Here is a 288358-nt window from a genome sequence, read left to right on the forward strand (position 1 = left end):
CCCTCCCAAACAGGATACACTAACCAAACGTCATGTTTTTGGAAAGGTGAGTTATGTGGATTTTAAGCAATAAATTCATTTCTGCTAATCAGATCAATGACATATCTTGTAGCTGGAGAAATCAGAGATATATTTAAATATGAAATGAAATGGGACATGCTAAATAATTTTTCAAGTAATTCACATCAAAGGTGAGGCCAGTATTAAATGCTCATCTCTAATTGTTCTTGAACTGAATGGCTATTTATATCAGTTTAGGGGTCAGTTAAGACATAACAATATTGCTACGATTTGAGATCACACACAGTCCAAAGTGGGTAAAGGTGGTAGATTCATTTTCTTGAAGGATATATGTTGAACCAGTTAGGTTCTTATGAAAATGACATTGACAGGCAGTCTCATTGATATTTGGGTTTATTTAAGTACTTGAATTTAAATTCTAAAGTTATCATGGTGGGATTCAAATCCATTGTCTTCAGGTCAGTAATCTAGGCTTCAGGACTCTATTCCAGTGATTCAACCACTGTGCTACCACTTGCCTCTGAGCTGCTTGACATTTTCCAGCCAATAGGGCACACAAAATGCAATGGGAACAGTCAAAAAAATTAAGGTGGATGCAATATCTGAATCCTTTTGCAGAAGGCATGCAAAGACCTGTTATTAAAATGAGCTTTTGGGGTAAGGAAATGAAGTGGTATATTCCATAAAAATTATGGAATAGTTTTTCTAACTGGCAGCTTTTTCTAATAATGAGCCTATTTGGATGGCAGTGACCAACAGTATATTCCAGTGGCAATAGTCCTTGCCACAATTCTAAATATTGGAAGTACAATTTTTAGATTAAATAATTATATTGAATGACAAGGGAAAAATGTTAATTAAATTTTAGGTAAAAAATCAAAGTAACCCACAGTTATTGTGCAACCAGTCTGACGATAATGTATGACACTTAATAATAAGGAACTGCACATTGGTGATAAAAAATTCAACTGTGGATGTCATATAAATAGGCTGAGTCACCAGCTACAAGTGTGTTTTATAGAAATGCATATATATTGGTCCATGGAAAATAAGTGCTCCTTTAATCCTGTCATACCTTTAAATATTGTGTCATTGCAACCTTCTGCAGGTGGGTGTTACAACAACGTTTAGAAATAGAAGATTCCAGAGGAGACTGTGGAAAAAGAAAGCACAAAAAACCCTGCTGGCTCTGTAATATGTTTCATTAATCCATTGTCTTTGTTTCTAGTTTAAATTACAGACTATTATTTATTTAGAATATTTAGATATTTATTAGTCACATGTACATCAAAACACAGTGAAATGCATCTTTTTGCATTACTGAGAATGTGCTGGGGGCAGCCCGTTAGTGTCGCCACTCTTCTGGCGCCAACATAGCATGCCCACAACTCCTCCGGGTTTCCTCCAGGTGCTCCAGTTTCCTCCCACATTCCAAAGACGTACAGGTTAGGAAGTTGGCATGCTATGTTGGCACCAGAAGCGTGGCGACACTTGCGGGCTGCCCCCAGAACATTCTATGCAAAAAGATGCATTTCACTGTGTGTTTCGATGTACATGTGCCTAATAAAGATACCTTAATCTTATCTCCTAATCCGTATATCTTTGGAATGTGGGAGGAAACCAGAGCACCCAGAGGAAACCCACACAGACACATGGGGAGAACGTACAAACTCCTTACAGGCAACGGCCGGAATTGAACCCGGGTCGCTGGCGCTGTAATAGCGTTACACTAACCACTACGCTACCATGCCACACTCCACCCCCCCCCCCCCCACCGGTACCATAGTATCACAGATTAACCAGTATCACAGAAAGTGAATGAAAGATATCGAGAAGTGGGATTGATGAAATTATGAACTTTAGGTCCTGAACCTGAATTGAAATATTGAACCTGGTGGTGGACCTCATTTCCTTGGAGGATCTTCCCTTCACAGCTTCCAACTTTGTGGTGTCCTAGTCAGCACAGCCTGCTTCTCTCCCTTGCCCAAACTCCACAAGCAGCACTGCCCTGACACACCCATTTTTTCAGCTTGTTCTTGCCCCCCCAAACTTATTTCTTCTTACCTTGACTCTGACATCCATTACAAGCCTACTGACTCCAACCTGCCTCCTGCAAGGATTCTGTTCCATTCTCTGATTTCCTCCGTCTCTATCGTATTTGCTCCATACAGGTGCTTCTGAAAAATCTTCCTGAACTGTGGCTTCCCCCCTACCATTGCTAACAAGCCCTTGACTGTATCTCATTCATTTCCCGCACCTCTGCTCTCACCCTTTCTTCTCCAGGACAGTAAAAGGATAGAGTTCCCCTGGTCCTTACCTTCCTCAACCCCCACCAACCTTCCCCCCTCTCCAATAGGCCTCTGCATTCAACAAATTATTCTCCACAATTTCAATCACTTCAAAGAAATTCCACCACCAGGCATATCTTTCCCTCTCCCTCTCTTCAGCCTTCCACAGGGACCTTTTGCTTTGTGGCTTCCCGGACCACTCTTCTCTGGCTTCCCTTCCAACTGCAGCAATGCAGCACTTGCCCTTTCACCTCTTCCCTTCCCAGTGACCCAAACAGTCTTTCCAGATGAAGCAGTGATTCACTTGCACTTCTTCCAATCTCATGTACTGTATTTGATGTTCACAGTGTGGTGTCCTCTACACTGGAGAAAACAAATGCAGGTTGGGCAAATACCTGCATTCAGTCCACAGGGGCAACCCTGAGCTTTCTGTTGCCTCCCATTTTAACTCTCCATCTCACTCCCCATATGATCTATTAGTTTCCTGTCTCCTGCGCTGATACAATGAGGTCCAACGCAAGCTCGAGGAACAATACCTCACCTTCCATTGGGGCACATTGCAGCCATCTGGACTCAATATTGAATTCTACAAGTACAAACTGTCCCTGGGTGACAAACGAGTTTCAGGTTACAGACATCCATAAGTCCATAAGTCGCAAAATATACAAAAATCACTCAATACTGTAATCATTCTCCCACAGCATTGTAATAAACTGCATTAGTAACTGGCAAAACCCTAATCACCACTACAGTTTAGCAACACTATGACCATTCTGATTACTTTGCACTGAAATGGATTTTGATTTTTTTTTGTTCTAATTGTTTTTTTTCTTGTAAAAGTTGTGTATAATTTCTGCTTAATTTACGTTTTCTTGTGAATGCTGCTTATATGATGCTATGTACCTGTGACGCTGCCGCAAGTAAGTTTTTCATTGCACCTGTGCATATGACAATAAACTCGACTTTGCCTTGAAAAAGACCAATTACTAAAAGTGGAGAGAAAGAGAAAGCTAGTTCTGCCATTCATGGGAATGAACATATGTACGAACCTTGGACTTTTGAATTTAATAATATTATGGGAGTTTGTTCATTAGTAGGGGGTGTCCTTAAGTCAGGTGTTCTTAGTCCGGGGATTTCCTGTATATAACAAACTGCTGGGGGAACTCAGTGGGTCAGGCAGCAACTGTGAAGGTAGAGGGGTCATCGATGCTTTGGGTCAAGACTCTGCATTAGTGCAGTTGGCTGCATCCTGTGCAGCACAATGTTGCACAGGGAACTTACGCCAGTGGTTAGGGACCTGTTTGGAAATGCAAGTGGAGCAGATGTATCAGTTCCTCCAGTTTGTTTTTTGCTCCAGAGTACAGCATCTGTAGTCTCTTGTGTCTTCATTGAATTCTGCAACTTCAGGTAAATTGATTTCTCCATCTATATTGGTTATCTAGCTGTCATAATGGCTTAGCTTGTTTTTCTTTTATTCTCTGGGAGAAGAGGACATGCGTAGCCTGACCTGCTGGGCATGTCTTCCTGCTCCTACCTTCCCAACTTCTATACTCTTTTATCTAGTTTTTTCTGTCTATGTTCTCACACACTAACTGCTCCCATTCACTCATTGACCAGATAAGCTTGTTTTCAGTTTATCCCCTTTATCACCCCGGTTTTACCCCATCAGAGACACACCATCCTCCTCCACAGCCCTCCCCACAGCTTAACAAACTTCTTTTGTTCCTTCTCAGTTGTGGCAAAGGGTCTTTGACCTGAAACGTTAACCGTGCTTCTCTTCCCATGGATGCAGCTGGACCTGCTGAGAACTTCCAGCATTTTCTGTTTTAATTTTACAGTGAAGAGGACATTGAAAGTCCAAGGAGTGGATGAGATGAACTATGCAGAAACAAGGGCAGGGTCTGATTCAGAGTACCAGAAAAAACTAATGCACCTGCTGCCAAAGGAAGTAAATTCTGTGGAAAGAACACCTCTAGATTTATCTATGCCAAGATGTTGATAGCAAGAGGAACCTTTGACATTTCAATTTGCCTTTAGACCAATGTGTAATGTCCTCATGAAAGAAGCCATCAATATCAAGGTAATTGCTTGTGATGAATCAAAATTCACTTGAAATCGATGAGTCATGTGCAATCGATGAACAACAAGATTACACTGAAGCTTGAAATCAAAACAGAAAATGATGGAAATACATAACAGGCCAAACAGCATCCATGGAAGGGAAAACAATATTAACTTTTTACATCAATGTCCTTTCATTAAAGCCCTTTCAATTTACTACATTGAACCTTGCTGGTAGGTGGCAAATCCAGAGAATTAATAGAGATATGATGTAGATTTCATTGTAGAAGACCCTACAAAGAAGGACCAAAGTACAGCAGATAGAATTGATAAAGGTATACCCTGAGGATCAAGAAGATTGATTCATCACGAGCAATCACTTCAGCCACACGATTTAAAGATGAAAATGCAGACACTCAAATGAAATAATCAATAAAGGGTGATATCATTAATGGAAATATTATTGTCCATAGACTTTACATATGTAAAGGAAATGATAATTCAAAACCCAATACCATTAGCATCAAAAAGTAATTCAGTATCCACAGACACTTACGCCATTTTAAAATGTGACATCAGGATGTGTTTCACAATTTTATGTAAATGATATTGGCACATAGAAGATTATCCATTGTTCCAATATTTATTTGTCTTGAAAGAGCCTCTTTCATATTTAACAATGTAGTGTATTTCTGTTCATCAATAATTGTTTGTTTTCTGTAGGTATTCATTTTTGTAGTGTTTGTTCATTCACGTAAAATTGAACATATGCAAACACAGACACATAAAACTAAATTATGCAACAATATAAATTACAACAGATTTAAGGTTTCTTGTAAAATAATTAAATTAGAGAAATAGCATGTTAATAATTAAACCCTTTGAAATGAAAATATCACTAACATAAAGAGCACAATGCCATCAATTTTACATTGTTCCTCACATGTTGAAAGAGATGTCAAAGTACTTTATATTAAGAAAAAAAACTGAATTTATCCCAAAAATAGCAGCACATTTAATGCACCCACTATTATCAATCTGTGAATCAGCCAGAAACCTGTGGTGATTTGACTATTCCTTCAAGTTGTTGAACTGTTTCCACTGGTCTGCCATCCATGTCATGGAAAGGGCAGCTTACTCTCAACCTCCCCACAAGTTTTAACAACATGTTAGCTTTACATATTGAACTTGAATTTCAGGGGCTGCCAAAAGACAGGGCTTGTACTTAAGGGAATAATTCCTCTTTTAACAATGTGGTCATTGTTAATGCAACAGACCAACATCTCCTACTAAGATACAGAACAATTTAAACTGCTGTATTTTAAAGGAGGGGAGAGAGGCGAAAAGCAGAAAGATTTATGGATAGAATCCCAATGGCTAGGTGGCAGATGGCTTAGTTACCAATGATGAGACAATGAAAACCAAGGTTGCATGAGAGGGCAGAACTGAAAGAATGTAGAGCTGGAGGAGATCACTGAGGTAGGAGAAGAGAGACTAAGTATAAGAATTTTAAAGTTGGTGGACCAGGAAACAAAGTAATTCAATGCAGGGGTTTGCAAAATAAATGGGACTTTTGTAGGCTAGGGTAAGGTCAATGAAGTTTCAAAGGAGCTGCTATTTTTGGACAATAGAGAGAGTTGGTGGTGATCTAGGTGTAATCAGTATACATACAGAACCTAATGTCACTTTTCACGTTAGATGAGTGTCTCAGAGGGAAATAGGAACATCGGAGCACAGGAATAGGAGTGGGCCATCATTTTTATCATCATTCAGAAATATAATTTATGCTGTGTGACTCAAATTGGCTTATTCGCCTTTCCCTCAATACCTTTACTCAACATCGAATTCAAGAATTTACTGTACAAATCCAACTCCCATTTGCAATTCTAAAAACAAATATCGTCTCTCAGGATTTAATTGGAAGTGGCAGAAACACAACAAGAATGGATGAGACCAAGCTAAAGTAATTTGCAGCAAACAAATGTGCAAAGAGATAAAAATCTAGTAACCCATGAACATGTTTCTCAGTTTCACTGGTGCAGTCCATTAAAAAGTTAAAAGTACTTTATTATTATACTTCTGCAGTCCGTAGATATATTGCATAATAGAGGACTGAGGCAGAATTCACCTGCTTGTTAGCTCATTTACATTTAATAAGCCAAGGATGTGCACTGATAACAAGGTCCAAAAAGACTGTTACGGTGTTTTATGTTTGATAATGAAGGAGAGATGTTCTGTAATGAGTTGGTGAAAGTCAAGAAACCCTAATGGGTTGAAAGACAGATGGGAACGTTTTGGTGGAAATTCACATGGAGTTCATAAACATACAGCAGGGAATGAGCTGTATCTGTTTTTTTTTTGCATTGGCCTTTATGTGTAAGGGCCCAGGGATAGCTTTGCCTACCTCCACAGAGTGTGTGTGAGCAATAATATCTCGTCCTTCACCCACCGTTCCCCACCTCGGCCTATATGAATTTAATATTTCATAAATAACATGCTCATCCCCTAAATTATATTAACTACATCAACACTGGATTTTTTTGGACACCAGTCTAAAAAGAACATGAAAAATATTGTTTTATTTTGATCCAATTAAAGAGCAAAATAGAGTTGGCTATCTCAATAATTCATGGGTTTGGGGCATCAGTTCAATAATTTAACACCTTATGTACTTGCTGACACTGAAACCATTTTTCATGGGTGAAATGGGTACTCTATGAGTGAGCACTTGAAAGTAATTATAAATGCACAGCCCACAATACTGGTGAAGGCAAAAGTAGAGGCTTCCAGAGACTGAATCAGTCCATTACATAGGCTCCCTGTGCAACATATTCCAGTGTTGAAAACCACTGCTAGTTCTGGCTGTTCCTCTCCTTTTCTACCAGTTGATCATCCTTGTCTCTCCCAATCACATTTCCCTTTCTTCTATAATAAATGCTGGAAACACTCAGCAGCGCTGGCAACATATGTGGAAAGAGAAACAGAATTAATGTTTCAGGACAGTGATCATCGACCCACTTATCGCTCCAAAAATGTGGACCTGCTCAGTGTTTTCAGCGTTTTTATTTCAGATGTCCAGCATCTGCAGTTTTTTACTCTGCCCTCACTCCCAGTCTCTACCCCCACCACCACCTCCCTCGGTCACTTTCCTGCCCTCCTGATCACATGATCCTTCACAGAATCTATCTGTCAGCAATGTGGTGGCATGAAACTGAAATCTCCATTGCTGCTGAACTGCTAGGATCATCCAGCAAGTGCTTGCTTCGCATGGGTCTCATTGCTCAATTATCAGCCATGCCTTGTGTGGTGTTTTTTCATCACATGGTATCGTTATGTTGTTATTGTATCCACTTTAAGAAAACAGGATATAGGTTGGAGCATGTTTAGCAGCCAGAGCAAGACAATAAGGAACAAGCTTTGACATCTCCATTTTACTGAGTAGCAATGTGTATGTTTCTTTGCTAATTTGGGAGCTGAACCACAGGAGCCCTACATTTCCATTGCAAGCATCTTTTCTTATATCTAAGCTGGCACAAACTAATCACTAAGCCAATTAATTCAAATATATTTCTTTCCGTATCCATCCACCAAAGTCATATGGTATTGGTCTTGGTTTATTATTGTCACTTTTACCGAGGTACAGTGAAAAACTTGCCTTGCATACTGATCGTACAGGTCAATTCATTTTACAGTGCAGTTACATTGGGTTAGTACAGAGTCCATTGATGTAGTACAGGTAAAAACAATAACAGTACAGAGCAAAGTGTCACAGCTACAGAGAATGTGCAGTGCAATAAGGTGCAAGGTCACGACAAGGTAGATCGTGAGGTCATAGTCCATCTCATCGTATAAGGGAACCGTTCAATAGTCTTATCACAGTGGGGTAGAAGCTGTCCTTAAGTCTGGTGGTACGTGCCCTCAGGCTCTTGTATCTTCTACTTGATGGAAGAGGAGAGAAGAGAGAATGACCCGGGTGGGTGGGGTCTTCGATTATGCTGGCTGCTTCACCAAGACAATGAGAGGTAAAGACAGAGTCCAAGGAGGGGAGGCTGGCGTCCGTGATGCGCTGGGCTGTGTCCACAACTCTCTGCAGTTTCTTGCAGTCCTGGGCAGAGCAGTTGCTGTACCAAGCCGTGATACATCCAGATAGGATGCTTTTTATGGTGCATCGATAAAAGTTGGTGAGTGTCAAAGGGGACAAACCAAATTTCTTTAGCCTCCTGAGGAAGTAGAGGTGCTGGTGAGCTTTCTTGGCCGTGGCATCTACGTGATTTGACCAGGACAGGCTGTTGGTGATGTTCACTCCCAGGAACTTGAAGCTCTCAACCCTCTCGACCTCAGCACCGCTGATGCAGACAGGTGCACGTACACTGCCCCCTTTCCTGGAGTCAATGACCAGCTCTTTTGTTTTGTTGACATTGAGGGAAAGGTTGTTGTCATGACACCATTACACTAAGCTCTCTATCTCCTTCCTGTACTCCGACTCATCGCTGTTTGAGAAACGGCCTACAACGGTGGTATCATCTGCAAACTTGTAGATGGAGTTAGAGCAGAATCTGGCCACACAGTCCTGAGTGTATAGGGAGTAGAGTAGAGGGCTGAGGACGCAGCCTTGTGGGGCACCAGTGTTGAGAATAATCGTGCCGGAGGTATTGCTGCCTATCCTTACTGACTGCTGTCTGTTGGTTAGAAAGTCAAGGATCCAGTTACAGAGGGAGGTGTTGAGTCCTAGGTCTCGGATTTTGGTGACAAGTTTGCTTGGGATTATTGTATTGAAGGCACAGCTGTAGTCAATAAACAATAGTCTAACATAAGTGTCTTTGCTGTCCAGATGCTCCAGAGCTGAGTGTAGGGCCAGGGAGATGGCATTCGCTGTAGACCTGTTTCGACGATAGGTGAATTGCAGTGGGTCAAGATTGTCTGGGAGGCTGGAGTTGATGCGTGCCATGGCCAGCCTCTCAAAGCACTTCATGATGATGGATATCAGAGCCACTGGTCAGTAGTCATTGAGGAATGTTACCTTGCTTTTCTTCGGTACCAGGATGATAGTGGTCTTCTTAAAACAGTAGGGAACCTGATATTGAAGTAGGGAGAGGTTAAATATGTCCGCAAATACTTCTGCCTGTTGATCAGCACAAGATCTGAGGACACGGCCAGGGACACCATCTGGGCCTAATGCTTTCCTCGTGTTCACTCTCCGGAAGACTGATCTTACATCCTCAATGGTGACGTAAGTTCAGTTGAACTGGAGTCTGTCAGGGTGGGTGGTGACAATCCACTTCCCTTCTGTCCAAAATGCACATAGAATGCATTAAGTTCATCAGAAAGGGATACGCAGTTGTTAACTATGCAGCCCATCTTTGTCTTGTAGCCTGTTATGGCATGTAAGACCTGTCATAACTGACAGCTGGTCTGGGACTCTATTTTGAGTCGGTATTGCCTCTTGGCATCCCTGATAGCTTTCCGAAGGTCATATCTCGATTTCTTGTACGGATCAGGATCACCAGATTTGTGTGCAGCAGTCCTTGACTTCAGTAGGGAGTGGATCTCCCGGTTCATCCATGGAGGTCATATCTTGATTTCTTGTACAGATTAGGGTCACCAGATTTGTGTGCAGCAGTCCTCGACTTCAGTAGGGACTGGATGCCTTACCATATAATTCAAAGTTTGCAAACTAATCTCAGCAGCATCCCGATCTACCAGCGGGCCATCTTCATGCAGTGAGCACACCCAATGTTTAGCCTCTCGCTGCATTTGTAGGTTTCAGGTGCTGTTGGGATGGTCGCATTTCATTACGTCAGCACTTGACCAGGCATCTTGCGGACTGAGACAGCATAAGGTCTTCCCGATGGTCACCATTCACCAAGTACTTTTCCCTTGCACCTCCAGTGATAACCTTAAATAATGGCCTTATGTAGGGCAGTAAATTCTGGTTATGTGATCTATTACTAGGTGTGCAGAATCAATTTGTCCTTTTTAATTATATCAAACGCCATACTGGTCAAAGAATTTTTCTCTCTCCAGGAGAGTAAAGTTGGAAGAGTTTGTTCTGACTTTACTCCATGGGATACCTGGGGTTGCAGAGGTGCATTTGCTCTTTAGTTTCTCAGATTTAGGTTGTACTTATTGAAGCCATTATAGAATATTTCTAACCCTTCTGTTGATTCCCAAAAGAAGCAGATCATTATTATTTCCAAAGCTGAAATTGCACTTCTTAGATGTATTCCATCAGGATTAATTGTACTGCCACATATTTAGTCATTATGGTGTTAAATGGGTAGCTTTTTGGATTTCTGTGTATTAAAGCAATTTTTTTAATGAACCTTTGAGGCATATTAGATGCAAGAAATTCCGGACTTCTTCAAACAACTATTTATTTCTGAAGCTTTTAATCTATATACTGAAGTGAAAACCAGTCATAATATTATCGTAATGTTGTACATGAAGGAAATGCATCACCTTATCTGGCCACTTTATTTTATGATAATGGTCACATTTTAGCAGTTAGGTCTTGGCATAATGATAGCATTTAACCTTGAACAGAAAATTGAGAGGTCAAGTCCCTTGTTGGAGACCTGAGTGCATAATCTTGATTGACAGTTTAGTCCAGACTGGAGAATTTGATGCATTGCAGGAAATGTCATCCATCTGATGAGGTATTAAAACAATATCTATTTAACCCTCTCAGGTAAATGTAAATAATTCTGTCCCATTACTTGAGCAGGGCATCAATCCTTGAAATCCTGGCCAAACCGGGCTCCTCAGTTATCATTAATGTCTAGTAAGTGGTGATTGTGGTGCCACACAGTGTGCAAATTGACTATTAAGTCTCCCTGCATTCTAACAGCAAGGATACTGAAGCATTATTCAGTTGCATGTGAAGCATGCTCCATTAACAAATTTATAAACAGAGATTCTCTTGTAGGTTCCTAGTTCTTGACAAATGGATTTCCCTGCAGAGGCATGCCTGCGTGCACAATGTTGGGGCTAACTGAATCTGGAACCGTCTCTGCTAACAATTGATCTTTATATGTGTTGATAGCTACAGATTCACAAGCCTGGAAATTCTAGTGCACTGGTAACAATATCTTATTTGGGTGCTGCATGCCCACAACTGTTTTGGTTACTGCTGCAAACGACAATAACACTTGAGGCCCAAGACTGAATCAGGTGTACTCTACATTGTGTAAAGGAAAATATACTATGTAGAATGGAGGTTGAGTTCAGGGGTTGGAGTAGTCAGAAGGCTGTAAGTGGTATTGAGGGGTGAACTATCTGAGAGCTTATACCTGGGCATTGGTATTGGTCATTCTAGACCCAGTTGGGCCCGAAGAGAGAGTGGCTAGTGGAGATTGAAGCCAGGAGTGAAGAGGAGGCCAGGGTAAAGGGTTTGGGATGAGTAGGGGATCTGGGTCAGAAGTGATTGAGTGGTCGGCAAGCAAGGGATCAGAACGGGAGGTGGACTATAAGTTACAGTTAGAAATAGAAAAAACGTGTCAGAGAGACAACGTCAAGATAATTATGGGGGATTTTATCATGCAGGTGGACTGGGAAAGCCAGGAAGGCAGTGGATCTCAGGAGAATGAGTTTGTGGAATGTCTACGGGATGGCTTTTTGGAGCAACTTGTTGATGATCCCACCAGGGGATCGGCTGGTTTGGATTGGGTGCTGTGTAATGAACCAGAGGTGATTAGGGAACCAGAGGTAAAGGAACCATTAGGAACTAGCGATCACAATATGACTGAGTTCAGTTTCAAATCTGAAAAGGAGAAGCTGATAGCAGGTGCATCAATATTTCAGTGGAACAAAGGAAATTACAGTGGCATGAGAGAGGAACTGGACCAAATTGATTGGAAAAGTAAGCTAGTTGGAGGGACGGCAGAGCAGAAATGGATGGAATTCCTACAAGAAATAAGGAAAGTGCAGGATAGATATATTCCAAGAAAAAAGAAGGTTATGAATGGAAAAATGGCACAAATATGGATAATGAGAGAAGTTGGCTAAAATAAAAGCAAAAGGGAGGGCATACAAGGAAGCAACAATTAGTGGGAAAACAAAAGACTGGGAAACTTTTAAAAACTTACAGAAAGAAACTAAGAAGGTCATTAGGAAAGAAAAGATGAATTGTGAAAGGAAGTTGGCAGGTAGCATTCAAAAGGATACTAAGAGTTTTTTTAAATATATGAAGAGTGAAAGAGAGACATGGGTTTTGATATAGTACCAACTGAAAGCGGTGCAGGAGAGATTATAATGGATAGCAAAGAGATGGCAGAGGAACTAAATGAGTATTTCGCATCGGTCTTCACTGTGGAGGACATCAGCAATATACCTGATAGTCAGGGGTCTCAGGGGATAGAACTGAGTTCAGTCAAGATTATTAGAGAGAAGGTGCTTGGGAAGCTAAATGGACAAAAGATAGATAAGTCTCCCAGATCGGATGAAATGCACCCTCAGGTTCTGAAGGAGGTGGCTTTAGAGATTGCGGCGGCATTGGTGATAATTTTCCAGGTATCAATAGACTCCGGCATGGTTCCGGAGGACTGGAGGGTCGCAAGTGTAGTTCCGTTCTATAAGAAAGATGGGAGGTAGCATAAAGGAAGTTACAGACCTATCAGTCTGACATCGGTGGTTGGAAAGTTATTGGAATCGATCCTCAAGGATGAGGTTATGGAATACCTAGAGGTGTAAGGCTAGATAGGTCCAAGCCAGCATGGTTTCATAAAGGGAAGATCCTGCCTGACCAACCTCTTGGAGTTTTTTGAGGAAACCTCAGATAGGGTGGATAAGGGAGAGGCTGTGGATGTTGTGTATTTAGACTTTCAAAAGGCCTTTGACAAGGTGCTACACAAGAGGTTGATTAATAAGATGAGAGCTCATGGAATTACAGGTAGGATATTAGAATGGGTGGAGCATTGGCTAGTAGGCAGAAAGCAAAGGGTGGGAATAAAGGGATCCTGTTCTGGTTGGCTACCGGTTACCAGTGGTGTTCCGCAGGGGTGGGTGTTGGGGCTGCTTCTTTTCACACTGTACATCGATGATTTGGACTATGGAGTTAATGGTTTTGTGGCTAAGTTTGCAGACAACACCAAGATAGGTGGAGGAGTAGGGAGTATTGAAGAAGCAGGAAGGTTGCCGAGATACCTAGATAGTTTAGGAGTATGGGCAAAGAAATGGCAGATGAGAATCAATGTTGAGAAATGTGCGGTTGTACACTTTGGAAAAAGAAATATATGGGCAGATTATTATCTAGAAGGGGAGAAAATTCAAAGTACATAAGTGCAAAGGGACTTGGGGGTCCTCGTGCAGGATACCCTAAAGGTCAACCATCAGGTCGAATCAGCGGTAAAAAAGGCGAATGCTATGTTGGCATTCATTTCGAGAGGTATAACGTGTAAAAGTAAGGAAGTGTTGATGAGGCTCTATGGAGCACTGGTGAGGTCTCATTTGGAATACTGTGTGCAGTTTTGGGCCCCTTATCTTAGGAAGGATGTACTGATGTTGGAGAGGGTTCAGAAAAGATTTATGAGGATGATTCCTGGAATGAAAGGGCTTACATGCGATGAGTATTTGTTGGCACTTGGACTGTACTCACTGGAGTACAGAAGAATGAGAAGGGACCTCATAGAAACATTTAGAATGTTGAAAGGACTGGACAGAGTAAATGTGGTTAAGCTGTTTCCCTTGGTGGGTGAGTCCAGGACTAAAGGGCACAGTCTTAGAATTAGAGGTGTTACGGACTCAGTGAAAGTCCCTTTAAGATAGAGAGTGTGTGTGTATGTGTGTGTGGGGCGTGCTTACGTCAATAGAAGATAAAGGACGTAATGACGTTGTTGAAGAAGTCAGAAGGAGAAGAAGGAGAGAGAGAGAGAGAGAGAAGGGAGAGAGACACCAGCCTGCTTGTTTTCTCTATCGATGGATGAGAAACAATAACTGTGTTTGCTACTGAAATCCATGTATGGAAGTTGGAAGTAATCCGGTGGAGTTCACTTTGTTGCTGACCTGTAGAAGGAAACAGGTATTTGTGTGTGGACGACCACGATTTGGATGCTTTTCGGGGTGAGGAAGTCACTACCGAGTAAACACTGAAGTGTCGTTTGGGTTCCATCATGGAACATTTGGATTTCGTATTTACTCTCTCTATGTTTCTCTACGTCTACGTCTTATCTTCAGACAACGGTGGTTGTTGAAGAAGCCCTTGCTCATGTTTCACCTTATGGCTTGCGGAACTGAACTTTAAGAACCATTCCGGAACTGGGAGTTTTGGACTTTGCCACACACACACACGAAGAGTTTAGTTTTGGGGTTAACGTTCAAGGTTTAACATTTTTGAATTCTAACATACTAACATTTTTACTTTTATTTTACGTATTATCATAAGTAGTGATTAATAAAATAGTTTTTAACACTGAATCATGCTCAGTGTGTTTCTTTTGTTGCTGGTTCGTGACTGTGTTGGCCCCTTACCAAAGTCTAAGACTGGAAATCAGTATTTGTTAACCATTATGTGTGCCACTTCTAGATTTCCAGAGGCAATACCCCTTAGAAATATTAAGGCCAAGACGGTGTCAAAGGCTCTTTTAAAATTTTTTACCTTGTTTGGTTTGCCAAAAGAAATCCAATCTGATCAAGGTAGTAATTTTATGTCAAATTTTTTTCAACAAATAGTCTATGAGCTGGGAGCAAAGCAGATTGTATCATCTGCATATCACCCAGAATCTCAAGGAGCTCTGGAGAGATTTCATTCTACTCTCAAAAATATGCTGAAGACTTATTGCTTTGAAAACACAAAGGATTGGGACGAAGGTATTCATTTACTTTTGTTTGCCGTTAGAGAATCAATCCAGGAGTCAATAGGATTTAGTCCGTTTGAGCTTGTATTTGGACGTAGGGTGAGAGGACCTTTGGAGTTGTTGAGAGAGCAATGGGTTAATGAGGAAATGCACTTGAGTCTGTTGGACTATGTCCAAAAATTTAAAACTCGGTTGGAGAGAGTCTGCCAGCTAGCGAGAGAGAATTTGAAAACCAGCCAGATAAGAATGAAGACATATTTTGATAGACATGCTCGGCCTAGGACATTTGCAGTGGGGCAAAAGGTGTTGGTATTTTTCCCTAGCCAAAATAATCCCTTGCAATCTCGTTTTTCTGGACCCTATGTTATTGAATCTCGAGTGACTGATTCAACATATATAATCAAAACACCAGATAGACGCAAGAAAACACAACTCTGTCATGTAAACATGCTAAAACCTTATTATGAGAGGGATTCAGTTGTGGCCTTGGTGGACGATGTAAAGGTTGTTTCTAGAATGCCTGATGTTGATGTTGAGGAAGGCCAATTTAGACCAAATATTGTTCCATCGAAACTAAAAAACCAAAATATCCCAGACGAGCCCCCAATTTTGTCACGAACCAGCAACAAAAGAAACACACTGAGCATGATTCAGTGTTAAAAACTATTTTATTAATCACTACTTATGATAATACATAAAATAAAAGTAAAAATGTTAGTATGTTAGAATTCAAAAATGTTAAACCTCGAACGTTAACCCCAAAACTAAACTCTTCGTGTGTGTGTGTGTGGCAAAGTCCAAAACTCCCAGTTCCTGAATGGTTCTTAAAGTTCAGTTCCACAAGCCATAAGGTGAAACATGAACAAGGGCTTCTTCAACAACCACAGTTGTCTGAAGATAAGACGTAGACGTAGAGAAACATAGAGAGAGTAAATACGAAATCCAAATGTTCCATGATGGAACCCAAACGACACTTCAGTGTTTACTTGGTAGTGACTTCCTCACCCCGAAAAGCATCCAAATCGTGGTCGTCCACACACAAATACCTGTTTCCTTCTACAGGTCAGCAACAAAGTGAACTCCATCGGATTACTTCCAACTTCCATACATGGATTTCAGTAGCAAACACAGTTATTGTTTCTCATCCATCGATAGAGAAAACAAGCAGGCTGGTGTCTCTCTCCCTTCTCTCTCTCTCTCTCCTTCTTCTCCTTCTGACTTCTTCAACAACGTCATTACGTCCTTTATCTTCTATTGACGTAAGCACGCCCCACACACACATACACACACACTCTCTATCTTAAAGGGACTTTCACTGAGTCCGTAACAGAGGGTATTGTTTTAAAACAGAAATGAGGAGAAATTTCTTTAGCCAGAGGGTAGTGAATTTATGGAATTCTTTGCCACATACAGCTGTGGAGGCCCGATCATTGGGGGCATTTAAGGAGGAGATTGATAGGTATCTAATTAGACAAGGTATCAAGGGATATAGGGATAAGGCCGGAAATTGGGGCTAGATAGGAATAGTTTTAGTTTAGCTCATGGAGCAGACTCGATGGGCCAAATGGCTCTTTTGTCTTGTGATCTTGTGATCTTGTGAACCAGGGGCAATTAGGGGATTAGAACTCAGGGTAATTTGGGGATCTGGACCAGGGATAATCAGGCAGTCAGAACCAGGGACTTTCAGGATGTCTGGGCCATTGACGAGCAGGACATCGGGGCTAGGGGTGATCAGGGGGATCAAGGGCAAGCAGAGTGTTAAGTCCATGGGATAGCAGAAGGTTTGGGCCATGGGTAAGGAGGGGATCAGCCGGAGTTAATCACAAGCTCTGGGCCTTGATGGGGCAGTGATGGGGTATGCAGGCTGTGGAAACCAGGGATGATCAGAGGATTGGTGCCAGGAATGAATGGGGCATTGTGAATGAAAGCAATTAGGGATCAGAGCCAAGCAATCAGAGGATCATCTAGGGAGTTAGGCAGGCAGGAAATTAGGGATGAGATCTGTGAGTCTGAGGGGTGTTGAAGGATAGAAGAAAGGTGATAAGAGTCTGCCTTCTTGGTCCCCAGTCCCGGGCAGATCTATCTTTAGTAGATTGATTCTTGGAAATATTAGTCCATTTACCTCCACAATGGTCCAAAGGAGGATTACCTTGGGAATGATGTCAGTCTTCATGCATCTGATACAGAAATTATGACAGACACATAAACGGAACTCACACAGGGAAGTATCTGATCAAACTTCGAGTGAAATAGCCTAGAAATGTTTGTTATCTCAGAAAAAAATTATGCTATGCAATCAAGATCCTAGGCCAGGATTTTGTATGCCCTAAACAAAAGGATCATTTCCTTATAAAATTTGCCGGAGTAGGACAGAAATCTTTCTGAACATTTGAATACATAGCTTAAGTTTGTGAGATGCTTAGGTTTTTAGAAACTTCTATCACTTAACTTGGTCTTATATTAATTTAACAGAAGTCCTAGTTTTGGATGGTCTATCCAGTAACTGGTAAGATATTCCATGCTCATTGGTAAAAAAAAGGTTCATTTTATAAAGTTTATTAAAATATGCTTACAGCTATCTCTTTTCATGTTCATTTGTTCTAGTTTGGTTTTACGTTTACCTGCCTCCCAAACAAGACCTATTATGATTTTATGGTCCAACATTCTGGTGCTTTTAAAGAAGATGTGCAAATCTTTAACTCTGAAGATTTAATGAATTAATATTTATCCACTGATATTATTTATTAATTATGCATTAAAAGTTGCAATTATATGAACTGAGACATTAGGCATTTATTGTCAAAACTGAATTATCCAATAATTTTAAAGCCATTTTAAAATAGATGAAGTTAACTCTTTTTTTTAATTGCTTATTTTCATCAATACAGAGCCAATAAGACAATGCCAGTGTGATTTGAGTTCTGAAAGCCTCAGAAAAATACAACCATGGAGGAAGCAAGATCCTCATTGATCATACAGGTATGATAACAAAAAAATCACCTTGGTCTCTATATTTTCAAATGTCTTCAACCTGCTGATGTAATTTCCTCAAGATTAAAGTCAATTGGGATTGACTTTCAGATACAGAGGCAACATACAGTCACTACAACATTGCACATTTTGCTTGTGTAACCAAGGATGAATTTCTTCACCCAGTACTTTAATAATGCTTAGTTGGATTTAACACTCTTTTGTCCTGGACTAACTGAATAGTCAAGCACTTTTGTCTTTTTTCAAAATTCGGAATTTACTCATGTGAGTTTAGCCAACTATAGGAAACACAAATCTGCTGGAGGAACTCAACAGGTCGAGGGGAAGGAATTGTCGATGGTTCGGATCGAGACCCTGCCTCAGGACCACCATAGTTCATAAAGAAGGTTCTTGCAAAATGTTTTGGAAAAAACTGCATCTTTAGCAAGTGTTACCCATTTACATTACTGGATAAATTGTCACTGGAATTATAAGGCCAAAATCCCATGTATTGACAGCTCACAATAAGATTACACCATTACTCTTATACCTCCCTATCAGAAAATGGACCCATGCCATTCGTTATTAGGCTGCTTTGAATGATGCAGTGATTACTCTATGTTCTGTGACCTCCACCTTACAAATTTCATTTCACCAACAGCTTTGAATGGGTCACAGTGAGGACGTGGAGTCCCATTCTGCTGGTCAGACAGCACTGCATTTGTATAATTAAGAATCATTATCTGGTTTGAAAATCATAATACAAACAGGTTATTATACATTCCCACAAGAAATTAATGGAGTCTGGATAAACCAAGCACGCAAAATAGATGCAATCAGGTAGGACTAGATCTTTGAATATGCCATAAGTAAACAGGGACTAATGATAAACTTTTCCTTATTACCAGTGGCAATATAGAGCATTGAATGGAAAGAGTGAAGGTTTATTGACCAGCAGGAAAGCCATCAATCTCTATGATATTCAGAGACAGAGCAATATTGGAAGAATTTGCATTTATATTAACACCTTATTGCATCTCTCAGGAACATCTCAGAGTGCTTCAGACATAATACATGTCTTTGAAGTCTAATCATCATTATTATGGAAACAAATGCAGCAGCTATAGTATTCCCAATCACAGCCTACAAACTATAAAGAAATGAATTACAAAGCATCACAAAATAGTTACAGCACATGAAATAGTTATCAGGCCAAGGAATCTGTAACACTGTTTATGCCTACAAAATGACTTCTCCCACCCCTCTTCATCTAATCCCATTTAAATGTCCTTTCCCTCTTATCCACTTTTCTCTTGAATATGGCATGGTGGGGCAGCTAGTAGAGCCACTGTTTCACAAGCGCAGAGACCTGGGTTCAATCCTTACCTCAGGAGCTCTCAGTGAGAAATTTGCACCTTCTCCCTGGGACCTGTTTCCTCCACGTGCTCCGGTTTCCTTCCCCATCCCAAAGACATGCAGGTTAATTGGCCACTTTAAGTCGTACCTGGTGTGTAGGTGAGCAGAAGAATCTGGGGGAAGATAATGAGAACGTGGGGAGAATAAAAAGAAGGGATTAATGTAGGATTGGTATAAATAGGTGGTTTATGGTTAGCACAGACTCAGCAGGCCAAATGGTCTGTGTCTGTGCTGCATCTCTGTAACCCTGTGACATCCATAATATCCACAACCTCAGATATCCCTCGTGGAAGCAAGTTCCACATTCAAAACATTCTCCAGATAAATCGGAATTTCTTATTGGATTCAACAGTGACTAATTTATACTTCTAGCTGTAGTTCAGGTGTCAGTAGAAAATGGAAGAGTGTGGTAAAGTCACAGAGTTGTACAGAACAGAAATGGGCCTTTCAGCCCATCATATTCATGCCAACCTTTTGCCCATCTACACTAATCCCATTTGTCCTTATTAGGACCATATCCTTCTATGCCTCACCTATTTAAATGTCTGTCTAAATGCCTCTTAAACATAATAATTGTATCTAATTTTACCACCTTTTCTGACAGCGTATTCCAGATATCAACCTCTCTGTGTAAAAAATCTACTGCCCAGGTCCCCTTTAAAACTGCTTCCTCTCACCTTAACCCTCTGCCCTCTTTTTATACCCCTACCATGGAAAAAAGATTTTGACTATCTACCCCATCTATGCCTCTCATAGACTTGTATACTTTTATCAGCCTCCTTCACTCCAGGAAAAACAAGCCTTGGCTATCCGATCTTTTCCCATAACTAAAGTCCTCCGATCCAGGCAACACCCCGACAAATCGCTTCTGCATTCTCTCCAGTGCAACCACATCCTTTCTATGTTGTGGCAAACAGAATTGCACAGAATATTTTAAGTGCAGCCTAGCCAGTGTTTTGTAAAGTTGCTAGAAACGCCTATAAAGGCAAGCATGCCATATGCTTACTTCACCACCCTATCAACCTGTGTTGCCATTTTCAGGGAACTATGGACTTGGACCTCCCTGTTCATCACATTCCTTTGTGCACTAGCATTTACTGTATTTGTTCTACCCCCTATTTAACTTCCCAAAATGTACCACCTTGCACTTGTCAGGATTAAGTTCCATCTGCCAATGCTCCAACCAATTTTCCAACTTTCCTGCTGTATCCTTGGACAACCTTCCTCGCTATCCACAGCACACCAACTTTTTTGTTATCCACAAACTGTCTAACCATACCTCCTACATTCACATCCAAGTCATTAATATATTTCACTAACAGCAAAGGTCCCAGCACTGACACTTGTGGTACATCACTCGTCACAGACTTCCAATCAGAAAAACATCCTTCCACCACTACACTCTGACTCCTATCACCAAACCAATTTTGGATCCAATTAGTCAGGAAGCCTTGGATTCCATGTACCTTAACCTTCTGGACCAACCCACCACGTGGGACCTTGTCAAATGCCTTACATATAGACAATATCTACCACCCTGCCTGTATTACCTCCTCAAAAAACTCAATCAAATTAATGAGACAGGATTTCCACCACACAAAACCATGCTGACTATCCCTATTCAGCACCTACCTTTCCAAATATACATACATGCTGTCCCTTAGAATTTTTTCCAATAACTTCCTTACCTCTGATGTAAATCTCACCAACCTGTAGTTACCTGGATTATCCCTGCTGCACTTAAATAAAGGAATATTAGCTATCCTCCACTCTTCTTTTGTTCTCTACATTTGCCCACAAAAATCCTTTCATAATCTTGAAGACATCTTCGTAGCTTACCCCTCATCTTCTTTCTTGGGAGATGAATGATCAGCCTGCATAATCTTTCCTGATGGGTATTACCTCACTCTTCTGGGTATCATTCTACAAAACCTCACTTGCACTTTCTGCACTACCTCTAAATATGGATAGTTAGAGACTGAGAAAATGATGCCATGAAACACATAATGGGCTAGAAATTCTAATGCACAGGGTGGAGTAACATATTTTGTCAGGATTATAGGTAAATGGAATGGCTAAATGATCGGCAACTTCATTTGTATATAATGTCCAGCAGGGAAAGCTTCTGTGGTCCCTGTGTTTACAGTATCTTTATACACTCCAATTACATCAATCAATATGAAATAGAGGAATGCATGCTTCACAGGCAACATCCAACTCAACTACAGGCTCATTCTTACCTGAGCTGTCGTGTTGACTTGACTTCCTCCAGATGGTTCACAAAGATTGTGTTAAAATAATGTACAGTCTTTCCAGGATCCCTGCCAAGGGTGACCATTTCCAATAGTGCAGTATTCTATTGGCCTTCAGAAGTTAGTTATGCCTATTTGCTTCATCAACCTTCCACTCAAGGACAAATCTGCCCCAATCAGGCCGACTATTGAACATGCCATTGAGAGCTCTCACACTGGTAGAAGATCATGGGCCAAAGTTGATGCTTTTCACATGAACTTTAGTGTTAAAGTCCGGTTTGGGCACAATGGCATGTAGAGGGCTTGGGTTTGTAGTTCTAATCCCTGAATTGGATTGCACATAGTGGATATTAGAATTCTTCCCAGGAGTTAGGAGACTATCAAAAAAACTGTATGCCCTTTCTACACAACTGTGCTTCAATACATGACTTTACACACAGAAGAATTTTTATTCTATAATTTTTTTCTAGAGCTTGGCAGGGTAGATGATGAGAGCATATTTCCCCTTCCCAACAAGTCTAGAACCAATAATTGTAATTGGAAGTCAGTTCAGACTGAGATGAGAAGTCCTCTCAAGCCTATCCCACCATTTAATTTGATTATAGCTGATCTATCCTCTTCTATGCCAGTTCCTCATAACCCTCAATTTCTCAATCTTTCAAATATTTATCTATCCCCCCCTTAAATAAATCTAATGAGCTGGCCTCCATTACCCTCTGAGAGAAGTCAGACTTGAGAAGTTAAACTAGAGAGTCAGACTAGCTCCCCTCAGCATTCAACAATACAACAGTCACCAAATCCTTCCATCAACATTGTGGGCATCATCACTAACTAGAAACTTATTCTTCATTATGATTGACTACCCAGTTTTATGGCATTCCCTTTTACCAATGCCTTATAGCAAAGGGAAATCCAAGCCACTCACCACCACTACAACATCCAAACCAATAGAATTTCTTTGCGTTTCAGTCCTCTCCATCTTTTATTTAACCTGAGTGCTTTTATTCCATTTTTAATGTTTAATCAACCTGTATTATAACATATTGTGCAGTTTTATATCACCCCACAACTCCATTCACACACCCTTTTCCTTCACCCATTTGGACCCCTACCTTCTCAGGGCTATGTGGCTTTCTTACTCTTATTTCTAATGTTTCATTTTGCAATTGCATATTAATTCTGCAGTTATTAACATCTTTTCATGTTTTTGTCTCTCTCTTCCTCCAATATTAGCTTGAATTATCAATCTCTTTTCTCCAATTTCTAACCTACCTTTAACCGCTGAACTTTGTAGATAACCAGTTCAATTCTATCTTTGTTCTTGGTCTGGTCTGCTGAGGGGACTTCTAACTGATAATGATGGGAGAAAGTTCCTGACCTTCTGTCAAATAATGGGTCAGATTTTTGGTTGCCCTGAGGGTTACTGGTCCCATTCCCTGGGTCACAGCATTTCTTCAAATGTGACCCAGAGCCTAGTTTTTCTGCTGCGAGCCCAGCCCCAGTGCTTGGTGTGGCAGAGTGCAGTGTGGGGCTGACAAAACATAGGCATCTGGCTGCACTCACAGAATGGTTTTGACAGCCTGGTGTAGTGCCCAACAACATCCTCCCCTTTGGCTCACTGGTTGTCAAACTGTTATTGAATAGTTGTGAGTGTTGAGACCTATTAACAAATAAAATGAATGTAGAATAGATTTTTAAGTCAAAACACACACATTTATAAATTAAAATGTTCAAACTAACTAAATTACACTTTAAAAAGATCTTCACTTCCCCCTTTCAGCTGAATCAGGCCACTCTTCTTGTGTTAGCTTTAACCTGGCACAAGCTCAGCAAGTTGATTCTCTGAGCACACGGCTGGGAAGCCGATGAGTTCCAAGCTGCCCCATTGGATTCCATGAGTCCCAAACATGTAGCACAGGTGGCAGGGGGAAACCTTATCACCAATTTACTTACAATGACGCAGAAAAGAATTGCAAGTAGCCATATAATATACCAGCATGTCCTTGGGAGTTTGGGAAGAAACCAGAGCACCTGGCAGAAATGGATACAGTCTTGGGGAGAATATGCAAAACTTCACAGTGAGAGCACTTCAGATCAGGATCAAACCAAAGTTCCTGGAGCTTTGAGGCAGCAGCACTTACTGCTGCACCACTGTGTCACCCAGACTTAGACCTGGAAAGAGGTTCTTCATTGTGATGTGAAGTGACCCACATGCAGCTACATAATACAATATAAGTGGAGTGAAATACATCATAAATGATTACTTTTCTCAATCCAAGCTCCAGCATTGGCACTGTCATTGAACTGGATGAAGCAGCATAATGCAACAGACCCCACCAAATCACTGATAAAGGGTGACAACATGTTTAAAATCTAATCAGAATTATGATCCTCTGACAATGGATTGGACTGGACTGAAGCAAATTCTGAAATTGGGTTGGTGTTTCACAACCATCATACACAGAGCTAAGAGTATTGTGAATGGGATCAAATGTACTCATTGTAACTTTACAAGTGCTGAGGCTAAATTTTGCACTGCACATTTCATAAAAACAATACATTATCAGAAACTTAAGCATCACACAACTGACTTCTATTATATTATTATTCAGATTTGATTATCATAACTAGATGTAACAATCACTCTACTTGGATTGAGAAATACAATCATTTATCATATGTTTCATCTCTGATATATATCCAGATATGCAGCTGTAATGGAGGTCATTTTCCATATTGCCAGTGCATTGACCTAACATACATATGAGTAGAGGCACATACTATTTCCTACTTATTTCTCTTGCTCCACCTGACTTCACACTGAATTTGCCCAGTCTAATTCACCCTCCCTCATCATTCTCCCTCTTATCATTTTTCAATTCCTTAATCTCATTGATGAAGGAGTCCCAGCCTAGAAGTTGTTTAAGGTATTTATTTCAATCATCAATAATTGACTCTGTGGTGAGCTGACTGTGATCTCTCGCCAAAGTGAGAGCTCTTAAAGTGGGACTTTGCTACCTGGGTCACACAGGGATGGGTTCAACCTCTAGTGATAAGGTTGGGCTAGGACATGGGACATGGGACACGGGACATGGGGAAAAAAGATCAATATTTGACAATTTGCCAGCTGAAGGAGTTTGTCTTTGCTTGTTTGCGTTAAGTGTTCAAATGGAAGCAGGTGAACAGTCACTCTGCTTTCAAAATTCATTTCAATTGATGTTAATGGGTGCATCATTAAATGTGGAAATGCAAGGGTTTTATTTGAGATTCATTAATCTGTCATTAGCTCCATGAAAGCCTCAACTACCAACTGACTCCCCATTCAGATGCACTGATGGACAAGGAGCTCCCCATACTTGAATTATAAATATGAAAGACATTCTCCTCAAGGTAAATCAAGTCTTTTCAAGTCTAAGTAGCCCTTCAAACAACATGATAAGTGTTATTAAACTGCCAGTCAACCTCCCTGGAACTGAACATTAATGCTTATATTGTGGGGTTTCATTTCTTCAGGTTTTATTGTCGTTGAAGATATTAAAAACATACATTTTGTTTTACTTATTCTTTGTACATATTTTCTCTTGCTCTCAAGGGCATTGCACTATTTCCATTTTCTAATTCCAGAAACTTGCAGAGCAAAATATTTTTTGATCTTAAACAGGTAAGACAAGTTAAATTAAAGTGATTGCCATTAGTTACTCTGGCACAACACATTGTCTACTTCCTGTGGCAAGTTTAACAAAGCTTAATACACAACTGAAGTGATTCCATGAAAATCAGGGGAGAGATGCAGGTTTGTTATTTAGAAAACTAATGAAGGGCTGGTACAAATCAGCCAACATCCTGACCCATCTTTTGTTGACTGATAGTAATATTGTATATCATTTAACTCATGTTATATATTGCAAATTCCAGCCCAAAATATTTTTAGCTTCTGTTGCTGTTTAAATACATGTTGTGTGCCTAACTGGTGAAAGGTAACTGAGGTCAAGATTTGACATAGGCCTATAATTATAAATGAAAGAAAATAAGCAAACAAAAAACATTTAAAAGTGACTTTCATGGTTTAAGGCAGGTTCAAAATGCTTTGTAGTTAAAATACTTGCAAAGCATTGCTGTGATATGAGAATCACAGCAGTCAATTTATGCAAAACAAGATCCCATGAATTTCAGTGATACAAATGGGCTATGCTACTTGCTTTAGGAATTGGTTGGGAAATAAGCATAAGGAGAACCCACACTCCTTTCGTAATGACAAGGGAAACTTTAAATCCACCAGAGAAGTCAATTTCAGTGTAGATGTCCTCAACAAAAGAGAGTTTGCCCTGACTGGGCAGCATAACCAGAGTACTTCACTGAAATGGTTTGGAAGTTAAGCCCATAACCTTCTGATTTTAAGATGAGAGTGATTCCACTAAGCACAGTAAATAAGCCTTTTCCTCGCCCCTTACTTTTGTTGAAAGTAGTGTCCATGTAAGTATTGTTGGTTTCCCCACTATCAACCCTATTGTTAAGTGACACACATCATGTGTGAATCTTGGTTACTCACATGAGCAAATTATTCACTTGTGGTAGTCATTTTGTGCAGCATTGGTCATTAGTCTCTAAATAGTAATGAGAAATAGGAGCCCTGATTGGTTTTATTTCTTGTATTAGATGGACTGAGGATAATTTTGCAAGTACTCAAATCAGGATGGAAAACTTCAGTGACAATCCCTAAATCTCCAACAGTAACCACAGCAGTGCCCTGGGTATTAGATATTACAAGCTATCTTTAACCATTCATGTCATTGTTCTGCTGGAATTAAAATGGGCCAGAGAGAGAGAACATAAATATGGATACTTTCCCAGTTCTAATGAATAAACTGTCATTAATTACTGGTGTATCTTATCTCTACCAAACTAGACTATCATGCAAAAAGGACATACTTCAACAAGTTTTAGCATCAAATTCACATTTTACTATGTTATTTATTTCACATTGTGTCAGATCATAAAGGGCATAATAGGTGTGTTATTAGATTTGTTAATTTATCATACATATTTTAAACTTTTATGAAGTATTTAAAGTCAGAATAAAATCTAAACCTAAACCAATGAGCTTTTCCAGGTGGAAATGACGTGAAAGGGAATATGAGAGGTGTGTGTGTGTGAATTAGAGGGAGTAGTGGGGGCCATGCAGAGATTATTAGATATTCAGAACACGTTGGTGCCTGCTGCGGCAGAGACTAGGGTTTTACAAGGACGCTGAGGGTCAGTGCAGCACAGACACCATGGCAGAAACTTCAGAAAAAGTGCCAATAGCCCTGGCAGGTCCAGCTGACGTGGAGCAATGCCTGCCGCCTGTAAGTACACAGGAGAGGGAATAAAACGTCTTCAGCACCCCAATGCCTGGTGCTTTTAGATAATGTTTAGACTCATTTCTAAACAAAGTTTCAAAGTTGAGTTAAAAGTGTCAAAATGTGTAAATGTCGAGGGTTTCTTTGATAATAAGAAATATATTACAAATGATTGCAAATCAGTTATGCCTCTTTATATTACGAGAAGGCGTGTGTTTTAAAAAATCTTACAAAAAGATTTCAGTGTGCCGGAATCAAAGTGGCAAGTGAAATGCTAGGTGCCAGGATAACATGCCTATTATTTTATCCGACAGTTTTTATTAAGTTGCTCAGGATTGTTGCAATTTAAGTTATGGAAAAAAATCATATATCAGTTCAATTTTAATGGCCAAATTCCAATCTAAACTGTTTAGTCAAAGTTAAGTTTGTGTCCTCAATATGCATGGGCTCGGTAGCGGTGCTGGCGTGTTTCCTCCGAGTTTATGGTTTGAAATCACTGCCGTTTAAGAGTTGATTTCTGTCCCGGTTCAAGGCTTACGCCGTGGCCGTCAAACCCTCGAGCAGCGGCCGCCTGCTGAAGATCGGTGCGGTGGTTCTCATCACCGGCTCTGCCCTCCTGGTCCTCGGGGCGATTGGTGCGTTTTACTTCTGGAAGATCAATGACAAAAATGTAAGCAACGCATGCTTGATATCTATGAAATTATTATCCCCCGCACTCCTCCTAAGTGGAAGTGGTGAAGTGGACGGGGAGCTGGGTCATAGCCTGGAGGTGCAATGCCAGCGACCAGAGACTGTGTGTGAAACTTCGATGGTCTCCTGGCTGCACCAGGTTCGGCTGGTGTGTGGCATCTCTCACGGAATCGTCTCTGTACTCAGCTCACCGCCGGCTGAGCCACTATCTTTCCTTCTCTTCAGATTGTTGGACGGTGCCGGGCCAAGGTCCCAGTTATATTCTTAACTACCCCTTTCACTTTTGCAAAAGAAAGTAAATGGGTAAACGTTTTGGCAATAATCCCCGCCAAGTTTAATATCATCGCCAAGGGATTAGCCCTCGCGAAGAATGTCAATCAACGTTTAACACAGCTGTATGGTAATAGTGCAGCAATGAGAAGGAGTAAAATGCTTTCTTTTAAGACATAAATTGAACTCGATGGATGTTCAAATGATGGTGAAGGGCCTCTCTTCCTCATCCCTCCCATTTGTAACTAACTGTTAAGTGAAGTTTTGGAGTAACTCTCTGCCTAAACCAACTTCCCAGATTGGCTGTTTTGCAATTCCCAAATGTTAGGGTGAAATGACATCGCTTTTGCCTTCTAGCCCCAATTTTCCCCTTGTCATCCCATCCTTACACCACCCCTACCCCACCCCCAGTGTTGGTCATTGGAAATAAATGTGCATTTTCACCAGCCGCAAAAAAGTCTCTTTGGAGCCATGGCTGTTTTTCCTAGAGAGGAATTCAAGTTTAGGACAAGGCCGTCCTTATATTGTGGAATTCCACTGATCCGAGAGGCTGCTCTGTTGGCCCTGTGGAAGGAATCTGCCAAGCAGGAATTTTTACTGCTTGCAGGATGAATGGTTGTGAATTCTTGAGAGCGGCTATTTTCTATTTCTATTGTCGGTAAAATACATTTAACCAAACTAAATGGCTGTCCATCCCTTCTGCACTGCAGGAGATAGGGTCTAGAAAGCTAAGGAGCTGGAAATGGAGGCTTTTGGATTTTGTCTGAAACAGGAGGATCATTTCCAAATGTCTCTGTCTCTTTTCTGCTGGAAAGTAAAGCAGATGGGAATGGAAAAATGAATAAAATGGATGCCTATTGGCCACGTGGTGCTAATCCACCCACCAAAGTACTGAGCTGTCAAGGTGTTTGCCAACTGCTCACTCGATATGTCACCCAGCTGAAAATCAATCCCAAGTCTTTGTCCTCAGCATGGGTTCAAACATTTCCTTCCGGTTTACTTGTTCTGTATAATTTCTTTTTCTTTCCCCTAAGTTTGAATTTGCAATTACTTCAACAAGATTTCACAGTGATTAGTGTCAGTTATAAGCAGAACTATTTTTACACATACAGTGAAGTTACTGGACCAACGGGCTCATGAGAATGTGGGCTGGAAGATCTGCCGTGTGGCTTAATGTTTCTGTGCCAACCAGATGGATGTTGTCAACAGCCCCTCCTGTTTCTCTTTATCCTCTCTATCCAATTGATTCACTCTATCTTCTCTGATCTCTCAATCTTCTTTTCTCTCTACCCTATCTACAATCCACAGCCAAAATGGCTTCTTCCATTAGCCCAAGGACAGTGGTGGCTTGCAGACAATATGGCCTTTCCTCCTCATGCTTTTCTCCACTCTGGACCACCTCATAAGTCCAAGGGGTCATTCCTGTTGTAACACTTTTCGACTTACCCTTGCGTATTGAACGCTACTTGAAAAATGTCTCTCCAATGAGCTGCTCACTCTGATGTCAAACCAAGTAATGGTGTGTCTTCATTTTTATTTGCTTCTTGCTCTTTCATTTCTGCCAACCAGTCTCTGATCCCAGGCTGCCTGAGAGGAGAAAACCATGGCATGGAAATTTTGTGGAAGTGAGACAAGAGAAGTGGGACTAGTTACAAGGATAAGGTAATCTTCAATGGTCTCAGCCACACACTCCCTGACTGTACGGACACTCCCTTCTTCCAGGGAATATAGAGATAATGTTCTGACTATTCCCGACCCTTCCCACCCCCAACACAGGTAGTTGCTGCTGACATCAGTTGTCTTCCAGGTTGTTCTGCAAGAGGGAGGGAACCTTCAGTTTTTTGGAATGTGTTTGGATGATGCGCCTGCCATAATTGAATGTGTGGGAGCTGTGAGATGTTGCTGTGAGATGTCACTGTGAGGTTTGGGGTAGTGTAAGAGTGTAGTGGGTATATTGACAGTTAGGCCTAGCTGCTTGAATTTGTTGGATAGTGAGTGATGTGGGTGTGCTGAGTTGAGCAGTGTCTGAGTTTAGTAGAACAGTTGGTGAGAGGTGGCATTTGAATGTGTATCCACTAAACTTGACCATGCATGTAACATCATTGGACTTTGGATGCTGTTGTATCTAAGGTCTTGAGGCATTATTCCTGGCACCAAACAATAGAAATCTCCTCCCGTACTAGTATGTGACTGAAGACACTCTTGGCTCCTTGTGAATATGGTGACAGGTCTCGACCCAAAACGTCGACTGTCCATTTCCCTCCAGAGATGCTGCCTGACACACTGAGTTTCTCCGGCATTTTGTGTGTTGCTCCAGATTCCAAGACCTGCAGTCTCCTGTGTCTCCATGGTGTATCTCTCCTCCACTCCAATCCACAAGCAAGACTTTCAGAGCACAATCTGAACATCCTGGGGTATGCTGTCTCCTGTCTGTGTCATGTATCTTCTGGCAAGTCACCTGCACAATAATTTCTCCCACTTGCTGGAGTCACATTGCAGTCTCACACTGAGGTGCAAACTGGACAGAGCACAACATGAAGTTGGGTCCCCTATTGAAGTGCAAAGGCAGACAGCAGACTGGTTAGCATTGGTTTGCCTCTCTATGTTATAGTGAGGAAGCAGTACAAATTTGGTGCACTGCTTATACAAGGCCCAGCAGGTGTGGGTTAATGGCGTGTGGTGATCCCCTTCCTTGTTTCCTCAACACTATCCAATTTAGTGCCGAAGGATTTATATTACAATTGAGGTGGAAATTCTACTCTGGTTCATTGGGTTCAAAACAAATACATTTCCTGGGACATACAATATTGATTAGGCAGCACTGAGAAATTTGAGAGCACTGATAATTGTTAGGAGAGAGTTATTATGCACACACCTTTTTCGTGGGGTGTGTCAGATTTACAATCCTAACCACTAGTGAGAAACTGATTTCATTTTAACTGTACATAACCAGATACTGATCATTTTAATCAAGTCTAAAGACACAAATGCCATAGTTCTCATTATTCCCTCACCATCACACAATTCCAACTCGCTGCCTTCTCACCGTTCCACTTACTAACTCCTCGCAGTTCCATTTTGTGCCTCCTTGGCCTCCTCACTGCTGCTCTCACTGCTTCCTCACTCCATTTCACTGCTCCACTCACCACCGCTCCACTACCTCCCCACTGCTGCTCAGATCATCTCGTTGCTTCACTCACTGCCCTCTCATTGGTCCGCTCACCACATCTCCAATGTTCCTTTTCACCTTGCCAGACTAGTATTTTACCTCAGTTATTCAGTAACAGACCAGTATCCATGTTTACTGAATCAGAGACCCTTTCCCACCAGTACACTACACCTGGATCTAGATGGATATAGTCTTGGAACTAGACTCAGGGTAAGAATATTAGTCTGGGCCCAAAATGGTCCCTGGATATCTCATCCCTGGGATATTACCAATTCCAGTCAACCTCTGGGCTGTATTGGGCCCTGACACCTTGCATCAGGAGGGTCCTGAGACTGTATCAGGTGGATTCCAGATTGTGAAGACAACATTGGTCCATTCCTTGAGACAAATGTCACCAGCAGGGCTGTGCATTTTGAAACTACTAGAAGATTGAAACTCACCTTATAAAACTTCCCATATTCTCAACATATGTCAAGAATGATCACAGGTAGTTTTCGAACCACTCATCTTCTATCCCATGCCAAATAATGGAAATGTTATCAGAGGTACACTTTGTATATCCGCTGCCCAGAACGAACTTCCTTATCAGAGGTCAACATAGATATTATCTGACTGACTTCCTTGAGTTCTTAAGTCATGGTTCTTGTAGACTTTGGGAAGCCCCAGTGCACTGTAACTTTCAAAGGACTTTGGATAAAATTCCACACTATTAATTAGACTTAAAGTTCTGTGGATTCTGAATATAGATAAAGAAGGAACTGAAAGAACAGTAATATTAAGTACTTTTAATTATGTTGGAGTGAAAAGGAATATTGGTTTCCAAGAATGATGTCACTAGGCTGTCAGATCCGGTTATTTTTGAATCCGCAGGTTCTTTCAGGAGTCCAGGAATGAGTTGAAAACAACTTAGTGCTTCACAAAGTTTTATTGGAAAAGTTTAAAACAGAAACAGTCACAGAGCACATGGCACTAGCGTTACTACTAGGAGATGAGCCAAGACAAAAGGAACTAAAGATGAGCTGGGGGGTGGGGGGGGGGGGGTGGAGAGCAGGAGAGTGATTAACAAATAACGACACCTTTTATACCTGAGATAAGAGGTACTCCTTAGCTAGCAATAGTCCAATCAGGAAACCTATTAGATACCTGTGGCCAAAACAGCTAATGAGAACACACATATTCACCTGATGGACGAATCAATAAACTAGGAAGCAGCCATTCCTTGTACAGCCATCTGAGGTATTAAACACTATACATGTTAAAAAAAAAACTAATTAAAACAGTCAAATCCAACAAGGCCAGTGCTGGAGCCGTTCCTGTTTCTAATTTGTGTAAATGACCTGGATTCACAAACTGAGTGTCCAGGTTTACAGATAATACGAAATGCGGAGAAGCTATGAGTATTAGAGGAGGCCACTCAGAAAAATGAGGTAGACAAGCGAATGTGTGTGAATAAATGGGGGGAATAAAATACAGGGAAAAAGTTGATAGCACACTTATTCCATGTTAAAATAGCCAGGGTTGAAACTAAGAGAGAACATGAAATATTAATTGATTCAACACAGTCATTAAAAGAGCAAAAAGAAGTTGAACTGCACAACCAAAATGGTAGATTCTCAGCTGGAGGGTTAATGGTACAACTTTACAGTAACTCAGTCAGCTGAATCTTGAACATTGTTTCAACTCTGATCACCAAAGCAGAAGAGAGGGGTTCCCTTGGTGAAGGAGGTACCAACAAAAGGCCTCATCCACTGCATGAGTTCTGGGCCTGCCATGATGTCAAGCTCTTCTTCTCTCACCTCTACATCCGTGCTTATTTCTATGCCAAGGAATCCTTACACCCTCACTGATGGCCCTTTCTCCTGTCTCCAACACTCCTCTTCCTCTTGGACACCCCCTTCTGGCCTTATGCCCTCTATTGTCCTTTTCATTTCCAATTACCAACACAGCTTCAACCCTCTTGATTTCTCTACTCCCCTCATCCACTCCAACCTCACCCCTCCGAATACACAACTCACTGCTCACTCCACACCAATCCCAACCTCATCATCAAACCCGCAGGCAAGGGCGGTGCTGTTGTGGTAGGGCGGACTGACTCTCAGACACCTTACCGTACGTACCCCTGGACCATGACCCCACCAATGATCATCAGGCCACCTGCGCTCTGTCCGCATTGGCCATCTGAAGCTCCCAGTTGCCAGCTATTTAAATTCCCCTTTCCATTCCCACACCAACCTGTCCTTGGCCTCTTCCATTGCCAGGGTGAGGCCATGCACAAGCTAGAAGAACAGCACCTCCTATTCTGTCTGGGTAGTCTACAATCCAATGACATGAACATTGAGTTCTCCAATTTCAGGTAACCTGCTCCCTTTCTGTTCCGTTTTCTCTCCTTCTGACCTACCCAGGTTCTCTCACACACCTCCTTCTTTCCAAATCACCTCCCCAGCCGCATCATCCAGTTTCATTCCCCACCTCCATCTACCCATCACCCACAGACTCCTCCCTCTGGTTCCCCTCCCCCAATGTTCCCATCTGCCCTCCATACTTCCTTTATTTGTTTCCACTCTTACGCTTCAATTCTTTTCATTTCCATAGTCTTCAGCCCTTTGTGGTCTCCACTTATCACCACCCAGCCTCTGTTCCTATTTCCACCCTTCCCTCTCCCACCTGACTCCATCTGCCAATCAACCCCTCCTCACCTGGAACCACCTATCGTTTGCCAGCTCTTGCCCCACCCCTTCCCCCCACCCCCCACACCTCTTTAGTGAAATGGAAGCAGGCAGCCATGCCAGCATCTGCTACATTCCCTGCAAAATTGTACCGTTCTGTAGCCATTTGCACAAATTATGGCTCTAGATGTATTGCAATGAATCAAAGTGGTTGATTCACATAGCAAACTGAGAAAGGAATTAATTACAGTAACGTTTGTTCCATCAACATTGCTGATGTATTAAAATTGAGGCTATTGAGCTGGCAGCTTAACAAGTAGGAAAAATATTCAAGTGCACCTAACCTGTATGTCTGATAAATGATACTTTATATACAATACAGTGTCCTTACGACATTCTTTTCTCTGTGTTAGTACGACAGTTAAATGGCTAGCTTTCTCCTCCATTTCATTTTAAATTACTTAACAATGTGGGCCTTCTTAAATTATCTTGAAGTCTTAGTTTTCAGTTTACTGTTTAACTGCTAACTGTACGACACTGTGTGTTACAGCTGGTAGAACTGCTGCCTCACAGCACCAGAGATCCAGCTTCAATCCTGACCTTGGGTGCGGTCTGTGTTCAGTTGTACGTTCTCCCTATGACTGTGTGGGTTTCCCCTGAGTATTCTGATTTCCTCCCACATCCCAAAGAAATACCCCTGGTGTGTAGGTGAGTGGTAGAATCTGGAGGAGTTGATAGGATTATTGTGGGATCAATGTAAATGGGTGGTTGATGGTCTGCACAGACTCAGTGGACTGAAGGGCCTATTTCCATCTGTATCTCTATGACTCTTATATAAGTTAGTTAACAGACAGAGCTTGATCATTAACATAGAATAGTACAACACAGGAACAGGCCCTTTGGCCCATGATGTTGTGTCGAACTAATTAAATGCCTAATGAAACTAATCGCTTCTGCCTACACAATGTCCAGATCCCTTCATTCTCTGCACATTCATGTGCCTATTTAAGAGCCTTTTAAACACCTCTATTGTATCTGCCTCCACCACCACCCCTGACAGCACATTCCAGGCACCCACCACTCTCTGTGCAAAGAAGAAAAACGCTTTCCCAGCACATCTCCTTTGAACTTACCCCCTCTCTCCTGAAATGCATACCCTCTGGTATTAGACATTTTGACTCTGGGGAAAAAGATATCGGCTGTCTATGCCTTTCATAATTTTGTGAACTTCTATCAGGTCTCCCCTCAGCCTCCACCACTCCAGATAAAAACAACCCAAGTTTGTCCGTAGCATCAAATAAGACATGGAGTGGGTGCAAGGCTTTCCTAGATTAGGGATAATCATCAGTAGAAGTAACTCTTATGAACCTGTTAGGAGCTAGTTTAAGAACAACTTGAGAGAGATCTCAGTCAGGAAATAATAGGCTCTTCAGCACATAAGAATACTGATAAATAATTAGAGAGCAGAGAGTAAAATTAGATAAGGTTGTGCATTTGGGACCATAGATGGTTTGGTTATCTGGGAAACTAGAAATTTTCTGAGTGTTACATCAATGATTCTATAGCATTGACTTCTCAGCACCTTTCATTATCCATGCAAACATTGACAAATCCCATATCATTGCTCCACTTGGCTCTGGTTAAAGAAAATCTGAAGCATTAACTTTGTTTTCCTCTCTGTGGATAGTGCCTGATCTGCCTGAGTATTTTCTGTTTTTATTCTGCTTAAAGAGAAATCAGTCTTCCTGCTTTGTCACATTCATACAAAAGCAGAAATGGATGGCCATCTTGCACAGAATGCTGAACGTAACTGTTCTGCTCTTGAAATGTTGCCGTTTGTCAATAACACCATTGCTTTGATTACAGGTGTACAATATGCATTATAGCATGAGCATCAATGGAAAGGTAAAGGATGGATCGCTGGAAATTGATACTGAAAACAACCTCGAGACTTTCAGAACTGGAAGTGGCAATGAAGAGGCAGTGGAAGTTCATGATTTTCAAACTGTAAGTCAAACTGTGAATTAAAGCTTAAGAAAAGTTTCCAGAGTTAGTACCTTTTAAGACTGCAGATGTGAATGGATATGGCTGCAACTGGTTCATCCATTCACCAATGTGTCAATCCCTGCTCTTGTCCACTGAAATAACTCACTAAAGAAAAACAGGATCATTCTGATATGCACAAATAACTTCTGGTTTCTATCCTCTCTGCAAATTGCCTTTTTAAATTCTTCTCCCTATCTCCTCCAACATCGCTTCCAATGAGTGCAAAGAGTTCATGGAATTTTTTGTCTGTAGGACTGAGACGATGAAGTCTGTTGACACTGCCCTCATCCTTCCTCATCCTCACCCACTGAACCAACTCTTTTAATTTCCTCCTTGTCCCAGTCCCAAATTCACATCTCTTGATACTTCCTCAACATCCTCATGCACTCTGTAAACTCGTTCTGCCTACCTCTATCCATCCACTGTAATCCCATTGACAGCTGACCACCCAATTTCCCTTCATAGCCCCTTTGTCAGCTGACACTGCCAATGGATCGCATGCTTAGGTACTGTGTCCCTCCCTTCTAATTTGCTATCATCATCCGTCTCCTCAAAATACCAAACCATGGCCCCTCCATTACTGCAAAGTACTGTCCCACCTCAAACATGCCTTTCTTCTCCAGTCTCCCTAAGCATGTTATAACCTCCCAAATACTTGGCCAGTGTTACCAAAACTCTTAGTTTGAATCCTTCCAATCCACTTTTCATATCACCACAACATTGATCAGAATTACTAGTGATATCCTGCGTAATCTATCCCTCTTTGCCTTTCTCAATTATCTTTTTGCCATTGACATAGTGACTATCCCTTCCTTTTCTCACACGTCGGCACTGTCATCTGGCACTCACAGTTCCATTCTTCTCTGTTAAGTAATAGTCAATGAAACATCAGCAATGACTTCTCCTCGTATCCACACCATTGCTCCCAGTACCCAATGGGAACCCATCCTTGACCTTCCCCTACTTCTCCTTTCTATGCTGTCCCTCATTCACATTATCCAAAAACATGGTGTCATTTTCCATATGAGTGGTAAAGACACCTGGCTTTAACAAACCACCTAACTCGAGCCCCATCCAACTTTCCTAAAATATCAGACTGTTTGCCCAACATACTGGACAAGAAAAACTAAATATAGGGCAGACCAAAGTCGTCATTTTTGGTCATTTTCTAAGCCACAATCTTACTCCCAGACTGTTTGCTATCTTGGTGAAATATTTCACCCTTGGTGATATATTTGAGTTCCAGACCCCATCTTTGCATTATCACAAAAACTTGCTCATTCCATCTCCTTAACATTTCCTGGTTCACTCCAGCCTCAGCTCATCTGCTGATGAACCTTCAGAGCTTGTCTTTGTTACCTGTAGATTTGACTCTCCCAACATATTCCTGGCTGGCCTGCCTCATTCTACTCTACAAAGATTTAAAATCATTCGAGACCACTGCCTGTGTCCTGAGCTGCACTGTTCCATTAACCCATAATTCCTGTGCCTGATTAAACCACATTAGTCTTTAAAGTTCTCATCCTTGTTTTTGAACACACTCATGGTCTTGTCTCTCCCTTTCTCTATAATCTCTCTCACTCTGTAGCCTTTCACAATATTTCTATTCCTCTCATTTTTGCCGTCATTATTCCCAAATTTTAATTGTTCTGCCACTGGCAACTTTGCCTTCACCTCCAACAGCACAGTTCTGAAATTCTCTCCCTAAGCCTTTCCCCCTCTTTATCTCTTTTCCTCTTTTCAAGGACCCTTTAAAACCTGGTTCTTTGACCTGACCTTGGGATATCTGTCTCGTGTCTGTATGTTCTATTCTTATTTAATAACTGTCTCAGCACTACTTTTTGTTCAACAATGTTCTTAGTAGACACATTGCAATGTTTTTGCTACCTTAAAGGTGGTATATATTTCTAAGTTGTTCAGGTTCTCTCTTCTGGTTTATTAAGTGTATATTGATTCATAGGGAATTACACCAATCTATCTTCATCTGAAACCATTTTTATATTCAAGTGTGTTTTGAATTTGATTGCCATAAGTCAAACTTTAAGGAGGGATAAGTGATCTAAGGGAGGGACACATGCAGTGGAGACCATTCAGTAGCTGGTAACAGGATTTTAATGGAGCCAGGCAAAACATGCCTGCCCCTCCTGACTCCAAAGATGCAGTTTCTGTGGTGGTTATGGCTCCTTTCGGGGAAGATTATTTATCATCTGGTGCCCTTGGGCAGAACATGCTCTGCCTTCTGCTTCTTGCAAGCTGCATTAGAATCCTACAGCCAGCACTGGATTCCGTATTTTACTATTCCATAACATTTCAGTACCCTTTGGGTGAGAATGCTGGTTGCCTATTTTGAGGTCCACACTGTCAAACCACGGACAGACAGAGTACTCATGATCTTATTTTTAAAAAAAAAACTAAAATTTCACCTGCAACATGAATTCACCCTGACTGGGAATGAATGAAAATTGCCTTTGTATCATTCTATGTAAAATAGCTACCTGCCCTGAATATTTGGGAATTAATGCTTTTTTTGTAAATAAGGATGATATTAATGAAGTTTAAGGCACATTTCAAAAAGCCAAATAGATCAGGGCTAAGAAAGAAAGAACTTGCTTTCACATAGTGTTTATTATAATCTCAGGTATTTTAAAATCATACACTTTTTTTTAAGTATATCAACTGCTGTGGCGTAGGAAATGCACTGGCTAATCTGTACGCAGCAATCTCCCAAAATAACAAAGTGATGATGTCCTAATAATCTGTTGGTGTGGTATTAGACTAGGGAGATATTAGTTGCAACACAAGGGAGAACTCCCCTACTCTTTCTCAAATAGTGTCATGGGAATGTTTACATCCACCCGAGAGGATCCTAGTTTAATATCATGTCCACAGTGCAGCTTAGATTAAGTGTGCAGGTCTCCAGAGTGGGGCTTGAACCACAAGCTCTGGTTCTGAGACAAAAGCACTGTTGCTAAACCAGGGCTACTTGTTCTTTGAAAAGTTGACAACAGAATTGTAAATTGTTTCACTTGTTTTACTTGTTCATTCTTCCCAGTAATGTGAGGAGCTACAGACTTGTGTATAGATTATTAACTGCAAGTAATTTCTATTGTACAGGGAATCACAGGAATTCACTTTGCTGGAGGAGAGAAGTGCTACATCAAGACGCAAGCGAAAGCACACCTGCCGGATATCGAGAATCTGAAAACAGAAGCAGTTTCATTTGAGCTTGTAGGTGTTAAGTGGATTTGAATTTCTAATGATTTTAGATCTGCAAGACCCAGGTAACAATATCTTGAAAGGGAGAAGGTGAATCTAATAATGCTATTTGGGAGCTGTGGTTTGCAGCATCTTTCAACTGAATGTATGCATAATTTGCAGGCCCCTTGATTTCCCCAGACCTCCTCACCATGTCAATCAAAGATGCAGCTTGCTGCAGGGTAAGATTTTCCCCTTGAGTGTGACATTCAGATTCGTAAGGGACTCTGGCCTAGTTGCTCAGATTTTATGAATTTCATGCACTGGGATAGTTGAGAGAAAGCATCTGGTCTACTGGCCTGCAATCCCAGTGGAAAGGCAAGAAATGTAAAACAAAGACCTGTGTGCACAATGCACAACCAAACTAAACTAAATAGGTTAATCTCTGCTAAAATAGCAGGCGAGGGGATGGCTAATGGTTTATAGAGCAGGTTCAGCTCAGGAATCTTTCACTTTAATCATGTACTTTTTAAAATCAGAACAATTTGCACATGACAGGGTGGCAGTGAGTCTATTATAAGTGAGCAGTCGCAATACATTATACCTTTCCCTTGTCTATTATTAGTAGCCAGAGCCCACATGGGCTAATTAATGGAATTACTGATATGCAAATTAGATTCAGATGAGACAGAAAGAGGTGGCACCTTAAATAATGTCTGTGGCAGGTCGGAAAATTGAAATAATGAGGACTCTATACGTGTACTAATCTAGAAAAAGTGATGTTTAATTAGACTTTAATTTTTGACCAGTCACCTAACACTTTTCAGCTGAGGATTTCATGAAAAAATTGCAATTTGAGGGGCTATGTCCAATTAAGATTTTAATTGAAAAATTAATGTGATTTTTATTAAACTGACAGGTTGTAAAGAACCATGAGTGAATTCCTGGCTTGTGGGCTCAGAAAACATTTTTGATCAGGATTGTAGCTATACCTCTGATAACCTGTATGTGGTATAACATATAGTATACATGTAATTGCAATAAAAGTGTGCCGCCAGTATGAACACAATTCGTACCTTTACAAGCAGGAAAATTGGTCCCTGACTCCTTCAAATCTTCAGACTGAAGTTGCTCCAGTCTGCCTTGAAGTGGTTAGATTAAGGAGCAAAGCTCTAGTTGGAATGGAGTCAGTGGCCTGAAATATAGTTATATTCGTATAGGAGGACCATATGGGGTCAAGCCATGCATCAAAATGACTGAAAGAAATTTGTGACAGACTGCAATCTGAAGAGAAAGAGGAACATGACAGAAGGTGACATGACTTCCACAACAAGAACAAAAACTGCGTTTAACCAACAGATAAGTAAAGCAAAAAAAATGGTGAATAGAAACAGCAAAATACACTGTCAGTAGGGAAGAATGTTCCACATCTGCTCTGCCTTGAATTCACAGAAGTGCAGAGGACTGAAGATATGGATTGGAAAACTGACTTTGGTAAGGGTCCCTCTTTTGCTATAAATTCAAGAACATATTGGCCAATCAAAAAATTAGAAAGTGAAACTGTACAATTGCTGAATTCACATTTAAAGTCATGCAGCAATTGATTGTTATTTGGAGGAATTTAAGATAGAGGGATATGTGGGAGGAAGGGGTTAGATAGTCTTAGGTGTGGTTTGAAGGTCAGCACAACATGGTGGGCCGAAGGGCCTGTATTGTGCTGTATTGTTCTATGGTATATCATATATTAGCTACATTGTCACAAAGCTGATTTAAAGTTTGTTAATATGGATCTTTCCTCTTTCTGTAGATGGGGTGGCAACACTTGTCGGCTGCCCCCAGAACACTCTATGCAAAAGATGCATTTCACTGTGTTTCGATGCACATGTGACTAATAAAGAAATCTGATCTGATCTGGATTATCCAAAGTCCAAGAATATGCTGCATTGCAACATTGGGCAGCTTTAAATCAGATTGAGGAACCAAAAGGAATGTCATTTTTTTTAGCTAACAAATATGCAAGTTCCATTGCTCAAAAAATGCTTAAAAGAAAGCAGGAGATTTTACATTTGATCACAAAATAACAGGCTCAAGAAATATGCTTTTAAAATATTTCACTTCAATCTTAGCAATCCAGACAATAAATGTATATTGAGATCATGGACTAATATGGCAGGCTCCCATTATTTTGGCATCCCCAGTTCCAAGAGAGCAATGTAACAATGAGTCAAAGAGATACTGGAATGACAATTTCAAGCTCATTGGCATTGCAAAATACAGTCGTCAGTAAAAGAGTAGATAAGTATGGATTTCAGCAGGTTGGTCACTTGGAGTCCTAAAACATCAGTAGGATATTTTGATATCCTCATGGCACATATAATGAGAGACTGAGAAGATAAAGCAAAAGAAGGCAACTTAGCCAACGTGTATTCTATGCTTGCCTGATTTAAGAGAAACATTTGAAAATCATGGACACTTGAGGAGCTTTCATGCACAGTCATCTCATCGGCACATGCAAGAGGCACAAGAACCGCTTCAGAACACATGGGAGTAATGTAAAGAAATCATATGATATTTATGAGGCATAACAGGCACGTTTTGAACAAATTTTCTTCTGGGAGTGACAATGAGTGTACAAAATGGACATTTAATATAATTGGCAACAGCAGCCAATGAAATTCAAGATCAGTTATTACTTCATTTGGGAGTAAGGAGTAATATTTCTGCATTTTCTCAAATCATAGCTTGTTCTTGTGATCTATAAGCGACTGTACAGGCAAGATGAGTAGACGTCTGAAACTATGTCTGTACAAGATGGTCCCTTCATTAAAATAGGTGGTGAGGAGACCTTGGTTTATTATTGTCACTTGTACCGAGGTACAGTGAAAAGCTTGTCTTACAAACCGATCGTACAGGTCAATTCATTACACAGAGCAGTTGCATTGAGTCAGTACAGAGTCCATTGATGTAGTACAAGTAAAAACAATAACAGTACAGAGTAAAGTGTCACAGCTACAGAGAAAGTGCAGTGCAATAAGCTGCAAGGTCACAACAAGGTAGATCGTGAGGTCATAGTTCATCTTATCATATAAGGGAACTGTTCAATAGTCTTATCACAGTGGGGTAGAAGCTGTCCTTAAGTCTGGTAGTACGTGACCTCAGGCTCCTGTATCTTCTACTTGATGGAAGAGGAGAGAATGTCCCTGGTGGGTGGGGTCTTTGATTATGCTGACTGCTTCACCAAGACAGCGAGAGGTAAAGACAGAGTCCAAGGAGGGGAGGCTGGTGTCCGTGATGCGCTGGGCTGTGTCCACAACTCTCTGCAGTTTCTTGCAGTCCTGGGCAGAGCAGCTGCCGTACCAAGCCGTGATACATCCAGATAGGATGCTTTCTATGGTGCATCTGTAAAAGCTGGTGAGAGTCAAAGGGGACAAACCAAATTTCTTTAGCCTCCTGAGGAAGTAGAGGTGCTGGTGAGCTTTCTTGGCTGTGGCTTCTACGTGATTTGACCAGGACAGGCTGTTGGTGTTGTTCACTCCCAGGAACTTGAAGCTCTCAACCCTCTCGACCTCAGCACCATTGATGTAGACAGGTGCATGTACACTGCCCCCTTTCCTGAAGTCAATGACCAGCTCTTTTGTTTTGTTGACATTGAGGGAAAGGTGGTTGTCATGACACCATCGCAATAAGCTCTCTATCTCCTTCCTGTACTCTGACTCATCACTGTTTGAGATACGGCCTACAACGGTGGTATCATCTGCAAACTTGTAGATGGAGTTAGAGCAGAATCTGGCCACACAGTCATGAGTGTATAAGGAGTAGAGTAGAGTAGAGGGCTGAGGACGCAGCCTTGTGGGGCACCAGTGCTGAGAATAATCGTGCCGGAGGTATTGCTGCCTATCCTCACTGACTGCGGTCTGTTTGTTAGAAAGTCAAGGATCCAGTTACAGAGGGAGGTGAACATAGAAGGTTTCAGAAGTCTTCTATGTTGATGCTGGTATCTTCTTTGCTGGAACCTGCACAGCCCTTTGATAGGCCAATGCTGTTGAATTTAATGCCTCTCTGAGTATTTCAATTCTGACAGGATTGCACATGTGCATTCACCTCAACAGCCTTACTTATTGTGTTTTAATCAACCGGTTTATATAATAGAAAATCGGTTAGGCACTATCTGTAGAGGGAGAAACAAGAGTTAACATTTCAGATAAATGGCCATTTACCAGAACTAGGAAATCAAATATGTTTTAAGTCCCAGAAAAGGTAGAAGTATAACAACTAGTAGGGATCAGTGCTGGGACCTCTGTTTGTTTGGACATAAATGTAGGTGGGCTGCTTAGTAACTTTGCAGACAACATGAAAATTGGTAATGTTGTGGATATTGAGGAAGGTTGTTAAAGGATACAGCAGGATATAGATCAGTTGTGAACATGGGTGGAGAAATGGCAAATGGAGTTTAATCCATACAAGCGTGAGGTGTTGCACTTTGGGAGGTCAATTGTAAGGGGAAAGTATTGCAGTTAATGGCAAGACCCTTAGAAGCATTGTACAGAGGGATCTTAGGGTGCAAGTTCATAGCTCCCTGAAAGTGGCAACACAAGTAGATAGGGTGGCAAAGAAATTGTATGGCATACTTGCCTTTATCAGTCGGGGCATTGAGTATAAAAGTTGGCAAGTCATGTTGCAGAGGTATGGTGTGCAGTTCTGGTTGCTGCAGACCATGCAAAGACAGATGTGATTAGTCTAAATTGACATCATGTTTGGCACAGACCTTGGGGGGGGGGGGGGGGTGCCGAAGGGCTGTTCCTGTGTTCTGTGTAAGACCATAAGACATAGGAGCAGAACTAGGCCATTCAGCCCTTCGAGTCTCCTCCACCATTCCATCATCGCTGATTTATTTTTCCCTCTCAACCCCATTCTCCTGCCTTCTCCCTGTAACCTTTGACACCCTTACTAATCAAGAACCTCTCGAACTCTGCTTTAAATATACCCAATGGCATGGCCTCCACGGTCATCTGTGACAATGAATTTCATAGATTCGCCACCCTCTGGCTAAAGAAATTCCTCCTCATCTCTGTTCTAAAGGGACGTCCTTCTATTCAGAGGCTGTGCCCTCTGGTCTTGCACCCTCCCACTACTGGAAACATCCTCTCCACATCCGCTCTTTCCAGGCCTTTCAATATTCAGTAAGTTTCAATGAGATTCCCCCCTCATCCTTCTAAACTCCAGCGAGTACAGGCCCAGAGCCATCAAACACTCCTCTTGTGTTAACCCTTTCATTCCCTGTATCATTCTTGTAAACCTCCTCTGGGCCCCCTCCACACCAGCAGATCCCTCCTTAGATATGGGGCCCAAAACTGCTCACTATACTCCAAATGTGGTCTGACCAATGCCTTATGAGGCCTCAGCATTACATCCTTGCTTTCATGTTCTATGTTTTTAAGTATCACCTTCATAGTAAGGCTGCTTTATTACATCTTGCTTGTGGCAAGTATGCCCATAATTAAAAGAGGGATCATTAGAGCTGGAAAATATACTACAATTTTTCCCAGTTTTGTGTCTCATGTTGACTGGTGCTGAGACTTTAAGAGCACTAATCATTCTCCATCGAGTAATTTGATGAAGAATCCATTTTGTATTCATGAGTACATCTTGAGTGAATGTTGCTCCATTGGAAAAGCTTGTCTATCCCTAACCACCAGGAAACTCAAAAATATTTTCAAAAGGTACAGATCTGAGAACTGCATTTGCAGTCAAGTAAATCTGTAAAGAAATGACTCCACATAGTTCCCTAACACCTCTGTGATTAAGCTGATCTATTAAGTGGAGTGCTGAAGAAACCATTTGTTCATGAAAATTAGATGAAAGCAAAGATCAGAAGTCTTCTGGGGGTGTATTTGGGAGGCACAAGCCAGGAGAAAACTATTAAAGATGATATTTTAGCAGCAAGCTAGAACAGTCAAAGTTTTCAGGAGATATAAACTGAGACTTTTGTAAGTGCTTTTCCAAGACTTTGTGTCAATAATACAGACAAAATGCAATGTGGACCAAAGCAACAGGATTGCACTTCCATACAAATATATTAAATTTATATTGACTTATCAGGTTAAAAGGAAACAAAGATGGCTCTTTTATGTGTGCTTTTCTTTCATGTATTGAATTCTAGTTGCTTGATATTTAGGTAGACTTGAATGTGGAATTTTATTCACTGAAGTATTTGAACAGCCTGGTGGAGTATGCTGTCAATCATCATGTATCTACTCTGTAATTCAGAGTCAAAACCCAATTTACAGAGAATCCAAATGTACATTCCCCTTTGAAACAGGAAGAAAAGAACACTGAGGAAAGTCAGAAGTTTCATCAAGTTTATCTGGAGCTTCCTACCACCAGTGTCCTGACTTCAAATTTAGCAGTTTTCACTTTTCCTTTAAGGTACCCAGAAGCTAAGGCCAGCAGATAATATTGTTTTGCATGACAAGCGGATTTGCACAAAGTCAGTGTTGCTGTCGACTTTTTCCATGTTGTGTTGTCAGAAAATAAACTGTAAAGAGTCACCCAAATTCACAGCAGAAGCAACTCAAGGAAGATTTTATATGAATGAAGACAGAATGATCTAGAAACTATTTTGCGTAGCGTATATTCCCTATCCAATTAAAATGCAAAATAGATCATCATCTGTGATTGGCATGTACGGAAATGCAGAGGGTAATTGTACCCTCATCCCACTGTGGATGGCATGGGCTTTCTCATGGAGGAAGCTGGACACATGGCGGTCACATATTGTCCCATGCAATCCCTTTGTCATTGCTGCTACAACATGTAAGAGCTAAACTTGCTTCAGAAATCATGTGGACTCTCACTGCAAGAACAGGCCTAATTGTGATGAAAGAGTTCCGGGTGGGCATAAATTAAGGGTCCTGTCTTTGCCTGGTGCTTTGTCATGGAATCCATCAAACTGAAGACCTTTGGATCTTCAGCAGTGGATAATATATCTCCTGTGGTGTGGTAGTTAAGGGGTTTTCTTTGAGGGACACTCAACTACTCTGATTTCTTGACCCAGGTGCCCACCCCTGATGCTGCAGTATGCCACTGTATGTTGGGATCCTGTCTCTGACCCACTATTGAAGGAAAAGCTGTCTTAAAACAGCCATACTAGTTGATGCAGTGGTCCCCACAAATAACCTTTGCTTTAAGAGCTCCCACTATGTGGGAAGATCAGACTTTTAAATTCATTCTTCTTGCACAACTTTAGAAAATAACTGTTTTCAGTACATTTATTGTGTCTTCTATAATGAATGCAGATACAAAATATGCATTTGAGGTCTTGGCTGTTTATTATTTGTTGTAATTAGTTATCCTGCCTCAGTATCTAAGAGACCAGATTCCTTCCTTCCTCCCTCCCTCCCTTTCTTTTTTCCGTTCTGTTCCGTTCCTTTCCTTTCCTTTCCTTGGTTGTAGAAGTTCTTTAAAGATTCAGATCTTGTTGGGTGAAGATGTATTTTACAGGGTAGAGTTATGACAGTGTCTATAATGATTTTTTAGACCCTGACCTCTGTACTGCAATGTGCCCCAGGATACAGAAAAAGGTGAAATGCCACTTCCCATCCTTGCAGTGTTCCTGCCCCTTATTTTAAAGAATGACACAACTGATAGAAAGAATGAGGAAGTGTCCTAGGAGAGCCAGAAATGCAGTAACTGACTTCCATGATTTTATGATAGGAGACACAAGCCAACTGCCCATTGAGAAGAAGAATAACTCTTCCTGTTTACTTGCAGAATGGCAATGTGCACAAGTTATTAAATGGGTGCAAATAATGAGTGTCCTACAGTGAAACTATCAGCAGATTGGCAGATGAAGTCTTCCTGCTGTTACTGGTCAGTAAGAAAAATGTCAGCTCCTAAATCTGACTCCCACTTCCCATGTATCAGTGCACAGAAAACTGTACAGTAACAGTGCTAGTTTGGAAGGATTTGGATGCTTAAAATTAGGGCTATGGCAACATTGATAGATGTTGGCAATGCTGCACGGATGTTAAATCTTGTCTGGGGGATACATATGAGAACTGTCACAGCTGTCACTGCTTCCCTGTTGAACCTTATCCTGTAAGCACTGATCTTCAGATAATGATGCCTGGAATAGTATATCAGATGGGTAGAACAGAAATGGAACAGTATTACACAAATCATGTGCTACCTAACATTTCGGAAGCCCCTTCCCAATCTTGTTGTCCTTCATGAACTAACTCCATTGATTTTTGAGCACTAAATAAATTGCCCATTTTAAGTAAAGCTCAGCATCCTGAAACTTAAATATACACTTGGCTTATCACTAAAAACACAGCAAAATGCTGCTTTTGCAATATCTAAAGGTTGAAAATATGGTCTACCTTCTGCTTACTTGGCCAATATCCCAATAATAGCAAAGCACTCAACCAGCACTGGGGCATGGAGTTGCTTTCTATCAACTATCAACTGGAAGAAATAGTATTTTTTTTATTTACAGCATGATAACAGGCCCTTCCGGCCCAACGAGTCCGCGCTGCCCATTTTAAACCCATATTAACCTACCCGTACATCTTTGGAATTGCTTTGCTTGATAGCAAAAGCCTCTTAGAGAATAGTGGAAAATGTATCCTAGAACCCATCCTATTTGGAACAGTTAACGTAGAGACAGAAGGAATATCTAACCTAGCTGTCTTGAAGATTTCTTTTGAACTTCATTTCAGAATGCTGGTGAGTACTGGGGAAGCTTTGATAGGAGGTGTTGATAAAGGCCGAAACAATTAACGACAGTTACCACCTACTTCTTAAGCCTAGAACTGAAGCCTATCTTAAAGATCTCACTATCAACTGGTAAATAAACATGCCTGTTCTAACCACAGGATTTTCATAAAAGGAACCGACCTTCAATTATTTGAAGGCACCTGTCCCAAGGGCCTTCCAGCTTAGATTTAGCACTTCATGTTATGGCAAAGAAAAATAATCAAATAATAAAAGGGATGCTATGAATTTTGAAAACACCCTATTTCATCTCCGTATAGCATTTGTGATTTGTAGTGTGTGAGGAACAAGGAAAGTGTCTCGCATCTGAGATGAAGCTGCAACAATTTGATAGGTCTGATGGTATTACAAGGGAATGGTGAAAAGAGAAATGTGATGGATTACACTTTGTGAACTGAAATCTCACTATATCTGAATGTCGTTCAATCCAGAGAATTTGTAAACAATCCCACCCAACCACAATGAAACGAGCCTCAGGTCATTTGTTCAGGATTATATTTGACTGCTGATTCATTTCAACATTTTTGGAGATGATGATGTCAATAACTGTTCAGATATGTTAGCTCTGATATCATATCTTGCTTTCAGATGATTGACTTAATGTAACAATGAAGTTCCATCATATAATCAACTCTGGTCAGAGGATTAAAAACATCCATTCAAAAACACGGAGAACTTTTAGAATTGGGATCTGGGTCTATGTTTTGGGTCTTGGTGGATGAATTCAAGTCAGCAAAGAACTAGGATTACTGAAGTTTACCTATTTTTGCCATTTACCTTATGGATGTAGCATCAAACCCAAACTGCTACTGTGGAGGCAAGTGTCTGTGCGTCACTGGTTAGGAAATCAAAGATGGAGAATATAACATAAAAACAGAAAATGCTGGAAGCACTCAGCAGGTCAGGCAGCATCTACAGATAAAGAAACAGAGTTAATCTCTCTGAAGGGTCTTTAACCTGAAATGTTAGCTCTGTTTTGATTTTCACAGATGCTGCCTGACCTGTTGAGTGTTTCCAGCATCTGCAGTCTTTTTGTTTTCATTTAGCAGAGAATGTAAAAGCTGTCTATCATTTGCTTTCATATTTTTGATGTCACACAAAAAGCAACTATTCTCCATTGTACACATTATCATATCAATTATTTATCAGATCAAGAGCAGTAGCAATTTGAACTATTGGCATAAGATTATTTTTTTACTGAGTGATTCCTCAAATATTAAATGGGAAATCTAATGAAGTTATCATCTGCTGAGGTGCAGCTGAATGGGAATTATATGCTGGCATAATAAGCCAGTGCAAAGTGATGGATCTATATTGTCTTTTGTAATATCTAGAATGAAGAAAGGACAAAGGTGATCTGAAAATAATTAGAAAGGTCATTGAGTTGTGAAGGGACAGACAGGTTGGAAAAATAATGAGAACCCAGAAATAAACATTTGATTTCTGAGGTACAGACTTGGCCAATTAGAAATTTTGTGACAGGAGTTGGATTTCTCCTGACTCATAAGTTGCGATCTAATGGCTGATTCCTAGAGAACTATGATCATGAGGTTCATTTCCATCTAAGGGAGGGTGGTGAATGATGGAGGTGGGGATGGGAGGAAGAGGGAGGGTTGTGTGAAAAAGAGAGGAGGTAGAGAGCGAGGAAATGAGGTTTGTGAGAACAAGTGGATGAAAGGAACCGAGGGAATGGTATTGTCAAAATCACTGCATGAGTATTTAATAAATCTGACAGAAAAAACCTGGCAATCAGCCACTATGTTACTATCAAGCATCAGTTTTAATTAAGGAGTAAAATATATGCCAGCATCTTGAAGAAAGATTAGGGAGATTTCAGCACGATAACTAAAGACAATTTTGCTGTTATTACAAAATGTATCTAAATGCTACACGATATTATATAGCATATTTTAAAAACCATGGTCATATGAGAATATGGGAGTTTATAAATTGTTTCCTTAACCTTCAAGGGCATGCAGTAGATTTTTAGTGTAGGTTGGTATAAGAGATTTTATAATATACTTAATGGTCATTCATTACTAAGCTGAGAGAAAAACAAGAAGTTAATCCCTTGTGGCAGTTCTAACCTTTTGCACCCATTCCAGGAAACATGCACTTCAATATGTTGTCGTTATATGATTATAAATCCTCTGAATTCTTTCATCATTTTAATTGGATATTTTTAGCTTTTAACTGTCAGAGTGTAAATTTTCAAGCCTTCCACTGAATCCTAATAATTGGCACAGTAATGTTTATACATAATTGATTGTATATAGAAATACCTATGCTAATAACATGGGAATATATTTGTGAAAAATATCGGAAAAATTCTGATATTTTCTGTCTTTGTTTACATGGAATTGCCGAATAAATTGCCAACAGCTGACAATGTACTTCTGGATACTAGAGTACAAGACCTTTAAGCGAGAGCAAGACATGTCTTTATGCCTGTCTGAGCAATACAAGGTGCCCTTTTCACAAGATGTTCCACCAAATCCCTTTTCAGAGATGCCTAAAAGGGAATACTCAGAAATTTCTCTTCAGTCAATTAGATTTTTCTTGAATTTTCCTTGACAAAGTGGCTTATCAAGAGGTGAAGTTTTCTCTGTCTACATAAGGAATGTACACTTCTGGAGGGATATCTCCAATAACTTCAGCACAAGTCTGTCTCCAAGTACAGCAGTAGGTTTGTAGGAATTTGACGATGATTGCAAACTATCACTTGCGCAAGTGAATGGATGCAGAGCCACTCCTGTGCCAATGTCGCCATCTTGTGGTAATATGGGTGTGATTCTAGCTATTTCTGGAGGCACCATTTCAGGAGGAAAAGGATAATTCAAGCTCTACATTGCTAAGTGTTCTGCTATCAGATTATCTCTGAGTTGTCTTTGTCTCCTCCCCAGTATTTGTAAATATTACTGACCTGACTGGAAACAGCAACACTCCTCAGGTTGAAGAGATGAAGCTAATCATAGCTGAGCCAAAAGAGCTATCATTAACTGTGTTATGTACCAGCAACAAAAGAAACACACCGAGTCATGTATAGGTGTTAAGAACTATTTTATTAATAACTACTTATGATGATAATAAAAATAAAAGTAAAAATGTTAAAATGTTAGAAGTAAAAATGTTAGATCTTAAACATTAACCCCAAAAACTAAACTCGAAGCGTGTGTGTGGCAAATTCCCAAACTCCAAGTCCAGGAATAGTCTTCAAAGTTCAGTTCAGCAAGCCATAAGATGAAACGTGAGCAAAGGCTTCTGCAAAACCACAGTTGACTGAAGAGAAAATGTAGAGAGAAAATAGAGAGTAATTACGAAATCCAAATGTTCCACGATGGAACCCATACGACGCTTCACTCACTGATGATCTCCATTCCTTTGTTCCGAAGTATCTGCCACCCCGAAAGGCATTCGAGACGTGGCCGTCCACACAAATACCTGTTTCCTTCTACAGGTTAACGACAAAGTGGACTCCACTGGATTATTCCAAAATCCATACGTGGATTGTAGTGACAGACACAGTCATTGTTCTTCATCCATTGATACAGAGACCAGCAGACAGTGTGTGTGTGTGTCTCTCTCTCTCCTTCTGACTCTTCTCTCTCTCTCACCTTCTCTCTGATTTTCTGACTGACTGACTGGTCCAAAAAACATCATCACGTCCTTATCTGCTGTTGTTGTCGTAATCACGCCCCACACACACACACTACTGTGCAATGTCTTAAAGGGACATTCACCAATAGTAACCTAATCTGTAACAACTGTATTTGTTCAGCTATGCTTTATTGTAGGGCTAGATGCTGTACAGCACAGCTGGCTTTATAAAAAAAACTTAGGAAATGTTCCTGTTTGGGTGATACTTTTAAAAGAATAGGATTTGAAAAAAGTCACAAAAAGCTTTGGAAATGTAAGCACTAAATTAAATCTTTACGGTGATGTAAAATATTCCTGTCAAATGATTCCTTAAATATTTGCAGTAATAGAAACTAAATTGGTACAACAGAGGGTTTCTGTTCTGAGAAAATAGAACCTTCTATCCACAAAATACGAAGTAAGTCACCATTTTAAACAAGAATTTCTTGCAATACATTGACAGTAGAGCTCCCTTTAGTATTACAATAACATTGCAGACAGTTGTTAACTACATTATTTTTTGAATAATTGATAAGCAAATGCAATGCATTATTTACTGTTCTTTAATTTAAGGAAGATGAAATCATGCCTGCAAAGTTTGAAGAAGAGTCTCTTATCTGGGTAGCAGCAGACCAACCAATCAAAGACCATGCCTTCCTGAGCCCTAAAGTTTTGGAACTGTGTGGTGACCTCCCCATTTACTGGCTTCGTCCAACTTACACCAAAGGTAACTGTGATGACAATGTTGCTATTTACTGCTACACTTCTGATTACAAAGGGTACATAGGAATGATGTCCGATGTAATAACATGTTCTTTCTTAAAGAGAATATGAGAAGGTCTTCTCAAAACAAATAAAAATTAATTAACATTTCTATTTATCCAAAGACACAACATTTAATTTTGAGGTTTATGCTTTCAACCTTGAACTGATTCCCATGTCGCTGTAAATATGACAGAATGGTTCACTCAACCGAAGATTAGATTGAGGGCATTTGTCAGCATGTCTTACTTTTCTGCAATTAAAATTAATGTATTAAAAAGTCAATAATAAATAAAATTAAATTAATGGCCAGAGTCCTTCAAATGTCTGTATTTCTGATTTAGTCTTGGGCAGTTTAACCTACTTTATCACTTCATGGATTGAGTGTAAGAAGACAGCACATCTCAGGATAATTCATGACAACTGTTGTTAAGTAATTCCATATACAGTTGGTTGTTAGCTGGGGATGAGCTTGGACCAATTGCAGTGTATTCACATAAGAGTCATTAAACTCCATAACGTTTCTTCAATATGTGCCCCTGTCGACTGAATCCTTGCACCAGTGAGTGAGCCCTTACTAAGCTTATTCCTAGAGCTTGAATTTTTCCTTCTCTTTTGTTCAGTTCAGACATTTTTTCAGTTTTTTCAAGTATTTGCAGTTACTAAAAACAAACTTTGATCAAGAGGTCCATCAGCTTTCAGAAAAATGTGTTGCAATCAAAATCAATTTTGATAACAGTTGCAGACTACCTCAGGCTTTTACCTTAACTAATTCTTTCTTTGACACAATCTTTACTTTCCTTCACATAGCACCAATACTTTCTGTTCTTTGTCCATTTCCACTCATGCTCTCAATCCTCTGGTCTTTTTCACCACCTTCTGCGCCCCCCCCCCCCCCACCACCCCAATGCATCCCTTGGTCAAATGGGATTAGCCAGTAGGTTAAGTCAGAATTTCAAAAGCAAAATAGATGAAAATGTAAGTTCTGGTTGACATTTATTGTCAGCACAGAATTTTATTGATGAATAAAAATAAAAATCCATTTTCCAGGTGGGCCTTCAATGGTGTTTTCATGGTTTTTATCGGTTAAACGGAAAAAATCCAGTCTTATTTATTCTTTTGTATTTTTCTATTGAATAAAGTGACTTGCACCTGTAAACCTTTATATGAGTTTAATGGATTATTCAATCTTTTTCTATATCTATTTGAACCATCAAACTATACATCAGGGAAAAGTTGCCCTGAAATGCTGAAAATTGATTAACAATTTAACATTTAAAACTAAGATTCATCTGAAACTAGTCAATTTGCAGTGCAATTACTCTTGTCTTCACAGAGGGTCAAAGGAAGAAAAGATCAGTGGATCATGAGAGACTGAAGATACCCTACCCTTACTACTATGAGTATGATTTTCAGTTTAACCCTGATGCAATGGATGAATACGGTCAGACTGTGGGAGTTCCTACTGAGGCCGACATTGAAAAAACTGATGTACAGGCTCAAGATGCAAGACCAGAACAAAAAGCAAATGATACTGTTCCTGAAGAAGAAGGGGGTCCATCTACCTTCAATGCAGAAAACCCCTATCATGTATGTATTGAATTACTATACAAGTATTCAGAATTATTTATTATAGGCCATAGATAGCAGTTAATCAACTAATAGAGCTGAGATGAGCTTTGGCACCTGTGCCAAGTAATTGATGTAAAACTTCAAAGAATACACAGACCTATTCATTTTTTTGCATTGATTGTTGACATTAGTGGCTAGATCAGTATTTAAACTCCATCCTTAAATGCCTTTGAAAAGGTGGTGGTTGGTGAGCTGTCTACTTGAATCACTGAAGTCCTTGTTTCACAGGTACTCCCTTGGAGCTCTTTGAGAGAGTTCCAGGTTTCTGGCACTGCAGAACAAAGGAATGGTGATATATTTTTTCAGTGTCAGAACGCTTTATGACTTGAAGGGGAAATTGAAGTGGATGGCATTCCTGTATATCTGCTCCTCTTGTCCTTCTAGGTTATATAACTTGTGGGTTTCAGAGGTCCTATCAAAGTGCCATAATGCATCTTGTAGAAGGTCCACTCTGTGGCCATGATACATCACCTCGGATAGTGTAACTGGGTTATCAATCAAACAGGCTTTGCCTTGGATGATACCAAAAATCTGGCTGGAACTGCACTCAACCTGACAAGTGGAACCTATTCTATCGCACACTGCATTAACACCTCAGGGATGGTGGAAAAGCTTTTAGAAATCAGGAGGCGAATCATACTGGTATTGGTTTATTATTGTCACATGTACCAAAACAGTGAAAAGCTTTTGTTTTGCGCGCTATCCAGACAGATCATGCCATACATAATTACATCGAGGTAGTAAAAGGAAAACGGAATGCAGAATGTAGTTTTGCAGTTACAGAGAAAGTGCAGTGCAGGTAGACAAATAAAATGCAAGGGCCACGATGAGGTAGATTGGGAGATCAAGAGTTCATCTTTTAGCCTATGAGAGGTCCGTTTGAAGAGTCTGATAACAGTGGGATAGAAGCCTGAAGGTACGTGCTGTCAGGCTTTTGTATCTTCTGTCTGATGGGAGAGAGGAGAAGGGATAATGACTGGGGATGGGGAGGTCCATGATTATGTTAGCTGCTTTCCCGAGGCAACAGGAAGTGTAGAGGAGGCGTTGCTGCTTATCTTTACTGATTGCGGTCTGTTGGTCAGGAAGTCAAGGATCCAATTGCAGAGGTGGGGTGCAGAGTTCTAGGTCTAGGAGTTTGAAGGTGAGTTTGTTTGGAATCATGGTGTTGAAGGCAGAACTATAGTCAATAAATGGGAGTCTGACATAGGTTGTCTTTGTTATCAAGATGTTCCATAGATAAGTGTAGGGCCAGGAAGATGGTATCCTGTTTCAGAGGTAGGTTAATTGCAGTGGGTCGAGGTTGTCTGGGAGGCTGGAGTTGATGTGTGCCATGACCAGCCTCTCAAAGCACTTCATGGTGGTGGATGTCAGAACCACCGGGCAGCATTAAGGCACATTACCTTATTTTTCTTTGGCACCAGGATGAGAGTGGTTTCCGTGAAGCAAGTAGGAACCTCAGAATAGAGTAGGGAGAGGTTAAGGATGTCTGTGAATACTCCCACTGGCTGGTCTGCGCAGGATCTGAGGAGACAACCGGGGACCCAATCAGGCTTGTTGCTTTCCAAAGTTTCACCCTCAGGAAGGCTGAGCTGACGTCTGCAATAATGTCCATGGGTACAGGTGCATCAAAGATTGTCGGTCCAGGTGGTGTCATTTCCCTGACCTTCTGTTTGAAACGTGCATAGAATGCATCGTGCTCATTGGGGAGGAATGCTCTGTTGCCAGTGATGCCTTTTGATTTTGCTTTGTAGTCAGTTATAGCATGCAAGCCTTGCACCAATCGATGGCTGGTCTGGGACTCGAGCTTGGACTGGTATTGTCTCTTGGCATCTCTGATGGCTTTGAGGAGGTCATACCTGGATCTCCTGTGAAGGTCAGGGTCACCTGACTGGAACGCCTCAGAACTGGACTTCAGTTGGGGGTGGATGTCCTGGTTCATCCATGGTTTCCAGCTGGGGAGCACTCAGATGTACAGTCCTCTACACACTTACTGATGAAGTCTGTGATGGCATTGGCATACTTATTTAGATTGGAAGCTGAGTCCTTGAATTTTGACCAGTCCACTGACTCGAAGCAGTCGCATAGGAGCTCATTTAATTCCTCAGACCAACAATATATGACTTCCATGTTGCAGGATACCCAACCTCGGATTTGCTTTTGTAGTCATTGTATTTGTGTGGCTGGTCCAGTTAGACATCTGGTCCATTTGAAGAATATTCAATGTGGGAGATCTGACAGTGGTAATGCCATTGGATATCAAGGAGGTGATTTTCATGTCAGAGATTTCCATTCATAGAGATTCATGGAGTAATACAACACGAAAGCAGGCCCTTTGATCCAACTCATCCATGCCGACCAAGATGCCTGTCCAAGCTAATCCCATTTACCTACATTTGGCCCATATCCCTGTAAATCTTTCATATCCATGTACCTGTTTTAAATAGAAAAACAAAGGACTGCAGATGCTGGAATCTGGATGAAAAACACTGTGAAGCTGGAGGAACTCAGCAGGCCAGGCAGCATCCATGGAGAAAAGCAGGTCAATGTTTCAAGACCCTGCATCAGGACTGAGAGTGGAGACGAAGGTTGCCAGTGTAGGGAGAAGGCAGGAGGGGGAAGGGTGACACAGGGACCGGTGGGTGATAGGTGGACTGAGGATGGGTGAGGAATGATGGGCAGGTGAGGCCAGATAGGGTGAGGGGAGGTCTGGAGTTGGGAGACAGTGGCAGGTGGTGGGTGATAGGTTGAAGCAGACAAGGGGAAAAAAAAGAAAAAATGTCGGGGGGCAGGGCAGATGGAGCCAGATTGGGGAGGTGAGGGTGACGGTGGAGACGAAGGCTGGAGGATGATAAGTGGGGACACAAAGGCTACTAGTGCTGGAATCTGATCAGGAAGGGAGGTGCTGATGGGAATCATTTGAAGAGGGACAAAGGGCAGATGGGGAAGAGGATCTGGTGGGTAGTAGGTGGATGGAGCCAGAAGGAAAGGGGAAGAAAATGGGCCACAGGGGGCTGGAGGAGGATATGGGAAAGGGAAGAAAATTAAGAGGACTGGGGTGATTGGAAGGAGAGAGAGGAGAACGCAGAAGGTAAGGGCTACCTGAAATTTGACCATGTGGGGTTACCCTGGGTGCTCCAGTTTCCTCTTGCATGTCAAGGTTGGGAGGTTAACTGGCCACTGTACATTGCCCCTAGAGTGTGAGTGAGTGCTAGAATCTGAGGGGAGTTCATGGGAATGTGTGCGGAATAAAATGGTCTAGTAAATATTAGTATAGATGGTTGATAGTTGGCATGGTGCTGTATGATGCTATGACAAATTACTGTAAATTTTGACAATAAATGATCTGAACCTACAAAGTATAATTTGAGAAAATCTTTGTGACCTTTTCTGAAAGAGTGGCTGCACTCAGTAATGGAATTGTTATCTAATCTACCAACTGTCATAAAAAGTTGGCATCAAAATTTTACAAATGAGAAAATACAGACTCGAACAAAAATAAAGAATGCTGCCTCTCTACTGAAAGGCGTAATGACCAAGATCCTAAAGGAAGAAATGAAGTAACACCTTGTCTGATAAGCTAAAGCATATCATCAAGGAGAGATAGGAACAGACAGACTAGAAAGGCGTTTGGTTGGAGTAAAGGGAATTATGAGGCTCTCAGTCAGGAAATTGGAAGCTTAAATTGGGAACAAATGTTCTCAGGGAAAAGTACGGAAGAAGTGTGGCAAAAGAGCCTCTGACGATGACCTTTGCATTATCAGTGGAGACAGGAGAGGTTCCAGAGGATTAGAGGGTTGCGGATGTTGTTCCCTTATTCAAGAAAGGGAGTAGAGATAGCCCAGGAAATTATAGACCAGTGAGTCTTACTTCAGTGGTTGGTAAGCTGATGGAGAAGATCCTGAGAGGCAGGATTTATGAACATTTGGAGAGGTATGATATGATTAGGAATAGTCAACATGGCTTTGTCAAGGGCATGTCCTGCCTCACGAGCCTGATTGACTTTTTGAGGATGTGACTAAACACATCAATGAAGGGAGAGCAGTAGGCGTAGTGTATATAGATTTCAGCAAGGCATTTCCTAAGGTACCCCATGCAAGGCTTATTGAGAAAGTAAGGAGGCATGGGATCCAAGGGGACATTGCTTTGTGGATCCAGAACTGGCTGGCTCACAGAAGGCAAAGTGTGGTTGTTGAAGGGTCATATTCTGCATGGAGGTCAGTGACCAGTGGTGTACCTCAGGGATCTGTTCTGGGACCCTTACTCTTTGTGATTTTTATAAATGACCTGGATGAGGAAGTGGAGGGATGGGTTAGTAAGTTTGCGATGACACAAAGGTTGGGGGTGTTGTGGATAGTTTGGAGGGCTGTCAGAGGTTACAGAGGGATATAGATAGGATGCAAAGCTGGGCTGAGAAGTGGCAGATGGAGTTCAACCCAGATAAGTGTGAAGTGGTTCATTTTGGTAGGTCAAATATGATGGCAGAGTATAGTATTAATGTTAGGACTCTTGGCAGTGTGGAGGATCAGAGGGATCTTGGGGTCCGAGTCCATAGGACGCTCAAAGCAGCTGCACAGGTTTGACTCTGTTGGTTAAGAAGGCATATAGTGTATTGTCCTTCAATCATGGGATTGAATTTAGGAGCCGAGAGGTAATGTTGCAGCTATATAGGACCCTGGTCAGACCCCACTTGGAGTTCTGTGCTCATTTCTGGTCATCTCACTACAGGAAGGATGTGGAAGCCATAGAAAGGGTGCAGAGGAGATTTACAAGGATGCTGCCTGGATTGGGGAGCATGCCTTATGAAAGCAGGTTGAGGGAACTCAGCCTTTTCTCTTTGGAGCGACGGAGGATGATGGGGGGACCTGATAGAGGTATATAAGATGATGAAAGGCATTGATCGGGTAGATAGTGAGAGGCTTTTTCCCAGGGCTGAAATGGTTTGCCACAAGAGGACATAAGTTTAAGGTGCTGGGGAGTAGATATAGAGGAGATGTCAGGGGTAAGTTTTTTACTCAGAGAGTGGTGAGTGCATGGAACGGGCTGCCGGCAATGGTGGTGGAGGCGGATACGATAGGGTCTTTCAGGAGACTGTTAGATAGGTACTTGGAGCTGGGAAAAATAGAGGTCTATGGGTAAACCTAGTAATTTCTAAGGTAGGGACATGTTTGGCACAGCTTTGTGGGCCGAAGGGCCTGAATTGTGCTGTAGGTTTTCTATCAGAAAACTCCCAAGGCATAAAAAGAGTAAAAGAATCTGAATCAATTGTGGACACAAGAGAGACTGCAGATACTGGAAATCTGGAGCAACACACAAAAAATGTTGGAGGAACTCAGCAGGTCAGGCAGCATCAGGTGAGCTTCCAATCCTTCCTGGACTTGTGTTCCTCCAGCACTTTTTGTATGAATCAATTGTAGATGGACCAATCATCTAGATGGTTAAAGGTAGAAAAACTGTAAGTATTCCCCTTCCACTGCCTTCCTTTCTACAGAGTCAGCAATGACTCAAATCAATGCAGAATTAGAAAATATTGGAAGACAAAACCCTGAAGTGGAATTGAAGGATGCAAGTACCTTTCTCCGGAACCAGACCTTAGAATTCACCTTTTACCTGTTGAGCAAAAAGTAGTTAAGGCTCATAAAGCAGCAGGACCCAGAACTCTTTGAAAAGTGTATTAAATTAAGTAAGGCCTTGTAGCGGTTGCTACCGCGGAATAAAACAAGACTCTACTCGGAGGATTGCCAAACAGAACTGGTTTATTTTCCCGCCTTGCGCGGGCCCTTTAAGGGAGAATGTTCCCGCCCAAAACAACCGGTAATGACGTAAGTCCTACGTCATCAGGACTTTCCCGACGCGCGGGTTCTCCCCGTCGCTCGGAAGACGAGGCCCGCCGCCATCTTGGGCCTCGTCGCTCCGACGTCGCGCGACCAGACTGCCGAGCCAGTTCGCCCCGACTAGACGTGTGAGTCGCCACACAACCCCCCCCCCCCCCAAAACCGGCGATACAGTCCCCAAGGTCCGTGGGCTGTGCCAGCTGCCGCTTAGGGGGGCGGCACCTCTGCGTCGCGGCGCGGCAACCTTGACAGGCTGTTGCAGATGCCAAATGGGCCGGTTTGAGGCGGTCCGCTGTGAAAACCTGTTCCCTGCCTCCAATGTCCAAAATAACAGTGGATCCGTTATTGCGTATGACCCGGAACGGTCCCTCATATGGTCGTTGCAATGGCGCCCGAGGTGTGCCCCTGCGAACGAAAACAAACTTACAGTCCCCGTAGTTCTTGGGCTGGCAGGATGGGGCTTGACCGTGCCGTGAGGTGGGAATCGGGGCCAAGTCGCCCAAGCTTCTCGCGCAGTCTTTGTAGGACTGCTGGGGGTTGTTTCCCCTTGGTCCCGAAGGGCAGGTATGAAATCCCCGGGGGACAACTAGTGGCGCCCCGTATACAAGCTCAGCTGACGAAGTGCGGAGGTCTTCTTTGGGGGCAGTGAGTATGCCGAGCAGGACCCAAGGCAGCTCGTCAACCCAGTTAGGACCCTTCAGGTAGGCCATCAAGGCCGATTTCAGATGGTGGTGAAAACGTTCTACCAACCCGTTTGATTGAGGATGGTAGGCTGTGGTGGTGTGCAGCTGCGTCCCTAGCAGGTTCGCTAATGCAGCCCAGAGACTGGAAGTGAATTGGGTGCCTCTGTCTGAAGTGATGTGGGCCGGAACGCCAAAACGTGAGACCCAGTTGTGAGCAGCGCCCAGGCGCAGGAATCAGTGGTGATGTCAGTCAGGGGGGTTGCCTCAGGCCACCTCGTGAACCGGTCCACGATGGTAAGGAGGTACCGGGCTCCTCTTGAAACGGCAGAGGGCCCCGAGGTCGACGTGTATGTGGTCGAACCTCCTATGGGTAGGCTCGTACTGCTGTGGTGGGGACCTGGGTGTGTCGCTGGATTTTTGACGTCTGGCAGTGCGGACAAGTCCTGGCCCACTCACTGACCTGTTTGCGCAGGCCATGCCAGACAAACTTTGCTGGCGACCAGTCGGACAGTAGATCTGATGGACGGTTGCGCCAACCCATGTACCGAGTCAAAAACGCGTCTCCGCCAGGCTGCAGGGACTATAGGGCGGGGCTGACCAGTCGCAACGTCGCAAAGTAGGGTCCGATGACCTGGAACAACCAAGAAATCTCGGAGCTGCAGACACGAGACTGCGGTTCTGTAGCTGGGCAGTTCGTCGTCCGGCTTGCTGTGCGTCAGCTAGGGCCGTGTAGTCGACACCCCAAGGGATAGGTTGTGGATGGTTGGTCTGGAAAGTGCATCAGCAACGACATTATCCTTTCCAGAGACATGTTGGATGTCAGTTGTGAACTCGGAAAATGTAGGATAAATGTCTCTGCTGACGAGCTGACCAGGGATCGGAGACTTTGGAGAAGGCAAAGGACAGAGGCTTATGATCGGTGAAAGCGGTGAAAGGCCTGCCTTCTAGAAAGTATCGGAAATGCCGGACCGCCAGATACAGCGCTAGAAGTTTCCCCGATCAAAAGCGCTGTATTTCAGTTCGGGCGGTCTAAGGTGCTTGCTGAAAAATGCCAAGGGTTGCCAGCGGCCTTCGAGTAGCTGTTCCAGTACCCCACCCACCGCGGTGTGGACGCGTCTACCGTGAGGGCAGTCGGGACGTCAGTCCTGGGGTGTACCAGCATCGTGGCGTCTGCCAGGGCGTCTTGGCCTTAACGAAAGCAGCCGCAGCCTCGTCAGTCCCAGGTGATGTCCTTGCCCTTACCAGCCAGCAGCAAGAACAGAGGGCGCATGATACGGGCTGCTGCAGGGATGAAACGATGGTAAAAGTTGACCATCCCAAGGAATTCCTGTAGGCCCTTTGACTGTGTCGGGGCGGGCAAAATGGCGGATAGCATCCACCTTGGCGGGTAGGGGTGTTTGCCCCGTCGCTGGTGATTTGTGGCCGAGGAAATCGATAGAGTCAAGTCCGAATTGGCACTTGGACGGGTTGATCGTGAGGCCGAAATCGCGGAGGCGGGAATACAGCTGGCGGAGGTGGGAAAGGTGTTCCTGGCAGTTACGGCTGGCGATCAGTATGTCGTCCAAGTAAATGAACACGAAGTCCAGGTCTCGGCCTACCGCGTCCATCAGCTGCTGGAAGGTCTGCGCGGCGTTCTTAAGGCCGAATGGCAATCCGAAAGGAATTCGAACAGGCCGAATGGGGTGATAATCGCAGTCTTGGGACGTCATCCGGATGGACCGGGATTTGGTGGTATCCCCTAACGAGGTCCACTTTGGAAAAGATGCGGGCCCCATGTAAGTTCCCTGCGAAGTCCTGGATGTGAGGGATGGGATAGCAGTCCGCGGTGGTGGCGTCATTCAGCCTGCGGTAGTCGCCACAGGGCCTCCACCCTCCGGTGGCTTTGGGGACCATGTGCAGGGGGGAGGCCCAGGGGCTGTCTGACCTGCGAACAATCCTCAGCTCCTCCATGTGACGGAACTCTTCCTTTGCTAGGCAGAGCTTGTCTGGAGGTAATCGTCGTGCTCGGGCATGAAGGGGTGGCCCTGTGGTAATGATGTGGTGTTTGTACCCGTGTGTGGGCCTAGAATTTGTAAACGAAGGTGCCAAAATCGATGGAAAATTCGGCTAGGAGCTTGGCGAAATCGTCGCCAGAAAGGGAAATGGAGTCCAGGCGCAGGGCTGGTGTGCTGATTTCTCCCAGGGATAGGTCCGGAGAGTAGCACTGTTAGTCGACCTGCGAAGGAAGCGGTTAGTCCACTCTAGCAAACAGGTTGTGGGCCCGAAGGAAATCGGCTCCTAGGAGTGGTCGGGCGACGGTGGCAAGAGTAAAGGTCCAGGTAAAACGGCTGCTGCCAAAGTGTAATTGAAGCGTACGGGTGCTGAAAGACCGTATCGTTGTACCGTTGGCGGCATTGAGTAGAGGACCTGGTGGCCTGTCACGAGTGTCGTGGCCTGTCGGGGGCAAAATACTGACCTCCGCTCCAGTATCAACGAGGAAACGCCGTCCAGATTTCTTGTCCTGAACGAATAGGAGGCTCTGTCGGCGGCCAGCCGCCGTAGCCATCAGCGGCGGCTGGCCCTGGTGTTTCCCTGAAACTTGCAGGGTGGGCGGCATCGACGGGCCTCCACACCCCACCTCTGATGGTAGAAGCACAGCTGGTCACCCGTGTCGTCGTCTGCGTTCCTGGGGCGTGGTTGCTCGGGTTGCTGGGGCCGGCGAGGCGGGCGTTGGGCTCGCGGCCTGGTGATTTGACTGACGGACGAGCCGCTCTCGCGCTTGGCCCTCCACAGGACATCTGCCCGTGCAGCCCCTCACGGGGGTTGCTGAAGTCGGCGTCAGCTAACAACAAGTGGATGTCATCGGGGAGCTGTTCGAGGAAGGCCTGTTCGAACATCAGGCATGGCTTGTGTCCCTCGGCCAATGCCAGCATCTCATTCATTAGGCCGGATGGGGATCTGTCCCCCAGGCCGTCCAGATGAAGCAGGCGTGCAGCGCGCTCACGACGGGAGAGGCCGAAGGTCCGAATCAAAAGGTCTTTGAAAGCCGGGTACTTATCTTCCTCCAGAGGCGACTGGATGAAGTCTCCAACCTGGGCGGCTGTCTCCTGGTCCAGAGAGCTAACCACATGGTAGTACTTCATGGAGTCGGAGGTGATCTGCCGAAGGTGGAATTGCGCTTCGGCCTGGTCAAACCAGACGCTGGGCCGAAGTGTCCAAAAGGTGCGCAGCTTGAGGGCCACTGCGTTGGCTGCTGCGCTGTCGTTCATTTCGCGGGTCCAAAAGCCGTTTGGACCATCGGGGTCACCAATGTAGTGGTTGCTACCGCGGAATAAAACAAGACTCTACTCGGAGGATTGCCAAACAGAACTGGTTTATTTTCCCGCCTTGCGCGGGCCCTTTAAGGGAGAATGTTCCCACCCAAAACAACCGGCAATGACGTAAGTCCTACGTCATCGGGACTTTCCTGCGCGCGGGTTCTCCCCGTCGCTCGGAAAGACGAGGCCCGCCGCCACCTTGGGCCTCGTCGCTCCGACGCCGCGCGACCCGACTGCCGAGCCGGTTCGCACCGACTAGACGGTGAGTCGCCACAGCCTCAAGTAAATAAGTATAAATACTATAAGTAATACAACATAAGATGTGATGCAACATGCTACAAACTGTTGTACAATAATTTGATCTCTGTTTTCTGTACCATCCACAGTTTTAACTCTTAACTGTGTCCTTCAACATATTCACATTCATCTTTCTGTCTCTGTACAGGTTACTAACCCCGTATGCAGTTCCTTTGCAAGTCATTAGTTAATTTTAAATATTTCTAATGCTTTAAGCTTGAATGATTTTGAACAGAACTCATCCTAGTGATCACTCAGTTGCTAAAGTCTATCCTGAGTCCTTTTTCACATCCCAGCAATCATAGCCATGACAACTTGAGTGGCATAGCTTTCCCTTTCAATTCTACCATCTTCATTGTGTTTATCTATTGTAGAACCATGAATAGAGTCATAGAGTTATATAGCATGCAAACAGGCCCTTCAGCCCAACTGGTCCATGCTGACCAAGATTCTCATCTCAGTTAGTCTCATTTGCCTGCATTTGGCCCATATCCCTCTAACCCTTTCCTATCCATGTACCTGTCCAACTACCTTTTAAATGTTGTTAATGTACCAGCCTCAACCACTTTCTCTGGCAGCTCATTCCATATACTGACCACTCTCTGGTTGAAAAGGTTGCTCCTCAGGTTCCTATTAAAACTCTTCCCTCTCACCTTAAACCTATGCCCTCTAGTTCTTGATTCCCCAACCCTGGGAAAAAAGACTGTCCACATTCACCCTATCTATGCCCTTCATATTTTATACACCTTGATACTATCACCCCTCATTTTCCTATGCTCCAATGAACAAAGTCCCAACCTGCTCAACTTCTCTGCATAACTCAATCCCTCAAGTCCCAGCAACATCCTTGTAAATCCCCTCTGCACTCTTTACAGCTTAATGGCATCTTTCCTACAGCAGGGTAACCAAAACTGAACACAATATTCCAAATGCGGCCTCACCAATATCTTGTACAACTGCAACATAATATCCTAACTTCTATACTCAATGCTCTAGCTGATGAAGGCCAGCGTGGCAAAAGCCTTCTTCACCACCCTGCCTACCTGCAATGCCACTTTCGTGTACTTGTACTCCTCTGTTCTATAACATTGCTAAGGGCCCTACCGTTCACTGTGAAAGCCCTACCCTAATTTGTCTTCCCAAAATGCAACACCTCACACTTATCTGAATTAAACTCCAATATAGGAATGTTTGATGTTCGACCATTAGCACAGCAATGATGGTTCAACTGGAGGAAAAGTTTGAGATTATCAGCATCCTAAAAGGTTTTTGTCTGATGAAATTCTGATAGTTCTACTTTCAAACAACTGTTGGAGACAGGAGTAAATGTATTTTGGCACCGTCTTGCTTTTTATGTGTTGAATTAACCTTTGCTGACATTCCCACATTGCAAGACTCCAGAAGACAAACTTGTGTTTGTATAAACAAATACCTCAAGATATCCTTTTAGATTACAGCCTGTATGAAACATTCAGCACAGACACTACATTGCCCACAGGATCTTGAGGTGAAAATTTCAGTCAATCTTGGTTCACAATGAACTACACATTCTTCCTGAAGGATTTTTTGACTCCAGGGATCAATAGAGACTTTATAGAAAATGTATTAGTTAAGTAATTAAACTCTCCACAAAAGAACTCTTAGGATCACAATGTATAATCTGCCATCATTTGTTTGACCTTCAGCGTATCAGCACAGCCTTTGGTCAATTGAGGAAGTGGATATTTAAAGATCAGAACCTCTGACCTGGCACAAACACTTGCCAACAGCCCTGGCATTAAGCCCTTGGTTATTTGCAGCTGGCTATGTTGGGTTGGTGACATCATTTGAAATTCTCTCTTTCCCCTCTCTCTTTGTCTGCCTCCATCTCTCATTCACCTGCTACAGTCTTCCAACTCCACCACCACTCCCCTCCCCTACCTGGCACAACCTGCCCATCATCTTACACCCCTCCTCAGTCCACCAATCACTTCAGACTCCTTCCTCACCACTCCCCTTCTCCTCTTTACACTGGCCAACTCGCCTCTGCACTCTCAGTCCTGATGCAGGGTTTTGACCAGAAATGTCGACAATTCCTTTCCCTCCACGGATGCTGCTCAATCTGCTGAGTTCCTCTGTTTGTTGCGACGTCATTTGTATGCCTGACACTGGTTTCCCAAAACAGATATTCAGTTCTGACCTTTACCATGGGAGGAGATCCCCAGGGGACAGAGAGACGGGACAGATGTGCTGAAAGTTTCTTTGAAGACGTGCAACATCCCCAGTGACTCCTCTGAATCTTGGGCCAAAGTGGAGAAACAGCTTGCAAAATGATATTAAGAACCTCAAGGCCATGTATTGAGGGCACAAAGAAACCCTGTGTAGGTGATGGAAGAAACACTCAGTCACACAAACTATCCACCTACCCACTGTGTTGGCCAACTCCTGCCCCATAAGAGCCACCTTAGAATCCACAAAACCAAATTGGAAACAAATCATCCCCAATCCTGAGGAACTGCTAAGAAAGAAGAAAGCTACTTTCTAATAGAAACTATTTAGAAGAAATAGGCAAAGTTGAAAAATGTAGATTTAAGTTAATAAACCTCTTTGCTGTCCATCTCTCAAAAGAGTGAAATGCAACTACAATGTACCTGCTGATATCAAGCTGCACATCCCTCCACGGGGACTTTCTTCCTGGCCAAGCCTCAAAAACTAAAGCTGGTTGGGAACTTTTCATGCAGTAAGAAACACTAAATTACCATGCAGAGAAACAACTTGTGAAGTAAAAAGAGGTCTAATCAATGTACTCTATAAATATTCTGCTGAGAAGGAAAGGATTTATTTTAACACAATCAAATTATACAGATCACTTTTATAAATCACTATGCCAAGATCATTTACAAAAGATATCTGTAATGCTTACATTTGTACTTACAACAACATTTGAAAATCTGTCCAGAATTTAAACTTGCACAATATCAGTAAACTGACAATGAAAATCATACATTTCAAAGGCTATTTCAGCCACCATAAACGATTAAAATGCCACTGGGTCTACCAGCCTCTGAAACCAAATGTCAAAAAAATTTTGTAATTGGGCCAGGCTCCATTGTTACAGGTAACAGCACTGAGAATGTTATGAGCAGTTTGTGAGCATGGTCACAAATAATTATACCCTGTTATCAGAATTGTTAGTTTTATGGTGTCCAGATTATTGGATTAAAAATGATTTAAGTACAAACAAGTGGCTCGTGGGTTTAGGTTAGCGCACAATCCATTGACCTCTGGGATCTGCATATGGATCTTACAGCTACTGATCAAGTCCAAGGGTTGAAAGTCTTTTCTTGCCTTCTGCAAGGGCAAAAAAATGAAACAAGTTGCAAGTTACTTATTCAGAATGGGCATCAGTTCGTAAAGTCAACTCACTCATAACTTATCTAGAAAAGTATGTAAGTGTCAGTCAGGTGGAGTGGGATGTAGAAGACTCAAAATAGTGCAGTCAAAATTATCCTGGAAGCCCAAGTTACCAAGATCATTATAATGTTCAGCAATGATCATTCTTAGCAGGAAGTTTAAAGAGCATTTTAGAATTACACACAAAAGAATATTCTTTGTTTTTTTAATATATTAACAGTGATAAATATAGTTATATAAATACTTGTGTTACTGGATTGAGTTTTTAGGGTTGTATTTCAATGGAGTTCTGAATTGTCTTTATTTGTTGGTGCATAGATAAGGTGCTATCTAATGAAGGGTTAGTAATTGTACATGCCCCTGATGCATTAGGATTAATTTGACAATGCAGATGTAGTATTCTGTGGTAATGAGGGACAATGAATATGTAAGACAATTGCTGCAATATTGTAGTAAACACTTTGCATTGGCACTGTCATGTTACATGTGCACACTAACTCAGGACCATATATACAATATATACTTGTGTATTTTTTACGTGTGTTACAGTACGTTGTGATGATAATTCCAACTCAAAATCCCTATAGAGGATGTTTTTGATTGTTGTCTGCCAAGTTGTCGTGGGAATGAAAAGAAATTTGACAGAGGAGTGGGCCTTGCAGAATATTTTAAATGTGCCTCCTAAGGGAGGACCCCTTTGTGCTAAATGTAATGAAATTGTAAACCTATTTATAAAGATTTAATGATTTCATTATCGCAAAATCCATAAAAGAAAGCATCCACAGTTAATCAGTCAACGATTGCCAGTTTTGATTTTCTTGGACATGGCTGCCACATGACCTTATTCTAAAGAAAATATGGACTTGAAATTATGGGCATGACAGAAAAAAGGACTTAAGTAGGAAGAGTTTTTAAAAAGCACACACTATATTATCCCAATGCTGTCTATCATTCGGATCTCAAATGTGCCATGCACTATAATTGATTCACTCATAAATAATTGAATCTGACAGTTCTAGCATTAGTCAGTGCATATCAAGAGCTAATAGGGATGACAGTGAAACTATCCTTGGTTGGAATAATGTACATTTGCTATAAAATTGACTTAAAATTACAGTTATGATAATGCTGAATATTTACATAGACTATGTATGCATTCCACATCCCCACTGAAATCTCTAGCTATATTTTATCTACTACTCAATTTGCCTCAAGATGTTTTTAGTGTTTTGGCCTGTTTATTAATTCATAACATTCAATATCCAATTTAGTATTTGATGATCTTTTCTGAGTTGGTAGAAAGGCTTGAATGACATTTAAGCAATAATGTAATTCAATTGATTGGTATTTATATTATCTGGGAGGAAAGCTAATATATATTTCTACTTGTGTTTGACTCAGGTGACATTATAGTAGGAAAACGTAAAGTTCAAATAATGAAAACAATTGTTTGCAATATTTGCTAAATTTGAATCATCCTGCTTCTCTTGATTGAATTTGATTGAAGTAGACCATGAGCCATGATGATGGATCATGATCATCTATGTATACCCAAGCCAATGTGAGATTTTGCTTCTTAAGCAAAGATCATTCTTCTCATAAGAGTTTGTACATACATTGATCATAGAAAAGGCATCTGATGTCAAGGATTTTTTTTCAATACTCGTTTCTGTGATCTGGACAATGTTGTCAAGACTAATATTTTTTGCCCATTGTTATGGATTAGGTTACTATTGGTGAATGTCTCTTTAAGATATGGCACAGTGGTGTGTGTGTGTGTGTGTGTGTGTGTGTGGCAGAATGATGACAACAGAAGATGACGTAATGATGTTCTTGGAGCAGACAGTCAGAGTCAGTCAGGAGAGGGAGAGAGAGAGAGAGAAACACCAGCCTGCTGGTCTCTGTATCGATGGATGAAAAACAGTAACTGTCTGTCACTACAATCCACGTATGGATTTTTGGAATAATCCAGTGGAGTCCACTTTGTCGTTAACCTGGAGTGGGAAACAAGTATTTGTGTGGACAGCCACGATTCGAGTGCCTTTCGGGGTGGCAGATACTTTGGAACAAAGCAGTGGAGTCCACTTTGTCATTAACCTGTGGTGGGAATCAGGTATTTGTGTGGATGGCCATGATTCGAATGTCTTTTGGGGTGGCAGATGCTTCGGAACAAAGCAGTGGAGGAGACACTGCTGAGTAGACACTGAGGTGTCGTATGGGTTCCATTGTGGAACATTTGGATTTCGTAATGTCTCTATTTTCTCTCTACGTCTTGTCTTCAGTCAACGGTGGTTTTGCAGAAGCCTTTGCTCACGTTTCACCTTACGGCTTGCTGAACTGAACTTTGAGAACCATTCCTGGACTTGGAGTTTGGGAATTTGCCACACACACACTTCGAGTTTAGTTTTTGGGGTTAATGTTTAAGTTCTAACATTTTTACTTCTAGCATTCTAACATTTTTACTTTTATTTTTCTTATTATCATAAGTAGTTATTAATAAAATAGTTTTTAACACTTATACATGACTCAGTGTGTTTCTTTTGTTGCTGGTTTGTGACAAAATTGAGGGCTCATCCGGGATAGTTCCCCAGATTGACGAGAGTTGTCTGGGATCAAATCCAAAGATTGACGAGGGTGGTCTGAAAATGAATTCAAGACTGGTACTAGAGGTCTGGGTTTGAACAAATTGGGGTCTTAGTGGATGACTGATTGTGGTCAGTCTGATAAAATTCTTTTTAATTGGTTTGTATGTGTGGAAACCAGCAACAATGGATAAATTTTTGAAAAAAACCAACTCCTGTAGGTTTACAGGGGATGAGGAAGCCTGATTTGGTGAAAATTGCTGCAGAGCTACATCTTGAGGCAGCAACACAATTTATGAGAAAGGCAGATATTCAGAGACTGATAGCTGGCCATTATGTGGAGAAGAAGGCATTTGAGGAGGAGATGTTAAAACAGTTTCCTAGGAGTGAACCGGTGATTTCTGAGGCCCAGGTTCAGCTGGCAAAGATACAGGCTGAACAAGAACAAACTCAGCTGAAGTTTGAGGCTGAGGTAGAACAAAGGAAACTAGAGTTGGAACAAACTCGGCTGAAGGTAGAGACTGAGTTAGAAATGAAGAAGATAGAGGCTGAGGAAAGGAAGAGACAGAGGCAGCATGAGTTAGCAATGAGACGAAGGAGGTTTGTTAGAGCTAGAGCTAAAGAATTAGTCAAGGCCGATAATCCTGTGCAGCCTGAAGTTGTTCCCTGTAACAGCCCGAAACAGAAGGCAAATTACAATGACTTGGCTGAGACTTTTCTGTCTTCACTGGAGGATCAAAATCCTTGTATTGAGCCCGAATTTAAGGATTTGTCTTTGTCCAGGAAAGAATTTATAGTGGAGCAGACTAAGGACCCTGAGCTTACTGAATTGAGAGAAGAAGCACTCTCAAGTGATGAGATGGTAGGAAAACCTAATCAAAGTTCCCTTGTGGTTCCTATTCCTGTTTTTGGTGAACCCTTTTTGAAGGTAGTTGTGGACTGTGTTAGCCCATTGCCAGAGGATTGGGATGAAGGAGATCATTTGCTTTTGTTTTCAATGAGACAGTTAGCGCAGGAATCCTTAGGTTTTGAATTCGTGTCTGGACATCGAGAAAGAGAAACTTTAAAATTGCCAGGAGAACAATGGGTTAATTCGCTGGATTATTTTCAGAAATTTAAGAACCTTGCTGCAGAGCTAAACCTTGAAAACCCTTGTTTTGAGAAAGACGCGATGGTTGCGTCTGGTGAAGGTCAAGTTAGACTAAGCATTGGAGCAGCAAGGCTGGTAAATGAAAATATTTTGAGAAACATTGAAACAAAATTGGAATAATTCCAATTGCAACAAGGTCAACACGAGAGAATTAATTTTGTTTGAAAATGGATAAAATGGAAGTATGAACATGTGATACGTCACATAGTCACATGGAAGGCAATCAGCCATGACTTTCCCGATATTAAATGGGAAACATGTATCTTTACTAATCTGATATTCTGTAATTGTGTAGAATGATAATTATTAACACATTACTAACTATGCGCGGTTAAAATTTTTTTGCTCTTGTAGATTAAATTTTTTTTTAGGTGGGAGGTGTGTTACGGATTAGGTTACTATTGGTGAATGTCCCTTTAAGATATAGCACAGTGGTGTGTGTGTGGTGTGATGACGACAACAGAAGATAAGGATGTAATGACGTTTTTGGAGCAGACAGTCGGAGTCAGTCAGAAGAGAGAGAGGGAAAAACACCAGCCTGCTGGTCTCTGTATGGGATGGATGAAAAACAGTAACTGTGTCTGTCACTACAATCCACATATGGATTTTTGGAATAATCTGGTGGAGTCTACTTTGTCGTTAACCTGTAGTGGGAATCAGGTATTTGTGTGGACAGCCATGATTCGAGTGCCTTTCGGGGTGGCAGATGCTTCGGAACAAAGCGGTGGAGGAGTCACTACTGAGTAGACACTGAGGTGTCGTATGGGTTCCATCGTGGAACATTTGGATTTCGTAATGACTCTATTTTCTCTCTACGTCTTGTCTTCAGTCAACGGTGGTTTTGCAGAAGCCTTTGCTCACGTTTCACCTTACGGCTTGCTGAACTGAACTTTGAGAACCATTCCTTGACTTGGAGTTTAGAAATTTGCCACACACACACACTTTGAGTTTAGTTTTTGGGGTTAATGTTTAAGTTCTAACATTTTTACTTCTAACATTCTAACATTTTTGCTTTTATTTTTCTTATTATCATAGGTAGTTATTGATAAAATAGTTTTTAACACTTGTACATGACTCAGTGTGTTTCTTTTGTTACTGGTTCATGACACCATTCCTGATTGATTTGAGAAATTGGCCATAAAAGTTCTTCTTGAACTCTGTAGTCTATGATTGGAATAGTTTGATACAGGGGAATGACTTGTTAGGCCATTCAAAGGACAATTAAGGGTCTGCCACTATGGTATGAGAATGGGACCTGCAAAACCAGACTGGATTTTTACGAGAATCCAATAGCTGTATAGTCACCTTTATTGCTTTTTAAAACTATTGTTTTTACCCTGTACTAACTCAATGCACTGTGTAATGAATTGATCTGTACAAATGGTTTGCAAGACAAGTTTTTCACTGTACCTCGGTACAAGTGACAATAATGAACCAATACCAATACCTGTCATATTGGCTATTTAATAAAGAATAAATACTGAATATTTCTGAACATACAATTTTTTATTTAAAAAAAGTGGCACTGAAATATAGTTATACTGCAGCTGATATGAATGTAAGGAGTATGAATTACCTACCAGGTAGTCACATATTTCTTGCCAGAATTTAAATTAGCAACATACCTTGGTCAAAATTTCAAAATTATGGAACAGAGGAGGCCATTCAGCCAATCATACTGGTCCTTTAGAAGAGTAACCCAATTTGTTCCTTTATTTTGCCTTTTCACCAAAGCCCATTATTGTTTTTTTTCTATTCATGCATACATCAAATTCCCTTTAGAAGATCATAATTGTATCTGTTTTCTTCCTTTCTGAGCACTGCACATCATAATGGCGTAATGAATAAACAAAACTCCCTATCTTCCCTCTAGTTCTTTTGCCAATTATCTTAAACTTACTGACCCACCTACTCATGAAAACAATTTCTCCATATCCACTCTATCAATCAAAACACTTCATAATGTTAAAAGGTATTATTTTATCCCTACTTAGTGCAATCAGATTCCAAAGAAAATTAGTTTGTGTGTCAGGATATTATGACATCAGTGAATATGCCCTTCAACTTTGTAAAACTTGACATTTTGTGTCCTTTTTATGAAGAGTTAATGAGATGCATGTTAGCACACTGATGCAGTGATTGATTCAAATTTTCAGCTGAATGAACTGAGGTCTCAATCTCAGGAGACACGGGCTATAAAGTGTCGCCAGAGATTATGCTTTTCATAACCTTTTCGATAAAATCTTTCGAGCCATCACAATGAAAGAAGGCCGTGCACATAGCACTGTAAATTTTTGCCTTCTGAAATAAAAAGAATGGGAATTGCAGATGCCGTGCAGTGCTGGGAAGGCAACAAAGAAGACACTATCTACAGCACACAAGCCACATATATGAATGCAGAAGATTCCACTCCCCTACCACCACCCCCACCCACCTCAGAGAACTTTCATTTTTCCCATTAAGTTTAATAAGAAGTTACACAAAAGCAGCTCAGGACATTGTAAATGGTGACTGTCAATCAAAATGGATTTTCATCCATTTAAGTGCATTTGTATCAGAAGGGCAGAAATTATTCTTGGGATTCTTAATGTGTAGAAATTTATTTAAGTAGCAAAGAGATTAGTTTGGTATGTACGTGTTAAGTACGGGTATAACACCAACAGAACTTTCCACACTATGAAGGATGAATGCTTGTCTCCTATTCATTGGTGGAAAAAGCAAGTGGAAATCACTCCAAATTTTGCAGGGCAAATGAAAAAATGTCCTGCAAAATTCACTTCCTGATATTTCAGGAAGGGGTTGACTAAAACACTATAATAATAATTAAAATTAACAATTAGTGTCATACAGCACAGAAACAGGCCCTTCAGCCCACCACATCCAATTGTTGTACCCATCTATACTAATCACCATATTAGGTCCTATAGCCTGCTATGAGTTGGTGATTCAAGTGCTTGTTTAAATGCTTCTTAAATGTTGTGAGAGTATCTACCTCTACCACCTCCTCAGGCAGTGAAGTAAACATTATTCCAATTCCCCATATTGTCTTAATTCCCATTTTAGCACTGTGTATTCCATCTCATAGTATGTTTGACAAAGGTTATCAATTCTCCATCTTTTTCCATCACTATGGAATCATTCAGATTGAATGGAGTGATCCAGTTGGTTTGGAGAAACATCCTGAAATGAGGGAAGACGGAGGTTTGAGCATATAACTCACTGAATTTTCAATCTCAATGCAGTTGCTATGGGAGGTCGAAAACAGCATCCAGGGGTTGGCAGGGAGAAGTGTGCTGGGATGATTAGTAGCTGTGGAAATGGGGAGAGTGGGTTTGGTGAGAGATGAGAAGGAATAGAATTAACCTTTTGGCTGATCAATCCAATTGCCAGTTCAGTATAGTATTGGTGGAGGTCTAGAAGCCAGTGAACTGAGTCTTCTTGCACTGGGAGGAGACAAGATGGAGCACAGGAAAAAAATGTAGCTGACTGTCTTAAAATCCTGGACACGGTCTGCTGAAGAAATTCTGTGACAGTTGATGCCTTAGTCCACATTGATGAAGATTAGGTCAAAAAGGGTGATAAAGCACTTTTTGCTGAGTACTTTTTTAATTTCTGGCACATGAGTTACCAGACCAGTAACTTATTGCCAATTTGTTTATACTGATTGGTAAAGGAAATTGTAAATTCATAACATAAAATCTGCTTTTGACCTCAGTACAGTTCTGAAATCAATTGTTATTTTTCCTTGTTTTTCCTTGTGTGATATTTTACTATGAACTTAATTACTTGGAAAGGAATGATTTTCAAAGAAAAAGGAAAAGTAAGTTCAAACTCTTGCTACATTAAAATCTCTCTTTTGTCGTTCCAGCGGATCTTAGGAGGCGAGGGTGCTACCACGACTTTTGACCCCATGCTGGATCACCAAGGAATCTGTTGTGCTGAGTGCAGGCGCAGTTATTCACATTGCCAACGTATATGTGAACCCCTGGGTGGCTACATACCCTGGCCTTATAATTACCAAGGGTGCCGTGTTGCTTGTAGACTGATTATGCCATGCTCCTGGTGGGTAGGACGTATTCTTGGTATATTGTAAGCTGCTAGGAAGTCACGCATTTTAAATAAAATGCAGCCCCATGGCAAAGAAATATTGGCTATAACTTTATTAACAGTCATTTTTGGAAAGAATTTTCAGATTGTCGTGCAATTCAAGGTGCCTTTATAATCTTACCTATTAAAGCACCTCAGGCTATAACAACATACTTTCTGCAGATGTACTATAACTTGAGTTTGGGTTTAAAGTTGAAGTGGTCCAAACCAACCAAACAGTGTAAAGCCATACCACGTTATGCAAAATAAAATTGCATAAGATGAGCTTGTTTATTTAGAAAATTGTGCAGAGCTTCGTAAATGTGCAATAAAGCATACAGCAACATGTATGTGTGCTTAGATCTTTATTTGTACAGATAATATTGGTGGTGTAAATGTAACTCTGGAATGAAAGGACCCAATTAATACAACAGTACTGGATGGCTAGGACTGTAAAATGTCTTCTGTTATTAAGCTTCTAGAGTTTTCATTTTCCAGTTATTAAAGAATGTTGTTGCATTTGTGTGTTGTTTTCCAGTTTAATTCAAATTCCTCAGCTATGTGCAGCATAAATGTTCCAAAAAAAATCAGCCAGATTTCATAGGTTTTCTGGTAAATAAAATAAATAAAAATGTAGGAATATGTCCTACTGATTGTTAGTAACAAAAATGTTTGTGATTTATATTTTGTTTTAAGTCTAGTGTCAGTGGAATGTGGGTTTGACAACCACCATCCCCCCCTTTCCCCCACCCACATACTAAGCATTTGATATCAGACTGCTTTAAAAACAAACTTCTTTAAAGGAGGGTGGAAATATTGGAGGCAACAGAATGCTTTAATGCTCCTAAGCATTCACTATGAGTGCAGTTGGTGGAAGATAGACAGGAGATGGATAGTCTGCAGCCTAATTAGCAACATTCCATGCCTGGTCTATATTAGGAAGTAAAGTACTGAAGCTGTATCATCAAAATAGTCCAAATGCTTAAACAAGTACATACATATCCAAAACCAAGAAGTTTGTGGTGGATTATAACATCCAACATTTCAGATAAAATAAAACAACAAGGCAGGAGCTAAATTAGTCACTCCTCCCGATCTGGGAGAATATATTGAACAGGCCACTCAAACAGATTACAGGTCCTCCCCAGCATACGAACTCCCGACTTATGTACAGACCATACATACATACAAGTGTTTGGGAGACCAGGTTGGAATTGCCAGCTGCTGTGTGAACTCGGTTCGCAGCCTCATTTCCGACCTATGAACAGTTTGAGTTATGAACAGGTCACAGGAACAGAACCCTGTCATAACCTGAGGAGGACCTGTACGTGTAAGTGGGAAAAGAGGAGAAACAATTAACAAGCATTGAATAAAAAGTGGCAGAAATGGGTGTCAGGACAAATATATTGTGATAACGTACAGAAACCCAGGTAGTGTTCTGCTTCAAGGCAGACACACAAGATTTGAAAAGAGGAAGTTTCATGGTTTGAAGTAAAGTCTCTTTGTATTATGGAATTAATAACTTAGTCTCTACACACAGTTGTTTGGACAGCTTGCAACAATCCTTTTGGAAATGATTCCAAAGTCTAACAAGCACAAATAAGTTATGTCTGGTGAAATACTTATCAAGTGTGTGTTCCTTAATTCAACAACAAGAGTGTTCAAGGATGCATAAACAGATGGGGAAGTGTTGAAGTGTAAATCACATTACTTCTTGTGATATGTATAGAGAATTAGATGTGATTAAATGTAAGTTTAAGACTAACAAGGTACACAGTTTGGATTTTTAAAATCTAAATGCTAAAATTCAATAGCTTCGTCCTACAGTTGGTAGAGGAATTAATTGTTTTATTTTAAAAACATGCTGGAAATACTCAGCAGATTAGGCCACATCTGTGGGAAAAGAAACATCAAAACTGATCAAAAGAATCAGGTCAAAGACCCTTTGTCAGAACAGGGAAGGAGAGATTAGAAGCTTGTTAAACTGCAGGGGGGACAGGAGAGATAGAAGATGTCTCTGTTAGGGTAAAGCTGGGGTAACCATGGGGATAAGCTGTAAACAAGGTTATCTGGTCAGTGAGTGAATGGGAGCAGTTAGAGAGTGAGAACATGGACAAAAGAACATAGACCAAAGAACACAAACAAAAGAATGTGGGAGTTGAGAAATGCAGAACAAGAGAACTTGCCTGGCAGTCTAGGGTGGGCATGTCCTTCCCTCCCAGAGTAAGAAAGAAATAAAAGGGAAAAAAAACAAACAAGCTGAGCCAATATCACAGATGAATGACTGATACCGACAGAGAAACCAAATGACCAAAGTCGTAGGATTCAATATTGAGTCCAGAAGGCTGCTACGTGCCCAGAATGGAAGGTGAGATTGTGTTCCTTAAGCTTGCACTGGACCTCATTGTAACAGTACAGGAGAATACAGATTGATAGATCAGAGTGGGAGTGGGATGTGCCAGGCAACAGAAAGCTTAGGGTCGCCCCTGTGGACTGAACGCAAATGTTCCACAAACCAATCTGCGTTTAGATTCTCCACTGTAGAGGAGAGCACATTGTGAACACTGACTGCAGCACACTCAACCAGAGGAAGTGCAAGTAAATTGCTGCTTCACCTAGAAAGACCATTTGGATCCCTGGATGATTGGAAGGGAAGCGGTGAAAGGAGAGGTGTAGTATCACCTGCTGTTGCAAGAGAAAGTGCCATAAGTAGGGAGGTGGTTGGTGACAACAGAAGAGTGGACCAGGGAGTCAAAAAGCGAATGGTCCCCACAAAAAGCTGAAAGGAAAGAGAGGGTAAGATCCACAGTTCAGGAAGACATTTCAGAGGCATCTATATGGAAAGTCTCATCATTTGAGCAAATACAACAGAGACAGAGGAACTGGGAGAATGGAATAGAGTCTCTGCAGAAGGCAGGGTGGGATAAAGAGTAGTCGAGATAGCTGTAGGAGTTGTTTGGCTTGTAATGGATATAGCAGCTAGCCTATCTCCTGTGATGGAGACGGAGAGATCCAGAAAGGGAAGGAAAGATTTAGAGATTGACCAGGTGAACATGAGGGCAGAGTGGAACTTGGCACCAGAAGTGATGAAATAGCCAAGTTCTGCAGAGACAGAAGGCAGCACCAGTGCAGACATCCATGTACCAGCAAAAGAGTCAAGGAAGTGGGCCTGGGTAGGACTGAAACAAAGACTGTTCCACATATCCCGCAGAAAGGCAGGCAGAGTTTGGGCCCATGTTACCGCCCAGACAAAGTGAGTGGAGCTGAAGGAGAAGTTGTTCAATGTAGGAACAAGGTTAGCCAGGTGAATGTGTGCGTTGGTGGAGGGGAACTGGTTGGGTCTGTGCTCCAGGAAGAAGAGCACCCTCAGACCATCTTGATGTGGATGGAGATGTAAAGGGATTATACATCCACAATAATAATGAGCCTGTTGGCACCACGGAATTGGAAATGATCAAAGTGGCTGAGGGCATCAGAGATGTCACAGATATGAGTGAGGAGGAACTGGGCCAGAGGAAAAAGGATAGATCAAGGTAGGAAGAAATAAGTTTGATGGGGCAAGAGCAGGCTGAAACAATGGGTCTACCAGCACAGTGCTGCTTGTACTTTTTGGGGAGGAGATAGAAGTGGGCTATACAGAGCTGGGACACTATAAGTCTATAAGCTTTGGAGGGAAGATCTCCTGAGGAAAAGAGGTCCATGACTGTCTGGAAGACCATATCATGATTTCAATGGTAGGGTCAATGAGCCAAAGGGAGGTACAAGTTCGTGTCTGAGAGCTGACGTCTGGCCTCTGTGAGATGATGAGATAGAGGTCAGTTCACCAGTCCACAACAGCAGCACCCTTGTCAGTGGGTTATCAATATTAATGTTGGTTCTCAGCAAACAGAGTGCTGCAAGTTCAGAAGGGTGTGGGCTCGAGTGCAAGAGGGTAGTGGAGAAGTCAAGACAGTCAATATCATGTTGCCAGTTACCAATGAGGAGACCTAGAGGAAGTAATTGGCCTGAGGGAGGTGTCCAAGTGGATCAGGAAGACAGAAGATGGGTAGAATGGCCATGGTTTGGGGTGAAAGAAATGGATACAGAGGCATTTTTACAATTATTTCCTTTTGTTTAGCACTGACACTGAAATATAATGGACTCACAGAAGACATCCAGGAATCAAATGCACGCCAGCCCAGCCTCACTACAGAGACAGAGGACCAGTGGGCATTTAGCATAAAGTGCAAAACCAGCTCTCTTAGCTATGGGCTTTCTCTAAATTGCCAGAGGACAAAGGGAATGTGAAAGTGGAACTCCACACAGATACAGCATTTCTTGCACTTCAAAATGGATCAAAATCAGTAAAGGTTCAGATACTCTGACCGCAACCAAAAACAAATAATAACTTTGCTTTTGGTAGTCCCGGGGGATATGTTGTTCAAGTAGCTCATGTGCAAATATGCAAAAAAGTGAAGTGCTTTTTTAAATTCGATAGTTTGGTTTGGAAAAAGATAACACAAGAAACAATTTTCATTGACCTACAGTGATCTAAGCTGGTTCAATTCCAAGTTTTTTGAAGTTAGATCTATTTAACGGAGCTTATTTGCAATTCCAGATATTTAAGAAAACTTGGCTAAAATTGTGTTTCAGCAAACTTATTTTTGAATTTCAACCTTCTTTTGAGACACACTTTCAAAAAAGCTGCCTATTGGAAAATAAAGGTAATATTTCAGACAGATTAGAAACGATACCACAGCAATTATAATGGGGTTGATTCAAAGATGCTGTAGTCACTGAGTATGACCCTCACATTCCGGAAGCACAACTCCCTGAACCGCACAGCTAAGTCTCAGTGGTCGATTCAGGCTATGCCTAGTCTTCAAGCTTTGGGTATTTAGATTAAACATGTAAATTGACTTCTTGAGAGAATTAGCAACATTTTCCTACCCATTTAATGCTAAACAAAATACGCACTGCTTGGATTATCTGCTCTCACTTTCAGGAGACTAATTACAACTTTTTATACAATTTAGTATTGTGTTTAATTTGCTGGAGCAGTGCAGTTCCATTCAGCTTTCCAATGACTGTTCTTTAGGAGAAGAAAGGCCAATATATGATATTCAGTTGAACATCTCCCAGGGCCTGAGATAAGAGAACAGACCTGCTTCTGCTGCCTGTACCAGAGGAATGTTGAATTGTCATGAATAAACAGAGATTCCATTGTTCAGATGGATCAGATTGAAGATGAACTACTTTAAAGCCATGAAAAAGCATCCAAAATGTTGCAATTGTTCAGAAGAAGCAGGGTTAGTTACATTGACCATTGGTTGACAAGAGAATTTGCTTGGATCTGTAAGCGTACCCCTAAATACAAACTGCTCTACATCTCCCATAACAAACACTGGCCCCATTACTATGGAATTATGGGGTACTCAGTATGTGGCATTAAAACAGACCTTACAGGTGGCCTAGTCTCCAAACTTTATATGCCCACTTAATACAATCACACTACCCCATTCTTCCATTTTCCTCTTCCTTTAAATGAAGATTTTATTCTCCAAATTAAAGGGACTCTGCTTTTTAGATCCCAAGAGAGACTTTGTCTTCTCTTTCAGTCTCCAAAATCCCTCAGCCTTTGACCTCCCTGACTTCAATTCTCACCCACAATTCCAGTCGCCCATTAACAGTTAATGACCATCTCCCCCACACCCTCAACCAGACATACACACACACACAGACACCAACTACCAACCTCCTCCCTCCTTACACACACAGATGCAGCCTCACCCCTTACTGACTTCTCTCTGACTTTCTCCTTTCAACTTCCAGACCAAGCCTGCTGTAAAAAGCTTTCAAGTCGCACAGTCACTCAACTGAGGCGACTGTGTTGTGGGAAATAAAGGAAAAGTTTAAATTATGGCAGAACTTCCAGCTATGTGCATTTCTAGGATTTTGCATTTGTTAGAGCCCTACACTCTGCCCACTACTGGATCCAAACTGTGGAATATGTCTTCATTAAAGAATACATACCCTGTCTTTTACTATTACAAACAAATGCATACAATACAACATTCTCCAAAATGTACATAACCCTGCACTGTCTCATTCCTGAACTCTCCACCATTTCTTTCCTCAGCTGCTCAAAGATCAGATTTGTAAAAGAAACATGGACTTTCAAACTTCTTCATGAACTAATTTTCAAAACCTCAAGAATTTTCAAGACACATCACAGAAACCAGCCTCCCCTCCATGGACTCCGTCTATACTCTTGCTGCCTTGGTGAAGCAGCCAACATAATCAAAGACCCCACCCACCCGGGTTATTCTTTCTTCTCTCCTTTCGCATCAGGCAGAAGATACAGGAGCCTGAGGGTACATACCACCAGGCTCAAGGACAACTTCTATCCCACGGTGATGAGACAATTGAACGGTTCCCTGAAATGATGAGATAGACTCTTGACCTCACAATCTACCTTGTTCAACCTTGCACCTTATTGTCTACCTGCAATGCGCTTCCCTGTAGCTGTGACACTTTACTCTGTGTTCTGCTATTGTTTTTACTCTGTACCAATTCAATGCACTGTGAAATGAATTGATCTGTATGAATGGAATGCAAGACAAGTTTTTCACTGTACCTCAGTACAAGTGACAATAATAAACCAATACCAATACCAGTAAAAGACAAGTATGGTCTAACATCTGATTCAGAAGACAACAGGTCTGAAAATGTAACATGATACAACATTTCCATCTGAATGTAGTAAAATGCATCAGAAATGTAATTGTTAAATGTTTGTGACCCTAATTGGGCCATATTTGGAACATTATTTATACTTTTAAGCATGACATTACAAGAAGAACTTAGAAGCACTGATAAAGATGTGATAAAGATCACAAGGATTTTTCCAGGGACATAGGTTTAATATCATGAACCATTACTACTGTTCACTAGTGCTAAATAGGTGAGGAGGTGGCCTAATAGAAGCCTTTGAAATTATGAAGGGTTATGAAAGAGTAATTAGTGATAGATTGGTTTCATTGGTCAGTGAGACAGTAAAAAAGGGGGCATTTCTTTAAATTAATCACAAAAAGAAATGAGAAAGAGATTAGAAGATTTCTTTACACAGCAGATGATTAGAATGCCATATCCTCAACCACAGATTAACCAGGATACATAAATCCTTTTAATGGGGAATTAGATAATTGCTTGAAAGAGAAGAGTACTAAAGGTTGTGGTGTAAGTAGGAAAAAGGGATTAAACTAGATGACTCACATAGAGGAAATCGCTGATGCAAATTATAAAGTTTGATTGTCTGCAGTAATCTGGCCCATTCAATCATCTATTGAGTCAATTTCCAAAGTGCTCCCTATCCTCAGCATTTAAAAAAAATGCTCGAAACCACCATTGCCAAATAAACAAAGTTTTAAAATGGCAAATTTATATTAATTATTCTTCACCATTGGCTCAAGTGTTCAACTACTGCTTGTTATGTCAATTATTTTACTTTATTTAGAAATGGTACAGGATTGCTTAACTGTACGTACACCATAGAAATGTTACAAACTAAATGTTTGGACAAAAGCTCATATCAGATAAATGGAAAAGTTCACGTAAAGTTTGTTAATATTCTGCATTTGACAAGGTTCCGTATGGTAGACTTCTTCAGAAGGTCAGAGGCCAAGGGATCCAGGGAAGCTTGGCTGTGTGGATTCAAAATTGGCTTGCCTGTAGAAAGCAGAGGTTTGTGGTGGAGGGAGTGCATTCAGATTGGAGGGCTGTGACTAGTGGTGTCCTGCAGGGATCAGTTCTGGAACCTCTACTTTTGTGATATTTATTAATGATTTAGATGAGGGGGTGGAAGGGTAGGTTAGCAAGTTTGCAGATGATACAAAGATTGGTGGTGTTGTGGATAGTGTGGAGGGCTGTCGAAGCTTGCAGAGGGATATTGATAGGATGCAGAGCTGGGCTAACAAGTGGCAGATGGAATTCAATCCAGAGAAATGTGAGGTAGTACACTTTGGAAGGACAAACTCCAAGGCAGAGTACAAGGTAAATGGCAGGATTCTGGGCAGTGTAGAGGAGCAGAGGGATCTGGGGGTTCATATCCACAGATCACCGAAAGTTGCCTCGCAGGTGGATAGGGTGGTTAAGAAAGCTTATGGGATGTTAGCTTTCATAAGTCGGGGGATCGAGTTTAAGAGCCGCGAAGTGATGATGTAGCTTTACAAAACTCTGGTTAGGCCACACTTAGAGTACTGTGTCCAGTTCTGGTCGCCTCATTATAGGAAGGATGTGGAGGTGTTGGAAAGGGTGCAGAGGAGATTTAGAAGGACGCTGCCTGGATTAGGCAGTATGGATTATGAGAGAGACTGAAGGAGCTGGGGCTGTTCTCATTGGAGAGAAGGAGGATGAGGGGAGACATGATAGAGGTATAGAAGATATTGAGAGGAATAGATAGAGTGGACAGCCAGCGCCTCTTTCCCAGGGCACCAATGCTCAAAACAAAGGGACATGGCTTTAAGGTATTGGGTGGGAAATTCAAGGGTGATGTCAGAAGGAGGTTTTTCACCCAGAGAGTGGTTGGTGCATGGAATGCGCTGCCTGAGGTGGTGGTGGAGGCTGATACATTGGACGAGTTCAAGAGATTGTTAGATAAGCATATGGAGGAATTTCAAATAGATGGATATGTGGGGGGAAGGGGTTAGATAGTCTTAGGTGTGGTTTGAAGGGCGGCACAACATGGTGGGCCGAAGGGCCTGTGTTGTGCCGTATTGTTCTATGGTTCTATGGTTCTATGAAATCCTGAGACTATAAATGTGTGCATAAAAATTACAAATTATAAACCATATTTACACTTACAATGAAACACCCATGAAGCAGTGCAACTATACTGAGTACAGCGATGTATACAAAAAACATAAAGTTATCCATGCAAGTCAAAGTAGTCATGGTGTCACATATTGCGGTTATCAGGAAACAAAATAATCTCTCAGTGCTCTGGCTCTGTAATTAATGAGGACACAATAAGAATTACAGAGTATGCCTGTTTTATAATCAACATTGTAACAGGTGATAATAAGCAACAGCTTTAATGCAATAAAAGTGTTTATTGTCTAAACTGAGATTTCTCCTCAATATTTTGATCTCTTTCAAATTAAAACTTCAGTAGGGTTAATTTTGACTTTGACGATGTAAAATGGGTAACAGCCTATTTTACAACTCTGTTGATTTTTATTGTATGACAGTAAAACATGCAGCGGAACAGACTGTGGCTCCTTTATCACCCATTTTACATTATCTCAAAGGCAAAACTAACTCTTCAATGTGAAGACCCTCTTTCAATTAGATAGTTATTTACTACATTGCTTAGTATATTACGTTTGAAGTGTTAAGCACCTACTATTTTATTTCAGATTATTAACATCTGCAACATTTTGCTTTTGGATCTGTACTTCTTCAATAAAATTGACTAAGAAGTCACATCCACTGTTATACGCTGTGATGAAGTATACACTTTTTTAATGATATTGCTGCACCAGTCAGCAGGTATCACAGAAAATTGCTAAGCTAACAGGTTTTGAGATTCTGAATGAGAAAATGAAGAGCAATTATTGTGTGAGTGATGTTATATTGAATGGGACCGTGATGGGAGTACATAAAATCTAGGGCTGACATTTGAATTTAAGAGTCTGGGGACGGTTCCTGCAATCTTGGTGGAGTTGCAAGCTGTTTCAGAAGGAACACAGATGTAGGCTCCTCTTGGGAACTGGAGAACACAGATAAAAATATTAACAATTATAGACTCGTATCTCCTGTCTCCTCTGAAAATAATCAACTCACTTGTCAGTCATTCTCTTACAGCTAGTCTTGCCAGGACTTAGTGCAAACTGAAAGCTTACAAGCTCCAAGAATAAAATGTCATTGTAAAACTGAAATAGGCCACTAACTGATTGATAGAATTTTTCTACTTCATTCAAATTGGACTCCATTCACTTTTTTTTAACCCCCAAGTCATTCTGGCTGGCCCACTTAAAGATTGCTTTTGTTTAAATTGTCATTCAGTTCTCACGTCTATTTTGGTACAGTTTCTGCACTTCATCACTTATGCTGCCATTATTCCTCCTTCCCAATCCCAAGAGTGCTCAATGGTGACTGCTCAAAAACATGGAGGAAATGCCTAACGTATCTTATAAAGTAAGAGTTGGAAAATTTACATTCCCATATCTTCTGCCTCAGGTTAATTATTGTTTGTTGAAGCCCTCATATTTATGGATCAGTAAGACTGACCAAGCAGTTTTAATACAAGAGAAATTGAAAGACACCGTTTACTTCCTAATGAAGATTATTTTTGGACTAACATCTTTTCACTTGTCTTTGGAAGGTGATCAGTTTTAAATCCTGATAGGAACTGGTCATTGTCTAGAAGCAAAGACATTTAATATCAGAATTGGAATCAGAATCAGATTTATTATTACTGACATATGGCATGAAATTTGTTGTTTTGTGACAGGAGTACAGTGCAAGACATAAAAATTACTATAAGTTACGAAAATAAATAAATAGTCCAAAAGAGGAATAACGAGGTAGTGTTCATGGGTTCATGGACCGTTCAGAAATCTGATAGGGGAGGGGAAGAAGCTCTTCCTAAAACTTTGAGTGTGTGTCTTCAGGCTCCTGTACCTCCTGCCCGATGATAGTAAATGTAAAGAGGGCATTTCCCGGATGGCAAGGATCCTTAATGATGGATGCTGCCTTCTTGAGGCATCGCCTCTTGAAGATGTCCTTGATGTTGGAGAGGGTTGCGTCCATGATAGGGCTTGCTGAGTCTACAGCCCTCAAAATAAATAACCTCATAAATAATAGTGTACACATACCGATGTTTTCTGATTCCCATCACTTCACATAATGTTATTCTGTAGTAATCTTACTACAATATGGTTAGATGCCAAACTTAGTTTAGTAGATGTACTCTCACCTGGCAGTTGTGGGTTAAATTCCATAATCTAGGATGAATTCTGGGAGTGTCCTCCAAGTTACATGCGTCAGCTTTTCAATCTGATGGCAATGACCCAACTCTACTCTTAGACAGATGGTAAAGATCCCTTGGTCATATTTGAAGAAGACCAGTGGGATTTTCTAGATGCCCTGCTCAAACCATTCCCTCAACCAACATATAATTATCATCAAGCATACATAACCACCAAAAAATTAACTATTGGGTTGTCATCCCATTGTAGTTAGGGGATTTTGTTGCATTCAAATTGGCTCCCAGGTTTTCTATATTGCGAAATTGACTTCATTTCAAAGGTATTTGGGCTTTGGCTCAAGGGGCTTAGGCGTAAAGCGGCGAGGCGGGAGAGTAGCAGGTAAGGTTTACCTGTTATCTGTTATAAATTTTTAAGTAGGATAAAACTAGGTAGGGAAAGAATTAGTTCAGATGGAGGACATGGTAGTGTGCTGCAGCTGCTTGATGTGGGAGCTAGTGGACCTTGCTGAGGAGCACAGTGACCATGTCTGCAGTAAGTGCTTGAGGCTGTAGGAGCTTTGGCTCAGAATTGATGAGCTGGAGTCACAGCTTCAAACACTGTGAAGTATCAGGGAGGGAGAGAGTTATGTAGATACTGTACATCAGGAGACAGTCACCCCCCTTAGAGCAGGTACTTCTGGGGTCCAGAAAGTAGATAGAAGGGTGACTGTCAGGGGAGAGAAAAGGAAAAAGAAAACGAACAGGCAGATAGTGCAGAGGACCCCGGAGGCTGTTCACCTCAATAACAGGTTTTCCGCTTTGGAAGCTGTTGAGGGGGATGACCTGCAGGGATCAAGCAGCAGTAGCCAGGTCTCTGGCACTGGGATCGGTCCTGCTGCTCAGAAGGGAAGAGAGGAGAAGAGGAGGGCAGTAGTGATAGGGGACTCGATAGTCAGAGAAACAGATAGGAGGTTCTGTGGAAGTGAGCATGAATCCCAAATGGTATGTTGCCTCCCAGGTGCCAGGGTTCGGGATGTCTCTGATCGGGTCCACAGGATTCTTGAGTGGGAGGGAGAACAGCCAGAAGTCATGGTTCATGTTGGTACCAATGACATAGGTAGGAAGAGGTATGAGGTCCTGAAAAGTGAGTTAGGGGAGCTAGGCAGAAGGCTGAAGAACAGGAAGGACCACAAGGGTAGCAATCTCAGGATTGCTGCCAGTGCCACGTGATAGTGAAGGTAGGAATAGGAGGAGATGGCAAATGAATGCAAGGCTGAGGAGTTGGTGCAGGAGGGAAGGTTTTAGATTTTTGGATCATTGGCATCTCTTCTGGGGAAGGTGGGACCTGTACAGAGAGGATGGGTTACACCCAAGGGGGGCCAATATCCTTGCAGCCAGGTTTGCTAGGCTGGTTTGGGAGAGTTTAAACTAGTTTGCGAGGGGGATGGGAACTAGAGGGGTAGGTCAGAGGAAGAAGGGGATGGGGAAAAGTCAGATCTAACAGGCAGAGAGGCTTTGAGGAAGGAGAAGCAGAGTACAGGGTATAAAAGTAGAAAGGTGGATGGGCTAAAGTGCATTTATTTAAATGCAAGAAGTATCAGGAATAAGGGTGATGAACTGAGAGCTTGGATAAGTACATGGGACTACGATATTGTGGCTCTTGCAGAGACTTGGCTGTCACCAGAGCAGGAATGGATATTGGATATTCCTGATTTTCAGTGTTTTAAAAGGGATAGGGAGGGGGGGAGAAGAGGAGGAGGGGTGGCGATACTGGTCAGGGATACTATTACAGCTGCAGAAAGGGTTGATAATGTAGAAGGATCTTCTCTAGAGTCAGTATGGGTGGAAGTTAGGAACAAGAAAGGAACAGTTACTCTACTGGGAGTATTCTGTAGGCCCCCCAGTAGCAGCAGGGATACTGAAGAGCAGATTGGGAGGCAGATTTTGGAAAGGTGCAAGAATAACAGGGTGGTTATCATGGGAGAATTCAACTTCCCAAATATTGATTGGCACCTGCCTAGTGCCAAAGGTTTAGACAGGGCAGAGATTGTTAAGTGTGTCCAGAACGGATTCCTGTCACAATATGTTGACAGACCGTCTAGAGGGAATGCCATATTAGATCTAGTATTAGGTAATGAACCGGGTCAGGTGACAGACCTCTCAGTGGGTGAGCATTTGGGGGACAGCGACCACCGCTCCATAACCTTTAGCATTGTCATGGACAAGGATAGGAGCAAAGAGGACCGGAAGATACTTAATTGGGGAAAGGCAAATTATGAGGCTATAAGGCTAGAACTTGAGAGTGTAAATTGGGATGACATTTTTGAAGGGAAATGTCCTATGGAGATGTGGTCAATGTTCAGGGATCTCTTGCAGGATGTTAGGGATAAATTTGTACCGGTGAGGCAGAGAAAGAATGACAGGGTGAAGGAACCATGGGTGACAAGAGAGGTGGAACAACTAGTTACGAAGAAGAAGGCAGCATACATAAGGTGTAAGCAGCAAGGATCAGATAGGGCTCATGAGGAATATAGAGTAGCAAGGAAGGAACTTAAGAAGGGGCTGAGGAGAGCAAGAATGGAACATGAAAAGGCTTTGTCAAGGAGAATCCCAAGGCTTTTTTCTCATACATGAAGAGCAGAAGGATGACGAGAGTAAAGGTAGGTCCGATTGGAGACAAAGGTGGGAAGATGTGCCTGGAAGCTGTGGAAGTGGGTGAGGTCCTCAATGAATACTTCTTTTCAGTATTCACCAAGGAGAGGGGTCTTGATGACGCTGAGGACAGTGTTGGTAAGGTTAATATTCTAGAGCATGTTGATATCAAGAGAGAGGATGTGTTGGAGCTGTTAGAAAATATTAGGACAGATAAGTCCCCGGGGCCTGATGGAATATTCCCCAGCCCGCTTCGCTAGGCGAAGGTCGAGATTGCTGAATCATTGGCTAGGATCTTTGAGTCCTCGTTGTCCACGGGAATGGTACCAGAGGATTGGAGGGTGGCAAATGTTGTCCCCTTATTCAGAAAAGGTAGAAGGGATAATCCAGGGAATTACAGACCAATGAGCCTTACGTCTGTGGTGGGCAATCTGTTAGAAAGGATTCTAAGAGATACGATCTTTGAGCATTTAGAGAATTATGGACTGATTAGGGACAGCCAGCATGGCTTTGTGAAGGGAAGATCCTGCCTCACAAGCCTGATAGGATTCTTTGAGCAGGTGACCAGAAAGATTGATGAGGGCAATGCAGTAGATGTGGTCTACATGGATTTTAGTAAGGCATTTGACATGGTTCCACATGGTAGGCTTCTTCAGAAGGTCAGAGGGCAAGGGATCCAGGGAGGCTTGGTCATGTGGATTCAGAATTGGCTTGCCTATAGAAAGCAGAGGGTTGTGGTGGAGAGAGTGCATTCAGATTGGAGGGCTGTGACTAGTGGTGTCCCACAGGGATCGGTTCTGGGACCTCTACTTTTCATGATATTTATTAATGACTTGGATGAGGGGGTGGTTAGCAAGTTTGAAGATGACACAAAGGTCAGTGGTGTTGTGGATAGTGTGGAGGGCTTTCAAAGCTTACAGAGGGATATTGATAGGATGCAGAGCTGGGCTGACAAGTGGCAGATGGAGTTCAATCCAGAGAAGTGTGAGGTGGTACATGTTGGAAGGACAAACTCCAAGGCAGAGTACAAGGTTAATGGCAGGATTCTGGGTAATGTGGAGGAGCAGAGGGATCTGGGGGTTGATATCCATAGATCCCTGAAAGTTGCCACACAGGGTAGCTAAGAAAACTTATGGGATGTTAGCTTTCATAAGTCGCGGGATCGAGTTTAAGAGCCGCAAGGTAATGATGCAGATCTACGAAACTCTGGTTAGATCACACTTGGAGTACTGTGTCCAATTCTGTTCGCCTCATTATAGGAAGGGTGTGGAGGCATTGGAAAGGGTGCAGAGGAGATTTACCAGGATGCCGCCTGGATTAGACAGTATGGATTATGAGGAGAGAATAAAGGAGCTAGGGTTTTACTCATTGGAGAGGATGAGGATGAGGGGAGACATGATAGAGGTATACAAAATATTAAGAGGAATAGATAGAGTGGACAGCCAGTGCTTCTTTCCTAGGCCACCAATGCTCAATACAAGAGGGTATGGCTTTAAGGTAATGGGTGGGAAGTTCAAGGGAGATATCAGAGGGAGGTTTTTCACCCAGAGAGTAGTTGGTGCATGGAAATGCACTGCTTGTAGTGGTGGTGGAGGCTGATACATTGATCAAGTTCAAGGGGTGTAAATGAGAGTGGTTATGAATGAGATGGCCATGATAGGCTATCTTCAACAAAAGCAGATCATAACTACCAAAAAGATGATAGTTCCAATCACACTAACAACTTGAGAAAGAAGTTATGCTCCAAGATCAGAAGCAAAGAACCTCCAAAGAATGAGTAGCAAATAAAGTTTTTTTAAAAAATGTTACTAACACTGGGACAGTCTTAGAATCTATATTGCTAATAAAATCTGAACATAATTTATTGTTCTAGCGGACAAGTTGAGAAATTATATATGTGAAGAGAGAGAGAGTGTGAGGGAGAGGGAGAGTTTGAGAGGGAGAGCGTGAGAGGGAGAGGGAGGAGAGGGAGAATATTTTATATGTTGTAAGGTAGCCAATCCTAGGTGGTATTTAAGATCTTTAATTCTGCAATTACCCACAATGGATGCAATTTAAGTGAGAATTACAGGCATGTAAATTATAACTGCTGTGCACAGTACGTGGTCTGTGATGCGGCCTGAAATAAATGAGATTTCAAGAGCATTGTCATTTAAAAAGGAATTTAATGCTAGAATATTTCCTTTCCCATATAAAAGGGCAATTGTCTTTAAGACTGTGGGTCCCACAATGTAGTGTACTATTGCACTGGATTTGATGTGAATTTACAAATTGCTCCCACTATAAAATACACTGAGTTTTTGTTAAATTATAATTACTCCTCAATAAACTGCTTGTTTCTAACAAAAATGTATGTGTGTCTTGTAGTTTCTTCACATAAATGCTTACAACTCTGTGCCAAACTATCAGCTTTTATTGGTTAAAGTTCCATTAAGTTCCTACACAGAAACATAAGCCCTGAACTTGCTGGCATTCTTCACTGGCATTTCTGCCGAAGCTGGACTCCTTGTGCTTCCTAAGTTATTCTGAGGAATTTGTCTGCTGAAGCTGCAACAGAGGAACAAGACCATTCAGATGAGAGAAGTGCATGCAAGGAATCTAAGGTTATTACAATTGTTTTCACTTAATTCATGAAATTTACTTATATGCTTTTAATTGCCATTGTCATACAAGCAAGGAAACATGCCCTTTGGCCCACTGAGTCTGCACCAACCATTAGTCACCCATTTACACTATTCCTACACTTATCTCATTCTATTCTTCCATATTTCTATCAAACCACCGCTCCCACCACCCTCCCCCCACAGCCCCTTCATATTCTACAACTTACGAACACACTAAGGGCAACATAGAGTGGTCAGTTAACCAACCAACATACACACCTTTGGGACATGAGAAGAAACTGGACCACCTGGAGGAAACAGAAAGACACAGCCACAGAAAGAACATTCAAACTCCACACTGCCAGTGGTGAAGTCATGACTGAACTCAGCTGTTGGAGATGTGAGGCATCAACCATATTCACTGCAGCATTGTGCCACCCATTATTTGAAAGTGTTTTTGTGTTCTTTTTGAAGTATTTTGTAATTTTAACAGTGTTTTAAATTGTTTCATTGATTTTTGTTTTGATGGGGCCATTCAGAACCATTCAAAGTCCTTGACAACTTTGCCAAAGTTTTCCTGTTGTTTCCAGAGTGGGGCTTGTCTTCTGTCTCGTTGTGTACCACAGGCAGCAAATTCTGGTCCATTTAACTATTAAAATACCTTGAACCTGATTGTACAGTGAGGTAATGATCCAATCATCAGTACAGAAAGTACATAATGTATCTGGACTTTTAGAGATACACCCATGCTTTCTTAGGGGGTGTATAGTTTTCAATCAAAAAGTAATGGATATACCTTGTGAATCCTCGATGGCAAGGCTGTGTGTAGTGAGATGATGTTCCATGCTTTGACAGATCAACTAGCAGACTAAGTCCCACCCACAAAATACTATCTGTTGTCTAAGTCACACCCCTGTGATGGGTCAAAGCAGTGCAGTTGAACGTATTTAAGTCTTTCAGAAACAGTCAAAAATATTTCCAAATATTTTAATAGTTAATCATATTCACAAGTTAACATTACATATTGATGTACATTCGTAAAAACTGTTAGATTATCTCATTGATTTAAAATATATAAACAAGATCATCAAACTGAAACATGAAATCCATTTCCCTCTTTTTTGATACTATTTAATCTGAATGTTTCCATGATTTACTGTTCTTAGTTCAGCTCTCCAGCACCCACACTATTTTCCTTTCATTGGGTAAACTAAAAGTTGTCCTTCCATCCTCATTACATCTGCATTGAGACTGCATCTATACAGAGGCACAAGTGGATAGTGCCGAAGACCTGTTTAACAATGCATCTCTCGTTTTCCTGATTCCTCAGGTGCAGCGAGTAGAAATATCTACCTTACTGTTTTATTTCAAAGATATTGATGACGGAGGAGGGGAACTAGCCTAGTGACTATTGATTTGTATGTTTAAACTCATGAATTGACAATGCTGACAGCTTTTATATTTGTAATTATAATGTATGCTTTCTGTAAAGATTTTTAGTGTCTTATCAATTTAGATTTCCCAGACCATCTATTGATCTTTTGTATTTCAACCAAGCTCTTGATAATAAAGTACAGATACACTTCTATTTTCATTTCAATTTCCTGCTTAAAAATTCATATTCAAGTCAAGTACTCCATTGCAAATTCTTTTCACACTTTGAAACCCAGTCGGTTTCATGCCTAGTTCTCATTCTGGCAATTTTTTGATCTTTTGATTCTTGCTTTTTGGCAGAGTTTTCACAGCGTGGCTCATGAGATTGATGTTTCTACATTCTCCACATTCTCTGACCTTTAATTTGCTGGTAGGTGCTGAGATTGCAGATTGAGCACCATCTGTGGATATGATTCTTGACTTGTAGATCGTTTTATGTGTAGGGAAGGTTGGTGGTGGGGGGGGGGGGGGGCGGTGGAGTGGAGGTGATTAGAGAAGGGCTTTCTGTACGTCAGTCTCCCATTATTCCAAAGAATCTTTTCCATGACATAATCACTAGTGTCTTTCTTTATTTTCCAAATAAGCTTAACTTCCAAAATAGTACTATTTTAATCATGTTCATCTTTTGTTTGAAAATTTCATTAAGAATTATCTATAGTCTACCATTGATGTTATATTCATTCAAAATGTACCTTTATGTCAAGGGCAGCCAGTCTCACCTCATATCTGAAATTCAGGTCTTTGATCCAAGACCAAGCCATAAGTGTCCTTGACAGCACTGTTAATGACAGCTTCCAACAACTTGCCATTTATTGAGAGTACACTGATTGGCTGCAACTTGTTGGATTAGATTTTTTCTTTTTTTCCCTGGAAAGGAAATTTTCCACGTTAATGGCTAGATGCGAGTGCTGTAATCATAGAGGAACAGCTTGTTTGGAGGAGTGACTGGCTCTAGAACACGTCTTCAATGACATAACTGAGATTTTAATTGGTCACACAACCCTGCTGAACCAAACTGGTGGAAGATTGACTTCTATGATGGTGGGACAACTCAGAACTATTTTGCTGAAGATAGTGTTCAGTTTTTAAAATAATTGACATTTTTTACTTAAATGATATGTGAGTTAACAACCTCAGTCTGCTAAAGGGTATATTCAGTCAGTAATTCGAAGAGATGAAAATTATGTGGTGATGTTAATTTTGTGTCCCTCAGGGATCTGCACTGGGACCCTTACTATTTGTGATTTTTATAAATGACCTGGATGAGGAAGTGGAGGGATGGGTTAGTAATTTTGCGGATGACATGAAGGTTGGGGGTGTTGTGGATAGTTTGGAGGGCTGTCAGAGGTTACAGAGGGATATAGATAGGATGCAGAGTTGGGCTGAGAAGTGGCAGATGCAGTTCAGCCCAGATAAGTGTGAAGTGGTTCATTTTGGTAGGTCAAATATGTTGGCGGAATATAGTCTTAATGGTAAGACTCTTGGCAGTGTGGAGGATCAGAGGGATTTGGGGGTCCGAGTCCATAGGGCGCTCAAAGTGGTGGCGCAGGTTGACTCTGTGGTTAAGAAGGCATATGGTGTATTGTCCTTCATCAATCGGGGAATTGAATTTAGGAGCCGTGAGGTATTGTTGCAGCTATATAGGTCCCTGGTCAGACCCCACTTGCAGTATTGTGCTCAGTTCTGGTCGCCTCACTACAGGAAAGATGTGGAAGCCATAGAGAGGGTGCAGAGGAGATTTACAAGGATGCTGCCTGGGATGCGGAGCATGCCTTATGAAAGCAGGTTGAAGAAACTCGGCCTTTTCTCCTTGGAGAGATGGAGGATAAGGGGGGACCTGATAGAGGTGTATATGATGAGAGGTATTGATAGGGTAGATAGTCAGAGGCTTTTCCCCAGGGCTGAATTGGTGGCCACAAGAGGACATAGGTTTAAGGTGCTGGGGAGTAGATATAGAGGAGATGTCAGGGGTAAGTTTTTTACTCAGAGAGTGGTAAGTGCGTGGAATGGGCTGCCAGAAATGGTGGTGGAGGCTGATACGATAGGGTCTTTCAAGAGACTGTTAGATCGGTATATGGAGCTGAGTAAAATAGAGGGCTATGGGTAAGCCTAGTAATTTCTAGGGTAGGGACATGTTCGGCACAGCTTTGTGGGCTGAAGGGCCTGAATTGTGCTGTAATTGTTCTATGTTCTATGTGAGCCAATTCCAACAGCTCCCATGACCCATAAGGATTCTCTGTTAGGATTCCTGTGCCTCATCATTGTTTACTTTGACGTTAGGCAAATGGGCACTTTTCTTATATCAGGGAATTAAAGCTGTTTATTGAAATAGTCAGTAACACTAAACCCAAGAAAATAATAAGAATCAAAATCTAAAAAGGATACAACTCTTCATGAACATATCCAGAGTGAAACAGATCAAAATTTTGCCCTCACACAATTTTGTGCCCATCAGGGAAAGGATCAACTTTTGTTTCATGAATAAACTTGTAACCTGTAGGTAATCAAGCAGAGCCATAAAAACACACTGCACATTACTTTCAAAATATTATCCCAGATAATATCAGAAATTGCCACATGTAAAATAATATCCTTATGTCTCCAAGGCCATCTGCAAACTATAATGAGAACTGAGAACTATTGTGCACATCACAACACATTTACTTCATTGCTGATTAGTTTTTCTACAAACCAATTGAAGTATAGAAAATTTGACAGCTGTATAACTCTTTCTTATCTTCAATATTTTGCTACTGTCAGTGTGCCCACTATGGAGTATGAACTGAAGTATTGGCAGACTTCTATTTCAGTAGATGCAATATTATTCAAATTTATTTCATGAAACCTGCTTTAGCAAAAATGTCTATAACATATATAGGAGCATAGGAAGACTTCCTGCTGGGAAGATTTTTCTATTGTCACCAATAGCCATCGAATTATTAAAACTTCACTCATATACCATCAGGATGGAATTGCAGGGCTTAACTCCTTGCCTACTGCTCAAAAGCACAACAAAAGGGTGGACAGTATCAATCTGCAAGATGGGATTTATTCTTGCCATGAATACTTGATTATCTTGGTAACACACAATTCCTGGAAGAAAATATATTGAAATTGTTGAAAATCTTCATGATAAAACAGAAATGCACAAAAACATAGTTTCCTACTGTGTGGCACTAGATTAAAATGCGTAACTGACATTTGTACAGAGTACTATTCCCAAAATATCACACTATTGTTTTTTGTATTTCCTTTATTTAAAAAAATCCTCCCCTCCTCATTGATTCCGTTCTCCTCAAACAAATGTACAGATATGATTTTAGAGGTGTCATTAGTTCTCTAGTCCTATGTGACCATTCCTCACACATGCTTATTCCATTTTACAAATTTAGAATAGTATTCTTAATAGGCTATTTTCCTGGCACATAACTCAAGAGTTTCCCTGCCTTTTATGACAAGTGTGACGAGGTAACAATAGGAAGCAAAGTCAAAGTTAAGTTTATTGTCATATGCACAAGTACATGTGTGCACAGTTGCAATGAAAAACTTACTTGCAGCAGCATTACAGGCCCATAGCTGCAGATATGTAATATTCACAAGAAAAACAGATTAACACCATGAATTATACAAAATTATACAAAAAAAGAACACAATTAGAACAAAAAAAAGAAAACCAAGTCCATTGTAGTGCAAAGTGGTCATAGTGTTGCTATACTGTGGTAGTGATTAGGGCTGTGCATGTTGGTTCAAAAACCAAATGGTTAAAGGGAAGTAACTGTTCTTGAACCTGGTGTTGTGGGACTTCAAGCTTCTGTACCTCCTGCCCAGTGATAGCTGCGAGAAGATGGCATAGCCCAGATGGTGGGGATCTTTGATGGTAGATGTTGCCTTCTTGAGGCAGCACCTCCTGTAGATACTTTTGATAGAGGGGAGGGATGTGTCCATGATGTATTGAGTCTAGTCCACTAATCTCTGCAGCCTCTAATGTTCCTGCACATTCATATTGGCATACCACACTATGATGCAGACAGCAATTAAACTATCTACTGTTTGGAGGAATTATAGTGCCCCTACTGTATTCCCGTCTGAGATTACTTAACCTGCACAAGCCAATTATCAAACTAAAACCTCCTGGTCAATAAAATACTCAGCACTACACTGGCAGTGTGCTTTCCATCTAAATTATTATTACAACTGGACCAGTTTCAATTCAGATTCTACCCAGATAAATTTACTATGCCAATTGGTATGCATAAACTAACCTGTGACAGTGAGCAAATGACTGAATAATTAAAAAAATCCTTTAACCAATGATCTGGAAACAATGGCCTTGATTTTATGCTCAGCTGAGAAGTGTCGGTGTTCACCACTGACTGGAAGAAAGCTACCAATATGGATCTCTGTGGGATGGGCTTTCTCTTCAGTGAAATCTGCTCCTGTCAGTCACCAATTCAAAAGGGGCTCTGCTATGCAGCAATGAAGCAGCTGCCAAGCTGCTTGAAATGTTTTGAAAAACTGACAGCTGGCAAACCATGAAGTGAAAATAAACAGTTTATAGCTCATAATTCAAATTCATTTTACAGAGCACCACATGGAAAATGAGTTTTTCATTATGATTATATTGAAAGTTAAACATAGAACAGTACGGTACAATACAGGCCCTTTGGCCCACAACGTTGTGCCGACCTGTAAACCTCGCCTAAGACTATCTAACCCTTTCCTCCCACATATCCCTCTATTTTAAATTCCCCTATATGCTTATCTAGTAATCTCTTGAATTTGACCAATGTACCTGCCTCCACCACCGCCCCAGGCAGCACATTCCATGCACCAACCACTCTCTGGGTAAAAAACTTCCCTCTGATATTTCTCTTTACACCCATTCCCCACCCATTACTTTAAAGCCATGGCCTCTTGTATTGAGCATTGGTGCCCTAGGAAAGAAGCGCTGGCTGTCCACGCTATCTATTTCTTTTAATATTTTGTACGCCTCTATCATGTCTCCTCTCATCCTCCTTCTCTCCAAAGAGTAAAGCCCAAGCTCCCTTAGTTTCTCCTCATAATCCATACTCTCTAAACCAGGCAGCATCCTGGTAAATCTCCTCTGCACCCTTTCCAACATTTCCATATCCTTCCTAAAATGAGGCAACCAGAACTGGACACAGTACTCTACGTGTGGTCTAACCAGAGTTTTATAGAGCTGCATCATTAACTCACGGCTCCTAAACTCGATCCCTTGACTTATGAATGCTAACATCCCAGAAGCTTTCTGAACTACCTTATCCATCTGTGAGGCAACTTCTATGGATCTGTGGATATGGACCCCAGATCCCTCTGCTCCTCCACACTGCCAAGAATCCTGCCATTAACTTTGTACTCTGCCTTGGAGTTTGTCCTTCCAAAGTGTACCACCTCACACTTCTCTGGATTGAACTCCACCTGCCACTTCTCAGCCCAGCTCTGCATCCTATCAATATCCCTCTGCAATCTTCAACAATCCTCCACACTATCCACAACACCACAAACCTTTGTGTCGTCTGCAAACTTGCCAACCCACCCTTCTACCCCCTCATCCAAGTCATTAATAAATATCACGAAAAGCAGAGGTCCCAGAACCAATCCTTGTGGGACACTACTAGTCACAGCCCTCCAATCTGAATGCACTCCCTCCACCACAACCCTCTGCTTTCTACAGGCAAGCCAATTCTGAATCCGCATGGCCAAGCTTCTCTGGATCCCATGCCCTCTGACCTTCTGAAGAAGCCCACCATATGTTTGTCACATGCCTTACTAAAATCCATGTAGACCACATCTAATGCACTACCCTCATCAATATTCCTGCTAACCTCCTCAAAGAACCCTATCAGGCTTGTGAGACATGATCTGCCCTTCACAAAGCTATGCTGCCTGTCCATGATCAGGCTATGAGTCTCCAAATGCCCATAGATTTTATCTCTAAGAATCCTTTCCAACAGCTTGCCCACCAAAGACGTTAGGCTCACTGGTCTATAATTCCCTGGACTATCCCTACTTCCTTTTTTGAATAAGGGGACAACATTTGCCACCCTCCAATCCTCCGGTACCATTCTCATGGACAACGAGGACTCAAAGATCCAAGCCAAAGGCTCAGCAATCTCGTCCCTTGCCTCGCGGAGCAGCTTAGGGAATATTCCATCAGGCCCCGGGGACTTATCTGACCTAATATTTTCTAACAGCTCCAACACATCCTCTCTCTTGATATCAACATGCTCTAGAACATTAACCTTACTAACACTGTCCTCAGCATCATCAAGGCCCCTCTCCTTGGTGAATACTGAAGAGAAGTATTAATTGAGAACCTCACCCACTTCCACAGCTTCCAGGCACATCTTCCCACCTTTATCCCTCATCGGTCCTACCTTTACTCCTGTCATCCTTCTGCTCTTCACATAAGTGAAAAATACCTTGGGGTTTTCCTTAACCCTACTTGCCAAGACCTTTTCATACCCATTCTTGCCCTCCTCAGCCCCTTCTTAAGTTCCTTCCTTGCTACCCTATATTCCTCAAGAGACCTATCTGATCCTTGCTGCCTACACCGTATGTATGCTGCCCTCTTCCTCCTAACGAGATATTCCACCTCTCTTGTCACCCATGGTTCCTTCACCTTGCCATTCCTTCTCTGCATCACCAGGACAAATCTATCCCTAACATCCTGCAAGAGATCCCTAAACAATGACCACATCTCTATAGTACACTTCCCTTCAAAAGTGTCGTCCCAATTCACACTCGCAAGTTCTAGCCTTATAGCCTTATAATTTGCCCTTCCCCAATTAAATATTTTCCTGTCCTCTTTGCTTCTATCCTTGTCCGTGACAATGCTAAAGGTTATGGAGCAGTGGTCACTGTCCCCCAAATGCTCACCACTGAGAGATCTGTCACCTGACCTGATTCATTACCTAATACTAGATCTAATATGGCATTCCCTCTAGTCAGCCTGTCAACATACTGTGACAGGAATCGGTCTTGGATACACTTAAACTCTGCCCCGTCTAAACCTTTGGTACGAAGCAGGTGCCAATCAATACTTGGGTAGTTGATGTCTCCCATGAAAACAACCCTGTTATTCTTGCACCTTTCCAAAATCTGCCTCCTGATCTGCTCCTCAGTATCCTTGCTGCTACCAGGGGGCCTATAGAATACTCCCAGTAGAGTAACTGCTCCTTTCTTGTTCCTAACTTCCATCCATACTGACTCTCGTGAGGATCCTGCTGTATCATCCACCCTTTCTGCAGCTGTAATAGTATCCCTAACCAGTAACGCCACCCCTCCTCCTCTTCTCCCCACCCCCTCCCTATCCCTTCTAAAACACTGAAATCCGGGAATGTTCAGTAGCCATTCCAGATAATGATTGATCATTTTGATGTCCACTATATTTTGAAATATTTATTATGAAGAATTAGAATGCACACAAATAAATTAGTTTTCTTTTGGAGAGTTTGCCAAATGATAAGTATGGTTTAATCTGTCATAAAAACTCAATCAAATTTCAAGCAAAAGAAAAGTGACATGTTCAGGATATTTTACATCAAGTTTAGTTCATAAATACCTGAAATTTTTGATCAGTTCACTGATATCTGCAGACTGCACTGCAAAGGTTAATTAAAAAAAAGTACACCTTGTGAAGGAGCAAGAAATCACAGGGAGCTGTTTCCAGATTTTTACATTAGTTGTGCATTTGCATTCTCTGAAAGTTGAATGTCAGTTTCGTGGTGCAAAGATGCCAAATGCTGATAGTTTGCCATTGTTACAGTTATGAAACCTGGTCATTGAATTGTCACTATATCCTTTAAATTTCTTCAGCTGATAGGAAAATAATATTATTTCAGACAAAAACTACAAATCAAGCTTATTAATTAGAAGGAAAAATCAAACAGAAAAGAAACTTCACTGCTAGGAAAACAAAACAAAATCTTGGAATATCAGCAGTTATTTATAATTTGGAATAAGCTGTTGAAATTATATAAAGAAAGTAGACACTCAGAGCATTCCTTTACCTCAAGATCATTCGTTGCCTGGAAAAGTAGAAGCTGATTAAAAGAAAACCTTGACACAAACATTCAGGCACACATTTGTTTTAATTTGACGTCCAAATTGAAACTTAACACCACAAGGTGATTTCATAATAACACAAGCCTACAGATAAAACTGCAGAAAAGTAACCCCAGCAATCCCAACAGCTCTCCATCCTACAACTGCCATCATCTCATGCTGGACTGATCAGCAGCAGTAATTGTAACCATCCGAAACAATACAAGCCTTTACAGACTTAAGACAACACAAATATCTGAGCTGTTGCGGGCCTGCAGTATTCCTGCAAGCAAATGAGAGAACGCTTAAAAAGAATGAAATGGTGCATGCATACTGCTGCATGTTTACTCATTTATTGATATTTATAAACTTTGAATAAATGAACAAGCAGGTGCACCATTTGTTTTGCTCCACTTCTCTATGCTGCTGATTCCTTTTTTTTTTGCTTACCTCTTTCCCTTGTAGTCATACTTTTAAATTTCATACCATGTTTCTTTCATTTCCATTATATGCTCTGACTTGCGTGCCTGACCTCAAGATATTCAGCAGTGTGTGTGTATTGCATAAAATAATCAACATTTAATGAGAAATATGCTAGGGTACAGTACATATAGATGTTTTTCTAATTGCAGTTGTTAGTCCACAATTCAAAAGAAGCTATCTCTGGGAATTTCTTAGTGTTAATTTTGAAAAGCCAAATTAAAATCATACTGTACAGAAGATATTCCTGTACCTAGAGAAATTGAAGACTGCACTGCATGAGCTATTAACATCAGTCTGTAGGTGCACTGATTTCAACTTGGCATGTACACCCGAGAAGAAGCAGGAATAGACAATTTGTGACACTCTTCAGTTCGGCACAATGCATTCAAGAAGTCTTGTGCTCAGCACAGATTCACCATAGAGATAATCGGGCCAAAAATTTAAATGTAAAAAGCTTGGAACGGATAGCTTTGAGTAAAGACCCTCAGAGGATGACCTGTTGAGGTCTACATGATAACTAAAGGATTTGGTATGGGAGATGGATAGATGCTATTTGTCTGGTAGCAGTTCAGTAAAAGGTGGCTCTGTCATTCAGGAACTGTTAGGAAACACTTATTCCACACAGTGCAATGAAATCTGCAAATAGTTGTGGAGAATGAATCAATTCAAATTTTCAAAACTGAGATTGATAAAATTTTGTTAGGCTAATGTTTTGAGTGATTTGGAACTCAGACTCAAACATAAATGGAACAGCAGCTAAAATTGCAGGAAATAGGAAGTAAAAACTGAACATGCTGCAAATACTGAGCAGACCAGGCAAGGTATGTGGAGAGCACAGCAGAGTAAACACTGCAGGCTGATGATCTTTCATCAGTTCTGATGTTAGGTCATCACCTGCTTCTCTCTTCACAAGGACGATACAGCAAGAAGTAGGGAACATCCAAGCATGGTCTAGCAAATGGCCAGTAACATTTATGTCACTAAAGTGCCAAGCAGTATCCATCTCCACTGAGAGGGAGTCGAACCACCTATCTTTGATATTCAGCAGCATTACCATTACCTGGTCTCCCAACATTAACATTCTCAGGGTCAATATTGAACAGAAACTTAAATAGGCCAGCCACATATATACTAGTCAGAAATTAAGTTTCCTGTGGCCAGTGATACTGTAAATTGTGATAGTGATACTCTGATACTGTAAAGCTTTACCATCATCCACAATGCAATTCGCACTTGCCTAAGTATAATTTGCTCCACCACCATAACAGTGTAGCTACAGTGTGTGCCATCAACAAAATACACTTCTGTTGCTCTGTTACACTTCTCTTAGGTTACTCTAAATTCTTAGGTTAATGGAAAAGCATGGCCTTATTAGGGACAGTCAGCTTGGCTTTGGCGGGTCATGTCTTACAAACTTGATTGAGTTTTTGAGGAGGTGATGAAGATGACTGAAGAGTCAGTGGATGTTGTTGACATGCATTTAGCATGGCATTTGACGAAGTCCCTCATGGTAGGCTGATCCAGAAGATTAAGAGGCATGGTATCCATGGTCACTCGGTAGATTGGATTCAAAATTTGTTTGTCTGTAGAAGGCAGAGGGTAGTGGTAGAGGGGTATTATTCTACTGGAGGTCTGTGACCAGGGATGTTCCACAGGGATCAGTGCTGGGACCTCTGTTGCTTATTGGACAAAAATGTAAAATGGTCTAATAAGTAAGTTTGCAGATGACACAAAACTTGGTGGAGTTATGAACAGCAAAAATGGTAGTCAAAGGATACAATGGGATATAAATCAATTGCAGATACGGGTGGAGAAATGGCAGATGAAGATTAATTTGGGGAAGTGTGAGATGTTGCACTTTGGGAAGTCAAATGTAATGGAAATGTGCACAGTAAATGCTAGGACCCTTAACAGCATTGATGTACAGTGGAATCTTGGGATCTAAGTCCATAGCTCCCTGAAAGTGGCAACACAAATAGATATGGTGGTAAAGAAGGCATATGGCATGCTTGCATTCATCATTTGGGGCACTCTTATAGAGTCTGGAAGTCATGTTGCAGCTGTATGAAACTTATGTTAGGCTGCGTTTGGAGTACTGTGTTCAGTTCTGGTCACCCCATTACAGGAAGGATATGGAGGCTTTGGGGAGGGTGCAGAGGAGGTTCACCAGGATGCTGGCTGGATTAGAGAGCATCAGTTATAAGGAAAGGTTGGACTGACTTAGATTGTTTTCTCTGGAATGTCAGAGGTTGAGGGGAAACCTGACAGAAGTGTCAAGCCCTTTAAGAATTTGTAAGTTTCAATGACATGTCCTCTCATTCTTCTGTACTCTAAAGAATACAGTCCTAGTCTATTCAGTTTCTCCTCATATGGCAAATCCGTTATCTCTGGAACCAATCAACTGAATCTTTGCTTCATTCCTTCTTTGCCAAGCACACCCTTTTCAGGAATAACAAGACTAAAACTACACAATATTGCAGGTGCTGTCTAACTGATGTCTTGTATATTATATTTCATATAATTACAAATAGACTTGTTCACTTCTGTAATCAACCAATCTCACAGTAAACGCTAACATACTGTTTGCTCTCCTAATGGCTTGCTGTACCTGCATATTGACCTTCAGTGACTTGTATACATGCACATCTATGTTCCTTTGAAATATCAGCTCTACTCAATCATTCACCATTTAACAAATACCCTTCTTTTCTGTTTCATGCAACCAAAGTGGACGAGTTCACAATTTTTCACATTATATTCCTTCTACCATATTCTTCTCCATTCATTCAACTTGTCTATACCTCTCAAAGATTTTTTTACATCCTCCTCTGTACTCATAATCCCCATTAGTTTAGTATTATCAGCAAACTTGGAAATATAACATTTCATCTCCTCAGCCAAATCACTAATCTAGATTGCCAATAGTTGGGGCCCAGTATTGTGGAGGGTCAAAAGACACACCACTGCCTATCAAGGTTTGGCTCCACCCCACCCATCAGTGCACACCTGACCATTGGTCCCTTTAAGCAGCTTTGTACCTGGCCTTGGGTCATTGGCCTTTGTGATCGCTTAACCTTGCTGGCACCAGGCCATTGGCTTTTGTAAATTACCTGGCCTGCCCCCCCCCCCCCCAGAACTATAAAGATGCCACATGTGCTTAGCTTGTTCTCTTTTGCCTGCTCTGAGGGATCACCCTGCTTCATCCCAGGCTGAGGAACTGTGGAACAGCGCTGCAGAAATCGTTGGTGAGGTGTGCACTGCTAAAAGGGTTGGGAGAATTTTAGTTAGTATCCCTGATAGCATAGAGCCGTGCCTGCACTGAGTCAAGGGGTGGTGGGTATCGTATTGTTTTTCCTTGATTGTCTATACTGTGTGTGTATTTTACCCCTGTTGTGATTTTCCCATGCTTGCTATAAACTGTGCATGTGTGTTATTCCCATTACCATTTCCCTGTGTTTGTCTTTTGTAAATAAATCATTTAGCTCTAAGACTGTGTTCAGAGTCCTTGCCTTCTGAGACCCTGAATTTGTTTCACAACAGGCCCAAACACCATTCCCAGCGGTATTCCACTGGTCACAGCCTATCAACATGAGAAAAAGCTGTTTATTCTGATTCTTTGCTTTCTTTCCAATAACTAGTTCTCAATCCATTTCAGTACATTGTCTTAACTGTTTGTGCTCTAACCTTGTTAACCAAGCTAAGACCCTAGTTTCGCACTGAAGTGCATCACTTTCAAACCCAATGTAAAATTCTATCATTTTATGGTCATTTCCCCCAAAAATGTACCATGACAAAATGATTAACAATCTTTCTTTTTGCATAAAATGAGATCCAGAATAACATTTTCCCTTGTTGGATGCAGATCTAGAAAAGTGTCTCAAATATATTGTACATATTCATCATCTACTTCAGAGCAAATTTGATTTGTCCAGACTATTTGTAGGTTCAAGTCTTCCATATATACAGAACACACACAAGTATCAGAATGCTTTTTAAAATGTTCCAGAAATCCATTTCAGATTCTGCAGCACTTTCATCACACTCATTTCTCTTTTAAACTAAATTCTAACTGCTTTGTTGAGCAATGAGCTCAGATGATAAAACAGTGATTTGAAACCTTAACATCTATTTTCCAGATGCTACCCAAGTTGTTTGGTATCTACAGCATTTCAGGTTTGTTTTAAATGTTGCCATGAGCTGAAGTCCAATTTAAAGTTATAATTTGTGGGAATGTTTGCTTTAATACTGCAAAATGCATTTAGGTATAATCTTATATGAAAAGATTCTGATTAAATGGCCTGTTTCAATTTAATTTTGGTAAAATAGATTCATAGTTATACTCCCCTACTCTGGGGAAAAAGACTGTGACTATCTACCCTATCTATGCCTTTCATTTTATAAACCTCTCTAAGGTCACCCCTCAGCCTCCATCACTCCGGCTTATCCAATTGCTCCTTATGACTCAAGCCCCTACAGTCCAGGCAATGTTCCTGTGAATCTTTTCTCTACCTTCTCTAGCTTAATCACATCCTTCCTCCAGCAATGGTAACCAGAACTGCATATGATACTCTAAGTGTGGTCTAATCAGTGTTTTGTACAACTGTAACCTGATGTCACACCCCCTATACTCAATGTCTCGGCCAATAAAGACAAACACACCACACGCCTTCCTCTCCATTCTGTTTACTTGTTCACCACTTTTAGGGAACTATGTACCTGTACCCCAAGGTCTCGCTGTCCAATAACACTCCAGGTCCCTGCCAGTCACTATTTCCTAGCCTGGTTTAACTTCCCAAAATGTTCCACTTTGTACTTTTGAGTTAAATTCCATCAGCCATTCCCTTGGCCACTTTCCCAGTTGATCTAGATCCTGTTGTAACCTTAGAAAACCTTCTTCACTGTCCACTGTATCACCAATTTTGGTGTCAAGTGCAAACTTACTAATCATGCCACCTACATTCTCTTCCAAATCATTTATATGATGAACAAAAAAGGACTCTGCTCCAATCCCTGCAGAATACCACTGGTTACAGGTCTCAAATCTCAACCCTTTACTACTTTACTCCTATTACCAAGCCAATTTTGTATCCAATTTGCTATCTTACCCTCAATCCCATGTGTTCTAACCTTTCAGACCAGACTACCAGATGGGATCTTATCAAAAACCTTGCTTAAGTCCAGGTAATCAATCTATTGCCCTGCCCTCATCAGTCCTCTTGGTCACCTCCCCAAGACTCAATCAAATTTGTGAGGCAGTCCTATAAACAAAGCTATGCTGATTGTCTCTAGTAGGCCCTCGCCTTTCCAAATGCAAGTAATTCCTGTGTCTCAGGATTCCTTCCAGTAATTTTCCCACCACTAATGTAAGGCTCATTGGCCTGTAGTTCCCTGACTTATCCTTGCAACCCTTCTTAAATAAAAGGCACAACGTTAGGCATCATCCAATCTTCTGGTAGCTCAGTCATGACGAACAAAGATTAAAAAAAACCTCTAGCCCGGGCCTCAGCAACCTCCTCCTTTGCTTCCCACAACATCCTAGGTTGCATCTACTCCCCTCCTGTGATCTATCCACCTTTATGCACTTCAAGACCACCAACACCACCTTTGTAATGTTGATGTGCTTCAGGATATCACTGTTCTCTTCCCAGAACACACTAGCTTCCAAGTCCTTCTCTACAGCAAATATGGAGTATTCAGTTGAGACCTCATTCATCTCCTGTGGCTCCACACATAGACCACCACACTGATCTTTAAGGAGACCTACTCTTTCCCTAGTTACTGTTTGGCTCTTAATAAAGAATCTTTTAGGATTCTCCTTTACCTTATTTGCTAGGCATATCTCATGACCCCCTTTTGCTCTCCTAATTTCCTTCTAAAGAGCATTCCTTCATCCCTTGTACTTCTCAAGGGACTCACTGGGTCCCAATGGCCTCTACGTAGAACATTATAGCACAGTACAGGCTCTTTGGCCCACAATGTTGTGCTGACATTTTATCCTGCTCTAAGATCTATCTAACCCTTCCCTCCCACATAGCACCCCGTTTGTCTATCATGTGTCTACACATGAGTCTCTTAAATGTCCCTGATGTATCTGGCCCCACAACCTTTGCCAGCAGTGCGTTCCACGCACCCACCACTCTGTTTAAAAAAAAAAAAATTTACCCCTGACATCCCCTTTATCTTCCTCCAATCACCTTAAAATTATGTCCCCTCGTGTTAGCCATTGTCGCCCTGGGAAAAGTCACAGACTGTCCACTCAATCTATGCCTCTTATTATCTTGTACACCTCTTTAAAATCATCTCTCATCCTCCTCCTCTCCAAAGAGAAAAGCTCTAGCTCACTCAGCCTATCATCCTAAGATATGCACTCCAATCCAGGCAGCATTCTGGTAAGTCTCCTCTGCACCCTTTCTAAAGCTTCCACATCCTGACATATACCTCCTTTTTCCTGACTAGAGCCTCAATATCCCTTGTCAGCTGGGTTCCCTAATCCTGCCAGCCTTGCCATTCACGTGCTAGCCCTTTCTCACTTTTAAAAGCCTCCAATTTGCCAGGCACCCCTTTACCTGCTAATGCCTCTCCCACTCAACTTTTACAAGCTCCTGTCTAATACCATCAGAACTAGCCTTGTCCCAATTTAGGAATTTAACTTGTGGACCAGTCCTATCTTTTTTTCCCCATATCTTGAAACTCAGAATTATGGTCACTGGTCCTAAATTGCTCCCCCAGCGACAGATCAACCATTTGCACAGCCTCATTTCCTAAGAGGAGGTTGATAGTAACCTCTTCTCTGATAGAACCATCTACGTATTGCTTCAGAAAACTTTCCTGGACACAATTAACAAATCCTGCCCCATCTAATCCCTTAGCACTATAGTTGTCCCAGTCTATTACTGGGGAAGTTAAAATCACCTACTATTACAACCCTATTATTCCAACACCTATCTGGGATTTCCCTACATATTTGCCCCTCTAATTCCTGCCTATGGTATAATCAAAGTGATTCCCCCTTTCTCATTTCTATGTTCTACCCATGCAGCGTAGCTGGATGTACCCTCTGGGATATCCTCTCTAATCAGTATAGCAACTCCCTCCTTCTCTTACCTCCACCTCTGTCACACCAAAAGCATCTGTACTACAGAACACTGAGCTGCTGGTCCAGCCCATTCCTCAACCACATTTCTGCAATAGCTAAAATATTACAATTCCATGTGCCCTGAGTTTATCTGCCTTACCTGTCAGGCTTCACGCAGTAAAATAAATGAATGGAAGAATTTATTTATAATCTCAAACATGCCAGATTGTTTTAGGTGATGAGTAATTGTGTAATTCCACCCATCCCCTATTTCTGTCAGAATTATAGAATTGGTACATGATGCAAATGTACTCCACACCTTGTATAAAATCAATAAGATTTTCACAGATTTTATGCAATGTGCCAGCACTTTTAGCTACTTAGTTGTGTTAGATAAAATAAATTGAAATCACAGGCTGATCAAAAGCACATAGTTCCTCAAGTCAGCTTGGGGAAATTTTGATAAGCTAGTAAAATAGAATAAGCTTATTAATGTTGTAATTTATTTTTCAGTTTTTGTTTGATTCATTTTATTTTAGTGTATGAAAAATTATGGAATCAAAAGAGCTTCCTGGAGGATTTATTTGTTCAGTGATTTGACTGGGTGTTGGAAACTTCGACTTGGACTTACTTTTGTAAAGAATTTTATTTTACTGGTTTCAACCAACTAAAATCCAGTGAGTATATTTGTCATCTTACGTACTTGAACATCTAAGTTTTAATATATAAGAATTTGAGAATGGAAGAGTTTATTTGGTCCTTTAAACCTGTTTTGCTATTCAATAAGATTGTGGCTGATCTGACCTAACTCCACATAGCTGCCTTTTCTCCTTATCCATTAATATCTCTAGTTAACAAACATCTTATTTATCTCAGATTTAAAATTAGCAATTGATCTAGCATCAGTTGAACAGTTCCACATTTCCACCACCCTCCACGCAGATAAGTGATTTCCTTAACTTCGCTCCTGAAAGACTCAGACTTTATTAGACTATCTCCCCCTGTGGTAACCAGCCTCAACCAGCATGCACAGTTCCACTCTATCATTTATCAGTTCCTCTTAGTATCTTTTAACTTCCAATCACATTTCCCCTTAATCTGAATTCCAGGAACACAACCCAATTGTTTTTTCACTTGGAGTCCATGTTACTATTCTAATAAATTTATGTTGGATATCCTTTGTCCAGTATGTGCTTCTGAAGGTGTGGTTCTCAGAACTGCTCACGGGGTCAATCTTTAGCATTTGCACAGTTGCAACATAATGTCTACACCCTTGTATTCCAGCCTTCTAAAGACCAGCATTCATTTCTAATTGTTTCTTAATTATTTCTGTACCATCTATGATATTTTAATATGGAAATACAATTCTCTTTTCACCATTGAAAATATTTTGTTCTCTCCTCTAAAGGCGGAGTGACTTAATGACCTTATAGTGACCTATGTTGAAAGCCATTTATTAAAGTTTTGTCTATTTATCCAATTTATTGATATGATTTCAATTTAATGCTCCCTTCCACTCTGCTTACAACGCTGTATTCAACAAAATTGGGTGCAGGGTTTTCAATCCTTCATCTAAGACATTTATAAAAGCCCCAACACAAATGATTAAAGGACCTCACTGTTCATTTCCTTCCTTGTTTAGGTACAATTGATATTGTGGGTACAAATTGTGTACAATATTAAACTAGCTTTCAGAATTTAATTTGTTGCTCAAATTTCTACTCTTTGCATATCCCCAAAGGGCCTAAATCTTAAAAAATAATACTGCCATCAATGTGTTTCCACACTGTTCTATCAAAGCCCAATGTAAACTTGAGGTATGGCACCTCATCTTTTATCTGTGCATACTACAGCTTTTGAGATTCATTATCAAATACAAAAGGAAAAATCAGATAAATTATCAGAACTGGCTAGTTCTACTCTAAGCTTATATCTGATATACTAACTCAGTTTTTCTCTCAAAACAAAAACTGCTGGGCATTCCCAGCATTCTCCTTCCAGCTGCAGGTTTCAGCAACAATCCTGATCTGCATTCTGTACACAATGGGAATACCTGGTCAACCTGGTCTTTCCTAATCAGAGATATTTCCTTTGTCCTATCCTCCTCATTCCTACCCTTCCTACTTCTTAAAACTAACATGTTTTCTCACATCTTCAACCTGAAACATTAACTCTCTCTCTTTCTATAGACACTGCCTGACCGTTGAGTGTTTCCAACAGATTCCATTTTTATTTCAGATTTCCAGCACCTGCAGTATGTTGATTTTCAGTAGGCCTAGAAACATGGTTTAACTAGCTCTCAAAGCAATGCTTGGGACAGGACTTCCCAATTACATTCTGAAAGGTTTTAGTTTACAGGGTCCTAATAATCAGCTGAGAGCTAAGCTCCCAGCAAAGACTGCACCGATCAGTGAAAGATCTGGGCTAAGATCTTCCTCAACTCTATACTGTTCTGCATTTTGAAAAAGATACTGCATTCTTAAGTACATCCTAGATATTTAAATATAGTGGGTATCTCCAGACTGAATTCCTTGAGTGAACAACATTTAAAATGTGCACATATCTGAATCATAGATTGCAATTTGCCCATTTTTAATTGTGGTGATTTTGAACATAACATTAGATGTAATCTTTATGGAAAGATATACAAATATAAATTGGCTAACAATAATAGATGCAATGCAAAATCAAATACAATTACCTCAATTTGTAAAAGAAATTAACTCTTTGCATAAAATGGGGGTACATACCTGTACTACTGCAGTCTGATTTTCTGTGCCAAATCCCATTATATATTTAGTATGGCTTTTAAACTCCTAAGCAGAAAATTTTGAAACTGTAAATGTGCTTTCTTTATGAAAATGGAGATGTCTGCTGTGCAAAAAAAAGGGGCAATTTCATTTCCACTGCAATTTGAAGGTTACCATCCACACCAAAGGTTCTGGAGCACAGCACTTATTTTAAAAATCTGTAGTTTTTCCCTCTACTGCCATTATTACTATCTCAGAACAATTTATTCTCTGGTATTTACCAACTGCTCTGTAGCTTGTTTTATGTCTGCTCATGGCAGCCTCAATCCCATCTTTTACAGAATGCCTGCAAATATGCTGCTTTCTTCAATAACATCAAGCTCAGATTCTTCAAACTCTTACATTAGTAAGATGTATTTCAACACCATAACCTGCTCTGAAGGTATTTTCAAGACTTCCTGTTTATTTCATCGGCATTCAACTTTAACTCAGTGATAACATCCTCCCCTCCCAATCAAAATGTTGAGAGCTCAAATCCCACTCCAGAGCCCCAAGTTCATGATCCAGTTTCATGATTCATGATCCAGTTTCATGATTCATGATCCAGTTTCATGATTCATGATCCAGTTTCATGATTCATGATCCAGTTTCATGATTCATGATCATGAAATGTCCTTTAACCTGAGAAAGATAATGTCATTGCTGTGAATAATTCCATAGTATCACTAAAATGTCAGTAACTGTATGTAGTTTATTTAGGTAGGATGTCTGGAACAGTAACTATACATTATAGATCCCCAATGTGAATAATTTGAATGCAAGCCTCCTTTTAATAAAGCCCACATGCAGATCGCTTTGCATATTATAGAGATACACATTTTATCCCTTCTGCCATGAATTATGTTTCAGGGTCCTAGCTGCCTAAAAAAAAACCTTGAATACTGTATTTGCAGAAGGGAATTGGTTTGTTTCTTCTATGCTTGAGTTCCCATATTGTAGTTTTACTTGTGCATTAAGACAATTGTCTTTCACCCTAGATAAATTTTTGTATATAAAGTTGAACATATTTCTTCATTGCCATGGCCTCAAAGTACAACTGGTATTTTGACTGGCATGAAGAAAGCAATTGCAAGTCAATTAGTGAATCAGTACTTCTTACAGTTTAGATAAAATCACTTCCTAACATAAACCTGCGAATTGCTGTACACCCCCAAAATGTAACATCTTTTATTGTTTTCAAAAGATGATTCTGGAAATTGAGAATAATGAATTTAAAATTTTGTAGACATCTGTTGTGTTTAATTATTGCTTGTTTTAAGATGTTTCCTTCCTGGCACTATTTTATTTTAGACAATATTACCATGGGCATCAGTAACTCCAATATTTTGATCATACACTGTTTATCAAGTACAAGTCCTAATGGTTAGTTTTGGTTGACTATTTATGTGCCCAAGTTCTTTTCCCACTTGAAATAACATCAATGAATTCCCTGATCCATACTGAATGAAATCTGAAAACAAAATCATTTGTATTGTCGAGCAACTCACTGGATTGCTCACATGCTAATGTCAAAAAACACTAATAATGCCTTTTAGATGCAAATTCTTATATTTGCAAACTATATTTCCCACAACATTCTTAGTATGACATAGGCTGAAGTTTGTATAGTGATTACTTGTTATGATCAAAAATCTTTCTTAATCCCATACCAATTTTACAATTAGATACTCGGGAGCTTTCAATTCCAGTTGCAGTTCTCATTGTTATTACCAACACTGCTGGAATATTTGCTAACATGGTAGAATTGCTAATACTGCATCATTTTTTTACTTCAAAAACAATACTCGCCATCACCAAGTTAAGAACATGGCAGATTAATAAATATAGAAAGGCCTGATTCAGTACATTCTTACATTAGGCGAAAAAAAAACAAGCAGTCTTAAATTCCTTCCATTTTAGAACATCCTTTTCAAATAATGTATATGTAGAGAAAAAGTATAGTGAAGCATCACCTAATAATATGCAAGAATAGCACAACAGAATTTCAGATTCAGTTTTGAAGACAAGAAGCCTGGGTCCAAAACTGGTGTCCTAAACTTAAGTAAGGGCAATTACAATATTATGAAAACAAGAGTGGGCTGGGAAAATAAACTAAAGATAGAAGATCAGCAGAGACAGATATTTAAGATATTTCATGAATCTAGCAAAAGTATATTCAGGTGAAGAAAAAAAGATTTCAGAAGAGGAATGACCATCTGTGATGAACAAAGGTGGTTACATTGAAAAAAATATGCAATGCTCCAAAGATTAGAAACAAGCCAAGGTTTAGGACTTTTTTTAAAAAAAGCAATGAATGACTAAAAGCAAACAAAAAGGGAGAAGATATAATATGAAAGTAAACTAGCAAATCATAAAAGACAGGCAATAAGGGCTTTTACTTGCATCTAAAAAGGAAGAGAGTAGCTAAAGTAAACACTGGTTACTTCGAACATGAGACGGGGAAATTAAAAATGGGAAACAGATACATGGCTGAGACTCTAAATTATTTTGGATTAGTATCGATGGTAGAAGACAATAAAATCATCCCAATAATAATAATAATAGATAAGGAGTTGTAGGGAAGGATGAACTCAAAACAATTGTTATTACCAGAACAAAAATAGCACTAGATAAAATAACAGCTGACATGCTCCCTTGGACATGATGGTATGCATTCTAGGATCTTAAATGAAGTGGGAAAAGATCATGGATAATTTCTTTCTAATCAACCAAAATTTTAGATTCCAGAGATATCCTAGAAGAATGGAAAACTGCAAATGTAACATCACTATTCAAGAAAATGGGAGACTAAGTAGGAAATTATAGTTGGCCAAAGATGTCAATGGGGAAAATGCTGGAATCCAGTATTATGGAGGTAATAGCAGGGCATTTAGAAAATCATTAGACATCAATCTGTCAGCATGCTTTGGTGTAAGGAAAACAGTGTTCAACAAATTTTTTAAGACTTATTTCAAGACGCAACAGGGCTGATAAAGTGGAAAATCAGTATATGTAATATATTTGGATTTCCTGAAGGCATTTAAGATATGACATTAAAAAATTAATCCACAAAATAAGATGGCAGAAAGTTGAATATACTGCCATGGATAGGAGAGTGGCTAATTAACAGAAAAGAGTCAAGCTAAATTGGTAATTTTCCAATCAGCAACCAGTATCAAGCAGGGCCCTCTGCTATTTGTAATCTATATTAGTGATGAATGAAGGGAAGTGCATTGTAGCCAAATTTACTAAAAATATAAAATAGGTGCATTACCAAGTTGCAATGAGCCTGGAAAAGGATACAGATAGGTTACGTTAGTAGCCTAGAAGTTGGCAGATGGAGTATAATTTGAGAAAATTTGAGGTTATTCACTTTGTAAGGAAGAATGAGAAAGCAAATTATTATTTAAAGAGTATGACCATGAAAGGTTGCAATACAAAAGGACCTGGGGTCCCAATACAGAAACACAAAATAATAGTGCGCAGGTACAACAAATAATGAAATGTTGGACTTTAAAACATGATAGAATTTTTCATTCAGATGAAGTGAGTGTGGATTCTGAGACCATGGTCTTGAATCTATATAAAGGTATGAGGAACAAATTGGCTGTGATAGCTAGGGGAATGTTACTTAAGAGTTGACAGCAGATAAGCAATGACAAACATTTAAAGAGCACATGGATGAATTACAACAATTGTTTATTCCTGTTTGGTGCAAGAAAACAAGAGGTGACTCAACCATAGATTTCAAAAGAAATAAGCGGTAGCATTAGATCAGAGAAGGAAAATTACAAAGGCCAGATAAAGTAGCAGACCCAAGGGTAGGGAGCAGTTTAAAATTCAGCTAGAGGATAAATGGGACAAGAGATTCTGTAGACACTAGAATCTAGAGCAATACACACAAAATGCTGGAGGAACTCAGCAGGTTAGGCAGCATCTTTGGAGACAAATAAACAGTCATGTTTCAGGTTGAGACCCTTCATCAGGAATGGCCAAAGAGGACAAATGAATTGTTTAGGAGGTGGAAAACTGCAAAAACTTCTAATAGATGTGCAAGGAACAAAAGATTAAGACAAAAGTAGCCCCATTATTGGCAATGGGGAGGGGGGGGGGTGGAATTTATAATTGGTTAGAAAGAAATGGCAGACCAATTAAATTCAGTTTGATTCTATCTTCATAAAGAATATGAAGAGCCTCCCAGAAGTGTTAGGGAAAACAATCTAGTGAGGAGAAATTTTTCTCAGTGCTGAGGTTGTGAAATTCTCTACCACAAAAAAAATAGCCAAATCATATTATTCTTAGGGTTGGAGGAACCAAGGAGTATGGAGTGAAAGTTGGACCAGGTTACTGAATTTGGATGATCAGCCATGACCATATTAAATGTCAGAGCAGGATCGAAGGGCCTACTCCTGCTCCTATTTTTTATGTTTATTGCAAGGGGCATGGAGAATAGAAGTAGGGAAATTTTGATGCAACACTACAGGGTGCTTGTGAGACTGCACCTAGAGTACTGCATGGAGTTTTGGTCCCCATGTTTAAATGATGTACGTGCAAAGGAGGCAGTGCAGAGGAGAGGTTACATGGCTGGCTGCCATTTGAAAAAAGGTCGAGTAGGATGGGCCTATAGTCACCGCAGTATACAACAGGTGATCTTATAAATACAAGTAAGATTCTGAGGGGGATTAACAGGGTGCATACTGAGGATGTTTCTCCTAGTTTCCCCAGAAAGCACAGTTTCAGGGTAAGGGGCTGCCCATTTAAGACAAACACGAGGATGAATTTAGTCTGTCGGAGGGTTACAAAATCTCTGGAATTCTCTACCTCTAGAGAGCTGTGGAGACAGTCATTGAATATATTCAATGTAGAAATTGACAGATATTTAAACAACAATCAGTGGATAAAGAGGGAACAGGAAAAACAGTGCGGAAATCAAGACTGGATCAGCCATGATCTTACTAAGTGGTGGAGGATGCACGTGGAGCCATCTAGAATAATTTGCTTATGTTTTCTCGTAACTGATTTCAAACTATAGCAAATGGAAATCTTAGCCAAATTACTTTAGTTTATGATATTAAAAATAATAAAAAACAGAAAAGAATCTGTATTCGAGTTCTTCGATTTTATACTTGGACTACAACTGAAAACAAAAAAAGCACACAAGTGTATTAACTTTTGCCAACAAGCCTAAAGTACAAAAATGAAGGACAACTAACCAAATCAAAAATCTTATTTAAAAACACTGCATCAGAAAATAAAATTTAACTCAAAATATTGATGTCATTTTACATTATTTGCACTTTTGATTTTACCCAACCAAGCCTTCATTTGACAAAGAAAAACAGTCACCCTATTATTTTAACGCGACAGCAATTGTGTAACTATGTCAGTTTGTCTCATGGATTGAAAAGAACCACATCATTGTACAAACTTGTTACATCCTATCAATGTTTTTAAAAATTCTGCTGCAACACCAAGAAAAATCAGATAATTAGGTATATGAAATCAATTCCCATGCAAGGGCTGATATAAAACTATTTACACACACAATAATGTCATTTATAGATATATAGTCAATTTATTCTGTGGTAGGAAACAATTCACATTTTTAAAATTAAAAACAAAAGTGAAAAACCATCTTTAATTTCCTCTAACACTAATGTCAAACTAAATAATGCATCCAATCCATGCAAAGATCATCTAAGGTCAAGGCAAAGACAAGTACATCAGTGTTGGAACAAACATAAGATTTGTATCTCTTTTTAAAGTTGAATTTATAGTGGAAAACAACACAATAAGTTCAGTCTTCAAAGTTTCTTCCACTCCATATCATCTGGGGGATTCACAGCCACTGTTTTTTTGCCTACTTCTGTCCAATTTGTGCTTAGAACAGTGCCTCCAGATTCAGTCTATAAAGACAACATGAAAAAGTAAATGTTAATTTTGGTTCCAAATACACCAACTTGCGAAAAAGGCAAACAGCAAGGAAAGGGAGTTGGTTGTTAGTGAAATGGGGATGAAAAGAAATGAGTACTGGAATGCAGTGATAGCAGCAGCTTAAATATAGATAAGTTAACAATTGTTCCTATAGATATCCCATACAGCAGAAGCAAAAAGCACGAAGTAGATGCACAATGAAAAGTTGTTGAAATAGCCAGAAGTCAAAGTTCAAATGAAAACAGTGATACAGGGAGCAAGTAGGATCCACATCCTGACACTATAGTTGCTCCTAGATTAACACTGTACATATGTGTGGCTTGAAATGGTGCCCAGGACAGGTCACATAAAATTCTGGAGATTTGAAGTGAACCATACCAGTGAGCTTATTTACACTGAAACAGAAATTAAATTAAATTCTTTGTAGGAAAGTTAATTGAAGCCACGTGGAAAATTTAATAGTAGGAGAAAAGCAAGAATGGAGTAGCATGGGGACACGAGGTTCCGCAGATGCTGGAATCTGGACCAATACACACAAAATGCTGGAGAAGCTCAGCAGGTCAGGCAGAATCTACAGAGGGAAATAAACAATTGACATTTCAGGTTGAGACCCTTCAATCAGGACCGGAAAGGAAAAGGGTAGAAGCCAGAATAAAGAGGTAGGGGGAGGAGGAGGAGGAGGAGCACAAGCTGGCAGGTTATAGGTGAGAGGGGGAAGGTAGGGGGAGAAAATGAAAGGAAATGATGTGAGAATGGAGTAGGTTGTTTGGAAAGGAAAGTAAGCTTCAGTAGTCAGGCAATTAAAAAGACTAAGAGGTCAACAAGAAGATTAAGTTAGATATTGGCAAGGCAATGAAGGGGAAATTCAAACTAAAAAATATTAAAATGTTGTGTGCATGAAATAAATCACGTGAACAAGACTCATTACGTACAAAACTCTTGGTAAGAGCAATAACTGAAAATTGGCTATGCAGGGGTATAAAATTTCAGGAATGATAAATAGAGATAGTAACAGTAACTACAGGTAACATATGAACAGGAATGCAAACATTTGAAAAGGGTGATCCAACCTGAATCCCATTGATCTGAACTAAGGAACAACAGAAGATCAGTTACGTTACAAGGAATCGGCCCGGGAGCCGTTGGAGCAGCAGGTCCCTCTCAGGAATGGTGAGAGTATTTAAAAAGCTTAATAAGTGGAGGGCAACTGAAGGGTTAAACAGTGTTGAGTGGTTGATTAGAGGGAGTGAGTACTTGAGATAATTGGCAGGGACAAATACAAGGAGGGGTAACTGAAGAGGAGCAGCCAGTGGCTCAGCGTAGGAGTGGAGCTTTGAGGCTTTGGCTCGAGAGGCTTCAGTGAGCAGAGGCTGAGGATGAGCTTGCTCCCAGTGTGGCAAGGTCGGGTAAGTTCTTTTAATTAGGATAGGCAGCAATACCTCCAGCACGACTATTCTCAAGACTGGTGCCCCACAAGGCTGCGTCCTCAGCCCTCTACTCCCTACACACTCACGACTGTGTGGCCAGATTCTGCTCTAACTCCATCTACAAGTTTGCAGATGATACCACCATTGTAGACTGTATCTCAAACAGCAATGAGTCAGAGTACAGGAAGGAGATGGAGAGCTTAGTAGAATGGTGTCATGACAACCACCTTTCCCTCAATGTCAAAACAAGAGAGCTGGTCATTGACTTCAAGAAAGGGGGCGGTGTACATGTACCTGTCTACATCAATGGTGCTGAGGTCGGGAGGGTTGACAGCTTCAAGTTCCTAGGAGTGAACAACATCAACAGCCTGTCCTGGTCAAATCACATAGATGCCACGGCCAAGAAAGCTCACCAGCACCTCTACTTCCTCAGGAGGCTAAAGAAATTTGGTTTGTCCCCTTTGACTCTCACCAACTTTTACAGATGCACCATAGAAAGCATCCTATCTGGATGTATCAAGGCTTGGGACGGCAACTGCTCTGCCCAGGACTGCAAGCAGCTGCAGAGAGTTGTGGACACAGCCCAGCGCATCACAGACACCAGCCTCCCCCCTTGGACTCTGTCTTTACCTCTTGTTGTTTTGGTGAAGCAGCCAGCATAATCAAAGACCCCACCCACCCAGGACATTCTCTCTTCTCTCCTCTTCCATCGGGTAGAAGATGCAGGAGCCTGTGTGCACGTACCACCAGACTTGACAGCTTCTACCCCACTGTGATAAGACCATTGAATGGTTCCTTTATACAATGCGATGGACTATGACCTCACAATCTACCTTGTTGTGACCCTGCACCTTATTGCACTGCACTTTCTCTGTAGCTGTGACACTTCACTCTGTACTGTTATTGTTTTTACCTGTACTGCATCAATGCACTCTGTACTAACTCAATGTAACTGCACTGTGTAATGAATTGAACTGTACAATCGGTTTGTAAGACAAGCTTTTCACTGTACCTCGGTACAAGTGACAATAATAAACCAATACCAATTAATTTAATTAACATAGGAGTAGGTAATGAAGGCAGCAGTCAGGGCAGTCGTGTGCTCCATATGCAGTATGTGGGAAGTCAGGGACAGCATACTTGTCCCTGATGACTACACCTGTAAAAGGTGCATCCAGCTGCAGCTCTGACAAACCGAGTTAGGGAACTGGAGCTGGATCTGGATTAACTTCGGAGCATTCGTGAGGCAGAGGCAGAAATAGACAGGAGTTTCAAGCAGATAGTCACCCCTAAAAGTCAGGAGGCAGGTAGCTGGGTGACTGTCAAGACAGGGAAGGGGTATAGACAGAAAGAGCAGAGCACCCCTGTGGCCATTCCCATCAACAATAAGTATACTGTTTTGGATACTGCTGGTGGGGACGATCTACCAGGGACAAGTTGTAGTGGTCGTGTCTCTGGCACCGAGACTGGACCCTCAGCTCAAAGGAAAGAGGGAAAAGAGGAGAGCAGTAGTGATAGGGGATTTGATAGTTAGGGGGACAGATAGGAGGTTCTGCGGGAGAGATCGAGAATTTCGGATGGTCTGTTGCCTCCCTGGTGCCAGGGTCTGCGATATCTCTGATCGAGTTCTCGATATTCTCAGGAGGGAGGGTGAGCAGCCAGATGTCATGGTCCATGTAGGGACCAATGACGTGGATAGGAAAGGGGAGGAGGTCCTGCAAAGAGAGTATAGAGAGTTAGGTGAAAAGTTGAAGGACAGGACCTCCAAGGTTGCAATCTCAGGATTGCTACCCGTGCCACGAGCTAGTGAGGCTAGAAATAGGAAGATAATGCAGCTAAATATGTGGCTAAGGAAATGGTGCGGGAGGGAGGGCTTCATGTTTCTGGACAATTGGGCTTTGTTCCAGGGAAAGTGGGACCTGTTCCGACAGGACAGTTTGCACCTGAACTGGACGGGGACTAACATACTTGCAGGTAAGTTGCTAATGCTGCTCCAGGGGGGGTTTCAAACTAGATTTGCAGGGGGAGGGGAACCAGAGTGTTAGAGCAGATAGTGAGGTGGAGGAGGATAAAGGTCATGCAAGGACTGCATGTATAGACGGAAATCAAAGGTTTGTACATGATAGAAATGTTGTCAGGTGCATCTATTTCAATGCCAGGAGTATTGTAGGTAAGGCAGATGAGCATAGGGCGTGGATTGACACATGGGATTATGACATTATTGCTATTAGTGAGACTTGGTTGCAGGAGGGGCAGGACAGTCAGCTTAATGTTCCGGGGTTCCGTTGTTTCAGACGTGATAGAGGGGAGGGATGAAAGGGGGAGGAGTGGCGTTACTAGTCAGGGAAAATATCACAGCTGTGCGTAAACAGGAAGGCCCAGAGGGCTTGTCTACAGAGGCCACATGGGTGGAGCTGAGGAACAGGAAAGGTATGACCACACTAATAGGTTGTATTATAGACCGCCCAATAGTCAGAGAGAATTGGAGGAACAAATCTGTAGTGAGATAGCAGACTGATGTAAGAAACAGACACATACTGACTGGGACTCCCACACTGTGAAAGGGCTGGATGGCTTGGAGTTTGTCAAATGTGTTTAGGAAAGTTTTCTAAATCAATATATAGAGGTACCAACAAGAGAGAATGCAAGACTTATCTCCTATTAGGGAATCAGACAGGTCAGGTGACAGAAGTATGTGTAGGTGAACATTTTGGGTCGAGTGACCATAATGTCATCAGTTTCAAGTTAATCATGGATAAGGATCGGTCTGGTCCTCGAGCAGAGGTTCTAAATTGGATAAAGGCCAATTCTGTGGAAAGGAGAAAGGATCTAGGAAGAGTGGATTGGGATAAGTTGTTTTCTGGCAAGGATGTGTTCAGTAAGTAGAAGGCGAAATTTTGACAGTGCGGAGTTTGCATGTTCCTGCCAGGATTAAAGACAAAGTTAACAGGCATAGGGAACCTTGGTTTTCAAGGGATATTGGCGATCTGTTTAAGAAAAAGAGAGGTGTATAGCAGGTATAGGAAACTAGGCACAAATGAGGTGCTTGAAGAGTATAGAAAAAGAAAGAAAATACTAAAGGAGGAAATCAGGAAGGCAAAAAGAAGACATGAGGTTGCTCTGGCAGATACTGTGAAGGTAAACCCAAAGTGTTTCTACAAGTATATTAAGAGTAAAAGGATAGTAAGGGACAAAATTGGTCCCCTAGAAGATCGAAGTGGTGGGCTATGTGTGGAGCCTCAGGAGATGGGGGAGATCTTAAACAGTTTTTTTGCATCAGTATTTACTCAGGAAACTGGCAGAGTGGATATGGAAGGAAGGGAAACAAGCAGTAGTGTCATGGAACATATAGAGCGTAAAGAGGAGGAGCGCTTGCTGCCTTACAGCAAATAAAAGTAGATAAATCCCCTGGGCCTGACATGATATTTCCTCGGACCTTGAGAGAGACTAGTGTAGAAATTGCAGGGGGGCCCTGGCAGATGTATTTAAAATTTCCTTAGCCATGGGTGCAGTGCCAGAGAACTGGAGGTAGCTCATGTTGTTCCGTTGTTTAACAAAGGCTCTAAAAGTAAACCAGGTAATCACGGGCTGGTGAGCCTGACATCAGTAGTAGGTAAATTACTGGAAGGTGTTCTGAGAGATCGGATATACAAGTACTTGGACAGCCAAGGGCTGATTAAGGATAGTCAACATGGCTTTGTGCATTAACGAGTTTTTCGAGGAGGTTACCAAGAAAGTAGATGAAGGAAAGGCTGTGGATGTTGTCTACATGGACTTTAGTAAGGCCTTTGACAAGGTCTCACATGGGAGGTTAGTTCAGAAGGTTCAGACACTAGGTATCCATGGAGAGGTTGTAAACTGGATTCGAAATTGGCTGCGTGGGAGAAGGCAGAAAGTGATAGTGGATGATTGTTTCTCCGACTGGAGGCCTGTGGTGTGGTGTGCCTTGGGGATCTGTGCTGGGTACATTGTTGTTTGTTGTCTATATCAATGATCTAGATGATAATGTGGTAAATTGGATCAGCAAGTTTGCTGATGACACTAAGATTGGAGGGGTTGTGGACAGCGAGGAAGGCTTTCAAAGCTTGCAGAGGGATCTGAACCAACTGGAAAAATGGCAGATGGAATTTAATGCAGACAAGTGAGGTGTTGCATTTTGGAAGGACAAATCAAGGTAGAACATACACAGTAAATGGTAGGGCACTGAGGAGTGCGGAGGAACAAAGGGATCTGGGAGTTCAGATATATAATTCCCTGAAAGTGACATCACAGGTAGACAGGGCTGTAAAGAAAGCTTTTGGCATCCTGGCATTCTTAAATCAAAGTATTGAGCATAGGAGTTGGGATGTTATGGTGAGGTTGTATAAGACATTGGTGAGGCCAAATTTAGAGCAGTGTGTGCAGTTCTGGTCACCTAACTATAGGAAGGATATCAGTAAGATTGAAAGAGTGCAGAGAAGATTTATTGGAATGTTGCCGGGCCTTCAGGAGTTGAGTTGAGTTACAGGGAAAGATTGAACAGGTTAGGACTTTATTCCTTGAAGCATAGAAGAATGAGGGGAGATTTACAAAATTATGAGGGGTACAGACAGAGTAAATGTGAGTAGGCTCTTTCCACCTAGATTAGGAGAGATAAGTATGAGAGGACATGGCTTTAGGGTGAAAGGGGAAAGGTTTAGGGGGCACATTAGAGGGAACTTCTTCACTCAGAGTGGTGGGAGTGTGGAATGAGCTGTCATCTGACGTGGTAAATGCGGGCTCACTCTAAAGTTTTAAGAACAAATTGGATAGATACATGGATGGGAGAGGTGTGGAGGGTTATGGACTGGGTGCAGGTCAATGGGACTAGCAGAATAAAGTTTCGGCACAGACTAGAAGGGCTGAATAGCCTGTTTTCTGTGCTGTAGTGTTCTATAGAATGCATGATAAATCAAACTGCAGCTGGAGAAATGAACAAAATCAAACAAACTGAAAATGAAATTAAAAACAGGGAGAAAACTTTAATTATCCAAACAGAGTAGACAATATCTATCTATGGGGCAGATTTATTCTTAAATTACATTTAAGGACATTTTCATTCAATATACTGCAATTCCAAGCAGCACTGGACAATGAAAGTGAGTAAGATGGTGATTTGGTAATAAGGCACCATTTACACCATTTCATAAAGGAATAAGGAAATTTGACTGCAAGAAAACCACAGTAAACTGGAACCTATGTAAATTAAATCCAAGGAAAAAAATGATGCACTAAACTATAATTAGTAAGGGGATATTGTTGGGCCAGTTACTTGCAGTTCACGTAAAAGATTTCTGATCGGGAATTGAAGGAATAATAATAATGAGCCAAAGACAAGTTAAAAAGGACAAACTTCACACTATTGTGATTTTTTTTCCCTCAAGGAAAATGGCTTTTGCACATATAATTACAAAACTGCATTAACAGCTGATTCCGAAATCAAGTGAATTACCCAGGTACAGATAAATCCAAGGAAAACTGGTCAGGACATCACAGATGTACAGAGTGATTTTCAACTAGTTAAACAAATTAGATATTGCTGATTAATGCACTTAATGTATACTTTGGTACTTTTAGGAATGAGGAAATCAGGTCAAATGGCGACTTCATAGTGCACATTTCATCAAAAAAATACCCAAGTTAGTAAATTAATTCCAAAATATTTCTATTTGCAAGCTCCAATGATTTGCAACAAATTAAAATTTCTGTTGTACACTCGTTTACCTAAAATAAGTATTCTGCAACATACATTAATAAAACACCTGAAAAATGAAATTGTAACAAGGGTGTAATACTTACAAATGACTTATTCATAGCACGCTTTACTTCATCAGACCCATCTGCATAAATCTTCTGAAAAAGCTGGTTTAGCGCAGCATCTCCCTCTGGTTTTTCATCATTCTCTTCCTTTTTAATCTCCATTACCAGTTTATCCCAATTCTTTGTGTAGTGAGAAGAGGATGGATATGGTTGTGGCTGTTCTAAAGTTACAGATCATTACACAAGCTAAATTTGAGTTACCTGAATAACCTGAACACTGTTGCCTTCAATAAATGCATTAAAAAATAAATACAGAATAACAGTTATCAAGCAAACTTTACAGAAGGAAACCTGTCATCTTTATCTGTCTGGCCTACATGGAACTCCAGAGAAACAAATTTGTGATTGTCAAACGAACTAGCAAGGCACTAAGTTGATGTAAAAGTATTGCAAAAATAAACAAAACTATGGAGCATCAGAAACAGAGGCTCATCCAGTCTAGTCAAGCCAGCCAAGTCCACTTGGGGATATATAAAAACTGGGAAAACCATTCATCAGAACAATCAAGCTTAAACAGTCAAATTAAGTAAAACATCTGTTAGACATTATTTAAGATTAGGGTATGCCCTTCGATGGAGGGGCACAAAGGAGGGACCTTAGAAATTCTGATTCTGGACACGAGGTATTATAGGATCAGGTCAAATACATACATACATACAAACTTCCTGCTGATTATCACCAACTGTGCTTCCTCTGCAGTTGACTCATTACTCCTCTAATGTAAACACTTGGAAAGGCATAAAATGCACTTAATTAAGTCTTTCAATGACATCAACAAGAGTGACTCAACAGCACCACTAAAAAAAGTTCTAAGAAAGAAAATACTGCCAGATTGAGCTTGAGGTAGATAGCTGAAAGAACCAACATAAAAGTGTAAAGCCTACTTGGCCTTGTCCTCACCAATCTATCTGCCACATAAGTCTTTACTTCTAGATTGTATTGGTTAAGAATGGTCAGCTCTTACTCCATGTGCACAAACCTGACTCCATACTCAGATTCGGTCTGTCTCTGCTGCGTTGTGTGTTTTTATTATCATGCCAAACAGGATAGTTTTAAAATAGATGGAGCAAGTTCTTGACTAGAGTCTCCTTTAGTCTATCTGGACTGCAAAATTGTGTTACCATGCCATTTCCAATTAAAACAGAATCAAAGAAAAGTTACAGCATGAAAGGCCATTTGGCCCATTAAGTCCTTACTAACTCTGTTCAAGAGCAATCCAGCTGGTCCCACTTCCACTCTTCTCCCCATAATGCCAATTCTTTTCTAGCTCCTTTTGGATTCTACAACTAAGTATGACCCCACCACTACCCTGGCAGTGTATTCAATATCCTAACTACTCATTATGTTATTCTCATGCCACTATTGATCTTTTCTCAATTACCTTTTTTTTTTGGTTGTTGATCTCCTCAGTCTCTCTCCATCTACAGCCTATACCCTTCATGATCTTAAATCAGATGTTCTTGTAACCCCTCTTGTTTCAAGAACCCCAGCTTCACATGTTGATCCTCATAACCAAATCCAGTAACAAATGAAGAGGACTTCATCTTTTAAATAAACAGTATTTCCTTCAAAGGTTGGTCAAGTACTTTTGCCAAAGAACTGCTGGCATTCTGCAATGCTCAAGCATGGCCCTTCACTGTTACTGGATGAAGGAGTCAAATTTCCACCATTGGCAGACAACACATATTTAGTCATTTTGTATCTTATGAGATCAGGGAGGTATCTCTGATTGTGCATAAAATTTTAGGGAGTGACCATGATCTGCCAAATCATCTCATTTCAACGATTAAAGATTTTTAACTATTATTTGGATGTCCTCTTCCAGGTTCACCCAAGATAAGTCCAGCAATTATAGGGCACAGAGGTGTTATACCTTCCCTTTCTAATCGTACTCATCATGTACATTCAAGCATGTAAACCTTTTCTTTGCAAGTACATACAATCAACAGAATTGAGGGAGGAAGTGTAATGAGCATCCTGCTGCTTAGTTAATATGCACAATTTGTACCCATAGTTTTTCTTTCACTTTCAGTAAGTAGCCAGAAATTCAAAAGACCAATGGAACAATCATCCAAGGAGTGGGATAAGCTGAATTGCTATTGCTTAGAGATAGAACACTCTTGCCAATGGTCTCTTTCCATGCTATAAATTTTCTGTGATTTTGTTTCAATTGTAAATGGCATTGATACCACAGTTTTGCAGTCTAGATTGACTGATAAAAAACCTGGCAAAATGACCTGCTCCATCTGTTCTAAAACTTGATTGTTACATGTTCCACATAAGCCTTGGATGTTCTCAGGTAAAACATGTTATTCATGCCCATAAATGTTTCTTTATACTGTACAATATCTAATCATGTAGTGAAACTCTTGTGATCTCACAACATTTCATGTTTCATATATGTACTCACACATGCTAATCATTCCAGAAATAGGACATGGTGAATGACAGCAGCAAGTAATAACAGAGCAATGATCAAAGCAAGTTTCACTAAACTCAATCCCACATCACTCTTCAAATTAAACATTTTGTTCTATCATTGACTAACTGGTATGTTCTTTGTATACTTCACCAGCAAAATGCAAAACCGGCATCCTCCATTTTCAGTTCTCAGCTCTGGTCCAGGACATTTCCCCTCTGTATTTTGATCAAATTTGATCAAGTTTCCCCACTTCTTTCTGTAAGCTCATGAAGCTGCTGCAGTGTTTTTTTTTATTACATTTATGTAGATATTTGCAACCAAGCCCGTCAACTTGCTCTGCGTAGACAACTATAAGCACATGAACTACATGTGATCGAAGTGGTTAACATCCTTTCTAATGGGCTTGGAATAAACCTGCTCTGTATCAGTTTAAAATAAACTAAGTTGTGACATCCTCAACACTGTCTTATCCAAATTTAATAATGGCTGCAATCTTATGACCAGTTTTTGAAATTGCGCAACCTCACTTTGCTGCACAACACATCCATAACTTAATTCTTAAATCTTTGAGAAAAAGAACCCAACACACTGAAATAATATTCAAACTTAATCGATACTTCTGTGTAACTCTCTAAAACAAAACAGCAAAATGCCTCAAATATGTAATCTTTATCCATGCAAGTAACTCCTTAGAAAATTCCCAATATCACTTGAGCTTTTCACATGGTCTGGTGTGCAGCTATAACTTAGGTGCACTGGGAAGCAAGTGATATTTTGCATGTGATGCCTATTCTACTGGATATCTTGCATCTTAGGGGCAATAAAAACTGAAATTGATTTACCCAGTATTTACAAACTGTATTAATAAAAAGGGAATGAAAGGGTAATGTGTAATATATCAGATTGCTACTTGGGAAAAACACTGAGCATGCAAAGACCACAAAAGGTCAAACAGACTAAGTGAGCAAGATGAAATGTAACATAGGAAAATATGTGATTATTGAACTTAATAGGAAAAATAGGAAAAATCTTTGAATGGTGTAATACTTTAAAGCTGGTGTACATCTTGGAGTGCCAGTTGAGAGAGAAAATTTTTCTGCAGCTCTATAGAGCTTTACCTCAACCCTGCATAGATTTGTGGGTGCAGTTTTGGTCTCCATAACAAAGATATATTTGCTTTGAGACAGTGTGGCAGAAATTCACCAGATTTATTCTTGCAATGCCTCATGAGGTTGAATAAAATTGGCCAATTCTTTAGAGGGTCAGCAAATTGAGATGTCTTAGTGAAAACCATTTAAGATTCTGAAAGGGAATGTCAAGGATGCAGAGTGGCTGTTTGCTCTGATGGAGGGTACTAGTTGCACAATTTCAGGATAAAGGAATGGGCCATTTAAGATCAAGATCTACAGTAATAGCTTTAACTATTGTGAACCTTCAGAATTTTCCACTCCAGAGACTGTGGATGATCAGTAATTGGGTATATTCAAGGCTGTCTTACTGGATGTTTCAGCTTTTGTCACTTAACAGGATAATGCCACTCAGCATTTTTATGATACATCAACAATCTTAATACAAGGAAGCTTGAATGAAAGAAAAGCAGTGGACATTCTTACTAATTTATTGGTAACTGCAAAAGTACATATATTTATTCGGCAACTGATCATTGGTATTACTCTTGTCTCAAGAGGATTATGATTTTATGTTCTACTCCAGAAATCTGAGAAAAAAAATAATTTTTGAATGCCATGATAATCAAGTTATGGGGACCAGGCAAGGAAGTGGACAAGCTATAGAATCAATAATAATCTTATTGAGAGAAGAAGCTTCATTAAACATATAGCCTACTCCTGCTTCTATATCTGGTATACTTTTTATTCTCCTTTCACATTGGCTATAATCCAGAATAGCTGTGATTACTGAAAAACCTCTACTTATGCAGCACTTTTCCCAACCTCAATATTCACCAATTACTTTATCACAAATAACATAATTCTGAACCATTGACAATAGATTATTAGAAGAATATTAATGACAATGAAAACCCAATTATCCAGTGTGCAAAGCTACTGTGACACACTCTCACCTGGCATGAAGTGCTTTACATCTGGTGCAATGCCTTCCAGCTTTTCCCATCGAATTGCTTCGGTCTTCTTCATTTTTATCTCAATCTACAAGTAATTAATATTTTACAATATATCAATGACCTAAGATCACATCGGTCTACTTCACTTTCTAGATTTAAATATAACCGTGGCTTGGCTTTTAGAGTGATGGAGTACAAAATTGGGGAAGCCATGCTATAGCTAACTGTATAGGACTTTAGGGACACCATGTCTGGAATACTGCATACAGTTTTGGTCTTGAGTAAAGATATACTTGCCTTGGAGGTAATGAAGATTCATTGGATTGATTCCTGAGATAAAGACGATGTCTGAAGAAGAAAGACTTAATAAACTGAGCCTTTATTCTCTGGAGTTTAAAAGAATAAGAGGCATCTTTCTGAAACAGTAAGTTATTGAGTGGGTTTGACAAGGTTGGTGCTTAAGGGATGGTTTTCCTGTTGGGAAAAACTAGAAACTCAGTGGCATAGTTTTAGGAATAAAGGCTTACCCATTTAAAATAGAGGTGAAGATAATTTCTTTTCTCATGGGGCAATGAATTTTTGGAACTTCATGACTGGGAGCAATGGATGCTGAGTTATTAAGTATATTCAAGACTTAAACTATAGAGACAAAAAGAGTTATTAAAGTGGAGGCCAAGATCAGATCACTCATGTTATTAAATTGCATGGCATGTATGAGGGACCATATTAGAATGTGGCCTTATCCATTTTTTCTTACGTTACAACTGGATATTCCTCTACTTAAGTTGGGAAGATTCACTCATAATACTTCACTATAACTTTCCTCAATTAGAGGTTAGTCAACCTTCCACGTGGCCATGCTAAAGACACATCCACATGTAGCACAAGCCTAAGACTTAAGAGTGACCTTCAATAATAAATACAATGGAAAAAAATGCAATTTGGGAGTGTTCAGTATGTGGATCAGTAGTGGACATATCAAAATGGACAATTTTGATGCACATGAGAGGGGGGTGGGGAAGGAAATGTCAGCATTTCAAATTGAAACTCTGCATCAGGACTGTGACTCGATACCTCCTCAAACTCCTGAAAATATCCCTAAAAGGCAAAATTCCAAGTTAAGAGTTCAAAACTGCAAGATTAGTTCCATTTCTTTTGTCAGGAATCTGATCCTTGAGAATGTGTAGTTCTCATATCCAGCACAGTCGGTGCTCTTAATAGATTACAAAATTCACATGTTCGATATTTGATATATTTATGGTCATTTCTTCCACATCAGTAGGGAACTTGCTCATCCGGCATTTGGCCAAACCTTGGGCAATTATTCTTCCATGTTACAGGCCTTATCGAGGCTATTTTGCTGGGCAATAATCTTGTGATACTTCTTGGGAAAAGTGAGCTTATATACTAAAACCATGTTTAAATGTTTAATTTGAATGCTTACAAATGTTTAAAATAAAACAATGAAAATTACACATTTTAAAACTGGAAAACCAAAAACTATGGTTACATTGGCTAGCAAAGAAGTGATTTAACTTGCTTAATGATACATATTCTTGTGACTGATGTTACGGACTCAGTGAAAGTCCCTTAAAGATAGAGAGTGTGTGTGTATGTGTGTGTGGGGCGTGCTTACGTCAATAGAAGATAAAGGACGTAATGATGTTGTTGAAGAAGTTAGAAGAAGAAGAAAGAGAGAGAGAGAAGGGAGAGAGACACCAGCCTGCTTGTTTTCTCTATCGATGGATGAGAAACAATAACTGTGTTTGCCACTGAAATCCATGTATGGAAGTTGGAAGTAATCCGGTGGAGTTCACTTTGTTGCTGACCTGTAGAAGGAAACAGGTATTTGTGTGTGGACGACCACGGTTCGGATGCTTTTCGGGGTGAGGAAGTCACTACCGAGTAAACACTGAAGTGTCGTTTGGGTTCCATCGTGGAACATTTGGATTTCGTATGTACTCTCTCTATGTTTTTCTACATCTACGTCTTATCTTCAGACAACGGTGGTTGTTGAAGAAGCCCTTGCTCATGTTTCACCTTATGGCTTGCGGAACTGAACTTTAAGAACCATTCCGGAACTGGGAGTTTTGGACTTTGTCACACACACACACGAAGAGTTTAGTTTTGGGGTTAACGTTCGAGGTTTAACATTTTTGAATTCTAACATACTAACATTTTTACTTTTATTTTACGTATTATCATAAGTAGTGATTAATAAAATAGTTTTTAACACTGAATCATGCACAGTGTGTTTCTTTTGTTGCTGGTTCGTGACACTGAGCAGAAGGTTTCAAAAAAAAAACTACACTAACAAAGTCAGTCACTGCAGCTGTGATTTTGTTGGACAAACTGCTTCTGGGAAACATCTGATGGGGATACAACTGCAAATCACATTCCACTAAGTCCTCAGTATAAAGAATATTTAGGTTTATAATTGCCATTTTAACATCACAAAATGCAGAAAAAAGAATTAGCTACCTTTCAATGGAATAGTAATTGTAAAGACACATTCACCCTTCATATTTTTTCAATGACTACCTTGGGCGCAGACAATACAGAGAGCTTATAACGAGGACCAGGTCATCCAGTTGGGTGGGTACAAAATCGGGAAAAAAATCACTATAGTAACGTGATAGGAAATAACCCAACCTGAAGATATGTTTGAGCCTCAAGTGAGAAGGTAAAATCAAAACATGGAAAAAGGACATCTTCATAAAAAATTACATTAGGAATACATAATGAAAGCAAAATGGAGCTAATGTCTCACAGCCAGCATTTAGTCTGCATGTTCTCCTTATGACCACATGGGTTTACTCAGGGTGTTCTGGTTCCTTCCCACATACGAAAAGACTTGTGGTAGGTTAATTGCCCATTGTAAATTACCTCTAGTATAGGTGGGATGGGAATGTAGAGAGAATAGTTTACAGGTTAAATTAGTGGGGGGGAGCATAGGATTGCTCTTTGAGCCAGCATACACTCAATGGGCCAAATGGTCTCCTATGTTGTAAAAAAATATGGAAAAATGAATACCAAGATACATATAGAAACAAAAATGGGACACTCAAGTTAAAATATAGCATCAACACTGATAACGTTCCTGACTTTATGCCAAGAAAGACTCATCATTCATTGTTACCAGTGTCAAAAACTCTTTGCAAGAGACTCTTTAGATTTATTGATATTTCACAATAAGTGCATGGACAAAATATTCAGCAAAAGGAATGTTATGATGGAACCTAAAACTGGAGAAAGATTAGTGACCTCTCAACTACAGTCACACTATATGTTGCATTTTGTTCATCATTACTGAGCTTAAAAAAGTCAATGCATGGAACAAAAATTGTGTTTCTGTTAAGCAGGGCGTTCATCTCAGCATTCTTATCAAAAACTTATTCCTTAGTTAACAAAGCAAATAGCCTAGTCATTACTATTTATGACAAATTAGCTGCCTTGATTTCTATCATCATTAACAGTGCTAACTGCAAACATGTTTTTTTTTCCCTAAAAAAGTTAACAAAACCTGCAGCTCTTCCCATCAAATCCTAATACTGTTGTTGCTCCCGCTGCTGATTGAACTTCAATTCTTGAATACAAACACTGCAAGTGAAGATATTGCAGGTGATATTAAGAGAGCAGGGCTGACAGAAACCATAATCTTCCAACCCTCCATTATTCTCTCCTTTCACAGAATATCTTCTTATCCTCCAGCCCCAACTCATTATTCTGCCCCTCCGTCTAGTCACTTTAACTCATTCCATCAAACTTCCTCTTTGAAATCTAATCTCCCGAAGCTTCCCATCAAAGCCCCAATTTCCAAAATGCCTCTCTTTATCCCCAAGTCGAATCTTCAATCAACACCCCCAACCCTTCCCAATCGCACTGACCTTATCTCCAAGACCCGATACCCTGAAACTCCCAAACTTTGCCAATACCTGCCCCCTGTCCAACTCTGAATCTCTCAAACTCTGAATCCAAAACTCCCAAGACTTTGCGTCAACTTGATCAAACAGAGATCAAAAACTTTGTTAATATAGAGAAATCACTTAAAAGTGTGAGTAAAGGTGCAAAATTTCTGCTTTGGGGTTAATTGTAAAAGTTAAAACTACATTTAGTCTCCCCGGTGCTGCTTGAGCCATACCTACTTGAACCACAACGGCAATTCCGAAATTCTAAGGAATCATGCATGACCCATCCCTTGTGGTGATATATAGCTGGCTAGCAATGACAACTAACTTTCATTTTTCTCTAAATACCTTCACAGATTGTCTATGAGATTCACTTCTTTTTCCCTTAACCTCACCCCCATTAAACTGCCGACCACCCAACTTTCTTTCATGGCACCCATATTAGCTATTATTGTTAGTGCTTTCACTCCTCAGGTGTGGTCCCTCCTCACCTTCAAATTTGTCATTGCCAGCCTCTCCCTTTAAAAAAAACTTTGTGGCGACCCACCTTCCACGCAGGCAAACCGGCTCCGAAAACGGCGCGCGTGTCGGCAGAGATGCCAGCCACAAAATGGCGCTGGGCCGCCTTCTCCACCAGCGAACCTCTGATGTCATCGCCGCCCAGAGAGGGCGGGAACTTAACTGTTTAAAAGCCAGTGTGGCGAGGTTCACAATAAACCAGTCTCGAGTGCAACTTACCGACTGCGTGTCGTTATTTCTAGCTCAGTGCGTAGCCCATCGCTACAACTTAACCAATATCCTTCCAAACTATTGCCCCATCTCTATCATTTGTTTCCGCTCTAAAATCCTTAAACACATTGTCTCTAAAGTTCATAATCATCGTTCCCTCAACTCCACATCTGAACCAGTTCAGGATCCTGCCCATGACAAAGGACTGAAATGGCCCTCAAAAGATCTCACATGACACTCGACATAACTGTCCCTCATTTTTCCTGACCTGTCTGTAGCATTTGATGTGGTTAAATAAACACTGCCCTCCAACATAACTGCTCTTTTGTTGAGCTGAGTGGCAATGTCTTCATCTCGTTCCATTCCATCCAGCCAAGAACCGTCAGAGAATCATCCTGTTCCCACTTTCACGTGGCACATAGCAAACTTTTCTCTTCCCTGAATTGTCTACCTCCATCTCAGAGAATAGATAAGTGACTAATATCCATTACAAGCCCACAGATTCCCCAGTTATCTTAATGATATATACATTTCCTTCAAGGACTCCATTCCATTCACCTGGTCTCTCAGGTTCCATTATATCTGTTCTGATCACACGCCTTTCTGCATCAGTGCCTTGATGTGTCTTTTTTCCCTGAGCTGTAGCTTCCCCTCTATAATACTTAACAGGTCTTTCAACTATTTCCTGCACCTGCTCTCAGTTCTTCTCCTTTCAGCCTCTCACCTTGTACTCAAGATCAATTTTCAACAAATCAGCCGCCATAATTTCTAGCACCAAAGATATTCACCACCAGCCACAGCTTCCCCCTCCCTTTTCAAAACACCAAAGGGATCCCCTGGTTCACAATTCCATCTCCCCAACTACTTCTCTTGGCATTTTCTCATGCAGCCGCAAAATAAACAACACGTGTCCTTTTATGTTGTCCCTCCCCATCACCCAGTGACCCAAACTGTCCTTTCAGGTGAAACACAAATTCATTTAACACTTCTTCCAATTTAGTGTAATACATTCAATGTTCACAATGTGGTTTCCTCTACATTGTACAAAACCAAATATAGACTGGGTGACCACTTTGCAGAACATTTCCATTCAGTCAGCAACGATGACGCTGAACTGCAGTCCTCTATCACTGTATTTCCCATCTTACTCTGACCTGCCTTTGCCCTCTTACACTATTTCAACAAGGACCAAAATAATTTCAAGGAATTGCATCTTATCTTCCATCCAGACATGCCGCAGCTCTCAGGTGTCAATATTGAATTCAACAATTCCAATATAACCAACCTTTTTTGTGTGAGAACAGACCAATTTTCATGGTTATCTGCCCGTAATATTAACTCAGTTTTTCTCTCTCCCCATAGATGTTACCTGATCTGTGCAATATTTCCAACAGTTGCTGTGACAGAAATTATTTTCCCCTCTCTCTCCACTGTTCCTATTTCCACACCTTAACAGCTAAATAATGTAGGCAAAGAAAGTCATTCAAGGGTATGAGTTCAAGAACAACTATGATAAAGATAAACCATATTTCACCAAATACTCAATTTAGTAATGTATTATCCTTCAACTTGAATTTGAAAGGAAAACTTCGACAATAAAACTAAAACATGAATAAAATCTAATTTTCATTCAGTACAACTATATATTGATTTTGGTATAATGTTATTTTGTACTTGGTATTTAATCTTCAGACGTGTCACTGGTACTTGCCAGCCAAACCTAGGGAACCCTTTAGACCTCAGAACAGACAAACCTTTGTGCAAACTGGCTTGAGACACATAACCAGCGGGAAAAACTGCAGCATTACACTGACACACCAAAAGCAGACAACCTTGTGTGATAACTACACAGTCCATTCTAACTTTAACTCGAGTAAAATTAAAGCTTTTTTGCACCTATTATATAATGTTTCATTTAATTGTGTTTTGCAAGTCTGGATTTCTTAACATAAAGGCATAACAAACCAGGAGACATTTCCCTTAATAGGAGGCATTTTTGTTGGAGAAACAGAAATCCAAAATAAATACTAAGTAACAAGATTTCAGTAAAAATTTGTTAAATCTTCGGAAAACTGTTTGCAGTCTGAGCAGTAAATGCTGCAAATTATCATACGTATTTTAGAATATGTACAATAAATCTGTAAAAGAACTTTATACAACTTTAAATGCTTTCAGGATATTTACTATTGCAAAAGTCAGTTGTTTTGTTTTGATAAAACACCACATTCAAAGTTAACAATATTGCTATGGTGCAGAAAAAGCACTAATCCGACACCGGAGTCTCCAAATTATCTGCTGAGAAATCAAAACAACCTGAAAGTCTGTTGCAATACAAATTCCTTTTACTGGCTTGAACAACTACCACACCATCAACATCCTCACATGGCATAATTATACTAAGAGCAAATGCTTCAAAGTTAGACAGAAAAATGCTATGAATGCTAGAAATCTCCCCACAGATTTCTTCCACCATGTCCATCTTGTGATTGGTGGTGTAAACAACTGAAATTTCACTAAATGGATTCTGTACTTACCTTCTCGTACACATTCTCTCAAGACTGTGATATTGTCTTTAATCAGTACTCCTTCCACACAATTCTTTTATGCCTTATCTTCTCTAAACACTTTGTATCCGAGTATGACAACTGCCCAATTCTGTTTGGTTATTTTTTTCCAGCCATGTTTTGGTTATTGCTACGGCATATTCCCACAGAGATGTTTGAGCCTGCAGTTCAAAAGCCTTGCTTATTGCACTTTGTCCTCAAATTCTCGCTAAGTTTGCTCCCAACCCATCTGTACCTCTTCCTCCTCTGGTGCTCCCACTTCTTTGTAAACCTTATTCCTCTTTCACAGACCACCCTGCTAGGATAATGGGTCTTGTTCTGTTGAAGTACCATTCATATTGTACAGGTCTCTCCAGCTCCACAACTGGTAGCAATACCCCCAAAATAAAAAGCTCTCCCTTTATCACCACAACTGTAGTCAGACATCAGTTTGGTCTTTCTAGAGCCGTGTTCATTGGCACATTGCACTGGGAATAATCCAGAAATTACTACCTTCATGGTCAAACTTTTCAAACTTCCACCTTAGCTATTGAATCTCTGAACGTTGGACTTAAGTTCCTTCATTTCTTATATTGTCGGTACTGACATGTACCATGGTTTTGGTTTAAACCTTGAAGATTTCTGTTATTTCAGATGGTCACTCACTTGCTAGGCATGGCAGAAGAGCTACTGTTTGGAATGTACGACCCAAGAAACTCTCAGCTTCCCTAACACTCCGCAGTGATTTCAGCTGCTCCTCAATTTTGGAAGTCCTAAATTTGAGCTCTATCATTTAGAAGCACTTCCTAAACATATTCCCCAAGAGCACACGGTGTCCTTCAGTTCCAATACAAAATTTTCAGGCAATAGGTCTCAGCTGTACATTAATATTCTATTCCTCGTAATTCTTCATCTTATTTTGGTTATATTTATCATTCTTAAATTAACTCCAGCCTCTTTGGCTTCATAGATCAAGCTAGAGTCTGACTTTTTTTTAAAAAGCAAATACCAGATAAAGGATGTGATACTCCTTTACGTTTAATTCTTTATATTCAAATTGCTGCGTCAGCCACAGGCCTGGGGCCTCAATTTATGCTCTCCTGGCCAAAACAATCTATGCACTAGGTCTACTCTTGATTCCCAAGCCTTCAGTTATGTACAATAAATATTGTCACTTCTTTACACTTCTTGGGTCCAAATACTGGAACTCTAGATTGGACATGGTTGTTGGAGTGTCATCATAAGAAATGGTTCTAAGACACCAACTTCTCAATGGAGACACAAGAGACTGCGGATGCTGGAACCTGGAGCAACAAACAATCTGCTGGAGGAACTCGAGCGGCATCTGTGGGAGGAAAGGAATTGTCGACGTTTTGAGTCAACCCAAAACATCGACAACTCCTTTCCTCAAACAGACGCTGCTGGATGCACTGAGCTCCTCCAGCAGACTGTTTGTTGCACTAACTTCTCAAATTTATGGATGGACCATAAATGTTGACCTTGTCAGCAACAGTCATCCCCCACAAATGATTGAAAAAGGTTGGTCAGATTCCAGTATTTCAAGCATTTTGTATTTGTTGCTTTCCAATTATAATGGTCTCCAGTATTGATGTCAGGTGTATTTAATGTAAATTGAATATCTTAACTCTGATGTAGTTAGAAAACAAATGGGTACAAACAAATTTCAAATCACCCCCTTACACGTGCAGATGAGGCAGCTGCATTTTCAGAAATTAACTTAATTTACTGCTGATACCATTACTTTGATCTCACCGAGAACAGAGAACTCTTATCCTGGCACAAAGTGTTTCTATTTCTGACCTTAATGTTCTCTTATATTAGAAACTTAAACATGAAATCATTAAGAGACTAATATTTTTGGCACAGCAGCAAATTAGAAAGCAGTGCTAATAATTTCACTGTGGCAGAGTCGAGGGTACCTTGTGCACTAAGCATTTATTTTCTAATAAATGTATGCAATTACATTCAGTGGCCTTTACAGGTTGAATTTCTAATTTTTTTTTTCAAAAATGTGTAAATTTTGAAATGGTAATAATAGTAGTGTTTGGCTTTAGAAGGATCTTGGTTTAAAACGATGTTAATAACATGAATATTATAATGAATATTACATGAATATCTGTATCAGGATGGTCTCATACAGATTCTACCTGTGCTCCAATGTGTTTTTTATTTATATTATTTTTTGGATATGCACATTGCTGGCAGGGCCAGTATTTTTTGCCCATTGTGATTGTCCCTGAAGAGAATGGTTGCTAAGCCATGTCAGAGGATTATTGTAGTGTACTTTTAAGAATTGAAATTTGTTGCATCAGTCACGGCTATCAGTTGGCAGTTTCCTTCCTTCAATAAGTATCATTTTGTAAATAGCTCTGCTTTAATGAGAGGAATAAGGAGTCTAATGACACTAAAATTCAATTAGAATATTAAGGTTATTTATGAAATAAATGGGATGAATTAAGGCCACTATTTCAGGAGGTTACAGTCCAAAAACTTGTTAGCAATAAAAACAGAAAATATTCAGCAAGTCAGACAAAGAGAAAAACAGAGTTACCATTACAGATTAATGACCCTTCATCAAAACTGTCAATTTCCATTACAAACTAGGAAAGCTGGATATCTAAAATGAATTCAGTTAGCTGTAACATAAACTACTGCAGATGTTGGAATTGCGAGCGAAAAATAAACTGCTGGAAGAATCAGTGGGTTGAGCACCATCTATGGAGACAAACGGATGGTCATCATTTCAGGTTGAGACCCTGCATCAGGACTGGATGATGCAGTCCCTAAATGCTGTTGAGCAGGGTCGGTGAGCTGTTGTGTTGAAATGCTGCAGTTCTTCTGATGAAGGTAATCCCACAGTGCTGTTGGGTAGGGAATTCCATGACTTAGACCCAGCAATAAAGATACATTTCCAAATCAGAGTGGTGTGCGACTTGGAGAGGAACCTTCAGGTGGTGGTATGCCATTCAGTTGCTGCTGTTGTCATCCTTCTTGATGATAGAGCTCACTGGTTTGGGGGTGCTGGCAGAGTAGCCTAAGTGAGTAACTGCAGTGCATTATGTAGGTGGTACAAACTGCAGTTACTGTCCATTGGTGGAGGGAATGAATATTACTGACATGATGCCAATCAGCAGGCTGCTTTCTCTGGGACAACGTCGAGCTTCTTGACAGTTGTTGGAGCTGTACTCATCCAGGCAAACAGAAGGTCTTCCATCAGGCTTCATACTTCAGTCTTCTAGAGGATGAAAGGGCTTTAGAGTGACAGGAAAAACCAGCTAAAGCCACATTATTCATGGTTGAGCTGCTGGTCATGGTGCTCAATGTTTTGATGGAGAAGGACTCAGTGATGCTAATGCTTTTGAATGGAACGAGTCAGTGGTTAAACTCACTCGTCACTGCCTGGCACTTTCTGCTTGTCATTTGAGATGAGGCCTGAATGTTGTCTACTTTATTTGATGAGAAGTTGTGAACGATGTAAATACAAAAGTACCAAAGCACAAGAAAATAGGAATGGGAGTAGGCCACCAGGCCCCTCAAGCTTCTCCCGCTGTTCCACACAACCACAATTGGCATCAATTTCTATCTGTGCCAGTTCCTCATATGCCTCAATCTTTCAAGCTTTTAAATCACCTCCACCTTAAATACATCTAATGATTTGGCCTCCACCACTCTCTGGGGCAGAGAATTCTGGAGATTCACTAGCCTGTATAAATTTGTTCAAATATTGTGCAAAAATCAGTGAACATTCCCACTCCTGTAGTGATGCCTGGAGCTAGGATGATTGACTTCCAACTACAACAAACATCTTCCTTTGTGCACGATTCTAACCACTGGACTGTTTTCCCTTTTTGTAAACTGACTTCAGTTTTACTTGGGGTTCTTGATGTCATTCACCCTTGGTCCAATGTTGCCTTTTTGTTCAGGGTATTCACTCTCACCTGGCCGCTACAATTTAGTTCTTTGGCCCTTGCTTGGATCAAGCCTGTGTTGAAGTCTAGATCCTAATAGTCTTGGCAAAACTGAACTTCAGTGAATATGTACTGCTTCCATAACTTTGCTGATAATCGATAGCACAGTAGGTGGTAATTATTTTGTTTCTTGTGACTACTTGCACAATGTCTGACATTGTTGGATAGATACTAGCACTGTAACTGTACTGGAATAGCTTGGTTACTTTGACTTCTCCGTTTGTTAATCTTAAGGATTACAATCTCATTTCCCCACCAAAGCATTATAATCTCAACATCCTATTCAACAATTTCTGATAAATGGCCTTACCTGCTTTATCAAAAACTGACCTGTTCTGCTCAAACGTCATCAAATTGTTAAACCAACTCGAGTTTTCCCTCTCCATGGTTGCTCCCTGGTCTGCTGGGTATTTACATCACTCTCTCCTCTCAATCATCTCCCTCAGCTTAGAAATTCCATATAAATCTGTTTCGATAAATCTGCTTCCATCACTCTCACTCGATCCGCATCACCATCATTTAAGATTCACTCTCTCCTGGACTACACCTGTCACAGCCATTCCCTTTGCTCTTTCCACCCCTTCCCAGCCAAATAGAACAAGTTTGAGTTTTAAACACTTATTGGCTCTGATGAGATGTCATCAACCTGAAACTTTAATTTTCTCTCTTGCCCTAGATGCTGCATGACCTAGGGTGTAAAAAAATTTTCAGAAAGACTTTATGGAAAATAGAACAGAAAAACAAGAGCAAAAGCCATAGGGGTGAAAAATAAACACCTGGGACTCAGTGGGTCAAGCAGCATTTATGGAGACATAGCAGTGGTCAATGTTTTGGGTTCAGACCCTGCATCAGGACTGAGTGTAGAGGAAAAACAGCCAGCATATAGAATTGAGAGGGAGAGGCAAGCCAAAGGCTAGTAGGTGCAAGGTGGAACCAGATGAGGAAAGTGGGGTGGGGGGGGAATGATGGGCAAATGGATCCAGTTGGGGTGGGGTGGGGTGGGGTGGGGTGAGGTGAGGTGAGGCAGAGGGGATTGTAAAAGGGAACCAAGGGAGAAGAAATCCAAGTGGATATCTATGTGGTTGCTGGACAGACAGAACCAAATACGGTAGCGTAACAAGTCTTGGTAATGGGGAATGGGTGAAGGGACAGGGATGGAGGTGGTGAACAAAAGGGTGGACTGGTGGGAGTGGGAAAGGAACACAGGGGGGTGTTCATTAGCTGACGCTAAAAATTTAAATGTTCATACCATTGGGTTGCAGGCTACCTAAGCAGAATACAAGATAGTGCAGAAGGTTGCTGTAGATTACAACAGGATATTGAGAGAATGCTGAGCTGGGCTGAGGAGTGGCAGATGGGAGTTCAACCGGGATATGTGAAGTGATACACTTCAGGAGATCGAATTTGAAGGCAGAATACAAGGTTAATGGCAGGACTCTTAGCAGTGCGGAGGAAAAGAGGGATCTTGGGGTTCACGTCCATAGATCCCTCAAGGTTGCCACACAGGCTGATAGGGTTGTTAAGGCGGCGTATGGAGTGTTGGCCTTCATTAGTCGGGGTATTGAGTTCAAGAGTCACGAGGTGATGTTGCAGCTCTATAGAACTCTCAGACCACACTTGGAGCATTGTGTTCAGTTCTGGTTGCCTCATTATAAGGATGTGGAAGCTCAAGAGAGGGTGCAGAGGAGATTTACCAAGATGTTGCCTGAATTGGAGAGCATGTCTTACGAGGATAGGTTGAGCGTGCTACGGCTTTTCTCTTTGGAGAGGAGGAGGATGAGAGGTGACTTGATAGAGGTGTACAAGATAAGAGGCATAGATCAAGTGGACAGTCAGAGACCTTTTTCCCAGGGCAACAATGGCTAACACGAGGGGACATAATTTTAAGGTGACTGGAGAAAGGTATAAGGGGGATGTCAGGGGTAAACTAGAAAGAGTACAGAAAAGATTTACCAGGTTGCCACCTTGGGGGCCTGAATTACAAGGAGAGGTTACGTAGACTAGCACTTTATTCCCTGGAATGTAGGAGATTGAGGGATGACCTGATAGAGGTATACAAGATCGTGAGGGGCACAGACAGGGTGAAAGCACAATCTTTTTCCCAGGGAGGGGGTGCTTAAAAACAAGAGGCATAGGTTTAAGATCAGAGGCAAAAGATTTAAAAGGGACATCAGGAACAACAACTTCACGCAAAGGGTGCAGCGTATTTGAAATGAGCTGCCAGAAATAGTGGTTGAGGCAGGCACATTAGCAACATTTAAAAGCCACCTAGATAACTACATGGATAGGAGAGGTCTAGAAGGCAATGGACCAAACGCGGGCAGATGGGACTAGCTAGTTAGGTTAACACAGTTGGCATGGATGAGTTGGGCCGAAGGGCCCATTTCCCTGCTATATCACTTTATGACAAACAAGTATAATGTGTTGCAAATCTTGCAGCTTTGGGACATGCCCAACAGGACAGGCTATGATGATGGAGAGAGAAGAAATAAACCATAATCACAGATGGATGACTTACAACAGAAATGGCCACTTGTGATGCAGACAGCAAGCAAGTCACCTATAAGTGGAGAATTCGATAGAGTCCGGAAGGTTGCAATGAGGTACCGTTTCCCAAGCTTGTGTTGGGACTCATTACAACTGTGCAGGAGGCCACAGACTGATAACCAGAGATGGACTGGAATGGAGAATTAAAATGGCAGACAGCAGGAAGCTCAGTGTTACTCTTGCAACCTGAACACACATCCTCTACAAAGTGATCACGCAATCTACATCTGGCTTCAGCAATGTAGAGACCACACATTGTGAACATTGAATGCAGTGCTCAAGATTGGAAATGCAAGTGAATCACTACTTCACCTGGAGACTGAAAGACTATTTGGGTCTCTGGATGGGGAGAAAGGAAGGGGTGAAAGACAGGTACTTGCATCCTCTGCAGTTGCATGGGGAAAAAATGTCATAGGATGGGGTGGGGTTAGTGAGTGTAGAAGAACAGACCATGGAATCGCAAACAGAACAGTTCCTTTGAAATGCTAAAAGGGAAAGGGAATGTATGTCTCATGGTGATACCTTATTGAAGTTGGTAAATATTGCAAAGGATTATACATTGAATGTAGTGACTGATCCGGTGGAGGGCAAGGATCAGTCTTCACCGTGCTATGCCCAGGAACAGAGGAGGTGACTATAGGGGTGCAGAAAATAGATGAGAAGCTGTCAAAGGCTCTCCACTCTGGCAGAGTGATAAGCCAGGGCTTAGGAAAGCACTTTAGAAACACCTGCATGGAGAGTTCCATCATTTAAATAAATATATATTTGAATGGGCAAAATGGTTTAAACATGCCCATTTAAGACACTCTGGCAGAGATGAAATGGAACCTAAAACTGGAGAAAGATTAGTGACCTCTCAACTACAGTCGCACTATATGTTGCATTTTGTTCATCATTACTGAGCTTAAAAAAGTCAATGCATGGAACAAAAATTGTGTTTCTTTTAAGCAGGGCGTTCATTTCAGCATTCTTATCAAAAACTTATTCCTTAGTTAACAAAGCAAATAGCCTAGTCATTACTATATATGACAAATTAGCTGCCTTGATTTCTATCATCATTAACAGTGCTAACTGCAAACATGTTTTTTTCCCTAAAAAAGTTAACAAAACCTGCAGCTCTTCCCATCAAATCCTAATACTGTTGTTGCTCCCGCTGCTGATTGAACTTCAATTCTTGAATACAAACTCTGCAAGTGAAGATATTGCAGGTGATATTCAGAGAGCAGGGCTGACAGAAACCATAATCTTCCAACCCTCCATTATTCTCTCCTTTCACAGAATATCTTCTTATCCTCCAGCCCCAACTCATTATTCTGCCCCTCCGTCTAGTCACTTTAACTCATTCCATCAAACTTCCTCTTTGAAATCTAATCTCCCGAAGCTTCCCATCAAAGCCCCAATTTCCAAAATGCCTCTCTTTATCCCCAAGTCGAATCTTCAATCAACACCCCCAACCCTTCCCAATCGCACTGACCTTATCTCCAAGACCCGATACCCTGAAACTCCCAAACTTTGCCAATACCTGCCCCCTGTCCAACTCTGAATCTCTCAAACTCTGAATCCAAAACTCCCAAGACTTTGCATCAACTTGATCAAACAGAGATCAAAAACTTTGTTAATATAGAGAAATCACTTAAAAGTGTGAGTAAAGGTGCAAAATTTCTGCTTTGGGGTTAATTGTAAAAGTTAAAACTACATTCAGTCTCCCCGGTGCTGCTTGAGCCATACCTACTTGAACCACAACGGCAATTCCGAAATTCTAAGGAATCATGCATGACCCATCCCCTGTGGTGATATATAGCTGGCTAGCAATGACAACTAACTTTCATTTTTCTCTAAATACCTTCACAGACTGTCTATGAGATCCACTTCTTTTTCCCTTAACCTCACCCCCATTAAACTGCCGACCACCCAACTTTCTTTCATGGCACCCATATTAGCTATTATTGTTAGTGCTTTCACTCCTCAGGTGTGGTCCCTCCTCACCTTCAAATTTGTCATTGCCAGCCTCTCCCTTTAAAAAAAACTTTGTGGCGACCCACCTTCCACGCAGGCAAACCGGCTCCGAAAACGGCGCGTGTGTCGGCAGAGAAGCCAGCCACAAAATGGCGCTGGGCCGCCTTCTCCACCAGCGAACCTCTGACGTCATCGCCGCCCGGAGAGGGCGGGAACTTAACTGTTTAAAAGCCAGTGTGGCGAGGTTCACAATAAACCAGTCTCGAGTGCAACTTACCGACTGCGTGTCGTTATTTCTAGCTCAGTGCGTAGCCCATCGCTACAACTTAACCAATATCCTTCCAAACTATTGCCCCATCTCTATCATTTGTTTCCGCTCTAAAATCCTTAAACACATTGTCTCTAAAGTTCATAATCATCGTTCCCTCAACTCCACATCTGAACCAGTTCAGGATCCTGCCCATGACAAAGGACTGAAATGGCCCTCAAAAGATCTCACATGACACTCGACATAACTGTCCCTCATTTTTCCTGACCTGTCTGTAGCATTTGATGTGGTTAAATAAACACTGCCCTCCAACATAACTGCTCTTTTGTTGAGCTGAGTGGCAATGTCTTCATCTCGTTCCATTCCATCCAGCCAAGAACCGTCAGAGAATCATCCTGTTCCCACTTTCACGTGGCACATAGCAAACTTTTCTCTTCCCTGAATTGTCTACCTCCATCTCAGAGAATAGATAAGTGACTAATATCCATTACAAGCCCACAGATTCCCCAGTTATCTTAATGATATATACATTTCCTTCAAGGACTCCATTCCATTCACCTGGTCTCTCAGGTTCCATTATATCTGTTCTGATCACACGCCTTTCTGCATCAGTGCCTTGATGTGTCTTTTTTCCCTGAGCTGTAGCTTCCCCTCTATAATACTTAACAGGTCTTTCAACTATTTCCTGCACCTGCTCTCAGTTTCTTCTCCTTTCAGCCTCTCACCTTGTACTCAAGATCAATTTTCAACAAATCAGCCGCCATAATTTCTAGCACCAAAGATATTCACCACCAGCCACAGCTTCCCCCTCCCTTTTCAAAACACCAAAGGGATCCCTGGTTCACAATTCCATCTCCCCAACTACTTCTCTTGGCATTTTCTCATGCAGCCGCAAAATAAACAACACGTGTCCTTTTATGTTGTCCCTCCCCATCACCCAGTGACCCAAACTGTCCTTTCAGGTGAAACACAAATTCATTTAACACTTCTTCCAATTTAGTGTAATACATTCAATGTTCACAATGTGGTTTCCTCTACATTGTACAAAACCAAATATAGACTGGGTGACCACTTTGCAGAACATTTCCATTCAGTCAGCAACGATGACGCTGAACTGCAGTCCTCTATCACTGTATTTCCCATCTTACTCTGACCTGCCTTTGCCCTCTTACACTATTTCAACAAGGACCAAAATAATTTCAAGGAATTGCATCTTATCTTCCATCCAGACATGCCGCAGCTCTCAGGTGTCAATATTGAATTCAACAATTCCAATATAACCAACCTTTTTTGTGTGAGAACAGACCAATTTTCATGGTTATCTGCCCGTAATATTAACTCAGTTTTTCTCTCTCCCCATAGATGTTACCTGATCTGTGCAATATTTCCAACAGTTGCTGTGACAGAAATTATTTTCCCCTCTCTCTCCACTGTTCCTATTTCCACACCTTAACAGCTAAATAATGTAGGCAAAGAAAGTCATTCAAGGGTATGAGTTCAAGAACAACTATGATAAAGATAAACCATATTTCACCAAATACTCAATTTAGTAATGTATTATCCTTCAACTTGAATTTGAAAGGAAAACTTCGACAATAAAACTAAAACATGAATAAAATCTAATTTTCATTCAGTACAACTATATATTGATTTTGGTATAATGTTATTTTGTACTTGGTATTTAATCTTCAGACGTGTCACTGGTACTTGCCAGCCAAACCTAGGGAACCCTTTAGACCTCAGAACAGACAAAACCTTTGTGCAAAACTGGCTTGAGACACATAACCAGCGGGAAAAACTGCAGCATTACACTGACACACCAAAAGCAGACAACCTTGTGTGATAACTACACAGTCCATTCTAACTTTAACTCGAGTAAAATTAAAGCTTTTTTGCACCTATTATATAATGTTTCATTTAATTGTGTTTTGCAAGTCTGGATTTCTTAACATAAAGGCATAACAAACCAGGAGACATTTCCCTTAATAGGAGGCATTTTTGTTGGAGAAACAGAAATCCAAAATAAATACTAAGTAACAAGATTTCAGTAAAAATTTGTTAAATCTTCGGAAAACTGTTTGCAGTCTGAGCAGTAAATGCTGCAAATTATCATACGTATTTTAGAATATGTACAATAAATCTGTAAAAGAACTTTATACAACTTTAAATGCTTTCAGGATATTTACTATTGCAAAAGTCAGTTGTTTTGTTTTGATAAAACACCACATTCAAAGTTAACAATATTGCTATGGTGCAGAAAAAGCACTAATCCGACACCGGAGTCTCCAAATTATCTGCTGAGAAATCAAAACAACCTGAAAGTCTGTTGCAATACAAATTCCTTTTACTGGCTTGAACAACTACCACACCATCAACATCCTCACATGGCATAATTATACTAAGAGCAAATGCTTCAAAGTTAGACAGAAAAATGCTATGAATGCTAGAAATCTCCCCACAGATTTCTTCCACCATGTCCATCTTGTGATTGGTGGTGTAAACAACTGAAATTTCACTAAATGGATTCTGTACTTACCTTCTCGTACACATTCTCTCAAGACTGTGATATTGTCTTTAATCAGTACTCCTTCCACACAATTCTTTTATGCCTTATCTTCTCTAAACACTTTGTATCCGAGTATGACAACTGCCCAATTCTGTTTGGTTATTTTTTTCCAGCCATGTTTTGGTTATTGCTACGGCATATTCCCACAGAGATGTTTGAGCCTGCAGTTCAAAAGCCTTGCTTATTGCACTTTGTCCTCAAATTCTCGCTAAGTTTGCTCCCAACCCATCTGTACCTCTTCCTCCTCTGGTGCTCCCACTTCTTTGTAAACCTTATTCCTCTTTCACAGACCACCCTGCTAGGATAATGGGTCTTGTTCTGTTGAAGTACCATTCATATTGTACAGGTCTCTCCAGCTCCACAACTGGTAGCAATACCCCCAAAATAAAAAGCTCTCCCTTTATCACCACAACTGTAGTCAGACATCAGTTTGGTCTTTCTAGAGCCGTGTTCATTGGCACATTGCACTGGGAATAATCCAGAAATTACTACCTTCATGGTCAAACTTTTCAAACTTCCACCTTAGCTATTGAATCTCTGAACGTTGGACTTAAGTTCCTTCATTTCTTATATTGTCGGTACTGACATGTACCATGGTTTTGGTTTAAACCTTGAAGATTTCTGTTATTTCAGATGGTCACTCACTTGCTAGGCATGGCAGAAGAGCTACTGTTTGGAATGTACGACCCAAGAAACTCTCAGCTTCCCTAACACTCCGCAGTGATTTCAGCTGCTCCTCAATTTTGGAAGTCCTAAATTTGAGCTCTATCATTTAGAAGCACTTCCTAAACATATTCCCCAAGAGCACACGGTGTCCTTCAGTTCCAATACAAAATTTCAGGCAATAGGTCTCAGCTGTACATTAATATTCTATTCCTCGTAATTCTTCATCTTATTTTGGTTATATTTATCATTCTTAAATTAACTCCAGCCTCTTTGGCTTCATAGATCAAGCTAGAGTCTGACTTTTTTTTAAAAAGCAAATACCAGATAAAGGATGTGATACTCCTTTACGTTTAATTCTTTATATTCAAATTGCTGCGTCAGCCACAGGCCTGGGGCCTCAATTTATGCTCTCCTGGCCAAAACAATCTATGCACTAGGTCTACTCTTGATTCCCAAGCCTTCAGTTATGTACAATAAATATTGTCACTTCTTTACACTTCTTGGGTCCAAATACTGGAACTCTAGATTGGACATGGTTGTTGGAGTGTCATCATAAGAAATGGTTCTAAGACACCAACTTCTCAATGGAGACACAAGAGACTGCGGATGCTGGAACCTGGAGCAACAAACAATCTGCTGGAGGAACTCGAGCGGCATCTGTGGGAGGAAAGGAATTGTCGACGTTTGAGTCAACCCAAAACATCGACAACTCCTTTCCTCAAACAGACGCTGCTGGATGCACTGAGCTCCTCCAGCAGACTGTTTGTTGCACTAACTTCTCAAATTTATGGATGGACCATAAATGTTGACCTTGTCAGCAACAGTCATCCCCCACAAATGATTGAAAAGGTTGGTCAGATTCCAGTATTTCAAGCATTTTGTATTTGTTGCTTTCCAATTATAATGGTCTCCAGTATTGATGTCAGGTGTATTTAATGTAAATTGAATATCTTAACTCTGATGTAGTTAGAAAACAAATGGGTACAAACAAATTTCAAATCACCCCCTTACACGTGCAGATGAGGCAGCTGCATTTTCAGAAATTAACTTAATTTACTGCTGATACCATTACTTTGATCTCACCGAGAACAGAGAACTCTTATCCTGGCACAAAGTGTTTCTATTTCTGACCTTAATGTTCTCTTATATTAGAAACTTAAACATGAAATCATTAAGAGACTAATATTTTTGGCACAGCAGCAAATTAGAAAGCAGTGCTAATAATTTCACCTGTGGCAGAGTCGAGGGTACCTTGTGCACTAAGCATTTATTTTCTAATAAATGTATGCAATTACATTCAGTGGCCTTTACAGGTTGAATTTCTAATTTTTTTTTCAAAAATGTGTAAATTTTGAAATGGTAATAATAGTAGTGTTTGGCTTTAGAAGGATCTTGGTTTAAAACGATGTTAATAACATGAATATTATAATGAATATTACATGAATATCTGTATCAGGATGGTCTCATACAGATTCTACCTGTGCTCCAATGTGTTTTTTATTTATATTATTTTTGGATATGCACATTGCTGGCAGGGCCAGTATTTTTTGCCCATTGTGATTGTCCCTGAAGAGAATGGTTGCTAAGCCATGTCAGAGGATTATTGTAGTGTACTTTTAAGAATTGAAATTTGTTGCATCAGTCACGGCTATCAGTTGGCAGTTTCCTTCCTTCAATAAGTATCATTTTGTAAATAGCTCTGCTTTAATGAGAGGAATAAGGAGTCTAATGACACTAAAATTCAATTAGAATATTAAGGTTATTTATGAAATAAATGGGATGAATTAAGGCCACTATTTCAGGAGGTTACAGTCCAAAAACTTGTTAGCAATAAAAACAGAAAATATTCAGCAAGTCAGACAAAGAGAAAAACAGAGTTACCATTACAGATTAATGACCCTTCATCAAAACTGTCAATTTCCATTACAAACTAGGAAAGCTGGATATCTAAAATGAATTCAGTTAGCTGTAACATAAACTACTGCAGATGTTGGAATTGCGAGCGAAAAATAAACTGCTGGAAGAATCAGTGGGTTGAGCACCATCTATGGAGACAAACGGATGGTCATCATTTCAGGTTGAGACCCTGCATCAGGACTGGATGATGCAGTCCCTAAATGCTGTTGAGCAGGGTCGGTGAGCTGTTGTGTTGAAATGCTGCAGTTCTTCTGATGAAGGTAATCCCACAGTGCTGTTGGGTAGGGAATTCCATGACTTAGACCCAGCAATAAAGATACATTTCCAAATCAGAGTGGTGTGCGACTTGGAGAGGAACCTTCAGGTGGTGGTATGCCATTCAGTTGCTGCTGTTGTCATCCTTCTTGATGATAGAGCTCACTGGTTTGGGGGTGCTGGCAGAGTAGCCTAAGTGAGTAACTGCAGTGCATTATGTAGGTGGTACAAACTGCAGTTACTGTCCATTGGTGGAGGGAATGAATATTACTGACATGATGCCAATCAGCAGGCTGCTTTCTCTGGGACAACGTCGAGCTTCTTGACAGTTGTTGGAGCTGTACTCATCCAGGCAAACAGAAGGTCTTCCATCAGGCTTCATACTTCAGTCTTCTAGAGGATGAAAGGGCTTTAGAGTGACAGGAAAAACCAGCTAAAGCCACATTATTCATGGTTGAGCTGCTGGTCATGGTGCTCAATGTTTTGATGGAGAAGGACTCAGTGATGCTAATGCTTTTGAATGGAACGAGTCAGTGGTTAAACTCACTCGTCACTGCCTGGCACTTTCTGCTTGTCATTTGAGATGAGGCCTGAATGTTGTCTACTTTATTTGATGAGAAGTTGTGAACGATGTAAATACAAAAGTACCAAAGCACAAGAAAATAGGAATGGGAGTAGGCCACCCAGGCCCCTCAAGCTTCTCCCGCTGTTCCACACAACCACAATTGGCATCAATTTCTATCTGTGCCAGTTCCTCATATGCCTCAATCTTTTCAAGCTTTTAAATCACCTCCACCTTAAATACATCTAATGATTTGGCCTCCACCACTCTCTGGGGCAGAGAATTCTGGAGATTCACTAGCCTGTATAAATTTGTTCAAATATTGTGCAAAAAATCAGTGAACATTCCCACTCCTGTAGTGATGCCTGGAGCTAGGATGATTGACTTCCAACTACAACAAACATCTTCCTTTGTGCACGATTCTAACCACTGGACTGTTTTCCCTTTTTGTAAACTGACTTCAGTTTTACTTGGGGTTCTTGATGTCATTCACCCTTGGTCCAATGTTGCCTTTTTGTTCAGGGTATTCACTCTCACCTGGCCGCTACAATTTAGTTCTTTGGCCCTTGCTTGGATCAAGCCTGTGTTGAAGTCCTAGATCCTAATAGTCCTTGGCAAAACTGAACTTCAGTGAATATGTACTGCTTCCATAACTTTGCTGATAATCGATAGCACAGTAGGTGGTAATTATTTTGTTTCTTGTGACTACTTGCACAATGTCTGACATTGTTGGATAGATACTAGCACTGTAACTGTACTGGAATAGCTTGGTTACTTTGACTTCTCCGTTTGTTAATCTTAAGGATTACAATCTCATTTCCCCACCAAAGCATTATAATCTCAACATCCTATTCAACAATTTCTGATAAATGGCCTTACCTGCTTTATCAAAAACTGACCTGTTCTGCTCAAACGTCATCAAATTGTTAAACCAACTCGAGTTTTTCCCTCTCCATGGTTGCTCCCTGGTCTGCTGGGTATTTACATCACTCTCTCCTCTCAATCATCTCCCTCAGCTTAGAAATTCCATATAAATCTGTTTCGATAAATCTGCTTCCATCACTCTCACTCGATCCGCATCACCATCATTTAAGATTCACTCTCTCCTGGGACTACACCTGTCACAGCCATTCCCTTTGCTCTTTCCACCCCTTCCCAGCCAAATAGAACAAGTTTGAGTTTTAAACACTTATTGGCTCTGATGAGATGTCATCAACCTGAAACTTTAATTTTCTCTCTTGCCCTAGATGCTGCATGACCTAGGGTGTAAAAAAATTTTCAGAAAGACTTTATGGAAAATAGAACAGAAAAACAAGAGCAAAAGCCATAGGGGTGAAAAATAAACACCTGGGACTCAGTGGGTCAAGCAGCATTTATGGAGACATAGCAGTGGTCAATGTTTTGGGTTCAGACCCTGCATCAGGACTGAGTGTAGAGGAAAAACAGCCAGCATATAGAATTGAGAGGGAGAGGCAAGCCAAAGGCTAGTAGGTGCAAGGTGGAACCAGATGAGGACAGTGGGGTGGGGGGGGAAGGAGGGGCAAATGGATCCAGTTGGGGTGGGGTGGGGTGGGGTGGGGTGAGGTGAGGTGAGGCAGAGGGGATTGTAAAAGGGAACCAAGGGAGAAGAAATCCAAGTGGATATCTATGTGGTTGCTGGACAGACAGAACCAAATACGGTAGCGTAACAAGTCTTGGTAATGGGGAATGGTGAAGGGACAGGGATGGAGGTGGTGAACAAAAGGGTGGACTGGTGGGAGTGGGAAAGGAACACAGGGGGGTGTTCATTAGCTGACGCTAAAAATTTAAATGTTCATACCATTGGGTTGCAGGCTACCTAAGCAGAATACAAGATAGTGCAGAAGGTTGCTGTAGATTACAACAGGATATTGAGAGAATGCTGAGCTGGGCTGAGGAGTGGCAGATGGGAGTTCAACCGGGATATGTGAAGTGATACACTTCAGGAGATCGAATTTGAAGGCAGAATACAAGGTTAATGGCAGGACTCTTAGCAGTGCGGAGGAAAAGAGGGATCTTGGGGTTCACGTCCATAGATCCCTCAAGGTTGCCACACAGGCTGATAGGGTTGTTAAGGCGGCGTATGGAGTGTTGGCCTTCATTAGTCGGGGTATTGAGTTCAAGAGTCACGAGGTGATGTTGCAGCTCTATAGAACTCTCAGACCACACTTGGAGCATTGTGTTCAGTTCTGGTTGCCTCATTATAAGGATGTGGAAGCTCAAGAGAGGGTGCAGAGGAGATTTACCAAGATGTTGCCTGAATTGGAGAGCATGTCTTACGAGGATAGGTTGAGCGTGCTACGGCTTTTCTCTTTGGAGAGGAGGAGGATGAGAGGTGACTTGATAGAGGTGAACAAGATAAGAGGCATAGATCAAGTGGACAGTCAGAGACCTTTTTCCCAGGGCGACAATGGCTAACATGAGGGGACATAATTTTAAGGTGACTGGAGAAAGGTATAAGGGGGATGTCAGGGGTAAACTAGAAAGAGTACAGAAAAGCTTTACCAGGTTGCCACCTTGGGGGCCTGAATTACAAGGAGAGGTTACGTAGACTAGCACTTTATTCCCTGGAATGTAGGAGATTGAGGGATGACCTGATAGAGGTATACAAGATCGTGAGGGGCACAGACAGGGTGAAAGCACAATCTTTTTCCCAGGGAGGGGGTGCTTAAAAACAAGAGGCATAGGTTTAAGATCAGAGGCAAAAGATTTAAAAGGGACATCAGGAACAACAACTTCACGCAAAGGGTGCAGCGTATTTGAAATGAGCTGCCAGAAATAGTGGTTGAGGCAGGCACATTAGCAACATTTAAAAGCCACCTAGATAACTACATGGATAGGAGAGGTCTAGAAGGCTATGGACCAAACACGGGCAGATGGGACTAGCTAGTTAGGTTAACACAGTTGGCATGGATGAGTTGGGCCGAAGGGCCCATTTCCCTGCTATATCACTTTATGACAAACAAGTATAATGTGTTGCAAAGCTTGCAGCTTTGGGACATGCCCAACAGGACAGGCTATGATGATGGAGAGAGAAGAAATAAACCATAATCACAGATGGATGACTTACAACAGAAATGGCCACTTGTGATGCAGACAGCAAGCAAGTCACCTATAAGTGAAGAATTCGATAGAGTCCGGAAGGTTGCAATGAGGTGCCGTTTCCCAAGCTTGTGTTGGGACTCATTACAACTGTGCAGGAGGCCACAGACTGATAACCAGAGATGGACTGGAATGGAGAATTAAAATGGCAGACAGCAGGAAGCTCAGTGTTACTCTTGCAACCTGAACACACATCCTCTGCAAAGTGATCACGCAATCTACATCTGGCTTCAGCAATGTAGAGACCACACATTGTGAACATTGAATGCAGTGCTCAAGATTGGAAATGCAAGTGAATCACTACTTCACCTGGAGACTGAAAGACTATTTGGGTCTCTGGATGGGGAGAAAGGAAGGGGTGAAGGACAGGTACTTGCATCCTCTGCAGCTGCATGGGGAAAAAATGCCATAGGATGGGGTGGGGTTAGTGAGTGTAGAAGAACAGACCATGGAATCGCAAACAGAACAGTTCCTTTGAAATGCTAAAAGGGAAAGGAAATGTGTGTCTCATGGTGATACCTTATTGAAGCTGGTAAATATTGCAAAGGATTATACATTGAATGTAGTGACTGATCCGGTGGAGGGCAAGGATCAGTCTTCACCTTGCTATGCCCAGGAACAGAGGAGGTGACTATAGGGGTGCAGAAAATAGATGAGAAGCTGTCAAAGGCTCTCCACTCTGGCAGAGTGATAAGCCAGGGCTTAGGAAGGAACACCTGCATGGAAAGTTCCATCATTTAAGTAAATATATATTTGAATGGGCAAAATGGTTTAAACATACCCATTTAAGACACTCTGGCAGAGATGAAATTAATACATTTACGAGATATCATAACTAATGGATGTTAATTTCAAAAGGTAGTTTAATAATCAATAATATCATATACATACAATTATTATGAAATGAATTTAGATTCTCTAAACTCGTTTGCAATAATTAAATAATAAATGTCATCATTTCAGATCCAAATGTACAAATAAATTAACTGAGTGCAAATTCAACTGGTTCACATTCTGAAATCAATGTACTTTGAAATACTGTACCTAGTGGCAATAATTGTTTTTAAAAGTTCTTGCATTTCAGTTTTGAGAGCAGAGTGGTGGGCATTGCCTACATGGACTTCAGCGAGGCTTTTAACAAGGTCCCACATGGTAGACTAGAACACATGGGATCCAGGGCGAGGTAGCCAACTGGATACAAAATTGGCTTGGAATTTAACTTGAAGGGCATGGTGTTGCACTTTGCTAAGTGAAACCAGGGTAGGACTTGCACAGTAAATGGTAGGACCCTAGAGAGGGTTATAGAACAGAGAGAGCTAAAGGTACAGGTACGTAGTGCCCTGAAAGTGGACACAGGTAGGCAGAGTGGTGTAGAAGGCATTTGGCACACTTGCCTTCATCGGTCAGAGCTCTGAGTACAGGAGTTGGGATGTCGTGTTACAAGTCATGTCAGTGGTACAAGTCATTGGTGAGACCAATCTTGGCGTTTTGTGCGCAATTCTGGTCGCGCAGCTTGAGGAAGGATGTCATTAAACTGGTTCAGAAAAGATTTACAAGGATGTTACTAGGATTGGAGCGCTTGCATTGTAAGGAGAGGTTGGATAGGCTGGGACTTTTTCCCTTAGAGCATAGGAGGTTGAGGGATGAGCTTATAGCAGGTATATAAAATCATGAAGAGCATAGATAAGGTGAATGGTCACAGTCTTTCTCCCAGGGTAGGGAAGTCTAAAATTAGAGGACATAGGTTTAAGGTGAGAGGAACCTGAGGGGCAACTTTTTCCACATAGTGGGTGGTGACTATATGGAACAAGCTGCCAGAGGGAAGCTGTAGAGGCGGGTGCAATTAGGTTTAAAAGACATTTAGACAGGCACATGGGTAGGAAAGGGTTAGAGGGATATGGGTCTAAACATAGACAAATGGGACTAGCTCAAGTAGACAACCTGGTCGGCATGGACTAGTTGGGCCAAAGGGCACATTTCTATGCTGTATAGCTCCATGACTCATTGAAAAATAGAAATAATTCAATCTCATTTTATATCAGACTTCTGCTTCTATAAATATCACCACTGAAAAAAGGTGCATTGCTAAGACAAAGGTAACATGAAGCACAGATGTTATTTATGCAAGGAATTATAAATTATAAGTACATATATATTATGGTAATTGCCACTGGTTCAGAATATGAAATGCAAATTCAATTGCTTGAAAGGTCTTAATGGATATTTTTATTGAAGTTTAAAAATTCCACAAGTTATTTTTAAAGTGCTCAGAATTCCTGATAATTTTATTAACTGCTAAAATGCTTATTTCTGGAGTGTATTTTTTTTTACTCTGGTTGCCTTTTGCAAGATTTATCAAGAGTCATTCACCTCAATATTAAAGTTGAGGTAACAAGCCAATGTGCAGTCTGCATCACCTATCCAAAGAAACTTAAGCTGAACTAGAGTTCAGCACAATAGTTTACTGTAATAGAACGGCAAAAGTTTGATAATGTTAACCTGAGAGTTGACATACTTAAGATAGTCACAACTACTTCTATACCTACACTTGACCAATGCTGTCAAAATCATTAACATTTTAAACTAACCACTGAAAAAAGGTGCATTGCTAAGACAAAGGTAACATGAAGCACAGATGTTACTTATGCAAGGAATTATAAGTACATTTTAAACTAATCACATTTATAGAAATCAATTACATTAGAACATAGAACAGTACAGCACAGAACAGGCCCTTCAGCCCACAATGTTGTGCTGACATAGCTAATCCCTCCTACTTATTATAAGGAATTAATATCAATACAAGAGACAAGAACTCCCCAGATGCAGACACAACTACAATTGCAATAGCTTTGTCTGCACATTGTTGGTATCAACATTGCACTCATCACATTCTGAAGTCTATTAGTATCAATCAAATTGGATGCCCACCAATTCAAATTTGATTTTAATTGTAGCTTTTTCAAGTCAAATAAATTGGTGCTTTCACATATCCCAATTAAAATCTCTAACTGCAGTTTAATGCTATGAAAATTGAGGGAAAGTTCTGATGTAAAAACCTAACCAGATGTTTATCAGAAATTAATTTAACAAACCAGGACTGCAAGTCAAACCTGCATTGCTGAAAGATTAAATGCAATGCGCCATACTTTGCTAGAGCTTCCCTAGTTAGTTAAGACTAGAAGTGCAAGCACCCAACAGCAATGTATAGGAAACAAGGCATTGGAGTTGAGTGCATAAGTGGCTGGCAAGTTTAAATGAACAAGGAAGTAACAGGAAAAAAACTCAAGCCAATCTGGTAAAGAATAATTGAGGGGAAAAGGACTGTATAAAAAGGCAACAAAAGTGAAAAATATAACATCTGAAATTTTAAAAATCTCCTTAAGTAATTCAGACACTGAAGGTATGAGACTTCATTGTTGTCACAGCTAATATTTTTGGAAAATTTTTCAGAAGCTCTCAACCAGGTTGGAAAAAAGGCAATGCATGGCCATCAAAATCATAAATGTAGTTGTAAAAAAAGTGGTGAGATTGCTGGAAACACTGCAAGCTAGGCAGCATCTGTGCAAAGAGAAAAAGTTAACATTTCAGATCATGACCTTTAAGCCATATAAAGTTTTGAGATACAAGAGGGGGGGAAAAGCAGGGAAAGAAGGAAGAACAAATCAGAAGTTTAGGTTTAGGGTGGAACACACAAATTATTGTAATGCAAATGTGCAAAAAGCTGAATGTGGGCAGAGGAGCTGACGACGTCAAACATTACCAGCATGGCAGGGTCATGCTTGCAATTGAACAGAAGTGCTGAAAGATCTTCCAACTTGCGTTTTGTTTTGCAATGTTAAAACACCCCATGAGAAGCAAACATTCTGTTTTGCAATGTAATAGATACATATATTCAAATGGATTGCAAGGTTCAAATCTTGGATGCCAATATCGCTAGATTATATTTCCTCTAATTCTATCTTTCCTTGCAAACTTTTTTTTTGCAGAGTTTATAATTTCCCTTCTGACCATAAATGATCAGTGGTATGCAAAGGCTTCAGCTTTATTTCTTGCCTCAGTAATGTTTGAGCTTAGCATTATGTTGAGCTCTCCTTTCAACCCTTATGATAAATTATCAGGTCAGGACTCTTCCTCTGTATAATCCCCCTCCTGGAATTTTTGTTCCATCTTGATTACTTTGTCTCCTTATCATGTTGAAATTGTTTTAGTGAAAAATATTTGTGGGACATTGGTCAACTCAATTTTTCTACTTCACACTCTCATTCTAATCAATTCCCTCTATCCTTCCCTTCCACTCCACCCCTGAACATGCAGCACTCTTCTCTCAAATCAAATTCCAATATTGTTCCTGAAAAAGCTGAAGGGTGACCTGATAGAAGTATATAAGATTATGAGGCATAGATAGGGAAGATGGTCAAAAACTATTTTTCCTACAATAGGAGTATCAAAAACAAGATGGCATTGGTTACCCCCCACCAATGGTTACATTAGTGAGAGAAAGCGGTTTTAAAGAGGCTGTCATTTTTTTAAAAAATGAGTGTGGTTGATATCTGGACCGTGCAACCAGGAAGTGGTGGAATCAGATATAATTACTACTTTTAAGAGGTATTTAATCAGACACTTAAATAGGCAAGGCATAAAATGATACAATCCTGTTATGTGGGCAAATGGGATGAGTGCAGAAAGGTTGGCATGGATGAGGTGGGCTATATGACTCTACCCAGTTGAAACATCTGAAAAGGTCTCCCATAAACACGAGCTAAGCGACAAGATAGGTCAAGCAACGAAAAAAGTGGGACAGTTGTTACGGCTTGATGAAGACTCGAGCTCAAATTGTGAATTGAATACAATTAAATAAATGAATTTCAGGCCCAAATGCTTAATCAACAACGATAATTATGTAGGTTTTTTGAACAGAGTTAAGTGGTTTAACTAAGCCTTGAGAAAATAAAGTTTTTACCCACTGCGTATTAATCGGAATGTTTACATGTTGGAAGGAGGCCAGTGAACTTAGAATCTACACCAGCTCTACGAATGAGCAATTCAGCTGGTCCCACCCTCAAATTTTTTTCCTTTCAAATACTTATCCAGTTACCAATTGCTTCCATAATCATCTGTGTCAGTGCATTCTAGATCCTATTCACTCACCAAGTCAAAAGGTTTCCCTTCTGTCACTTTGTTCTTTTGCCAGTCACCTTCATTCTATGGAAAACAAAACTGCAGATGCTGGAATCTGAGACAAAAACAGAAATGCTGGAAGAACTCAGCCAGTCAAGCAGCATCCATGGAAGGAGAAAACAGTTAACATTTCAGATCTGGAACCCTTGGACCCCTTCCTCAGAACTGCAGGAAGAGTAGCGGGGTGCCAATTTTCAAAGAAGAGCAGGGAGGAATGAGGTGCAAGACAAAAGACTGTATGGAAATTGGTTCAGACACATCAGATAAGGTACATGAGTACTGATCATTAGTAAGGCATTTTAAAGAAATAGGATGAGAAAGGGACAAGCATGATAATGGGAAACAATGAGAACACAGTTTACCTGGTTGAAAAATTTGATACGTTCTTCCTAGAAGGTTGCAAAGTAGCTAGATGGAAGATAAGACTTTTTTTCATCAGGCCATTTTCTCCCAGACTGTCACAGAACTCATTTTATCAGGTCTTTCCACCACAGCATTCCACCTGGATTCTCAACTGCATTTCCTCTCCCCAGGACAAAACAAAGATAGTCCCCATGAGAACTTGTGTGCAATCCACAGGGTGATCCAGAACTCCTGTTGCATGCCATGCCACTTTAATTCTCATTCCCCACTTCCATTGAAACCCATTTGTCTGTGGCCTCCTCCACTGCCATACTGAAATCCATACATAAACCAGAACCTTCTACCTTCTGTCTATACACTTTGCAACCTTCTGCAATGAACAATAAATTTTCCAATTTCACGTAAATTCCTCTCTCATTTTCCATTCTCAAGTTCATGCTCCTTTCTCACACCATTTCTTTAAAATGCCTCACTAACCGTCACTATTCATGCTCCTTATCACCTGATCTATCTAAACCCATCTCTATGTAGTCTTGTCTTATAACTCATTCCTTTCCCCAGCTGTGATTTGAAAACTAATACACCTCCACTTGTCTTTGTTCTGAAGAAGGGTCCGTGACCTGAAATGTTAACAGGCTTCTTTTTCCACAGATGCTGCTTGACTGGCCAAGTTCTTCCAACACTTCTCTTTGTTTCACCTTCATTCTGTTTTCCAGTTCTTGACCTCTTCACCAATGGGAACAGACTCACTGTACCCTTCAGGATTTTAAATAGCTCGATCAGATACTTCTTAGAAGATCCTCCTTTCCAAAGGGAAGTCCAGATTCACAAACTTATCCTTGTAACTCCATCGAACCCGACATCATTCCAGGAAAACTCTAAAGCACCCTCTCAAACCTTCACATCTTTCTTAAATTATGACACCTACTATCTAGAACAGTTAAGGCTACTCTACATAATTTCTCTTCACCTGTCTTTTTATACCTGCTTAATAGAATTCCATATCCCGGGCACATCGTGAATGAATTATATCAGCTTTTTTCAAAAAGTAACCCAAACTGCATATCCCAATAACAAGACCACCCAACTACAATACTATTAAGTGTCACTTCAAAACGTCAATTTTACTCTTCTCTGAATTCTAGCATCATTTTCCTATGTTATCCAGTTAAAAAAGAAAACTTTACTTTCCCCAATGTGTCCACAATATTTTTAATTAAGTTAATTCATGGGATGTGCACATTTCTGACAAGATCAGCATTTCTTCTCCACTTCTCAGTGCTCCTTGCATTGATTAACTTATCAAGCCATTTCAGTTATAAGTTAACCACATTGGTGGGTCTGGAATCCCCAACATGCCAGGCTGGCAGATTTCCTTTCCAGGAAGACAATCTGGTAGTTCATCACCAATACTGACTAGTTTTTCATTCCACAATTTAGTTGAATTTAATTCTTGAAGTTCTTCAGCTTCCATGGTGGAATTTAAACTTGCCTCTGGATCCTAAGTGCAAGCCTCTGAATACCAATTTAGTCATAGCCATTGTGTTACAAATTTGCATGTGCTAACTGCATGCCATCATCTTTTTTTAAAAAAGAAAATAACCATGATGCATGTCACAGCTTTTTTTAATACAAATTTGGCAAAACATAATTGGTTTAATTGTCTTGCATTAAATAGCAAGCCCTGGCTTTGCTTGGTTGTGTAGCTACAAATTTAACAAGTGAACAATTTCCCTCCTTACCTTTAATTTTTACTTGCATTAAATTTATTGACAATTGGCCAATATGGACAATGTTGTATTTATTGCTTATTCTCAGCTTCAACAACACTAGCAGGAGTAACCAAGAATGATCAGGCACCAATTCTGCAATATTGTAATTCCCAAAGCCTGACAACACATTCCCAGCCTGACAAACAAAGCTACCAATCTCCCTGACTGGTAAATAGCATTGTTTTCTCAACAAACCACTGGATCATATCTGTAAGCCTCTGAATACCAATTTAGTCATGGCCATTGTGCTACAAATTTGTATGTGCTAACTGCGTGCCATCATCTCTTTGTTTTAAAAACTTATCACGATAGTTATATCATCACCCAGAAAGACTAACACCACCTATCCATGTGACATTGATGAACACATTCTCTCATTCCACTCCAGTCTGATAAGGCACCCCAAATCTGAACCAACAAGGTGCCACAAAATGTTATTCCACAAGGGATTGTGGTAAGAAGGGTAATTTATATAGACAGGCATGGAGGATTAGTTGATTGATAAATGGCTTGCTTTTGGATTAGCAATGTTTACAGTAGGAAAGCAGATTGGAGTCAATCAGACATTATCTTACGAATTAGCAAAACAGACTAAAAGAATCATATGACCCAGTCCTGCTCTTATTTGTATTGTTGTTGTGATACGAACTGCACTCCCTTGCTCATTCCCTTTAAATTACTCTGCATTCCATATTATCCAAACAGTACAATCTCGTTTCTGATCCTAAATTACAATGATTTGTAGCGTTAATAATTCTCTAAGAGACTATGTTAAGGTTTACTCAAAGTCTAAACAGTATTAGATGAGGCTCCACTATTCACCCATTTTCCTTCCTTTTTTTTAAAATCGACTTCTGAGTTACTAAACTAGTTACTGGAGTTTCATGAGATCAAAGATGGATATATAGCTCTCTATTGTGTCTCTTTCTTAAATTGCAGTGTTATATTTGCTGCCCACTAATCTTGAATTTTGGAACATCTCTATTTCTGCTACACCTACATCCTCCTGAAGACAGAGGCAAAGTGTCTATTAATACCTCTATTTTAAAAATATAACAATCCTAATTGCCGTAGGACCCACAGCTATCTTTACTTTTCCCTTTTCACATAACTGCAGAGGTTCAATATTTTGTCATTTCACACTTAATCTAGTTTTTCCTCTTTTTATAAATCTTTTGTTCAATTATTGCTCCTTCCTTGACAGTCCCAATCCTCCAATCTACATTTATTGGCAATATTTTTAAGAGTCTTTATTTATCCTATCCTTAATTTCCTAAGTCAGCTACATACATATAGATCCCTTTTGTAGAACTTATTTATCAAAAACAATGCTTCGTTATATACCTGTTATTGTTCATCTACTGGAAAACATCTTAATTTTCTCAATTATTCAAGTTCCAAGTCTCTGGTTTCTGACCTCTGACACTTGTAAACTTTCACAAAGATAGCAAGCTATAAGAGTTTATTTTTTTTAAACTGAAATACACTGTAGATTCCCTTCCACCCCCGAAAGCTTTTTGACATCATTCCAGAGATCACAAATTAAACATTACATAAAGGAAGCAAATTTGGTTGGTCTTCTGAGCTTACTATTTAAAGTTAGATATTTATCAGTCACATGTGAAACACACAGTGAAATAAGTCTTCTTGCGTTTCTGAGAATGTGCTGGGGGCAGCCCGCAAGTTACCATGATGTAACAAACTTACTTTTCATTCTGTTGGCAGAATTCAGCAATTACTGAAGGATTCAAACTAAGCTAATGGCACCATTAACAATAATTATCATCAAGCACACATTTAATTATGAGCTTTATAATAAATTTCACAACTGACCTGTTCTTTAACCTCAATATCTCTGACATTCACTGGTTGGAATATAGTCCTTATTAATTGGAGAGGATTTTAATTCTAAAATGTCACATGCATAATCATAACTAAATGAACAAAAGCATAGTATTTAAAACCCAGAACACCAAAGTGATATACCATTCAGTCATATTTACAAATTCTAAAATTAAGTAAACTGCCCACTTGAAGCTTGTACCATAAAACTTATAATATTCTATGACATGGGGAAAATTAATTCAGTAATAAGCAGACAGGATATACCCTAACAATTTCCAGCAATTTAAAAAGTAGTGGAAGTAAATTGTCCAACTAATGTCTTAACTGCAGCATAAATTCCACTTGCACATGTAGACAGATTTCAAAGTTTCAACAACTCAAGAGAACAAGAAGAAATAACCTATGTTGTACAAGTATACATGTTGAAAAAAAACTAGTTAGGAGCTTACCAAATCTAGCATGACAGACACTTCACATTCGACTAATGGAGAGACTACTTTGCTTATACTTCCTTTTTCACTTCATTATGAAGATCAAAATCACTAATGGGGAGAACTGGGAGGGAAAGAAAGCCCCTTTCAACATTGTTCAAATCTCCTTTCCAGTGGAGATGAAAAATCTTCATCACTTAGCAGCAGCACAAATCAGCTAACAAATCTTTCACTAGAACACAATGGGAAGAGAAGGCCGTAAGGCCCTTCAAGCCTACCCCACCATTTAATCTGATCATTTAATATGATCGTGGTTGATTTATGCTGGCCTCAACTCCTCTTCTGTGCCATTTTTCCATACCCCTCTATTCCTTGAGCTTTCAAATATTTATCCACCTCCACTTCAACTACTTCTAATGGTTCAGCTTCCACCACCCATACATTTCATATTATAACTTCATGATGTAATTAAAAAGACATTTTCCACACAATATCATTTTGCCTCTGAACACTTATCTGTCTTTGATGCAAAAACTCCATTCATCATCATGGCACATAAAACTTTGAAGTAGCCAAGTACCTGGATTTGCCAATTGATTTACTTATGTTTGAGTAGGTTTAACAAATGCAAAGACATCTCTTCAAAGTGGTTACTAAGTGTACACTCACAGTGCAAATTGACATATCCAAAGCTAATGGGAAAAGGCTCAACAAACAACCTCATTGTTTAAGTCTAACACTTGGATGCAAAAAGTAAAGCATCTATCGTGACCAATTTCAGTCTGAAATAACAAGTAGATCTCAGCCTGCTCCAGGGGTCCAAACCAATCTGATGCTAGTCTTTAGCCAATGTGATTCAATTGATGTGCCACCAAAAACAGAGTACACAAGACAAAGGAAAGACTACAAGTCCACTATTCTGACAGTGGGGCTAAAGACCAGTGGACCTTGTTCAGGAGGACTTCTACCCAAGGTACTTTAACAGCAAGTAATGCAACTAACTGTGAACAATTTTGGATACTTTCAGCATTTCCTGTCCATAGAAAGGAGACTGATTTCACATGGACAAAAACAGTGCAAGCAAATGACAATGGAAAAGAATGAGAAAACTAGTGACAGAAAGTCAGTGAGCGATTAATCCAAGCACAAGCCGAACATGAAGACATTCCAAAGTGACTTACTGCTACAAAAGTGATTTAAAGAACTAAGAGCTTATGCATTTTTAAACTGTCAAAATTCTCATCTGAAGATTCCATTGCATTAAAATGTACAAATATTTTAATTTGTAGATATAATTTTCAGTGCTCTTAATTTTTGTTTACAATTTTAGTAAAATTGAAAGATCTGCACCAGTATTATTAGCCCTTTACCCCAGAGCAAAAGTATAAATCTAAGCATATACGTATCAACCGACACAGATCACTCATATTCCAACTTCATGGTATGGCATACAAAATGAAAATTTCCATACAAAATCACTTTATCTTGTGTTTTTTATGCATAGAAACTCCCATCAGCATAGCATATATAAATCTTCAAGGTGCTCTTAGTTTTTTTTTCCAATCTGTTCCTTTTGTGGCAGTAAGTCGCTTGGAATGCCTTAATATTCCATGTTCGGTTTGTGCTTGGATTAATCACTTACTGACTTGCTGTCACCAGTTTTCTCTTTTTCCTATTGTCCTTTGCATGCACTGTTTCTGTCTACATGAAATCTGTCTCCTTTCTATGGACGGGAAATACCTGAAAGAATTGCCATATTCGCTGCTGAAATATCTTGGATAGAAGTGGACCTTGCTCAGGAGGACAGCTCTATAGCCCCACTATCTGAATAGCAGACCTGTGGTCTTTGCTATATCTTTCGCACTTTATTTTTTTGGTGGTATATCAATAGAATCATGTTGGCTGAAGAATAGCATCAAATGTTTAGACCTCTGGAGGAAGGTTGGATTTGCTAAGATATTTACTTGCTCTTGAGTAAGTTTAACAATTACAAGAACTTCTCTCCATCCTAATTACAGCAGTAAGTCTTTCAAATTTTAAAGCATTTTTTAAAAACAGTTTATTACCATTGGGCAACAAGTTAAGCATTTAAAAGTATGGTATCAAATGTTTTAACAGTCAGAATCTCAGTGACTTAGAAGTAAATCATTTACAACCATGGTAAGACCCACTGGTTAGAGTCTCTCTGGAAACTCTTAAGACAGCTCAGGGATCATAAATAACCACATATGCAGGAAACATCACCAATTGTTATGAATTTCTGAACAGGAAAAGATGCATTATAATTCAGGGTTAAGAAACTCTCAAGATATTGTTACCCCAGTGCCAATCAAGGTACACGAAGTAAAGAATGAATGGACCACCAGAAAGAGTAAACAGAAGATACTGGTAGTGCAGGAATCTCTACAAGCTAGTTGCACTTACTACCTAGTTTTCAGACTTGAACATCAGGGTTAGTGACAGCTGCTTGGAGATAAGCAGCAAGAGTCATATCTCCAACAACAGAAAAAGATTTCACTGCATGGGGGGGGGGGGTAGAAAATAAAATTGCAGAAATCATTAGGTATAAGAAGTATTTTCTGTAACTACCACCATGCCACTCTGGTGCTAGGGTAAAGGATATCACTGAGTAGATGGAAGATATTCTCTGCACAGGGGAGAGACAGTCAGAAGTTGACATCCATATTTGAAACTAGGATAAACAAACTATTAATCTTTTAAGCCAAATTTCAGAGGATGGAAAAAGATTAAAAATATACAGCTTAAAAATAACACTAGATTTCTCCCTGTACCACGTACTGGTGAATATAAAGACAAGACAGCAGAAGTAAATGCATGGCTGGTGTGGTATTATAGAAGGAACAAGTGTGATGTTCCCATGCACCTGCTGTCATCATCCTTGTTGGTGATGGAGGTCATGGGTTCGAAGTTGCCATCAGGAGAAGCCTGAGTAAATAATGGCATAGCATTTTGTAGATGGTATATACTGCAGCCATTGTCTGCTGGCAGTGGAGGGAATAATGCTGAGGGGGATTTAATGGGATGCCAATCAAGCTGGCTGCTTGTCTTGCATGGTGTCAAGTTTCTTCAGTGTTTTTGGCACTACACTCTTCCAGGCAAGAGAATATTCCATCACGCTAACTTGCATCTTGCAAAGTGTGGAATGGCCATAGATGTCAGGATGCACAGCCTCTGACTTGCTCTTATGTGGCTGTTCTGGTTGAGTTTTTGGTCAAATGGTAGTGATCAGATAATCACCCCACGATATTGGTGGTGGTGACTCTGCCATCATAGTTTCATCTAATGCCAAGGGTAAGTGGCGAGGCACATTCTTGTTGGGAGAAGATCATTGCCTGGCACTTCAGTGGTATGCATGTTAATTGCCACTTTCCAGCCCATGCCTATCTAGGTCTTGCTGCCTGCAAACATGGACTGCTTCATTTGCTGAGGTGGTGTAAAGGGAATTAACCATTATGAATCACAGTAAGCGTCCCCACTTCTAAACTTGTGATGGTGGGAAACAGCTGAACGTGGCAGAGGCTGGCACACTGCTCTGAGGAGCTCCTGCAATGATGTCTTAGGGCTAGGATGACTGACCTCTGACAACCACAACCATCTTCCTGAGGTATGTCTCCAACCGCTTAAGTACTTTCCATTGATTTCAGTTTTACTAGAGCGCCTTGATGCCACACTTAGTCAAATGTTGCCTTAATGTCAAGGGAAGCCATTCTCACCTCACTACTGGAATTCAGCTCTTCGTCCATACTTGGACTGAGGTTGTGATGAGATGTAGAACCAAGTGTTCTTGGTGAAACCCAAAACGGGCATCATTGAGTAGGTTACTGTTAAGTGCTGCTGGACACTACCTTCAATGACAGTATTCATTGCCTTGCTGATAACCAATAGTAGACTGATTAAATTTAGAATATAGAACAGTACAGCACAGGAACTGGCCCATCAGCCCACAATGGCTACACTGAACACAATGGCAAATTAAACTAAATCTCTTCTGCCTGCACACGATCCATATCCCTCCATATTCAGGCACCTACCACTCTGTGTAGAGAACTTGCCCCGTGTATCTCCTTTAAACTCCTCCCCCTCCCCACCTTAAATGCACACCCTCTAGTATTTGACATTTCTGCTCTGGGAAGAAGATTCTGATTGACATGGTATGGCAACCACTCCATCCAAGACCGCAAGAAATTACAGCTCAGTCCATCACAAAATCTAGCCTCCCCTCAATGGGCTCTGCCTACACTTCTGCTGCCTTGGAAAAGCAGCCAGCATAATCAAAGACCCCTCCGACCCCAGACATTCTCTCTTCTCCTCACTTGCATCGGGCAGAAGATACAATAGCTTGAAAACATGCACCACTGGGCTCTGACAGTTTGCACCCCGCTGCTATAAGACTCTTGAATGGACCTCTTGTATGTTAAAGATGAACTCTTGACCTCACAATCTACCTTGTCATAGCCCTTGCACCTTAGAATCTACTTGCACTGCACTTTCTCTGTAACTGTAACACTACATTTTGCATTCTGTTGTTGCTTTTCACTTGTACTACTTTGATGCACTTAAGTTTTGAAATGATCTGTATGGATGGCTTACAAAACTAAGTTTTTCTACTGTATCTCGGTACACGAGGAGTTTGCACGTTCTCCTTGTGTCTGCGTGTGTTTCCTCCAGGTGCTCCGGTTTCCTCCCATATTCCAAAGACGTATGGATTAGGAAGTTGTGGGCATTGCTATGTTGGTGCCGGAAGCGTGGCAACACTTGCTGGCTGCCCCCAGAACACTACGCAAAAGATGCATTTTGCTGTGTTTCAATGTACATGTGACTAACAAAGAAATCTTAATCCTAAACCAATTCATGCAACAATGCCTTTCATAATTTTATAAACTTCTTTCAAGTCTCCCCTCAGCTTCCGCACTCCGGAGAAAACAACCCAAATTTGTCCAACCTCTCCTTATAGCTCATTCCCTCTAATCCAGGCAGTACCCTGGTAAACATCAGAGGCGTCCAGAATGGCCCACAATACTCCAAATGCAGCCTACTTTTTGTCAACAGAACATACTTGGGCAATTTTGCACACTGTTTGTTGATTCAGTGTTGTAACTGTACTAGAATAGGTTGGCTAGAGGTGTAGCTAGTTCTGGACCACAAGTCTGTTTTCAACAGTTTCTTTATATCAAGTGAAATTAATCAAATTGGCTGAAAGGTGGTTTCTGCAATGATGGGGATCTCACGATTAAGACACAATGGATTATCTATTCAGAATTTCTTGCTAAACTTGATTGCAAATGTTTCAGCCTCATCTCTGGTACTCATATGCTGGACCCTGCCATTGTCGATGGGATCTTCTTGGAACCTTTTGTCCCATTAGCTGTCAAACTGCCCATTCACAAGATGTGGGTTGGACTGCAGATATTCAATCTGATCTGTTGGCTGCGAATCATTTAAATCTGTCTATTGCAGGCTGTCTAAACTGATTAGTATGCATGCAGTCTTGCAATGCAGCTTCACTGGGCTAACACCTCATCACTTTTATGCCTAATGTTGTTTCTGGTATGCCCTTCTGCACTCCTCATTGAGCCAAGTTTGGTCCAATGGCTTGGTATTAATCATAGATTGAGGGCTATGCTACACCATGAGATAACAGATTATGGCAGCATACATTTCTGTTGCTTTAGCTGATGTTTACACACACACACACACACACACACACACACACACACACACACACAGAGAAAAGTATAAATGAGAACACCTGTCAGAAAACCTCAAAGGCAAGTAACATAAAGAGCAGTAAAATATGAAAATAACAGTATAAAAAGATGCAAGGAGAGAAATTTTTGATACATTCACTCAACTGACTTCAATAAGAAAGCAGTGGATAGATACATGCTGCCCAGAAAATGCAAAACTCATCCAACCCAGATATTACCACCTCATCAGCCTATTCGCAATCATTTTAGACACAATAGAAGATTAAGCTTACGGAGTTATGAAGTGGCATTTACTCACAAATAAGGAACTTACCAGTTTTGCCAGGAACGCTTAGCTCCAGACCTCATTGCAACCTTAGCCCAAATGCAGTCCAAAGAGCTGAATTCTAAAGGTGAGCTTAGAATAATTTCCTTCAATAGTAGCATTTGAACCTAGCATCAAGCAGATCTGGTAAAAATTAAGTCAAATAGCATCAAGAGTAAAAACATTCCACAGCTGGAGTCCTACTAACCTGTAGTAATGGAATAATTGGGAAATAGCTGTGGTTGTTAGAGTCAATCACCCCAGCCCGTTTCAGAAGCACCTCCGGTCAGTTTCACAGACAAACATCTTTAGCTGCTTCAACGGTCCTTTTTGTGCAGGCTACGGGGGTGGTGCGCGCGTGTGGAGAGGTTGGGGGGTGGTTATGTATATTGATGAATACCATGTGGTCAGTAATTGAAACAGTCAATGTTGCATGAAGACCCTAGGTTGAAAAATGGCACTGGAGTGCTAAGCCATGCACATCTCCAGCAGGAGAATGACTATCCATCTAGGCTTGATATTCAATGCATCCTTCATAGCATCCACCACAATCAACATTTGGGGCTAACTGCTGACCAAAAGCTTAACTGGGCCAGCCACATGTAGTAATGGGCCAGCTCCTCAGAACATGGAACCATGGGAAAATTAACCAAGCTGAGCTTGGACTAGTGTGAGATCCAAATCCACTAAGCTAGCTTGGCCAGACATTCAGTCCAAGTTCAGAGGTTGGTGATACTATGCCAAGAATGGGTGCTAATGACCACAATGCAAGCCCATCAATAATTGATTATATATTTAACAGTGGAAGGTTGAATGGAGCCTTGGCTTCCTGCCCCTCCCACATTTGGAGGGTTGCATTCTCAGTTTCCCCCAAACTCATCATCCTTTGACCAGCAGTGACCTCTCACCTTGCCATCCTATTGGCCAAGTCAAGTGAAGCTTCTGGCAAGTTAAAGCAGGGATGTAATTATGGCCCCCCCTCCCCCATCAATCCATTGCAGCAATAATTCTGCCCCGGTGGTCAGCAGTAAAGAATCTCAGCAGCAGCCGGTCAAGCCAGCAAAAAACACAGCCAAATGCCTGCTCAGATCTCTAACCAAGGGAGTGAAGATGGCACTGCCATCACCTGAAGCAGGAAACCAACCTTTGCAAAGAGCAAAGGGCTCTGGACTCAAGGAGGCTAGTGAAGAAGCCTGATGACCAGCTCCAAGCACAACAGATAGTGTTTGGGACTTAGACAAAGAGTCTAAGTGTGTGCATGTGCACACAGTGCACTGCGATCTGACCAGTGTCCTTTTATTTGCCTCAGAAGCATAAAGCACTGGGTAAAACACACAAAGGGATATCGGTTTTAGAAGTGATTAGAAAATATAGGAGCAACACACAAAAACTGTAATAACAAGAGATCAGTGGCTAGGTATCCTACAGCAAGTAACTCATTTCCAAACACCCCAAAACATTCCACCATCTAAAAAGGCATACATTAGGACAGCATAAGAAAACCTTCCATTCAGTATGACTTATGACACTCCACTTGCCTGAACACATTAATTCCATTCCCTCAAGTTGAAAACCAGAACCCCTAGTGTCCACACTCCAAAAGCAAAAGAATTAAAAAAGATGTCATGTCAACAAGTTCTTTCATACCATACGAATTATGCTCTGATGAAGGTCTTACTAATAAAGCTCTCAGCGGCACGAAGTAGAGTTCAACATACAAACATTGAAGGATTACTTTCCTTTTTCCCTATTCATAAGTGTGCCATTGACAGCACTTGTACTTGTACGCAAGGTGATGTTAAACTGGGTAATGTTCTCAATTATCCACTGGTAACCTGATATGGTGCCTGACAGTACATGTAGAGAAAAATGAAATAACTACATAAAAATTCATTACAAATACATTAACTTGAACAAAGTATTAAAATCATCACCAGATTGTGGAATAAACACTCAAAGCCAAGCTGTGCAGTGCAAACGATGTTCAGATTATTGTTCAGAAAATAATATTTATGAATTAGATTAGCTATCACACGTTCAAAGTTACTCAATGTGCATTAACTAGAAAGTTATAAGGATTCAACCATCAATAAATTATAACAAAAATGACTTTCACATACAAGTACAGCAAAGTTGCAATTATACAAATGTAAAACACATGTCATGTATAAATTTTGTCATGAATACTACTAAATTACAGAGGCTTCAAATAGTCCAAAATTAATAATATTGTACATCATATTACCACAACTTATTAATTCAATTTCTGTTAGACCATACCTTTGTTCCCAGCACTTTGACAGCACAACACTGAGATATTATGGGATGTAGAAGATTAAGTTTCAAACTATATTCATCTTCTGTTGAAAGCTTCACTGATGCACACACCTATAAAATTAAATTAAAAATCATTCACTCATTTTATTACTGGTTGATCTCGTACCTCCCTTTTTGTTAGTAATCTGCAGAAAAAATGCAACATGTATAATCACCATGTTAACTCTTTGATGGAAAGATCCGTAACTATCAATGTTGGTTTAGTCTTATGAGCTTTTATTGCACATCCGAAAGGACATCAATAGCAACCTCCTCTCCCCACCAACACCTCACCAGTCCCAAGTGAATTTAAGAAACTAAGATACTGATTTCTGGTAGAGATGGATTTATATATTATGCTAAAAGGAATAGTAGCAAGTGGCAGCACAGTGTTGCTGCAGATAGTGCAGCTGTTTCACAGCTCCAGTGATCCATTTCAATCCTGACCTCTATAGTTTGCAATGGCGTGGGCTTCCCCTACATGCTCTGGTTTACTCCCACATGCCAAAGACCTATGTTAGGTTAATTAATGACTGTAAATTACCCCTTGTGTGGCTGGGGGAATAGGAGAACCAGGGGAGTTGATAGCCACATGAGAAAGAACAAGTTGGAGAAGTGTGGCAAATATTGTTCTGAGAGGCAGCACTGACTTGATAAACTGAATAGCCTCCTCCTCCATTGTAAGAAAATAAGAAAAGCAAAATGAAAAGCCTTAGACTGCGGAGATGCCAACTGGAAAAGGTTTTAGGCAGCTAATTTGAATTTTATATCTGCCTGCCAGCCAGTCAATTAATGACCTGATGCAGGGGTAGAGAGAGTTGATGGTGTTCAGATAGAGGTGTTTTACCCTGATATTTCAGGTGGTGTATGAAATGTTAGGCTAGCATAGTGCCCCACATCACCTTTCGAGAGACCATGGATCCATAGAAGTGTTGAGAGAAGTTTGGAGACAAAAGCTGCAAGTTGTTTTTTTGCAACTAGACTACCTTTTATTTACACAAATCTTCGAATTAACAAAATGTTCAAATGCTCCTGCCTAGTATAATGACATTCAATACATTATGGTATGAACATTCACCGTAAATCATTTTCTCATTACTCGTGCTCCAGATTAGCTAAAGTATAACTACAAACCTCTGAAGTAAATCTTAAATAATTTCTACCAAAGTATTTCCTAAATTTACTCTTTAGACTGAAAGCACAACCATCTTGCTAGCTCTTCTAAAACTACTACTTGCATGTACGAGTAACTGACTTGAAAGAGCTTTGTAAATATTGCTAATTGATGTGAAAAAATTGGTATTTGCTAGACATTTTGAACAAGATCTGATGAATACTCTATCACTTTACAAGATTAAACCAAAGTAACTAAACAATTGCCTAGCAGTTTCCTGTTCATGTTTTCACATGCATCACAAAAAACATGAAGTTTTAAGAATGGAGAAATAGGAAGAGGCTAAGGTTTATGGTGATGACTAGAGGTAACAAAGATGAAGTTTCAGCATTAAGACAGTAGTATTAAAAACCTGGAAGTGGGCTGTCTTAGTAATGAAAAGAATATGGATCCAGAAGCTCAGCTGGGATTAAATAGGATCTTGAGGTTAAACAAAAATGTCATCAGTGGCCCAGGAGAGGACAGAACTCATGGTACAGGTAATGAGTTTGTGGCGGGGCTGACATCAGTTGAGGAAATTGCAGTTTCTACAGGACAGGACGGTATGAAAATAGGCAATTGAGTGATTGACGCAACTTGTGGACACCAGGCATGAGAGTTAAACACGAGGATAGACACGAAGGTTTAGAACTCAACTTGTTAAACCACCTTAGAACGGACAGGTTGGAGATGGGGCAGTAATCTACAACAAAGAACCCATTACAGCCTTTCTTTCAACATAGTTATCAGCCTTATTTTGAGGAAAGAGTAAATGACTGTCTGGAAAGCAGTACAATGAGAGGCAGTGAAGAACTTTGAGGTGAAAAAACATTTGCAGTGTCAGCCAGCATAGAACTGGAAAGGAAGCTGCACAATCACCAGTTAGTTGGAATGGATTGAGAAGGTGGGTTTACTTGATAAGATGTGCTCAGTGGGGACACAACTGCAGATAGGAAAAATGTTACAGAGGGGAAAAAATTGTTTCAGAGATGGGAATGAGGGTGGGAGGAGCGCAGGAAGGAAGAGGACAGGTCTGAAAATAGGGGGAAAAAAACAAGCAATTTGGAATTTTAGGGAAGGAATTGTGTTCTCTCTGATCATTGTGGGTGAGGATAGTTTTAAAAAAAAATCAGGAAAAACCAGTGCAATGGATTTAATTTCTATTTGGTACATAGCATTTCCAACAGTTTGGTAGCAATGTTAAACAATAAATCATCAAAAGGGTTGAAGCTGGGCAGAATAAATATCAAACCTCGCTTGAGCTGAAAAAATTTGTCAGCTAAAGCATGACCAAATGGCTGTAAAAAGCAATAAATAATTCTGAAAGTCTCTGACAAAACCAAACAATTTAAGTTCAAAAAAGATTTTAAAATGATAAAGAACACTAATTAACATTTAATTAAACTCATTAAGTTTTAATGTAAATTTCCAAATAATTTTAGTCCCTCAAAACCATGTCTCTACTTTCAGGCTGATACCTCAGTTGCTTACCTTTTATTCATTTTTTTGTTCAATCGCTCAAGGGTGGTGGTGAACCACCTTCTTGAACTGTTGCAGTGTTACTGGTAAAAGTACCACTACTGTGTTCTTAGGCAAGAAATTTACAAAGCAATGGCTGCCACAGGAAGTGGGGGGGGGGGGGGGGGGGGGGGGCGGAGCGGTGTTGGTGAAGGAGGAGGAGAGGGTTGGGAGAATCAGTGATACGTTTTCACATCTCGCTGACTGTTAAATTCCTATACATCTGCAGCCCTTGCTCTGCTTAAGATGTAGAGACTGCAAGTCCAGGTATTGTCAGTGGCCTGGGGAAGTACCTGAAATTCATTTTCTAGATGACAAACATTGCAAGCATAATGCAACAGTAGTGGAAGATTCTCGATACATTGTCTAGTGGGCTGCTTTGTCTCATATGGCACCAAAATTCTTGAGTGTTTCTGGATTCCATCAAACCCTTGACATAAACAATCTACTGGGGAAACTCAGCTGGTCGAGAAACATCTGTGGGGGAGGAAGGAACTGTCGACATGTCTTGCAGACAGTAGAAGAATTCAAATGCGTCAGACTCTGACTCCTTCATCGCAGCTTACCCAGCCTCTGATTTGTTCTTACAGCCAGCATTTGTGACTGGGTAAATTGGTTATGGATCAATGATCATTCCCAAGTGAGACACCAGAAATGTCATTGAATGTCAAGGGAATGTGGTTAAATACTCTATTATTGGGTTCAGTCATTGACTGTCAGGCACAATGGCCAAATGATATGATTCTATATACTGTATACACAACTAGGTCCAATTGCTATTGGTCTAATCTATGAAAATGCTCTCCTAATTTATAAACACTAGAGCACAACTGTTTGTTGAAGATCCAGCTTTGTTGACCTTGTAAAATGGAGTTCCTCCACTGCATCCAAATCTAGTGCCTAGATTTGACAATGTGTGGTTCATCTGATTTACTTATATATAAATGTTACAGTTTGATATCATTGAGTGGCTAGCTAAGCCATTTCAGATGGCAGTTTAAGAGTGTAGGAAGCTGAAGTCACAGAAAACAGATCAGGAAAGGATGACAATTTTGCTTCCTGAAGGACATAAATACACTAGATGAATTGCTAAAACTATCCAACAACTTTATGGTCACCATTTTTGAAATGAGCTTTATCTAAAATTCAAGATGTGATTAAATATATTAAAATTCCCCAGCTGCCATGGTGGGATTTGAACTCTAGATAATTAACCCAGACCTCCAAATTACTAGTCCTGTAAAATCAAAAAATTCTGACAAGACAAATCAGAAAAAAGCTTTATACAAGTTGAATGCAACAGCTAGTTGAATCAGTTTGATTAGTAATCTTTAAAGAACATAGATTTTTCTTTGAAGTGGAGAAATATGTAGTGGGGAGAATATGTATAAAAAAAGTGGGGAGAATAGTTACCAGAACTCATCTAATATAACTGCACAAGCACGATGTGCCAGAAGGCCTCCATCTGAATTGTAATTCCAATGCTTTATACATTGTTACCTCACTTATTGTTTAGTATGCATTCCCAGGAAAGAGTGTTAATGGAATCAGTGTTAAAAGGGGTCATTGGAGCATTATATAAAGAGAGTCAGGTTTATTATCACTGACATACATCGTGAAATTTGTTGTTTTGCAGCAGCAATACATTGCAAGACAGAAGTTATTCTAAGCTACAAAAAAAAGTGAGGTAATGTTTATGGACCATTCAGAATATGATGCAACATTCACAATGCTGTTGTGCAGGAAACCTGGCCTCTGCTGCCAGTCTTGCAGCAATGAAGCAGCAATTTTACTGCCCTATGGTTTGATATGGAGTGAGTGCAGTAGGAGGATAGGGACGTGTGCTATGGTTCCCACATAGGAGTGCGTAGTCCAAACTGATGCCTTCAGGTGGTGTGTTTGGAATACAGAACCAAGAGCAATATAACAAATCATTGCTCATTGGGGTCTCACGATCCTGTGCATTGGTGCCTCCATACCAGGCCGTGATGCAACCAGTCAGAATGCTCTCCACCGTACATCTATAGAAATTTGCATGAGTCTTTGGTGACATACCAAATCTCCTCAAACTCCTAACGAAGTAGAGCCACTGGTATGCCTTCTTCGTGATTGCATCAGTGTTGGAGCCAGGACAGATCTTCCAAGATGTTGACACCCAGGAACTTGAAGCTGCTCACCCTTTCTACCACTGACCCCTCAATGAGGACAGGTGTGCATTCTCCAGACACACCCTTCCTGAAGTCCACAATCAATTCCTTGGTTTTGCTGACGTTGCGTGCGAGGTTGTTTTGCGACACCACTCAACCAGCAAATCTGTCTCTATCCTGTACACCTCATCACCAGCTGATATTTTTTCCAATAGTGGTGTCATCTATGAATTTATAGATAGCATTTGAGCAGTGCTTAGCCACACATTCATGAGTGTAGAGAGTAGAGCAGTGAGCTAAGCATGTATCCTTGAGGCGTGCCTGTATTGATTGTCAGCGATAAGATACTATCACTGATCTGTGCTGACTGTGGTCTCCCGATGAAAAGTCAAGGATCCAGTTACAGAGGGAGGCACTGAGGACCTGGTTTAGAAGCTTGGTAATTAATACCGAGGGGATGGTGGTATTGAATGCTGAGCTGTAATCGATAAATAGTAGCCTGACATACGTTTTGCTGTTGTCTAGGTGCTCCATAGCAGAGTGGAGAGCCAGTGAGATTGCGTGCGCTATGGACATGTTGCGGCTGTAGGCAAATTGCAACAGGGCCAGGTCCTTGCTCAGGCAAGAGTTAGTTCTAGCCATAACCAACCACTTGAAGCACTTTATTACAGTAGATTTGAGTGCTACCAGCCGATAGTTGTAGAGGCAGCTCACCCTGCTCTTCTTGGGCACTGGTATGATTGTTGCCCTTTTGAAGCAGGTGGGAACCTCAGACTGTAGCAGTGAGAGATTGAAGATGTCCTTGAACTCTCCAGCCAGTTGGTCAACACAGGTTTTCAGTACCCAGCCAGGTACACTGTTGGGGTCTGACGCCTTGAGAAGATTCACCCTTTTGAAGGATGTTCTGACTTCGGCCTCCGAGACAAATCACAAAGTCGCCAGATGCTCTGGGGATTCACACAGGTGTGGTACTATTCTCCCTTTCAAAGTGTGCATAAAAGGCATTGAGCTCAGAGAGTGAAGCATCACTGCCATTTATGGTGTTAGGTTTCGCCTTGTAGAAAGTAATGGGCATGCGAACCCTGCCACAGCTATCGTGCATCCGATTCTGTTTTGCATGCTATCCATACATTTCATTACAACAGTGCATTGAGATAGTACAAGGGAAAACAATAACAGAATGCAGATTGAACGGTTAGTTACAGAGAAAGTGCAATGCAGGCAGACAATGAGGTGCAAGGCCATAAACGAGGTAGATTGTGAGGTCCATCTTATCGTACTAGTGGACTATTCAATAGTCTTATAACAGTAGGAAAGAAGCTGTCCTTGAGCCTGGTGGTATGTGCTTCAGGCTTTTGTATCAGGGCGGGGGGGTGGGGGGGGAGCGGGGGTGCGGGAATAAAGAGGAGAATGTCCGGGGTGGGTGGGGTCTTTGATTATACTGGCTGCTTTAACAGAGCAATGTTTTGCAAACAACAGGACGTACCTGCAAACAGGACTGAGTTTAGGGTACTGGGGTGGACAGACAACACCCATGGTTTTGGAGCAGTGGCCAACATATTGTCTGCGTGTTGCTCTCCCAAGCAGTAGTGGTGACATCCCTGGGTATAGTAGCCACTGTTAAATAAGGTAGGGTTTCCCAAACAGGAGAGCAAGAGTACAGCCTATTGGATCTTGCTGTGCACCTTGAAAAAGAGCATGACTCGCAACAGGCAGCAGAGCAACAAGTGGCCACCCTCACTGGGAAAGTGGTAACCACAGAAACATCACCTTAACTGAACTAGCTATGTCAGCCCACAAGTAGGCCAACAAAGCTGAAACCCAGCAAACCACCCTAGCATGTAAAATGATTAAAGCGCGCCAGGAAGATTGGGCAAGGCTGACGGATCAGGATCCCATCAGAGTAAGGGCATTAATAGCCAAGGGTTGGAACCTCGACAGCTGGGATGGCAATATGGTGTGAACCCGACACTCGGCATGGTGACGGTCCTGAGGATCTCTCACCGAGGTAGAAGCGTGGCTCTACACAAAAGAACCTGATAGTACAGACCCCTCCGCTAACGGTCCATAGTCACAAGACGACAACGGCAGGCGGACAAGAGTGTGAGACCAGGGCATGGAAGGCTGAGGAAAAGGGGGCCATGCAGGATAAATACATTCAAAAGACTGGGGAATATCTCAACTCATGGTTAACTCTGTTGTGGGATACAGGCACTGGCACAATGTCTCTGGCCATGGAGGAGACCAATGACTTGCTCCCTCTTTCTATACAAAGTAATATCAATAACCAGATGCTGAATGAGAATGAGGAGCCTACAGACTTGTTTGCCCAAGTCTGACACACAGTATTGAGGGTTTATCCCTCTGTAGCGGATTGGGGACAACAGGGTGCACCCTGGCACACCATAGACAACGGAATGACAACACTCCGATCTGTAGTTACACATACAGGGATTTACCGTAGATTAGGATGGGATAGCTCAGGTGATGAAATATTGTATCAGGGTCATGTGAACAGATTAGTTCAATATGTGCTTGCACAATTAAAAGGGGTCCTGTTGGCTCTCTCGGCACCGCAAGTGGGACAGCCCTTGGGGAAGGCTCTGAGGCAGATTGATGAGGAGAAAGTGAAAGTTAGGGCTTTATGGTCAAATGGAGGTACAGGAGGCAGTAACCCCCAGCTAACCTGCAGAGAGATGTTTCTGGCCCTGCTGAAGGCAGGAGTGGAAAAGTCAAGATTGATGGTATTCCCACAGGAACCATGTATGCCTTATGGAAGCATCACTGTGACAATAAGAAAGCCGAGCCTAGTGCCCCTCCCATGCAGGGACAATTTATGACCAGGGCTGAGGTGGAGAAAATGATGGAAAAATGGGCTGACAACAGGGGCACAAGGACCCATCCAGAGTGGCCTAGCCCCCCCTCCTCCCCCCAACCTGTTGTATAGGGGTGTGGTCAGGATCCTCAGGCAGTCAGAATAATGAAGCCTCTCCACCAGAGGGGACCAGAGACTTTACATGACTGTCACTTTATGGTGGAAAAATGAAAACAAGCAAAGGGTTAACACTGTTAGACATGGGTGCTGAATACTCAGTTAAAGGTGGAAACCCTGACGGGCACCAGGGACTCCTGGTGCAGATAGAGGGGTTAGAAGGATCTATAGTAAGGGCACGGGAAACAACCGTTCGATTGGCTATTGGGGAGGGACCGCCGATGGGAGTCCGAGTACTTAACACTGTATTATCTGAAAACTTAATTGGGATGAATGTGCTACAGGGACAAGCAGAGTAAACTGGGAAAATTTATATTTCGCATTTTAAAGGCAACTGTTTTAGTGGGATTAGCGAAGTGGGAGCCTTTTACCATACCGCCACCTAGTGCCACGGTTTGCATGAAGCAGTATCAGATACTGGGACACTGAGGTCTCAGACACCGTAGCGGAGTTATTAAAGCAAGCCGTGATCAGGCAGGCAACCTCCGAGTATAACAGTCCTGTTTGGCCAGCGAGGAAATCAGAAGGCAGCTGGAGAATGACAGTTGATTATCGCCAGCTAACTCCATTAACTGCTGCTGTCCCAGACATAGTGACTTTAGTAGAAAGAATGTCACAGGAAGACGCCCTGTTGCCAAAGTCAGAGGATCTATTTGCCTTCGCATGGGAAGGCAGGCAATACACCTTCACCAGGTTGCCTCAAGGGCACGTACATAGTTCTACCCTGTGTCACAAACTGATAGCACGGGACCTTGACGTATGTACTCTCGCCTGAAATACAGGTAGCCCCCTATATTAACAACACCTTACTAAGAGGATTCATCGAAGGGGGGGGGGGGGGGGGTAGCTGAAGCCCTGGATGTGTTGGTAAGCCACTTGAGGAACAGAGGATGGGTGGTTAATCCACAGAAAATACAGGGGCTGAATCAGACAGTCCAGTTTCTGGATATCCAGTTGATCTCAGGACAGACAGTCCAGTTTCTGGATATCCAGTTGATCTCAGGACATTGAGTAATCCCAGATAAAGTATGAAACAAGATAGCTGAAATGGCTACCCCCACCAATAAGCAAAACACACAAAGGTTTGTGGGGCTATTGGGCTACTGGAGGCGGCACATACTACACTTAACTGTCTTGCTACGACCTCTGAACAGTAACTAGAAAAAAGGCAGCTTTTGAATAGGGTCCAGAGCAACAACAAGCGTTTGAGGCTGCCAAGGAAGCAGTGGCTCAGGTCCTGCCTCTGGCCCCTTGTTTACCTTGACTGCCATTTGAGTTACTGTTATCTGTACACCAGAACACTGCCGTATGAAGTTTACGGCAAGAACAAAATGGAGTGAACACTCCAAGGATTCTGGTCCCATACCCTGCCCGATGCAGCTGAACAATACGCGCTCTTTGAAAGGCAACTGTTAGCCTGCTATTGGGCATTTGTAGAGACAGAAGCCTCCATAGAGGGAAGCCAGGTTACCATGAGACCCGACCTCTCCATTATGATGCTGGTGCTCTCGGAGAGCTCTGCCAACAGGGCGGGGAGGACACAGCAAGCCTCTATGGTGAAGTGGAAGTGGTACATTGCAGAGGGAGGCTGGTTTCCATGATGTGCTGAGCTGTGTCCATAACTGTCTGCAGTTTGTGGTCTCAGGCAGAGCAGTTGCTGTGATGCATCCAGACAGGATGTTTTCTATGATGCATCGATAAAAACTGGTGAGGGTCAAAGGGGACATGCCAAATTCCTTTTGCCTCTAATAGAGACAGTGGTGCACTTTCTTGGCCATGGCGTCTATGTGGTTGAAACAAGACAGGCCATTGATCTTCACTCTTACAAACTTGAAGCTCTCAACTTCAGCACCATTGATGTAAACAGGAGCAGGTGCAGCACCCCCTTCCTGAAGTCAATGACCAGCTCTTTTATTTTGCTGACATTGAGGGAAAGCTTGTTGTCATAACACCATGCCACTAGGCTCTCTATCTCCTTCTTGTACTCCAACTCATCGTTATTTGAGTTGGCCCACTATGATGGAGTCATCTGCAAACTTGCAGATGGAGTTAGAGCAGAATCTGGCCACGCAGTCGTTAGTGTATACTGAGTAGAGTAGGGGGCTGAGGACGCAGCCTTGTGGGGCACCAGTGTTGAAAATAATCGTGGCAGAGGTGTTGCTGCCCATCCTTACTGATTGCAGTCTGTTGGTCAGGAAGTCAAGGATCCAGTTGCAAAAGAGGTGTTGAGTCCCAGGTCTCGGAGTTTGGAGATAAGTTTGCTTGAAATTATAATACTGAAGGCAGAGCTGTAGTCAATAAACAATAGCCTAACGTAGGTGCCTTAACCCTCCAGATACTCCAAAGTAGGGCCAGGGAGATGGCATCTGCTGTGGAGCTGTTTTGGCAGTGGGTCGAGATTGTCTGTGAGGCTGGAGTTGATGTATCCCATGACCACTCTCTCAAAGCAATTCACGATGGTGGATGTCAAAGCCACTGGACAGTAGTCATCAAGGCACGTTACCTTGTTTTTCTTAGGTACCAGGATGATAGTGATCTTCTTAAAGGAGGTGGGAACCTCAGATTGAAGCAGAGAGGGGTTAAAAATGTCTGCAAATACCCCCGCCAGGTTGAGATGCATTGAAGGCTTTTGGGATGGGTGATGGCATTCCAGTCCCCTTCTGTTCAAAACATGCATTGGATGTGTTAAGCTCATCAGGAAGAGATGCGCTGTTGTCAGCAATGCTACCCAACTTCGATATATATTTAGGGGGTTGGAAACCAGGGAAATAAAGGAAAGAGAAACAGTGGGGGAAAACGAGCACTGAAAATTAGGCAATAAGCGTATGGGGATGGGCATGTTGGGAAACAGGCACACAGAACAGGGTAACATTAAAGCTTCTTAAAGGTCTTCTGTGCATATATGGCTATAATTACCTCTCACTTTTCACTTGCATTCAAGCTCCTTTCATGTGAACTTTTCAATAATAAAATTTCCAGATTATGCACCTTTCCACTGAATGACATTTTTGAGTGAGCAAAGCATAACATTTCAATTTTTAGAAAAAAAATTTATTGGGTTTTGATCAAGACACATCAATAAGGATTCCACACAGGCATTTTTTTAAAATATGCAGTACATGAGAAGATGGGTGAACAGCATAGTAGGACTGAGCTTGAGTCTTCAGCAATTTATAATTAATCAGATCGTTGCTGTGTGTGATCCTGGAGAATAATCAATGGCATAAAATGTGTTTTTTTTTAGTTCACACCTGTTTATTAGTTATATTGAAGATAGAAATAATAATGTGCTTGATTGTTACATGATTGATTCATGTCAATGTCTGTATTTTACAACTGGTGTACAAAAGTATATTGCAACTCCGATTATCCTCCTGCACCATTGGTACATGAGCTGACCAATGGTGCAGGACGACAATTGGAGACAGATGGTTATGCAAAGGAACCTTCAAGAATTCATCCAAACCGATGCACAAGTAGGCAAATTAAAATTAAAGACACTGAGAACTGAACACCTGGAAAACACGGAACACAGGGAAGACGAACAAAAAGTTTATTTTTTCCAAAATGTTATGCCATACAAAAGCTGCATCCAAATTCATGGATTTGGGGTACCAAAAAATAACTTTTCTTGGCAACAGTTTTCCAAACTATGACCGACAAACCAAACTTTTTAAGGTGCAAAGAATGGGTAAGTATGGAGAGAACAAATGGAATGTGTATGACAGGGTGGAAACAAAATTAAAGTACTGAGAGAGGGTAGTGAGTGCCTGTTAGTGCAGCCTGTCAATAATTATTTTAAACTGTTGAATTTAGTGTTGAGTACTAAAGGAAGCTATTGGAAAAACTGAGAAACAAATTGAGTTTTTGGTAGTAGTAACAAAATATATTGATGAAGGCAATGCAGTTAATGTAGACTACATCGACTTCATTAAGGCCTTTGACAAGCTCCCACATGGGAGACTAGTCCAACGAACCCAGGGAATTCAAAGCAAGTTAGCAAATTGGATCCAAATTTGGTTTGGTCTTAGGAGGCAGAGTGATGGTGGAGGGTTGACTTTGTGATTGGAAATCTTTGACCAATGGAGTAGCACTGAGATCAGTGCTGCAACCATAGCTATTTGTCATCTACAATAATAACGGATGTGGATGTAGAGGGTATGATTAGTAAGTTTGCAGATGACATGAAAATTAGTGGAGTTGTGGATAATGAGGAGAATGGGCTTGGGTTACAAAGCAATATTGATTAGCTGACAGTTGGGCAGAACAATGGCAAATTAAATTTAATCCTCTGATGTACTTTGGCATGTCTAATAACAGCAGAACATATTCCATGAACGATAGGGCCTCAGTGAGTACCTAGAAACAAAGGATCATTGGTGTACAAGTCCATAGCATAGATCATTGAAGGTGGCAGCACAGGTAGATAAGACAAAGGCAGCATCAAGAATGCTGGCCTTCATCAGCTGGGGTATAAAATACAAGATTATGAATTTCATAGTACAGCTTGATAAAATATTGGTTAGGCCCCAAATGGAGTATTATGTACAGTTCTGGTCACATAAGCAGGAAGTGATTGGAATGGAGGGGGTGCAGAGGAGATTTACTAGGATGTTAACGGAAACATTCCATCCCAGGTATGGGGAAAGACTGGATTGGTTGGGTTAATTTTCCTCACAGCAGAGGATGCTGAGGGGTGGGGGTGTTGATAAAAGTATACAAAATCATGAGGGGCAAAGATAAGGTGGATATTGAGAAACTTTTCTCCTTAAATGGAGACATCTAGGACCCGAGGACACAGGATTAAGGTGATGAGTAAGAGGGAGATCGGGGGAATTTCTTTCAACCCAGAGGGTGGTTGCAATCTGGAACACATGCCTAATAAGGTGGTGGGAAACAGATATTCTCACATTTTAAGTAGTATCTGGATGAGCACATGGATCGCCAAAGCATTAAAGGGTTGAAACATAGAATTGCTGGTAAATAGAATTGGAATAGATGGGTACTTGATGGGCAGCATGGCCACAGTGGGCCAAAGGGCCTGTTTCTGTCCTGTATTACACTATGACACTAACATGCTTGGTTAGAAGATCCTGCTCCTCAAGCTTACATTGGCACTTCAGTGGAACTGTGCAAGAGGCCAAAGTCAGTGAATGGAATGGAGAGTTAAAGTGACATGCTACTAGATACTCAGGATTACTACACCAGTTCTGCAAAACAGTCACCTGCATTTGGCTTCTCCAGATTAGAGACCACCACCACCCCCCCCCCCCCCCACCCCATATTTTGCTGTGTTCAGTATTCACAAACTTGGAAGTACAAGTGAATCGTTTCTTGACCTGAAAGATAAAAGGTCAGGAATTGCATCAGCTGCCTGTCTTTAGGAATAAGCTGTGAAAAGGCAACAGATACAACTGAGCTGGAGAAACTATGACAATGTAATAGAGTCACTACAACTTCCAATTTTCCTAAGCACTTAACTCACACAGGACCTGATGGTGAATTCAACAAATTTTATGAAAACCAAAAAAATTCCAGATGCTGGAAATCTGAAATATAACCAAAGAGCTAGAAACACCCAGCAAGTGTGGAAAGAGAGAGAGTTAACCTTTCAGGTCTTTGATCTGGTAAGTTTTTCCATGACTTTATTTCACAAACTGGATATATAATAGCGGCCTTCAGGGAAAGGCTGGAGCAGATTCTAGCCCATTCCCCAGGACTATAATTATTTGTAAACCATGAAATGAACTGTGACATTTTCATTACAGCAGCAGTACAGGTGCTGTCTTAAAAGCATTTTAGTTAAGGAGTCCAGAAAGAGCTACATCACACAATTTTACATTGTGTAATACCCTTCTATCACAAAGCAATTTATTTAAACAGGATATTCATTGGCAAATACTTGAAGGATGGGAATATAGCACACTTGAACATGGTCCTTCCAATCCTCTAACCTAGTTCGCAAATTTAGTGCATTGTAGATTGAATGAAATCCTCCTCTCTTGCCCAAACAGATGCAGGTGAAATTCTGAAGTTCTCAATAGTCCAAATTATAAAAAAGTCACAATAATGCTGTCAGGGCCATTTTGAAACTGCTGAAAAGGTAAATTATTTTCTTGTATTTTACAAGAAAATGCTGACAGCTGCACAGATCTGATGACATTTCATGGAGTAATTGCCAGCAAGTTCAGGATTCCAACGTAGGCACGCATGAACCCTTAAGTACTGCTGCCCTTCACCAGCCTTTTCCTAATTGTGTTCCAACAATGGAGTAATTGTTCAGTCCAGCATCTGAGTGTAAAACTAGCAATTCCCATTAGGCTCAGGACATTGCCCAGAAAATCTGCACTAGCCTCCATTCACTTTAGTAAAGAGGAGCAGCTGTAAAGAGCAAAAATTTTTTTAATAGTTTAGTTAAACGCCAACACTTAATCTTCAAATTTTTTGATAATTTTTAAATTTGACTTTTAAGAGCTTCTGAAGGACAGAGGCCTTCCTAAATACGTATTGCTTTTCACACTGAGATAAACAGTACCACCTCCTTCCTCACATTGTGAAGGAAGTCATACGGACAAGGCTGTCTAAGCAGGACTTTGCCATAGACTTTCAGAAAGTTGATAACAGGTGCATTCACAAAAGATATAGTTCATGATGAGCACACATCAGTAGCAAAAAAAGAAATTTAGAGGAATTGCAACAGTACCCAAGATCTGTTCTTCTGTATCAGACATACACTACTCCTGTGACATAATCAGTTAGTGTTGGTAACAGGTGACAAGGTGGAAAATAAACATGTTGCATTGATTTTTCTTGATTAAAAAAGCAACAATTCACTCTAATCAGTGTTAACACAATTCCTCCCCAAAAATTAATGCGCCCTAAAAGTAATAAGCAAATTTCACCAAAAATTCTGATTAGGTGTTCATTTGCAATTGCATATTTTACTAAATCAAAGCAGACATCTATCATGATTATATCCACAGATAATTTAGAAAACTTCTCTGCTGTGTTATATCAGAAAACCTTTTGAAATAGAACTCTAACACCATGTCTACTTAGAATTTAAGAGACATGAAGTAACAAGGTCCAACAATATAATTCACACAAAATATTTTTCACAATGATGCTGTAAGTCAATTCAATTCAGAGTAACTCAGGCTCTCATACTTGAAGTCAGACTTTGCAGCAAGTTGTGATAACTAAAGGACACTTACATTTTTTTCAGCAAATTCAACCTTCACATCATCTTTATTTGCATTCTTGATCATTATTGTGACGATAACATGAGAATCTGTCTGGTACCAATCATGTCTAAATAAAAAGCAAAGTTTAAAGTAACAAATTACTTAACAGTTAAAGATGAAAATAGCTCATTTCTGTTTCAAATCTGTCAGCATGTGTAGTACCAGCAACCATAGTATGATAGTTTAACTGTACAAAACATTTGTTCAACTGGTAAAGGCAAATGCTTTTTGACAAGCTCCATGAACGCAGCTATTGATCTCACTTTGCTTCAACGTTTCAGAGAAGAATTTAAAGTGTTGCCACAATACATTATTGCTTCTATGCTGCATTGCTGCATTAGAGAAGTTTTAATGACTACCATATTTTTGGACAGAATACTAAATGTATCAGTTTTAAAGATGAAATACTTCATTTGTATTAATTATTATTCCACATGCAAATGATTTAAATTAACACAGAAAAAATGTAATAAATTGGAAATGCTCAGATGGAGGCTGCAAGCTGCTAGGGAACAGAAGGCAGTGGCAATGATATTAATGCTGCATTTTGTTTTTGCTATTGAATACTCAAAAATGCTCATGGGTCAAAAGCCTGTATTCAGTGCATGCAATCACTTCTGTTCAAACAGGAGCACTGCAGATTTTTAATGTGCAATATAACTTGGTCTTAAATAATCACCCATGTACTAGAAATGGTCTTAATTTGTCATTAATGTAAAAACCTGCTTTTTAAAATTGTTGCCACCTCTTCTATAAAACACGAGTTATAAATGGGTCTAATTACCTATGAAGTAGCACACCTACTTGCAATTAAAGTCAGCACAAAAATAATGGGTCTGAGACAAATGCAGCACAAGAGTTTTGGTTTGTTGCAAGCCCATTTACAAAATTTGCTTTAAAATGTAATTTAAATGAAAAAATACATCCATCAATATAGGGCAACAGGGAAGAAGGTTCACATTAATTGTTAAATTAAGGTCATGCATATAACAGCACATATGACACAGTTTATCATATGGCACAAAGCATTTCCAAAACATAATATTAAACATGATATAGACTACACAAGGTTATTCATTATACTGCATTTAAGTTTAAAAAAAATGTACAAATCAGAACATACATTGATTGAAAAAGCAGTTATAAAGCCACAAAAACCATATTGAAAACCTGATGTAGTCTCTGAAAACATTTCACTTGGGAAGTAAAACATTGAAGAAACTTAACAGGCAACCAGTGATTGCTCTAGTAAATTGTACTGATATTTAACAAGTTACTCCTGCATAAAGTTATACACTATAAACAATGAATTCCAGAGATAATGCAGAAACTTCAGAGGGCATGAGATAAAAACACTGAACGATTGAACATAAACCTTAAATATTTGAATCAAGACACTACATTGCATTTTAAGCAGAATTTTTTAAGCCCCAGAAAGTCTGATTAGAAAGGCACCTATCCATAAGATAGTCAAGATACAACAGTCCAAAGTACAGAAATTTTCCATAAAATAGAATACCACACAACCAGTCAAGTAAATTAACAATCAATTTCGAGGCTGTACAGGTGCTCATTTTATGCTGCAGTTTTATTCACAGGGCAAAAGAACGAAGTCCAAAGCAAGAAATTAACAGACTAAAAAGATGCAGGTTAGTCATAAATAACCAAGGCAATTTTATAGAAAATGCTCAAAATACTCAGGTCAGGCTACATCTGTGGGAAGAGAAACAGAGTCAATGGAGACACTTTTCAGAACTAAAATGGAAATAAAAGCTTGTAAACCTACAGGCAGGGTGGGGAGGGGGATCTCTCCGCTAGGATGAAATCAGGGTGACCATGCGCATAAGCTGTATACAAGGTTATCTAGTAAATAAGTGAATGTGAGCAGTCAGAGGGCGAGAACCTAGACAAAAGAATGTGGGAGTTGCTAAATGCAGAGGACGACGACAAGCCCAGCAGGTCAAGCTGGGGTTGCCCTCCATTCCCAAAGAGTGGAAAAAACAAGCTGAGCTAATATTACAGATGAATGACTGGTACAGACTGAGAAATCAGGATACCATAAGTTGTAGAACTTCAACTTCTGAAACTGTAGGTATGCCCATCTGGGCTCATTGCAGCCTTCTGGACTCAATATTGAATTCTACAACTTCAGGTAACTTGATTTCTCAGTGTACTTCAGAATAAAGTGTACAGTAAACAGCAGGACCCTTAGGAGCTTGATGTACAGAGGGATCTTGAGATGCAAGTCCACAGCTGCCCGAAAGTGGCCACACTAGTGGATAGGGTGATAAAGAATGTGCATGGCATGCTTGCCTTCATTGATTGGGGCACTGAGTATTAAAGTTGGCAAGTCATATTGCAGCTGTATAAAACTTTAGTTAGGCCATATTCAGAGCACTGTATGCAGTTCTGGCCACCACATTAAAGGATGGATATGGAGGCTCTGGAGAGGGTGCAAAAGATGTTCATCAGGATGTTGCCTGGATTGGAGAGCATTTGCTATGAGAGACTGGACAAACTTGAATTGCATCTGCTGGAGTATCAGAGACTGAAGGGCGAGCTGATAGAAGTTTATAAAGTTAGAGGTACAGATCAGGTAGATAGTCAGAATCTTTTTCCCTAGGGTGAAAAACGTCAAATACTAGAGGGCATAGCTTTATGATGAGAGAAGGAAAGTCTAAAAGGCAATGTGCAACTGACAGAGGTAGGTCTTTTTTTTAAAAAAAAAGTCGTAGGTTCCTGGAATGCACTGCCTAAGGAGTTGGTAGATAAAATCCAAAAGCAACATTTTAAGAGGCATTTAGATAGACACATTAATAGGGAAGAGGATACAGACCACTTGCAAGCAGGTGGAATTAGATTGGCATCATGGCCAGCACTGTTCCACATATATTCATTTGGAATAGTAGCTCAACTTTCTGCTTTCTCTTCCACTCTGGAAGTGAAGGACATGCCCAGCCTGATCTGCTGAGCTCGTCCTCAGACTCTGCATTTCACAACTCCCACATTCTTTTTGTCTAGGTTCTCACCCTCCAACTGCTCCTACTCACTCAGTGACCAGATAACAATCTTCACAGATTAACCCCATGGTCACCCCAGTTTTACCCTGTCAGAGACATCATCCTCCTCCCTGCAACTTTATAAACTTTTGTCTTTTTCATTTCTTAGGGTCTCTGAGACATTGACTTTTTCTCTTCCCACAGATGCTGCCCAACCAACTGAATATTCCCAATATTTTTGTGTTTTAGATTTCCAGCATCTGTAGTTTTTTTTTATTTTTAAATCAATCTTACAATACATCTGAACCTAGGGGTTTTACTTAGGCCCCAATGGATTTTACCTTTATAGCCATAATTTACTTTTCAATGAAGATAACGATTTTACAATTAACTCTCCAAAGCATGTGTTCTTTCTACAAAGATAGGCATTCTTAACTTATGGGGTATGATCCTTCTGTACTGAATGCCCTTCATCAAAAGTAATGGGCGTTATAAATTATATGAATAGTTTGTGTGAATATTTTCATCCTAATAAATTGAAATACAGGAGGTTACAATAATGAAGCAAATTAGATATTTAAAATACATTTTAGTGGAGAAACTAGATCAATTTTATATACTGTAATATTTTGTATATTGTAATATAATTCAAACAATATTGTTCAGTTTTCACTTTTGAGAATATGGATGCCAAACAACAAAAAAAATATCACAACTCAATACAGAGACCATATGTACTGATACCCAGACTTTCAGCTACACTTCACTGATCACTAGATTTGCCAGCCTCTCTAAATTTTCACTACAGTTTAAAATCTCCTATTAATAGCCAACATGTCAGGTTGTAACCTGCAACTATCTTTGGACTTCAAGATCTCCATTACTTTGAACATCACCATGTATACTACAGCATCCACACCTTCCTTCTCACTGTATTTTATGTAAATTCTCTTCAAATCACTGGCAACAGCAGTAGCAATTTTCCAACTTCCTGTTCTTTTGCCTTCCAATCACCAACCTCCTCTACATTGAACAGGTACATGGATAGGAAAGGTTTAGTGAGATATGGGCCAAAGACGAGCAAATGGAACAAGCTTAGATGGGAATCTTGGTCAGCATCCACCAGTTGAGCCGAAGGGCTTGTTTCAAAGCTGTAGGACTCTATTTGTTAGTTCATTCAAGCATTTGTCCTTCACTTCCAACTTTGATGCACTTGGTATTACTCCCTCTAATGTGTCTTAGGACACTTACAAAGACTATACAAATGTTAGCATACCAGGAACCACATCTGGTTGACTTACATCAGGTTCTAGTGGACTATACACTTCTATGTACATCCTAGATAGAAAGTATAGCTTTAGGTCCCTTTACTATCATCCAACTCACTAAATTCCTTCAACTCCACAATGGTTCTCATGTCTACAATGGTTGTTACTCCGATATCTAGCTTTTCAGCTACTTCTCACTTTCCTCATGCTCATTCAGGCAAAACTTCAAACCACTTGGCTCATTACTTTCTTCCTACTCACCTCAGAAGATCTGCCTCTGCTCTTTCTTAATGCTTTCCCCTAGTTTTTGCTTGCTGATAATTACAAACTAATGATTTCCTTCAGACATCTCTTTTAAAGGTTTCCTAACCTCCTCAAAATGACAAAATTTCATCACCCGTTTATCAACCCAATCCCATCAATTTCCCTTCTTTTCTAAAGTTCACTAAATGCAATGCTGCTTTTCAAATCTGTGTCCATCTTTTCCGTCAATCCCTTGCTTAAATAACTCTAATCATTTTTTCCATTCAGCAACATAGGAATACTCCCAACTCTTACATTCTGCTTGTGAATTTCAATTTTTCTTCTTAAAAAGTTGTTTTTTGTAGTCAGTAAAGTCAGATATATATAAAATTCTTATGTTCCTTGTTAGTTAGCTCCACTCTTAAGCTATCTGTTTTCACAGCATCTTCGTATCTCAACCCTTCACCATCATCCCAAGTGCAGTAAGAACCAACTTCTGGTGCCTCCTTTCCTTCACCTACGCTTCCTGTTTGTAACATTGAAACACTTGGTTATTACCACCTGTAGTAACTTTCATCTTTGTATTACTTGTCAACTTGCTTACACGGTTTCCATACTGTCAAACTACTTATCAAGCATCAAGGTTTAGATAAGCTGCAACTTCTTCCACTGCAAGTACACTAGACTTCTTTCGTGTGCACTTTCTGCACTTAAATTACCCTGTCCTGACTAGCACTTCAGCCTTAATCATGCTATGTGCAACCACTGCATTCTATTTTATGATCAGTATTTGCTTTACTGCATCATAAATGTCTTAAATCCGAAAGACTTCTTTCTTACATAGACATAAGAGTGGGTCCATTTCAGCCTACCTACTGCTAAAACTCTTATACTTACCTCTGCTTTTGCCATTACACTATTTGGAACTCTTGGTTAACTTTATCATCAATTATCCATACATTTCAGGATTTACCCTTTCTCTGCTACTCAACCAATCCTGTTGAGCCCCAAGTTCTAATCACCCTGATGTCAAAAGCACTATAATGGTTCCAGGTCACCCATGCTTCAGGTTTTAATTTTTTTTTACTATTAAGAATATTTTCATATTCTCACTCACTTATGCTACCTCATTGGGCACTGCATTCCCTCAACTACCCTGCTCCCCCAAACCTCAGTTCCTAACTCCAGATTCCTGCACATCTGCCCCCTTCCTTCACATCCATGTTTTCAAAGATTTAGGTTGTGAGAAGTTCAAATTCCATGCCTAAAATTGCCCATCTTGTCACTTCTCTTGCCACTTTTAATTAAAAGAAAATCTGCCACTAAGTTTCACTCAACTGTCTGATTTTGTCATTCCTATTTGAAGAGATGCTATGCTAAGTAAAGATGCAAAATGTGTAAGTACCTTTAACAGATCTGTAAAACAACCAACTTTTAAATGAATCCTAAGATTTTGTGGTTCATCAACCCATGACCTTCAACTGCCAGATCATCTGGCAAAACTACAAATGGTACCCATCGTAAAGCCCAACATTAATTTAATCCCCTCAGTCACTGACAGTTGATGTTGGCCGAAATTCTTTAAAAAAATTTGCTATGACCAGAGGATTAGTACAATTTCTTACTTTTTCCAACAGCAAGTCGAATAGATCAGGAACAAAGATTCACTACTGTAGCACTACTTCAAGTAGCATAGTATATGAAATTTCAGTTTTGAGCACAATAACATGTGGAAGATTGCCACATGATTTTATTTCGCTGAAACTCTTACAGCAATTCCTGTGCTCTCAAAATATTTACTAATTCGCATTTAAAATACAGCAAAACCCAATAATTTACATAAGTTATTTTTATAGAAATCTGCTGCAAAACAACAAATTTCACAAGATACAGGTCAATGATAATAAACTCTTTTCTGATTTAAATCACTTACAATGCCAAAGTGCAAATATAAATTCTACCATCTCTGTTAAGGGCGGGATGTTACTTAATTTAAACTTGCACATAAAGCAATATAAACAATCATTTCACCATAATAGGGTTTGCATTTCTAATTCTCTCCACAAATATTACCTTAGGTTAACAAAAAAGCATTGTAGACAGAAAGAGAAACAGCTCCATCAACAGGCAAGAGGCAGCAAATACAACAAAATGCAACACTCATTCACATTCTTTTGTGACATGCCATTGACAAGACAGAGGAACACACTACTAGCAGAAAAGGCTGAAAGATCAGTTATAAGCTAAATGCATTGATGTAAACCTTTCATCAGAACAATAATTGCACATCCAAATCCTTAAAAGTCCCTTTATCTTTTCATCAGTTAATATTTCCAGCAATTCAAATTTAGCATTTTTCCCCTTTATTCCATTCTCACTTGCATCAGAGATGAACGCTCCAATAATGGTACTGTTAAAACACCCAGTGGGAAAACAGAAAAAATACAAATCAGAGCTAATAACACAGTGTCCATGGTTACAGTCCAATTATCCTGAAAGGTTTTCAATATTGTACTTCAAATAGAACTGATGGATTATGGTGGGGCTTGTTATCATGGCTTCTTCTGCCTCACCCAGATGGATTCTGGAATTTCTAGAATAGCCTACTAAAAATTTGTTCAAAGTGTCAACAATTTTGGAGGTTACTAAACAAGATCCTGGGGGGAAAGGGGAATGGAGAAAAGAAAGGTGAGAAAAAGGTGTGAAGATGGTTGTGAGGGAAGTAAAAAAATCAATTCTCCACACAGTGACTTTGGTTCTTTGTACAAAGTGTGCACATCAAGTCAGGACAAAATTAGGCTCTGCCATAATATCTCAGTTATATGGTTTTGTCATAATATCTCATAGTTATATGGATAACTGATAAATGAGGGAATGGAGCAAGGCATTAAGATGTCAGCAGTTTCAGGAATGAAGTAGACAAACAGTGAAGAAGCTAAAAATTTAGTCACAACATATTTAGCAATTCACAACTTTACAAAAACACGTTTTCCAAAAGCAGACCCAACCAGAAGTCTGAGGAACTACAGCACGAGTAAAAATAATGATATTAAAAAACATGATCAGTGCCATTATCTAAGTACATTCAAATGATGTTTTTATTGCCATACGCTGGTGTAACAGTTCACTTGGTTAACTTACTTTATTTTGCGTGTTGCCGTCTGATGTTTGTGTGTCTGTTTTCCAAAGTCCGTCAGAAATGTTGCAAGAGAGAAAAATATAAACATAAGTAAATTACATTCATGTAACACAAATAAAACTTGCAAGAATATTTCAGTTCAGAACCTACTACCTCCGACATTTAATGACTGAATTTAGAGCTTGAATTTTTTGAGTTTCTTTTACTTCAGTTCTAAGGTGTTTTTGTGGTTTTTGTTATTGTTCTGCAAAATAGTTTAATTTTGGGTATAGAAACTTCAATTAATAAGATGCATCAACCTTAGGTGCCATTACATTGAAATAATATGCAATATTTCACACACCTATCATTTAAATTTGAATTCATTACTTGTGCACCAAAATTGTGATTACAAAAATGCCCAAATTCTGCAGAGCTATCAACAAAATCCCTTTGGATTTCAGACTATGTAGTGCAATGCACGTGAAAATTAGATACCCAGTCTCAAATTATAGAGCAGCACAGATGCCACTAATATAAATTTACAATTACAATGAAAAGGAAACATGAAGAAGAGAATGCTATTCCTTAATTTGTTTGAGCAATGCTCAACTGGGGACCATGCAGAATCAAGCAGATTAAGCCTCTGGTGACTTATTTTGTAAAAGAGCCCCTACAGCAAGAACTCTGCCAGTGATTTGCAAATGCAGTACAAGCAGGAAGAATTTTTAAAAAGATATTATTCTTGTTGAAAGTTCTGAGATACAAGGAAATCCAACTACAAGTACCCTGTTCACATTCTACAATAGGAGGAACAAGAACAGTAATGGCTGAGATGAAAAATGTTTCAGTATGCAATCCTTCCCACCAGTAACACCGCTTGGAAAAGTTCTCAACATAGTCCAGGGCTGATATGGTATGTCTATGTACTGACTCTGCAAGCTACAGTAAAACGCTGATAATCCACAATCCAACTATTCAGAAATCCCAGGTGACGTTTCCAGCGCTCTCTAAAACTCACTGGGGCCCAGGTTCCTGCGCTCCTCTTCAAACCTTCTGATTTTATTGGAAGGTTTTTTTTACAATACTGTGTAATATCGAAAAAAAATTTTTAGAACATTAATAGAAATCATCCAGCACTCCTAAAGTTCTAATTCTACGAGTTTTTTTTGTACATGTTAGTAAAATCTTCTTGCTCTGATGTAAAGCCTCTGCTACATTAGATTCAGGTGATAAACACTGGCCTAAATCTGTATCTTTTAGTGAAGTAGTGGACTTCATCACTTATGCTGGTGGTTTAACTCTTATGCATGTTGAAATAGAGTCCATTTTGTAAATTGCCAGGAAGTTGATAAATTCAAACCAGAGTTGCAAATGCAGATGGAGTATTGAATCTTTTTAGATGCATTATTTTAGCTCCACATGAAAATAAACCTTGTCTCCAATGCCATGCAGATTCTTGATGGGGCAATCAGGAGGAAGAAACAAACGTAGAATGGGCAGAATGGAATGTGAAGAACTATTTAGTTCCAGTAAGAATCAATCTGTAGAATTAAGAATTCTGAGGAAGCAGCAGACCCAAAGCCTTCAATATTTGTAAGTAAATAATGTGCTTATGTAGTATTTTTCTTCCAATTTAGACATCAACATTAATAAGTTTACCTTATTTTTTTCCATCAGCATGAAGTTGGTATGAAATGTACAAAGTATAAAATACAGGCTTTCATATAGGGTACCATTTTAAAGTTATAATATCCCTCAAGTTATTAGTCTAAAAGTTGATGACAGTCAAGTATCACAAAGAAGTTTCCAGAAATAAAATTGTTCAAGTTATTTTCTCTTTTTCCACTAAGCAAACCATATCACAGCAGAAAAAAATAGAACAGCCAACTTAAGGTGGCCAGAAGTGGAATCCATCACGTTTGATACAACCATTAGTACGTACATATTAAAAAAGAAAATGAAAGCAAGGAACCCTTCAATCTTTAAGCCAGAAATAGTTTTTTGCAAAGACAATGATTCATACTATACATAACAAATATGGACTAACAGAAGACCACATGGCTAAAACTTATTCCAATATTTTGTAAATACGAAGCTATTTTTTGTTCATCTCAATTTTATGGTACTGGAGGTTGAACCTGTTATACAGTTCCTCTTTACTCATTCATCGAGGAAACTAAATTAAGTATTATGTTGTGAATGAAATAGGATTTTAAAAATACATTAGACTGGGCAGCTATTCTGGACACATTGAAAATTGTTTCAGAATCAAGTGGACATTTCAGGTTTTACTATGGGTGGTTAGTGTGACACTATTACAGCGCCAGAGACCTGGGTTCGATTCCGCCGCTGTATGTAAGGAGTTTGTACGTTCTCCCTGCGTCTGCTTGGGTTTCCTCCGGGTGCTCCAGTTTCCTCCCACATTCCATATACGTATGGGTTAGGAGGTTGTGGGCATGCTATGTTGGCGCCAGAAGAGTGACAACACTTGTGGGCTGCCCCCAGCACATTCTCAGTAACATAAAAAGACATTTCACTGTGTTTTGACGTACATGTGACAAATGAATAAATATATCTAAATATATCTATATCTAGATGGTCCTTGAAATGAAAACCAGTCCTTTAAAAGATTTACATATTATACATGCAGAATTAAGGGTGAGCCATTAAATCTTTTACAGATGCACCATAGAAAGCATCCTACCTGGATGTATCATGGCTTGGTATGGCAACTGCTCTGCCCAGGACCACAAGAAACTGCAGAGTTGTGGACAGAGCCCAGTGCATTACGGACACCAGCCTCCCCTCCTTGGACTCTGTCTTTACCTCTCACTGTCTTGGTGAAGCAGCCAGCATAATCAAAGACCCCACCCACCCAGGACATTCTCTCTTCTCTCCTCTTCCATCGGGTAAAAGATACAGGAGCCTGAAGGCACGTACCACCAGACTTAAGGACAGCTTCTACCCCACTGTGACTATGACCTCACAATCTACCTTGTTGTGACCTCGCACCTTACTGCACTGCACTTTCTCTGTAGCTGTGACACTTTAGTCTGTACTGTTATTGTTTTTCCCTGTACTACATCAATGCACTCTGTACTGACTCAATGCAACAGCACTTTGTAATGAATTGACCTGTACGATCGGTTTGTAAGACAAGCTTTTCACTGTACCTCTGTACAAGTGACAATAATAAACCAATACCATCGAGCACAAATAAAAATCTGAATACAATAGCTCAAACTGACAACAAATAAAACATAAGAAATAGTAGAATGCCAATGGCACAACTTTACCACTCTGGTTTAATGTCTTTCTGAATGCCAAACATCAAAACAGTAAAAAAAATTATCCTGAGTGAATGCTACATCTTCAAAGCCCAAGTAAGTTGGATTGACATATTAATCACTGGTTCAGAATTCCAATTTCCAGATCCAGAATCCCATCCAGTGGCTATAACAAATCTCTACTGCCAGAGAAAAAAGGTCTGAGATACACCAAAAGAAAACCATTGAAAGGTTAATACATACAAAATAAAGATAGGCAAATGGAAGGATAGCAAGTGCATTTAAAAAATTGTTAGTATAAATTGATGATTTCCAATTGGCCAACAGACAACACCATTGCCATGGAATTACTTCAGGTATTTTCAATGTACACGTATTATTCACACAATTGCAAAAAGTATCACTTTTTTCCCCATATGAACCTGGGGCATAACCATAGCAGAATGACCCGTGGTAACTAAACATTTGAGGCCCAGGCACTATTTTACAGGTAAACTTAACAGCCAGCTTACAAAAAAGGAGTTGCAATTAATTTCTGACTTTCACAACCTCCCAAAGCACCTTACAGCCAATAAAGTACTTTTATAAATCACTAATGTAGGAAACAAGTGAACCAACTAGCACACTGCAAGCTTCTACAGATTGCAATGTAATGATGCCTAGATAATCCATTTTAGTTATGCTGATTAAAGGACAAATATTGGCAAGGACACCATACATCATTCTCCTGCTCTTCTTCACAACACCCTGGAACTTTACATCCATACAAAAGGTATAAATAAAACGTTTGACATGCAATCAGCTGATAGACCAATTTGTCAAAAAAAATTCACATCAGAAAGATGGCACCTCCGACAGTAGAACTTTCTCATTGTTACACTGGACAGTTAGTCTAAATTTCCAAAGTTCCAGTCTCTGGAGCTGAAGAATCTTGCAATTGTTGATTCAAAATTAAGCCATATTTGATACAGGCAGCAATGTTCCATGAACAGCTGACCAGTCAATCCTCATGGTGCTTTTAGCCAAGAGAAAAATAATGGACAGGCAGCATGCCGAGAAAAAATAAACCATTTGCTGCAAATTGAGAAGGCAAGTCGGTGCCAGAGTTCAACAGATCTGAAAATCAGAAGCAATGCAACACTTTCTTCAGTCCAGGATTGGGACTGAACTCAAAACACACTTCCAGTCTGTACATTAACATGAAGGGAAGGCTCATGCTCCCATGAGACTCCAAGAATGTTGTTGTCAAAGCTCTAACTTCCAGTAAAACCACAGTCAAAACTCAATTAATACACTTAAGGCTGTTCACCGGTCCTCCAGGAAGATCTGACTCAGATTAACAATCTGTTAATTAAAATCAAGGTATGATACAAAGTATCTGGATATCAGTTTTATATTCCACTGAATAAAATAAAAACTATTAACAAAGTAATCAGAAAGAGCAGTAAAAACTACTTACATATATAATGATCACTTAATGTAGCAAAAATACCCCAAGTTTAGGTAAAGCAGGTCCATTTACACAGAGCATAAAACAGTAGTGCAGGAAAAGGCCCTTCGACCTATGATATCTGTGCCAACCAGGATGCCAATTTAAACAGCACGTGGTCTTTATCCATCAATTCCCTGCCTGTTCATGTCTGTGTAAGTGCCTCTTAAACATTGCAAGTATAAAAACACCCCTCCACCACTAACCCATGTCTTTCATGGCCAAGCCAATTTTGAATCCAATCTATCAAGTGACCATAGATCTTGTGCATCTTAATCTTCTGGATCAACCTACCACGAGGTACCTTGTCAAAAGCCTGACTAAAATCCATACATACAACATTCACTGCCATAACTTCAATCATCTTCACCACCTCCTCAAAAACTCAATAAAGTTTATGAGACATGACTCTTCCCCTCACTAAGCCATGTTGACTGTCCCTAATAAGTCTATGCTTTTCCAGATGCGAGTAGATCCTATCCCTCAGAATCTTCTCCAATTTCCCTACCACTAATGTAAAGCTCACTGGCCTATAATTTTCTGATTTGTCTCTACTGCCCTTCTTAAACAGAGGAACAACACTGGCTATTCTCCAGTTCTCTGGGACCTCATTTGTGGCTAGAGGATACAAGAATCTCTCTCAAGGACCCAGCAATCTCTTCTCTTATCTCTCTCAATAACCTGGGACAGATCCCATCAAGCCTGAGTAACTTAGCCATCTTAATGTTCTTCAAGAGCCCCGACACCCCACCACCTCCTTGATATCAACATACCCTTGAATATCAGCATACCCCTCCCCGATCTCACTATCCTCCATGTCCTTCACCAAGGAAAAGTCCTTGTTTAGCACTTCACCCACTTCCTCTGGCTCCAGGAATAAATCCCCTCCTTTGTCCTCGAGTAACCCTACCCTTTCTCAGGTTACCTTCTTGTTTTTAAATGTATGTTTAAAATGCCTTGGGATTCTCTTTAATCCTACTCAATAAGGACAGTTCATGGTCCCTTTTAGCTCTCCTGGTTCCCTTTAAGTTCTCTCCTGCTTCCTTCACTCCTCAAAGGCCCTGTCCAATTTCAGCCTCCTAAATCTTACATATACCTCCTCCTCTTTGTGACTAGATTTGCAATCTCTTGTCATCCAAGATTGCTAAACTTTGCCATCCTCATCTTTCTTCCTCACAGACACGTCAGTCTTGAATTCTGAACAGCTGGCCCTTAAATGACTGACATGTCAGATGTGGGCTTGCCCAATAACAGCTGCTCCCAGTCTACTCTCCCCAGCTCCTGTTTAATACCATTAAAATTAGCCTATTCACATCCCCCCTCCACCACCTAAAGTCTTATCCTATCCATAACTCCATAAGTTTTCACTGTTCCCAAAATGCTCTTCCACTGAAACTCTGATCACCTGGCCAGGCTCATTTCCCAATACAAGGTCCAGTATGGACCCTTCCCTGGTTGGACTATATGTACATACTATGTCCTCCTGCATGCACCTAACAAACTCTGCCCCATCTAAGGCTCTGGCGCTCAGGGTGTCCCAGTCAATATTGCGGGAATTAAAGTCACCCACGATAACTATTATGCTGCTTTGACATCTTTCCATAATCTGCCTACATATCTGTTCATCTATCTCCTGCTGCCTATAGGAGACCTGTAGAATAAACTCAGTGACTGCACCTCTCTTGTTCATGAGATCACCCATATTGCCTCACTGGATGAGCCCTCCAGGATGCCGCTGTGACGTTCTCCCTGATCAGTGTAGGCTATCACCATGTTATAAATGCCAGACACCCACACATATGACTGAGCTCCCATATATTATTAAATTCTGAAGTCTGACGTACATTTCCTCCCATTAACTGCAGAAGTAGTTTCCTCTCTCTCTCCACTCTTCCTTATCAATCTATGTGCTTTTGAAGCAAATCATTACACCACTGGGGAGATTGGAATTGGTTTATTATTGTTACTTGTACCAAGATACAATGAAAAACTTGTCTTACATACCGTTCATACAGATCAATACATTACACAGTACACTGAGGAAGTACAATGGTATGGTTACCATATAATGATTTTGTGCATTTTCCCATTTACGGGCAAAATCAACTTATGGATGTCTCTAAAAACTGAAACCGTTTATTATTCGTGCAGATTTTAACCTCGGACTTAAGATAAAAAAGGATTTATAAAAAATGACATCACAGAGTACATGGTTGGTATACCAGCAGTAGGATTCCAACTGGTGTGTCGAGTCTCCCTGTTCTCCCTGCAACAGACTTCAGATCTAATTGTTCCCTAGAATTCCTTTAGACTGGGAATATAAATGTTTAAACAAAGCTGAAGTTTGCTGTTTCAAAAACCTGGATTTATAGAAAACTTACTTTCAGTTTAAAAATAAAACATTAATTACATTTTAAGTTTACCTCTTCAGTGTTTCCATCTTGTTGCGCCATTGCTGAAATTAAAATAGGAATATCCATTAAATTTGAAGTTGCTAACTGACCACTTCCAGAATTTTGCACTGTTTTATACCACCTAGTTTTTTTGCATTTTGCAAATGGAATCTGTGCAGTTCTATCTTGCACTTAAATAATTTAGAGTACATTACTAAATTTAAAAACAATGTATTTCATTCAAATTCCAATCTCCAGTTCCTGAATTTTGATCACCTTAGATCACTTCTGCTAACACCCAGAAATGTTTTCTTTCCCTTTTCTGATTGAAGTGTTAAGAATATTTTTCACATGCAAGTAGTCCTATACACGTTCATTTTACCTTAAAAGCTTTAAAATTTAAAATATTTGTAATATTGTCTCTATAACAGAATCAAGGGACTTAGGAAGTAGCATAGCAAAACAACTGTCAATACTCAAAACATCAACAATTCAATCTAGTATAATGAATGGTTGTTAATGGTATACAAAGCTCACCATCAACAATTTTGTCACTGGTCACAGATGTCAGTGGCCAGCTGTATAAAACCCATCTCCATGCAATTTTAAAAGCTCAGAATATAGCCAAAGGGAGCAACTGCAGTACACTGGCTGTGCACGAGTTTTTGTAACAAGGGGTGTATTAAGCTGTTAATTTTTATAATTGGTCATTATTGTTCTCAACTGCTTTAAGGTAGTAATAGTTGGAATTAAGTACAAGCCTCAAACAATATGAATAACATTCTTAGCCAATAAAAGGTTTCTAGAACATCACACAATCCGACAGAGCTGACATGTGACAAGTAACATTTGCACCAATAAAGTGCCAATTCTGACGATAAGTCTCAGACCCGAAACATTGACAGTTTCTCTTTCCACAGATGTTGCCTGATCTCCTGAGGGTTTCTAGTATTTTCTGTTTTTAATTTTAGATTTCCAACATCTACAGGTTCTTTTTTTTCTATTATCAGGCAACAAAGAATCTAATTATCTACCCTTAACTGAATTCCCCACTATTGATACCCTTGGAAACCAGAAACTCACCTCAACTAGCCACATAAACACTGTGGCAACAAAAACAGGTCAGAAGGCTGCATAACCTGTGACGATTGACTCATATCCTCAAACTCTTCTACCATGTACATGGCAAAAATTAAAAGCATGATGGAATAATCTCCACTTGCCTGGATGAATGCAATGCTAACAACTCAACACCATTCAGGATTAAGCAGCACCCCTCAACCACCTGAAACATTCATAGTCTCCGCAACCTGCACACAGTGGTTGCAGTACGTATCACCTACAAAACGTACTGCAGTTACTCCTGCAGACTACTCCAACAGCTCCTCGCGAACGTGCGTCTTCCACCACAAGGGGAAAAGGATTGCATGCTCATAGAAACTCTACCACTTATGGGTTCACCGCCAAGTCATGTACCATCCTGACTTGAAAATATATTGCTGGTCCTTCATCTTCACTAGATCTAAAAGCTGCTCCTCAACATCGTGGGAGTACCTTCATCAGAAGGACTGCAGTCGTTCAAGGAAGTGGGCTCACCACCTCCTTTTCAAGGACAATAAAAGTCGGCCTTGCTAGTGATGCCCAAATCCAGGAAATGAGTAAGAAAAAAAATCTGCATACTTTGGTAGAAGTGTGCCTGCATCATATAATAAGCCTGGAAAAGTGCCCCTTAGCCCACCAAGTCTGTGCCGACCATCTAGCATTCATTTCCACTAACCCTATTTTGTGCACACCATATACCCAAAAACTCACCTCAGATGCTACACTCAACTACCAACCCACCCATCCTTGACTCATGGACGGAAACTGGAGCAGATGAGCGAAACCCACATGGTCACAGAGAATGTGCAAGCTCCACACAGAGACCATGAACTGAGGGAGCAGCTCTACTAGCTGTGCCTCTAAATAACTATCAAGTATAGTACTAAGATAACAGATACAGTAACAAAACTAACTGATTCAAGGTACAAACAATAATTTTAATTTTGGACATTACAAAGTGACGACAACAGAAGGCTGACAGCTTACATACTCAATGTTCTCTTTAATTAGTACAGGCTACAAGCAAATTGAACTTACAATCCAGGCTTCCTTTGCAGGTTTTCATCCAAGCATTAAAACTGGCATTTTCTGCTGTAATATACAAATGAAAACAGTTAACTATCTTAAAAATACATTTTATAGGATATCACATTAGAGTTTACAACTTAACACAGGACTTGAGATTCAAAACCAACATTTATAGAACAAGGAACTCACCTCTCCCCCCAAAAAAGAAAAAAAGACTTCTTAACTTCCATTAAATTAACTTTAGAAATGTTAATTTAGACTAACAAGAGAAACTGCATGGCTTACATCAGGAATGTTAACCCTTGCAAGTAACACAATGAAATACCATATCATTACAACACATCAGTAAAAGATACTGGAGTGGTATTATCAATATAAACAAAGAAAACGCTAAGCAGAAGAAAATGAAAAGCATACACAGCATCCAAGTAAGTTAGTAAGATATAACTAAGCCACTGAGCCTTAAATACTACAATTAAGTAATAATTCAGCCAAAATGGAAAATGGAATACTAGTGTTTGAAGCAGCAACTTAATTTTGATCCCAATTCTCATAACACAACAAGCGAAAGGGTATCTTGGTATCACCAATCCCCTTCAATGGGAGCTGGCTGGAGATGGACCAACAAGAAAAATTAGGAGACATCAATAGCTAGGAAAGAAAGCTCTTTGCTCAGTTAAGCATGATGGAACTCAAAGTCAATGTAATGCTAGAAACACTCAGCAGGTTAAGCAGTATCTATGGAGAGAGAAACAGTCAATGTTTCAGGTCAATGACTTAGAACTGGAACAGTGAAACAAGCATGTTTTAAATTAGAGGTGAATGAATAGAGAGGAAACATCTGTGATAAGGGAGACAGAGGTTGTCGGGGCGACAAATGTTTTCAGTGCAGGCTTTGGTAAAGGAACAAAAGAACTAGAAATCTGAAAGAATGCTGGAAATATTCAGCACATCAGACCGCAACTGTGGAGGAAAGAAAATACTGACCATTAGAGATGGATAACCTGACATTACAGCTGACCAATTCCGTCATAAACAGAAATAAAGGATGGTTCCTGCTTCTAGAATGTCATTCATGACTATGAGTAAGGCCTGCATGGGATCGTACTGTTGTGACTGGGAAGTGAGTTACCAGAGTCATTGAAGTTGGTGATATAGAAGTTGTTATTCATCCCAAGCAGACATTCTCCCGGAGACCCTCTAGGTAGTCTCTCAAACTCAATCACATTTTTATACCCTTAAGATCAAAGGCAATTCAATACCATTTCAATGCCTGCAATGGCATCATTTACTTCAATATTTTGAGTATGACAATGCTTCCTTTGAGTTACAAATCTACAATGGGAGACACCTCTGAATGTTCAAACACCTTTGCTGTGACAAAGTAATTCACATGGATGGTCTAAAACTTCAGAGGACAGAGAACCTAGACACCCAAAATTAATGCTGTGAGGCCTGACTCTCGAGTACACAAATATCCCAATTATTGATAGATCAAATACGCCTATGACCATGTTTGATGTGCTATATCAGTCTGGTCTGCAAGCTTCCTTGAACTCAGTCACAATGGTGCAAAATAACTAGTTATAGTTACCTCGTTTGATGCAGGCCAATTAACATAACCCCATTGTCTTAGGTTTGGCTGATGCATTGGAGAATGTCTCATGGTCACTTCACTTTGCAAACCATATCTCTTGAGCAGCCAGCCCCCTGCTGTGGGCCAGCAGCCTGTGCTCTGTATACAGTACTGTTTGTTTGCAAAGCAAGTCTTTTTAACTTCCAACTGATTTCTGCTTGCAATTTACATTAAAAACTGAAGACTGGTTCTTGTTTGAATTAATATCTGTGATATTCACATAATTCCAATAGCCCCTGAATCCTTAACAGAACAAGAGCAGAAGCAGGACTGGGAGTCTTTAAATAACCTGCATTGAGAGAGGAAAGGGGACTGGTAGTTTACAAGAATGGAAAGGTCCAGAGTGGGATGTTGTGATAAAGTAGTAACAGCAGTTCTGAAGACTGAGGTGTTAACATACCCAAGGTTGGATCTTGTGGATAAGATGAGCTTGCAAAAAGTGGAAGGGATTGTGGGAGAAACAGGAGATTAAAGAATTTACATCCACACCCTTGGGAAAATGAAATGGGTGAGAGAAATGCATTTCAGGCTAACATAGGATATACAGCTTCCATCTTGGTACAAAAAGACATCCATAATACTTTCAGGCGAGGATAGAGTTGGTTGACAATGGTTGAAGAAAAAAGTACATAAAAATGCATTATAGCTATGCAGTGCAAAAGCAGGTGAGTATCACAAATATGAATTTGGTTTAAGCTGCCAAAGTTCTTGTTCCTGACAGTGCACTTTTCTACTTAAGGAAAAAAAAGGAGCCAAAAGTAGAAATATTTACATGAAGCAATGTGGTGGTCAGCTTTCCTTTGTGAAACAGCTCACTAATCAAAGATCGCCATGAATACAAAGATGAGTCTTGCCTTCGCTTCCCAACAAATCATGAACTACTTGTTTGTACATCCTCAAACATCACCTCCAGTGGCAAGGACTATTCTTTTATCAAAAATTACCATGTTTTTTTTGCTCTCTTCCACATCCTCACTGGTCTCCTACTTGCCCCCAAAACAAGATTTCATCACCCACTCATGCACTAATATTGCCCCACACCAATACATCTCCCCTTCTCTGCAACTCAAAATCTGACCCTTAACTTCTCCTAGTTATGATGAAAGGTCATTGAACTGAAACATTAACTATTTCTCTTTCCATGGATGCTGCCAGACCCATTTCCAGCAATTTCTGTTTTATTAACAGTTGTTCTGGAACCTTTGCCAATACCCTCCCTTCCCCTTATTCTCATTTTGCACCTTTCTAGTTTTTCTAGTATCATGCTCTCCTCAAACGTATCCAATTCCCACTCTTAACCAAAATTCTTTTCCTGTCTCCATCATTTGCTACTATTAAGAACTGTTCAGGTATTTTCCTCTCCTCTTCAAAACTGGTATTGCCACTGCACTCGAAACCTAATCTTGATCCAAATGATCTTGTAAAATATGCCCTCCCTGCCTTTTCAATGCCCCTCGAATTATCACTAATATCATGCGCATTTTTCCCACAATTACATCTGATTTCATCCAATGCTCTCACAGGTTTAAATTCTCACCCTTATTTCCAAATCTCTTTATGACCTCACCTACAACTGTGGTGAAAAGTTCTTCAAAGTTTGAAATGACATTCCTAACACTCAACTGCAGTAAAGTGAACCACATCATCCTTCATGACTCACTTGCTCCAATATTCCTCCATTATCTAGCTTGGATAGTGTATTCCAATTTTATCCATCCAATTGTAGCCAATCACTTGCAATAATTTCACTTCCCACTCCTGCACTGCAATCTCTAGACAATGCTTCCATTATTAAGACACAAGATGGTCTCCACCTGAAATATCGACTGTCCATTTCCCTCTACAGATGCTGCCTGACCCACTGAGTTCCTCTACCACTTTGTTTTCTCCCCTTTCATTATTAATCTGCATATTGCAATATGAAAATAAACCAAGCATATTGACAGCATTCCACACCTATGGTCCTACAAAACTCAACTCAGGCACTGTCTGTTCTGTTGCACTGTTGATGTGAAATCAATTTTCCATAAACAGATATTTCCTCAAACTAAATTCTGGGAAGGGCAAAATCAATTATCGCCCATGCTCACAAACCTCTAGCCCCTAAATGAAGCTGAATGATACCATTTGCAATTCTGCACTGCATTTGACCCAGAACTGAGCTTCTGACCACTCCTTCACCAAAACACTTATTCCTACTTCTCTACAGTAAAGCTCTGATAACCCAATATCCAATAATTTGGAAATCCCAATAGTTTGGCATCTGGCCCATCAGGTAATGTTTGCTTTGCTCCCTTTCCACTTACCAGGGCCCGAGTTCCTGTGCTCTTTAAACTTACCTGGTTACACAATATTTATAACATTAGAAAAACTCAAATTTCAAGTGTTGGGGTATTAATAGAAATGACATCCACTAGTCCAGAAATTTTGCTAGTCTAGCACCAAGGTTCTGAGCATGCCAGATTGAGTTTTACCGCTATCACCCAACACTACTCCTACCTACTGAAACTGTTCTCTGCCCAATGTTATTTCCAGGCTTAACTATTCCAATACTCCCCCCCATCAGCCTCCAATTTCCCACCCTGGATAATACTGTACTCATCCAAAACTCTGTCCATACATTGATTCACAATGCCTTATTTTGCACATCACAACGTATTTGGTGAGCTACATTCATTCCTGTTAAACAACATTTTAAAATCCTTTTCCTTGTTTTCAAATGACTTTTTAATCTTGCTATTCCCTTTCGCACTAGCCTCTTCCATCCCTGAAAGAGGTCATTGGCTTTGTGTTCCTGTTTTTTTTAAAATTTATTCCCCCCATCAGTGGCAACCATGCTGTCAATTAGCCAATCTCCAAGCTTTGGAATTCATTTCCTAAAACCCTATGGCTCTCCTCTAAGATGTACTTAAAACTTATCTTTTTAACAAAGCTTTTAAACGAACTGCCCTGACATAACAAATTGCTATTGGTACTAAATTTTATTAACTACTGGACATCTTGCTTTGTTTAAAAGCTACTATAACTTTAAAGCCATCAGCACATAGAAGAAAAAAAACCTGGACACACAAAAAACACTACTGTAAGTATATTGTAATTAGTAAGACATTCATAAACTATTGGGTGAAGTCATTCAAATATAATGTTGAGATTACTGTAGACAAGGAAATCACAATAAATTCATAGTAGCACTTACAAACAAATGTCAAGGGTGCTACCTCTCCAAAGACTCTCATTTGTCATACTGCTTACCTGAGAATAGGATTGGATAGGAAAAGAATTTAGGAGTGGAAAGTCCCTGGGGTGTTGGGGCCTATTCTGTTTCCTGACATCTTCCACCTCTTGTAAACGTGCCCTAGCCTCAAACTGCATTGTCCATACCTTAACTCCTATAAAACCAGCAGCCCAACACATGGCCTATAGTGGCTGTCAACATAGCAATATTGAGTTTAAAATCCACAACCTTTTCCTAGCTCTCCACAACCTGCCTCTTCCTGTCTTTTAATTGTCTTTTAACTTCATCCAGACCAACAACCCTCAGAACTCTGTTCTTCCTATTTCTTACTTCTAAAGGCACCAATTTTAAAATCATTCCAGCATTGTTCAGGTCCTCAGCTGCCAAGACCTTAAGCTTTGAAATTCCCTTTTTGTAGTTCCTCTACCTCTCCTCCTTTACTTCATCAGCCAAGCCTTTGGCCAGCTGCCTCACATGGCTCACCCAAAATACATTTGGGAAATTCCAGCAAAACTACTTTGGAAGTTAGAGAGATGAAAAAAAAAGTCATCTTGCTGTCATGAATGAAGTAAAAGGGCAATCAATAAATATATATTCTAAATGGTTCTTGTGTATGACATGGCAAATGCCTCCAAATGACAAGATATCTTTATTAGTCACATGTACAGTGGCATGCAAAAGTTCGGGCACCCCTGGTCAAAATTTCTATTACTGTGAATAGCTAAGCGAGTAAAAGATGACCCGATTTCCAAAAGGCATAAAGTTAAAGATGACACATTTCTTTAATATTTTAAGATTACTTTTTTTATTTCCATCTTTTACAGTTTCAAAATAACAAAACAAAAGGGCCCGAAAGTTTGGACACCCTGCATGGTCAGTACTTAGTAACACCCCCTTTGGCAAGTATCACAGCTTGTAAACACTTTCTGTAGCCAGCTAAGAGTCTTTCAATTCTTGTTTGGGGGATTTTCGCCCATTCTTCCTTGCAAAGGGCTTCTAGTTCTGTGAGATTCTTGGGTCGTCTTGCATGCACTGCTCTTTTGAGGTCTATCCACAGATTTTCGATGATGTTTAGGTCAGGGGACTGTGAGGGCCAGGGCAAAACCTTCAGCTTGTGCCTCTTGAGGTAGTCCATTCTGGATTTTGTGGTGTATTTAGGATCATTATCCTATTGTAGAAGCCATCCTCTTTTCATCTTCAGCGCTTTTTCTTTTACAGATAGTGTGATGTTTGCTTCCAGAATTTGCCGGTATTTAATTGAATTCATTCTTCCCCATCAGTGAAATGTTCCCCGTGCCACTGGCTGCAACACAAGGCCAAAGCATGATCGATCCACCCCCCTGCTTAGTAGTTGGAGAGCTGTTCTTTTCATGAAATTCTGCACCCGTTTTTCTCCAAACATACCTTTGCTCATTGCAGCCAAAAAGTTCTATTTTAACTCCATCAGTCCACAGGACTTGTTTCCAAAATGCATCAGGCTTGTTTAGATGTTCCTTTGCAAACTTCTGACGCTGAATTTTGTGGTGAGGACGCAGGAAAGTTTGGAGAAAAAGCTGCAGAATTTCATGAAAAGAACACCTCTCCAACTGTTAAGCACAGGGGTGGATCGATCACGCTTTGGGCCCGTGTTGCAGCCAGTGGCACGGGAAACATTTCACTGGTAGAGGGAAGAATGAATTCAATTAAATACCAGCAAATTCTGGAAGCAAACATCACACTGTCTGTAAAAAAAATGCTGAAGATGAAAAAGAGGATGGCTTCTACAATAGGATAACGATCCTAAACACACCTCAAAATCCACAATGGACTACCTCAAGAGGCACAAGCTGAAGGTTTTGCCATGGCCCTCACAGTCCCCTGACCTAAACATCATCGAAAATCTGTGGATAGACTTCAAAAGAGCAGTGCATGCAAGACGACCCAAGAATCTCACAGAACTAGAAGCCCTTTGCAAGGAAGAATGGGCGAAAATCCCCCAAACAAGAATTGAAAGACTCTTAGCTGGCTACAGAAAGTGTTTACAAGCTGTGATACTTGCCAAAGGGGGTGTTACTAAGTACTGACCGTGCAGGGTGCCCAAACTTTTGCTTCGAGCCCTTTTCCTTTTTTGTTATTTTGAAACTGTAAAAGATGGAAATAAAAAAGTAATCTTGCTTAAAATATTAAAGAAATATGTCATCTTTAACTTTATGCCTTTTGGAAATCGGGTCATCTTTTACTCACTTAGCTATTCACAGTAATAGAAATTTTGACCAGGGGTGCCCAAACTTTTGCATGCCACTGTACATCACACGGTGAAATGCATCTTTTGCCTAGAGTCTTCTGGGGTCAGCCCGCAGGTGTCGCCACTCTTCCATCGCTAACATAGCATGCCCACAACTCCCTAACTTGTATGACTTTGGAACGTGGGAGGAAACTGAAGCACCCAGAGGAAACCCATGCAGACACAGAAAGAACGTACTAGCTCCTTACAGACGGTGGCTGGAATTGAACCCGGGTCACTGGCGCTGTAATAGCGTTACATTAACCACTACACTACCGTACATAATAAGGCGATTAACAAGCAGCATTGGAATTAACCACAGAAAATGCATGACACAGGAGCAAAGGTGTGGCTGCAGCAAATATTCTCTCTCTATTCAAGGAAGGAAAAAGGGGCAAGCAAGGAGGTGCTGACTGGGTTAGTTATGATAGAAAAAATTAGTGCAGATTAGAATAGAGTGAAAACAATTACATAAAAAATTAGTTTGATTAACCCAGAGATATTTTGATGAGTAGCTCTTGCTCGACTATCTTGGAATTTTTTTTTGAGAGTTAAGAATAAGTGGGATAGGTTTTGCACCAAAGGTACTTTTAACATCAACATAAAAGACATAATAAGTTACTTCGAGATGGACAACAAAATGATCTAATGGAAGTATGAGACTACTGGAAAATAAGACACCAGAACAACCAACTTTAAAGGTTGTAACAAAGGATACTTCTCAGGCTGGAATGTGAGAACTGTCAGAGTGCCATGGGGATTGATGTCGGGTTCACTATTTGGAGTGAATACCAAAAGCTTGCACCTGATGTCAAGCAGAGGGAGGAATGGTGAACTTCTGAGAATGCAGGAGAGAAATGTGGGCAGGTTTGTGTCAGTAGAAAATGCAATTTAATAAAGAAAAAGTGAGGTAATATAGTTAGGAAATAGGAAACACTTCTTTGTATGTTAAAAAATTTAAATAAAGGAAAAAGAATGAATACAGATAATATTGAAAAATTACTGAGAGTAACAAATTTTTCATCAAATACTTGATCAGTATGTGGAATCTAAGCCCAAGGAATCCTGACAGATTAGAATTATGTCTGCTATCAGAAAAACAAAAATCAGGCATGGTAGTGTAGCGGTTAGTGTAACGATTACAGCACCAGCGACCCTGGTTCAAATCCAGCCACTTCTGTAAGGAGTTTGTACGTTTTCCCTGTGTCTGCGTGGGTTCTCTCTGGGTGCTCCGGTTTCTTCCCACATTCCAAAGACGCACAGATTAGGAAGTTGTGGGCATGCTATCTTGGCGCCGGAAGCATGGCGACACTTGTGGTCTGCCCCCAGAACACGACGCAAAAAGATGTATTTCACTGTATGTTTCGATGCACGTGACTAATAAAGATATCTTATCTGAAGGGCAATAACTAAAGAGGAATAATTCGAGATGTAAATTTACAGGCTAAAGGGTAATTTTGTTTTCAGTTCTAAATGTTAAGTGGTACAGATTAGATACAAATCAAGACAAAAATTTTATAGTGGTGTATGACAAAGACAAGTAAGTCAGAGATTAAAAGCTGAGAAGTGAAAACAGATACAGATTGACAAACAAACACAGACTAAGTAGTTTTGTCTTATTTTCATATATTTTTCTGTATTATGGTTTCAATTACCCTCAATTTTTGACATAGTATTATGGTAGAGGCAACCCCTATTATGGAGTTTGATAATTAAGAATTTTAAAACAGTTCAGGTAAATTAAAATAGTTTAAAAATTAAAACACATATACTCAAAAAGTACCATGAAATACTAGAAATTAGAAAGAAAATTGAAGTAACATAGATGGAACTAAAAGGTATTCAGCCTTCTTCTCAAGGCTACATAACATATGCTAGCCAGGCTGCCGTAAAGTTGAGCCAAAAGTGTATCCGTCATGCTGCTCAATATGTGCTCCACCCCAAACTCAGCACAGGGTCCAGTGGTAAAGCTGGATGTCAGATTTATTAACCACAATCTCCAGTTTATCTTTGATTTCCACATTGCAATTCAATCCCCACAGCAGACACACACAATGAATGAATGGGGAGAGAAAGACTCCCACATTCAAAGGGGCTTGTCAGTGATGGTTAATAAGGTACCAGTCAGGACAGAAAATCCACTGGGGCCAAGGTAAAATGAGACTAGTTGGAGTAGATAGTTATTTCTTCCAGATACAAGAATTGTTCAATACATAAATAAATGTCAAGCCCTAAGAACAGTTGCAGCAAACCATTTCAGTAACTGGATTAGTATCAGGTGGTGAGGATTTAAATATCACTTGGGATCCTCAACTCATTACTGGCAGTAATGATTGGAGTGTGGAAAGAATCACTGGGTTTTGGGTGCTATGATTCTGCAGACTCATTACAAGAAGCATCCTTCTGTCCTGGACAATCAGAGAAAATACACAACACAGGAAATGGCCATTCAACCCATTCAGTACACAACACAGGAAATGGCCATTCAACCCATTCAGTCTGTGGTGGTCAAAAAAAAGCTACTCTATACAAATCACATCTTCTAGCAGCAGGTCCACTGCTTAGCAGGTCACATCTCACCCAAATATATTTAAGTGTGATAAGCATTTCTGCTTCTATCACCCCTTTAAACAATGGGCTTCAGACTGCTCCCACTCAAACTATGCCCCCTTGGTTTTGACCTTTTGCCAAGGCAAATAGGTTCTTCATTGTTATGCTATTTAGAGCCCTATATGCTCAGTCAGCATTCTCCATTTCAAAGAATAAGCATATTTTTCCCAATCATTCCTCATAACTACAATCTCCCAATCATGGCAACGTCCTCATAAATTTCATTTATACCTTCTCCACGCAACCACATCTTTGTTGTAATGTCATGACTGGAACTGCACACAATACTCAAGCTATAGTCCAACCAATCCTGCATACAATCCCAGTAAAATGTTTCTGCTATTATTGAGTTTGTGCCTCAGATAATGAAAGAAAGTATCCCATCTGCATTTTTAACCACCTATCTATTCATTCTGATCTGCAGACAATCTCCTACTTCCTCCCTATTACCCTACACCCTTGCCTTGTTATACTCCCTTAAATGCATAATCTTATACTTTTCAGGAATAAATTTCCATTCCTGCCCAAATGACCAGACCATCAGCATCTTCCTGCAGTCTAATGTTTTCCACCACATTGTCAACTAGATGGTCAATTGCTGTACCTTCTGCAAACTACTTTATCATTTGGTCTAAATCATTAATACAAATTACAAAAAGCAAGGGACTGAATACAGAGCCCTATGGAACTGCACTGGTAACAGTCCCACAGTCATTAAAAAAACATTACTGAGCCAATTTTAGATCATACTTCACTTATAATCACGTGACTCACCCCGATTAATCTGCGCCTATCTAAATGAAGGTTTACACTGTCCCACAGGAACAGATTCCAATAATTTGCTGACACCTGTTACCTAAATGGTCTGTAATTATTTATAACATCCCTTCCTCCCACGTCAAACAGTAATACAATATTAGCAATCCTCCAATCCTCTTGCACCACTTCTCTAGCCAGGGGTACTGAAAATTTGTATTGGTACTGGGTTATTATGGTCACATGTACCGAGATAAAGTGAAAAGCTTTTGTTTGCGTGCCAGCCAGACAGATCATGCCATAACAAGTACACTGAGGTAGCAAAAAGAAACAGAATGCAGAACATAGTGTTGCAGTTACAGAGGAAGTACACTACAGGTAGACAAATAAAGTGCAAGAGCCACGACGAGGTAGATTGGGAGATCAGAGTTCAAGAGTTTGTCTTTTTGCATTCGAGAGGTCCAGTCAAGAGTCTGACAACAGTGGGGTAGAAGCTGTCCTTGAGTCTGGTGGTACATGCACTCAAGCTTTTGTATCTTCAGACCAACAGGAGAGGAGAGAAGAAAGAATGACCAGGCTGGGAGGGGCCCTTGATTATGTTGGTTGCTTTCCCAAGGCAGCCGGAAGTGTAGATGGAGTCAATGGAGGAGAAGTTGGTTTGCACGATAGACTGGGCTGCATTCACAACTCTCTGCAATTTGGGGTCTTGGGCAGAACAATTGCTTTACCAAGCTGTGATGCATCCTATAATGCATCCATAAAAAATAGTCAGAGCAATTAGGGCCATTCCAAACTTCCTGTCTGAGGAAGTAGTGTTGTTGGTATGCTTTCTTGGCTATAGCATCCATGCAGCTGGACCAGGACAAATTGTTGGTGATATTTAATATCTAGGAACTTGAAGCTCTCAACCATCTCCACCTCAGCACCATTGATACAGACAGGGGCGTGTACTCCACCATGCTTCCCGATGTCAGTGAACAGCTCTTTCGTTTTGTTGACATTGAGGGAAATGTTGTTGTCTTGACACCATGCCACTAAACTGTACTCCATTTCGTCGTTGTCTGAGATCCAACCCACTATGGTGGTGTCATGTGCTAACTTATAAATTAAGTTAGAGCAGAATTAGACCACACAGTTTTGAGTGTATAGGCAGTAGAGTAAGGGGCTGAAGACAGCACCTGATGGTGCACCAGTGTTGAAGGTAATCCTGTGGGAGGTGTAGTTGCCTATCTTTATTGATTGTGGTTTGTTTTACGGGAAGTCAAGGATCCAGTTCCAAAAAGGGGTGCAGAGTCCTCAGTCTAGGAGGTTGGAGATGAGCTTGTTTTTCCAGTTTCTTCCTCCTTTAATGGCCTGAGATATCATTCATCCAGGCCTGGGATTTTCTACACAATTATGTTGACACATTGTAATTGCAGGTGACTGAAGAAACCACAACAAAAATATTGTACAATTTTTTTTTGGTCTCCATATCAAAGGAAAGGTTATAATTGGCCCTAGAGGCAGTGCAACAAAGTCTCAGTAAATTGATCCCTGGGATGCACGTGCTAACCAGAGGAGAGTGCCTATACTCTCTGGCCATTGCAATAAGAGGTAATCTCTTTGAAACAAATGATTCTGAGCTGAGGTCAATTCATTACTTTTTGGTCATTGAGGGAATCAAGGAATAAAAGAATCCAGCAAGAGTGTGGAGCGAAGGCCAAGGATTGCCCATGATCTGATCAAATTGGTCATGAAAGGTATAGTCCCACAACTATACTTTATATTTTTCTCCCATTCCAAGGTGCTTAATGATTTAAGGAACCTCTCAAATAATTTGGCTGTGGGAGAATAAAAGACAGTTTCCCTTGTTTCTATTAGATGTTATTCTCATTCAGAAGCCAAGCTTTTGTGGGTTTTAGTTCCCCATCCAAGCAACCTTTCTTTATACTTGAGTCTAAACAGTGAGGGTTGGGATGTTAACTGACCAGTGGGTCATCTCCAAGCTCAATCTATTCTCACCACACATCTCCAAATATAGATATTGCTGGATACTTATGGTCAGAACCTTGGCTAAACTTTTCACATCACAGTTCTCCAAGCAATACTACACCTCAATCAATAATGTACAGTAATATGAGCAGACAGATCTAATTAAGTTTAATGAAAATTAAGTTTAATGAAAATTAACTTTCATAGCAAACCAACCTATGCTAATCAAAATATTTATCAAACTGCAGGCCCACCATATATAAGGTGTAAAGAATATTTAATCCACAAAGATCTAGTTACTTTCAATCAAATGAAATATTATGTTGAGGCACAAGTTACTAAAATACCCACGTTAAAATGCAATCAAATGATTTTAAGATAATTAAGCATTCAAACACCTACCATCTAGCTCCTGTCCTCTTGTAAAAGATTCCATTGACGACTGATACATTTTTAAGTGATACTCTGCAATTCTAAATAGAGATAAATATATTAAAATGGCACCTTTAAAAAAAACTATCCATCAACTAAACATCTATTGCTGAAACCTTGTTTTAACTGTCAATTGTCAAAAAACTCCTATAGTACAAGAGATATTACAGAGGAAATACTATCTGGATGGAACTTTCCAAAGAGACTGGCTTTTGTAAATGGGGTCTATAAATGGAGCTAGCTTTGGTTACCCCTCCAGTATTCCCCTAACTCTTAGATGACTGATCATGCAGTTTCTTAAGTAATTCTATCAATTTTCACAAAATATGGACCCCTTTACAAGTTAGACTTTAACCCTACCAAACAAAACAAAGAACAGTTTTTCTATCGTTCTGAGATTAGTAGCTAGCTACCCCAGCCCATGCCATTTCTTTCAGAGTGCAGCATAGGAAGATCTCAGCACAAGCAGCCACCTGCACTCACAATATATTTTGCAGCCAGTGAGGATCAGCACCTTTCTCATCAGTTGTTGAGATTGTCAATGCTAAGGATTATCCTAACATTCAATCATCCAAAAACACTCAGAACCGCTAAGGTATTATAGAAGTTAAAATAACAGAACACTAAATCATATTTAAGCTAACTCTAAAATGTTTCACTTACCTCTTTCTTAATTTGATTTCTCTTATTCATTTGAATAGGGCCAATGTACTTGCTCCAGACTTAATCTGAGACAGGTGCAGCAGGCAGATTTTCCAACCCGAGCTGGAAGTCTGCCTTACCTTACTGGACTCCGTAAGTCATCCATTGGTGCTATGTATTAGCAGCTAGCAACCCAGGTGGTAAGGACTTGCACCACTGGCTTACGTCATTACCAGCGATGGATACTGGGACGACCATGGGGAACTACCATTCCAATATTTTAACTAGCATGGGGTCAGAAGATCAAGCCAATATCATTCACAAGGCCTGAAATTTCCAGTTAAATTCAGCATTGCTTGACATCATTTTTATGTCAGCCATATGAAACGACAGCCTATTCAGAGATTAACCTTGCTGAAGAGTACTAGGAGTTGAGTGCCAAACTGCTAGCATTTACCGTGCAAAAGCAGAAGTTTTTGATCTTACTAAATTACTGTGTTTTGACAATGGAAAGAATTGGAGTGCAATTTGCTAGAAATGTCCTACAGCAGGTCAAGTGAGTACATTCATTTCAATGAAGGGGGGCAAACAAAAAGGGAATGTCTTGGCCAATTTACATTTATTTAGATTAATGGAGATTAATTGTGTTAATTGTGTTTTAACTTATGATAAACACAGGTTTTTTGTTTAAATTGAGCTGAAAGGTTTTTGAATTTTTCTGAATTATAGCGATATCCAAAATCTTTGCAGTCCTTGGCAGATAGTCAGTTAAACATAGGGATGTGGCTTAGCCAGCTGCCAATTTTTTTTAAAAATTGTTTCACTGGCAGAGCCTTTCCAGTTGAAGGCATTATGCCACACAAGGCCCTGTGTGATCAGGACAGATTTGGGTACAGGTCAACAACAGGAGTCCCAGACCACATTGCAGCAAGCTTAGATGGCTTGCCACAGATAGCAAAACAAGTTTACACATTTAAAGGAATATCCAGATTATAGACGTTAGCCCAGATAATACAATTCTATTTGGATTATTATTTCTTATTTGGTAATTTTTCCTGGTTACATCAGTTCAGTACATGTCCATATATTTCTGGAAAATTTAACCCAGATACTGGTTCCACAGAGCCAGTGATGAGTTTTTTGTTTAAAATATTGTTGTTCTGAGTGCCACATTGCTCCAACTCTTAAACAATGAATATCAAGCCTCTCCCTATAGATTTCTTATTTTAAGCCATGATCTTAGCATGCTTTCCATCCTGCTAGCTTCCAATGGTCCATGTGACAGGAGAATTTCAGTCTCTGAAAGGAAAATTGCCTGTCAAGTATATAATTTGATATGGAACTCCTATCCCCCCCCCCCCCCCCCAAAACAGGCTGTGGGTGCATAAGCAGGATTCCCCAGGGAAGGTTTAATTGGGGTATATGGTGACATTACTACCAAGTTTATTGTGAACTAAGATTACCAGCACCACAGTGACCAGGAGAAGCACTTTGGGGAAGGGTGAAAAGAGGCAAGAACTTGGCTCTCTCTGATGTCAGCCCAGAGAATGATCAAAGACCCAATTAAAACAAATTGGATTTGGAACCAGATTGGGCTGGGGACCGGAGAACAAAGTGAGTTTAGGACCAGGGAATACGAACCAATGGATGATGCTATGCCTCAGCCAATTTTCAGACTGAATTCAAATACAGATCTATCTCCAACTCTAGACCCCAGAGCACCACCACACAAGTGGGCACAGGTCAGTCACTCTAAGATGGGTATAGCCGAGTTAGATGGAGGTTGTCACTAGAGTATAGTACTACTGGATTTCGATCTCTCACTAATTAGCATGCAAAGGACGGGGAAAGAAACAGGTCAGTCAGCTTGTATCAAGGAAATATAGTGCTGGCTGAGACAGGTATTATACTGGGACTAACTGAATTGAAGAGCTAGTAGAGGCAAAGGCTTTCCTTTGAGGTCTGGGGGACCACTACCTGCCAGTGTCAGAAGCACATGGACAGCCACAGTAATCAGTGCTCTTGTAATAATACCCATGACCTTGCTTAGTTACACATGCAACAATGGACTAATTATCCATACAAGGGTGCATACTCAACAGCAAATATAGCAAGGACAAAGGGGCTATTTGGAGGATCTTTGCTTCTGCACTCCATGCAATTCCTACAAGTTTCAATATAAAGCTTATATGCACCTTCAACCAACTATGCTTGAAGTTGAGGGAACATTCTAGCCATAGTCCTAAATACTTCAAATTCACCTGTTTCATGATCCTTCTGTAGAAACTGGATGCCCACTTTTCAAGTAGCAGTTTTTGTTTTGTTGAGGTGAAATACTGTTGCTTAGTTCTGGGATGGAATAAGATGCAATTTGCTGTGACTGAGGTATTGCTCCTGCTTCTTGAGGGCTTTGACCAGTGTATCAGCAGCAAGGCCATGGTGAGCTAATCCGAAATGATCAGCCGATGTGAAGTTGGCTTAAGCTAAATTGGGGATGTCACTTACATCGATAATAAAAGCAAAATCTCTCTATAGAACCCATTATAAACCAGTTGGACCTCACTTGCAGGTCCTACAAGGTGGACATAGGTGGTTAGCATCACTGCTAAGATGTGGTAAAGCAATCAGAGCAGTTTAAAAAGTGCTCAAACTTCAAAATGGGAGAAAAGAGGTTTAGAAAGATGTTCTCCATTGGTTATGCTATTGTATGCTACAGCGAGATCAAGAGGTAGCTAGCAGGGTAGTCTGGTTTGATTTGCAGGTATTAGCAGGACACTGACCTTGGCCTACTTCAGTTATTCCAGCTTCTCTTCTGCTTTGGTGGATACCCATGAAGAGCCAGCTATGTCCTAATAATAGTACTAAACCAAAATGATATCAAATCATGTCATGGACAACTTTGCTGAGAAAAACAATCCCAGTTTCTGCACATCTAACACAGCATACCTATGTAGTGTTAATAATGTCTTCATATGGCTGTCCAGTATTACAACATGGAATCACATTCATTGAAGAGCAGCTTCTCTGATTGTGATAGATATGATTTGCCAATACATACTATTTAAAAAACAATTTTTCCAGTGCATCTGGTGTTAGGGCAAAAAAAAAGCACAGTTAGAATCTTTCAATTGTCCATGGATATGTAACAACTTCTTATTACACTACTGCTGAGAGATAAAGGGGATGGGAGGGATTGCAATGGAGATAAATAGGATCATTCAACTATATATGGACAGTGGGAGTTTTTCCTGGGGATTATTACCAGGGTCAGATCAAGAGTTACTAAATGATACCCACAGATTTGTTAAAGATAAATTACATCTGAATAACTTGACCTAGTTCATTGTCAAAACAACAAAAGAATGGCATTACAGGCCATCCCTAGGTATCGAACAGACTTTTTGACAGACACCCATAACTTGATTTTGTCCACAAGTCAGAAAATACACAAAAGTCATTCAGAGTGGTGACCATACCTCCACAGTGTTGTAATGAACAGCAAAGCACACAAGAAAAAAATAATTGCTAAAAATGGAAGGAGAGGAAACTAGTTCTGCCATTTGTAGGAACAAGCATATGTTTATTTGACTTTTGAATTTAATATATGGGAGCTCGTTCATACATAGGTGTCCGTAAGTCAGGCATTCTTAAAAAAAAAGTACAATTTAATAGATGCAGAGGACAAAAACTGAGTATGGCTGAAACTTGCAGGCAACAGATTGTCAAAAACATTTGTTCACTCTCCATAATGATACGTAGTTAACAAACACTGAATAACTTCCAAAAAAATTTCTTTACAATCCAAATTAGCTTTCAAAATATTTGCAACATGATTCTTGTAACTAATTATGTGATAAGAATGATAAAAGTTTATCACTATTTCATTTTTATAGCAAAGATGTGAACTCTTTCTGGGACTTCATTTTTGTTCTGAACAGGATTTTGCAGTAAGATTATGATAAATTTCACAAATAAGGACTATTTAGAACTTTTCAATTGACCTACAGCTTTGGTGTCAACCATATAGATTTAAGTTCACTAGATACTAACATGTTTCTAGATAACTTTTATAACTTTTCTGATTCCTGACAACTAGAACAATTACAGTTGCACATCACCATATACAAGTACAAAAGGACAGGATAAACAAGGGCACCAATTTCGATGATGAACTGCATGTCCCAAGTTAGAGTCCTTGTAAATATTTAACCATTCTTTTAACAGAAACAAAAAAGAAATGCTGGAAAATACTCAAGCAGAATCTGTGGAAGGAGAAATGCAGTCAACGTTTTGACAAGGAGTCATGGACCCAAATGTTAATTGTTTGTTCTCCACAGATACTGCCTGCTCTGCTGATTGCTTCCAGCATTTTCTGTTTTGTTTCAGATTTCCAGCATTTGCATGCTTTTCTTAAAAAAAACTATTGCTTTATCTGGAAACTGGGACTCCCTGTCCAACAGCACTGTGGAAGTGCTTTCACAGGGACTGCAGTGGTTCAGAAAACATCTTACCACGATTCTTCCAAAGGCACTGAAACTTGTCCTTGCTGGCTACAAGTTTCAAATCCCTTAGGTCTGTAAATCAAAAGAGATGTCACACCTATAAAAGTCACGCAAGTAGTCAAGTCTTGATACGAATTAACTCCAAGTATTTTTTCTGATCAGTGAATCCAAAGAAAAACTCCAAAAATTAGTGACAGAATGCCTTTCCATCCCTCAGATCAGGCATGAAAAGGAGCTATAGTTTTCTAAATACGTTAAATCCATCAATAAGAATTTTAAAGTCAAATGATTTCTGTTCATAAATGATAACTACAATAGATCATTGACCTGGACCAAATATTCAGAAAGTATATAAAAATCTGTATTAAAAATTAAAAGAATAATATTTTTAAAAACACAATTGTTGATTTAAACAAGTTGAAACAACGAAGACTTCTTAAAAGTTACCTAACTTACCATTCAAATGAAGGTCAGTGACCCTTTAAAATGAATGAGACTACACTGTTACACCTGTTATGGCTGGCATGCACATCTGACTGCCAGGAGGTTCACAATCTGCAGGCTGTGGACCTTTGTGCCTGGGCATTACAACGTGCTGCTGCATGCACTTAAGTCATATGACAGTTCTCCGAAGAACCATCAATAACCATCAGCATGTTCTGGCTACATAATATGCAATGGCGTTGTCACCATAGGTAACAGTGCATTTCTCTTACAAGCTAACTTTTTGTTAGCTCACACTTTTGTATTATTTCCTTATTTGTTTCTTTAGATTTATACTGACATGCTTCCAACAGTAATTTCTCTCTCAAGCAAATCCTAATCACTTCCAAATCTTAATCTTTGATAAAAATTGCTTACGTTCAACTATCATGTGCACTTGGCAATTAAACAGTAATGCCCGTTTACAAAAAAAATGGTCTTGGTGAACGTTTTGTTATGCTTGAAATTCATTAATAGGACTTCAGTATAGTGCATTCTAGAGCAGTTTGTTGTTTATCAAAGTAAAAAAAATGTAAATCAAAGATACATATCTCAAAGGGCTGATAACATTATAACAGTAATTTATAAATCAACATTTGGAAACAGGATTATTGTATGGAAGGACCACCAAGGTGTTGTATTTTAAATATTAATCATTTCACCTGAACATTAAGCAATTGGAAAGTGATAGAAATAAATTATAAAAAAGCATGCAAAACAAAACATACTCACCCTTTTCTAAGATATGCTAAAGCATAGTTTGGTTTCAGCTCGAGGGCTTTGCTGGCATCTTTTACAACCTCTACAAAGCAAGAAAGGCAATTTGATAGAGTTAATTTCTATTTTCATTTCAGTTTCAAAATCCAACCCATTTTCCTGAAAATGCTTTTTAAGCATGTGTTATTTAGACACTGGGAAAAGATGTGGCATTTCATTGTAATATTTTGCTTGTTTCCATAAAAAGCATGGGCAGCTGAAGCAACAGTCTGAAGGAATTCAGTAGGTTGAGTAGCATCTGTGGGAGGAAAGGAATTGTTGACATGTTGGGTCGAAATCCTGCATCAGGACTAAGTGGAGGGGTGAGATGGCTAGTAAAGAGGGGAAGGGAATGGTGAGACAGGAGTCCGAGGTGATTGGTGGATTGAGAGGTGTAAGATGACAGATGGGGTGGGGGGAAAGGGGGGGGGGTTGAGGGAAAGAGGTCAAAAATGAGAGAACCAGTGGTGGATCAGAATCAAATCAATTGGGTCCTGGAACCCCAACCAGGTTGGATATTTAAAATGTCCAAGAAGGGAGTCAGGTATCAAGGGTGGACCTTCAGTTCCTAGCAACTCTGGAGATCATTCAGGATCCCAACCCCTCCCTTCCCGAACACCGCTCCCCCTCCTGATCAAACATCCTCACTTCCCAATCACCTTTCCTGATTATTGCCTCAACTTCCTGCCAGTCCCAGAACAGCCCTCCTGACTGATCAGGATGGACAGGTCACTGTGGGATTGGAAAAGGGAATTGAAATGGCATGCAACTGGGAGCTTGGGGTGGCTATTGCAGACCAAGCATAAGTGCTCTGTGACATGGTCGCCCAGTCTGCGTTTAGTCTCTCCAATCAGGCCAATCTGGCCTGATCAGGAGCACCAAATACAGGTGAGGTTGGAGGAAGTGCATGTGAACCTTTGCCTCACCTGGAAGGGCTGTTTAGGTCCCTGGATGGTGGGGAGGGAGGTGATGCAAGGACAAGTGTTACACCTCCTGCAACTGAAGGGGAAGTGCCAAGGGCCAGGGAGGGATGAGGAGAGCAGGGAGTCACAGAGGGAGTGGTCTCTGCAGAAGGCAGAAAGGGGTATGGAGGAGAAGATGTGGCTGCTTGTGGGATCTTGTTGCAGCTGGCAGAAATAATGAAGGATGATATGCTCAATGCAGAGGTTCATAGGGTGAAAGATGATGACTAAGGGAACTCTATTCTGTCTGAAGGGAGAAGGGGTGAGAGCAGAAGTACGAGAAACAGAGGAGTTGCTCCAGATATCCTGGAACACAAAGCCACATCTCGAGAACAAATGTAGTGGAAATAGAAACTGGGAGAAAGGAATGGCATCCTTACAAGAGACAAGTTGGGAAGAGGTGTAGTCTGAATAGTTATGGGAGTCAGTGGATTTATAGCAAATCAGTGGATAGTTTGGACAGAAATGGTCAACATGAATTTGAGAGCACGGTGAAAATTAGTGGCAAAGGTGATAAAATTGATACGTTCTGCAAGGGTGCAGGAAGCAACACTAATGCAGTCATCAATGTAATGGAGAAAGAGGTGGGGAGTGGTTGGAACAGGGACTGTTCCACATAGCCAACAAAAAGACAGGCATAGATGAAGCCCATACAGGTGCCCACAGTTACATCTTTGATTTGTTGGAAGTGAGAGGAGTCTAAATGTTGTTCAGGGTAATTCTGTTACACGCCTCCAAACCACTCCCCTTCCCCTCTTTATACTAGCCATCTCGCCTTCCCATGCTCAGACCTAATGCAGGGTTTTGACCTGAAATGTTGACAATCCCTTTCCTCCCACAGATGCTGCTTGACCTGCCGAGTTCCTCCAGTAGATTGTTTGTTGCTCCAGATTCCAGCATCTGCAGTCTCATGTTGACATCTGACATTTGTTTTGTTTTTGAACAACCCTTTTAAAATGTCCATATTTCAAGAATTCATCACAACAATCCTTAATATAATCAGCTAGTGTTTAGTATGAGATTAAAACTACACTCCTGCAAGATCAAATAAAGAATACAATGCCTCTTTAAAAAAAAGTATTAACTCTGCTACCACCCTGACGTAATACCAAGGCAATATCTCCTACTTTTAAACAAATTTTACTGGATAGAATTCATAAGCTTTTCATATCATTTCTTAGGAAAGAACTGTCAAGACATAGGCATGCTGTTACAGGCAAAAAATATCAAATTCAGAAATATCACAATGAAGGAGCCCTGCAAGTTCTGATGGAATTTTGGAACAGGCCAGGGTAAGTAGCACCAGCACTAGTCATTGCTGAATCTTTTGCCCTCGACAATCTGTAAGACACTGCCTAAGAAAGTGGTGGGGGCAGGTATTCTCACAGCATTTAAGCATCTGGATGAGCTCACGAACTGCCAAGGCATAGTATATGTCAGACCAAGTGCTGGTAAATGGAATCAGTATAGACAGGTACATAGGCATGATAGATTGCAGGACCTCTCTGTGCGGTATGACTCCATGACTCTAAAAGGGATACAATTTCTAATGTGGTGGGGAAATGGTATGTTTATTAAAGTAGATGCTACCTACATACCTGAAAGACTAACAGAGCAATGTGTGGAGCCCAAGTTAATAAAACAGCACCAAAGAGTGGTCAAAAATTTAAAAAGCCACATCTTCTGGTCAAAAGAGAAGACATAAATGATATGGGTCTCTCGTTTTACCAATGTCCTTTTGTGAATTTTCACTAACACAATTCACCTCTTGGGATACATGTCCTCAATTTACGAAGCTGTTGAACAATGTGAACAGTGCTTAAAAGGCAAAATCTTAAAATGAAACCCAGGGAAAAGGAAATCCCAGATGAGTGGAGTCCATTCAACTCAAAAACTGAGAAAGAATAGGCGGCGCAAGCTAGAGAGCTGACAAGTGAAAAAGTCAGTGAGTTCAACAGCCAGTGGCCAGCAACTAAAAGGGCTGGAGCTGAAGAAGGTGCAGGAGCTGAGAAAGAGCGCGCACGCCAGAGAGAAAGTGGCATTTTCTTGTTGTTATGACTATTATATGTTTTTATTTTGAGATTTAGTTGTTAATAAACTTACTTTTTTTTCCAGTTTACCTTGCTTTTACTCATTGAGTTTTGTTTTAAACGATATTTTTGAACTGTGGAAGCAACAAATTTAATCATAGAAAACTTTTTCTCCCCCCCCCCCAATTTATCCATTTTTCCTAGAATGTTACCCTTTCATAAATCGAGGGGTGCTCCAGCTACCAGTTAGCAAAGGTTGAGAAAGAAACAGGTCCTGTAAGGTGGTGATGGCAAGGCCAACAAAATGGAGTTGAGAGAGAAAACACTGAAAAGGTCATTTATTTGCACATAGAAAACAAAAGGAAATAAATAGAACACATTCATGATTAACCAAGAGAGAAGTCAAGAATTTGAGCAACATCCTTGAACTGCAAAGCCACATGCAGTGGATAGAGAAATAGGTAGTGACAACTTCAGGAGCAAGGGAAGATCCATGAAGCAGTGCAAAACTACAGGCATGACTTTGTAGCAGCTAGCTTTACTGTGGGAAATTCCTACTGAGACATTTCCAAGAGGCAAAACAGAATAAGGGAAATAAGTAATTCATCAGGGACTTAATGGAGGGCTCATCCATTCGATCCATATAGGTAGAAGTCAAAAATAAGAAGAGTACAATCACTCTGATGGTATTATCCACCCCCCCCCCCCCCCATAGCCACCAGGACATTGAGGAACAGATATGCAGGCAGATTAGGGAAAGATGCAAAAAACAGGGTTGTCATGGGTGACTTCAATTTCCCCAATATAGACTGGGACCTCCTCAGTGCAAGATGTTTAAACAGGGCAGAATTTGTGAGGTGCATTCAGGAGGGTTTCTTAAATCAGTATGTTGATAGTCCAATGAGAGGAGGGACCATACTGGACCTGGTACTGGGAAATGAGTCTGGCCAGGTGACTGACCTTTCAGTGGGAGAACATTTAGGGAACAATGATCACAATTCCTTAAGCTTTAAGATAGCTATAAATAAAGATAAGAATGGACCTTATGGAAGAGTATTAAATTGAAGCAGGACAAATTACAAGAGTATTAGGCAGGAACTAGGGAAAGTTAATTGGGAACAGCTGTTTTTGGGCAAGTTCACATCTGACACGTGGAGGGTGTTTAAAGACCAACTGCAGAGTACAGGACAGGTATGTTCCAGTAAGGAAGAACAAGGATAAAAAGGTAAGGGACCCTGGAAGTCAAGAGCGGTGGTGAATTTAGTCAAGAAAAAAAGCATATGTAAGGTACTAGGAAGCTAAAAATCAAATGGAGCCCGAGGGTATAAAGAAGCTAGAAAAGAACTCAAGGAGGGAATTAGGAGAGCCAGGAGGGGCCATGAAAAGTCCTTGGCAGGTGGGATTAAAGTGAATCCCAAGGCATTCTATACATACATCAAGAGCAAAAGGATAACTAGGGAAAAGGTAGGACCACTCAAGGATGAAGCAGGAAACATGTACTTGGAGGCAGAGGATGTGGGCGAGGTCCTAAATGAGTACTGTGTGTCAATATTCACCAAGGAGAAGGACAATATTTACTAGTGTGGAGCATGCTAAAATGTAAGGCATTTTAAAATAAAGGAAGAGGTAGTGTTGGGTCTCTTAAAGAACATTAAGGTGTATGTCCCAAGGGCCTGATGGGATATACCCCAGGTTATAGAGGGGCAAGAGATGAGATCGGGGGCTCAACCAAGGTCTTTGTGTTCTCTCTAACCACAAGCAAGACTCCAGAGCACTGGCGAGTAGCTAATGCTATTCCATTATTCAAGAAGGGAAATAAGGATGGTCCTGGAAACGAAAGACTGGCAAGTTTCACGTGAATGGGAAGCCACTGGAGTGGATTCTTAGGGATAGGAAAAATGGCAGGTGGAGTTTAATGTGGCCAAATGTGAGGTGTTGCACTTTGGGAGATCAAATGTAAAGGGACAATACACCATTAATGGCAACACCCTTAAGTGTTGATTGTTGATGTACAGAGGGATCTTGGGGTCCAAGTCCATTGCTCCCTGAAAGTTGCTGCATGGGTTAATTGGGTGGGAAAGGCGGTGTATGACATGCTTGCCTTTATTAAGTGAGGCATTGAGTTCACGAGTCAGGAAGTTATGTTGCAGCTTTATAAAACACTGGTTAGGCTGCATATAGTTCTAGTCACCCCATTGTAGGAAGGATGTGGAGGCTTTGAAGAGGGTACAGAATACGTTTACCACGATGCTGCCTGGATTAGAGGGCATGTGCTACAAGGAGAGGTTGGACAGACTTGGGTTGTTTTCTCCGGAGCCGAGGGGAGACCCGAACGAAGTTTATAAAATTACGAGAGGCATAGACAGCTGGTATCTTTTTCCCCAGGGTCAAAATGTCTTAATACTAGAGGCATACACTTCAGGTGAGAGGCAGTAAGTTCAAATGAGATCTGCAGAGCAATTTTACACACACACATATACACAGTAGTGGGTGCCTGGAATGTGCTGCCGGGGTGGTAGTGGAGGCAAACATGATAGTGTTTGAGGCTCTTAGATAGGCACATGAATGTGCAGAGAATGGAAGGATATGGATGTTATGTTTAAAAGGTAGATATCCCAACAAAAAACTGCAAGATGAACTCTTGATTCACAGTATAATCTCTGAGTAATAATCACAGAGCTGCATTTTGCAATTTTACTTAATAAACTGAAATCTTTACTTTTAAGATTGAGAATTTTGTATCTCCTTTATCCATCTTTTTTCCAGAGTGGCATGCTTTAGTGAAACAATCTCCACTTGACTAATAGAAAACTTAAAAGGCTACTGCACTTTTATTTTTATCCATAAAACTTTAAACAAACCTTATTTGTTAACTAACTAAAACCTCTGCACATCTGAAACAATCAGGATATCACCAGCTGTTAAAACAAAAGGCACCATTTCTTTTGTTTTGCAGAATCGAAGTACAGGAAACTTTACAGCACATTGCATCAGTTTCAGGACCTTAAAGCGCTAATGATTTACTCGCATTCCTCCTTAATTTCTCAAATTCCTTTCTTAAAGATAGCTATTGATTCTGTTTTCACCTTCCCTTCAAGTAATACATTCCAGATAACAATAACTCTAAAATAAGCCCATTTTTTCCCTCCTCTAGTGTTTTTATAAACCCCAATTATCTTAAATGTGATTACTGATTCTCTGCCACTGGAAACAGTTTCTCCTTCATCTATCAAAACTTCCCAATTCTGACCTCTGTCAAATCTTCTCTTAACCTTTCCTGCTCTGTGACAAACAATTAGCTTCCCTAATCTGCTCACAGAACAGAGGTTTCTCATGATACCATTCCAGATATCGAAGACTTTGAATCAAATTGTATCCCCAGAATACAGCTTCACCAAAAAAAAATGGAATCCACACCACCGAGTACAAAGGAAATTCCACATCAACCAAATCTGTGTTACTTTCATTAACTTAGTCAATACTCCAAAGAACTCAATTAAGTTTGTCAATACACTGAGTTTAATAAACATGAACATACAAACTAGGAATAGGCTGCTCGACCTCAGTCTGCTGCTCCATTTAATGAGATCATCACTGATTTAATTGCAACCTTAACCCTGCATTCACATCTTACCCAGTGATCTTACGCCTCCTTGCTTATCCAATATCTAACTCTGCTTTAAAAATACTTCTACCTCCACTACCCTACAAAAAAGAGTTCCAAAGACTCATGACCATTTGAGGAAAAAATTTCTCATCTCTAATTAGAAAGCCACAAATTTTTAAAAACAGTAACCCCTAGTTCTGTAGTCTCCTGCATGAGGAAACATCCTCCCCACATTGTATCAAGACTCATCAGGATCTTGTAAGTCTCCTCTCACTTTTCTAAGCTCCAGTGAACATAAGCATAGCTTGCCCAACCTTTCCTTGGAAGACAACCCATCCATTCCAGATATTAGTCTTGTATCTCTTTTCCAAACTGTTTCCAACACATTAGCATCCTTCCTTAAATTTGGGGACCAATAATGGACACTAATCCAAATGTGGTCTCACCAATATCTTGTATAACTCACTTGTACCTACTTTTGTTTTCAATTCACTATGCAATAGACAGTAACATTGTTAGCTTTTCTAATTTGCAGTACCCACTAACTTTCTGTGAACCATGCACTGAGACACCCAGGTCTCTCTGCATCACATAACTCTACAATCTCTCACCACTTAGATAATGCACCTCTTTTGTTTCCCGTCAACTGGCCAATTTCACATTTTACCCTACACTGTATTCCTCTTGTCACATCTTTGCCACTCACTTAACCCATTTACATCCTTTTTAAAGTTTCATTATGTCTTCATCACAACCTTCTTAGCCACTTGGTCATCAGCAAACTTAGTAACCATACTTTGGCTGTCTTCATCTAAGTCATTTTTATAAATTGTAAAAAAGCTGCAATCTAAGTGGCATGCTACTCATTACATTTTGTCCAACAGAAAAAGACCCATTTATGCTTATTCTGTTTTCTGTTAGCCAGCCAAATTTTTCTCCTCACCAATACATTATGCACCTTTTCAAAGGCCTTCTACAATTCAGATATAGCACTTCCAACTGCTCCCCTTTATCCATAACATGGGTTATTTTGTCAAGGAAGTCCAATAAATTAGTCAAACATGATTTCCCTTTCACAGAAATATTGGCCCAATTGCAGATCCTCCCTAGGTTACAAATGTCCAACTTATGTACAGCCTGTACATACAAACAAGCATTTGGGAGACTGACAGGATTGATTTACTAGCTGCTGTGGGGCTGTTGGCATCATCTGCTGCCTGGGAACTCATTTCTGACTTGTGAACTGTCCAGGTTACAAACAGTTCACAGGAACTGAATCCCGTCATAACCTGGGGAGGACCTGCACCTCGATTTTTTTCCCCAAGTTACCGATTTTAACATATTAAGTTGCAACATCTTCCCAAATAGATGCCATCATCTGTTAAAACAATATTCTCCAAGTAATGATTTTCTCCAAAATCATGATCGCCAGAAGTTTCCCCACAACTGACATTTAGCTGCCCAGTTTTTATTGCATTCACAGAGAACTAAAGGGGCCAGTTTTTCTATCTGTACCAGGAGGAATGCAAAATACAAGTAGAATTAGTCAAGCTTGGAACCAGCTCTAATTTCCATCCCTCAGCTGGTAAAATGATGGAATGCCTTTTCTCGAAAGGGCATATTAATGAAGTGAAATTCTTGAAGATACCACTTGATTTGATCACAAGTTAGTTAAACTTTGTACTCATTATATAATGATAGAATCCAAAGGTGCCAGCCTGTAAACTGACAGCCCAGAAGCAATTTACCTCTTCCTGGCCACTGATCAAAACACCATACTTGTAAAGAAATCAAAGTCAGGATATAACCTTCACCATATATTAAACATACCTTTGTAATTCTTAAGCAATATGTGTGCATAGGCTCTTTGGCAATAATATTCTGCCACATCCAAATCCTGTTCCACTGCTGCATTCAACTCCTGGAAGGATAGAACAAACCGTCATCAACAAACAGTACAGCTCAGCAACACAACTGAAAACAAAATCCCAATGATCCAATTTGAAAATAAACCAATTAATTTGGCCAAAAACACCAAAAACTGTAAATTTCAGGTAACATAACAGATCACATTTTCTAATCACAGTTCTCTCATCCTTTTTACTGAGAAAGGATGAAGTTTACAGTTCTGTCAGAGTAGCAGTGATACTGGGAGAGGTACATTAAATAAATTCAGGTTTCTAGGAAAACAGTTAAAAGTTAACACAGCTCTGAATACAGGCAAACCCTGCGTTACAAGCCAGGGATGGGGGGGGGTGGAAAACACATTCCTAGAATTTTCATTACTCGAACAGCCATTACATGGAGGTCACTTGTATTTGGACAACAACAAAGCAGCAGTACTCACCACACTTTTTAAAGAACATGCCACAGACATCTGGTGATCTCTGTGATGAGGACTAACCCACTGCTAATGACCCAGGTGTCAAGTGAAAAGGATATCCATCAATGCACAAGAGCAGACTCTCAAGGCTGCACTGCCATTCAATGAGATAATGGCAGATCTTTTACCTCAGCATCACTTCCTCAAATTCCTTAATATATAATTATCTATCAATCTCAGTCTTGAATAAATTCAGCAACTGGGACTCCACAGCCCTCTTGCGTACAGAACTACAAATATTCACTTCCTCTCGGCAAAAGAAATGCCTTGCAACTTCTGTCCTGAATGGCCAGTCTCTTATTTTAAGAATACAGCTGCTGGTTGTTGACATCCCAGCCGGGGAAAACGTCATCTGCACATCTACTCTTTAAGAATTTTATAGTTAACAATGAGATCATTTCTCATAGCTCAAAAGTTTTAGCCCAATATGCATATTTCCTTCTCACACAACAAACACAGGAATCAATCTGGTGAACTTCCTATCACAAGTACATTCTTCCTTAGTTGGAACACCAGACCAGTGCACTATATTCTAGAAGTGGTCTCACCAGGGCCCTACATAATGAGATCACAACATCTCTAACAGCTATGCCCTTCAACCTAAGCAGAGGCTGACACTCCATTTCAGGTTCCTCACTTTATTCCACATCTAATTCCATCTGCATTATTCTCAATTCCTTCTCACAAGAAACAAGCCTCCCTTAATCTACGTTAATTTGCCTCAGCTGCGATCTGTACTGGGCTTCCACATTCCCATCACCAACTGGGTAGTTTCTTCTGACCTTTCTACAGAATCTCTTGGTGACTCTCACCTGATAGTGCTTATCCACTTGTGGGGAAGAGACTATGTCTAATCAGTCACAAATACCTCAAATGATGTCAACCATTAGTCTTCTCTTTAAAACAGGACAACTGTTCATCGTGAAATCCGTGCACAGTCTCCAATGCAAATCAATTCTCCATAAATAAAGAGACCAGCTCCGTGCTGCAGCTATGGCCTCACCAGTGCTCCCTACAGTTGTAGCCAAATTTGCCTACTTTTGTACTGGCTCTTTCCCAATAAATATAACAACACGAAAATAGGAGCTGGAGTAAGCCATCAGGCCCCTCAAGCCATTCAATGTGATCATGGCTGATCTACCCCAGGCCTCATCTTCTGTGCAGTTCCCCAAAACACTCAATTTCCTAATCTTTCAAATATTTACCCACTTCGTCTTTAAATACTTCTAATGATCCAGTCTGCACAACCTTCTGAGGTAGAGTTCTGGAGATTCACCACCCAAGTAAGAAAACCAGCTTCATATCCTTACCCATTGGTATGATCATGCAATTTGGGCTCTTACAAACATTGTTCTATATTTTAAAAAAAAGACACACACATTCTGTTCTGTTCTATGTACTTTCTCTACTCTGAAAACAAAAATTATGCACAGCTCCAAAGGTATTCTAATCCAAGCTCTCATTCTGAATGGCTATTCTTTACTGTTTTCCTTCTTGAACTAACTAGCTACCCATCCTGTGACTTGTTCCCCAACTCCACATGCTGATATTATTCTACTATAAAACAACGTAACAAAATTTCTTTTGTAAAACCAGAAAATTTAGATGAACTACATAACATTTGCTGTATTTCTGTTTTTTCTTCAAAGAATTAAGTAGTCAAGCAAGACTTTTGCCTTTGAAATTCAAGCTATTAGTATAGCTTCGATATCTAGCTGTTTTTCCATTTTCTAAAGGGGTTAAACTGTTTTTCTACCACCATAATTCACTTCTGTAAAGATCTCCCTGTATCTTCAATATCTTTGTTAGATATCTATTCACTGTTCTCCCATTGCATCTTGCAAAACAAAATTAATGAAATTTTCTAGTGCCTCTGCTACCTCTTCATGTTTTTAACCAAATTAATATAATCGATTTACACTGGGAGTATTATCCTGCAAATTCTATTTAATATTTCCTTTGCATTTTAAAAACTATATCTCTAATCACACTTTGTGAAGTCATCTCCATTACAGGTATTCTTCGATTTACAAATTTTCAGCATAGTACCATTGGCTCTTTAGGGTATATCCTCAATTAACAAAGCAGTCTCTGCCCATTATTTCATGATGTACTTCCTCCCACCCTATTTTAACTTTCAGACCTACTTGTTATCCAGATCCATCAGAATGTATTCTGTGCATTAAGAGGCCCTTGGAAGGTCCTATTGTTCACCTCCATGAAACCACAACAAGCTTTCATTATAATACCAAGCTAGATATAATAGGGGAAAAGTAAAAAAAAGTCACTTCAGCCATTCGTCAACAGTACAAACAATCCTTAAATTAAAATATTAAAAAAAAGTTAGTGTCCAAAATGTTACCCAAAGAACATCATGTTTAACCAATGGCTGAAATGTTACAACAAAGAGAATGGTGAAAAAAAGCCGAGTGTGTGAACAGAAGCTCAAAAATCAATTACTTTTGATTTGATGAACAGTACCACTCCTAATTTTTTCCAAGTTTAAACATGATATAGTTTGAGAGAACCATTGAAAAGTAGTAGGGGGTATTGGATACTTCCATATAAGCAAAATGGATCATTTGGCTATTAATGCGAGTTTGGCCATTAATGCGACAAAGGCAATCATATGGTAGGCGGAAGCAGATAAATGGCCAGACTATCCTTGGTAATCCAAAAATTGCAGTGATGGGTGAGGATGTAAATCAATATTCCATATAGTTGAGATAACGTTAAAAATGTCTTTCCAATATTTTTCCAAAAGAGGACAGGACCAAAACATGTGTCAGAGAAGCCACATTCAATTTACACCTGTCACATATAGGATTTATACGATGATTAAAAACGGGCTAGCTTATCTTTTGACATATGGGTCCTGTGAACTACCTTAAACTGTATCAAAGAGTGTCTGGAACACATTGGAGATGTATTAACTAAATGAAGAATTTTCTTCCATATCTTTGTAGGTAAAGGTGTCTGGAGTTCACTTTCCCATTCATTCTTAATTTTGTCCAGTGATTCCAGACCTATTTTCATAATCAAATCATAGATTATTGCTATCAAGCCCTTCTGATAAGGATTAAGACCTAAAATTTTTTACATTTAATCTACCAAGAGTTCTGACAGGGCATTCAAAAGCCAATCTCCAGTGGTGTGACAATCTAACAGAAGACTGGACCACAGCACAACTCTTCCAAGAATACACCAGATTGTTTCCCTCCCTATTCATCAAACGATGTCTGAGCAATGACCTGGACAACAGACCCTGTTGACAATGCTACAGGACATAAGAACATAAGTAGGAGCTGGAGTAGGCCATCTAGCCTGCTCCGCCATTCAATACGATTATGGCTGATCTGGCTGTGGACTCAGATCCACCTACCTGCCTTTTCCCCATAACCCTTAATTCCCCTATTATGCAAAAATCTATCTGTGTCTTAAATATATTTAATGAGGTAGCCTCTACTGCTTCCCTGGACAGAGAATTCCACAGATTCACCACTCTGGGAAAAGCAGTTTCTGCTCATCTCTGTCCTAAATCCATTCCCCCAAATCTTGAGGCTATGTCCCCTAGTTCTAGTCTCACCTACCAGTGGAAACAATCTTCTTTCCTCTATCTTTTCTAAGCCTTTCATAATTTTATGTTTCTATAAGATCCCCTCTCATTCTTCCGAATTCCAGTGAGCAAAGTTCCAGGCCACTCAATTTCTCCTCATAGGCTAACTCCTCATCTCCGGAATCAACCTGGTGCACCTCCTCTGCATTGCTTCCAAAGCCAGTATATCCTTCAAGGAAGGAGACCAGAACTGCATGCAGTACTCCAGGTGCAGCCTCACCAGTAACCCTGCACAGTTGCAGCAGAACTTTCCTACTCCTAAATTCAATCCCTCTCGCAATGAAGGCCAACACTGCATTTGGCTTCTTGATAACCAGTTGCACCTGCAAACCAACCTTTTGCAATTCATGCACAAGCACTCCCAAGTCCCTCTGCACAACAGCATGCTGCAATCTTTCACCATTTAAATAATAATCTGATCTATTTTTTCCTTCCAAAGTTGATGACCCCACATTTACCAGCATTGTACTCCATCTGCCAGACCCTTGCCCACACACTTAGCCTTATCTATATCTTTCTACAGACTCTCCGCATTCTCTGCGCAATTTACTTTTCCACTCAATTTAGTGTCATGGATATGCTACACTCAGTCTTATCTTCCAAATTGTTAATGTATATTGTGAACAGTTGCAGACCCAGCATCCACACGCCACCGATTGCCAACCAAAGAAACACCCATTTATCCCAACTCTCTGCCTTCTACTAGTTAACTTCTACCCATACTAATAGATTACCCCCAATTCCATGCATCCTTATGGATAAGTCTTTTATGCGGCACCTTATCGAACCCCTTCTGGAAATCCAAGTATACAACATCCACCTGTTCTCCTCTATCCATTGCACTCATTATATCCTCAAAGAGCTCCAATAAGTTTGTCAAACAGGACCTGTTCTTCCTGAATCCATACTGTGTCTGCCTGATGGAACCACTTATCCAGATGCCTCGCTATTTCTTCCTTAATGATAGCTTCAAGCATTTTCCCAACTACAGACGTTAAGCTAACTGGCCTATAGTAACCTGCCTTCTGCCTACATCCCTTTTCTAAAAAAAAGTGGCGTGACATTCGCTGTCTTCCATCTGTCAGGACCTGTCCAGAGAATTCTGGTAAATTATCACAAACACCTCTACTATAACTTCCACCATTTCTTTCAGTACCCTGGGATGCATCTCATCAGGACCAGAGGACTTGTCCACCTTTAGACACACTAGTTTGCTCATCACTTCCTCTTTAGTGATAATGATTGTACTGACATTGTCACCTCCCATCGCATACATAACATCTCTTTGCCATGTTAGACACGTCCTCCACCGTGAAGACAGACACAAAATAGTCATTCAAGGCCTCTGCCATTTCCACATTACCCAATATTAATTCTCCCTTCTAATCTTCCAAGGAACCTACATTCACTTTAGTCACACCTTTCCACATTATATAATTATAAAAGACCTTTACTATCCATTTTTATATTTTGTGCTAGTCTACTTTCATAATTGATCTTCCCTTTCCTTATTGCTTGCTTAGTGAGTCTTTTGTTGCTTTTTAAATTTTCCCAATCTTCCTGTTTCCCATTACTCTTGGTGACTTTGTATGCATAAGCTTTTAGCGTGATGCCTTCTTTTATTTTTTTTAAGTTATCCAAGGCTGGCTCTCCCCACACTCACTGTCCTTGACTTTAACTGGAATATACTTCTGCTGAGCACCGTGAAAAATCCCTTTGAAAGTCTTCCACTGTTCCTCAACTGTCCCACCATATAGCCTGTGTTTCCAGTCTACGCTAGCCAACTCCTCCCTCATTCCATTACTGTCTTCCTTGTTTGGGCATAATACACTGGTTTTAGATTGAACTATTGCACCCTCCATTTGTATGAGAAATTCAGTCAATACTATAAATCACTCTTTCCAAGAGGATCCCTAACTACAAGGTCATTGATTTTACCTGTCTCATTGCACAGGACCAGATCTAAGATAGCATTTTCCCTTGTAGATTCACTAACACGCTGTTCAAGAAAGCTGTCACAGATGCATTCTTATGAAGTCCTCAAGACTGCCTCAACCAACTTGATTCGCCCAATCTACATGGGAGTTAAAGTCCCCTATGACAACTGCCGTTCCATTCTTACAGGCATCAAATATTTCTTGGTTTATTGCCTGCGCCACTGTAAGGTTATTATTCAGTGGCCTATAGACAACTCCCACCAGTGATTTTTTTTTCCTTTTACTATTCCTAATCTCTACCCAGATGGATCTACCCAGATTATTCTGCTCCTTAGATTTTATATCATCTCTCACTATGGTCCTGATCTCATTCTTAATGAAGGATACTACTCCATCTCCCTTAACTTCCTACCTATCCTTCCGTATTACCTGGGATATTTAATTCCCACTCGTCTCCACCCTGCAAACATGTTTCTGTAACAGCCACTAAGTCATACCCCTTTATACTGATTTATGCACAAGATCACTGACCTTGTTTCCAATACTGTGGGCATTCAGATAAAGTGCCCTTACACTCATTGTCCTTTTAGTAACCTTTGTGTCCTTTGCATTTGACCTGTCTGTACTCCATTCCTACTTTTCTTTTCTAACTTTTGCTCTGGTCTCTGCTTTGATTCTTTCTGTCTTTCTGCATGGATTCCCATCACTCTGCCATATTAGTTTAAACCCTCCCCAACAGCACTAGTAAATAATCCACCTAGGACATTGACCCCAGTCCGGCCCAGGTGTAGACCATCTGGTTTGTACTGGTCCCACCTTCCCCAGAACTTGTTCCAATGCCCCAGGAATCTGAAACACTCCCTCCTGCACCATTGCTCAAGCCACAGATTCATCATAACTATGCTGCTATTCCTACTCTGACTAGCATGTGGCACAGGCAGCAATCCTGAGATTACTACCTTTGAGGTCCTACTTCTTAATCCATCTCCTAGCTCCCTAAATTTGGCTTGTAGGACCTCAGCCCTCTTTTTTCCTATATCACTGGTACCTACATCACCACGTTCACCCTACAGTCGCTCCAAGACATCCCTGACCCTTGCACCTCGAATGCAACAAACCAACCAGGAATCCTGTTTATGGCCACAAAAGCTCCTGTCTAACCCCTTACCATGGAACCCCCTACTAATATAGCTCTGCCACTTTTTCCTGCCCTCCTGTGCAGCAGAGCCACTCATGGTGCCATGATCCTGGCTACTGCTGCCTTCCTCTGATGGGCCACCTCCCACAACAGTATCCAAAGCAGTACATCTGTTTTGGAGGGACGTGACCACAGGGGACTCCTGTGCTACCTTCCTGCTACTGCTCTACCTATTGGTCACCCATTCCCTATCTTTCCCTAAGTGTTTAAACTGTGGTGTGACCGACTCACTAAACTTGCTATCTACAACATGCTCAGCATCGCGATGCTACAAAGTGAATCCGCACATAGCTCCAGTGCCATCATGCGCTCTGTCAGGAGCTGCAGCTGGACACATTTCCTATACATGTAGTCATCAGGGATACTGGCAGAGTTCTCACATTTGGCAGGAGCATGACACAGGTCTGAGCTCACCTGCTAAAAACCTTTGAGGGAAATAAAGAGAGAAGAAAAAAGGAACCTACCCTCACCTTACCTTGGTGTTGCTCGCCCTCCTCACTGAAGCCCAGCATTCACAGGTTGATATTCACTCTCAAAATGGTCACTCTGCTTGACCCTAACATCCAATCGACAGTGAGGAGATGGCTGACAACATTCTTGCTCCCTAAAACCACCACGACCATGGTGCTAACACTATGTTCAAGGCTTACTACCTGTAGCATGTAATGAAGGATGTCATTTTGAAGTTGGGCAACAACACCAAACTCACCATTCAAGAACTTTAGAAGAGATACAATATGAAAACAGCTATTGACTACATCAGCACTACTGGGATGATATAACTCCTGCAACAATGATGCTGTATGCAAGAATATATGCAACTCCCATGGGTTTATGAACCTGAAAAAAAAAGTCACCCAAAGACATTGTCAGAATGATGAATGAGGCTGGATTTGATGAGGTGAACCAAGATAACATGGAAGAACTGCTGCAATTCTATGACAAAGAAATTACACACAAGGATCCGTTAGAGCTCAAGTAACAGAAGTCAAAGTGCAAGAGCCACTTACCACAACCACTAAAATTGCTTACGGCAAAAAGGCTTTGAGTGTTCCACAGAGGAAGTGATAGCCATCTTCAAAGACTATGATTCCCAACAGAGTGCAGCTTTCTATGTGGATGCATAATGTAAATGCCATCCTTTGCTATAAGGAGCATTTCTCAGATGAAAAAAAAATATCCATCAACGCCCTCTTTAAATCCCTTTCATCAGCCACGCAGGAAAAGTCACAAGAAGGACCTTCAATTTCAGTATCACAAATATCATCAAGCTCAGAGTCACGAGGAACATTCAAATACAACGCCTCTGTCTTCACCTCAATATGCAAAGCCACAACCACTTACACATGAATTAGAACCAGGACACCGATCAGTCTCTCAAACTTGCTTTACCATTCAATACAGTTATGGTTGATCTGACTAAAACCTCAACTCCCACCTTCCCACGTATCCTCAGTTTTCAATTGCCTTAAAAAAGCCTTAAAAAAGATTCTGCTTGAAGACAAAAGCCCCAAAGACTCGCACCTCTCAGAGAGAGTGCCTAAATTGGATGAGCTCTTATTTTGCGAGAGTGGCCCCTCTCCATAAGATGTGTCCACTGTGTCAAGAAATTCAGGATCTTGAGTAAGGGTATGTATATTTGTGAGCTCCAAAAAGCAACCTGAAGTTTTTAAACATTAAAGAACCTTCTTTTGATTTGCGCATTCTCACTCAACAAAACTTTCTCTACAAATACAATGCTTTCAGAAATCAACAAATACCTGTAGCTTCAATCAAACTGGATTAGTGCCCAATTCACATGCAAGTAGCTCAACTGTTGCATTTGAATTAATAAGTCATAATTTGATTGATACCTTCACAGGAATCCATGACAATGCTCAAATTTCAAACCAGACCAACTTATCCAACCAATGGAATCAAACTATAACATACAAATAACTACTCAGTCAGGCTGCTAAGGTGACTAGTACAAAACCATTTATTCCAACCAAACATTAAAACATTTAATAACTAGCATAAAACAGTGAAAATTGAAAATTAAACTACTGTAAACAAAATAACTTTTAAATTAAGGACATATTCTTTCAAAATGTACAAATTTCCACATTTTTTCCTCAGTCACTTAACCTTTCTTCTGTTGAAGAGAGTGTAACCAGTCAGATTTCCCAATATAGCAACCAAAAATTGAAAACAATTGATTCCTTACCAGTAGATTTCATCAGGAATCCAACATTGGGGAACTGTGAAAATGACAGGGACAAGAACCTCTTCAGAAGATCAAGGTTTCTATACTTGGTTACGTAGACTCCAATTATCAGTCTGACCTCCCCACATTCCCTTTCTCCACAAATGGGTGTGTCACTGTTTCACAATGGAACAAACTGGATATTCATCTGCCATCATTTGCAAGAACAGCTCCAAAGATTAAACGAACGGAGAGAACAATTACATAAAAGAAACTCAATATCCAAAATAAGACTATCACCCTAAGCACTCACTTGTTCACCACCAGCAAACCATTACTGCATCTATAAAATGCATCGCAGGAACTCGCCATAGCTTCTCCCACTAACTGTATATTACAAACCTGCAAATTCCAAAAGCAAAGTAGTACATGGAACTGACATTACCTATATTTTTTCCTTAAAGTCACACTCAACCCTGACAGGGATGCACTGCCACCATTATTAAGTCCAAGTCCTTCAAGTTCCAACTCAGTTCTTCCCAATCCCCACCACAAGGAGAACGCTGGCCTTAACAACAAAGCGGAAGGTCCAAAAGCGAATGGAAAGATAGGGGATGGGTCCTCCAGGGAGCCAACATTGGTCTATTATCCTTCGTGTATGAACGTCAAGGCCATATGCTTTGATCAATTATGCAGCACCCAATAACTCTACTGCTCCCAGATCTGGACTGGCCGTTATTCCTCAACAAACTCACGGCCCCGAAGTGTGCAGCGAGCCAGCGGCCGTGCACACCGCCAACTGCGGCCGCACTGGAACCGGAGGCCCTCGCATTTCCATGCAAGACGGTGGCTCCTCACCTCCACAGCTTTCTCCGGACACTCTGCTATGAATTCATCTGTGAAAACTCTGTCAAAACAAGAAGACCAACAGAAAGTAGAGCGTTTGACGTTAACGCGGTTAGACCCGCGCTGCACGCCGCCACGACCGAGCACCGAACGAAAGCAACTCACCGCTCATCCGCCATTGCGCTGCCGCCGCCAATTTGGAAACTTCTGGAGCCAGAAGCCGAGTGACGCGGGCGCAGGGGAAGCGCCGCGCATGCGCGGAGGGGCCTGCCGAGCCTCCGGCGCAGCGGCCATCTTTGTAGAGGGAGGGTCGGGCCGGGCCGAGGTTCGGCGCGGCGACACCGCAAACGTTTTGTTTCTGAGCGAGGGAGTGACTTGGCGATCTGCAATAATCATTTCTTGTGGCAGAATTGCGTAATTGTGGTGTAGATGCGGGAGGATGCCTGAGCGCCAAACAGATCAGTCGCAGTTGAGAATTGACGTTGATCTTCTGGTGGGAGACCCAACAGGATTGAAAATAAAGCGACTCACTGGCGGGGCTGGAAGTCTGAAATTAAAGCATTTTCATCGAGGTTAATTATAAATGCTTCGTTGATGGTTGTTAGTCAAAGTCTTTGAAAAGTTATCTACAGCAATTTTTTTTTGCGGGTGCGCCATCTTTACACCAGACCCTACGGGGAGCCACTCGTGTGGAACATGTTTTATTTTCACCGTACATATCCAGATGGTGATATTTTTAGTCATTTTTAAAGAAACAACAGCACCACAGCTTATACGGTTGCGTTCACTACCTTTTGGCTGCTGTATACTTACAGCTGCTGTCTCCTTGCCGCTCTACTCGCTGGCCAAATCCCCGGTGCTCCTTTCCAACATCCCAGCCTTATATCCCTGTATTAAACAGTGGCAGATCTGTCCTCTTACGTTGTCCCTGTGTCACACACTGACAGATGTACCACTATGACAGCTATTTTATAGTGGAGACTCAAGAGACTGCAGATGCTGGAATCAGGAGCAAAAAAAGGTAAACTGCTGGAGGAATTTAGCGGGTCGAGCAGCATCTGTGAAGGCAAAGGGATGTTCGAAGTTTCGAGTCGGGTCAGTACTCGATAGGAAATGAAAACAAATATTTAAAAGGTGATGATTTTTCTCTCCTATGTCTCGCAGTTTTTTAATTTCTGAAAACATTGGGACAATCTTGGAGGTTGAACAAAAGAAGTAGCTCAGCAGAGAGATTTGAGAGAGTCAAAGTGTTTTATCCAGTTTATCTCTGCTTGCAGCACACTTGAAAGCCAAACTTGGTACCCAAGGTGTGGTTTAACATGGTTTTCTCCTATTCAGCTGATTTAACTGATGCTTATTTCAATAAAAGGTTGCCTAGGACTCTCCTGGATATTCAATTATCCTTCCCAGTGTAGAGGTTGCTACCGCAAAATAAAACAAGACGCTAGTCAGAGGATTGTCGAACAGAACTGGTTTATTTTCCCGCCTCGCGCGGGCCCTTTAAGGGAGACTGTTCCCGCCCAATGCAACCGGCAATGACGTAAGTACTACGTCATCAAGACTTTCCCGCGCACGGGTTCTCCCCGTCGCTCGGGAAAGACAAGGTCCGCCGCCATCTTGGGCCTCGTCACTCCGACGCCGCTCGACCCGACTGCCAAGCCGGTTCAACCGACTAAACGGTGAGTTGCCACACAACCCCCCCGAACCGGCGATACAGTCCCCAAGGTCCGCGGGCTGTGCCAGCTGCCGCTTAGGGGGCCGGCCTCTGCGTCGCAGCGTTGCAACCTCGACAGGTTGCTGCAGATCCAAATGGGCTGGTTTGAGGCGGTCCGCCGTGAAAACCTGTTCCCTGCCTCCAATGTCTAAAATAAAGGTGGATCCATTATTCCTTATGACTGGGAACGGTCCCTCATATGGTTGTTGCAACGGCGCCCGAGGTGTTCCCCTGCGAACAAAAACAAACTTACAGTCCCGTAGATCCTTGGGCTGGCAGGATGGGGCTTGACCGTGCCGTGAGGTGGGAATCGGGGCCAAGTGGCCAAGCTTCTCGCGCAGTCTTTGTAGGACTGCTGGGGGTTGTTCCCCTTGGTCCCGAAGGGCAGGTATGAAATCCCCGGAGACAACCAGGGGCGCCCCGTACACAAGCTCAGCTGACGAAGTGCGGAGGTCTTCTTTGGGGGCAGTGCGTATGCCAAGCAGGACCCAAGGCAGCTCATCAACCCAGTTAGGACCCTTCAGGCGGGCCATCAAGGCTGATTTCAGATGGCGGTGAAAACGTTCCACCAACCCGTTTGATTGAGGATGGTAGGCCGTGGTGGTGTGCAGCTGCGTCCCTAGCAGGTTCGCTAATGCAGCCCAGAGACTGGAAGTGAATTTGGTGCCTCTGTCTGAAGTGATGTGGGCCGGAACACCAAAACGTGAGATCCAAGTTGTGAGCAGCGCCCGGGTGCAGGAATCAGTTGTGATGTCAGTCAGGGGGGTTGCCTCATGCCACCTCGTGAACCAGTCCACGATGGTAAGGAGGTACCGGGCTCCTCTTGAAACCGGCAGAGGGCCCACGAGGTCGACGTGTATGTGGTCGAACCTCCTACGAGTAGGCTCGAACTGCTGTGGCGGGACTTTGGTGTGTCGCTGGATTTTTGACGTCTGGCAGTGCGGACAAGTCCGGGCCCGCTCACTGACCTGTTTGCGCAGGCCATGCCAGACAAACTTGCTGGCGACCAGTCAGACAGTTGATCTGATGGACGGGTGCACCAGCCCATGTACCGAGTCAAAAACGTGTCTCCGCCAGGCTGCAGGGACTATAGGGCAGGGCTGACCAGTCGCAACGTCGCAAAGTAGGGTCCGCTGACCTGGACCAACCAAGAAATCTCGGAGCTGCAGGCCCGAGACTGCGGTTCTGTAGCTGGGCAGTTCGTCGTCGGCCTGCTGTGCGTCAGCTAGGGCCGTGTAGTCGACACCCAAGGATAGGTTGTGGATGGTCGGTCTGGAAAGTGCATCAGCAACGACATTATCCTTTCCGGAGACATGTTGGATGTCAGTTGTGAATTCAGAAATGTAGGATAAATGTCTCTGCTGACGAGCTGACCAGGGATCGGAGACTTTGGAGAAGGCAAAGGACAAAGGCTTATGATCGGTGAAAGCGGTGAAAGGCCTGCCTTCTAGAAAGTATCGGAAATGCTGGACCACCAGATACAGTGCTAGAAGTTCCCGATCAAAAGCGCTGTACTTCAGTTCGGGCGGTCTAAGGTGCTTGCTGAAAAATGCCAAGGGTTGCCAGCGGCCTTCGAGTAGCTGTTCCAGTACCCCACCCACCGCGTTGTTGGACACGTCTACAGTGAGGGCGGTTGGGACGTCAGTCCTAGGGTGTACAAGCATCGTGGCGTCTGCCAGGGCGTCTTTGGCCTTAACGAAAGCAGCCGCAGCCTCGTCAGTCCAGGTGATGTCCTTGCCCTTACCAGCCAGCAGCGAGAACAGAGGGCACATGATACGGGCTGCTGCAGGGATGAACCGATGGTAAAAGTTGACCATCCCAAGGAATTCCTGTAGGCCTTTGACTGTGTCGGGACGGGCAAAATGGCAGATAGTGTCCACCTTGGCGGGTAGGGGTGTTGCCCCGTCGCTGGTGATTTTGTGGCCGAGGAAATCGATAGAGTCAAGTCCGAATTGGCACTTGGACAGGTTGATCGTGAGGCCAAAATCGCGGAGGCGGGAATACAGCTGGCGGAGATGGGAAAGGTGTTCCTGGTGGTTACGGCTGGCGATCAGTATGTCGTCTAAGTAAATGAACACAAAGTCCAGGTCTCGGCCTACCGTGTCCATCCGCTGCTGGAAGGTCTGCGCGGCGTTCTTAAGGCCGAACGGCATCCGAAGGAATTTGAACAGGCCGAATGGGGTGATAATCGCAATCTTGGGGATGTCATCCGGATGGACCGGGATTTGGTGGTATCCCCGAACAAGGTCTACTTTGGAAAAGATGCGGGCCCCGTGTAAGTTCCCTGCGAAGTCCTGGATGTGAGGGATGGGATAGCGGTCCGGGGTGGTGGCGTCATTCAGCCTGCGGTAGTCGCCACAGGGCCTCCACCCTCCGGTGGCTTTGGGGACCATGTGCAGGGGGGAGGCCCAGGGGCTGTCTGACCTGCGAACAATCCCCAGCTCCTCCATGTGACGGAACTCTTCCTTTGCCAGGTGGAGCTTGTCTGGAGGTAATCGTCGTGCTCGGGCATGAAGGGGTGGCCCTGTAGTAATGATGTGGTGTCGTACCCCATGTTTGGGCCTAGAATTCATAAACAAAGGTGCCAAAATTGATGGGAATTCGGCTAGGAGCTTGGCGAAATCATCGCCAGAAAGGGAAATGGAGTCCAGGCGCGGGGCTGGTGTGCTGATTTCTCCCAGGGGATAGGTCTGGAAGGTGCTAGAGTGGACTAACCACTTTCCTCGCGGGTCGACTAACAGGTTGTGGGCCCGAAGGAAATCGGCTCCTAGGAGTGGTCGGGCGACGGTGGCAAGAGTAAAGGTCCAGGTAAAACGGCTGCCACCGAATTGTAATTGAAGTGTACGGGTGCCGAAAGACTGTATTGTTTTACCGTTGGCATTGAGTAGAGGACCGGGTGGCCTGTTACGAGTGTCGCGGCCGGTCGGGGGCAAAATACTGACCTCCGCTCCAGTATCAAAGAGGAAACACTGTCCAGATTTCTTGTCCTGAATGAATAGGAGGATCTGTCGGCGGCCAGCCACCGTAGCCATCAGTGGTGGCTGGCCCTGGCGTTTCCCTGAAACTTGCAGGGTGGGCGGCATCGACGGGCCTCCGCACCCCACCTCTGATGGTAGAAGCACAGCTGGTCACCCGTGTCGTCATCTGCGTTCCTGGGGTGTGGTTGCTCGGTTGCTGGGGCCGGGCGAGGCGGGCGTTGGGCTCGCGGCCTGGTGATTTGACTGACGGACAAACCGCTCTCGCGCTTGGCCCTCCACAGGACATCTGCCCGGGCGGCCACCTCACGGGGGTTGCTGAAGTCGGCGTCAACTAACAACAGGTGGATGTCATCGGGGAGCTGTTCGAGGAAGGCCTGTTCGAACATCAGGCATGGCTTGTGTCCCTCAGCCAATGCCAGCATCTCATTCATTAGGGCGGATGGGGATCTGTCTCCCAGGTCATCCAGATGAAGCAGGCGGGCGGCGCGCTCACGACGGGAGAGGCCGAAGGTCCGAATCAAAAGGTCTTTGAAAGCCGGGTACTTATCTTCCTCGGGAGGCGACTGGATGAAGTCTCCAACCTGGGCAGCTGTCTCTTGGTCCAGAGAGCTAACCACATGGTAGTACTTCGTGGAGTCTGAGGTGATCTGCCGAAGGTGGAATTGTGCTTTGGCCTGGTCAAACCAGACGCTGGGCCGAAGTGTCCAAAAGGTAGGCAGCTTGGCTGCTGCGCTGTCGGCCATTGCGCGGGTCCAAAATCCGTTTGGACCATCGGGGTCACCAATGTAGCGGTTGCTACTGTGAAATAAAACAAGACGCTAGTCGGAGGATTGTCGAACAGAACTGGTTTATTTTCCCGCCTCGCGCGGGCCCTTTAAGGGAGACTGTTCCCGCCCAATGCAACCGGTAACCGGCAATGCTCGGGAAAGACGAGTCCCGCCGCCATCTTGGGCCTCGTCGCTCCGACACCGCTCGACCCGACTGCCGAGCCGGTTCGACCGACTAAATGGTGAGTCGCCACACCAGATGATAAAATCAAAATGCTGGAGATACTCAGCAGGTCAAGCCACATATGTCTGAAGAGAAAAAGTTGTCTTATAATGACAGACACACCCATTTGTACAATACAGTGGGACTCGGGTAGCTTTAATTATAAATCTAGACTCTAGGCATAGCCAGAAATCAGACCAGGCCTGACACAGTCATTGGATATCTCATCCCTGGGATCCTTGATGCCAGGTCTAGACAGGTCCTGATCCAGAGCAAGGCTTCAGATGGATTCTAATGCCTGGCATCTGTCAACAGGTGTGCCTTAAGGTCTAGGGCCTGCCATCAAGATGCCCAGATATGGGTCCAGCAGCAAGGGAGCCCTATCTTGGCTGATCAGCCACAGCCTTCACAATGCTACCTTCACTGGTCTCCACATACTTTCTGTAATGGCAGAATAGCTGGTCCTTTTAAGAAGCTCAAGCCAACCAGAGGATTTCCAGACACACTTGAGCAGCCAGGTAGCACAGAAGTGGGGATGGTCAGTAATACTGGTATACTAAGCCTACTTTATCCATTTGTACAGAATGCTTTCATGTCTTTCTTTCTGGTACACTGTTGTTTTCTTCTAAACAAGTGTTGGTCAGCATCTTCTGGGAAGGTTAAAATAAAAAATAACTGCAGATGCTGAAAATCTTATAATCTTTATCATCCTTATGATAAAGTGATTATTTTAATACATATTCTTCAGATGTGGGCATTGATGTTCATTAATACTTAAAAGAATGGTGGTACCTATTTTAACCTTTATTGGCTCGGTGCTGCAAGGGTTGCAAGAATGCTGGAAATGCAGAGAGGGATTGTTCTCAGGTTGACAACCTGTGACTAGTGGGGTACCACTAGTAATTTCCCTGACACTGAGGTCTAAAATAAGTTGCTGTGTTTGTATTATTTTTTGAACAATGCTATAACATATGCAATTTTCCAATTCCAGGCAGCATCCTTGAATCTACATATATATCTTTCTTTGCTCCAGTAGCATTAACCTTCTTCTTGAAGACCGATGTAAAGTACTCAATTTGGATCTTGGCCATGCCCTTTGCCTCCATGGCTAAGTTTACTTTTTGGTCTGTGATATGCCACACCTCTCCCTTTTCCTTTCCACATGCCTATAGAATATTTTTCGATTCCCTTTTATGTTTGCTGCCAGTCTTTTCTCGTGCTTTCTACTTACCTCTCTAATTTCCTTCTTTATTTTCCTTCTGAATTTCATGTAATTAGCCTGCTTCTCATTTGTGCTAATATTGTGGCACCTGTGTATGCTCTTTTATTGTACTACTTCAGTCTTAATGTATTTGGTCATCCCTGGAACCTTGGCTTTTATATCTCTTCTTCTACATGGATTGTATCAAGACTGTATTTGAAACATCTTTTTAAAAGTCTCCTATTGTTCAATTACAGTTGTGTCTGCCATGCTTTGATTCCAATTCACCTTGCCCAGTTCGGTCCTACTACAATGTATATCATTTTCCATAACTATTCTAAACCTTATGACATTAAGATTGCTGTTTCATAGTTCCCCCATTGATTCTTGTTCCATATGGCCTGGTCCAGCAATGCCACCTTCCTCACTGGGGCAGACATGTACTAATGAAGACAGTTCTAAACACACTTTAGAAACTCCCTCCCCTCTTTGGCCCTGTGTTATTGCTATCCCAGTCCTTATACGGAAGGTTGAAGTCCCCCATTGTGACTACGATATGGACTTTGCAGAACTCTGTAATTTCCCTGAGCACCCTATGTCCAGGAATATTTGGAACCTCTTCCTGCATTTTTTAAAGTCAGGTTTTTGTTATTGCCACAACATCATAATCCCAAAAGGTTAATTATATTTGCATTTCACCAACATTATTTAACACATTTCGTGTGTTTCGATACATGCAATGTAAAGCTATCTCAGACCTTCTAGATCTCTCTGTTAGTCTGGCCCTGTCTAACAATATTCCATTTCTTTTCTGGAACTATTTTTTCCTTCAATCATTTTTGCTCCTTTTCCTCCCATTTAATGCCACCTCTTGTGCCCAACTCTTGGCCAAATTAATTTAATCCTCCCCCAACAGCACTACAAATCTTTCAGTGAGGACATTGACTTTAGCTCTGATAAGGTATAATTCATCTGGCTTCCTCAGCAGGTCTCACCTCCCCTAGAAATGGTCGTAATCTTCCAGTAATCTCTCCACCTCTCCAGTCACATGTTTATTTTTGCTATCGAGCTCTTTCTATGATTGTTAGTGCATGGCACAGTGAATAATCACCACCTCTGAGGTCCTGCTAATTAACCGACTTCATAACTCCTTAAAATCTTTCTGCATAACCTTATCCCTTTTTCTAACTATATCACTGGTAACAATATGTACCATGACATTTGGTTTTTCATTCTCCCCCTCCTGAATTTTCCATAGCCACTCAGTGATATCATTAATTCTGACATCAGGCAGGCGGCATACCATTCTGGAATCACTTCTACAATCACAGAAATGCCTATTTATAGAATCCCATAAAACTATTGCTCTCTTGAACTTTCCCCTCCCTCCATCTAGAACTAGTTCTGGCTGCACTCCCCAGAGAAAAACTGATCCTCATCAGAACTTAAGACTCTAATACTGGTTAAAGAATAATTTGCCCTCACGGATTTTCTGAATTACCTGCCTACTCTTTTTGTCTCTTTCTTAACACTTTCCAATGAACCTTGACGAACTTGTCTGGTTTACTGGGAACAGTCTCTATCTTATTATTTTGAAGTTAGTCTTGCCTCAATCTAGAACCTTATTAAGTATTTTGTAATTGTTCCTTTCAAACACAACTTGAACTTATTCATATGATGTTCACCATTAGGTTGTTAAGTACATCCAGCTTATTGCAAATCTGGTATGGTCTGATAAGTGACCTTTTATTCACATGGTACAACAGCAATGATCTGTTGGTAACATTTAAATGCCTGGCTAAACTGCTGCTGGAATTTACTTTTGCTTCTGTCATCAGTTTCCTGATCTTTACAAAAATGTGATAGCAATGTAAATTTAAAGCCAAATTCAAAACAACATACAATTAACATCTCCTAATTAATTTTACCAATAAGTTTGCCTGTAATATCTAAAATCCCAACTTTGGTTTCTCACTGACATCATGAACTGATAAATAAAATTATACTTGCATCAAATCAAGAATTAAGGAATCAAAATATTTTGCAATTATAAATGTCTTCACTCAGTCATCATTTCAACAGATATTCTCATTCTTAAACCAGTATTTTTCTTTTAAATTGCTCTAATTTCTATTTTAGCTATGGTGTTTATGAAGCAATTCATAGTTTTCAAAACAAAAGTAATGTTATAAATCATATTTTTTGCCACAGATTTGGCTCAAGTCAAAAAAATAAGCAAAATATTGTTGGGTGGTTCTGATTCTGTTTATAATTTCATGAATTGATCTTCGACATTGTGTGATGAAAATATTGTCAGCTACCATCATCAACTATTGTAAAGTACAAAATACAACTGTAGACAAATACGCCCTTATGCCAAATTTCATAGTTTAGTTTGACATTGGATTGTTTATCACAGCTTTCACCCATTGCTTAGTTCCAGGGTCAATAACCTGGAGCTTAGAGTCCCATGAAACTCCTAACCCAGCACTAGCACTTGCCATTCCCACAGTTCCAGGAGGTCTGTTTCTATCCTGCTGCTTGAATCCTAGCTGTAGAATTGCTAACATCTCCTGGGAATCCCCAGGACAGTCCCAGCTCCTAAATGAACAGGCCTACGACAACATCTCGCAGAAGTGATGAAAAGCAAGAAGGCGGCACTTGTATTCATGTTCCTCAAAAGTGGTGTCCGCTCTGGTTCCTGTGTACCACCCAAAGCACAACGTGGAGCTGGGAACCAATTAGGCCGGGAAATGGAACTCAAACCTGTCCTGGAATCAGGATCCTGACTAGTCCTGAAATTAGGGATCTGACTGAGGGTTACTGAAGGACCTGACCTGGCCTGGAACCAGGAACCCAGCTAGAAGTGGGGTGCAGAGACCAACTGAGCCTGGAAGCAGGGATCTGGGATGAAAATCCCATGAACTAAAGACTCATGGACGATGTCAGACTTGAATATAAGTCCAGGTCCAGGTCCTGATCTAGACATAGGTGGATGACAAATTGGTGAGATGGTGCATTCCTTCCACAAAGTTTTCAATATATGGGCTTGAGTTTCTCATCCTGACATTCGTTTTTACTTTGAGCAGGTCAGACCAGGGATTCGCAAGAGTCAGGAAGGTTGCATTTTTTCAAGGATGCTTTGGGGTATATCCTTGAATCTTCTCTACTCTCCTGATAATCTCTTCCAATGACAGAGCTTGTAATAACGTGTCTCTTTTGGAAGTCTGATGTCAGGCAAGTGAACAACATGGCCTGCCTAATGGAGCTGACTGAGTGTAACTAGAACACTACAAACCATTCTGCAAGGACATTGATTTTAGCTCTGATAATGTGTGATTCATCAGGCCTCTCCAACAAGTCTCATCTCCCCTGTGGAAGGAGTGTGTGGGTGATGAACAGAGTACGTGGAGGAGGGGAAAGAAACAGGGTGCTTGGGATGGAGTGTAGGAGGAACTGGGTAGTTCAGGAGGAGAGAGAAAAGGGACAGAGGTGGAGCAGGTTACCAGAAATTGGAGAATTCACTGTTCATGCTGTTATGTTGTAGATTACCCAGGCGGAATATGAGTTGCTGTTCCTCTAGTTTGTGTTGAGGCTCACCCCAGCAGTGGTAAATTGGTTTGTTATTGTTACATGTACCGAGGTACAGTGAAAAACTTGTCTTGCATACCGTTCAAACAGATCAATTAATTACAACAGTGCATTGAGGTAGTACAAGGTAAAACAATTAGAATAAATTGTTACAGTTACAGAGAAAGTGAAGTTCAGGTAGACAATAGGGTGCAAGGTCATAATGAGGTAGATGGTAAGGTCAAGAGACCATCTTATTGTACTAGGGAACCGTTCAATAGTCTTACAACAGCGAGATAGAAGCTGCCTTTGAGGCTGGTGGTACGTGCTTTCAGGCTTTTGTATCCTCTGCCCAATGAGAGGGGGGAGAAGAGAGAATGTCCGGGGTGTTTGGGGTCTTTGATTATGCTGGCTGCCTTACCGAGGCTGCGAGAAATGTGGGCAGAGTCCATGAAGGGGAGGCTGGTGTCCGTGATGTGCTGAGCTGTGTCCACAACTCAATGCAGTTTCTTGCGGTCACGGGCAGAGCAGTTGCCATACCAAGTTATGATGCATCCAGATAGGATGCTTTCTATGGTGCAGCGATAAAAATTGGTGAGGATTAAAGGGGATATGCCAAATTTCTTTAGTCTCCTGAGGAAGTAGAGGTGGTAGTGAGCTTTCTTGGCTGTGGCATCAACGTGGTTGGACCAGGACAGGCTATTGGTGATGTTCACTCCTGGGAACTTGAAGCTCTCAACCTCAGCACCATTGATGTAAATAGGAGTGTGTGCACCGCTGCCCTTCCTGAAGTCAATGACCAGCTTTTTTGTTTTGCTGACATTGAGGGAAAGGTTGTTGTCATGATGCCATGTTACTAAGCTCTTTATCTTCTTCCTGTACTCCGACTCATTTGAGGTATAGCTTACTACAGTGGTATCATCTGTAAACTAGTAGATGGAGCTAGAGCAGAATCTGGCCATGTAGTCGTGAGTGTAAAGGAAGTAGAATAGGAGGCTGAGGACGCAGCCTTGTGGGGCACTAGTGTTGAGAATAATCGTGGCGGAGGTATTGCTGCCTATCCTTACTGATTGCGGTCTGTTGGTCAGGAAGCCAAGGATCCAGTTGAGTCCCAGTTCTCAGAGTTGGTGATGAATTTGCTTGGAATTATAGTATTGTCAATAAGCAATAGTCTAACGTAGTTGTCTTTACTGTCCAGATGCTCCAGAGATAAGTGTAGGGCCAGGGAGGTGGCATCTGCTCTAGACCTGTTTCGGCGGTAGGCGAATTGCGGTGAGTCGAGGTTGTCTGGGAGGCTGGAGTTAATGCATGCCATGACCAGCCTCTCGAAGCACTTCATGATGATGGATGTCAGAGCCATTGGGCAGTAGTCATTAAGGCACATTACCTTGTTTTTCTTAGGTACCAGGATGATAGTGGTCTTCCTTAAGCAGGTGGGAGCCTCAGACTAAGGCAGTGAGGGGTTAAAAATATCTGCAAATAACCCCACCAGCTGATCTGCACAGCATCTAAAGACACAGCCAGGGACACTATCCAGGCCAGATGCTTTCTGCAAGGTCACTCTCCAGAAGACTGATCTTATGTCCGCAATGGTGACCATAGGTTCAGGTGCATTGGAGGCTGTCGGAGTGGATAGTGACATACTAATCCCCTTCTGTTCAAGCAGAAGTGAACTCCTGTGGCAGGTAGTATAGGCGACACTTCATTGTTAGATATTCCAAGCTGGGTGAGCAGGAGCTCGCCAGGACCATCATGTCTGAGAACCATGAGGTGTTGATTAAGAAGCAGACCCCTCCACCTCTGACTTTGCCTGAGGACACTGTGCGGTCCAGCCAGTGAAATGAGAAGCCCTCAGGTTGTATGGGGCAGTCAGGGAAGCAGGTGTAAGCCATGTTTTGTTGAGACATAGCACCCAACGGTCCCTCAGTTCTCTTTGGTAGGTCAGTCTTGCCGTTAGTTCATCAACTTTGTTCTCAATGGCCTGGACGTTAGCCGGTAGTATGCCGGGGAGGGGGGTCTTGAACCCATGCAGTTTTAGTCTCACCTGCAGCCCAGCCCTCTTACCACGCTTCCAAGGTAAGTGGCTGCGTCTGGTCAGTCCTGGAAGTCCTGGAGTGGAGCCACCTGGACTAGAAGGTAAGTGACTGCTTAAGGACAGACCTGGAAGACCTGGAGTGGATTCATCTGGACGAGAAGGTAAGTGATTTCTTCTGGGCAGACCTGGAAGTCCTGGAGTGGATTCAGATGGGCTCTGAGGTAAGTTCTTGTTCACATACAAGTCTGAAGGTCCTGAAGAGGAGTGGATTGCCCCAGCAGGTAAGTGGGGATGTCCAGGAGAGCCTCGGCATCGGGACTTGGCCCTAAGTGCTCCGTAGGGTTGGGCTTCTGAACTGGAGGGGCCCCGGCGTCGGGCCTTGCATTGGGTCGGGCCTCGGGTCCCGGTCCCTGCCTCCTCCATGGGTCGGGACCCGGTCTCTGCTACCTCCACAGGTTAGGCCTCATGTCGGATCGGGCCTCGAGACACGGCCCCTGCTGCCTCTGGTGGTCGAGCCTTGGGGGTCAGCGTCAAGCCCTCCTGCTGGTTGGGCCTTCACTTCGGTAGGTCCTCAGCACAGAGTCTCTGCATTGGGTACTCCAGTGGCGTTCGGGAGTCATGTCCCGATGGCAGGGGCTCCGTGGGGTAGAACAATTATAGTAGAAGTAATGAGTTGATCTTCAGAGAGCAGCTTGCAATGAGTCACCACACTCCGGTGCTGTCTTGCATCTATCCTATGACTGAATTTGGAGAATTTTACAGATACAACATTGGTTGTACCTTTCCAGTGAAGTAGAGGAAGGAATGAGCCTTATACTCAACAGCTACATGACAAAAGTCATCCACGACCCATCCGTCCTGTACAACACAACTGCTCAACAATAAAGGTTACAGCAAGACCCAGAAAAGAGTCATACTGCATGGAAAACAGGACCTTTAGCCCACCAACACTACACCAACCATTGAGCAATTACTTACAATAATCCCATTTTATTCTCCACATTCCCACCAAATCCCCCAGATTCTATGAATCAACTACACACTAAGGGAAATTACCAGTTGCCAATTAATCTTTGGGACGTGGGAAGAAACTGAAGTACCCAGAGGAAACCCAGGAGGCCACAGGGATAACATCATGCAGATGGTACTGAAAGTCAGGATTGAAACTGGGTTGCTGGAGCTGTGAGGCAACTGCTCTAGTTAGTGCACCACCGTGTTGACTCAGAGGTTCAAGTGCTTTTAAAAAAAGATCATGGGAATTGATGTACTGTAAAACAAAATGCTGCAGATGCTAAAAATCTAAACTACTACAGAAAATGTTAAAAGTATTCCACATGTTACGCAGCATCTGTGGGGAGAAGCAAAATTAACATCTCAGGTAGATGATCACTTTTCAGTTCTGATACAAGTCATTGACTTGAAATGTTAACCCTGTTTTTCTCTCTCCACAAATGCTGCCTGACCTCTTGAGTATTTACACAATTTCTTATGGAAGATGTTGCTGTCATTATCAAGGTGGAAAGGAAGACGAAGTTGTGGCTAGAAGAGCAGTAAGAACTATGGCAATTGTGTCTTTCAACATATCTAAAAATATCAATGCCTAGTTATTTATGGTTAAAACAAAAGATGTTTCTTATGAGAGGCCCTTGGAAGTGGTTTGGATTATAAATCTGGCCCTCCTACAAAAAAAAATGTTGTGGGGGCCACTAATCTAGTAAATATTAAAAACAAAAGCAGAAAATGCTGGTCATATTCAACAGGTCAGACAGCAGTATCTGTGGAAAGAGTAACCGTTAATGGCCAGTGACCCATTATCAGTAAATTTTAGATCTCTGTTCTGATATTCATTTATTAAATTATGGATAATATTCACTGTATCTGTTAAGACATTGTATTTTTGATCCAATCTGGGGGAAAAAAGGTGGCTTCTCATATTTGGTTGTCAGACCCTGACACAGTTGGTAGCACTTGTATCTAAGTCTAATTCTGTGGGTTCAAGCCTCACTACATGGGACTATACTTGCTGGAATTTGGAAGAATGAGAGGGGATCTTATAGAAACATATACAATTACGAAAGGGTTGGATAGAGGCAGGAAAGTTGTTTCCACTGGTAGGTGAGACTAGAACTAGGGGACATAGCCTCAAGGTTCAGGGGGACTAGATTTAGGATGGAGATGAGGAGGAACTGCTTTTTCTGTGGAATTCTTTGCCCAGGGAAGCAGTAGAGGCTACCTCATTAAATATATTTAAGAGACAGTTAGATAGATTTTTGCATAGTTGGGGAATTAAGGGTTATAGGGAAAAGGCAGGTAGGTGGATCTGAGTCCATGGCCAGAACAGCTATGATATTTTTTTTCCAAAATAAACTTTATTTGTCATAAAAAACAAACTATATACAACAATACAACAATGCAAACCTTTACGTTCGTGTACGGATCAATCAGTGTTAACTTTTTATATTAAAAAAAACACAGTACTGATGCCACTCGTGTGGCTCTCTGGGGTGCTACCACAATCCCATATTTACAATATTTAAGGGGCTTTCTCGCCTGACCCCACCCCTCCCTCTCCAGTGGCAGAAGAACCCTAAACTGTAGTCCTTCCCCACCGAGCCCTTGCGTTGGCTGCACCCAGCTTCAGTGCGTCCCTCAGCACGTACTCCTGCAGCCTGGAATGTGCCAGTCGGCAGCATTCCCCTACGGACATCTCACGGTGTTGGGAGACCAACAAGTTTCAGGCAGACCAAAGGGCGTCTTTCACCGCGTTGATGACCTTCCAGCAGCAGTTGATGTCCACCTCTGTTGTGTCCCTGGGAACAGCCCATAGATCAGAGAATCCTCTGTTACACAGCTGCTGGGGATGAAAGGTGACAAGGACCCTTGCATCTTTTGCCACACCCTCCTCTCAAACCTACAGCCTGCAAAGAGGTGGGTAACTATCTCGTCCCCGGCGCAGTCCTCCCGGGGTCAGCACGTACTTGGACTGATGTTTCGACCATGCAGGAAGGATCTGACTGGGAGGGCACCTCTCACGGCCAGCCAAGCAAGGTCTTGGCGCTTGTTGGTGAGTTCTGGCGACGAGGCATTCTGCCAGATGGTCTGGACAGTCTGCACAGGAAACCACCCCACAGTATCCATCGAGTCCTTCTCCTGCAGTGTCTGCAGGATGTTCCGTGCTGACCACTGCCTGATGGACTTGTGGTAAAAGGTGTTGGTCTGGAAGAACTTTTTCACGAAGGACAGGTAGTGCAGCAACGTCCAGCTGACTGGGACGTTGCATGGCAACGAGGCCAGGTCCATCGTTCACAACACCAGGGACAGGTAGAAACAGGTAGACAGGCACGTAGTGACACTTGGCGCCTACGTACTTTGATTCCACACACAGCCTAATGCAGCCACAGACGAAGGTGGTCAACAGAATGAGGGTGACATTGGGGACACTTTTGCGCCCATTGTCCAGGGACTTGTGCACGGTGACCCATCGGACCCACTTGGATCCTCAAATGAACCAGAAGATGGCACAAGTGATTTTCAAGCCAGAGGAGTGAGGAACAGGCCACACCTGCGCCAAGTATAGCAGCCCTGAGAGCGCCTTATACCTGATGACCAAGTTCTTCCCAGTTATTGCGAGGGTGTGCTGTTCCCACTGTCCCAGCCTCTGCTTCACTTTCCCAATCCACACCTGCCAATTTTTGTTGCACGCCCCAGCTCCTCCGAACCAGATCCCCAGCACCTTCAGGTAGTCAGGCCTGACGGTCAATGGGAAGTTGGATCGGTCAGGCCAGTTGCTGAAGAGCATGGCCTCGCTCTTCGTGTGGTGAACTCTGGCCCCTGATGCCAACTCAAACTGGTCGCAGATGCTGATCAATCTGTGAACTGACCTTGGGTCCGAGCAGAAGACAGCGACATTGTCCATGTACAGGGAGGTTTTCACCTGGGTGCCCTCACTGCCTGGCAATGTCACCCCTCTGATGCTCTCGTCCTTCCTGATGGATTCAGCAAAGGGTTCTATGCAGCACATGGACAAGACAGGAGAGAGAGGGCAGCCCTGCCTGACTCCAGACTTAATGGGGAAGCTGTCTTTTTCCCACCCATTGACGTGGACTGCGCTACTGATGTCTGTGTAGAGCAGTTGGATCCAATTCCTGATTCCCTCCCCAAAGCCCATTTTGGAGAGCACATCCAACATGTATGTGTGTGATATCCTGTCGAAGGCCTTCTCCTGGTCCAAGCTGACCAGGCAGGTGTCCACCCCTCTGTCCTGCATGTAAACGATGGTGTCCCTGAGCAGCACGAGGCTGTCAAAGATTTTCCTGCCAAGTACAACACAGGATTGGTCTTGGTGGATCACCTGTCCCAGAGCAGACTTGACCCTGTTGGCGATGGCTTTGGACAGGATCTTATAATCCACATTCAACAGTGAGATGGGTCTCCAATTTCTGATGTCCACCATCTCTCCCTTCTGCTTGTAGATGAGGGTAATGATGCCCTTCCTCATGGATTCTGACATGCTGCCAGACAGGACCATAGCGTTGTACACTTCCAGCAGGTCCGTGCCCATCCAGTCCCACAGAGCCGAGTACAACTCCACTGGTAAGCCGTCGCTTCCGGGAGTTTTATTCGAATCAAAGGAATGGATGGAGCCAGTCAGTTCCTCCAGTGTTAGTGGTTGGTCCAGACTCTTCCGCTTGCTGTTACCTAAGACCTCAGTTCTAGAGGACAGGACGTTCTTGGAGGCGGTGCTGTCTGTGGCCTTTCTGTTGTACAGACTGGCATAGAAGGATCTGCAGATCCCTAATATGTCCATCTGCGAGGATGTTACTGAGCCGTCCTCTTCCTTAAGGCTGTGGCTCACAGAGCTCCCCCTGTGCACCTTTTGGAAGAAGAAACGTGAGCACGTCTCATCCTGCTCCACAGAACGGACCCTGGATCGGAAGATAATCTCGGAGGATTCGGAGGCATGGAGCTGGGCTTGTCGACTCTTCGCCTCTCGGAGTTCCTCCCTCACATCCACCCCCCTCGACTGCAGAAGGAGAAGTTGCTGCTGGTCTGTCTGGAGTTGGTACAGTTCCCTCTGACTCTGCCTTGCTTTCTGGACCCCTCTGCGGATGAAGAACATCTTGGTGTTCTCCTTTGTCACTCCTCACCAGTGCACAGGGTTCTCCAACCTGCGTAATCCCTCTTTAGTTCCTCCATGTTCTCTGGGATCAGCAGCTTCCATGTCTCCCTGCCTGCCTTCTGGTCCTCCTGTAGGTGACAGGAAGCCCGAAGGAGACAGTGGTCAGAGAAGAACACCGGCGTGACGCCGGTGGATCTGACCGTGATAGGCTCCAACACGAAGAGGAAGTTGATCTGGGACCAGGCTGAGCCGTCCGATCTCAACCAGGTGTGTTGCGACTGTGCTCTGCCCGCAGGGGTACTGAAGGCGTCACGCAATTTGGCATCCTTTACCGTTTCTATCAGGAGTCTAGAGGTGCTGTCCAGTCTGCTGTTGGCGCTGCCAGATCATCCAGCCGCATTGATGATGCAGTTCAAGTCACCGGCCAGAACGACTGACCTGGACGTCGCCAGCAGCAGTGGAGCTGCTGGAGGACAGCCAGCCGCTCGCTCCACACGGGCGAGGCATACACATTAATTAACCAGAGTGGAGTGTTCTGGTACATCACATCTGCCACAGGGAGCCGCCGCCCACCCACCCCCCACCACCTCTCTGACCTCGGTGACTGAGAAGTTGCCCCCCCACATCAGAATCCCCAGGCCAGAAGCGCGACAATCATTGTTCCCCGACCACACCGACAGTCTGTGGGACCACCATCGCGACCACCTCCGATAGTTGCGGAGGTGCAGCAGCCCACACTCTTGCAAGAAAGTCACATCCGCCTTGACCATGGCAAGGAACTGCAAGGCGTTAACACATCACACAGTGCTCTTCAAATTGCGCATGTTTAGAGATGCCAGTTTTATCTCCATGGCTCTTTTGGAGTTCAGTACCACTCACACAGTCCATTTTCATTTGTCCTGGGCCCTCATGCCCACAGCTTTGGTGAACTGCCTCACTGATTCCGGACTCAGATATTGGGAGTGGTCTCCCCCGGGTGTGGGGTCCCTTGTGGTGAGGCTGGAGGTGCCTCTGGGGGGGGAGTCCTCCTGTGCCCCTGTCCTTTTCTCTGGTGGTCCAGTTTCTTTCATCTCCCGATGCTGGGGTGCATTGGATGCAGTGCTGCCCCCGGTCTCCTGGAGCTGGGGGGTGACAGCCTCTGTGCTGCTCCCGGTCTCCTGGAGCTGGGGGTTGGCAGCCTCTGTGCTGCTCCCGGTCTCCTGGAGCTGGGGGTTGGCAGGCAGGGTTCTTCCCTCGCTTCTTCCTGTCTGTTGTTTCTCTTCAGTTTCCCCTCCTCCATTCTGCCGCTTCCTCTGCCTCCATCATCGGCTTCCCCTGCTGCTTTCATCCTCTGACGAGGAGAGGTTGCTGGTGTCCATCTGCTGCATTATTCTTTTCCTTCCAGTCCCCTTGTTTTCCATGGCCCGTTGTCTCTTTGGTGGCGTCTTCTGTGCCTGCTTCCTCTTCACCACCTGCCATTCTCTTTCTTGTCCCTCCCCCACTCCCTCTTCCATTGACTCCTCCTCTTGGGGAGGGGGCTGGGGGTCCGTGGCTGGGGGTTGGGGGCTCGAGGCGGTCGGGCTGTCCTCACCCCTCCTGGCCTCAGTCTCTTCTGAGGCCCCCGTGCTGGTGGGGGATGTGTCAGTGTTCCTTGGGATGTTGTTGGCGCTGGCACCCCCTCTTATTGCCTGTGCGTATGTACAGGCCCGTTTTGGGCAGGCCTTGTAGAGGTGGCCTGCTTCCCTGCACAGGTTGCAACATTTGCTTTCCTGACTGTCCTTTGTGTGGTGACCTTCCTGCTTGCAGTTCTTGCAGATGACTGCACTGCACTGGGCCGCCACGTGTCCAGGTTTTTTGCAGTTGCGACACACCCTGGGTTGTCCCATGTACACCATGTATCCATGGTTCCCTCCAATGGTGAACACTGAGGGGGGGGAGTGGATGATGGATCCATCGGCATCTACTCTCAACTTGACCTTCACCTGGCACTTGCTGGTCCAGATCCCGAACAGGTCTTTGATGTCTACGCAGCTTCCCGCTCTGTCAACATACCAAGCCAGGAAGGTGAGGACATCCACCACGGGCACATGTGGGTTAAACATGTGCACTGTTACCACACGTTCCTTGTGGGTTGGGAGGGTGAAGAGTGGCTGCGCCTTCAGCAGTGACAGAGGAGCTACGTTCCCCTTCTCTCGAAAGTCCTGCAGCAGCTTCTGCCATGCTGTCGAGCGCTTGAAGGTAACATCAAAGTACCCATTACCTGTGAAGTCCTGGAGGCAGTAGATGTCCTTCACCTCAAACTTGCACGTATCCAGCAACACCTTCCTGATGAAGAGGTCCCCAGTGAAAGGGTTTCCATCGCTGAGATCCTTCACCATCACTCTGACGGTATTGCGGATCCCTCCTCCCGAGGTGCTCGTCGCTGCCGCCATCCTGATGTGGTCGATTGCTGAACAAGAGGAGTTAGATTGGTTTCCCAATCAGCATTAGGATCCACCTCTGTGTCAGCTGGTTAAGCTCTCAACAGGCAGCCGCTTGATCACAGAGTGCTCGATATCTATCCTTCAATGTTGGTGTCTGCAGAAATCTGCCACGAATCCGTCCTGGTGGAGCCTCGGCCGTCCTGATCACAGATGGTTTCTGCTTCTATTTGTAATGCTGTTATGTCCATAAAGTAGAACACATTAGGGTTCCAGTAAGGCACATTAAAATGATAAAGGGAATGGTGAAGTTGGGAACACTACCCATTTTGTGCAAAAGCCACCTGACAGCGATACTCTATTGTTTATGAGGACCAAGGCATTATATGTGGTACACATGTAAAGATACGCCAAGTGAGGATGTGGTGGACATACAATCAGATCCCTCCTAGAATCTGATATGCTGCTGTTGGTTGAATACAGAAGTACAGTCCCAGCAGAGGGAAGGTTGGAGATTGGTAAAAGGTGAGATCAGATCATGATCAAGGCATGCTCAAGGAGTGATACTGAGTACTCTGTGTGAGCCCTAACAAATTCAAGGAATGTGGGAAGAACAAGTTTAAAAGGTAACCTACCTGGCTAAAGGTTGACACTTCGGACATCCTAGCAGCATCTTAGATAAGTGTGATTGTTTAAACAATGCTAAAGCAGGAATTAAATCTCCAGTTAAAGGTGACGCATGCTGTTTTCCGGCCTCAAATGCACAAATTAGTTTTGGACAAGTAACTTCCAGGCTGGTTCTGCATGCTCGTTGACAACACTGCACTTGCTCATTGGTTTCCATGGTTTTGTGATTTATATGCATGAAGGTCTTGAATTTCTTTTTGAAGTTTGTGACCTATGATCAAAAGACCCACTTGCAGTTGTGATTGGGTTTTAAATGCCTACATGTGGAACACCAAAATATTGCACGACATTAAGAATTTTCTCATTAAGCTCATTTTCTCAGCTAGTACTATCAATGCACTTCTATTATCAAGAGCACTATTTTTCAGATGAAATGTTGAACCAAGCCTCCATCTGGACCTCTTGGGCAGAGCTAAAAAATTCTGTGATATTATAGAAGAAGAAGAAGAGTTTTTTTCTGGTGTCAGCAGTTTCACTTATTTATTTATTTCAGTGCCATTCGTGGATCATGTGCACAGATTGGCTGCCATCTCCATTAAAACAGACTACCACTTCAAAGGCTGAGTTCAAGATCAGGCCTTACATTCCAAGTCATCTGAAATGTCCTCCTTTTTCAGGAAACATGGCTTCCCGTGTTCTGTGGTTGATGGAGTCTGCCCTCACATCTCCTCTGTTTCACATACTTCTACTTTCACCCTACCTCCCTCCAGGCAGAACTGAGATAGAGTTCCCCTAGTCCTCACTTTTCACCCAATGAGCCTCCAAATCCAGCATATTATCCTTCATTATTTCCATCAGCCACAACGAGATCCTAACACCAGCCACATCTTATCCTCCCCTCCCCTCCCTGACCCCTGGCACTTTCCACTGCAGTCACAGGAGGTGTTACACTTGTCCTTACATCACCTCCCTCCCCACCATCCAGGGACCGAAACAGCCCTTCCAGGTGAGGCAAAGGTTCATGTGCACCTCCTCCAATCTCTTCTACTGTATTCAGTGCCTCCAATGTGGCCCCCACTACATTGGCGAGGCCAAGCACAAACTGAGTGATTGTTTCATAGGGCACCTACACTCAGTTCGCAATAGCCTTCCTGAGCTCCCAGTTGCATGCCATTTCAATTCCCCTTCCCACAATGACCTGTCCATCCTATGCCTTCTCCACTGTCAGGGTGAGGCTTAATGCAATCCAGACAAACAACCCTTCGTATTCTGCTTGGGTACTCTACAACTCAATAGCATGAACGATGAGTTTTCCAATGTTAGGTCACCCTCCCCTCCAGTGGGTCAGTGGGTTCTTTCCTCCTTCCCCCCCCCCCACTTCCCCTTATAGTCCTCACATTTCTGTCCCCTTTTCCTCAAATTCCAGTCTCCCATCACCTATCTTCATCCCCCTCCCACTCCTGGTTCCATCCACCTACTACACACACAGTTCACCCACAGGTTTCCGCGCCCACCCAACCATCTAGTTCTGGTTCCACCTGCTATTCACCTCTCCCCTAATGGTTGCCATTATCAGATTCCATCACTGGCAGCCCTTTGTGTTCCTGCTTACTTCCCTCCAGCAGCTGTCTCCACTTTCACACACCCCTCCTCCCAACCTGCTCCATCTGCCCCTCAATTTTTTTCTCTCTTTGTCTGCCCCCATCTATCATTCACCTGCCACTGTCTCCTGGCTCCAACATCACTCTCCACCCCTACCCAGCGCAACCTACCTGTCGTCTCACACCGCTCCTCAGTCCACCAATCACCTCGGACTCCTGTCTCACCACTCCCCTTCTCTTTATACTGGCCATCTCACCTCTCCACTCTCAGTCCTAACGTAGGGATTCGACCTGAAATATTGACAATTCCTTTCCTCCCATGGATGCTGCTCAACCCACTGACTTCCTCCAGTAGATTCTTTGTTGACACTTCAAAAGTTATTCATTGGCTATAAAGCACTTCATTCTGAGGCCCCCAAAGTTGGCATGTGAATGCAATGTTCTATTTTATAAAATCTGTCCTTTAGTTGACATGAATTAAACAGAACTCTGTCATAAATAACTTCCTTTCAGGAATAGTGCAAAATTATATGGGCATTGAAGTCAAAAACATGCAGGAAAGCCTGTCAAAAATAAATGATTAGTAGTAGAAATTGGCAGTGGCTCACAGCAGTTAGTTACAATGAAACAACTTTGCATCTGCCAACATAGACTGGTATTACACTGTCCTAGAGTATACAGAACTGATTTAATTCCATACTCAGAGATTGCATTTGCAGCCCAATATGGATTATATAAGAAAATGAGTAAATTAAAAAAAATGTTTTGTCAGATCAAGTGGCCTCTTACATAGTGCAGTTTCTAATCAATGTAATCTGTGCAAAGCAACTTGCTTTCTCAGGATGTGACATACAGATCTAGATGCAATTGAAAGGAGAGAAGGTACACCATTGCTGGGAATACGATTCAGAAACCTTTCATGACCTTCTCAAATTAACCTTATCACCAAAGATACTCAATTGTTAATACACACAAATATTAGTATATGCAGGAGAATTAATTGAAAATAGGTTAATAGAAAAGCAATGTCTATTATTGTCAGTTAAATAGCTCAATAACAAAGAAAGATTTGCAGTTATGTGATGCATTTCACAAACTCAAGATGCTCCAAAAATTTATAACCATTTTATGACGTACCTTGAAAATGTAGTTGATGCTGTAGGTTAGGAACTTCAGCAGCCAATTGTGTATAGCAAGATCTCACAACATCAAAGCAAAATGATCCAGTAAGATTCTTTGATGACAACAATTTTTGCTCGGTAATTCACCCTGCAGTTTGAGAGAGAGAAGTAAGACAGAAATCTGATGTTACAGTATTACAGTTGAGTAAAGGTAACCACAGAGGCATGAGGCGTGAGAGAAGAGCTGGCCAGAGTTGATTGGAAGGGGACCCTAGCAGGGAAGATGGCGGAGCAGCAATGGCAGGAGTTTCAGGAGTATACAGAAGATACAGCGTAATTTCATTCCAAGAAAGAAGAAGCATACTAAGGGGAGGATGAGGCAACCATTGACTGACAAGGGCAATCAGGGACAGCATAAAAGCAAAAAGAGTTAAATAAGTATTTTGCGTCAGTCTTCACAGTGGAAGACATCAGTAATCTGCCAGAAAGAGAGCCGAGGGCAGAGGTGAGTGTAGTGGCCGTTACTTAAGGAGAAGGTGCTGGAGAAGCTGAACGGCCTGAAGGTGAATAAATCACCTGGACCAGATGGACTACACCCCAGAGTTTTGAAAGAGGTAGCTGAAGAGATTGTGGAGGCATTAGTAGTGATCGTTCAAGGATCACTGGAGTCAGGGAGGGTTTCAGAGGATTGGAAAACCAAAAATCACAGATGTGACGCCTCTGTTTAAGAATGGAGGGAGGCAAAAGACAGGAAATTGGCCTGTCCTCAGTGGTTGGTAAGATTTTAGAGTCCATTGCTGAAATTTTGGAGTACTTGGAAATACATGATAAAATAGGGTAAAATCAGCATGGTTCCATTAATGGGAAATCTTGCCTGACAAATCTGTTAGAATTCTTTGAGGAGGTAACAAGCAGGTTAGACAAAGGAGAGTCGATGGATCTTACTTACTTGGATTTTCAGAAGGCCTTTGACAAGGTGCCATACACAAGGCTGCTAAACAAGAATAGAGCCCATGGTGTAAGGGGCAAGGTACTAGCATGGATAGAAGATTGGATGACCGGCAGAAGTCAGAGAGCGGAGATAAATGGGTCATTTTCAGGATGGCTGCCAGTAACTAGTGGAGTTCCACAGGAGACAGTGTTGTGACCGCAATTTTTCACTTTCTCCATCAATGATCTGGATGAAAAAACTGATGGCATTGTGGCCAAGTTTGCAGATGATAACAGGACAGGTGGAGGGACAGGTAGTATCGTGGAGGCAGGGAATATGCATTAGGACTTGGATGGGTTGGGAGAATGGGCAAAGAAGTCACAGATGGAATACAGCATAGGGAAGTGTACAGTCATGTACTTTGGTAAGAAGAATAAAGGTGTAGACTATTCTTTTGATGAGGAGAGAATTCAGAAATCTGAAGTGCAAAAGAATTTAGCAGACCTAGTTTTGGATTCCCTTAGGGTTAACTTGCAGGTTGAGTCAATAGTAAATGCAAATGCATTGTTAGCATTCATTTCGAGAGGATTAAAACATAAAAGCAAGGATGTACTGCTGAAGCTTTATAAGGCATTGGTCAGACCACTTCTGGAATATTGCGAGCAATTTTGGGCCCCGTTTCTGAGGAAGGATATGCTGGTCCTGGAGAGGGTCCTGAAGAGGTTCACAAGAATGATCCCAGGAATTGAAGTTTTAACATATAAGGAGCATTTGATGTGTCTGGACCTATACTCAATGGAGTTAAGAAGGATGAGGGAGGATCCTATTGAAACCTACTGGATACTGAAGACCTGGATAGAGTGGACACAGAGAGCATGTTTCCATTAATAAGAGAGTCTAGGATCTGTGGACTCAGCCTCAGAATAAAGGGACATCCCTTTAAAACTGAGATGAGGAGGAATTTCTTCAGCCAGAGGGTGGCAAATTTGTGGAATTCGTTGCCACAGAGGGCTGTGGAGACCAAGTCATTGAGTGTATTTAAGGCAGAGATTGATAGGTTCTTGATTGGTAAAGGGGTTAATGGTTATGGGGAGGAGGCGAGAGAATGGGGTTGAAAAAAAATAAGCAGCCATGATTGGATGGCAGAGCACACTCGATGAGCTGAATGGCTTAATTCTGCTCCTCTACCTTATGGTAATAATCTCTACTGTGTTTGTCTAATTTGAACTTCACAAGTAGTGTTCATGCAAATAAGAAAAATGTAACCTTGTCAATTGTTTAGTTCTTGTCTCTCTACAAATTGTAAAGGAAAGCATAAAGTTTTTTAAAAGGTCTAATTACTGTATATACACTTTCTCCATAACTTTTATGATTCCTTATGAATTGATAAGAATCGTTTCTCTGTTTCTATTATCTTGTTTTTTTGTGGTATAGGTTACTTTCTTCTCTGATGACCCAATATTCAGCATTCCTGGCCAACAGAAGAACTCTTGATTTTTTTTCTTTGCCTGAATACTTGTAATGAATAACTGGATCATTTCATTATTTCTAGCTGCAGTACAAGCATTCAGGTTATTTATAAAAGAAAATAAAATCCCAAATCAAATGAAATTAAACCAAACTCTTATGCTTTGTAGATATATTTTATATAAGTATCTACTTCAGAAATGTTGGTTAATAAATATTGACTTGGATTCCCCATTCAGAAAGCGACATTGGTATTGGTATTGGTTTATTATTGTCACTTGTACCGAGGTACAGTGAAAAAAAACTTGTCCTGCGTACTGATTGTACAGGTCAATTCATTACACAGTGCAGTTACCTCGAGTTAGTACAGAGTGCATTGATGCAGTACAGGTAAAAACAATAACAGTACAGACTAAAGTGTCACAGCTACAGAGAAAGTGCAGTGCAGTAAGGTGCAAGGTCACAACAAGGTGGATTGTGATGTCATAGTCCATCTCACTGTATAAGGGAACCGTTCAATAGTCTTATCACAGTGGGGTAGAAGCTGTCCTTAAGTCTGGTGGTACGTGACCTCAGGCTCCTGTATCTTCTACCCGATGGAAGAGGAGAGAAGAGAGAATGACCCGGGTGGGTGGGGTCTTTGATTATGCTGGCTGCTTCACCAAGACAGCGAGAGGTAAAGACAGAGTCCAAGGAGGGGAGGCTGGTGTCCGTGATGCACTGGGCTGTGTTCACAACTCTCTGCAGTTTCTGGCGGTCCTGGGCAGAGCAGTTGCTATACCAAGCCATGATACATCCAGATAAGATGCTTTCTATGGTGCATCGGTAAAAGTTGGTGGGAGTCATGGGGGACAAACCAAATTTTTTAGCCTCCTGAGGAAGTAGAGGTGCTGGTGAGCTTTCTTGGCTGTGGCATCTACATGATTTGACCAGGACAGACTGTTGGTGATGTTCACTCCCAGGAACTTGAAGCTCTCAACCCTCTCGACCTCGGCACCCTTGATGTAGACAGGTGCGTGTACACCGCCCCCTTTCCTGAAGTCAATGACCAGCTTTTTTTTGCTGACATTGAGCGAAAGGTCATTGTCATGATGCCATGTTACTAAGCTCTCTATCTCCTTCCTGTACTCCGACTCATTGTTCTTTGAGATATAGCTCACTACAGTGATATTATCTGTAAACTTGTAGATGGAGCTAGAGCAGAATCTGGCCATGTAGTCATGAGTATATAGGGAGTAGAGTAGGAGGCTGAGGACGAAGCCTTGTGGGGCACCAGTGTTGAGAATAATCATGGCGGAGGTGTTGCTGCTTATCCTTGCTGATTGCGGTCTGTTGGTCAGGAAGCCAAGGATCTAGTTGAGTCCAAGTTCTCAGAGTCGGTGATGAGTTTGCTTGGAATTATAGTATTGTCAATAAGCAATAATCTAACATAGTTGTCTTTACTGTCCAGATGCTCCAGAGATAAGTGTAGGGCCAGGGAGGTGGCATCCGCTGTAGACCTGTTTCGGCGATAGGCAAATTGCAGTGAGTCCAGGTTGTCTGGAGTTGATGCGTGCCATGACCAACCTCTCAAAGAACTTCATGATGGTGAAAGTCAGAGCCACTGGTCAGTAGTCATTAAGGCATGTTACCTTGCTTTTCTTCGGTACCGGTATGATAAGTGGTCTTAAAACAGGTGGGAACCTGAGATTGAAGCAGGGAGAGGTTAAATATGTCCGCAAATACTCCTGCCAGCTGATCAGCACAAGATCTGAGCACACGGCCAGGGACACCATCTGGGCCAGGTGCTTTCCTCGTGTTCACTCTCCAGAAGACTGATCTTATGTCCTCCACTGTGATCACAGGTTCAGCTGCATTGGAGGCTGTCAGGGTGGATGGTGACAATCCACTTCCCTTCTGTTCTAAACACGCATAGAATGCGTTAAGTTCATCAGGAAGGGATGCGTTGTTGTTAATTATGCAGCCCGACTTCATCTTGTAGCCTGTTATGGCATGTAAGCCCTGCCATAACTGACAGCTGGCCAGGGACTCTATTTTGAGTTGCTATTGCCTCTTGGCATTCCTGATAGCTTTCCGAAGGTCATATCTCAATTTCTTGTACAGATCAGGATCACTAGATTTGTGTGCAGCAGTCCTCGCCTTCAGTAGGGAGTGGATCTCCCGGTTGATCCATGGTTTCCTGTTTGGGAACACCCAGATTGTCTTCTTTGGTACACAGCCCGCCACACATTTGCTGATAAAGTCTGTGATGGTAGTGGCATACTCATCAAGGCTGGCAGCTGAGTCTTTCTTTTTATTTCTTTTACAATATTTTTTATTAATTCCAAATAGAAAATACAAAGTACATGAAACAAAAGAAAAAATGAAATGTTACAAAATATATTGTATTGTGTCACACTTGAAATCACAATACCTCATATTGATAAACAGAAATGATAACTAATTAATGTTAATAAATTGGAATAACTTTATTGTAAAAAAAACCTAAACCCACTACCAAGACCGAAGCTGTTTGGTAAAAAAAAAGACAAAAAAAAAGCCCTGAAGACATAATAGTATTAGCCAATATCTGTACTTTAAGCACCAATTCAATTGTTTTGGAAGTAGTTCAAAAAAGGTCCCACAATATTTGAAAGTCCAGATTAGATCCGGAAATTGAACAACGGATCTTCTCTAAATTTAGATATGACATAACATCCCGTAGCCATTGAACATGAGTGGGGGGAGTAACTTCCTTCCATTTAAGCAACACAGTCCTCCTGGCTATAAGAGAGGTAAAGGCCAATATGTGTAAGTCGGAAGTCTCCAAAATTATATCTTTTTCTCCAACAATCTCAAGTAATGCAGTTAAAGGATTTGACTTAAAAAATATTTTAAAAAGCACGGAAAAAGTTTGAAGTACCTCTATCCAGTATTTTTTAAGACTCAGACATGACCAAAATATGTAAATTAAAGAAACCTCTCCATTATTGCATTTATCACAATAAGGAGATATATCCGAAGAAAAACGCAATAACTTGTCTTTGGACAGGTGAGCTCTATGGGCCACTTTAAATTGAAGGAGGGAGTGATGTCACATAATGATGAACTATTAACCAATTAAAAAATTTCATTCCAAGTTTCCTCAGAAATTGAAATCTGCAAATCATGTTCCCAAGCATCTTTAATTTTGTCTAAAGGAGCCTGATTAGTTCCTGATAACCTACCATAAATCTTAGATATTGAACCATCATAAAAAGGCTTCAAATTAAAAATTGCATGTAGTAAGTTCTTATTAGGACTTATAGGGAATGTATGTACTGGAGATCGGAGAAAGTCTCTGAATTGCAAATATTGAAAAAAGTGAGTTTTTGGGAAATTATATTTAATTGACAATTGTTCAAACATTGTGAATCTTCCTCCAACAAATAGATCTTGAAAACAAGTAATACCCAATCTTTAAAAACTATGTCAGTCATAGAAGGTTTAAAAAAACAATTAGCAAAAATGGGACTAGACAAAGAAAATCTCGATAAACCATAATATTTTTTAAATTTTAACCAAATCCTCAAAGCATGTTTAACTACCAAATTATCAGTTAACTTATTTAATGATAAAGGAAGTGAAGAGCCAAGCAAAGAGATAATAGAAAATTTTTTAACAGAATTAGCTTCCAAAGAAACCCACACTGGACAAGCCTCATGATTAATATAATGTAACCAAAATGTAAGATTTCGTATATTGACTGCCCAGTAATAAAACCTAAAGTTGGGTAAGGCAAAGCCTCTACTATTTTTAACTTTCTGAAAGTGAACTTTATTTAATCTAGGATGTTTATTTTTCCATATGTAAGAAGGTATAATTGAATCAAGAGAATCAAGAAAAGACTTAGGAATAAAAGCAGGTAAGGCCTGAAATAGATACATAAATTTAGGTAAAATATTCATTTTAATAGAATTAATGCAGCCAATCAATGATATAGAGAGGGGTGACCAATTTAATAAGATCCTTTTCACATAAAGTAAATTCAATAAAGTAAGCAAGTTTTCTTTAAATAAATGTTTATAATTTTTAGTAATAGTTACACCCAAATAGGTAAAATGATTTCTTACAATTTTAAAAGGAAGGTTAGTATTGAATAACATCAGATTGTTCAAAGGGAAAAGTTCACTCTTGTATAAATTCAGATTATATCCTGAAAATTGGCTAAAGTGGGAAAGTAGAGAAAGCATAGAAGGTAACGAGGTCTCAACATTAGAAATGAAAAGCAGTATATCATCAGCGTAGAGCGAAACTTTGTGGGTAATATCTCTCCTAAAGATACCAGTGGTATCTGTAGATTCTCAAAAAACGATAGCTAAAGGTTCTAAAGCCAGGTCAAATAGCAAAAGTCTCAAAGGGCATCCCTGTCACATTGAAGTTTAAAATTGTAAGTTAGTAAGAAGACGGGCAGAGGGAGATAAATAAAGTAATTTAATCCATTGAGTAAAATCGGGCCCAAAATTAAAGTTCTCTGAAGTTTCAAATAAATAACTCCATTCAACCCGATCAAAGGCCTTCTCAGCATCTAGAAATATCACACATTCCAATATTTCCTTAGAAGGAGAGTAGATAATACTCAGTAAACGACGAATATTAAAATAGGAATAACGATTTTTGATAAACCCAGTCTGATCATTGGATATAATTAATGGTAAAATATTTTCCAATCTATGAGCCAAAATTTTAGATAAAATTTTAACATCAACATTAAGTAAAGAAATTGGTCTGTATGAAGAACATTCCATTGGGTTTTTATTTTTCTTTAGAAGAAGTGAAATGGAAGCTTCATAAAAGGATTGTGGTAACCTTCCCAATTTAAAAGAATCCGAAAAAACAGAACTTAAATAAGGTCTAAGCATAGAGGAAAAAGCCTTATAAAATTCTCCAGGAAATCCATCAGGACCCAGAGTCTTTCCAGAGTGCATTGACCGTATAACCTCGGCGATTTCCTCACAAGTAATAGATTTATCCAATTGTTTTTGGTTATCAGCAGAGAGTGTAGGAATATTTAATTGGTCGAAAAAGTTGTTCATTGCGGTATCGTCTTTAGGAGAATCAGAACTATAAAGTTTAGAATAAAATTCTCTAAAAGTATCATTTATTTCTAAATGATCTGTTGTCCTTTCTCCATTAGCTTTGCCATTTTCTTTAATTTGCCATCTAGCTATAGAGGTTTTTAATTGGTTAGCCAATAATTTACCTGTTTTATCTCCATGAATATAAAATAGACTTTTATCTTTTAAGAGTTGATTCTCAATTGGATATGTTAAAAGGAGATCGTATTTAGTTTTAATTTCAACTCGCCTTTTGTATAGAGTAGGATCTGGATCCAAGGCATATTTTTGGTCTAGAACTTTCAATTGATTGGCTAAATCAATCCTCTCTGTGTTAGCTTTTTTCTTAATGCTTGCCACATAAGAGATGATTTGTCCTCTAATAAAGGCTTTAAAAGCATCCCATATAATAAGACTAGAAGTCTCTCCCGGTGTATTCTCTTTAAAAAAGAAAGTGATTTGTTTCTCCAGAAAATTTAAGAAGTCTTTATCGGGTAGCAAAGTTAAATTAAAGGGCCAGGATCTGTTTATTTGAGGGAGTCCAGGGAGGTTTAAAGATAAAAACACAGGAGCATGATCTGAAAGAGCAATCTCTTTATATTCACAGGATGGAACTGATGGAATCATTTGACTATCAATAAAAAAAATAGTCAATCCTGGAATATGTATGGTGAACATGAGAGAAAAATGAATATTGCCTATCTTCTGGATGTAAAAAACGCCAAACATCAGTAACACCAGATTTCATTAAAAACAATTGAAGAAATAAAGCTGATTTTATTAAGAACTGCTGGTTTAGTAGATGACCTATCTAACCTTGAGTCTAACCAACAATTAAAGTCTCCTCCTAAAACCAGAGAGTAAAGATTCAAATCTGGCAAAAGTGCAAAAAATCGCTCAAAAAATCCTGGATCGTCCGTATTCGGAGCAGAAATATTGGCAAATACCATTAGTCTATTATCTAATTTTCCTGATACTATAACAAAACGACCATTAGTATCCGTTATTACCTTACGTTGAACAAATGAAACTGTATTATCTATAAAAATTGAGACCCCCCCTAGATTTAGCTCAGAAAGAGGAATGAAATTGCACCCCTTTCCATCGACTGAAAAAGCGTGTAATATCACAATTGCATATATGAGTTTCTTGTAAAAAGATAAATGGAGCCTTGAACTTTTTAATATAGGCAAAAATCTTATTTCATTTCACAGGGTGATTTAACCCTTTCATGTTAAAACTAATTAAATTAATAACTCAATCTATTTTAATATTATTTAAATGTGAGTAATAAAAAGGATAATAAACAAGCCATACTGGAATGTAGATTCAAACTAAACAGTGAACTTTCCGATAAGGTAGCTAAGCAACAGACTTGGCTAAAAGCCCAAAACAGCTTTCAAAGAGAGAACCCACCCCCCCCACCACCCAAAGATGGAAAGCCGACCAATAGAAAGCTGACAGCTCCAACTACAGACAGTGTTTACCCAAGTAGTCCTGTCCCCTATGTTTCAAAATTAGGTATCTCCAACCCAGTCAAAACAGTAACTTGAAAAAAAAGTTTCAAAATCATAGAATAACAAGTATCCTCATTAGTTTATTAATAAAAAACCTTAAAAGAATATATATGAAATATATCAAAAGAAAGATCAAAAATCAAAATACATAAACATTCAAAGTATTAGTAAGGTGTTATCAAAAGTAAAGAAATAAATATTCATGAAAAAAATTACGGAGTCGTTCAATCGTCAGATTCCAGAAAATCTTGAGCATCTCCAGGCGAGCTAAACCACTTGTGCGAGCCATTTTTCAGAATAATTCTAAGCTTTGCAGGGTAACGGAGGGAGGGCTTGAAACCTTTGTTGTAAGGCTCCGACATGACCTTTTTGAATTTAACACATTCATTCATAACCTCAGGTGAGAAATCTTCAACAATTCTGATCTTGTAATCTTGGTAATTAATCATTCCTCTTCGACCGGATTCACGAATTAGAAGGTCCTTAATTTGAAAGTCGTGCAGAGAAATAATGACTGACCTGGGTTTATCTTCCGTCAGAGGTTTGTACACCAGTGATCCACGTGCTCTATCAATCTTAGGCAAAGATTTTAAAATAGTAGGAGATGAGCCAAAAGGTTTGCAAAGAATTCCGTAGGCTGGTTACCTTCCACCTGCTCCTTGAGAGCCAAAATACGAAGATTGTTTCTTCTACTTTGGTTTTCTAAGTCAATAATCTTCTGCTTTAATTTTTCATTGGATTTAGATTGCTTTTTACAAAGCTTTTCCAAATCATTGATTTTCTCATCCAAAACTGAAAGAGTCGCTTCATTCTCTTTAATCCGTTCGTCATGATCATGTAAAGTTTCTTGGATAGAGTCCAGTTTAGAATTAATCTGTTGAAGTTGCCTTTTGAAATTGTTCAAATTTCTCGAAGAATCATCTATATGTTTTCAAAGTAATTGTAAAATAGATTCCAGAGATGCAGGAGGGTCATCTTCCTTGGTAGTTTTAGTACCTTTGGCACTCTTTGTAGTTATGGTAAAGTAATATTGCGTTTGGAGAAAAAGTTTCAAACCGGGTTGAAAAAGTTAGATAAGTAGGAGCAACGACAAATAGCTGTTACTCCATTAATGACCAGCTGGCTTCTCCGCAGCTGAGTCTTTGAACATGGACCAGTCCACTGTCTCAAAGCAGTCACGTAGGAGCTCATCTGCTTCCTCAGACCAGCACTGCATGACTCTCTGTACTGGATCCTCCCATTTCAGTTTCTGTTTGTATGCAGCGAGAAGGAGCACAGCCTGGTGGTCTGATTTCCCAAAGTGAGGATAAGGGGTGGCTCGAAAGGCATCTTTGATGGTTGTATAGCAGTGGTCAAGGGTGTTGGAGCCCCTGGTGGAGCAGGAGATGTGCTGATAGTATTTTGGTAACACATTCTTGAGGTTGGCCTGATTGAAGTCCCCTGCGATGATGAAGAGGGCCTCAGGGTATCCTGTCTCAAGGTTGTTGACCATGGAGTATAGCTCATTGAGTGCAGGCTTCATGTCCATCTGTGGTGGGATGTAGACTGTCATCAAGATAGCTGAAGTGAACTCCCTTGGCAGATAGAATGGTCGACACTTCACCATTAGATATTCCAGGCTGGGTGAGCAGGAGTTCGCCAGGACTGTCATGTCCGAGCACATTAAGTTATTGATTAAGAAGCAGACCCCTCCACCTTTAACTTTGCCTGAGGACACTGTACGGTCCATTCGATGAATTGGAAAGCCCTCAGGTTGAATAGCACAGTCAGTTGAGGTAGGTGTGAACCACGTTTCAGTGAGACATAGTACACAACAGTCCCTCAGTTCTCTTTGGTAGGTCAGTCTTGCCCTTAGTTCATCAACTTTGTTCTCAATGGACTGGACGTTAGCTAGTAGTATGCTGGGGAGGGGGGTCTTGTAACCACATTGTTTCAGCCTCACCTGCAGTCCAGCCCTCTTGCCACGTTTCCGAGGCGACTCTTCGGTCCTGAAGTGGAGCCACCAGGTAAGTTATTGTTAAGAGTCAAACCTGTAAGACCTGGAATGGATTCCCCTGGACTGGATGGTAAGTAACTTCTCCTTGCTGGACTTTGAAGACCTGGAACGGATTCACCTGGACTGGCAGGTAAGTGACTGTCAGTGAACAGATATGGAGTATTTTGCATTCACCTGGGAAGATTGTGTATGTAGTATTTCACCAAATAGAATAATATTCTACTGAAGGTCAGTTTGAATTACAAGGTCAAGTCTGTGAAGTGGGCATGAATTGAATATTTCTCTAATTCAGGAGCAAAAATGTTATCATTGAAGCAAGAATGCCAATGAATACACATTTGGAGTTTCAGTAGTTTATGTGTACATTAATGATGTTAGGAGTAGAACCTTTATGTTTTACTGCATCCAAATTGACAGACACTAAATCATAAATCCTTCACATTTAACAGGTATCATTAATTGTTTTGTTGAATAACTTGACATAACTGATACTTAGTTTGATTCATTGTAAACAAAATTGAATATTTGAGTGAAGTGCTCAGTTTATGCATAGTCTGGGCTAGAAATTCATTCCCACAACTCCAAAGATATGGTGCTATGCAGTTGAAAACTGGATTTTTAATGGAGCAACCTTCAACATATTTCTGGGTGTCTTAGCATATATTGGAAGTTTGGTTCCTTATTTTTCGTCAGGATTTTCACTCCCCTGGCACATTTTCTTTTCAGCATAAACTCCTCCTGACATCAACAGAAGTACAATGTAAAATATTCATCTACAAAGACATTTTCAATCTAACTGTTCTGAAAAACAACAGCACATAAGGTGATTTTATTGAGCCTATTTCAACTGAAACCATGCTACTTAAAGGGCCAACACTCAAACTGCATTATTTGCCCTCACTGAAATCTCCAATCTCATATCACCTAAAATATAACCTCATATGTATGCCATAACTATTTTGCTATGACTATTTTGGAAGTCAGGGTTATGGTGATTCTCAGTTTCCTAGCTTCAGGTTTGCTTCAGGTTGCTGTTGATGATCTCTGCCATATCTCAGAGTTTGCTGCTCATTGCTGCATTAGGGAGGTCACCAGAGTCTATTCTTGAAAGGTGACTCCATGTACTTTTCCACAAGCTCACAAGAACAAGCAAAATGGGCAGGGGCAGACTTCACAAAGCACTGGCATTCATAGACTGTGGTCCCAGAGGTTCTCTGTGACTTCCATGCACAAAGAACATGCTTCCTGCAGGACATGTTCTTCTTCGGGTTTCTCTGAACCTCTGAGAAGATTCTCAACCAAACCTACCCCTCTCACTTCCTCCTGTTATTACAGGATCTTCTTCTTAGGTAGCCCCTTGTGGTCAAGGATGACTTTCTTCCTATCCAGTTCTGTGGGTTGTGAAGAGTTTGATGAGGAATGTGGCAAAGGTGGGTCATTTTGGAAGTGCCTGCACTAATTCTGCCATTTTCTCTTGCTTTCTCTGTGCTTCCCCTGAAGGTGCTCTCAGTACCTTCCTCTTCATTTGGGATTCCCATGATTTGGTGAGAATGTTGCACCTTTTCAAGGAGGCTTTGAGATCATTCTTGAAGAGTTCTGTTTGTCCTCCTGCTAGTCTTTTACAGTGAGGTAGCTATGAGGAGAGTGCCTGTTTTGGAGGTTCGGTGTTGGGCAATGTGGCCTATCATGGAGCTGGTTAAATGTAATGTAGAGCCTGGATGCTTGGGTTGTTGAAGTGGGAGAGCCGTTGGTTTGCTTTTCCTTCCAGTGGATTTGCAGAGGCAATATTGGGAGTACATTTCCGGTGTTTTGAGATGCCTGTTATAGACTTTCAGTTCCCTGCAGCATACAGGATGTTGGTTCTGTTGCCTAGTAGACCACGAACTTATTGCTGGGACCTTTGCACTTTATTTTCTTTAGGCAACCAAGATGTGCTGACATACTGGAGATGACAATGAATTTTGTCATCACTGTTGGGTTTCTCTGAGAGGTTGCTCCCAAGATATGGAAAGTTTCTACTGCCTCATCATAAACCAGTAATGCCTGGGGGCAATGTTTGCAGTTGAAAACTTTCCATTTATCCTGTAAATTAGCTCTACACCAGCGAGAAGATCATTGAAGATGAGATCATGAAAGATTGAGGTTGGAGCCTTCTTGATTCCAGTGCTGTTTTCTGTTGTTCCTGTCATTAGAACCATAATGCTTCAATGGTGCTGAACCCAGCCCTCAGCCCAGGACTGGGAACATCACTCAGATTTATTCTCTTATTTGCCACCTCTCCTTCAGCAACCTTTCTCATTGCCTTGTTGTACTGACCCATCCCCACCCAACAATCTCACCTCATGACTCCATAATTGGCACTCATTGGCTCCCTAACTCTCTTAATCTTTGACTCGACTGCAGCACTGTTTTCTCCAGGAACACCTTGGACCTTGCCATCTTCCTGGATGGTGACGTGAGTCGCAAAGCATAAGAGCCATTCAGTAGCATCCGTACCTGGGCTTCTGACTTTTGCTGGATTGAGCCCATGTCCATGTCCAAAACAGACAAAACAGAAGGGAAAATCTATGATGGGGTGGAGGGCAAGAGTGGTTAAATACCAACAGCGATTATCTGCAAGACAAAACAAGTGAAAATGGGGCAAGTAAGGAGAGAATGGATGGATGAAAAAGGGATGTAACTGGATAGAGCAAAAAAAAGTATGAAGGAACAAGAAAATCTGACAAAGGAAGTTTGGGATCCAGACATATTGTCTTATGTGTTGAGTATTTCTAATATCTTCTGCTTCTTTTGATATCCAACATTAATAATACATTTCTTTGACAGAAGAAGAAGGCTGAATCATGCTTGACGAGTGGATCCAATTGCCCCTGGCCTCCCAATCCCAGAATCAAGCAGCGAGGCATAGCAAGGCCTCAGCACTACTAGACCTTAGCTGGAATACTCTTGAGGCCCTACTTCCAGCCAGGCCTTCACAGAAAGCAAGGCTGAAGGTTGGCCCCTCTTCTTCTATCAAAGTTGTCACAGTTTAAAGAAGTTACTGAAGTCTGATATACAGAGATCTATAAAATCAATCAAAATTGGTTTAAATAATTAAAAATTAAATTTATTAAACAACTAATAAATAAAAACATTAAAATAATGTACAATTAGTAAAATGATGAATAACTGAACTTAATTTTTTTTCCTAATCACCTGTTGGGAATTCCCGTTCAAGTGAAATTAAGATTCTGATCTACACAAGGTGTGGCTGGTGGATTCCCCATCATAGTGCTGAGGGTTTCCAGTATAGTCATGTTCTGCTGCTGAACTCTTCTATGAAGCAGGATGACAGATGTGCTGGGATACCACACTTAAGCTTCAAGAAGTTGAATGCCAGTGTTTCCCTTTGGAACTGACGGCCACAGCCAGCTTGCTTTGGACCACAATGGTAGGATTTTACATTATTAGGTAACTGGCACATCAAATAATAAAAATTTTTGGAATGTTGATAATCATGAAGACGTTATTATAAATTTGGGCATTGGGAAAAGCATGATAACGTGTGGCAAGTGTTGATGTGTATATCACTTTATTAAGAGTTATATTTGTAGGAGAAGAGTCAGATGACTTTTTAGTAAAAAGTAAACTTTTAAATACTGTTGGATATTAATTCATCACATTTATCCAGTGTATCAATAATGCACTGCTGTGAAATTACATATCTGTCAAATATTAAGAAGAGTGGAACTCTCTGTGCATCTCACAAGGAAGGAGTCATAAAAGAACACATTTTTGTGAGCAACTATTTCAGTAATGAATTCCACTTTGAAGATAAAAGATGAAAACAACTATTAAAAATCCATTAATGTCTGAGAAGAAAGATAACCATCAATGTTTAGGTCAAGGTGCAAAAATCATCTCCAAGGGAAAGTAAAAGATTCAGCAGCAGGAATGTTGAATTAACTACTGACAGGTGAAAGTACTGATTTTAAGCTGCCAAAAATGATGGAATGCCAACAATTGAAGGCTACAATTTACTCTTAAAGAACTATCCTACAACAGGGATTGTAGTATCCTGACCAATAGCTAAGTTCAGGAAATGTTATGTCTTTCATCATTTTCATGACCGTTACAAAGTATGTCATCATATTTGCAGGACTCTAGGGAGAGAACAGAGTAGTGGGATGATCTGAAGATCTTTTTCCAAACATTCTACAAAGATAAAGTGAATGATTATTCGGTTGTTTATAAGTTCAATGCTGTTTTTCCACCTTCAATATTTGGAATTTAAAACAATATAAAAATAAGAGAAGTTTCCATTTACATGTCAAATAGGAGAAAATGGTGTGACACAAGGATAAGCTGTGTAAACTTTTAAAAAATCAAAAACAATCTGTGCTCATGTGGAGCATAAACACTAGCATGGATCAGTTGGACAGAACAACCTGATTCAGTAAACACGAGAACACACAAAAATAGGAGCAGGAGTAGGTCGCCTGGCTCCTGAAGCCAGCCCTGCTGTTCAACATGATCTTGGCCAATCCATTCCAGGCCTCAACTCCTCTTCTGTGCCAGATCTCAATAGCCTCCAATTCCCCTGTTTTTCAAAAATGTATTTACCTCCACTTTGAATATTTCTATTGATCTAGCCCCCACATTCCTCTGTGAGAAGTAATTTCTGTTAAATGACTGGCCGCTTATCTTGGAGCTATGTCCCCTTGTTCAAGACTTCCCCTAGTGAAAACATCTCAACACCCACTTTGTCAAGCCCCCTTAGGATCTTGTATGTTTCAGTAAGATCACCCTTCATTCTTCTAAATACCAAGGAATACAGACCTTTGTTTAGCTCTCTTGATAAAACAGTCTTCTCATCCTAGGAATTAGCATGGTGAATGTCCTGTGAGCTGCCTCCAATGCTACTATATCCTTGGGTAAGAAGACTAAAACTATGCAAAATATTCTAGATGTGACCACACAGAACCCTGTCCACTGTAACAAAACTTCCCTATTTCTAAATTTCCAGCCCTTTGTAATAAATTATAGGAAGGATTTGGAAGCTTTAGAGAGGGTGCAGAGGAGATTTACCAGGATGCTGCCTGGATTGGAGAGCATGTCTTATGAGGATAGGTTGAGTGAGCTAGGACTTTTCTCTTTGGAGAGGAGGAGGATGAGAGGTGACTTGATAGAGGTGTACAAGATGACAAGAGGCATGGATCGAGTGGACAGTCAGAGACTTTTTCCCAGGGCAACAATGGCTAACACGAGGGGGCATCATTTTAAGGTGATTGGAGGAAGGTATAAGGGGGATGTTAGAGTTAAGTTTTTTACACAGAGAGTGGTAGATGCGTGCAATGCACTGCTGGCAGAGGTTGTGGGGGCGGATACATTAGGGACATTTAAGAGACTCTTAGATAGACACATGAATGATAGAGAAATGGAGGGCTATGTGGGAGGGAAGTGTTAGATAGATCTTAGAGCAGGATAAAATGTCGGCACAACATTGTGGGCCGAAGGGCCTGTACTGTGCTGTAATGTTCTATGTCTAACATAGGCTTTTAACACTGAAATGAACTTTCTGTTCAGTATGAGCTCCCACCTGGACAAAAGATTGCCAGAGAGACTTCTCTTATATTCATCACTGCTGACAGAAATTTAAAGAGTTTCAACAGCCATTCCCACCTGGAAAGGCAGTAGTGGATGAAGTCGGGTTGCCACGTTCCTAACAGCCCCTACATTCACATGCTCAGAATCTTTTTTTAGCTGGATAAGCCAGGAGGCAGCAGACCATCAGGGCCCGAATCAAAGAACCATAAAAAAATAAGCAAGGAGGCCATTGAATCCATGTTTGTTCCACTCTAGTCCCATTCTCCAGTGTTTGGTCTGTAGTCCTGCAGGTCATGGCTCTTCACATATGCCTCCAGGCACGGTCTAAATATGTTTAGGGTTTCTCCCTTTATCAACCTTTCAGGCAGTGTGTTCCCCATGGATGAAAACAGTTTTCTTCATCTTCACCCAAACCCTTCCATCAATCACTTGGTCTATGCCCCCTGTTTTGCTCATAATCTTTTGAATGTTAATGATACTCTGCTCAGAGCATTGTAAGATGTCTCAGCATGTTTATTCTGTTATGACCACACTTGCATAACTACCGACCAGGGGTTGAAGTACTGGGAATTAGTACATTGGGGATTGAAGTCTCAGACACATGATTAGGCAATGATGTTGGGGAAGGTGGGATGGACCCGGATATGTAATTGGTCAGGGGCTGAGGAAGTCTGGAGACCAGGTGGATATTGTTAGTGAAATTGAGGGTGTAGGGAGCATGCAGCAGTGGCAGGACATAAAGGAAGATCTCCTGCAAGGTGATGAATGCTTTAGGGGCTAGGGCAGTGGGCCGGGTAAGTTTGAGTCCTTTTAATTAATGTTGCTGCAGTCTTCAGTTGTCACTTTAAGATATCCTTTGATTGGGAGCCTATGCTGCTTGTGGGCCTCAATTGTACAAATAAGTGTATGTTGCACGTATGTCACTGTGCATGCCTGATGACCTCCTTCCATTAGTAACTGCATTTTAGATGAAATTCACTTGCACAGAAATGTTCTATGCCAGAGAAGCTCCAGCCCACAGTTTCCTTATAACCTATTAAATGTTTACTGGTACTCCAAGCCAAGCAGTTTAAAAACAGTCATCATGCTTACTCTGTTAAGGTCATGCTTTTGGAATTTCCTGCTAACACAGTGATTGGCCCCAGAAAAGCCAATGCCTATGGGTAAGCCTAGTAATTTCTAGGGTAGGGACATGTTCAGCACAGCTTTGTGGGCCGAAGGGCCTGAATTGTGCTGTAGTTTTTCTAAGTTTCTAATGCTGCATATTCCATGTTAGGGAACTCACAGACATGGGATATTTTGTAGGGGTTACAGAATAGGGATAGTAGGTATTAATGCAAACAAGAACCAACCAAAAAACCTGTTTAAATGTAAAGTAAAAGCAGTAATCAGTTTTGAATTTAAAAAATGTCTACAGAGCACAGGCTGCTGGCCCACAGCAGGGGGTTGTCTGCTCAAGATATGGTTTGTAAAGTGATGTGACCATGAGATGTTCTCATCTACATCAGCCACACATAACACAATGGGGTATATTAATTGGCCTACATTAAACAAGGCACCTACAATTAAGTTATTTTGCACCCTTCTTCCAGGGATCAAGGAGGGCTGCAAAACCATATTTTGTCACTTAGCATATCAAACATGGCCATGGCATATTTGCTCTATCGATAACTGGGATATTTGTGTACTCAGAAAGTCAGCCCTCACAACATTAATCTTGGGTGTCTGGCTCTCTGTCCTCAGTAGCTTTTTAGACCTTCTATGTGAATTAGTTTGTCCTAACAAAGGTGTTTGAACATTCAGAGGTGTCTTATCAGTTACAATGTGCTCCCACTGTAGATATGTACGTCAATGGAACCATTTGTCAGACACAAAATACTGAAGTAAATGATGTCATTGTAGTTATTGAAATTGTATTGAATCACCTGCTGTTACCTTTGACCTTAAGGGTATTAAAATGTGATTTACTTTCAGTTTGAGAGACTCCACTGTGAGGGTCTCCAGGAGAATGTCTGCTTGTTGTGATGAATAAAGACTTTTACATCCACCATTGTCTCCAGTTTCTCCAGTGATTTAGTCACAGTCACAACATTCCATACTAACTGTTCCAACATCAACGCAGCTGTACAAATCAGAGAAAGTTGAGCTAGAAGCTGTGGAGGTCATAGTATATAAGAAATAAGCATGTGTTGCAGAAGAAGAATCAGAGTCCTCCTCACCCAAGTGGACTGCCTTAGGATATTTACTTCACGGGACCAGGATATGAAAAGGGAATATTATTTAAGCATAATCATCGACATGAACCACTGACTATATCTAAAATATTAATTATATGATAGATAACTACTGCCTACTTAACTATCTTTTAATATAGACAGCCAACTCCAAAGATCCATCATTTGGAAATCAGTGTCACAGAAGTGCACTTGCTGAGTTTTAACATACTGAGCAAATTGGGTGGAGAAAGCAAGATTTTCATATGCACCTCAGCCAATTTCAGCAATATTCCTATGCAGATCATGGAAGGGATAATAGCAATCTGTAAATTTCTCCCTTAACGAGTGGATAAAAGTACAAATGGAGTTTTCAAAAGTTAGGCTGGGAAGGATATGAAATGATATGAGATGGAGCCAATGCAGGCAAATGGAATTGTGGCACAGGATCGGCAGTGACATAACTGATGGAACATGCTCAAGGGATTACATTGTCTACTCATGTTTCTAATATTCCTTAAATGATATGTCAAGCAAAGGTGAAGTAGCTACAGGATGTTGCCAGGACTTGAGGGACTGAGTTATAGGAAGAGGTTGGACAGGCTAGGACTTTATTCCTTGGAGTATAGGAGATAAGAGGTGATCTTATAGAAGTGTATAAAATCATGAAGGACATAGGGTGAATGCACTCAATCTTTTTCCCAGCGTTGTGGAATCAGGAACTAGAGGGCATAGGTTTGTTAGGGAGGAAAGATTTAATAGGAACTTGAGGGCCAACATTTTTACATAGAAGATGATATGTACCTGGATTGAGCTGCCCGAGGAAGTGGTTGAGGCAGGTACAATAACAAAAGACAGTTGGACAGGCATGTGGATTGGAAAGGTTTAGAAGGTTATAGGCCAAATGCTGGCAAATGGGACCAGCTTGGATGAGGCATCTTGGTCAGCATGCATCAGTTTGGCTGAAGGGCCTGTTTCCGTGCTGTATACTTCTATGACTCAAGGATAATTAGCCTAAAAAGGCATAATTTTATGCAATCTAGGGGTCTGGTAGAAGTGACAATATGTATAAATCAATTGAAATGGAACTTATGGCCAGCTTGTGCACTTAGTCTTTTCAAGGGAAAGTTAGGTAGAAATCCCATATCAGGAATTAAGATCAATAAAAGTTTACAACACAAAAAGAGGCAATTTGGCAATCCATGCCAATTGTAAGGGAGCAACCTAGCCTAATCCTTCTGTCCAAAACTGGGTCCAAACCCCTGTAGATTATGGTTCTTCAAGAGCACATCAAAGTCCTTATTAAATGTGACAAGGGTGTCTGCCTTTACAACCCTCCCAGGCTTTGAGTTCCAGATCCATATAACTCCACAGATGAAACATTTTTTTCTCATGTCTCCTCCATTTTTTTTTCATTTTATTCATTTTTGGAATCTGGGCATTGTCAGCAAAGCCAGCATCCTTAATTGCCCTTCAGGAACTGTCTTCTTGAAGTGTTGTTTTTGTTTTGGTGGAGTTACTCCCATAGTGATGTTGAACTCCAGGATTTAGACCCAGTCACGAAGAAAAATGGTGAGCTGTTTCCAAGTCCCACCAGGGAGTCCTACCAAAGTGTGTGACTTGTGGAGAATCTGCAGGTGGTGGTGTTCTAATGTGTCTGCTACCCTTGTCCTTCTTGGTGGTAGTGGCCACAGGCTTGGGATGTGCTGTCGGAGTAAATTGGGCAAGTAACTGCAGTACATTTTGTAGATGGTACACACTGCAAAACCATTGTGTATTGGTGGAGGAGGGAGTAGTTGTTTAGGGTGGTGGTTGGTGTGCCAATCAAGTGGGTTGCTTTGTCCGGTCTGGATGGTGTCAATCCTCTTGAGAATTCTTGGAGCTGCATTTCATCACAGCTCTTGTAGATGGTGGAAAGGTTTTGTGTCTTTGGATGATGGGAGACACTCACAGTGGGATACCCAGCCTCCAAACTATCCTTATACCTACAGTATTTACGTGGCCAGTCCAGTTGAACTTTTCGTCATAGTGACCCCTGGATGTTGATGGTGGAGGAACTCTGTGACAGCAATCCCATTGAGTGTCAAAGGTGGGTGATTAAACACTCTCTTGTTGGAGATGATCATTGCCTGGCATGTTTGTCTTAGGAAGGTTACACGTTACATATGAGCCCATGTCTGAATGTTGTCAGAGTTTAGTTGCCTGCAGACATGGGTTGGTTCATTTGCTGAGGAGCTGCAAATGGAATTGAACATTGTGCCATAATCAGCAAGCATCCCCACTTCTGACCATATGGGGGAAGGAAGGTCACTGATGAAGCAGACGAAAATGGTTTGGCCTAGGACACTGCTCTGTGGAACACCTGCAGTGCTGCGATGACTGACTTCCAGCAACTGTAATCAACTTCCTTTGTACAAGGTATGACTCCAGCCAATAGTGTTTTCCCTTGATGCCCATTAACTTTAGCTTTACTAGCACCACTTGATGTCACACTGAGTCAAAGGATGCTTTGATATCAAGGAGAGGAACTCTCACCTCACTGCAGGAATTCAGTTCTTTGGTCCATGTTTGAACCAAGGCCATGATGAGTTCTGGAGCAGGGAATTATCGGTGATCAGGAGGGCTGAGGTTCCAGCAGGACAGATTCATGGCGGACCTCTGCAGACACCGACATTGAAGGAAAGATATCTAGGACTCTTCGCGATCAAGCGGCTGCCTGATGAGAGCTTAACCAGCTGACCCAGAGGTGGATCCTAATGTTGATTGGGAAACCAGTCTAACTCCTCTGTTCAGCAATCGACCACATCAGGATGGCGGCAGCGACGAGCACCTTGGGAGGAGGGATCCGCAATACCGTCAGAGTGATGGTGAAGGATCTCAGCGATGGGAACCCTTTCACTGGGGACATCCTCACCAGAAAGGTCTTGCTGGATACATGCAAGTTTGAGGCGAAGGACATCTACTGCCTCCAGAACTTCATGGGTAACGTGTACTTCGACGTTACCTTCAAGCACCCGACAGGATGGCAGAAGCTGCTGCAGGACATTCGGGAGAAGGGGAATGAAGCTCCGCTGTCACTGCTGAAGGTGCAGCCACTCTTCACCCTCCCCACCCAGCACAAACGTGTGGTAACGGAGCACACGTTTAACCCACATGTGCCCGTGGTGGATGTCCTCACCTTCCTGGCTCGTTACATTGAAAGAGCGGGAAGCTGTGTCGACATCAAAGACCTGTTCGGGATCTGGACCAGTAATCGCCAGGTGAATGTCAAGTTGAGACTGGACGCCAATGGATCCATCAACCACCCCCCCCCCCCTCAGTGTTTGCCATCGGAGGGAACCGTGGATACATGGTGTACACGGGACAACCCAGGGTGTGTCGCAACTGCAAAAAAACCTGGACACGTGGCGGCCCAGTGCAACGCAGTCATCTGCAAGAACTGCAAGCAGGAAGGTCACCACACAAAGGACAGACGGGAAAGCAAATGTTGCAACCTGTGCGGGGAAGCAGGCCACCTCTACAAGGCCTGCCCAAAACGGGCCTGTACATACGCACAGGCAATAAGAGGGGGTGCCAGCGCCAACAACACCCCGAGGAACACTGACATACCCCCACCAGCACGGGGGCCTCAGAAGAGACCAAGGCCAGGAGGGGTGAGGACAGCCCGACCGCCTCGAGCCCCCAACCTCCAGCCACGGATCCCCAGTCCCCTCCCCAAGAGGAGGAGTCAATGGAAGAGGGAGTGGGGGAGGGACAAGAAAGAGAATGGCAGGTGGTGAAGAGGAAGCAGGCACAGAAGACGCCACCAAAGAGACAACGGGCCATGGAAAACAAGGGGACTGGAAGGAAAAGAATAATGCAGCAGATGGACACCAGCAACCTCTCCTCGTCAGAGGATGAAAGCAGCAGGGGAAGCCGATGATGGAGGCAGAGGAAGCGGCAGAATGGAGGAGGGGAAACTGAAGAGAAACAACAGACAGGAAGAAGCGAGGGAAGAACCCTGCCTGCAGACCCCCAGCTCCAGGAGACCGGGGGCAGCACAGATGCTGTCACCCCCCAGCTCCAGGAGACCGGGGGCAGCACAGAGGCTGTCAACCCCCAGCTTCGGGAGACCGGGGGCAGCACTGCATCCAATGCACCCCAGCACCGGGAGATGAAAGAAACTG

The 288358-nt window shown here is 41.2% G+C and overlaps 2 protein-coding genes across 2 annotated transcripts; one reads left to right on the forward strand and one right to left on the reverse strand.

The window, feature by feature from the left end:
• The first annotated feature begins 27041 nt into the window (after positions 1 to 27041).
• cnmd (chondromodulin) lies at positions 27042 to 75726 on the forward strand. The gene is made up of 7 exons (XM_052026483.1): positions 27042 to 27143; positions 27670 to 27807; positions 35799 to 35939; positions 39093 to 39206; positions 52158 to 52311; positions 53683 to 53936; positions 75079 to 75726. The coding sequence occupies exons 1-7, from the start codon at positions 27072 to 27074 to the stop codon at positions 75301 to 75303; spliced, it is 1098 nt and encodes a 365-aa protein (XP_051882443.1). The 5' UTR covers positions 27042 to 27071; the 3' UTR covers positions 75304 to 75726.
• A 39303-nt stretch (positions 75727 to 115029) lies between these two features.
• sugt1 (SGT1 homolog, MIS12 kinetochore complex assembly cochaperone) lies at positions 115030 to 242321 on the reverse strand. Its single transcript, XM_052026118.1, has 13 exons — positions 242218 to 242321; positions 242065 to 242113; positions 231718 to 231808; positions 223265 to 223334; positions 216876 to 216946; positions 204012 to 204065; positions 201903 to 201934; positions 194724 to 194758; positions 187043 to 187139; positions 171983 to 172090; positions 129052 to 129136; positions 124526 to 124707; positions 115030 to 117253 (listed from the first exon to the last, which is right to left on the reverse strand). Exons 1-13 carry the CDS (start codon positions 242229 to 242231, stop codon positions 117152 to 117154), a joined length of 990 nt encoding a protein of 329 aa, XP_051882078.1. The 5' UTR covers positions 242232 to 242321; the 3' UTR covers positions 115030 to 117151.
• Between the last annotated feature and the right edge of the window lie 46037 nt (positions 242322 to 288358).

The sequence above is a fragment of the Pristis pectinata genome, chromosome 11 (assembly GCF_009764475.1).
Source record: "Pristis pectinata isolate sPriPec2 chromosome 11, sPriPec2.1.pri, whole genome shotgun sequence".
Taxonomy (NCBI): Eukaryota; Metazoa; Chordata; class Chondrichthyes; order Rhinopristiformes; family Pristidae; genus Pristis; species Pristis pectinata.

What these genes read in the sequence shown, in the direction of transcription:
- cnmd (XM_052026483.1), top strand. Translation starts at nt 27,072, where the DNA reads ATGGCAGAAACTTCAGAAAAAGTGCCAATAGCCCTGGCAGGTCCAGCT. An exon ending in TGGAGCAATGCCTGCCGCCT is followed by an intron (nt 27,144 to 27,669) that starts GTAAGTACACAG and finishes TCCCGGTTCAAG; the next exon opens with GCTTACGCCGTGGCCGTCAA. An exon ending in TCGTCCAACTTACACCAAAG is followed by an intron (nt 52,312 to 53,682) that starts GTAACTGTGATG and finishes TTGTCTTCACAG; the next exon opens with AGGGTCAAAGGAAGAAAAGA.
- sugt1 (XM_052026118.1), bottom strand. An exon ending in CTGCAAAGGAAGCCTGGATT is followed by an intron (nt 201,935 to 204,011) that starts GTAAGTTCAATT and finishes TTTTAATTTCAG; the next exon opens with CAATGGCGCAACAAGATGGA. An exon ending in AAGATGGAAACACTGAAGAG is followed by an intron (nt 194,759 to 201,902) that starts GTAAACTTAAAA and finishes TTTGGAAAACAG; the next exon opens with ACACACAAACATCAGACGGC.